Genomic DNA, 288,358 nt, shown 5'->3' on the forward strand with positions numbered 1-288,358 from the left:
AGAATTCTTCATTAGAATTACATCAAATCCCCAAAGTAATTCACTCAAGACAGTGGCATATTTATTTGTTTGTTTAAGTACTTGTTACGCTGACACCAGTAAATATATGGGATAGGAGAAGCAGGAACAAACTTATCACTTAAGTTTCCTTGTACGATCTTAGGCCACAGCTAAAAATGTCTCTTGTGGTGAACACAGCCCCTTCAGTGGGGAAAAAGAAACCCCACCAGTCTTCCTTGCCTAGACGAGAGAAAGAATGCAAATTCGGGCTGCTGCAAGTCATTTTCGCCTGCTTCGTTAATCCTCCCCTGTGCTAGTACATCCTGTCCCTGTTTTACTGAGTGCTAGGGATGGGGCTGTCGCCCCATTGTGAAGACTGTGAAGATCTTCCAGTGCAGGAACAGTAATTGAAAATTGTTTAGACCTATCTGTTGTAGCACTTAAATTGTCATCTGGAGCAGCTGCACCCAATGCTGACAACGGGTACAGAATGTGCTAAGAGTAGGCAAGCTATTGTGTAACTCAGAGGCCCCAGCTAGCAGTAAACACTGCCTCTACCCACTGACGTCTTTAGGCCTCAGTTCTCTTTAGCAGCGGAGGGCAGTACTGCTGCACAGCTCAGAGTGCAGAGCCACTCCCCATTGTAAATTTCCAAAACATAAAGGATTCTTGCGCAAGCAAACAAGAACATACTTCCCCCCCTCCCCCTTTGGGTTAAAACTTGGCACACTGAGATACCAGCCTCAGAACAAATATTTTTAGAAAAATGTACAAGGAGAGAAAAAACAACATTGGTGTGCCTGAATGAGGCAATAGTTTATCCAGACTATGCAAGAGACATCCACGCCACCTGTTTAAAAGCACCAATGTTTTATCATTTGAAAGAAAACTAGACATTCCGCTGTGGGAGAAGCATATGCAGCTCCAAATGCAGTGTACCTCTTAAAAATATAAATTCATTTAGGACATTCAATGTTTTAAATGTCAGTGCATAGATATATGCAAATTGGCAGCCAACCCCCATTTGCCAGTTTTCATCAACAGCTGGATTAGTTGCATATTCATTACCTGACTCCTCACTGAATACTGTTCATGTCTTTTAGCTGTATCTAATAGGTGTGTTGGTTTAATGGTTACCCTGTTGTTTTAAAATTGTTAACAGCTGCTGTTGTGTACCAGATTCATGCCCAGTACTGAAGTATATGGAGTGCTCAACAGCACCTCAAGTAAGATGAGGCCAATGCTGATGGCTATTTGAAAGTCAACCAGGGGCAGACTGGAACAGCCTAGCAGCAAGCCAGACTGACTGTTCCCTATGGCACTACAAACCAGCTCTTCAGGGGCTTCTCAGCTCAGATCTGACCTTTAGCAGTAACAATGGGTGCTGCTTCACCCATTGCCTCCTCCTGCAGTGCCAGCAGAGCTATTGGGTCTTGGTTCTGCTTGCTCCTGGCTGCCAGCAGCCCTTCAAGGCAGATGCCCAGCAGGAACTTTCCCTGCAAGTTAGATGGCAAGTCCATCGCTGAGTCAAACCATCTGCCCTTAAGCCTCTTATACCAGTTACGCAGGCATGTGAAAATGGTACGGACATGAGATTAGCTGCACCACAATTGGTGATGTACATTTGGACAATCATTCAAATCTATCCCACTGGCAGCAATGTGAAATGCTTCCTGATTTGGCAAGTGATCTGTTTTTGTGTACAGATATCCTTAGCTCGCCTGAGTTTCACTGGGGAGGAAATAGCATTCAGCACATGTTTATAAGCATGGTTTTCTTTAGTGTTACATTAAGTGTCTCTGCGATGTATTCTTATATGGAAAACGTCAGAATGCTGATACCTTTATGTGACCCTTCCACTGATTTTAGTACACTTGAATTGTATTGATATCTCTGTACCATTATTTGTTAATTAATTGGCTAATTAATGGGTTTTTTAAAGTCCTTTAAAAAAAACTACTCTGAGAATTTAGGGGGATGGCCTTTTTGTGACATCATGGTGTTATGTGGTATCAGTCAATGAGCACGGTGCTCAGCCAGCTTTTTCATAGCTTGACCTGAGAGAGGAAAAGGACTTTTGGGCAGACTTCCATGAGAGCACTTTCCAAATGTTTTGTCTGGAAAGCAGCAAATGGGGATGTGGCCACCGCATCTCTCCCTTTACTCTCCCCCTTCACCCACTCTTTTCCAAAGTGTTACTGCAGGGCAATCCTGAAGTTCTACTTACCTCAGCAGATGGAAGAGGAGGGGTGATTTTTAAAAGCATCACAACCAAAGGTGCACAAGAGCTGCAACTGGACAGGTGTAATATGTGGGCTGACAGATGGCAGCCCTGCACCAGAACCAACAAAAGCAAATCCTCTCCTCTATGGCAGTGATACCATGTTTTAGATGCTATGTGGACCCAGGGCTACATTAGATAATAGTGTCCTTCAGCCTAAGCTGAAGGGTGAGGAATGGTGGGATACAAGACAAACAGATAGTTGTCTTAATGAGAGCCAGTTTGGTGTAGTGGTTAAGTGTGTGAACTCTTATCTGGGAGAACCGGGTTTGATTCCCCACTTCTCCACTTACAGCTGCTGGAATGGCCTTGGGTTAGCCATAGCTATCGCGGGAGTTGTCCTTGAAAGGGCAGCTGCTGTGAGAGCTCTCTCAGCCCCACCCACCTCACAGGGTGTCTGTTGTGTGGGGAGAAGACAAAGGAGATTGTAAGCCACTCTGAGTCTCTGATTCAGAGAGACGGGCAGGGTATAAATCTGCAGTCTTCTTAATTTATTCCAAGAGACCCATGTGTTTGCATGGGGCCCAAGAGTCAACTATATTCCAAAAGTATGTATCCTGCAACCTTTTATTACCACTGCTATGCAGGATCCTCTGAACTGTGCAACAGTTCTGTGAATCAGTGAATTCCCAGCAAGCCACCTAGAAGGAAGTGATTGCCTGGTGTGCAGGCCTGAAATTGCACAGCAGCCAAACTGGTATAGCACAGTGGCTAAAAGAGTGAGATATCCTCCAAAAGGCCCTTTGTTCAAATCTCACAACAGAGTGCCATAAACTCACTAGGTGACTTCAGTGAGCTACTCTGCTTCAGTTCCCCATCTACAATATGAAAACACTGGCCAGTCTTTACAAACCTATTGTAAGTATTAGCAAGAGCCAAACTAGATGAGATGATTTCTTGAGAGGTGGGTCTAGGTTCTGTCAAGCATGCTATTTCTGGTTTATTCATACCTTTCTGCTCTTCCCCCTCCCCCCTCTCCTTTATCCTTCTTCCTTCCCCCCCTCTGGGTGCATAATAAAAACCCCTCTATTCTCAGGAGGTGTAGAGTAACCTTGTATGAAGCAGTGTAAAATGCCTTTCCCCCGGATTCACACAGCCCTCCCTTATCAGCTAGCAGAGAATGTGTGAGAAACGGAGATGTGAACGTTCCTTAGTCATAAATAGATAGTAGTGAGCAGCCTTTGAACTTTCTTCCCCATTTGCATCTTTATGTTATTCTTTTGAAGTTATCTATAACCATGCCTTTTGAACTAACCTATAAGACTCTAAGTAATTTTGTATTCAGTATTACTTCCAATGACCCCGTCCTTGGAGCAAGTCATAGAGTTTCAATAAAACAAGTCTTTGATTTACAACAAAAGCTTAATTATTTCGAAATATCGATGCTTGACAGGTTCTCCTTGACCCAATTCTCATGATCAGCTACATGACAACCACACTGCTGGGACCTTATTTTCCACATGTACAGGACTCTGACTCAGAGTGGGATCATGGCACTGAGGGAGAACAGGCTTCAGTCTTTCACCTGCAGCTTTGCCCAACATGAAACACTCACTAGGGGTGTGCATTCGGTTTGGCTGAACCGCATAGTCCACTGAATCACCCCTGATTCGGAAGTATACGGCACTGTATACTTCCGATTTCATTTTCAGGCCATTAAACGGGAGCCGTATATGGCTCCCCGTATACTGCCGTATAGATATTCGGAAGTATACGGAATTCAATGCAAAAGGCGGGAAAGGGGCTTCTGCAGCCTCAGGGGAGCTGCTTGCTTCCTTTCCCGCCTTTGGAAGCCTTTTCCCACCTCTCCCATAGTTTCCCTGGGATCAGGGAGGGAGGGGGATAGGAGCCCTGCAGCCAATCCAAAGCATGTATTTGCTAAATGCTTTGCAAGTGCATGCTTTGCAGGGCTGTTGTGTAGCTGATGGCTGGGCTAATCCACCAGCCATCAGCAACATTGTTGTTCTTTTGTTTACTTGGGTAACCAAGTAAACAGTGTTATCTGGCCAATCACAGAGCAGTGCTATTTTTTCAAACTGCTCTGTGTAGGGTCAGAGAACCTTTTTAAGGAGTCTGCCTGGCTGGACTCCATTTCCATTGCTGTTGTGTTGGTGTGTGAGAGAGATTATGCAGCACTGGTCCTTGGCTTCAGCTGCTGCTGCTCTCTCTCAGCCTTGCCTGCCCTGCCAGACAGTGCCTGGAGAAGAGAAGACTAAGGTAAGACAGTCTTGGGGTTCTTGTTTTTATTTTAGTTAGTAAAAGGACTTTTTAAGACTCAGAGTCCCTTTACTTATCCAGATTTGGGTGGGTGAGTACTGGGTAGCTTATTTGGGGTTAGGGGGTTCTGCTGGGGGTGGGGGCCTGGGGTGTGGTGGGGGGTTTGCCAATTTGCCCGTATCTTTCTTTAGTGAGAGGACTTTTAAAAGTGCAGTGTCCTTTTACTTTTCTTGATTTGGGTGGCTTGGATTTCTTGGGGTTAGGGTGAAGGGTTTTTTTTGGTGGGGAGAGGGGTTGGTAAAGTTCCTGTATTGTTAAAAGTTAAGTTTTTTTACTGTTTTAAAAGGATTCTGTGTTTGATTTGTTGCTGCTGTGTTGTGCTGCTATTGTTCCTTTTCTCTTCTGGTTCTGGTTCTTGGGGGGGGGGGCTGTTTGGCCTAAATTTCATTGTTTAAAAGGCCACTTAACAGTTGAGTTTGTTGGCCTTCTGTTTGGATCTATTCTCTATTGCTGCAGGTTTTGCATCCTCCTGTTCTGGTTTGGGGGGGGGGGGGTGTTGTTGATTGATTTGGCCTGAGGTTTCTTATTGGTGAAAAGGCCACTTTTTTAATAGTTGAGTTTCTTGGCCTTCTCCTGTTGTCCCTTTTCCTGGCTCTGGGTTTGGGGTGTGTGTGTTTGATTTGTTGCTGCTGTCTGTGTTGTGTTGCTGTTGTTCCTTTTCTCTTCTGGTTCTGGTTCTTGGTGGGGGGGGGGGGTGTTTGGCCTAATTTTCATTGTTTAAAAGGCCACTTTTTTAACAGTTGTGCTTGTTGGCCTTCTGTTTGGATCTATTGTTGCAGGTTTTGCATCCTCCTGGTCTGGTTTTAGAGGAGGGGGTGTTGTTGACTGATTTGGCCTGAGGTCTCTTATTGGTGAAAAGGCCACTTTTTTAACAGTTGAGTTTCTTGGCCTTCTCCTGTTGTCCCTTTTCCTGGTTTTGGGTTGGGGGTGGGGGTTAAAACTTAAAAGTTAAGTTTCTTTCTGTCACGTTTTGGTTTTTTTAAGTTATCTCTGGTTGGTGTGAGAGGGTTGGTGTGTGGGCTATGTGGGGTGGGGTTTTTATAGAGTTGTTTTTGGAGTCTGGGGTTGCTTTTGGTTTGCCTAGGGCCACTAATAAGGGTGTTTTTAGGGATTGTGTTTTTTGAAATTTAAAAAAAAGTTTAGGGCTTTATCTTTTTTCAAAATTCAACTAGGCCACGTAGGGGCGATTTAAAAAGATTTTAGATTTCTCATAAAAGGCAGCATGACTACTAGGCCACATCAGGCTTCCTTTTAAAGAGACTAGGGTTGCAGTGCATCTTGCTTTCAGCCACTGAAAGCCGGTGCATTCTTAGATTTCCGTAGGGTAAACCACAGCTTCTCTCAAGTTATAGGGGACACCTGATTTCTAGTTTGCAAGGAAATCCAGTTTGTCCCAGGATCTAGTTAGGAGAAATTTCACTAGGAGGATATAACAAGGATTGCCTTCATCTCAAGGTAGCCTTTTAAAAACTGTAGCCAGGTAGAGGCAGGATCACCTAGTCTCCTAAACTTTACCAGATCACTACTACCCCAACCCAAAGAAGGACAGGTTAGGGACCAAAGAAAAAAACAAACAAGTTTTGGTGGGAGGGTTTTTAAAAAGAAGTCAGGGTACCTGTTGGTTCAGGGTACAGTGCAGTGAGTTAGGTTTGTAAAAAAAAAAACCCCACTCTCAGTTCAGGTTGTGTGAAACTGGCCAAGGGTGACATGACAGGCAGCAGAAGAGGGGCCCTGGGGGCAAGGCCAAGGAGAAGACTAGAGGGGTGGAGGGGAGGGGGAGGACCCAGGTCTCCCACCACCACCACCTGTGCGTAGGGCCACTCCACAGCTGCCTTCCAGCACTCTGACCTCTGGCCAGAGTGTGATGAAGAAGAAGGCCCGCCTGATGAAGAAGAAGGCCTGCCTGACAGTGGCACACAGGGTCAGGAGCTTGGGTGTACTATTGGAGCCTGCCCTAACTATGGAGGCCCAAATAGCAGCCACTGTCAAGTCTGCATTCTTTCATCTCAGGCGGGCAAGGCAGTTGGCCCCTTTCCTGGAACATGACGATCTGGCAACAGTGATCCATGCAACGGTCACCTCAAGGTTGGATTATTGTAATGCCCTCTACATGGGGCTGCCCCTGTGCCGAACCCAGAAGTTGCAGCTAGTGCAGAACGCCACCGCCCGGCTGTTATTAGGGCTCCCTAGATGGGAGCACATTCAGCCGGGGCTTCGGGGACTGCACTGGCTGCCAATAATATACTGAGTTCAGTACAAGGTGCTGGTTATTACCTTTAAAGTCCTATATGGCCTAGGACCTGCCTACCTTAGGGACCATCTCTCCTCATATGTTCCCCAGAGAGTACTGAGATCGGGTTCTCAAAATCTCCTTACAATCCCTGGGCCAAAGGAGGCCCATTTGAAGTCAACTAAGGACAGGGCTTTTTCGATCACAGCCCCTTGCTGGTGGAACCAGCTGCCTGAAGAGGTGAGGGCCCTGCGGAACCTTGGGCAGTTCCGCAGGGCCTGTAAGACAGTCTTCTTCTGGTTGGCATACAACTGGCCGGCATTTGAATATTTTAAGGAAGACTGTGGGATAGCACACTGATGAATAGCGTTTATTTTATTGTGTATATTATTAATGTATTTTAATTCTTAATTTTATTGTTAGAATTTTTATGTTGTGAGCCACCCTGAGCCCGCTTTGGTGGGGTAGGGCGGGATATAAATCGAATGAAATAAATAAAATAAATAAATTCATCGAGGATGCTACTGGGGTGCCCCCAGCAGAGGTGCCATTAGGTGCTGGCACTGAGCAGGGGTCTGCTGCTCGGGCAGTCTCTCCTCCAGCTGATGTCACTCGGCCTCAGCTGCTGAAGGAGGGGCAGCAAGAGCAGCCCTCCTTGGAGATGAGCTTTGGGGACAGTTTTCTTCCCCCCAGCAGCCAGCCCCTCCTGCCACCCCGACACATGATGTGTCTGCCCCAAGCCCCTCACAGGAGGTGGCTCCGGACACCCAAGCTGCCAGTCAGCTTGGGCATCCATACACCTCCGAAGTCTGGAAGTATTTCAAACTTATGGAGGATCCACACTATGCGCAGTGCCAGCTGTGCAGGGCCTGGATCAGTCATGGGCGGGACTCTGGCCACCTGACTCCGGGGGGGATGTGGAACTACCTGCAGAAGCACCACCCGGGGGTGCTTCTTAAGGGGAAGAAGCAGGCTGGTGCTGTGGTGCCCAAGCGGCCAACATCACCCAGCCAGGAGGAGGTCCGTTCCATCGCGACTACCTCCCAAACTCTCCAGGAGCATTCTGTGGGAATACAGGAATGCCAGGCATCTCTGCCTGAGATATTTGGTAGGGGTGGCACCTGTGTGCCAATCAGGTATGGCAGGAGGGTGATCACCTGGAACCTTGGCAGGTTGATCGCCCATGGGCTTCCATTTTCAGTGGTCGAGAATCCTGGGGTGCTAGGGTTGCTCGAGTACCTGGTGCCCTGGTACAAAGTTCCTGCTAGAACCACCCTTAGCAGGACCATTGTGCCAGCTGTTTTCAGGGCGACCAGATCTGTGGTGAAAAAGCATTTGTCCTGTGCTGCCGGGAGGACTGTGCATTTCACCTCAGATATCTGGAGCTCCCAACATGCGTTCGAGGGGTATCTCTCCCTGACTGTGCATTGGTGGCAACCCAGTGAGGTGCAGGGTGGGGGTGGCAGTAGCGACAGGCAGGGTCAGGGCCACCAGGCCGGCTATCGCTGGACCTTCCTGCACGCCAAAGAAGTCGACGCGCCGCACACGGCGGACACTGTCAGCCAGCCTCTCATGGCAGTTAGAGGGCTGGGTAGGCAACGGGACGTTGCCACTGGCTTTGTGGTGACTGATGGTGGCTCCAACATCAAGGCAGCTGTCCAGCATCAGGGCCTAAAACGCCTTCCTTGCGTGGCCCACCTTCTCCACCTCGTGGTTAAGGATGCATTGGGCCAGACGAAAAGCCAGGATCGTCGGTATCTAGCCGCGACCCATGAGTACCGACTTCTACACCAGAAGTGTTGGCACATCACGGGTCACTTCTCACGCAGCAATACGGACTCGTATCTGCTGCGTGAGAAACAGACACTGACAGGCGTGCCAGGGCACCGCCTGATCGGTGACGTCAGCACACGCTGGAACTCCACCTGTGCCATGCTGGAGCGCATGGTGGAGTAAGCAGCCCTGGATGCCTTTGTCTCTGAGACAAGGGTCTTTCAGGATGAGAACCATCTCACCCAAGAGGATTGGGTGGTCATTTCTCAGACTGTGGAGGTTCTTGTGCCCTTCAAGTCCCACACAGAAATGCTCTCGTCTGACACGGCGAGCATCGCATTGGTCGTCCCCATGGTCCACATGGCCTGTGAGGATCTGGCCTCGTTTCTAGTGCCAGCTCAAGGCCGTGCAGACGTTCTTCCAGTGATGCACGCCCTGGTTGTTAGGCTGCAGGAAGGGCTTGAGGCCTGCTTTCAGACTTTCACCCAGGATAAGGTCTACATGATGGCGACCGTATTAGACCTGCGCCTTAAGGGCACAGTTGCCGAGCGGGCCAACGAGCTCGATTGCTGGCGAGATGAGCTCTCCCAGAAGGTCGAGCATTGCAGAGTCATGAGGGGCCCAGTGCCGGTAAATGAGGAGGAGGGGGGTGGAAGCAGCTCATCTGCCACTTCCACTGCTGTTCATCCCCAACCTCCCTGGTTAGGCATTGCTTTCCGCCAGACTCACTCCATGAAGAGTCCTGAGATGACACTCATCGGGCGGCTCGTTGGCCCCTCTGGGAGCAATAGGCCCCTGAGAGCGAAGATGGGTGCTGCAACGGTGAGGGACTATCTTTCAGAGCCCAACGAGTCGCAGGAAACATCTCCATTGGACTACAGGGTCACAAAGGAGGGGGTCTGGCTGGCCCTCTCCTCTGTGGCCAAGGCATTCCTCTCATGCCCACATCGCAATCGCTTGCAATCCTGGACAGTTGAGCAGTTGGTCTTCCTGAAGGTCAACTTGCCTATGTTCAGCTCCCCAGACGTAGACTTTGAGAGTGAATGAAGTGAGCACCTACTTGTGCCTGCATCCTCTCTTGGCCCGCGCTTGGAAGATGGTTCTAAAATGCTCTCCCACTAAAAATAGACTAGAGTCCAAAGACAGCCCAAAAACTCACTCACAAATTGATTGGCTGTGCACCCCCCCACCCCTCATCCATCCCCAAACCAAAAATGAATGCTGGTTTAAAAACTGCAAACTGATCCAAATTTCCCCAGTTCCCATCCACACATGCCTAATAATACTGAAAGGGCCATTGCAGCCCCTAACTGTAACCGACAGCACCCACAGGCCCAGCCCAGATAACCCAGGTTTTTTTTCAGGGGCAGGAGAAAGAAAGAGGGAGGTTCCAGTGATGATGACAGGCAGCCAGCAGCCATACCAATGCTGAGGTCCCTCTAATGCGACAGTGATGCTGGTGTGTTGCTGCTGAGCTGAGAGAGAAGGAATGGTTGCCTTCCTCTCACACAATCTGAGGCCCTCCCAGTGATCTTCCTCATTTGGGGTGCAATTCTGGCTCGCCTCCTTATGGTGCACCCTGGGTAACACAAAAGAGCCTGGACCAGCCAACCATCCATCACTCAAGATAAGTCAAAATGCTTCTTGCTTTGTGTCAGATACAGAATGATGTGGAGCTAGGTGTGGTGGTCCACCACTTCTCTTGTTTGAGAGTTGTGTTGTTTGGGGCAGGGCAGGAGAGCTGGCATTTGTAGATTGTGTGTTCTGTGGAAGGGAAGCTGGCACCTTGGTGAGAGACCCAGAGCCAGCATGCTTGTTGTGCTTGGCCAGCTCTCCTTGTGTTGTTTGGGGCAGGGCTGGAGAGCTGGCATCTGGGTTTGCTGCAGATTGCGTTTTGTGTGGCAGTGACGTTGGCAACTGAGTTTATATTGGTTCCATATGAACAGCCTATCTGTTCATATGCAACTTCCCAGCATGGCAAATAGCATAGAGTAGATAGAGGGAAGTAATGCATTTGGGTCCTATAGAGGTTCTCTGGTGTGAAGTTAGGTTTGGCTTTGGGTGCCCCAGGAATTGGACCCCCTGGTCCAATTTTTTTTTTTTTTTGGCCTTGTGGGTTTTGTGTGGGACAGTGCCCTGAAGCTGCACAGCAGTTTGGGGGGCTCTCCTCAAAACCTCCTGCTCCCCAGAGCCACTTTTCCCACGACAATTACAGTGAGGAAGTGGCTCTAATTGGTTTTTTCTCACCATTGGGAGCAGTGTTCCTTTTGGGGTGCCCACAGATGGGTGCAGTCTTTTTGGGCCAGGGGGGGTTTCATGCTGGGGAGTCCCCTGAAGCTGCCCTGCAGTTTTGGGGCCACTCCCTCAAACTTCCCTCTGGCCAGAGCCACTTTCCCCACAGCAATTATAGTGGAGGAAGTGGCTAATTGGGCTTTCCCCAGCATTGGTGGCAATGGGCCTTTTGGGGAGCCCAAAGACAGGGACCCCCTGGCCCAATCTTTTTGGGACTTGGCGGTTTTGTAGGGGAGAGTCCCCTGCGGGTTCCCTGCAGTTTTGGGGGCTTTCCCTCAAACCCCCTGCCCCCCAGTAGCCTCTAATTATGCCCTATGTTGCCATTGATTTCAATGGCCCATAGGGTATAATGGTGGAATAAGGGTACCCTCTTTGGGTGCCCCTGGAATGGGACCCCCTGGCCCAATCTTTTTGGGACTTGGGGGGTTTGTAGGGGAGAGTCCCCTGCAGGTCCCCAGCAAATTTGGGGGCTCTCCCTCAAATTCCCTCCCCTCCAGGTGGCTTCCAATATACCCTATTTTGCCATTGATTTCAATGGCCACAGGGTATAATGGGGCCGTATATTTGGAAATAGCCGCGCATCTACTGTATATGCGGCTATTCTGATTACAGTAATAGGAAATACATGGTATTCCGTATTTTTTGGCCCTGTGTATTTCTGAATCCGTGTAATTCTGAAATTTTTTTTGCACACCCCTAACTCACTGGAGGAAGCCAGTTGCCTCACTGGGAGAGGTGGTGCATTTGTTCACATGCAACTTCCCAGCATGGCAAATAGCATCTCCGGGGCTAATTCAGGTCAGAAACACAGCATGGGGGGAGGAAGCTGAAGTCTCTTCACCCAGCAGCATGGTATATGTCTCAAGCCATGCAATGAGTTGGGGAACCTACACCAGGTTCTCAACATTTGTCTTACCTAGTTTGCATTGAACATTGTTTAACACTGTATTAAGTGCTGTGTCATTTTGAAATTACATGCAAAACTTCAAGGGTGAGTTGGCTGGCTTGCAGAGCTTTTGGAGGTGCCTTATTGGGGTGACATTCCTTAACCTCTGCTCCAGAATCCAGACCTAAGGTGTCACTGCTCCAGTGAAGAGCCACTCTCTCCATCACCATGGGAAACAACTCTCAAACTGGGCTCTGTACTCAGTGTACACAGTGTGCCAAACTGTCATCTTAAAGGTGAAAGAATGCAGACAAAGTCAATGCACATTGATCTTTACTTTTTTGCTTTGTTTACCCTTGAGATTGGGGTGGGGGGGTTTACTTAGGTCTAATTAAGAGATTAGCAGGCTCTGGCCAGTGTCAGAGCACCAGCACAAATGCAGAAATGAGGGAGCCCTGCCTGCTCCCACAGATGATGCCAACATGTCACACAGTGAGGCATATGCTGTTCCTTAATGAACAGGAGAGACAAATGCTGGTTTATCAACCTGTATGGATGGTGATTGGAGATCAGCTGCCATTACATTGCATGTCTTTTTTCTGTCCTACTTTTGGGGCATGAAGAAGTAAGATAGGTTTGGTAGAAAGATGGATAGAAATAATTTCTTGCCCAACATTTGCTGAAATATCTGAGGCTTATCATGGGCATGGATCCACCTTCTCTCCCTCTGAATGCTCATGGGCAACCCCTGTTCATGAACTCCATATAGGTGGGGGGCGGGGCAGTAAAGGAAACGAATGAGGTCAAACCAAACTGAGACAATGCATAATTTGTAATTTTACTGTCCAGATAAATGATGATTTTTGTCACACCCCTTTTGGTTTTAAAAAAATCTCTGCTGAGTCAGATCATGTTCCATCCTGTCCAACAGCAACCAGTCAGGAGCCTCTGGAAGCTTACAAGCAGGTCCAAAAGGTGATGGCTTTGGTTCATCCCATCTACATTATTGAAATGTAGGTTTGTTAGCTTGCAACATCATAGTTTGCATGAAAAGAATGAGAACTTAAATAAGAAAATTTCCAGTAAATGAAGAAGATCGTACTGGTGTCCTCCAAATAGGACGGTATTCCAAATTCCCCTCCCCACTGCACTCTACCCATCCCATATTTCATCCATCACCCTTATGTTTAAAATCTTTTGAATGAATGGCTAAGACCAAAATGACAAGATTCTTAAAGGAGACAAGCAATACCTGAAGTTCTTATTTATTTAAGAAAGATGTTAGTTACAAGTTGACACATATTTTGGCACATAAGTATTGTTTCAGCCCACCCAGTTCATTCACACTAAAATGCATCTCAGGCTGTGACCAGATGAGCAGTTTGCAGTGATATCATTGTGGTACCTTTGTGGATTCAAAGGGGATAATCAGATGGCAATATCTGCATTTCATATCCAAGTTGTCAGCAGCCCACCTTGCCCCGCTATAGAAGTGGAGTACTCAGGCACTGGGGAAAGTCTGGTATTTATGGATGCCAGCACTTCCACTCCACATCTCCCAGTGTCTGAACTCCCCTATTGTGAACTGAAGTCAGATGGGAAGTCTGAACCAGCATGCTCAATGGTTGAGGTGCTGCAGTAATGTAGATCCTGACCATCACCTGAGTGTGGGGGGAACCACCTCAGGGGGTGCTGCCTGGTCAGACCTTCCTGTAACAATTCAAACCACTACAATGAGAGGCGTGCCAGGACTGCGCCAAAGCTCTAGTGTGGCTGCAGCCTTGGTGCGTGTGCTTGGGAACCAATTTTATTTTTTTTCTGTTGGTTTTGAGGAAACCTCTGATTTTTCATTCATTTATTTAAAGCCCTGCTTGTAACTGAACAAGGAAGGCAGTTACAGCCATGGGGGCAGGGAGGGAAGATTGCCAGACAGCAGCCTGATAGGAAGAAGTGCCACTAACTCAGGCTTTCTCCTCTGTTTTCAGAACTGCTTGCAAAAGAATAGACTCAGTCTCTTCTTCCTATTGGACATCAGCTGTGCCATGCAGATAATTTCCTATTTATTTAAAGTATTATATCCTTTCATCTGAGGCTAATTCCACCTGAGGTTTTCTCCACTTTCACTTCCTAATTGCATCCACGCAACATCATGTTCTCACCATGCTGCAACTGTCCTTCCTGATCCCTGGCATGCTCCTTTCCAAACCCACTTGTCTCTGATTCTTTCAGAAAGAATACAGTTTCAGTGTCTTAGCATGCTGTCTGGATGGGAAGAGACATGTTTTCCAAGGCTGCCTAGACTAGAACAATTTCCCCTCTACTAGCCCCTTGCAGCCACCAGTTTTACTCACCATGCCACCATACAGCCTACTGAGGGCTTCAAAACAATTAATTTCTATTGCACTATAATGCTGTGGCATAATGTTTAAAGCCCTCCAATGGTGTGCCAGAGGAAATGGCAGCTGACAAAAGGAAGCATACAGAAAATTTCTGTGTGGAAGCTCCATTGCCAAGGCTAATGTCTCTGCATTTGCAGTATGACTGTAAAAATGCAAAATAGAGAATCGTAGCTCCTTGGATGCAGCCCTAAACAAGGTTTTTTGAGGGGGTTACAATATTCATTTCATCAATAAAACTGTATGTATTAAAATATCAGCAATTAGAATTTACAAAATAACAACCTGAGAACAAACTGCTAAAGCAGTTATGCACATGGGGAGGAAGAATTTTTTTTTATTATTATTCAAAATATATAGAAGTTTTATTGAGAAAGGATAGACATACAAAAGAAAAGAAAGAATAAAAAACAAACAAAAATCCAAACAAATACAATCAACATTAATCATACAAAGAAAAATGCATTCCAATCACCCTACTGCGCACTACACTCAAGAAGAGCTATATATATATATATAAACGCTTAAGCGCGCAATACATTCAAAACACATCTATATCTAACATCTACCACTACACCCCACTCTTACACACTGGGAGATGGAGAGGATTTGAAAAAAAAGAAAAGTTCTAACTACTCCATGTCGAAGCCTCTACTTTTGATACCATTTTATATAGATTTTCTTTAAGATCGGTTGGCTTTATTAGTTTTAAATTCTGTTTCCATAATTTTTCCCATTCATCCAGATCAATATTATAGCCAAAGTCCTTAAGCCAGCGGATCCATGCTTCTTTTACAACTTCATCCTGCATCTTAACTTGAAGTAGCCAATCATACGCTTTAGAAATTATCTTCTGCTTGGACTCTAAGATAAGATCTAATTCAATTGGTTTATTCAGAAAGCCCCTTTCTTTGTCTTTCTGAAATCTTGATTTGAGTTGACACTGGAGCCACCAATTTAACTTGGATAGTTCTTCCTCAATCAAATCATCTTGGCTATTCAACAAATAGGCATAGTCTTGTGGGTTATCCCAATTATACAAGTTGGGATGGGTCAAAGCTTCTATCGGGGATAGCCACTTTGGAGTATAAGTATACATCAGCTTAATTTCATCCCAAATCTTATACAAGGATCTTCTTATTTCATGTCTGAGAAAGCGTCCAGTTTTTATAGGAGTATGATACCACATATAATTGTGCCAGCCTTCTCCCAGGCCTGCGCCTTCAATGGTCATTAGTCTCTTATTATCTAGTTTACACCAATCCCTTAACCATGCAATACAGCAAGCCTTATAATACAGATTCCAATCTGGGAGAGCTAGACCACCTCTTAATTTACTGTCTTGTAGAATTTTCAGTTTTATTCTGGCCTTTTTGCCTTGCCAGATAAACATCTTAATCATAGAATTAAGTTGCTGGAAAAATAGTTTGGGTAAGGTGATTGGGATTGTTTGGAAAAGAAACAAGATCCTTGGAAGAATGTTCATTTTTATTGTAGCAACTCTACCTAAGAGCGAAATGTGGAGATCTTTCCAGTTAGTTAAATCATCACGGATTTCTTTCAGTATTTTTTCATAATTGTCTCTGTACAAAGTCTTTAAATCGCTTGTCAAGTAAATTCCAAGGTATTTTATCTTTTTTTCCTGCTTAAATCCTGAGAGCTGTTCTAAAGATTCAACTTGAATTTTCTCCATATTTTTCGTTAAAATTTTTGTCTTAGACACATTCAGTTTGAAACCAGATATTTCTCCAAATTCTCGTAGTCTTTGCTTCAGAGGGACTATCGAAGAAATGGGTTGTTCCAAAATAAATACTAAGTCGTCCGCAAACGCCAGAGACTTAAATTCCACGTTATTAATTCTGGTTCCTTGAATTTTGGTGTCTTCTCTAATCTTCTTTATTAAAGGTTCTAGCGTCAAGATAAAAAGCAATGGGGATAACGGGCATCCCTGTCTAGTGCCTTGTTGTATTTCTATTAAATCAGACATCACTCCATTAAAACTCGCTCTCGCAGTTTGCTTCGAGTAAACCACTTCGACCATTCTGCGGTACCTTTCACCACAACCAATCACATCCAATGTCACTTAATAAAGTTCCAGTTGACATTATCGAAGGCCTTTTCTGCATCCACAAAGATAGCAGCGAATTCTTTATCCGGGTGATCCCTGTAATATTCAATCTCGTTTAAAAGTATCCTCACATTCTGGTTCATTAGTCGTCCTGGGACGAAGCCTGTTTGATCCTCATGAATTAAATCGGTAATCACTTTCTTCAGTCTGTTCGCTAAAATTGCTGCAAAAATCTTATAGTCACTGTTTAAAAGTGAGATTGGTCTATAGTTTTTGATTTCTGATGGGTCCGTGCCTTCTTTGTGAATGAGAGTAATCAGCGCTTCTTTCCAAGAATCCGGAGTCTCGCCTGAGTGATAAACATTCTCAATTACTTTCTTAAAAGGCAACAATAACAAGTCTTCAAAAGCTCTAAAAAACTCAATCGGAAGTCCATCTGGACCTGGGGTCTTGTTACTTTTTTGGGTTTTAATTACATCAACCAATTCCTGCATTGAGATAGGGCTCTCCAAACTTGCTTGCTGTTCCCTTGTTAATTGTTTCATTTCGACTCCCTTTATATAATTTTCTTGCTTGAATTGTTCAATCTTTTGCTTTTTGTACAGATTCCTATAAAAGTTTTGAATAATATCTTTCATTTGAGAATTTTGAAACACCTCCTCCTTAGATTCATTTTTCAACATTTTTATGATCTTCTTCTCCTTTTCCTTCCTTAATCTGTAAGCCAGCCATCTACTCACTTTGTTAGCATTTTCAAAATAATTTTGTCTTGTCCATTTTAATTTTTTCTCCATTTCTTCTGCCAAAAGAATATTTATCTGATGTTGGATGAAAGTAATTCTGGCCTTCACCTCTCTTCGATTCCCAGTTTTCTGTTGTTTCTCATAGTACTTCAATTTTGTTATGAGTTCATTGTAGGATTTTCTTTGTTCTCTCTTCCTCCTCTTTGAATATCGGATAGCAACTCCTCTAAAGAAGGCCTTAAATGCATCCCAAATAACTGGGATCTTCGTATCTTTTTCCAAGTTGAGTTTAAAAAATTCCTGAATCTCTTTTTTAGCTACTTCCAAGAATTGAGTTTCTTTTAAAATTTGCAGATTTAAAGACCATCAGGGATTTCTTGATTGCTCCTGTAGAGATAACAAAATTGGGTTGTGATCAGCGTATGACTGAGGAAGGATATCAACTTGATTAACTGACGAAATCATACTCAAGGATACCCAGGCCATATCTATTCTAGACCAGGATTTATGTGAATGAGAATAAAAAGTAAAATCTGTCGTGTTCAGATTCTTTGTTCTCCAGGCATCTACTAGATTTAATTCTTCAGCCAGCTTCAAAAAAGAGTTGGGTAGTAAATTCCGATTCTTCTTCTTTTTTTGAGGGTCGTCATATTTTTTATCCATTTTAATATCAAATATCGCATTGTAATCGCCAACTATGCAATACCTATCTGAATTGAATTCTCTAAGTTTCATGCACAGTACTTGATAAAATTTTTCTTGATTTTCATTAGGGGCGTAGATGTTCCCAAGAATTGTTTTAAGGCCATTTAATTCCAACTCAACTATGATAATTCTTCCTTGTTCATCCGAATATAGGCAACTCGACTTAATGTGATGAGGAACGAAAATAGCTACCCCTTTCTTCTTTTTAAAAGGGTCACATGAAGAATATAAGGTACCCAATTTCTTGTTTTCCAAATACTTCACATTATCCTTCCTAATATGCGTTTCTTGCAGACAGATAATGTGGGCACCAGATTTTTTCAATTGCAGAAACGTTCTCTTCCTCTTCCCGGGTTCATTTAATCCGTTGACATTCAAAGAAAGTATTTTAGTTCCCAACTTGGAGTTCATTTTGGTGAGTGAATACTATCAGATATCATGGCTGAGTCTTTCTTAGTCTGGAGCCTAGTTTTGATCTTCTCAGGTTTCTTTTTGGGAGACTTATCATCCGTGAACTTCTTGGCTCCTTCTACCTCCTGTTCGTCTCCCGATTCAGATCCATTTCGCTTCACGAACTCATCCCAAAATTCTTCCATCTTTGCCTCAGTAGTGATATTGTATCTCTTAGTTTGGAATGTGAAGAAAAGTCCTTGCGGGATAAGCCATCTGAATTGAATTTCTTGCTTCATTAACCAGGTAGACAGTTTCCTGAACTTGAATCTCCTCTGTCGGACACTCCAGGGTATCTCTTTCAATACTTTGATCTTCGTTCCCTTCCAATTCATTTCATAATCTCTTGCTTTCCGCAGAATCCTTTCCACAGTTTCTGGGCGGGCGAACTTTACTTGTACTTCTCTGGGGAGTTTGAATTTCCTTATGTAGCTCGAAGAAAATCTTTTGGCCCAAAGGATATCTCTTGGACCTTCTTCCAATAGTTCTTCATCATCAACAATTAAGATATCTCTGATTTTACTAATTATATCTTCCTCCTTCTCTTCTGGTAAATTTTGAAAGCGAAGAATAGTTGAAGCTTTCTCCATTTCGAGCCTCATCACCCGTTCTTCTAGCTCCATCAATCCTGTTTGGTTTTCTCTAACCGTATTGGTTGTGCACTTCTCCCGATCTTCCATTCTCTCAACTTTGGCTGTCAAACCATGGACTTGTTGTGTATTGGCCAACAGCTGCTTTTGAAATTCTGCCAACTGGTCGTTGGTTTTCTTAATTTGAGTCATCAAGTCTGTTTTCAGCCCATCTAAAGCTTCTTGGTTCTGTTTAAATCCAGCATTAACTGTGTTCTGTAATTTTTCCAACGCATCTTGGTTAACAGCGGCTTGCACCTTACCTCCCCCTGCCGGAGGAGTACCTTGTAGATATTTTTTAATCTTTGTTTCCGTCATAATGATGCTACTGTCGCTAACCTTATAAACTAACCCAATTTGTGATTTTCAACAACTCAATATATCAATAAGCAGGAAGACTATCAATAATCAATATTCAGCTAGATAAATTCTTAAGTTCAGTCAGCAATTCAAGATTATCTGAGATCCAGTAGAAATGCTCAATAAGTAATAAAACAGTTCGATAAATTCAATCAAAAAATAAATTCTATCAATAATTCTTTAAGCTCAATCAATAATTCAATTAATTATTAAGTATCAGATATTAAATCAATTCATTTCATTAATGCATTACAGATTAACTGTCAAAATTTAACCCTGGGATTATTTATAGTAAGAAAATAAGTAAATAAATCAAAAATTACAGTTATGAATCAAGAAACAATCAACATAGGTATTTACACAGTCTTGTCTTCTCTATTCCTTATCTTCTCTGCTCCTTCTTCTTTCTTCTTTCTTCCCTTTTCTTGTTTCTTAATTATTTCAGGATCTTAATATTGTCTTGGTAGCTTAGTGTCAAGTTTTAATGTCTTAGTATCTTAGTTCCAAATAGTCTTTTAGCTATCTTCCAGTGTTCTAAAATCCAAGTTCTAATTTTAGTCCTAATAAATCCCCACGTTCTGAAAGATGAAAAGGAAAATGTTTTCTAGAGTCCAAAATTTCCAGTCTCTTATACTCCAAAAAAGAAAGTTTCAAAATCTAGATACAATGCCTGTCCCTGTTTCCAATAGTTATAGACTTAAACTCCACAATCTTCAGTAGAGAGCAGCCGCAGCAAAAGTTGCTAAGAACCACTACTCTACCCTTTAAGCTGTTACAAAAATTAATTATCCCAGAGATAAGTATTTATGTGAACAAAACCCATCCTCTTCAGCAAGGTGGAAAGTAAAATAAAAATAAAAAATAAAGCTCCAGCGGAAGCGCAAATGAAAAGGTAGAAAGTAAAAGAATCCGCAGATAGACAAGCGGGGGGGGGGGGGAGGTTAAGATCGTCAAACACACTCAAAAAGTTTCTATCTCAGCTCACCACCAGCGCCGCCTGCGTCTTCCGCGTCTGGCCTCCTAAAGGAGAACTTCAGCTCGCGTCCGCCATTACCGACAGCTTCCCCTCTCCTGACTCAAGTCGCGATTCTCACACACGTCGCGGACTGGCAACTATTAGCTTTTAATGTCTCAAAAACAGAAGACAAATCGCTTCTCAACCCCCTACTTGGGGAGGAAGAATTAACAATAACCTTAGATGTAAAAACATAACTCATAAGATGGTAAAGGAGTGCCAAGTCCTCCAACACATAGGCACGAACAGAATTATTTTAACCTGGTATTTTAAGATCATAAGAACCCCGTGGTGCAGCGTGGTAAAGCTGCAGTACTGCAGTCGGAGCCCTCTGCTCACGACCTGAATTCGATCCCCGCAGAAGCTGGTTCAGGTAGCCAGCTCTAGGTTGACTCAGCCTTTCCTTGAGTACCCAGCTTGCTGGGGGGAAAGTGCAGATGACTGGGGAAGGCAATGGCAAACCACCCCGTAAAAAAGTCTGCCGTGAAAACGTTGTGAAAGCAACATCACCCCAGAGTCGGAAATGACTGATGCTTGCACAGGGGACTACCTTTACCTTTTAATTTTAAGACTGTGCAAACTAGGTGCAGATGAATGGCCACTACTGACTCTGTAGAGATGCCCTGTCTCTAGGAGCTCCCAGAGCAGGACGTCTGAAGAAGTCTAAAGTTCTTGAGCAGGTTTTTATGGGAACAACTGGTTCTTTATGTATCCTTGTCCAAGATGATTTTGGGCTTTCAAGGGGATAATCACCAGCACTTTGACATATACCCAGAAGCAAATAGGCAGTCAATGCCATTCTTTGAAGACTAGAAAGATATATCCCCTACCATTAGTGCCCTCAGCTTTGTCATTGTGCACAAACAAAATTTTCCAATCCTTCAAAGGCAACCACCTATGAAGGATGACATTGCATTGGTACAATCTGGATGAGATCAGAGGGTGGATAACTCTGGCCACACCTTGCTTACGGGGACAGGCTAAGGTACCAGCTGAAGCAGATAAAAGACCCACACTTTTATTTGCAAGTTCATGTCAAACACCAGGGCTTTTTTTTTGAGTGGGAACACACAGGAGCGCAGTTCCGGCTGGCTTGGTGTCAGGGGGTGTGGCCTAATATGCAAATGAGTTTCTGCTGGACTTTTTCTACAAAAAGAGCCCTGTCTAATACTACTCTCAGGCTTCTGTTTCAGCAGGAACACAACCCCATACAAACAGGATGACACCTTAGTCCTTGATTGGCAGTAATACTAACCAACAGAGCTTCATTCTTTTCAGGATTATTGGCCTCACTCAGTCCACATGTACCTCAGTATACACAGGTAATTTAGAACAACTATTATCTCACATGCTGTAAAAGAGAAGCAGAACTGAATGTCATCAGATATTGATAACAGCTCATTCCAGATCTCTGGACAACATCTTCCAGGGATTAAACAGGACAGGACACAAGACTGGACCCTGAGGAACCAAATCAGAAGGTTACTATGGTCAGTGATGGTTTAAGCCATATTGAGGTCTGGAAGAACCATTAAAAATCCTCTTTCCCCATCTGTCTCCTGATAAAGCTCATCTCTCCAGGAGATCAAGGCAGTTTCATTTCTGAAACCAGGTCTCAAATCAGATTGGAATAGATCCACATAATCTGGGTTCAGAGCTGTGTCCCAGTTCTGAGCCAAAAAGGGGCACTGTTGTCACAATATCCAGAACCCCAGCTACAGCTCAATAAAAAGGGAAGGCCAGGATTTTCTTGTTACTTTTCTTGAATTAGGAACCCACATCCACAATCCCCTCCCAGGGGAAATAATTCTAGCATTTCTAGCTTTCTCCCCAATCATTGTTCTTCCTATCATAATGGTAGGTGTTCAAGCACTGGGGAACAGGGAATAGCTGAGGAGTTGGTATTCTTTATCAGGAAAATTCACACTGTAGAAGAAATGCCCCTCCCCCCTTTGTCATTGTTTATAAATTTCATGGTAGGATTGGGTTGTGTGTGTATGAACATTCATGAAAAATGTCTCAAGTATGCTTCCCCCACCCAAACAATTTAGCTTTGTGACCTTCAACAAGTCACGGAAAAACCATAAGAAAGATCTTATTTTAAACATCCTGGATTAAGATAATGTATCTTAATTTGTGCATAATATTTGAAAACAGTTCCACACAGGTGAAGGTCCAGCTTGGGCTGCATTATTCACCTGGTACGAACTGCAGAAATGGAATGCTTATCCATTCCTTTTAAGAATGCAATGCAAATATGCTCTGATGGCAAATTGAAATGTTTTGAATGCACCCCCATGCCAAAATCTCCCTGTACACATGCAAAGCTGGAGACTATAGAACAGACTCACATACTCACTTTATATGTGCTGGGAGATTTTACCATCAGTGCTCACTGATTACAAACATGTGACCTCCATGTAGATTCTGATATGGTATAGTCCCATGAGGACTGTACTACGTGCCTCTCCTAAGCATTTGAATCAGCTCTAAGTGTTCTGGAGCAACTCAGTCGTGAAATAACCATGGTAACACTATTGCTACACTCAGCCTTGGTACCTGAATACTGAAAGGTAGATAATAGAACATCAGATTTTAACACAGGTCTTCACAGGCAATTCTGAAAAGCTTCCAGGACTAAAATAGCCCTCAGCTTAAACTGTTTTCAATATGTGCACTGCTTTTGAAGAAAAATCTATCCATTTAAATGTATAATCTCCATTTTAAGCATAGGATATGTTGACAGGCAAAATCAAATTAGTAAACCTAGTTATTTTGCTCAATGGAACTATCAGCTCTATTCTTGAGCCAGGGACTACTGCCTAGATACTTTTACCTAGGTGCAACTGCAATATCCATTTCCAGTAAGTACCCTCCCCATTAATTCACTGTTGTCTGCTGCTAGACAAAGCTCCTAGTAGTTTTTTAAATGTATGTGTAGCTGTGTCTATTCCTGTTTCATTGACTATGCTAAAGCCTTTGATTATGTGGATCACAGCAAACTGTGTCAAGTCCTTAAGGAGATGGGAGTACCAGACCACCTCACATGTCGCCTGAGAAACCTGTATAAGGGTCAAGAAGCAACAGTCAGAACGGGATAGGGTTAGGGATATGGAACAACTGATTGGTTTAGAATAGGAAAAGGAATTCAACAAGGATGTATATTGTCACCTTGCTTATTTAATTTATATGCAGAGTACATTATGCGGAATGCTGGCCTGGATGAAGCACAAACTGGAATTAAGATTGCCGGGGAAAGCATCAACAACCTCAGATATGCAGATTATATCATTCTAATGGCAGAAAATGAGGAGGACCTAAAGAACCTCTTGTTGGGGATGAAAGAGGAGTGCACAAAAGTAGGCTTGAAACTCAACATCAAAAAACCTAAGATCATGGCATCCAGCCCCATCACACTGTGGCAAATAGAAGGGGAAGACATGGAAGTAGTGACAGACTTCACATTTCTGGGATCCAAGATCACTGCAGATGGTGACTGTAGCCATGAAATTAAAAGATATTTGCACCTTGGGAGGACAGCTATGGTGAACGTGGGCAGTATAATAAAAAGTAGAGACATCACCCTGCCAACAGAAGTCCGTATAGTCAAAGCAATGGTATTCCCAGTAGTAATGTATGGCTGTGAGAGCTGGACCATAAGGAAGGCGAAGTGCAGAAGAATAGATGCTTTTGAGATGTGGTGCTGAAGAAGACTCTTGAGAGTCCCTTGGATTGCAAGATCAAATCAGTCAGTCCTAAGGGAAATCAACCCTGACTGTTCCCTGGAAGGTCAGATGATGAAGCTAAAGTTCAAATACTTTGGCCACAAAATGAGAAGGGAGCGCTCACTGGAGAAGATCCTGATGCTAGGAAAGACAGAGGGCAAAAGAAGAAGGGGACAGCAAAAGATGAGATGGCTGGACAGCGCTGCTAATGTAAGAAACACGAATTTGAGCAGACTTCGGAGGATGGTGGAAGACAGGAGGGCCTGGCGTGACTTTGTCCATGGGGTCGCAAAGAGTCGGACTCGACTGTGCAACTGAACAACTACAAGCTGTGTCTCTCCTCCTGACTCTTGTGGGAACACAAAGTTGCCTTGTGTAGTTTTCTATTCTTGGATGTAATAGCTGGCTTCCTAAACACACCCAATCAGACTGTGTATATCATGCTAAGTCTGCCATTCCCTTTGGAAGCTGGCTCATCCTTTCCCAACCAAGTAACCGATTCAGCTAAAAATGAAAGGGCAGCAGATTGGCCTCTCATTCACAAGAAGAATGGCGGCATATCTAGCACAACACATGGTTGTCCAAGGGTTGGAAAGGGTAGAAAACAAAGGAGGTCTATGAAGATCCTCTCCTGCATATGCAAGCAAGGATTTCCTTATTCTTCTAAAGGACTATAGACCAGGGGTGGTCAACGATAGCTCCGCAGATATTTTTTGCCTACAACTCCCATCAGCCCCAGCCAGCATGGCCAATGACTGGGGCTGATGGGAGTTGTAGGCATAAAACCATCTGGAGAGCTACCGTTGACCACCCCTGCTATGGGCTATAGACCTCCCTAGCCTATAAGAGATGGTTGATGAACTGGTGGTGGTGGAAAGTGCCATTAAGTTGCAGCCAACTTATGACAACCCCATAGGGTTTTCAAGTCCAGAGAAGAACAGAGATGGTTTGCCATTACCTGCCTCTGTGTAGCAACTTTGGACTTCCAAGTACTGACCAGGGCAACCCTCCTTAGCTTCCAAGATCTGATGAGATTGGGCTAGTTTGGGCCATCCAGGTCAGGGCATAATGAACCAGGAATCTGGAAAACAATGAACAACCACCCACAAAACTGTTCTTTCCCCCTGAAGTAATGTATCATTACATGTCTCACAGTGTTTTTAAAAGTTGTTGTAATAAAATATTGAAAAGCAAAGTGGTATTGTCCCATTTCATGCTGAAGTGCCACTGATTTATTGAAAAAAGGAGGATGGTTTACTCCCTCACCCAGTCTTTCTCATGCCTCCTAACCCTCCTCAATTATGGGGGGGGAGGGGCAGAGGTAGATGTCAAGTAGTGGCTGAGGGATGGGATGGGCTTAGCATTGATCTTTGTCATCCTGACTCCTGGAAGATGCATAGTGTGGTGGTTTTTTTTAAAGGCCAATTAGCTCAGCTCAGCTTGTACTGCATGGAAGGTTGCTGTTTCTGTTGCTGTTGCTGTTGCTGTTGCTGTTGCTGTTTCTGTGAGCCCTGAGTGCTGAAGGATAGTATGTGCCCAGCTGAAGCACTTCCAAAACCCTGGCTGGGAAGACAGGGTGGATGGGGAGGGGGGGAACTACACATCAAGGATAAACTATACTAGAAGAATGGCTATGGAAGCCTGATGCCGCTTTGCTTTCTCATCTGCTCCCTATTCAGTAGGAGGTGAGGGTAGAGCATTCCAAAAGGATATATTTTGCTTAGAACTGAAATAAGTATTGTTGAGGTCTAAAAGCAGTTTGATCTTACATAACATATGAGCTGCTGCAATTATACAGGCACCGTCGGGTGAGTCGAGGACAGCGTGGCTGCTCTCACAGAGAATTTCCTGGCTTTTGTCAGTTTACATCAATCTCACTGTTGTTTTAACGTGCTTTTTGCTATTTTGTTTCCCTCTAAGCTAGCACCTTTAAATAGGGGTTTGGGGTGGATAAAAACGAAGAACATATGTCATTGTCTTGAAGACAGCCTATGGTCAAGAATGCTAGCTGAAACTGGAAAGTCAGTTCAAAACAAAATTTACATAATTTGTTTTAAAAAAGAAAAATCAACCTTCATTTTTGCTGGACAATTCCATACTGATGTAGGATTGTTTTTTATTCCGGTGATGGGAGAGGTGAGGATAATCTTCAGCGTTCAGAAACAAATACACACATTTAACAAAGAATTCCTAAATTCCAGTTGTTTTCCTGTCAAAATCATATATAATAATAGACGCTTAGGCACCAGTACACATTCACTGTAGACCTTAATGTTTTATTTGTTCTTTGCCACCTCCCTGCATACTATGATTCACACACCTTGTGCATTGCATCCTGTTTACAATACATACTCCTACTAAGAAGCATTTATTTAGTGCCAGTGGTATTGTGGATACTATACAAAACACTGAAATGAAATGGTTCCTTCCCAGAGGATGTGTGATGTTTACTAGATGAAGAAGATCAGAGCAGGCAGAGAGAGACATAAAATATTTAAGAAAGGGACTGTTCATGAAAAGGGAGAAGGGCACATCTGTTGACAATGTGGGGGCAGATGAGCAGTATCTATGGAGGCTGAATTGGAAAGGAAAAACCTGGGTTCAATTTATCATTCAGTCAACAAGGTCCATGGGTGACTCTGAGTCATTCACACTCTGAGCCTAACCTACATCACAGGGTTGTTGTGATGGTATGAGAACCATGTATACCACCCCAATTTCCTTGGATGAAGAGCAGGATAAAAACAAGACAAATGGAAGAATTGTTACTGCAGCCTCTACTGCATCTGCACATTGTCCTAACCAGTGTTCCCTATAAGCTGAGTTAGTGTGAGCTAGCTCACAGATTTTTAGCCTCCAGCTCAGACTTTTTTGTCTTAGCTCAGGAAGGATGACCCCAGAGCACACTAATTTATGCAGCAGCTCACAACTTGAATCCCAGTAGCACACAAAGGAGAATTTTTTGCTCACAAGCCTCTGCAGCTTAGAGGGAACATTGTTCCTAACATAATGATTAGGATGTGCATCTAAGGGGCCAGAGTTAAAAAGAATTGTGTTCAATGCATCCACAGTCAGAGAAGGAAACCTATCTTGGATATTGCCAACTTTTGTTAACAAGGGTAACTGAGGAGAAATCTGCATTTGGATTGGCAACCTACATTGTGTATGTATGTGAATGCACTTGTACTGGGCCACCAGGAGGGGAATGGAGGGACAAAATTCCAGGGGCCCTTGTGTATCAGGCTCTCTGAATTCTCAGCTTTTATTTTTTGAAATGTAAGTCTCTGTCCTTTTCCATTGAAGAGTTGAGATATTCCTTTCTCCTTATAGTTCTGCATTGGAAAGGGACAGAGACTTACATTTCAAAAAATAAAACTGGGAATTCAGAGAGCCTGAGTACTTTTTGAGAAAGACTAATATCTTACTTCATTCAGTGTGACTTATTCACAGGAAATTTATGTCACATCTGTTTTTTAATTTATTTCTGCACCATATCCTATTGCACTGGTGGCCAAATTGTGGGGAAAGAAGAGGAAGCTGTGTGGAATGGGCCGGGAGGGGGCAGATGGAGCTGCTGGCTGCAAAATACTGGGGTGGGGGAGGGGAGGTGGAAGGAAACCCCTCTGCTTGCACGCAAGGTACAGTCCCTGCTTGACGCCAAAGTTTTAGGTTTGACTGCCTTGAGTTGGCCACTTTCAGAGCCTTCATCTTTTGCCCCTACCCCAGAAAGTTTCTGAGAAGTGGCAAGCCCTGCAGTGGATGGGAAAGGGTGTCCCCTGCCTTTTTGAAAAAACCCAGACTTTTAAAATTCTGGCTATGCCCCTGTTGTGAATGAACCCACAGGGTACACCCATCCACAGGGCATTCCAGGCAAGAGATATGCAGAAGTGGTTTGCCATTGCCTTTTTCTGCATAGCAACCCCAGACTTCCTTGCTAGTATATTTGGGCTAAGCTGGGCCATTTGTGCTACTCACCCTGCAGGTTACTTGCCAAAAATACTTGGAATGGGGAACACTGTGCAGTGCTACCCTACATCTTTCTTCTAAATCCTTTGAACTCAATGGGGTCAAAAGGATGTGACTCTGCTTTAGAATGGCACTGTATCTCCCTCCTACATTATTTCCCATATGAGTAATGAACTTCAAAACTGCCAAATTAAAAACCAAGGCTTAATCTGTGCATCTAGTTTTTAATATGTTGCAGATTAATTTCTAAATGACAGTATTCATGCGGGATGGACTGAAGAGAATCTGACAAGGAAAAGCACCTCTGCCAAAATGAATATATGTCTAGTTTGAATGAACTCATATGATGTAACTTGCTTTTAATTACCCATAACAGTTCACCATAGTTAAATAGGTATTTAAGAGCCACCTAACTTCAAAACCAGTGAAAGTTCAAAGAAAGCAAAGGTATCATTACTAGACTATTTATTCAAGCTGCTTTTCCAGTCCTGTGAGACAATTACCACTATGTCAACAAAAGCATGCATCCCCATGGGAACTGCACATCATGGAAATTTGCTAGAAGGTTGTGTACATTACTACTGAAAGAAGACCTAGAGGGAAGAGGCCCTCTTCTTGCTGTACCGGATGCATGACCCATGAGTATCCCTTCACCTCTAGCTGTAAATGACCAGCCCTTTCCAGTTTTCCTGTAATGATTTCCTGTTTCTATAGATTGCCACAGGAACTAGGATGTTCTGTTTGAACATGTACAGAACAGTGGATTGGGTGTGTGGTGGTGGGAGGTTAAAATGGTAATAGACGCCTGTTTTTCATCCAAATTTTAAAAAGCCTTTGTTCCTTTAGAATGAGGGAGGGTTTTTTTGTTTTGTGGTGTTTTTTGTTTTTTTCCCTGCTGCACAAACAGCCATGAGAGTATTCTTCTAGACAGGGCTTTTTCTACAAAAAAAGCAGGAACTCTTTGGCATGTTAGGCTACAACCCCCTGATGTCACCATTGGTTCATACAGGGCTTTTTTGCAGAAAGAGCCCAGCAGGAACTTATTTCCATATTAGGCCACACAACCCTGACACTAAGTTAGCCAGAACTGTGTTCCTGTGCATTCCTGCTCAGAAAAAGCCCTGCTTCTAGATCAGTTTGGATTTTGGTCTTGGTTGTACTGCAGACCAGTATTCTGCTTTGCTGTCCATCACATGACCACTGCTTTTGGCAAAGGTTCCTGAATTAAATGCACTTCCTTGGATTAGTTATTAACTTTAAACTTTCCAGATCATCACTAAACAAAGTTCTCAAGATGATTCACAAAAAGAGTTAATAATATGAATATATTGAGAATACACAATAATTCTTCAATAAATCATAAACAAGCATCAACAAACACTACAAAAATACTGAAAGCAGCAATTAAAATTATACTTAAAAATATCAAGCAAATACTACACTAAAACACCACTAGCTATTGCTAAATTTACTAGAGGATAACAATAATTTCACCTTGTGCCTAAAAAGAGTAGACATGAGGTGAATTGCTGCAAGAAAAGAGTAATAGATGAGATGCCACCACAAAAATAGTTTAGTCTCTATAGCCATCCATTTCTCTTCAGAAGATGAGCCACACGAAGAAGAAGATTGCAGATTTATACCCTCCCCTTCTCTCTGAATCAGAGGCTCAGAGTGGCTTACAATCTCCTATATCTTCTCCCCCCACAACAGACACCCTGTGAGGTGCGTGGGGCTGAGAGGGATCTCACAGCAGCTGCCCTTTCAAGGACAACTCCTATGATAGCTATGGCTGACCCAAGGCCATTCCAAGAGCTGCAAGTGCAAGAGTGAGGAATCAAACCCGGTTCTCCCCAATAAGAGTCCGTACTTAACCACTACACCAAACTGGCTGGACAGGTTTGTAAGGGAGGAGGCAGTTCTTAAAATCTTGGTTTGGGACTAGAGTCTTGAAAGTAAGCGATAGTCTTTCAGCCTAGGCTCAGAAACAAAGTGGCAACCAGTGAATAATTTTAAACTTATCAAGACTATAAAGGTGGCTAAAAAGGCAAATGCAATTTTGGGCTGTATCAACAGAAGTATAGTATTCAGATCACGTGAAGTGATGGTATCATTTTACTTTGCTCTGGTAAGACCTCACCTGGAGTATTGTGTTCAGTTTGGGGCACCACATTTTAAGAATGACATTTTAAGAATGACATTTTAAGACAAGCTGGAATGGGTTCAGAGAAGGGTGATGAAGATGGTGAGGGGTCTGGAGACCAAGTCCTATGAAGAAAGGTTGAAGGAGCTGGGCATGTTTAGCCTGGAGAGAAAGCGGCTAAGAGGTGATATGATCACCATCTTCAAGTATTTGAAGGGTTGTCATATAGAAGATGGTGTGGAATTGTTTTCTGTGGCCCCAGAAGGTAGGACCAGAAACAACAGGTTGAAATTAAATCAAAAAGAGTTTCTGTCTCAACATTAGGAAGGACTTCCTGACTGTTAGAGTGGTTCCTCAGTGGAACAGGCTTCCTCAGGAGGTGGTGGGCTCTCTTTCCATGGAGGTTTTTAGTTTTAAATTTTTATTAAGTTTCATTATAAATGGAAAGGAATGATGCGGGGATATAGAAACAAAAAAGGGAAAGAGTTGGGGGAAGAACAAAACAGAAAAAAAAGAAAAAGAAAAGCAGTAAATATAGCTGTTACATTTCTACCTTCCAAATCTGATACTAAATTCTTTCTACCTGGAAGTCTTAAATTTTAACCCAATACAACCATTACATTATGCAGTCATTATTTTATTAGTATATATTTTTACTATTCTATTGCTTATGATATAAATCTAAGCTATTCATCTTTAATACAAACGAACGAGAAAAGCAAAGAAACCAACTGCAAAATAAAGCTTGGTTAATTTTAACCAAGTTAGGGATAAGCACTAACCTTAACAATATTGACAATAGTCATAAGCAGAGAAGAATATAATTTCTTTATCCTTAATACTACCTTAATTACTTCCAACAGAGAAAAAAAGAAAAAAACAATAACAAAAGACCAAAATAAGACCTAGCAGACAATATTTTATCTATTTCAATATCAACAGGTTCTATTGCTAAGAAGAAAAAGAAAAAAGAACCAGGAGCAGATCTTTAAAATTTTCAAATACCTGTGTTGTCTACCTTATTATAAATTGATCCAAATTAATTATTTGTCTAGGTTGAATGTTTAAGATCCATTAAATTTTTTGGAGACTCCCATCTCCTATTTTCATATTACTCTAAGAAGCACAAGTTTAATAAACAGTGACAGCCTCATTTCTCATACTTATTATTTTTACCTAAGTAAGTACTCATACAGTCTCTATAACCCACTCTCTATTAAATTGCTCTATTTAACTTTGTTTAAAAAAAGTAGGATCCCTAGATGAAAACGGCCCCCTCTCTCACACTTATTTATTTTTGCATATGGAAAATATCATACACCTCCACAACCCACTCTCTATTAAAGTGCTCAATTTAGCTTTGAGAATATACGATCCATAAATAAAAATAACAAACAGAAGAGAAGCATTCTGATTTTAAAGGTCTTGTTTGCCATTTCAAAGCTACACAACTCTAGAAGTCATTTCAAAGCCATTTCAAGGCCGCACACCAGTTTCCTTTTATTAATTCACTGTTGACCAATTATGAGAAAGAGCAACCGTTTATAATCCCTTCTTTTTGAAAGTTTCCAAGCCTTGATCTTCTTGAAGTAGTCTGCCTTTTCTCCCTTTGGCACATAGATCTGTTTTACTGAAAGCAATGAGATCTCCACTCTGTCATTTCCTGCTGTAAAAACTTTAATCAGGCTTGATTTCCGCCTCCTTTTTGTAACTGTGCACAATGTCTCCATTTTGATTTCTTTTGACTCCTTTCCCACCGGATCTTTATCCACCTCTCTCTTCTCTGTAGACATCACTGGGATCTCTTCACCACTCTGCTCATGTAAATTTTCCATTTCGCTGTGTTTCAAAATAAAGGTTTCCACCTTGTCTTGTATCAACTCTGTCAACAAACCGAGGAAAATATGGCAACCATAATATCTTCATTATCAAATGCTTCAGGTTGATTCGCCATCTTCTCCATAGTATAACTCAGTCTAATAATCAAAGTTAAAAAGCAACTTAAAGTCCCAGATAGCCTCTGTTTCTGAATCTCCTACAGCCTTGTGCTTTTCTCTTACAGTCCGGTTGCAATAATTTCAGTCTCAATCACGTATCAAAAGCATTTCTCTTAAAGATATATCCGACATATTCAGACCATATTGAAATAAAATAGTGTTCTCATTATAGCTTGTTTAATTGTAAGCCAAATCCATTCGAATATCCATGTTCAGTCCAATTTAAATTATTGAGAGTTCTTAAGTTTGTTCTTTGACTTTTTGAAGCCTCCCTTGGGGGAAAAAGGGGGGGATATCCTCCCCCCCTTTTTAAGAATCCCAAATGGCATTATAACAAAAGATCCATTAATCGGTAGTAGTAAAAAGAAAGACTTACTTGCTTGATAGCATTTTGATGATTAAGGTAGAAATATGATGTGATAGAAGCTTGTTAAAATAAGAAAGCAGTTGGGCATTCATCTCTTACTGCCATCATGGCGACCATGGCAGCGGAGCATCGGGGCAGACAGGAGGAACAGGAACCAGCCACTGCTATTTCCCTGGCTCCTGTAGAGCCCCTTGCTGTCAGAAGACCCCACCACGGTCTCCCTCGAGATGCCACAACTGTGGTACCCCTCCTACCACCCGGTAGGCCACCGAGAGTGAGCTCCACCCCCACTCGGTGGGGGGCCACCGAGAGTGAGCTCCACGAACCCCACTGAGCTCAAGATGCCAAAACCTGGAAGTCCCTTGGAGTCTTTTAAAGAGAGGCTAGATGGCCATCTGACAGCAATGAAGATCCTGTGAATTTAGGGGGTGGTATTTGTGAGTTTCCTGCATTGTGCAGGGGGTTGGACTAGATGACCCTAAAGGTCCCTTCCAACTCTATGATTCTATGATTCTAAGACATGATAAACTTTTTCCTTGTAAGCAGGGCATCTCCATCTAAGGCAAATTAAACCTCAGTCCTATCTGGATTGTATTTCATTTTATTGGCCCTCACTCAGTTCATTACCAACGCCAAACATCTGTTCAGGGCATTTACATAATCACATGAGTTTATTGAAAAGAAAAATAAGAATTCCATGTAATTTGTGTTCTAATGATAATTTACTCCAAATCTTTAGATTTGAGTGTCCACAAGTTCTTGTATTGAGAGAAAGGGAGAAAATGGGGAAAGCGGGAATGTGGTGGAACAAAGTTCTGGAACCTCTTTGTGGAAACAAAAGTATCTAAAGACCAACAAAGTTTTATTCCAGCTGTATGCTTTTGAGCAGAAGAGGCTGAAGTGGACCAGTTCTATGAAGATCTACAACACCTTCTACAGTTAACACCCAAAAAAGATGTCCTCCTCATTATAGGGGACTGGAATGCCAAAGAAGGAAGTCGTAAGGTAACCAGAACAACTGACAGGTTTGGCTTTGGAGAACAAAATGAAGCCGGGCAAAGGCTAATAGAGTTTTGTCAAGAGAACAAACTGGTCATAGTGAACACCCTCTTCCAACAGCCTAAAAGGCGAGTACACATGGACATTACCTGATGGTCAATACAGAAATCAGATGGATTATATACCCTGTAGTCAAAGATGGTCAGCAAAAACAAGACCTGGAGCTGACTGCAGCTCAGATCATGAGCTACTCATTGCAAAATTAAGGCTTAAACTGAAGAAAACTGGGGAAGCCATTAGGCCATTCAGGTTTGACCTTGATCACATCCCTTATGAATATACAGTGAAGGTGAAGAATAGGTTTAAGGAACTAGAGTTGATAGACAGAGTGCTGGAAGAACTATGGACATGACATTGTACAGAAGGCAGCAATAAGTACCATCCCAAAGAAAAATAAATGCAAGAAAGCAAAGTGGCTGTCTGATGAGGCTTTACAAATAGCTGAGGAAAGAAGAAAAGCGAAAGGCAAAGGTGAAAAGGAAAAAATCACCCAACTGAATGCAGATTTCCAGAGAACAGCAAGGAGAGATAAGGAGGCCTTCCTGAAGGAACAATGCAAAGCAATAGAGGAAAATAATAGAATGGGAAGGACAAGAGATCTTTTCAAAAAAATTGGAGAAATCAAGGGAACGTTTCGCGCAAAGATGGCCATGATAAAGGACAAAAATGGTATGGACCTAACAGAAGCACATCAGGAAGAGGTGGCAATAATACACAGAAGAATACTACAAGAAGGATCTCACTGTCCTTGACAACCATGACAGTGAAATTGCTGACCTTGAGCCAGACATCCTGCAATGTGAAGTCAAATGGGCCTTAGAAAGCATTACTAACAACAAAGCGAGCAGAGATGATGGTATCCCAATTGAGCTATTCAGAGTCTTAAAAGATGATGATGTTAAAGTGATGCACACATTATGTCAACTAATTTGGAAAATGCAACAGTGGCCACAGGATTGGAAAAGGTCAGTTTATATTCCAATCCCAAAGAAGGGTAATGCCAAGGAATGATCAAACTATCACACCATTGCACTCATTTCACATGCCAGCAAGGTCATGTTAAAGATCCTACAAGCTAGGCTTCAGCCGTATATAGATCAGGAACTACCAGAAGTTCAAGCTGGGTTTCAGAGAGGTAGAGGAACTAGAGATCAAATTGCCAACATTTGCTGAATTATGGAGAAAGCACGGGAGTATCAGAAAAACATCTATTTCTGTTTCATTGACTATGCTAAAGCCTTTGATTGTGCGGATCACAACAAACTGTGGCAAGTCCTTAAGGAGATGGGAGTACCAGACCACCTCACATGTCTCCTGAGAAACCTGTATAAGGGTCAAGAAGCAACTGTCAGAACAGGATATGGAACAACTGATTGGTTTAGAATACGAAAAGGAGTTCGACAAGGATTTATATTGTCACCTTGCTTATTTAGTTTATATGCAGAATACATCATGCAGAATGCTGGCCTGGATGAAGCACAAACTGGAATTAAGATTGCCGGGAAAAGCATCAACAACCTCAGATATGCAAATGATACCACTCTAATGGCAGAACATGAGGAGGACCTAAAGAACCTCTTGTTAAGGGTGAAAGCAGAGAGCACAAAAGTAGGCTTGAAACACAGCATCAAAAAAACTAAGATCATGGCATCCGGCCACATCACACCATGGCAAATAGAAGGGGAAGACATGGAAGTAGTGACAGACTTCACATTTCTGGGATCCAAGATCACTGCAGATGGTGACTGTAGCCATGAAATTAAAAGACGTTTGCTCCTTGGGAGGACAGCTATGGCGAACCTGGGCAGTATAATAAAAAGTAGAGACATCACCCTGCCAACGAAAGTCCATATAATCAAAGTGATGGTATTCCCAGTAGTAATGTATGGCTGTGAGAGCTGGACCATAAGGAAGGCCAAGCACAGAAGAATAGATGCTTTTGAGATATGGTGCTGGAGAAGACTCTTGAACTGCAAGAAGATCAAATCAGTCAGTCCTAAGGGAAATCAACCCAGTCTGTTCCCTGGAAGGTCAGATGCTGAAGCTGAAGCTCAAATTCTTTGGTCACCAAATGAGAAGGGAGCACTCCCTGGAGAAGATCCTGATTCTGGGAAAGACAGAGGTCAAAAGAAGAAGGGGATGGCAGAAGATGAGATGGCTGGACAGTGTTACTGATGTTTTTTTTTTTAATTTTTTATTGTTATATATTCCAACACCAATCCACCTCTGTGAGAGTCCCAGGCCATAGATACATTATAATATTCCATAAATTTATAACTATTAACATTTCATCCAAATATAACTCCATTACTCTATTTAAACATCTTATCCATTCATTTTCTTATTAACCAACCAATCGTCTTAAATTGTTTAAACTTTTCCAAATATCTCACCATCTTCCTAAACCACCCCTCCTCCTGTTCCCTAACCTTTAATCCGTTCATTCTTCGTATCTGCATCGTTAAATACTCCAAAATAATTATATAATTCATTTTATCCCTCCAGTGATTAATTGTCAATTCCTCAGCTTGACAGTGTTACTGATGTAACAAACATGAATTTGAGCAGACTTCGGAGGATGGTAGAAGACAGGAGGGCCTGGCATGACTTTGTCCATGGGGTCGCAAAGAGTCAGACTCAACTGTGTGACTGAACAACAACAAATGCTTTTTTGTGCATGCACACTTCTTCAGAGGGAGAGAAGGAGGGAGGGAGGGAGAAGGAGGAAGGGAGGGATGATTCTTCTGACAAGCACAATTTACATTGAGATCTACCTGCTCTGTTGTTTACTTTGAGATTTGACCCCCCCCATCACACACACACACACACAGAGGAGGGCATGGCAGAGAGATGCATTGGGATAAGGGGAAAGGAAAATTAAAAGGAAATTATTTTGGCTTATTCTGAAAAAAAAAATAGATTAGATTTTTCTGTGACTATCTGGGATTTTATATTTTTTCAAAAATACTACAGAGATCAGTTCCCCTGGAGAAAATGACTTACCTTGGGAGTGTGGACTGTATTGCATTCTACCCTACTGAGGTCTTTCCCATCCCCAAACCCTGCCCTCCCCAGGCTCCATCCTCAAAACTCCCATCGCAGAGTTGGCAGCATTATGATCGGACTATATGGGATATTTGACAAGATGTAAATTTGAACACTGAACTATATCTGAATTATGCTCTTATTTGACTTTTCTAGGTAGAGTAAGTGAAAATGCCCAGTGGTCGATCTTCTCTGAGGGCATTCCACGACTTGCGTTATTCCTGTGATCATTTTAAGATAGTCAATGACAGTTACTATGTTAAGTAGTTCATCTAGTCTTTAGCTATAATCTTAATGGGATCTTTTTGAGCCTTAAATTAACTTTCTTGTCTTGATTTTACATTGTGTTATCAATTAAAGATCAAAGAAATGACATCAATATGGTCTAATCCAGGAACTCGTTTGCATATTAGGCCACACTCCCTGACATCACCATTGTTTTGCACAGGGCTTTTTGAACAAAAAAAACCCAGCAGGAACTCATTTGCATATTAGACCACAAAAAAAGCCCTGATCTAATCCAAAAAGACCCTGATTAGTAATTAGAACATTATTAGGATCTTAGTGCGTTCAATCAAGATTTCTCATTTTGACTACCCTGGTCCCTGTGTAAAGGGCTCCTAATTTGAGTTGCTGAGAGGTCAGGAAGGAACCCTGCCAACTGAATGCAGGGACCTCTACAGATATGATAATCCATGCAAATAGTCAGTGTGAGAACTTTTAGTGTATGCTTTTGTGTTTGTAGTGAAGCCAGTGAGATTTTTCTAACAATATTTAGCATTTGTATAGGACTTTCAGTGTTCCAAATTTGTCATATAATTGTAGTCATATGTCTTACAACAGCCCTGCAAAATAGACCAGCTTTATTATCCCTGTATTACAGATTGAAAGCAGGGAGAAAGAGGAGGAGACTGGATTGATATTCTGCCCTTCACTTAGAGTCTCAGAGCAATTTACAATCTCCTTCCCTTCCTCTCCCCACAACAGACAAACTGTGAGGTAGGTGGGGATCTGAGAGAACAGCCCTGAAAAAACTGTGACTGACCCAAGGTCAACCTGCAGCTGCATGTGGCGGAGTAGAGAATCAAACCTGGTTCTCCTAGATTAAGGTCTATGCTGTTAACCACTACACCAAACTGACTCTTAAAAATGACTTGGGAAGGCCACCTAGAAACTTGAGGCTTTGACTTCCTGGACCACAGGATATAGTTTAAAATAATTCATTCTGAGATTTTAACAAGGTTATGGTAATTATATTTCCAAAACCTAATTTATGTGATAGTCAATTGTAGGCTTGCTCACAACTTTAATGCAAGAGCTCTTTTGGCTCACAAAGTAGAATTTTTGCTCATAACACCCCACATCTTAGAGGCAACATTGCAAAGGGATCTCGCTTAGGTGTCCGCAAACCAACACATAAAATATAATGCCACTGTTTTTAATACATCCATATTAATTGTGCTTTAATTTGATAATTTGTATCTCTGTGACCACAGGTTTTAATGTGGATGTAGGGTAAGGAATCCAAAATAGGATGCAGATGATATAGAGGCTGTGGAAGAGAAAAATAAGCAAGTGGGAAATCTCCCCAATCTCAAATTCTCCCACCAGCGTCTTCAAAGTAGTGGTTTGAATAAGCCACTTTCTTTCCCCTCCACCCCTGTTTTCCCCTTCTTTAAGTGACCCTCAATTATCTTCCGCATTCTGTGCCTTTACAGCATAGCCAGTCTTTATCAGGTTGTTTTTAAGAGAGAGTAGGGATATTCTTTATCTTTTAAATGTATGTAGTCACCTTTTTATTCCAACCTGGGGAATCTCAAATATGTGGAAATACTTAGAATACCAAACTAGGATCTGGGAGATTCAGGTTAAAATCTTCACCCTGTCAAAAAAGCTCAGTGGGTAAACTTGGGCCAATCACTCTCACTCTAAGCCTAACCTACTTCACATGGCTGTCATGACGATAAATGAAATTGACTAAATAAATAAACCAATAAATACACTTCACTTCATTACTGGCAGGCTTTTAAACACTTGCTGCTGCTTCCTTTCCAGATCATTTACTACCCATTCTATCAATCTATGGGCCTGCTATAATGTGCTCTTTTAGGGCCAAACCAGAAGAGACATCTCTTGTAGGGTTTTCAGCCTTAAAAGTAGCAGGAAGGGGAGGACAGATTGGAAGTACAGCTTGGAGTTGTTACCAGAAATCTTTACAACAGTTAACAAAAATATATTGAAAACACAGCTTTTATTATCTTCCCTCACTCTCACAACATTCCATCAATAAGCAGAACCCAAAATGGGCCCATGAATGTGGCAGCTGGCTGATTCTTAATGGATGGGTTCTCTGAGGGGGGGGGGTGTACCCAAGAGCATGATAGCATACATTTACTTTCTCCTACAAAAATGAATAGCTGCCACTCATTTTTATAGGCAAAAGTAAAGCACTGAGTAGGGAGAAGGATAGCAAAGGCAGCCGAGAGTTGAGGGACAGCCAAAGGGGGAACAAGAGAGAGAGAGATCCAGAAGGTCTGGGTGGGGGAAACGAATAACATTTAAAGGCAATGGGGATAATAATGCAAGAATGCTTGGTTCAACTCATGCTCTGTTTACAGTCATGAACTGGGAGCCAGTTCTCTTTGTTCAGAAGGCTGCCTCCCTGTATTCTTTCCTAACAGTGCATTAATAAACACTTTCATGCATGTATATTCTCATACACCTAGCTTCAGTTCCATTCCCCCAACTTGCTGCACTGCTATTCCACTCAGCAGACAAATATTTAAATAAGCAAATTTGGGTGGGAAGCGATGTGGGTCTGAGCAACAGAACAAGGTTTTAGTCCAATGGCATCTTTAAGATCAGCAAAATTTTATTCTGGGTATAATGGCTTTCATGTACATGTACAATTCACTTTGTTCTATTTAAATAGGCAGTTAAATCAGTCATAAAACATATACACCAGTTCTAAAGAAATTTTGGGTTTTTAAAAAAATTCTGCCATACAGCCTTAGAGTAAGTATTGCTTAGTAACATTAATAGCAGTGAATCTGTTTGGATTGGCAGTATTTTACATATGCACAGGAGCTTTTTTGGTGGTGGGAGATTCAATCTTGTTTGGCAGGCTGTTGAATCATCCAGTACCAAACCAAACAGACAAAATGGTGGGCTCAATCTGATTATCACAGTCGTTTTTTTTATTTTGGGAGCAGGAACTCATTTGCATATTAGGCCACACACCCCTGATGTAGCCAATCCTCCAAGAGCTTACAGGGTTCTTAGTACAGATCCTACTGTAAGCTCCAGGAGGATTGGCTACATCAAGGGTGTGTGGCCAAATATGCAAAGGAGTTCCTGCTACCAAAAAGCCCTGATCACAGTCAACCCCTGTGAATTCAAATGCTGAACATGAGCAGCAGTGGAGAGATGATGGTGAAGAGATGAAGAAGAAAGTGATCAGGCAGTTTCACTACCACCACCCTTTCCAAAAAAACACCATAGGCCTTTCTACAGCAGGATCCTCTCTGGTTCTGAAACCAGAATGTACCTCCTGCTGCTGAGTACTCTGTGTGCCTTTTTGGTCATGATTCCATCTCCTGCATGAGCACAACAGGAAGTGGAAGAGATTGTGACTGAGGTACTTAGTACTTTTAAAACTAGGGGTGGAGAAGTGAGAGATGATTCAATAATGGCATTGTCCTTGCAGGCATGAAGATAAGAGATCTCTAAGCTGCAGTGGCAGTACATTCCTGATGGTAGGGTTGTACCTGGCTGACACAATATCAAAGATATTACTGTTCTGTACAAAACCATCAGTGCTGGCATGTCCTAACAGAGCAAAGGCAGACCAACAAAGCAATGGAAAAATGGGTTAGGCTGTCAACTGTCCCACAGATTTTCCTCTATAGCTTTGAAAGAGATTCCTTGCCAACATTCTGTGCTAAAAGTAAGCCAAATTCTATACACCAGCAAAGGAGGAACTCTGTAACCTTGAAGAATTATAGAAATTAAGCACATTTGTGTAGGCTCTACATATTATAAATACCGTAACTTATTCTTGTGTTAGACATAGGGAGAAGCAAAGGGCAGTGCCTGTCACTTCTGAAACCCTGCTCAGCTGCCTGCCAAGTTTTGAGATTTTACTAGGTACCAACTGAATGCTTTAAAATGCACATTTTAGATACAAGGACTAAAAAATTTAAATTAAGATTTGGGTAATGCTGAATGATGATTCCAATTTTGGATGACACAATTGTGGAACTGCAGAATATGCACTGTCCTGGGTATAGCCTAACTCACAACCACTCCCAAATTCAGGTGCTTGGATATGGTTTGAATGGAACCATTCAGAGTTCAGTTATATCTGCAAGCTGACTTTCAGCAGTGTTGTTATGATGCAAGCATGTGGATAAAGTTACAAATTCTGTGCTGGCAAAGCTGGACAACTATTCCATCACATACTTAAGTTTTTTCACACATACAAAAAGAGCAGTGTCTTATGAGTGTTTCTTCTGCCATTGTGCACATTTGTTCCTACAGGATACAAAACAGGAGACAGGCATTTAAAAAATGAAATGTAGGTGGCCATTACATGGATATTAGGAGTGGAAGAAGTAGATTGTCAAGAAACAATTTAAGGGTCAGCTGTAAGAAAACATTTGAAATCAGATACACAGAAGTCATATTTTGAACTTCAGCTGATTGCATGAACCAGTAATTTATTTCACTGTCAAAGTTCACACTTTGTATGGAAGGTAAAAAGAAATGGTATGGGTGAACAGAACACATTCATTTGAAACAAGACTACAACTTGTAGTTGATGAATAAGTTCATTAGTTAGATTCATGACTTAGTTTAATTCACTAACCTTTCAATTGATTAAAGAGATAATCCTGATAACTGGACACCAGGTTTTCTAAACTGTTTAAAATGTTATTTCTTTTAAATAAAATTATGTAAATATGCAGGTGGGGATGCCCTTTTAGAACAAAATCACCTGCAGGATCCTGAGCTGTATCTCTGCCCCTTTACCGACTCATCCACAGCTATCTTAGAGGACACATGCCATCCCAGAGAGAAGAGAATGCCTCATTTATGATGGCCAGAACCAGGCCTCATTTCGGGCAGGAGCTCCACTCCTGTGAGCTCAAGAACTCTAAATTTTATTGTGTTCTTTCTTTCTCTCCCCCACCCCCCAATATTTGCTTCTGGGCTTCATTCTTTAAAGCCCCTGTAAGAATTTTGCTGAATTCTAAGATTTAACAAACTTTCTAATATTTCCCCCCTACACACAAAAAAATGAGAAAATAACCAGACAGATGGAAATCTTCATCGTGCCACTGTGGTCACACAAGAGAAAGTAATTTAAAAAGTATGAAAGGTTTTATTATGGCAATTATAATTCAAGAAGCATTTTCAGGTAGGTGCTGAGCTGATGATAATTTAGTACGCCTTCCAGTGATGTCAGGGGTGTGTGGCAGATGCAAATATTATTCTAATGATTATGCTAATGAGCTCTGGCACCTCTTTTTCTACAAAATGACTCCCCCCCCCCCGCGCCCGAACAAAGGGGAAGGAGTAGCTCAGGAAGTCAAAGTACCGATCATGTTCTCTTCCAGGGAGGTGCAGTCTGTCTCCTCCCACACACAAGATGGATCGCCTCTTCTAAGATGTTTCCTGCTCTAACATACATCACCCCCAAGCAACTAGTTTCCCTTAACTACCATAACCGGGGCAGTTAATCCACATAAATTTCTTAAATGGGGTGGCAGCCCCAGCCGTGCTGGGAAAGTGACTGATAGCTCTGCAGGAGTCGTTTCCTTACAGCTTTCTACCATTTCACTATCAACGGGGTTTTCCCCCTAGAAATATATAAGAAAAGCGCTAAGGAAATAAACTAGGGAAGAATTCTCTGTTCAGGTGATGCTGCCAATCTACTATTGAGCCCACAGAACCAAGGGAAAGAAGCGCTCAGTGAGCATTTAACGCCATCCTCGCCCCTTGTTATTTTCTGTTAAGTGACATAGCAGATGTGCAAACGCAATTAACTACACACACGCATACACACGGGTGAACCGAGGACAGCATTTTGACTTTGGGTGATGGCCCGGGGATACGTACTCGGACTTAACGCCTTGGGGGGTGGGGAGTTTCCATCTTTAATTCGTCGCCTACATGAACGGGCGCGTGCGTTGGGAGCTAGAGCTTCAAAATCCACCTTTCCGCGTGCTGTTCCGTCTCCAGTTCCGCTATCATCCCATTTTTGCTCGGAACTCTGAATGTAGTCACCATGCTGCAGCTGCGAGGCGTCTGCTCTTTCTTTTTTGATCTCCTACGTTACAGCGCAGCCTCTTCGCGCAGTACCTGGCTTACACACAACCGGAGGCACGAGCCTGTCGCTGCCCTCTGCCTACTGTTTGGAGAAGCTGCCTGCTCGTAAACACTTGGATACCGACGCCGAGCGATTGAATTTTGGCCAGGAAAGGATCCCACTTTCGTAACATTGTGGAAGTTCCGAGGGGTGGTGTGTGTGTGCGGGGGGGGGGTGGGGTTAGAATCCCGCTTCCACGCTTGGACTAGCAGCCCAGTCTGTCACTGAGTGATGACCCAAACGTGCATCTACCTGAACATCTCGGAAGCCTTGTTGTTGACCGGGCTTTTGGCTGCTCACTCGAAGCAGCTGATTAAATATTCGAATGAACCAGCGGGAGTCTCAGAGCGCTCTTACGTGTGTGTGTGTGGCTGAGTTTTACATTTGCTATATTTTTGTTTGCTTAAAAAAAATACCTTGCAGTGGTGTCACTCTGATAATCCAGCAAATCCCTGGATAACAGGGAGAGAAAGAAAGCGACTGGTAGTAGAAATTTTATTTCAAACATAATACTCCGTTGTTTTTGCAGCCTGGTTCTGGAAATTTTTCTAGGGCAGGAGGAGAAAGTACAAACATTCCTGCTCTCTTGTCACAACGAAGGTGTGGACAAAATGTTCGCGGAGAATTTCACCTGCGTCGGGTCTTCCCATTTCATACAATCCCAAGCTGCTCTTTGTTGAAGTTCATAAGATAAGAACACAAGAAGAGTTTTGCGGATTCAGCCCAGCGGTCCATCAAGTCCAGTAGCGTGCCTCACACAGGGGCTAACCGGATCGGTTGCATCCTTCCCCTTATCTGCCTTCTTCAGCCCGTATTTGAATGGAACGAAATTAATGAATTTAATTAGTCTGAGTTTTTCTTGTCATGGTCAGATAGAAAAGCAACAGCCAGTCAAAAAATAATGCCGGCATTGTACGTGGATATACTAGAAAACGTTTGTGCGTACAAAACCAGGTGGTGCGACATGGAGATGAGATTGCACGGTACTGAATAATAGATGATGCCCCGGCCGGGCGGGCAACCCCAGAGATTGCTTTGACTCTCCGAGGAGGACTTAACGTGGAGTTCAGAAGATCTTGGACGCTTCAAGCAAAGCTGTGTGCCTGTCGGTCTCTGTTTCCTACTCGATGAATCCACCTCTTATTTTCTAGCAGGGCAACTCGAGACTTCGGACTCCCCCTTAGACCGTTGATTGTAGCTGGGAGGGAGCCTAGATCGACATACGGGGGTGAAGTGGCCAATGAGAAAGCGACTTGGACACCGCCATCGCGGACGGGCAAGCTCAAGGGCCAATAGGCGTGAGAAGGCGGGGTTTAGTGGAGGGGACTCGCGGCCAACACCGGTAGCTCGTGTCATTCCCGGTCGGGTAACGCGGCGGCAACGCTGAGCGGGGAGTAGTACGAGAGGAAGAGGGCTGCGGCAGCGTTGTGAGGGCAGGTACCGGCGGTGGCTTCTTGCGTCACGGCTTCGTGAAGAAAAAGAGGCGCGCTTTCTCGCGGAGGGGAGGGGAGAGGAGACGCTTCTGGGTTGAGAGAGAGGCTCCCCCCTGCCCGGTCTTACGGAGGCGCTTCGACACCCCTCGTGGCCCCTCCCTGCGACCCCTCGGGGAGGCCCCTTCCATTTGCCTTTGGGGGGAGTCTTCTGAGCAGTCCAGCCCCCCCCCCCCCCCGCCAGAGCCCGCCGTGTGGCCATCCTCAGAGCCACAGCCATTCACTCGCTCTCCCTTCAGGGAACAGCCCCTGCTCCCCCCTCCCCACAGGCTTCCAGTGGGGCTTTGTCTTCAGTGGGTTTTGAGCAGAGTCCTCTTCCCCTAAACACACCTTTTCCAGTCAGTTTGACAAGCACGGGGACTGTTTCAAATGTATAGCTGTTTACATAAATGAGAGTGGGGAGAGATGGAAAGAGAGCGAGGAAGATCCCCCCCCCCCATTACTGTCAAGCAATCACTGCTGCTTATGTTGACCCACCTTGCTCTTCCAGCCTGGTTTGTGTGTGCGTTTATCGAGACAAGGGCATTTATAAAGCGCAGAATTGCCGATCCACACAGCTACAGAGGGAAGCTAGTGGTGTTTTTAATCTTTTCCCCATTAGTGTCTCTTCTTCATTATGTAAGGAGTAGGAGGTGGAGAGAGATGGGGGGAGGAAAGGAATCTAAGATCTCATGTTACTTCCTTTTTTTCATACTATCTAAGACTTTGGTGAATGCTGTTTTGGAGCTAGGCGAGCAGACCTGATTAAATAAATAAATAAAAAGGAAATAATTGATGGAGAGAACGAGGAAACATTTTACTTTTTATCTCAAGCTAAAGTATTGCTTTTCCATGGGTAGAACTGCTGTCTCAACCTATCTTGTGGTTTGAGGGTCTTAAGAGTCTACATAGCTTCTGACTTTGCATCTCTTGAATGGTGGTGTACCTTAAGTGATACTTGCTTTCTTTATCTCAGAGGGTATGAAAAGTTGGTAAATGCTTGAGTGGACAGATAATTTTCATTTCAGTGGGCAATATATAACCTTGACTTAATGTGCATATGATAGAGCATATTTGCTTTTATTTACAGAGAAACCTTCACTTTTATTTTAGTCCTGTCTTTCATAACTGCATAATGTCTTTTGTAACCAACAAAATAGTACAGAAGCCTCTTGGTCTGTTGAAATTGTATTGGAAAGGCATTCCTATCTCCAGCAGAAAAAAAGTAATGTTTTCAAAATTATACACATTGCCAAAACAGTTATTGAAACTTAGGGCTGCCAACCTGCAGGTGGGGCCTGGTGAGCTCCCAGAATTACAGCTGATCTCCAGATGATAGATATCAGTTTCCCTGGACCAAATGGCTGCTTTGGAGGGCAGGGTCAATGTCATTATACCCTACTGAGGTCCCTCACCTCCTCAAGCCCAGTCCTCCCCAGAGTGCACGCCTAAATCTCCAGTAATATCCCAAGAGCTGGCAACCCTAACTTCTGGATAAATGTCATAATACCTAAAAAGATGAAAGATTTAATCCACTGGAAAGTTTTCCTGCTGCAGCCTCACAACCAAAGGCAAAGAAATGGGATGTGGGCAAATTTGCCCCTTTTATGCAGCTTTTAAAATTTTATGGAGCTTGCACAGGTGATTCTCAGTGGATTATGCCTGAAGTATGAAAACAAACCTTTTGACTGTGACAGCTTGCAACTGGCATGGCATAAAAAGTAAGCTTCAACAACTGAGTTCCTTTCTTCTTTTTGAAAACTGGTATATTTCTGCTCTCAAATGTGTATTGTTTACCAAAGAGACTGAAGGGTAAAACGGAAAAATACTGTGCATGGTATCTTTTAATCTGGGGTACAATGTCCCGTATAAATACTGTTTTGAAGCATCTCTTCAGAGATAATGTCCAAAGGGTAAAATTAATGGTTTTAAGCACAAATAACCGATTTTACATAGATGTTCAGCATACCAGAAAAATTGAATTGTTTATCTGATCAACTATTTTATTATTCCCTTTGAGCATTCTTTCCCTTGCAAATGTCCACCCTTGGTTTAGGAAACCAGAAATCAATGTAAAGCTTTAACACAGGAGCACCATTAGATCTTGTTCAGTAACCTTCTTCTAGCTGTGGTCAGATGTGCATGCTGCAGAAAGTGGTTGTAAATGCAGGGTTATAAGAATAAATTCCAGAGTTATTCGAATTACTACAATTTTTGCCACAGACTTGAATGGAGTGAAATTACTTCTCAGTGATCTGGATATTTTCCATTGGTTAAAAGCAGGTGGGTCATGGGGAATCCCTGTCAAATATAATCTGATAGGGAAATAATTAAGTATGCCCAATTCTCACTATAGCTTTTCTGTTGCAAAGCATCTCCTTCCTGAGGTTGTGTTCCAAAATAGTTATGCATAGTTGAATGGTACTCTATAGAGTGACCTTAGTATCAGGGTGCCTTTAATTGTAAGTGTTTTAACTTGCCTGATAGGAACAGCAACAGTTATCTTTGAAATTGCCTGTCCCTGTTTTGAACTCTGATATAGTTATGGTCACTGCAACTTTGAGCAATAAAAAGTTCCACAAATTAAGAAGGTGTTATATGGAATTAATTTTTATTGCATTTGATTTTTAAACCTATTTTGTGATAATTGAGTGCCTTACAGTTCTAGAATTCTTTGGAAAGTTGAACAGTTAATACCTTATTGTATTTAGAAACCCAATTATGATTTTATTTGTGTTATTCATATACCCTCTTAATGGCTAAACTATCTGAGTTGCTATGTTGGCATTCAAGGTGATTGAATTGATCATAGGGCTTTTTTTTGAGCAGGAACGCAGTTCTGGCTGGCTTGGTGTCAGGAGGTGTGGCCTGATATGCAAATGAGTCCCAGGTGGGCTTTTTTGTAGAAAAAGCCCTGTGTGAAGCAATGGTGATGTCAAGGTGTGTGGCCTAATATGCAAATGAGTCCTTGCTGTGCTTTTTCTACAAAAACAGCCCTGATTATACTTAAGGGACCTTCTTTATGTTCTTATTCCTTATTCATTTCAGATCATGGAATGGACATTCTAAATGCTGCTGGAGCCACAATCCAATTTGAATGTTTCAGTAGAATTCATATTTTAAAATCCTGTTCTACCTTTCTAGAGTGGCTCTATGACCTCTATCAGTAGCCACGATACTTCCATAGTACAATTGCAATAGTTACGTTATCTGGGGGGAAGCTGAACACTCTGCAATGCGTGACATTGTACTTTAAAAGTTCAGAAAATGCTACATCCCAAAACAGAAGCACTAGTTTGAAAACTGCTGGATCCTTTGCAACAAATCATTAACAAGTCCACTTTTCTTGCACCATATTTTCGCAATCTTCACAGGCAGGCCCAATGAGATCTCCTATAGAGTACTGACCTCAGGCCTGGACAGTGAGGCTTGGGCATCAACAGGAACTAGAACTGGAGACAAGGAGCTGGACCCAGGACCTACTTATCCATTATGCACAGTAGGCACGATACATAGCACCCACAATACTTTTAGGGACCCTAAAAATGGACATTCTAAATGCTGCTGGAGCCACAATCCAATTTGAATGTTTCAGTAGAATTCATATTTTAAAATCCTGTTCTACCTTTCTAGAGTGGCTCTATGACCTCTATCAGTAGCCACGATACTTCCATAGTACAATTGCAATAGTTACGTTATCTGGGGGGAAGCTGAACACTCTGCAATGCGTGACATTGTACTTTAAAAGTTCAGAAAATGCTACATCCCAAAACAGAAGCACTAGTTTGAAAACTGCTGGATCCTTTGCAACAAATCATTAACAAGTCCACTTTTCTTGCACCATATTTTCGCAATCTTCACAGGCAGGCCCAATGAGATCTCCTATAGAGTACTGACCTCAGGCCTGGACAGTGAGGCTTGGGCATCAACAGGAACTAGAACTGGAGACAAGGAGCTGGACCCAGGACCTACTTATCCATTATGCACAGTAGACACGATACATAGCACCCACAATACTTTTAGGGACCCTAAAAATGTTTTGATTTCTTTTAAAATCAGAAGAAAAATGAACTTCTAGGATCAAAGAAAATGTTTTATTTTCTCCCCTCACATAAAAAAAAAATCTCTCAAAAATCAATTACATTTTGCCTAAAACAAAAAAAAATTATGTAAAATTATATCAAAAATCATTTTAATATTGATGATTATCATGGTGGAAAGGGCCCACAAAAGTCATAATGTAGCTCTGGCTGGACCACATTTTGCCTAGTAGACCAAGCAAGCTTCCCCTCCCAGCCCTGGGCTTAAATAGGCTCAGTTCACTGTAGTTTTACCTGCTCCAGAAGCAATACCTGGGACTCATCATGGGGTCAGAATCCTGCAAAAGATTACATTCAGCATGATCTGGCTCAGGAGGTACAGCATGGGCTACAAGCCCACCATTGCATATTCACTGGGCTATCTTATTATAAGTTAGGGCTGCCAGCCTCCAGGTGGGGCTAGAGATCTCCTGCTTTACAACTGATCTCCAGCCTGCAGAGATCAGTTCCTCTGGAGAAAATGGCTGCTTTGAAGAGTGGACTCTATGGCATTGTACCATGCTGAGGCCTCTCCCCTCCCCAAAACCCACCCTCTCCTGGATCCGCCACCAAAGTCTCCAGGTATTTTCCAACACATACCTGGCAACCCTAGTATAAGCTCATTGCTTCCACCACTCCTGGGAGTGGAGGTGGATTCTGGTAGGCTTGTGGACCAGGTCCTGGAGGCAGAGAGAAGCTCTACTAGTGGAAGAGCTCCAACTGCAAGCTCCTTAGGGCAAGTTCTGGAGCAGATGGGCTCAGACATCTACTCTGCAGAGGTCTCCCAGAATTTCCTGCTTTCCCCCTAGGCCATGATTCTGGCTCCTCATAGCTTCTTCAGGGGTCTCCAAGTCAGAATCCAGAGGCAGCTCAGTGGGGGTCATGATATTTGCAACAAATCATTGACAAGTGCACTTTTCTTGCACTAAATAAATAGTACTATGGAAAAGCCCTATAAAAATACCTGTGCCTTGTCTTCCTTTCATTCTTTAATCATCCACAAAACAAGAAAGAACCAACTCTATCAAATTTAGTAGATATAACACTAAAAACTCATGGCAGAAACCAGCCCCTTTAAGAACATAAGAAGATCAGACCAGTAGTCAGTCTAGTCTAGCAACCTGTTTCATACAGGTGAGCATGGAAGCTACACAGAGATTTGCTGAATATAGAGATCATGTTTCATCACAGTGGCTACTAGTCATTGATAGACTTATCCTCCATGAATCCCACCCCCTTTTAAAGCCATCCAGTGCTCAAGACCACAGCTACAACCAGTGACAGTAAATTTCACAATTTATTTACTCAACAAGTAAAGAAGCATTTCTTATTTCTTGTTGTAGCCCCACTAACTGTATGTATGAACTGGATATGATCTTTGAATTAGGTCTTCAGGGACTGTTGTACAAAAGCAAAAAAGCAGTTGGGGCAAGATTCCTGAAAAGTAAGGATGCATTTTCTTGCAGGGAATATAGAGTTCAGGATGAATAATACAAAATGTTACTGCATTAATTGTACAGTGCTGTAATATCTCAGAAATAATATCTATTTATTTTATTTAACGAAATTTATACCCTTCTGGTCTACCCTCACAAGAACTACCGAAATGGCTAACAAATTAAAATAATTAATTCAAATAAAAACAGTTAAAACCAACAAAAACATTTAAACAAAATGAGAGCTAAAACAAGTTCAAAAGCAGAAAAACAACAATTTAAAACATTGGGCAGGAAGGAGGGAACTCCAAAAAAAAGAGTATTCATCTGCTGACAGGATGACAACAGAAGCAGACAGATGAGTATTCCTGGGGAGATAGTCAGAATTTTGGTGCCATGACCCAGAAGGCCCTAATCTCAAAAGGCAGGAGCAACTGAAGCTGACCAAAAGATGACCAGGCTATGCACACCTCTGTTTTGAACCAATTTAAGTTTCCAACCTCTTTTCAAGGACAGCTCCACACAGAGTGCAGTGCATTAACTTAATATAGATACAGTAACATAGCAAAGAAATGGACTACAATGTGTATAATGGCAACCTCGAAGGATGGCCAGGACTCTCTTTTAAATAGTCCCATTTATATATCATGCTAAGAATTGTCAAGTGGATAAAAAGCCATCATCAGTGGTTGCCTTATTGTTATGCAGTGCTTCAGTCTGGAACTTCACCAAGGACTTAGTCTTGTTTGGGAGCATTGGCGTTTTGATTTAGTTGATAGAGAGTAGTCTAAAGTGTTTAAAGTGGCAACTGCTCCAAATGTATTTGATAAATCAGAATGTACATTTGAATGGATAAATAAACATATAAAGCTAAAATAGTTTATGGAATTATAACAGTGAACAGAAAAGCAAACATGTAGTCTTCTGTTACAGAATGGCTTTTGGAAGTCACAGCCTCTGTCTCAGACCTGCTTCCTTTTAAATGAAGATAAGACTTACTTTTTATAAATCATTTGGATTTCACTAACAACAGGCTTATTGGCTTAATGCATTTTAAAGAAAGATCTAGTTACTTAAGTGAAGAAAAGCATACTAGTAAGCTCCAAAACAACAGCTCTTCAGGGCTTCAGCTATGTCATCTCAATACTAACTTCCCCACAGGTAACAGACAAACAGTCCTTACTTGAATGGTACTGCTATTGAACATCAGTTTTATTTTATGTAACTGAGTGGATTTTAATTGCTGAGTTGGATAAGTTCTGCCTGTAAGTTAGTTGTGAAGGGGAACACTTAAATACTAATTCCTGCATTTAATATTGATAAAAATCCTACTGTCATCTCGTCTGCCTTATTGAATTATGAATGAGGGTTTGCTTTTGTTAGTGTTACATAGATATGATGCTTAGTTTTACCACACTGGTTTCATTGGGCTGTTTTTTAATCTGTGTGGTAGTTTTTCAAGTAACTGATCTGACCTACCAGTGGTTTATGGAATTCTTGTGAATGGATCACTAAATTGCCAACAGTATTTTCTGGGAACAGCCCATTACAGTTGGATAAGCTTGTTGAGGATAATTTTAAGAATATGTGGTAGTCATCAAAGTTTGGCTGCTAAATTATGATCAGTGTGTAAAATGGGATCCATCCACCTTAGCTCATGTTTTTTGCCTCTCTGACCTGAAGTTTGAGCTCTTTGGCCTGCTTGCCTGGACTTCCATGCTTTTTTAAAGAATTAAATTTACTAAAAATTAAAACAGTGGTACGACAACACTAATAAAACAGCAAAGGAGCTTAAATTAAATATAACAGGTATAAAGTTCTTTTGGAATTTCTCCGTTCTTTGCCAAATAATTTAAAATAAGAGACCAGGTTCCTTGAAACTTGGTAACTGTTGTTGCTGAAGGCAAAGAATTAAGATTAAAATTAGTTTGGCTAAAACATATTGTTCCCAAAGTCTGGAGTGCCAAGTTGAAACCGATGGAGCTGAAGGGCATTTCAGTTGAGAAGCAATTGCAAGTTTTGCAGCTGCTAAAGGTAAAGGTAGCCCCTGTGCAAGTGCCAGTCATTTCCGACTCTGGGGTGACGTCACATCATGATGTTTTCACAGCAACTGCTAGTAGGATACCAATAACCAATTGTTTCCATGTTGGTAGATCAGTAATCCAATTAGATGATACACCTGAGTTTTCAATGGAATTTACTTCAAGGTAAATATGTGTAGGGTTGACTTCATTCTATGCACACATATTTGGGACTAAGCTCCATTAAGCTCTGTGACACTTCTGAGTTACTCATAACAGCTGTGTGGAGAAGAGTTACACTATTGGGCAGAAGAGAAAGGAAGGTGAGAGCTCTCTCTCTCTCTCGGCTTGGCTTCGCGAACGAAGATTTAAGAAGGGTGCAATAGTCCACGTTTGCTGCAGGCTCGCTGGTGGCTGACAAGACCAATGTGGGACAGGCAGGTCCGGCCACAGCGGCTGCAGGGAAAAGTCTGATTTAGGGTTGGTCCCGTAGCAGTGCGATTCTTCCTCAATCTCCTTTTGTCCTCAAGACCAGCTATGCGTGCGTTCTCAAAGGAAGAGACAGCCTGGTGGATGGTGTGCCTCCATGCTTTGCGATCTGAGGCTAGGTCAGACCACTGGTGATGGTTGATGTGACAGGTGCTAAGGGATTTCTTCAAGGAGTCCTTGTACCTCTTCTTTGGTGCCCCTCTATTTCGATGGCCGGTGGAGAGTTCGCCATACAGGGCAATCTTGGGAAGGCGGTGGTTTTCCATCCTAGAAATATGCCCTGCCCAGCGCAGCTGCGTCTTCAACAGCAGTGCCTCGATGCTGGTAACCTCTGCCCGCTTGAGGACTTCAGTGTTGGTCACAAAGTCACTCCAGTGGATGTTGAGGATGGTGCGAAGGCAGCACTGATGAAAGCGCTCAAGGAGTCGCAAGTGATGACGGTATAAAACCCACGATTCGGAGCCGTAGATGAGGGTTGTCATCACAACCGCTTTGTAAACATTGATCTTTGTGCCTTTTTTCAGATGCTTGTTGCTCCACACTCTTTTGTGCAGTCGGCCAAATGCACGGTTTGCCTTTGCCAGCCTGTTGTCAATCTCCTTGTCGATCTTGGCATCGGAGGAGATGATGCACCCCAGGTAGCTGAACTGCTGGACTGTTTTCAGAACTGATTCACCCACAGTGATGCAGGGAGGGTGATAATCTTCCTGGGGTGCAGGCTGGTGGAGAACTTCTGTCTTCTTCAGACTAACTTCTAGGCCGAATAGCTTGGCAGCCTCTGCAAAGCAGGACGTCATATGCTGCAGAGCTGATACCGAGTGGGAGACGAGTGCAGCATCATCAGCAAACAGTAGCTCTCGGATGAGTTTTTCCATTGTCTTGGAGTGTGCCTTTAGTCGCCTCAGGTTGAACAGGCTGCCATCGGTGCGATAGCGGATGTAGACACCATCGTCCTCATCTAGATCTACTGCGGCTCTTTGAAGCATCATGCTAAAGAAGATCGTAAAGAGAGTTGGCGCGAGAACGCAGCCTTGCTTTACACCTGTGCCTATTGGGAAGGGCTCCGAGAGGTCGTTGCAGTGTCTGACTTGGCCTCGCTGGTCTTCGTGTAGCTGGATGATCATGCTGAGGAACCTTGGGGGACATCCTAAACGTTCCAAGATTTGCCACAGGCCTTTCCTGTTAACGGTATCGAAAGCTTTGGTAAGGTCGACAAAAGTCACATACAGAGCCTTGTTCTGTTCCCTGCATTTCTCTTGGAGCTGCCTGAGAACAAATACCATGTCGGTGGTGCTCCTGTTAGCTCTGAAGCCGCACTGGCTCTCTGGGAGGAGTTCTTCTGCAATGGTGGGCACCAGTCTGTTCAGGAGTATTCTGGCAAGGATTTTGCCTGCGATGGAGAGCAGGGTTATCCCCCGGTAGTTGGAGCAGTCTGACTTTTCCCCTTTGTTCTTGTATAGGGTGATGATGATTGCATCGCGAAAGTCCTGTGGTAATTTGCCTTGTTCCCAGCAGGTGACAAGTACTTTGTGAAGTGAGCTATGTAGTACTGTGCCCCCATGCTTCCAGATCTCTGGTGGAATTCCATCAACTCCTGCTGCCTTGCCACTTTTCAGTTGCTTGATGGCTTTAACAGTCTCTTCTAGGGTGGGGATCTCATCCAACTCTGTTTTCACCGGTTGAAGTGGGGTGAGGTGGATTGCTGAATCTTGAACTACGCGGTTGGCACTGAAGAGAACCTGAAAAGACTCCGACCACCGGTTCAGTATGGATGCCTTGTCTGTGAGGAGCACTTGGCCGTCTGCACTATGCAAGGGACTCTGAGCCTGATATGATGGACCATATACTGCCTTCAGGGCTTCGTAGAACCCTCTTAAATCACCAGTGTCTGCACACAGCTGGGTTCTCTCTGCAAGCTTGGTCCACCACTCGTTCTGAATGTCTCGAAGCTTGCACTGGAGGTTGCTACATGCAGCGCCAAAGGTTGCTTTTTTCCCAGGACAGGAGGGCTGAGCAAGATGTGCTTGGTAGGCAGATCTCTTTTTCGCCAGTAATTCTTGGATCTTTTGATTGTTCTCATCAAACCAGTCCTTGTTCTTCCTTGTGGAGAACCCGAGGACTTCTTCAGAGATCTGCAGGACGGTAGTTTTTAGGTGTTCCCAGAGTGCTTCTGGAGAAGGGTCTGTGGGGCAACTGAGGTCCTCAATTCTTGACTGGAGTTTTGCCCGGAAGGCAGCTTTAACTTCGGCTGACTGGAGGCTGCCAACCTGAAACTTCCTCCGAGGGATACCTCCTCTCCTGGGTGTGGGTTTAAAGTGAAGACGGAGATTGCAGCGTACAAGACGATGATCCGTATGACATTCTGCGCTGGGCATTACTCGGGTGTGTAAGACATCTCGAAGGTCTCTCTGGCGCACCAGAATGTAGTCGATAAGGTGCCAATGCTTGGACCGTGGGTGCATCCAGGTTGTCTTCAGACTGTTCTTCTGCTGGAAGATAGTGTTGGTGATGGTGAGCTGGTGCTCCATGCAGAATTCTAGCAGGAGGCGCCCGTTGTCATTGCAGTTGCCAATGCCGTGTTTGCCAAGTACTCCTTTCCAGGCTTCCGAGTCTTTACCTACTCTGGCATTGAAGTCGCCAAGGATGATCACCTTGTCCTCTGTAGGGGTCTTCCGTACGAGGTTGCGTAGATCAGCATAGAACTTGTTCTTTTCTGCAGGATCTGCTTGAAGGGTTGGGGCATACACACTGAAGAGTGTTGCATGCTGCTTGTTTTGAAGTGGGAGGCGCATGGACATGATGCGATCTGAGTGACCTGTTGGAAGGTTTTCGAGTTTGGAGGCAATGGAGTTCCTGACCATGAAGCCAACGCCAGAAAGGCGGCTCTCAGCCTTTGACTTACCCGACCAGTAGAGGGTATAGCCAGCACCGTGTTCTTGAAGACTACCTTCCTCAGGGAAACGGACCTCACTGAGAGCTGCTATGTCGATATTCAACATGAGAAGTTTGTGGGCAACTAGAGCAGAGCGTCGTTCAGGGCGTCCACTGCCTACTGTGTCAAGCATGGTTCTGATGTTCCAACACGCAAGCTTTAGTCTTTGCACACTTTGTGAGGCAGGTGCATGCCTTTTCTTTGTTGTTATTTTTCGACCGCAAGTAAGGATGCCCGTTGACCGCGGCTAGCCAACTGGGGTGGGGGAGACGAGCTTTGTTTAGGCCACCTTTTCTAGGCCCCTCTCCGTGTGGAGCAAGCAGTGCTGTCCCTAGATAAGGCTGCTTGGTCGTTCAGGGTGCTGCCGAAAGATGCTTTCGTCTCCGGGTTAGCATCAGGCGACCAATATCCTGAACCGCCTACATGCAGGATCGGGACTGCGGCTTCCAGTGGCACCTTCCACCTGCCGTTTCGCCCCTTGCCTATCGCTGCAGGACTTGATACGTTGTGGGTTGTGTGTGTGGATATGCCCTTCAGGCCTGCGCAGAGGAATTTTTTAGGTGAAGCGCAGTGTGCGCGGTACTGGCTCCACCCTTTCACCTGGGGGTCATCTGCCATGGCCCAGTAAGCCGGGACGCCGGCAGTGAGTCCTCCAGGTGGTAGGTGTTACATTAACGAGCTTTATCTGCCCGGGTTTGATGTTAGAGTTTTCCTTCTCTTAGGCTGACGAGGTTGGTGGGCCCAGCCTGCCCATCCGGTGAGAGCTACTACTTAGCTTAATCTCTTTTGGCATTATTTTCTCTTTTATTGATGGCTATGGGTATTAGCATCTTATTTTAATCTGAAAGAAGGGACCGGGACAGCCTGATGATGCAGCTAACTCTAAGACCCCTATGTGCAGATCTTACTCTAAGACCCCCACTTTTCCAGATGGGAATGGGCTGGAGAATATTGTAATTACTGTCATTTCTCTTTTCTCCTGCATGTCATAGGGATGCAAGAAAATGGTGGCAAGTGTAACCTTTTCAGGTTGAGTGGACCTTTGAAAAGAGAGGAAATCGCCATTTCTTGGGAGACTTGCACCAATAAACATTTTTTTTAACCTATTATTTGGTGACATACAGAAGAGTGATGATGCTGAACCTTTTACTTTGTACAGGGGTCCATGGAAACCTTTTATTTGGAGAGGTACCTCCATTCACAGGTGGAGATCCTGTGTGAAAAGAGAGGATCATGAGTCTGCAGGGGGGAGGTTTCTGTATCCCAGCCTTAGGTGAAGTCAGCAAGGTGGGGCAACAGTACCTCACAGTTTGTTGCAAGCTAAATACTAATGCATATAGAAATAACTGAACATTGCTATATGTTCTTAACTATGCATTTCTCTTCTGGACCACAGGTGGGAAACATTGAATACTTCCTAAACAAAGCTGTGTTGATAGACCTACTTAAAGAAAGGTCACTATATCAGTTATATTAAGTGACAGTTAAGAAATAACTGGGGATACTATTTCAGGTGAAGTTGTGGTGAGGACAAAGAGAAAATTGAACTAAATTTGTTCTTTATTGAACAATCAGAAATGAAGGGGAAGGAGAGAGTGTAGATGCAAAGGCAATACAATGGAATCTGCTAAGACTGGGGACTGTCCTAGCACTAGTAAATCACATAAATGCTAATCATGGGAATTAGGGAATAAGCAATGCAAATGATTCCTCGCAGAAGTAATCCCGTTAAACTAGATGTATCTTGCCATGGCTAGTCCAGAAACAGAGGTCTCTTTCAGTGGCGGAATGGCCAAGGTGTCAACTTGCCCAATGGCAAGTGGGCCCTCTTAAACATTAGACAATATGTTAAAATGTTATTGACCTTTTAGTAGCATGAAACTATAATAGAAGTTCCAGTATTATTACTATAATGCAACTAAAATGTATGTGGTATTTAGGGCTGCCAGCCTCCAGGTGAGGCCTGGGGATCTCCTGCTTTTGCAACTGATCTCTAGCTGGCAGAGATCAGCTCCCTGGTAGAAAATGCAATCTGTATTTACATTTAATATCTACTGTATAATGCCAGTAATATGTACAATATATATACACTGTAATTACCAGGACTCTTTTTCTAGCAGGAGCTCCTCTGCCTATTAGGCCATGCCCTCTGATGTAGCCAATCTTCCAAGAGTTTAGAAGGCTCTTAGTACAGGGCCTACTGTAAGCTCCAGGAGGATTGGCTACACAGGGGTGTGTGGCCTAATATGCAGAGGAGCTCCTGCTAGAAAAAGAGCCCTGGTAATTACTAAAATATAGAGAGAGAGATTTCACAAAAGCTTTAATTGTACCTTTTTTCCCACTTGCGTGTTTTTTAAAATTTTTATTTATTACAAAAAAATAAATGATAGTCTTACAGTGGTGGGTGGGCCCCCTATGTCTCCTGGCAACCAATATTTTTAGACCCAGTCCGCCACTGGTCTCTTCTGAATGTTTTTGTTGGTTCAGCCTCCAGCTGTGTCCTTTTTCTTTTCTATGCATGTTTTCCTCCTTTTAGTAGTCACTTTGATTTCTGCTTTTAGAAGAGAGGGAGAGAGGGGGGTTGGGGAGCACTTTTTAAGGTGGTTTTTTTCTAAACTGATTTTGAATAGGCTTCACTTTTTGCGCATGCACAGTGTTCCTTTCATGTTTTTTCTTGCCTAACTTCGGAGGATGGTGGAAGACAGGAGGGCCTGGTGTGACTTGGTCCATGGAGTTGCAAAGAGTCAGACTCGACTGTGTGACTGAACAACAACAACACTGCCACCCCTCAAAGCCCATGTCCACATCAAACCATCTGCTGCATACTCTCCCATCTTTCCTTTCCTTCTGTTCCCAGCTCCTTCCATGCTACCTCCTTTTCTATTTTTCGGGAAGAAGCCTAGCAGTGCTAATGGAAAGATGATGCCTATCTTCCCCCCTCTTCCTCCTTCTGACCCACCTCCATCCCATGCAACCTCCTTTTAAATGTTTTTATTCTTAATGAAATGGCTCTAGTAACAGAACATTAATGGGAACATGCTGTTTTTTCATTATCAGTGTCACCCCAATGTTTCGGTATGTTGTAGATTAATACTTTTTTTAATTATTAGCACTGCCCCAATATTCTGTAGTTTTGCAGGTCAGTTGCTGAGAATACTCCATTACCATTTTACAGTGTTTTCCCCAGTATTACTGACCCTTTCCACTTTTTTTTTTAAAACAATCTCAGTTGGATTAGTGATGGAGCACTAAGGACAATATTAGAGAAAGAGGGAATCACAGAATGTTCCATCTTTTAACCAAATAATTCTGTCACCAATACAATGTTGGACTGGTGTTTGAATGTTGATAATGCTGCTGCCCTGAATGTTTTTATTACAGGTTTTATTAATGGCTTAGTTCAAATGGCAACTGGAACTATTACTTGTTCTTTCCAGTTGTTAATGATAATAATAATAATAATAATAATAATAATAATAATAATAATAATAATAATAATAATAATAATAATAATAATAATAGATTTTATTTATATCCCGCCCTCCCCGCCTAGGCGGCTCAGGGCGGCTCACAACATTCCATACATTAACATAAATAGGTAAAACTTTAAATTTAACAATTAAAAAATTTAAACATATAAAAACCAGTTAATTGAGTTAAAATACATAATTTAAGTTACATTAAATGTATCTGGCAGCAATAAAACTGTTCTTGCGCTGGTTCTGCCAGTTTAGATAGTTCCATGGTAATATTATAGATGGCGGTTCTTTTATTCCTAGCAATTCAGCAGTCGATATCAGTATAGGCTTGTCTGAAAAGGGCGGTCTTGTAGGCCCTGCGGAACTGGTCGAGGTTCCGCAGGGCCCGCACTTCCTCCGGAAGCTGGTTCCACAGTGCAGGAGCCGCAGCTGAAAAGGCCCGTGTTCTGGTGTTTTGGAGTTTGACCTCTCTCGGCCCAGGGATGGTCATTTTATTTTTACCCACTGACCTCAGTGCCCTCTGGGGTTCATATGGGGAGAGACGGTCCCTTAGGTAGGCTGGTCCTCGGCCATATAGGGCTTTAAAGGTAATAACCAACACTTTGTACTGGACTCGGTAGGTGATTGGCAGCCAGTGCAGTCCGCGCAGCCCCGGCCGTATGTGCTCCCATTTCGAAAGCCCCAATAGTAGCCTGGCCGACGCGTTCTGCACCAGCTGCAGCTTCCGGGTCCGGCACAGAGGTAGCCCCAAGTAGAGGGCATTACAGTAGTCCAATCTTGAGGTGACCATTGCATGGATCACTGTTGCGAGGTCGCGACGTTCCAGGAAGGGGGCCAACTGCCTTGCCCGCTTCAGGTGGAAGAATGCTGACTTGGCAGTGGCTGCTATCTGGGCCTCCATTGATATTTTTATTTTTTTTGTTTTATTTATTTAGAATTTATATCCCGCCCTTCCCACGAATGGCTCAGGGCGGCTTCCAACAATAGATCCCACGTAACAATAAGCAATATTTAAACATGTGAGGGAATAAACAATTAAAACAGATAAAACAGATAAAACTCTAAAAATTAATAAATATTCAAGTATATATAAAAGAAATCTGGCAAGTTGCATTAGGTTCTCAAGCTAGGTATGGGCTAGCCGGAAGAGGGTCGTCTTACAGGCCCTGCGGAACTGAACAAGGTCCCGCAGGGCCCTCACCTCCTCCGGCAGCTGATTCCACCATATAGGGGCCATAACAGAGAAAGCCCTTTCTCTGGTGGATTTCAAGCTGGCTTCTTTCAGCCTGTCCTGGGAAAAAAGCAACCTTTCACGCTGCATGTAGCAACCTCCAGCGCAAGCTTCGAGACATTCAGAACGAGTGGTGGACCAAGCTTGCAGAGAGAACCCAGCTGTGTGCAGAAACTGGTGATTTAAGAGGGTTCTACGAAGCCCTGAAGGCAGTATATGGTCCATCATATCAGGCTCAGAGTCCCTTGCATAGTGCAGACGGCCAAGTGCTCCTCACAGACAAGGCATCCATACTGAACCGGTGGTCGGAGTATTTTCAGGTTCTCTTCAGTGCCAACCGCGTAGTTCAAGATTCAGCAATCCACCTCACCCCACTTCAACCGGTGAAAACAGAGTTGGATGAGATCCCCACCCTAGAAGAGACTGTTAAAGCCATCAAGCAACTGAAAAGTGGCAAGGCAGCAGGAGTTGATGGAATTCCACCAGAGATCTGGAAGCACGGGGGCACAGTACTACATAGCTCACTTCACAAAGTACTTGTCACCTGCTGGGAACAAGGCAAATTACCACAGGACTTTCGCGATGCAATCATCATCACCCTATACAAGAACAAAGGGGAAAAGTCAGACTGCTCCAACTACCGGGGGATAACCCTGCTCTCCATCGCAGGCAAAATCCTTGCCAGAATACTCCTGAACAGACTGGTGCCCACCATTGCAGAAGAACTCCTCCCAGAGAGCCAGTGCGGCTTCAGAGCTAACAGGAGCACCACCGACATGGTATTTGTTCTCAGGCAGCTCCAAGAGAAATGCAGGGAACAGAACAAGGGTCTGTATGTGACTTTTGTCGACCTTACCAAAGCTTTCGATACCGTTAGCAGGAAAGGCCTGTGGCAAATCTTGGAACGTTTAGGATGTCCCCCAAGGTTCCTCAGCATGATCATCCAGCTACACGAAGACCAGCGAGGCCAAGTCAGACACTGCAACGACCTCTCGGAGCCCTTCCCAATAGGCACAGGTGTAAAGCAAGGCTGCGTTCTCGCGCCAACTCTCTTTACGATCTTCTTTAGCATGATGCTTCAAAGAGCCGCAGTAGATCTAGATGAGGACGATGGTGTCTACATCCGCTATCGCACCGATGGCAGCCTGTTCAACCTGAGGCGACTAAAGGCACACTCCAAGACAATGGAAAAACTCATCCGAGAACTACTGTTTGCTGACGATGCTGCACTCGTCTCCCACTCGGTATCAGCTCTGTAGCATATGACGTCCTGCTTTGCAGAGGCTGCCAAGCTATTCGGCCTAGAAGTTAGTCTGAAGAAGACAGAAGTTCTCCACCAGCCTGCACCCCAGGAAGATTATCACCCTCCCTGCATCACTGTGGGTGAATCAGTTCTGAAGACAGTCCAGCAGTTCAGCTACCTGGGGTGCATCATCTCCTCAGATGCCAAGATCGACAAGGAGATTGACAACAGGCTGGCAAAGGCAAACCGTGCATTTGGCCGACTGCACAAAAGAGTGTGGAGCAACAAGCATCTGAAAAAAGGCACAAAGATCAATGTTTACAAAGCGGTTGTGATGACAACCCTCATCTATGGCTCCGAATCGTGGGTTTTATACCGTCATCACCTGCGACTCCTTGAGCGCTTTCATCAGCGCTGCCTTCGCACCATCCTCAACATCCACTGGAGTGACTTTGTGACCAACACTGAAGTCCTCAAGCGGGCAGAGGTTACCAGCATCGAGGCACTGCTGTTGAAGACACAGCTGCGCTGGGCAGGGCATATTTCTAGGATGGAAAACCACCGCCTTCCCAAGATTGCCCTGTATGGCGAACTCTCCACCGGCCATCGAAATAGAGGGGCACCAAAGAAGAGGTACAAGGACTCCTTGAAGAAATCCCTTAGCACCTGTCACATCAACCATCACCAGTGGTCTGACCTAGCCTCAGATCGCAAAGCATGGAGGCACACCATCCACCAGGCTGTCTCTTCCTTTGAGAACACACGCATAGCTGGTCTTGAGGACAAAAGGAGATTGAGGAAGAATCGCACTGCTACAGGACCAACCCTAAATCAGACTTTTCCCTGCAGCCGCTGTGGCCGGACCTGCCTGTCCCACATTGGTCTTGTCAGCCACCAGCGAGCCTGCAGCAAACGTGGACTATTGCACCCTTCTTAAATCTTCGTTCGCGAAGCCAAGCCGAGAGAGATCTTTCAGCCCAGGGACAGTAAGGAGATTTTGTGTTCCCGACCTCAGTACTCTCTGGGGAACATGCGGGGAAAGATGGTCCTTCAGGTAGACAGGTCCCAAGCCATATAGGGCTTTAAAGGTGATAACCAGCACCTTGTACCGGACTCGGTATATCACTGGAAGCCAGTGCAGGGTCCGAAGACCCGGCTGAATGTGTCCCCACTTTGGGAGACCCAATAACAGCCGGGCCGCGGCGTTCTGCACCAGCTACAATTTCCGGGTTCGGGACAGGGGCAGCCCCATGTAGAGGGCATTGCAGTAGTCTAACCTCGAGGTGACCGTAGCATGGATCACTGTTGCTAGGTCATCGCGCTCCAGGAAGGGGGCCAACTGCCTTGCCCGCCTAAGATGAAAAAACGCAGACTTGGCAGCGGCTGCTATCTGAGCCTCCATCTTTAAGGAAGGCTCCAATAGCACCCCCAAGCTCCTGACCCTGTCCGCCGCTATCAGCGGTGCACCGTCAAAGGCTGGCAGGGGGATTCCCCCTCCCAGGCCGCGGCGACCCAAGCAAAAGGACCTCTGTCTTCGCAGGATTAATCTTCAGCCCGCTCAGTCTGAGCCACTCAGCCACGGCATGTAATGCCCGATCTAGATTTTCCGGGGCGCAGGTCGGCTGGCCGTCCATCAGTAGATAGAGCTGGGTGTCATCAGCGTACTGGTGACACCCTAGCCCGTGCCTTCGGGCAATCTGGGCAAGAGGCCGCATATAGATGTTAAATAACATCGGGGAGAGGACCGCCCCTTGTGGTACACCACAGTCAAGTGTGCACTTCCGGGACAGCTCCCCCCCAACTGCGACCCTTTGTCCCCGACCTTCCAGGAAAGAGGAAAGCCACTGTAAGGCCAACCCCTGAATCCCTGCGTCAGCGAGGCGACCCTTCAGTAGCCGATGGTCGACCGTGTCGAACGCAGCCGACAGGTCTAACAGCATCAGCACCGCCGAGCCGCCCCGATCCAGATGCCGTTGAAGGTCATCCACTAGAGCGACCAGCACCGTCTCCGTCCCATGTCCTGGGCGAAAGCCGGACTGAAATGGGTCAAGGACGGAAGCATCCTCCAGGAAAGATAATGAAGGCTCCAGTAAAACGCCCAAACTCTTTACCTGGCGCACTGGTTTCAATGGTGCGCCGTCGAAAGTTGGGAGAGCTATTTCCCCTCCTAGGGCTCCGCGACCCACACAAAGGACCTCTGTCTTCGCTGGGTTCAATTTCAGCCCACTCAATCTGAGCCACGTCGCTACAGCCTGCAGAGCCCGATCTAGGTTCCCTGGGGCGGAGCCAGACCGGCCGTCCATTAGCAGATAGAGCTGGGTGTCATCTGCATATTAATGGCAACCCAGCCCAAACCTCCGGACAATCTGGGCAAGGGGGCGCATATAAATGTTAAACAGCATTGGGGAGAGAACTGCTCCCTGAGGCACCCCACAATCAAGTGTGTGCCTCTGGGAACACTCACCCCCAATAGCCACCCTTTGTCCCCGACCAGAGAGGAAGGAAGAAAGCCATTGCAAGGCCAACCCCCCAACCCCTATGTCGGCGAGGCGGCGCTTTAGCAACTGATGGTCGACTGTGTCAAATGTCGCCGACAGGTCTAGTAACATCAGTACCGCAGCGCCATCCCGATCCAGTTGCCGCTGAAGGTCATCTACCAAGGCGACCAGCACCGTCTCCGTCCCATGGCCCGGTCGGAACCCAGACTGGCACGGGTCAAGAACGGAAGCGTCATCTAGGAACCTCTGTAGCTGCAACGCCACTGCCCTCTCAATGATTTTACCTAAGAATGGTAAATTAGACACCGGACGGTAATTCGCCAATTCGGCCGGGTCTGCTGTACATTTTTTTTAAGAGAGGACGAACCAACGCCTCTTTCAAGGGCGTTGGGAAATGCCCCTCTGAGAGGGATCTATTTATGATGTCCCGTAGAGGACATCTAAGCTCCCTCTGGCAAGATTTAATCAGCCAAGAGGGGCAAGGATCCAAATCGCATGTTGTTGGGCGAGCAGCGGAGCGGTTCCCATCGACTTCCTCCAGGTTGAGCGGATCGAAGTGATCCAGCACCAAGCCCGAAGACAGGCACGGAGCCTCAATTTCACTCACTGTTTCCAAGGTGGTAGGCAGGTCTTGGCGGAGCAATGAGATTTTATCTGCAAAGTATTTCGCAAATGCCTCACAGCCAATCTCCAATTCTCTGTTTGGTTTGCCTTGTGGCAGTGTTATGAGGTCCCCAATTATTCTAAACAGTTGTGCTAGGCGCGAATTTGCAGATGCAATCTTGGTTGCAAAGTAGTTTTTCTTTGCAGCCTTGACTGCCATCTCATAAGACTTCATAAACGTTCTGTAGGATGTTCTCATTGCTTCGTCCCGAGTATGTCTCCACTGCCTCTCTAGTCATCTGAGCCCTTGTTTCAGCTGGCGCAATTCCAAGGTGTACCATGGGGCCAGCCTCGTACGAGGGCGCAGAGGGCGCCGGGGTGCTATTTCGTCGATGGCCCTGGTTAGCCGGTCTTGCCAGGTCTCCACAAGGCCATCGAGGGAATTGCTAGTGGGCCAAGGGTCCCTCAGGGCCGTTTGGAACCATTCCGGGTCCATCAGGCTCTGGGGGCGAGCCAAAATAGGCTCTCCGCCCATACAGGGTTGGGGTGGCGTCCCCACACGGGCCTTAAGGGCTAGGTGATCCGACCATGGTACCGCTTCTACCTCGATATCGTTCACCAAAATCCCGGACGCAAAGATCAGGTCTAGTGTGTGCCCGGCCTGATGCGTGGGAGTCGTAACAAATTGAGAAAGCCCCAGTGTCGCCATGGAAGACACTAGGTCCATCGCCTGAGTGGAGGCCGTGTCGTCAGCGTGGACGTTGAAGTCACCCAGGACCATAAGCCCCGGGAACCTCAACGCCCAGCCCGCCACTGCCTCCAATAGTGATGGTAAGGCGCTGGTTGGTGCGTTAGGCGGACGGTACACCAACCAGACTGCCAACCCCTCTCCGACATCCCATGCCAGACCGGTACATTCAATACCATCAATCTTTGGGTCCGGGAGGGCCCAAAAGAAGTAACCCTCCCGTATGAGTAACGCCACTCCTCCCCCCCGCCCGCTGATCCATGATTGGTGAAAGACCGAGTATCCCGGGGAGGCCATTTGGGAGAGTGCTTCTGTCTCCCCGTCCCTCACCCAGGTCTCGGTCACACAAGCCAGGTCCACGTCCTGCTGGAGCAGAAACTCCCTCAGGGTCGCGGTCTTGTTGTTTATGGACCTGCCGTTGCATAACACCAATGACAGAGGCGAGCAATTCCTCTTGGTCCCACTACCTGCCACCGTTGGGATGGGAAGTAGACTGGAAGGTGACCGAGCCCCTTTTTGTCTCTGTCTCCTTCCTTTATGTATCTGTCTACTCCCACCATCATACCTTCCCCTCCCCAGGAGCACTGGAATCCCTTGGCCGGACATTGCGGCTGCACTAGGTAGAATTCTCAGATCTTACTCACCGATTCTCTCCCGGTCTGTCGTTTTAGCTTGTCCTCTTACCAACGCCTCCGACTCCAACCGCTAGACCCACTTCCTATGTCTTAAATTAATTAATTTAATTGCCCTCCCCGATCTGTTTCACTCAATTGTTATAAAATCTCTATAAATTTATTCTTCCCAGCGTTATTAAAAAAATATCCTCCCTCCCACCCCGTCCTTATTAATAAGCTATAATAATGTGTGATTAATGATAACACAAAGAATCCCACAACCCTACTGCTGACCAGTTTTCAATAGATCAAAACAGCTAATCATGAATGTATGTTTACAGTTCACATGGTGGGAAAAGTTACATCTCAGGGGAGGGGATGGAGGGCTCTCTTTAGTGTTTTCATGAAGTATTGCTGGAGCACATGTGCAAAAACAAAAGAAAGGGGGAGATGGAATGAGGCCGTGACCAATGTTCCCTCTAAGCCGTAGAGTCTTGTGAACAAAAATTCTACTTTGTGAGTTACTGGCGTTAAAGTTGTGAGCTACTGCATAAATTATTGTGCTCTGGGCCATTTTTAATGAGCTAAGACAAAAAGGTGGGAGCTGGAGGCTAAAAATCTGTGAGCTAGCTCATGCTAACTCAGCCTAGAGGGAACACTGGCCATGACTCCACTATGATATTGTTGATGCCCAGCAACCTCCCAGAAAACCCCTGATTATTTGGCTATATGTCAAACAAAGAAATCTACTATACAGCAGAAATAATATGGAGGAAAAGTGAAAGTGTGGAATAATCCGACAAAGCCAAATCCAGTCCTTGTAGATTGACACCTGAGAAAACAGGGAGTAAGCTGAATGTGTGGAAGAGGCCAAAGTCTGTCTGTAAGGGGCTGCTTGTGTGATGTCTCCAAGAGAAAAAAAGAGGAGGGAGGAAGGCAAGACATGCGGTTGGGATTTCTTTGAATGAGACTTGGAGGTAAAATAGGTTGGAACAAAGGTTGAGGGAAGCCAAGTTTGAGGAGTGGAAGGCTGGAAAAGGAAGGAGAAGAGCAACAGGGACAAGAAGTGAGAGGTTAGGAGGCAGAGACATAGAGGTTCATATGTTGCCTGATCCTGCAGCTCGAATGTGGTTACAGAACTCTAGAGTGATAAAGGAATAATGAGGGCAAAAGAGCTTTCTGTTGTCATTATGGCAGAGGGACAGCTTGGAAAGTGGGATTCAACCTAAAATGCCTTCTCAGACAGCTTCTGAAATACTAAAGTTTTGCACTCATTCTTGACAGCAAAGGGAAATCCCACCTCTAGGTCTATGTGGGGAATACAAACAGGGCAGGTAATGATGTTACCTTCCTGAGGAATTGCTTGAATAGATTGCTGGGTGTGCCTATTGTAAGAGACTCCCTTTAGTAAGGTAGAGTGGGGGGTATTGTCCAGTAGACATTGCTCATTCAGTTTTGGTCTGGGTGTATGAGGATTCCTAAGAGTCACAAAACAAAGCCTTGATTTGGGTGTGTGCCATCTTTCCCACAGGAAACTGTCAGTTTGCTCAGGAGGTACATTTTGAATGTGCATAGGCCTGATCATGATTCTTTGGTTTAATACAAGATGGAATCTTTTTATAGTTCTCACTGCATGGGACCTTAAGATTTTAGCAAGGTTTTTTTTTTGGGGGGGGGGGGGGGAGATTGCTTTCAGTAAAAGGGCTTTTTTTGGCAGGTATATATATGCAGGAATCCAAAGAGGCCTGCATGTATGTGCATAAGTGCATGTGTGCATGCACTGCACTAGCACAGCACTTTTGCACTTGCATGGGAAGGGGTGAAGATTATCAGCTGTTTTTTTAATGGCAGCCCTTGTACTTCATGAGACACCACTCTGTAGGGGTCTTCTAGTCTTCATGGGTAACATTTTAGGAGGTATGCTTGGGGGTTGTTATGTGCATTTCTGTGGATTTTGGCCACTTAATATTGTTTTAAATCAGGCCTGGATTTGTTTGCACTGTTGAAAGTGTTTAGAGAGAAATAAGACCATTGACTTCCTTTACAGTACTTTGGTGATCTCTAGGATTAATGCACAATTCATACACTTGTGTGTGTGTGTATTTATACATACATACGTATGTATGTACATATAAAATCTTATTTTAAATGTTTTAGTCCCTCGCTGATGTTGTTGATCCACAGGAACAATAGAGTCAAGAAAGTATGCAGGTATTGTTTATTAACTGACTTGACCAACAGGTTAATATACGGAACCACTTGAGCATCAAAGCTCCTAGAATCTGGGATGAGGAAAGCCTAGAGTGTAGATTCGTGAGTAGAAGCATGTTGATTGTTTTTCTTTCCTTAGCCAGGCTGAATCTGTGGAACACAGTTACAATATAGGATGTAAATTTCAGTGACTGAGGGAAAGAGAATAATTTGGGTTAAAAAGTATCTGTGAATTTTTGTAAAAAAGGTTCTGGTATGTTTGTGTTTGTATGGTTTTATAAAAGTTTTAATAAAATTTAAATTATAAAAAAATGCGATTTCTGCATGAATTGAAGGGCAGGAGATGACTATAATTTGTATGGAATTGCTTGTTTGGGTGCAATTGCAACAGTTAAATGAAATTTCTTCCCAAGTATACATAAAGATTGCAGATATAGGGTGTCAGATTTTTAACCATGTGAAGCAAACAAATACTGAAACTATTATTGAGTTCTAGATAAAACTAAAACATTGTGTTTTATAATAGAATGTTGAGAATGGTGAATTTATTTCTTAATCAAAGCCATGCCATGATAAACAAAAAGTCATGTTACATTAGGGATATTTGAAACATATTTGCCACATTGTATTCATGATGAGATTAAAAACTGAAATAAGCATCAACTTGCTTTGCTGAAGTTTCGCATTATAGTGTGGGTCTTATATTTCAGAAGTTTTGAGCAATTCTTACTGCCACTTGGGGGTGTTAGGATAATTTTAAATTCTAAATTGTTAATGAATCCTGATGAACTTGATGGGATACCAGGAAAAGTGAATGGAAAGCAAGCCATAAATGACATGTTTTCTATCAGGTTGCAGGGCCAAAGAACAAAAGTTATAGAAACATGCAAGCAGAAACATGCGAGATTGTGAGTATGATTAATATTGTGAATGATAAACTCAGGGTTTTTTGGGGAAGAATGTGGTGGAACAGAGTTCTGGAACCTCTTTAAATGAAACTAACTCCTCAGGGCCAGATGAACTGCACCCAAGGGCACTAAAAGATTTTGCAGACACTAAAAGATTTAATTTCTGAGCCTCTTTCCATTAGTTTTGAGCATTCTTGGAGAACAGATGAGGTGCCAGAAGAGTGAAGGTGAGCAAATGTTGTCCCCATCTTCAAGAAGGGGAAAAAGGAGGATCCAGGTAATTACCGACCTTTCAGCTTGATGTCTATACCTGGAAGAGCTTTAGAATAAATCATCAAACGCTTAGTCCTGGAACATTTAGAAAAGATGTCTGTGATTACTAAGAGCCAGCATGAGTTTCTCAAGAACAAGTAATGTCAGACTAACCTTATTTCCTTTTTTTTGAGAAAGTTACTACCTTGCTGGATCGGTGAATGCTGTTGACATAGTTTATCTTTATTTCAGTAAAGCTTTTGATAAGGTTCCACATACTGTTCTTGTTGACAAGTTGGTAATATGTGTTTTGGATCTTGTTACTGTTAGGTGGATCTCTTGGAGAGGAGCGACAAGTGGAGTGCCTCAGGGATCTGTTCTGGAACCTGTTTTGTTCAATATCTTTATAAATGATTTGGATGAAGGTATAGAGGGAATGCTTATCAAATGTTCAGATGATACTAAGTTGGTAGGGGTCGCGAATGCAGTAGAAGACACAGACAGGATACTGGATGATCTTGACAGGCTGAAAAACTAGGCTAAAATCAATAAAATGAATTTTTAACAGAGATAAATGTAAAGTTCTGCATTGAGATAGGAAAAATTCAATGCATAATTATAGGATGGGGGAGACTTGTGTTGGCAGTAGTCTGTGCAAAAAAGATCTAGGGGTCTTAGTTGACTGTACATTGAACATGAGTGAGCAGGGTGATGTGGCTAAAAAGGCAAATTCAGTTTTGGGCTGTATCAACAGAAGCAGGACTTTTTGTAGCAGGAACTCTTTTGCATATTAGGCCACACCCCCTGATGTAGCCAATTCTCCTGGAGCTTACAGTAGACCCTGTAAGAAGAGCCCTGTAAGCTCTTGAAGGATTGACTACATCAAGAGTGTGTGGCCTAATATGCAAAGGAGTCCCTGCTACAAAAAAAGCCCTGAACAGAAGTCCAGAACATGTGAAATGATAGTATCACTTTACTCTGCTCTGATTAGACCTTACCTAGAGTATTGTGGTCAGTTTTGGACACCACAATTTAAGAAGGATATCGACAAGCTGGAATGTGCCCAGAGGAGGGCAACAAAGCTGGTGAGGGGTCTGGAGACCAAGTCCTATAAAGGAAGGTTGAAGGAGCTGTGTATGTTTAGCCACAAAAGAAGATGACTGAGAGGTGATATAATCACCATCATCAAGTTTTTAAAGGGCTGTCATATAGAGGATGGTGCAGAGTTGTTTTCTCTTGCCCCAGAAGGTCAAACCAGAACCAACAGGTTGAAATTGAATTAAAAGAGTTTCTGGCTAAGCATTAAGAAGGACTTCCTGACAGAGCAGTTCCTCAGGCTTCCTTGGGAGATGGTGGGCTCCCCTCCTTTGGAGGTTTTAAAGCAGAGGCTATATAGCCATCTGATAGCAATGCTGGTTCTGTGAATTAGGCAGATCATGAGAATGAGGGTGAGAAGAGTTGCATCAGTGCTTAGTTCTTGTGGCCCTTACTTATATGCCCAGGGAAATGCTGTTCACCATTTTGGGGTCAGTCAGCAATTTTTCTCCAGGCCAGTTTGGCAAGGGATCCTGGAGGTTTTTGCCATCTTATGAGCATGGAGCAGGGGTCACTGAGGATGTATGTGTGCGGGGAAGGTATTTGTGAAGTTCCTGCATTATGCAGGGAGTTGGACTAGATGACCCTAGAGGTCCCTTCCAACTCTGATTCTATAAGCATATGCAAAGCAATCAAAAGGGTGGGGGGGATTGCTGATGACAACAATGATAAAAGCACCCTCCCTTGAAAATCCTCATTATTTAAGGCACAGGTGGAAGAAAAGCTGACCCCCCAACTATGAAAATGCACATGGAGGGTAGATGTGCAGAACTGTGCTCAAATGTATTCCAGTGCTTGTGATTTGATTACCAAGAAAACCAGGAATGAGTTGATTATGTAGAATAGTGCTTAGAAAGCATTTCACACATTCTTGCATTCTCTCATAGCATGCTTTTCCATTGAAAAAAATGGGGGGGGGGGATATGTGGGTGATGAGTTTTTTTCCCAATCATTCACAGGCCTTCATATTTGTGCAAGGACCCTTATGACTATACTGTGAGTTAACTTTCTAAAAGGAGAGCATGCAGCATTTTGGTAGCTGTTCCATCATCTAGTAAACTACCCAAAGGCAGAGCACAAACATCTTCCAAAGGTATAAGTTCAGGTTACCTTCTAGAGACCATAGGTATAATGATAGTGATTACAGGTGACTACTGGGGTTTGTGGCTCTGTGTGTTTTTAAAAAGTTATATGCAAAATATATAAAAACAACAGCATTTGAGATTTTAAGATGTTTTGATTAATTTTAAGGTTTATAGATAAGGTCTGTAGAGGTACTGAGAATCAAAATAATGATTCACTTGATTTGATAATCTTGTAAAATGCAATGGCGATTACAAAGTTTCTTTTATTAGTGGTGAACATATGTGTTTTAGCCATTCACATGTCATGTGCCTCTAGCCAAAGGAATCATTCAGGTAAACCACCCTGTGTCTTGAAATCATGTATAGGTCAGAGCTTAAAGAAGAATTATGTTGGTCTACTCTGTGTGCATCTCCTTAAATTTTTCGTTGAACTGGAAGCCAGCACTCTGATTAGTATGTTAAAAAAAACAGTTTATTGAGACTTGCATATAACATACTGTAGCTATTATGGTGAAGATATCTGCAAATAGTTATACAGATTGTGCCTGATGCTAAGATGACTTTTTCCTCTCCTTCCAGAACAGATGTTTTGCGTATTGTGAAAGGGAGAATGCAGAAGGATTTGTTTGAGATCCAGACAGCTGCTAACATGGTTTTTTAAGGGTATAAGATATTAGTCATGAAGAAAAAGAAGAACTGGTACTGCAATCCTAAGCTCTGCTCACGACTTGAGTTCGATCCCTGATGGAAGCTGGGTTTTCAGGTAGCCGGCTTGAGGTTGACTGAGCCTTCCATGGTCGGTAAAATGAGTACCCAGCTTGCTGGGGAGAAAGTGTAGATGACTGGGGAAGGCAATGGCAAACCACTCCATAAAAAGTCTGCCGTGAAAACGTGAAAGCAATGTCATCCCAGAGTCGGAACTGACTAGTGCTTGCACAGGGGACCTTTCTTTTCCTTTCCTTTTCCTTTCTCTACTCAAAGAGCTCCATGGCACAGAGTGGTATAGCTCAGTACTGCAGTTCTAAGCTGTGCTCACGACCTGAGTTTGATCTTGGTGGAAGCTGGGTTCAGGTAGCTGGCTCAAGGTTGACTCAGCCTTCCATCCTTCTGAGGTTGGCAAAATGAGTACCCAGCTTGCTGGGGGGAAAGTGTAGATGACTGGGGAAGGCAATGGCAAACCACCCTGTAAAAAGTCTGCCATGAAAATGTGATGCGACGTCACCCCAGTGTCAGAAACGACTGGTGCTTGCACAGAGGACTACTTTTACCTTTAAGATATTGCCAAGGACTAGTTGGCAAAGTGTAACTAGCTAACTGGAAGGGATATCTTGTTTCATAACTCCTCTCTACCTGTTAATGAGACACCTTCAACACCTGTGTCCTTATGAGGAATTAAATTCAAATAAGAATATGGAATGTATTATATTATATTTGAGAAATCTCTGCAGTTCTATATATGCAATTAATATGATAAAATTTATCAAACAAAGGAAATGTGTAATAGGCTGTAAAGTAACCATTTGCCAATTCAGTTATGCATTGTTGTAGCAGTATTACTTCATGGTTTAATCAGGGATTGAGCATTTTTATGTGCACCACTCATGTGGGAAGTAAAATGGATAACAGGATGGATCCAGTTATAAAATACAAGTGTGATGGACTGTCAAGGGTTAATGCCTAACAGAGTTCGAGAACCTTTGAGTGACAGGCTGTTCAGAAGAGACTTCTGTTGGAAGAGTCAGGTAAGGAATGACAGTTGGGGATTGACAGCGGAAGATACAGTTAAGCACTGACTGTGCACTGGGAAGGAGGCTAAGAGAGTGAGTTGATTGAGGAGGATCTGCATTTTTAAAAAAGAGGGGGAAAGAAGTTATCCCTGCCCAGTTAAGAAGGGAAATAGCTTCTAGAAAAGAAGAGTGGTCCCTGGTCTGTGTATATAAGAAGGATTTTGGGAACTTGGTTGTACTTTCCTGCCAGGGCTTTTTTGTAGCAGGAATTCCTTTGCATTTTAGGCCGCACCGCCCTTATATAGCCAGTCCTCCAGGAGCTTCCAGTAGGCCCTGTACTAAGAGCCCTGTAAGCTCTTGGGGATTGGTTACATCAGGGATGTGTGGCCTAATATGCAAAGGAGTTCCAGCTACAAAAAAAAGCCCAGTAATATATGGTAGTAATAAAACAGTGTTTTAGATTAGAATATCCCTAGACAGATTTGTACAGAGGTAAAGAGGTAGTTTCATGCAGAAGAGGAATGAGAAGGGGGTATTTTATTCATGGAATTGCTATTCCCAACTGCTTTTCTTCTGGCTAGGGTCTGGAGTACAGGGGGGAAAAACAACTGAGGAGCTGTTTCTGTGAATGAAAATGAAAGCTTTTTTTTGATAGTTTGCTTATATATTGTTCACACCTTCTCCACATGAAATTTCCCCTACTTACTATATACCTATTTGGCACAATCCGTGTTATAACACCATCTGGTCTCTTTGCCTTCCCACCTAGTTATGTGCAATAGACAGTTGTTTTGGATATGATGATTAGTTTCCAATTTAAAGTAGCCTATTGTCTGTCATGAACTACTGAATGAATAAAAAGATAGTAGCTTAGGTTGATGAAATATGTTTTCCTAAGAGGTATGATAACGGTTTTTTATAAGGCATCAAAATGCCTTTAGAACACTCTTCATAATTTGAAAAACAAGTTAAAAATCTGTAATTGGTGTTGTTGAGTGATATTAACTGTTCAGCTAATGTTTGTGTTCTCTGTAGGTAAAATAATAAAATAGGGATTTTTCAGTGTCTGGTCACCTAAATATTATAATAATCCTGGAGGCAGCCTAATGGTTAACTGTTCCTCCATATTCCCAAATGATAGGTATGGGGTAAAGGAAAAATAGTACTAGAAATGTTACTTTATTAACTGTGTATTATATAGTGAGTTCAGCCAGCCTGAGGTAAGCAAGAACATTTATTGAACAACAGCAGAACTGAACACAAACATCACTCCTTTTATCCATTTAGCCTGAGTTAACCACACCCTTATGTGGGCAGCAATCCACCCTATTGGTCTTGCCAGGATCCTTTATTTGCATTGACTGAGAGAAATGCCTCACATCCCAATTGGCTGGTTCTAAAAGAACAGCCAGTCAGAATGTAAGCATCAGGATCCTGGAGGGCAATGAACTATGTTTCAAGGTCAAATAACAGACATAACAAACCAGCAGTCAAAACAACCAATACACAACACCATGTATGTCGCATGCTTTCAGAAGAGTCAATTGTATTAAAATCTCACATGATATACTCTGTGTGATAGTCTGTGTGTAACAAATGATAAAAGACATTGTTAGTAGAAACTCTTCTGTTATAGCAAAATATTTAGTTTTTTAAAAAACTAGGAATGGAATGGCATTTTAAAGATTAACAAAATTTATTCTAGCATACGCTTTCATGAATCAGAGCTCACCTCATCAGAAGATGTGAGCTCTGACTCATAAAAGCTGCTTCAGACTGGCTACACATATAGAATTATCGAACTAGTGCACACCAATGTTCCCTCTAAGCTGCAGTTTGTGAGCAAAAATTCTACTTTGTGAGCTACTGGCATTAAAGATGTGAGCTACTGCATAAATTATTGTGCTCTGGGGTCATCCTTCCTGAGCTAAGAAAAAAATGTGTGAGCTGGAGGCTAAAAATCTGTGAGCTAGCTCATGCTAACTCAGCTTAGAGGGAACACTGGCTGCACACAAGTAACGTTTGTGTAAATTGTGCTCATTCTTAATATCAGGCATTACCTTGAGTTAATTTGGTCCTAGAAATGCTCTTGTAGACACTGTAGTGGCTGAAGCCATTATAACTAACTAATTGTACTGTTCCTTGTATGTTTTCCAGAAACAGTATGGCTTTGGTACTATGCTACTGGCAATGTTATAACTTCTGTCAGAAATACTTGTGTACAAGAGATGAGGTTTGTACAGAGTCACGATTCACTCTGTACAATCTAGCAACAAACATTTAATTTATAAAGGTCAATCTTAATTCAAATCAGATTCAAAATTTTAAAAACCTTTAATGGCATTAAAATATTAATTAAAAGAGCTCTCTTGCATTTTCAAAATAGAAAGGAATGAACCAATCCTCTGGTAAATTTTAAAAGTAAAAGTAAAAATAAAGTACACTTTTAACTTTTTTTGTTAAATTACAGCCACAGATATGTTAAACTGATGGAATTTAAAATATTAAAAATTAAGGCCAGAAATTTAATAATTGTGTCCACTCATGTTTGAGAATGAAGTCTGAAGCTGCTTTAGTGTGTTTCTAATTTTGAAGTTGTTCCAGGAAGAACACAATGTTCCTTCTTCGTAATGAGTCAGGTATCAAAATAACTGACTAATGTGGTAATAGGGTATTAAATTTTTTTTGTTCAGAACAGTACAGCTGAGCTTGTGGAGAAATGTTCTTAGTGGCTATTGTAAGGAATACAATATTATTTAATATAATTCTTGTTCCAGTATATGATATGTCTAAAGGTAGGCATTCTGGAATACTAAGCATTTGTGTCAGATTAGGTTATATTTTTCATAGATGTCAGTTTCATTTTGCTAATTTCTGCAGTATAAATTCATAGCCAGTTTGAATCCAGATATTATTGTGCATAGGCTGTATGTAGGTATGCACATTGATAAGTACTGAATATGAGAATACCCCCTGTGTAGTACTCTTCTGAATAGGTGAAAGAAAAGGTGTATCGATTGCTCTTGGCAGACTGTAGCAAGTTTATTGAAAATGTGGCATCTGACTAAGCTAATTGAGGAAGAAGATGGCTGGATGTAACTAAATTAATATAAACATTGGCTGCATGTTTTGATCTCAAAAAGATAATAATTCTTGAGTCATATAGGGGCCAAACCAGTCATGAACTGATCTCTGCCATGTTTTTTTTTTTTAAGTTTTAATCATACTCTTCCCTTTGAGTAGAGGAGTAACAGTGTGAGGGAGAATTATGTAATCCATCGTAGACAGACACCCCTCCCCCCTTAATTATTGTTTATTTTGTGTAGTTGCAAATGAAATAGCCATCTTTGGTGTATATTTCTCAGTATTTACATGTTTCACCAATATATGTTGCTCAAATTTAAATAATTCCATAACTATTTCTGTATTCCCGATTATGCTTGCCCTTCACAAAGTGCCACCTATGGGACAACGTTAACTGCTTGTGAAATTGAGAGGTCTTTCAAAAGCAGATTGTGACATGGTATGAGGATCCAAAGATCATTCAGCTAAATTGTCTTCCTTCCCTTTTGTGTGTTTGAGTGTATGTATGTGTGTGCGCATGGGTGTATGGCTAGGGCAAAAAAAAAGCCAAGCAATATATCCAGTTGGCCTGGTAACACAAAGCAAGGTTCTTGAGGTTGGCTACAACCTTGGAACAGAGGATCACAGATATTGAAGTAAGGAAGAGGGCAGATCCCTCAAGACCCCAAAGAAGTGAATGAGAGAGAGATCCTGGTGAAGAGAGATATAAGCTATAAGTGTTGAATTTGTTTTGTTTTGTTTTTTAGCTTATTTTGGTGCAGAGTTTTGCTTAAAAATTACCTTCTACCTCAGTTTGGAACACCCATTCAGACCTCTGTTTCCCTTGTCCTGTTTTCAATATTTTAATCGTTCCTTTTTACTGAATTAAATGGCTATGATGTTTTTACTGTCCTCAAACAGTTTGGGGGGCTGCTCAGCAAAACTATTATTGGGAAAGCATTTCCTCCCCTCTTCTTGCTAGGTCATGCAATGCTAGTCACAGAATAGGCTTGAGTGAAACTCAATCCCAGGTGTTTTGGGGATGGGCAAATCTTGGCTGTGGTGCTTGCATTTACCCCTTCCCATTCCTCTTATCCTATGACTGGGTTGCAGGGTCAATCTCTGGTGACCACGCACAGAATATGAGTTTCTAATTTAAAGACAAAAGTCCCACTGAGTATGCACCAGCTCTTTGGCAGGCTTAAATTTGTCTTTGAGCCCGGACCTCTTCCCATAGTTCCCAGACAAGTAGGTTGATAGTGTTAATTTGTCATGGCACAGAGTGGTAAAGCTGTAATACTGCAGTCTGAGCTCCCTGCTCATGACCTGAGTTTGATTCCGGAGGAAGCTGGGTTCAGGTGTCTGGCTCCAGGTTGACCTCCTTCCGAGTCGGTAAAATGAGTACCCAGCTTGCTGGGGGGAAAGTGTAGATGACTGGGGAAGGAAATGGCAAACCACCCCGCAAAAAAAATCTGCCATGAAAACATTGTGAAAGCATCGTCACCCCAGAGCAAAAACAACTGGTGCTTGCACAGGGGACTACCTTCACCTTTTTAAATTCAGAAAACTGTGTAATTTTATTAATTTGGACAAAATTGCAGGATGTGTTTGCAGGATGTGTTTTCAGAATAGTGCATCACAGATTTCTAAAACAATCTGTTTTGCAGTTTGATTGGGCTTTTCTTGTTTCAATTATGTTTTTTTCAAAATGTGTTTGGCTAGTATTGTTCTAGGATTTTTATGTTGTAATCTGTCTTGATGTTATTTGGACTAGAAGGAAGGAAGAAAGGTTTTTTTAAAAAAAACATTAAAATGTTCAGTATTAAGCAAATTTAAGTATTTTTGAAAGGTTTTGTTGTTGTTAATGTTCCTAACTTGGAGTTGAGAAATTCTTGAAGATTTGGGGTGGAGCCTGGGGGAAGGTGGGGTACGAAGTGAGGAGAGTCCATACAGTCTACCCTTCAAAACAGCCTTTTAATTTTTTTTTGCAGAAGAACTGGTATCTGTAGTTTGGAGATCAGGTATGATTCTGGGAAATCTACAGACATCATACAGAGATTGGCAACCCTATTTGTTCTTTCCAAAAAAATTTCACAGCAGGATTACAAAATATACTATATATGGATTCCATTTGAAAAATATTTAGCATCAGAAAATTCTGTAGTTACATAAGTTTTCAAAATACAGCATACAACTTTTATTAGCTTTATGCAATCTGAAATTATGCTATGTCTGTTACTTCTGATCACGTTTCATTTTGATTAAATTATAACTGACCATCTCATAGCTTTAGTTTTATAGGCGACATTCCAGAGCAATTTTGTGTGAAATTCCCATGCGTCTGAGTTAAATACTGGGTTCGATGGTAAGGATGATGACACCAAGCCTTGCAATCAGCTCGTTTTATTGTGATTCCAGCAAAACTAATTTGGAACACACAGGCCTCAGCCTGGTTATATACACTAAAACTCCACCCACTCCCCAAACTATTGGAAGGTTTAAACTGACCCCATGTACCCTATTGGCTGACCGTAGTAGCCTGTCCAATTTGCCTTCACATTCCACAATCCTAGTAGTCTATTGTTCTAAACTCCAAGTTCCCACTGGGCGTTGGACAACAAGTCCAAGCGTGCCCCCCAGTCAGTAGCTATTCAGCAAGGTATAAGAAAACAAGCCCAAACATAACACTCTGTTCACAATTTTCATCCATCAACAGCTACAGTTATTGCTCAGAAAAATAATAAACTGTTAAATAGAATTCTGATTAAATTTATTGTGCTTTTCCAAAGTAAGACTACCTTTCTTTTTGTATAAGAGGAAAATCATTTCCATCATAACAGAGATGTGATGTTTATTTTATAGCAACTGTAGTATATTATTATTAACTAAGAATAAGGCCTGTTGTGAAGAAAAATACAATGGGCCCTAGAAAGAGACTCTAGGCGAGTGCCCCACTTGCTGTCTTCCCACCCATTCAAGTGAAGGCATTCACTCCCCCCATGTCAAGGGGAGCTGATCTCTGCCATTTGGAGAGCAGTTGTAATTCTGACTGATCTCCAGCCCTCACCTGGAGATTGGCAACAGTGGTTCCCCAGAAGGAGATAGCTGGTTTGGAGAGTGGAGTCTATGGCATTGTGCCTGTCTGAGGTTCCACCCCACCTCAAAACCACTCTGTCCAGGCTCCACCCCTCAAAATGCTAAGTCACATTGGCTGTTATAGGGGGGCTGCTGCTGAACAGGAGTAAGCAGCCAGACCTACTTAAGTCATGCCAGTCACGTGGCATCAAGTCACCCAGAGAGTGCTGCCAGGTCTAGGGTAGCCAGCTTCCAGGTGGAACCTGAAGGTCTCTTGGGATCACAACTGAACACTAGACAACAGATTTCTCTTCCCATTCTGCAGAAAAGAACTTATTTTGAGGGTGGACAGTAGATTTTTATACCCTACTTTTCTTTACCGTAAGGATTCTTAAAGTGGTTTACAATTGCCTTTCCTTTCTCCTCCCTACAACAGGCACCTTGTGTGAGATAGGTAGAACTGAGACAGTTCTGAGAGAACTGTGATTGATCCAAGGTCACCCAGCAGGCTTAATGTTGAGGAGTAGGGTATTTTATCCTCACAACAATTCTGTGGGTGTAGGTTAGGATGAGCAGGTGTGACTGGTCTAGGGTGACCTAACAAGCTTCCATGGCAGAGTAGGGATATGAACCTGGATCTCTCAGATCCTAGTCCACACTCAAACCACTATACACTGTCTCTCTCCATAGAAATTGTTACAATAAACAAGTAAATGAATAAAACATGCTGTGATCCAGTAAGGGAGATCCAAGGTTTACTTCTGCAGAAAAGTTGTCCATCTTGGATGTGTGTGCTAGCATCTATGTCCTAGTGCCCACTTAGGCCCTAATTAAATGGCTGGCTGTTTGTTGAAAGTGTGCATCTAGAGCTACTAGGTGTTAATGTTGGATTGTAGCTTTATCTATATTTGCTTTCTGTTGTGTTTTTAGTGATAGTCTTATTGGAACTTTTGTATTCTTACAGTGTTAAAGTGCATATGTGAAAACCTGGTATAACTGCTGAAGTAGAAATTGCTTTTGTTGTTTAACGAATAATATTTTACCAATATCACCTTAGATATCATTAGAAATACCTTCCGTGCAGTTTCTTTTCTTACTCCTGATTAAAAGCCAAGAAGTGCCTTTTCTAAGTATCAGTGTTACCAGGACTTTTTTGGTACAAAAAGCTGAGCAGGAACTCATTTGCATATTAGGCCACATCCCCTGATGCTAAACCAGTTGGAACTGTGTTCCTGCTCAAAAAAAATCCTGAGCTGTACTATATTTCTTTTCCTTGTGGTTCAAGGTTGCACATACATCTGTCCAAATAGTGAACTTGATATCTAGGAATTCATGAGATGGTATGTACTTATGGGGAGTATAGGAATGTTTTCCATCCGACTGTTGCATGTATACATACAAATCTTGGGGAGTTTCCTTTAAATTATGTTTGATTAATTAATGATTTTGTTGGGAACAATGAAGAATGAAAGGGAAATCTCTTTCTACAGAAGTTAGAGCTCTTGAGAACTGTTTGACGTGAACTTTTCCTTTACAGAGATCATTTCTGTGGAGCAAAAAAGTGTAGAAACTGTCTCTAGATTATCCAAGTATTCACACATGACCTTTTTTCATTTCAAAACAGTTGATAGTGTGTGTGTTCAGGCTTGCAGGCATATCAGAGAGTATAGGATGCCTTGTAGATAGCATGTCATGGGATTGTTGCTGTGTCAAGTTGGGCAAAAATGTGGCATTAGGCTCTTAAATGTACAGTACAAACTATTTTCTGTAGCTTACGGACTTCCCCTGATTTAACATGCTACATTTGTTTGCTTTTTATGTTTGTTTGACTTCCATAATGCTTCATTACACAATTTTTTGCGTGGTTTACAGTAAAATCCCAAAGTGAAACAAGGCAAGCAATAAAATGCATATATAGTATAAAAATAATGGCTTTTTTCTTGAAAGAAAAAAGCACACCCTCCAGACTATCTTTAAAAGCTCTTTGAAATAAAATTGCTTTCAGCTGCTGCCTGAAAACCTAGAATCTTTTTAAAATGCTCCATATCTAAAGGGTGTTCCCCATACCTAATGCAGTGTGTGTACTCTGACAACAGCATCTTCATTGAACAACATGAGTGGTTGGCAGAGATGGAGGGGTGGTTTCATGAACTCTTGACACACTTGCCAAATTTATTTAGGGTCAGAATCCTGGACAGTGAAAAATTGCAAAATGTAGGTGTCCCATCCCAGCTGAGATGGGACTTCAACGGGAGCCCCTCCCGCACCCCCCGGGGCCCCAAGATACCTCCCAGCCGCCCAGCACGGCCCGTCCTGCTGCCGAGGCTGCCAACGCATGGAGCCAACATGCCCGCCCCTGGGCTTGGGAGCAGTGGCCAAGCCGCGGCTGCAGCCGCAGAGCAAGGGAGGAGGGAATGGCGCCCCACAGAGAGGGCTGGAAGCCCAGGAACTTTGAGCCACGGTGGCTGGCACCGCTGTGCTCAGATGCAGTACCAGCATCACAGCCCCCTCGGCCGTCCCACGGAGCACGTGCCCCAGGAAGTCTGCCCACAGCATCCTCGCTTATAAGTGAGGGCGGAGTTATCCGGGAGTGGGGCCGGGGAGGAAGGGAGGGGGCCGGGGACAGCATAAAAGGCCAGAGGCCAGAGGTCAGGGAGGAAGCAGGCTGCTGCAACAGAAGGGCGGCCGAACGAGGGAGAGGGAGGAGCCCAAGCATAGCCGGGGATGACAAGAGCACAGAGGGGTGAAGTAACCCAGCTCTGTTCTCCTGCATTTTGAGACCTCTGGGAAGCCTAAACGGGCCCAAGCGAGGCCACCAGGAGAGCAGCGGCCATGGCAGGGTATGACGGGAGCCACCAGGGGCGTGACAAAGTGTTGGAGGATGCAGGCACCACCCCAAGCCTAGGACGGCCCCGCCCCCATATCCCGGCCCCACCCGGGTGGCAACCCTCCCGCTCTCAGTGGCCGCGCTGGGAATCCAGCTCCAGCAGCTTCTCTGAGGGGGAGGCCAGTGACGACTCGATCATAGAAGTGGGGCAGACGACTGACATGGATGCCAACCCCACATTTTTGGATTTTGCCCAGTTTGGGCAGTGGCTGGCCGACCACCAGGTACAGCTCCTATGTGACATCACCCAGCAACACTCGTGTGGGACCTGCAGCAGGCGCTACTGACCTGATCCGACCCAGTGGGGCCGCACCGTTCGGGGCAGGCTGGAGTTTTTGGCCCCCGCTGACAAAGCTGGGCACAGAGGACGATGTGGAGGCCTACCTGAAGGCGTTCAAGCAGGGGTCGCCTTGGCCGCCAGGTGGCCGAAGGAACAATGGGCGTTTATCCTGGGACCATACCTAACAGGCGAGGTGCAGGCCGTCATGAAGGCGCTGGAGAAGGCCCAGGTGGCCAGTTATGACAAACTGAAAACCGCCATATTGGACCGCCTGGAGGTTACCCCAGAATCCCACTGCCAAAAACTGTGCTCATGGCTACCCCCCATGGTGGTCCGCCCCGCTTAGCCATCGCCACCCTTAAAGATGAGCCACTTGTGGGAAGGGCGGGATATAAATCCCAAATAAATAAATAAATAAATAAGATACGGCAACCCGTTGGCTCCGCCCGACCACGAAGGATGGGAGGCGGATCGTGGAACAGGTGGTGATCGAGCTGCTGCTGCAGGTGCTGCCGCCTCGCACTCGACACTGGGTGGCCTGCTGGAAACCAAAATGCCTCAGTGAGGCTCAAGAGCTTTTGGAGAACTTCCAGGCAGCTGACCACCGAGACACCCCCGCCTGGATGGACGGCAGCAAGGCCATGAAAGGACTAACCCCGGCATTGGGGTGGGCGGCACCTGGCTCCATCCCAGGTTGGACTGGTGGCCTACTGGATAGGGGTGGGCACGCCCGGCCCCCACCCGTCTGCAATCTACCCAGCATGTAGGGGACCCGGGGCTGACCCCTGCTGCAGGGCCCCGGACCTCGGCCCAATGGGTGCAGCGGCGACGAGAGACCACCGGCAGAGGAGCGTTAGCCAACAGGAGAGGTGGGACTGTGCTTCACCTGCGGCCAGTGGGGTCACCTGAAGAGGAAGTGCTCCTTGATGGAATGTGGCGCCGGCTGGGAGGAGGCCCCACAGACCTTGGAGGTGAGAGGCCGATGTCCTCCCTGGACCATACCGGTGGGGCTCGAGGGGTGACAGGTGCAAGCCATGGTGGATAATGGCAGCTCGGTGTCAATGATACGGGCCCACCTAGTGCCGGCCCCGCGGCCCATCCAGCGGACAGCCACTGTTGCCTGCATCCATGGACAAACAGAAAGTTGCCCGGTGGTATCCATCCCCTTGAGATACCTGGGCCGGTACTGGAGCCTGCCGGTGGCCAAGGTCCCGCGACTGCCCTACCCGGTCCTCGGGCAGGACGCCCCTTGTTTTGTGGACATCTTGGAAGCCATGAATCCCAGCCTCCAAGGAGAGCCAGCCCCCATCACCCAGGATGCCGCGGCCCTGACCATGGAAGAAGGAGAAGATCCAGGAGAGGGGCTCGGGAAGCCTGGCCAGCTCGGGAAGCCTGGCCAGCAGACCCTCAGTTCGTGGTGGCACAGAGCAAGGATGAAGGACTGGAGTCCCTGAGGAGGCGTGAAGCAGTCCGAGATGGGGTCACTATAGACGAACATCGCAGTCGACGCCTGCCCTGGATCATCAGGGAGGGTGGCGTCTGGTTCCTCAAGGTAAAAGGGCAGCTAGGCCCCTATAAACAACTGCTAGTCCTTCACCAGCACCATACAGAGGTCCTGCAGGGGGCCCATGATCACCAATGGGTGGGCCACTAAGGGGTTAAGAACACCTTGGCGCGGGTCTTGGCCCACTTCTTCTGGCCTTTTGTGGCCCGAGACGTGCAGACCTATTGTCGCTCCTGTGACATCTGCCAGCGCCTCAACTCCCAAGCCGACCCCCGGGTGCCCCTGTCCCCCCCACCTCTTGTGGGTATTCCTTTTGAGCTATGGACTTTGTGGGGCCCCTGCCTAGAACCCCGAGAGGAGCCCGCTACATCCTGGTCCTCATAGATTACGCCACCCATTACCTGGAGGCCATACCCCTACCCATCATGAAGAGTGCTTGTGTGGCCAGGGCCCTGATGCACTTCTTCTCCCAGGTGGGGCTTTCCCAAGAGATACTTACAGATCGGGGGACACCCTTTACGTCAGGCCTTATGAGGCAGGTCTGCCAGACCTTACACATCAGACAGCTGTTCACCTCGGTCCACCACCCCCAAACTGACATGCTGGAGGAACAGATGAACCAGACACTGAAGGCCAGGTTGAAGAGGACGGCGTATGCCCACCCCACGGCGTGGGATTTGAATCTGGATCTCTGGGTCTTTGCCATTCGAGAGACCCCGCAAGCCTCCCTGGGGTATTCCCCTTTTAAGTTATTGTACGGATGCCAGCTCAGGGGGATTTTGGGCCTGCTAGAAGAGCAATGGGTCCGGGGGAGGGAGGAGCCCAAGACACCCCCAGAAGAGTATGTCCAGGGCCTAAGGGACAGATTGGCAGACATACAACAGGATGCCAGGGGACAGCTGGAGTGAGCCCAAGAGACCCAACGGAGATGGTATGACAGAGAAACCAAGCCCTGGAACTTCCAGGTGGGAGCCAGCATCCTAGTCCACCAAGGGATGATGGGCCAAAACCAGGGAGATACCTGGAGGGGACCCTTTCGGAAGAACAGGGACTCTTGGTGGAAGACTCGAGTGAGCTGGGGGACGGGGCCCTCCCCTGGACTATCATAAGAACATAAAAGAAGCCATGTTAGATCAGGCCAATGGCCCATCCAGTCCAACACTCTGTCACACAGTGGCCAAAAAAAAATTATATATATAGACACACACACACACACACTGTGGCTAATAGCCACTGATGGACCTCTGCTCCATATTTTTATCTAAACCCCTCTTGAAGGTGGCTATGCTTGTGGCCGCCACCACCTCCTGTGGCAGTGAATTCCACATGTTAATCATCCTTTAGGTGAAGAAGTACTTCCTTTTATCCATTTTAACCTGTCTGCTCAGCAATTTCATCGAATGCCCACGAGTTCTTGTATTGTGAGAAAGGGAGAAAAGTACTTCTTTCTCTACTTTCTCCATCCCATGCATTATCTTGTAAACCTCTATCATGTCACCCCGCAGTTGACGTTTCTCCAAGCTAAAGAGTCCCAAGCGTTTCAACCTTTCTTCATAGGGAAAGTGTTCCAACCCTTTAATCATTCTTGTTGCCCTTTTCTGGACTTTCTCCAATGCTATAATATCCTTTTTGAGGTGCGGCGACCAGAACTGCACACAGTACTCCAAATGAGACCGCACCATCGATTTATACAGGGGCATTATGATACTGGCTGATTTGTTTTCAATTCCCTTCCTAATAATTCCCAGCATGGCGTTGGCCTTTTTTATTGCAAACGCACACTGTCTTGACATTTTCAGTGAGTTATCTTCAATGACCCCAAGATCTCTCTCTTGGTCAATCTCTGCCAGTTCACACTTGTATTTGTAGCTAGGATTCTTGGCCTCAATGTGCATTACTTTGCACTTGGCCACATTGAACCGCATCTGCCACGTTGACGCCCACTCACCCAACCTCAACAGATCCCTTTGGAGTTCCTCACAATCCTCTCTGGTTCTCACCACCCTGTCCTTGGGAACCCAAGGGAGAGTCCAGAACTCAATAGTGTGCTTACGGCAGCACAGCAACTGGACCTCCGAGCCATCCTGAAGGACTACTCCCCAGTCTTCACAATGCGGCCGGGACTGACTTACCTATTCAAACATCAAATTGTGACGACTCTGGGCCAGGTGGCCTGCGCCGGGTGGAGGCCAGTGCCCCAGAAACGATGGGAGGTCATCACTCAAGAAGTGGAGGAGATGCGCCACCTCAACATCATAGAGCCCTCCCAAAGTGACTGGCGCAGCCCAGTGGTCCTGGTACCGAAACCGGACGGCAGCGTCCACTTCTGCGTAGACTACCGGGAGGTGAATGAACTGGCCAATTTGACGCCTACCCGATGCCCCGGGTGGACATCCTCATTGACCAATTGGGACAGGCTGGTTATCTCTCCGCACTAGACCTGACCAAAGGGTATTGGCAGTTCCCATGCACCCAGCCGATAGAGAGAAGACAGCCTTCGCCACTCCCCAGGGGCTCTCTCAGTTCAAGAAGATGCCCTTCGGGCTAAATGGGGCAGCGGCAACATTCCAGCAACTTGGACCTGGCGCAGATGGTCCAAGTGTGCCTCCCAGGTTGGGCATCTGCAGCCCAACCTGGGAGGCACACTTGGACCATCTGCGCCAGGTCCTGAAAGCCCTGCATGCGGCTGGGCTCCGAGCCAACCCCTGGAAGAACCACCTCGGGTTGCAAGAACTTAAATATCTGGGGTTTCTGGTCAGAAAAGGGCAGCTATGACCCCTGCCCGAGAAGATCGTCACCCTGGAACACCAGCTGCGCCCCCGCACCAAGAGGCAACTATGACATTTCTTAGGGTTCGTGGGGTATTATAGTAACTTCATTCCCAACTTCACCACTGTGGCCACACCCCTGGCGGACAGCTTCCAGAAGGCATGTCCAAACATCTTACAGTTGGGTCTTGCCCAGCTGCCTTCGAAGGACTCCGCACCAGTCTGTCCCAGGAACCAGTGCTACAAAACCCAGACTTCTCCAGACCCTTTACCTTGCACACCGATGCATCGGGAACAGGAATTGGGGCCGCCCTGTCGCAGGGCACGCCAGGAGAAGAGCGCCCGGTCCTGTTTATCAGCTGCAAGTTACTGCCCGTGGGGTGGGCATACTCCACGGTAGAAAAGGAAGCCCTCACTGTGAAGTGGGCCGTCGGGGCCTTAAAGTTCTACCTCACCAATAACGCCTTTCATTTGGTGGTTGACCACGCTCCACTCCTGTGGATGGCCAGGATGAAGGATAGCAATGACCGCATCCTCAGGTGGTACATGTCACTTCTCCCTTTTTGATTTACAGTTCACCACCAGGCCGAAGCTGACCACCAGGTGGCCGATTACCTCTCCAGGCTCTTTGAAGACGACCACCCGCAGCCCATTCCATGGAAGGGGATGTGTCCCGTCCCAGCTGCGACTGGACTTCCAACAGGGGCCCCTCCCGCACCCCTCGGGGCCCCAAGATACCTCCCGGCTGCCCGGCACGGGCCGTCCTGCCACCAAGGCCACCAACGCACGGAGCCGACATGCCCACCCTCGGGCTTGGGAGAAGTGGCTGAGCCGCGGCTGCAGCCGTGGAGCAAGGGAGGAGGGAATGGTGCCCCACAGAGAGGGCTGGAAGCCCAGGAACTTCGAGCTGCGGCAGCTGGCGCTGTTGTGCTCAGATGCAGCGCCAGCATCACAACCCCCTCGGCCGTCCCACAGAGCACGCACCCCAGGAAGTCTGCCCACAGCGTCCTCGCTTATAAGCGAGGGCGGAGTTATCCAGGGGTGGGGCCGGGGAGGAAGGGAGGGGGCTGGGGGCAGCATAAAAGGCCAGAGGCTGAGAGGTCAGGGAGGAAGCAGGCTGCTACAACAGAAGGGCGGCTGAATGAGAGAGAGGAAGGAGCCCAACCACAGCCAGGGAGGACAAGAGCACAGAGGGGTGAAGTAACCCAGCTCTGTCCTCCCACATTCTGAGACCTCTGGGAAGCCTAAAAGGGCCCAGGCCCAAGCCAGGCCACCAGGAGAGCAGCAGCCATGGCGGGGCGTGACGTGACAGAGGCCATCAGGGGTGTGACAGTAGGTAAAACAATCCCACCTTTCATTGACAGGCATATTTTTAGTTTCATTATTATTGAAAACAGTTTTAATAATTTGTAGCAGGAAAAGTTATACACTCATATGGGGCCATGCAAAACCTCAAAACATATTGCCACAAAACACTGCAAACTTTCAAACTCACTAGAGCTATTCATCAGGCTGGATGTTTAAAAGATTAAAAAGACAGAAGGCAGAATTCTCAGGCTTTGATCTTAAAGTCTAATATTTTAGGCATCTTTTGTGAGACACCAGCAGGCAGTTAGCATCTTTACTTTGTTGCTGAGTTGTAAAGTTACAACATGGTCTCTGGGAGGCTAAAATGCCAAATGAGAATCATGAGGTTATGCGTCTAATTTGGCTTTCATGACTATATTACCTTGTGCAACGCTTTAATTAAACAATATAGCAAATTTGAGTCCACTGTTACCATGACCAACAAAGTTTTATTCAAGGTATAAGCTTTCATGTGCATTCACACATCTTTAGATAGCTTAGATGAGAAGTTTATGTGCACATGAAATAAAATGAAACTTTGTTGGTCTTCAAGGTAACACTGGACTCAAACTTTGTTTTGCTGTTTCAGACCAACACAGCTACCCACCAGAATCTATTGTTAATATAGAGAGTCTAAATGCTACCTGTGGTTCTCAGCCTGCAAAGGAACTGTAATTCTCATTGTCTTGAGATGACTTTTGAATGGACATGTGTTTCAGTAACAGAACAAGGAATCAAAGACATTTAGTAAATGCAGCCTCACAGAGACCATGTTGTAACTCTGCACCCTAGAAACAAAATGAATAAGCTAAGGGCATCTCACAGAGGATGCTGGTAAGACCAGACCTTAAGATCATGGCCTGAGAATTTTGCCTTCTATCCTTCTGTCTTTTAAAATTTAATAACATCCAGCCTGATGAAGAACTCTGGTAAGCACGAAAGCTTGCACAATGTTTTATGCCCATTTAGTTGGTCCTTATAAAAGGTACTATTTGGATTTTGTTCCTGTTTTTAATTATTTGTGTCTGTTATCTTTAAAACTGTTCATTTATGCATGGATATGCTGGATTCTGATCTCATTAGCACAGATGGATGTTTTGTGGAGAGATAAAAATGTTAAATGAGAGCCAATATTTTTAGTTGCGTGTGCTAATGTGTTAGGTTATGTTTGTAAAACAACAGACATGCAAGAATTTAAATGTTAAACTCTGCTCTTGAGCAATTTCTGAATTCATTTTTTCTTAGTTGGGCTAGAAATGAGACCTCTAAACAGTACAGTTAGTACCGCATTGTGCCTATGCATTTGTGTGTCTTTCTGATTAATGATCAGACATAGTACTTTGGTCACATGTTTCAGTGTTGCTTTCTAGAATATATGGTAGTTTTTAGCCTCCCTGCCTTCACTATGCACAGTTCAGTTAAGCAAGTCTATTTTTTTTAAAAAAAATTGTTGTTTATCTATAGCCTACAGATGTTTAAACCACAACTTGATGCAGGATTTCAAAATTGGTTTATAGAATGTACTAGTATGTTAAGTTTTCAGATTACCCACAACAACAGGGAACAGTAAAAACAAGTGAATAGATACCTCTTGTCTATGCCTTTTTAAAAAGCTCTGTGAATGTGTGCCCTGGCTGTATAACTTAATTGTCACAGCTTTGCTTTAGTACTGCTGCTAAGGCTACCAGACTGAAAACCAGGGAACCTTTCTGTTTCTTAAAAGTCCTCGCAGTTCTGAAAGAGCATGCATTAGTGGCTTCTCCTGTTTCTCTCATCCACCTTCCCATTTGTTTGCTTGCTGGAGCTTGCAGGAATCCTGCATACCCCATACTACGGTAGGCAGTTGTGCACTGGAAGAATACATAATAGGGAAAAGAAGCTGTAACAGGGTGAGTGGAGACCAGTATTAGGGCAGGAGTACAAACCAGAGCATCGATATGTTGAAGAAAAGGCAGCAAATCATAACCGATAAAATTTCAAATAATGATCAAGCCTCTCAGGCATACATACAGTACTGAACAAGAGCAGTTCTCTACCTCTGAAGAGTGTTAGGGGTGTTTGCAGATGCTTTCTTTCCCCACTTACTGCAATGAGTGAGTCATGAGGTATCAAATTTATTTGAATGTGGGATTTCCCAATCCTGCAGTCCATCCCTCTCCTTCAGTAGAGTAGTTGGATTATCAGGAGAAGGCAGTCAAAATGCTGCAGCCCTGGAATAACACTTTCTGTGGTAGCACTTACATGGGGGGAACGACACTCTGTCCTCTGCCACTGATCAGACCACTGGAAGGTTGTACTCCCTCTCTCACAGGAGGAACAAGAATGATAAGCCAGCAAAAGATCAATCACAAGTTGCTTCCTTTCTGTCTCCTGCCACACATACCTGCTCTGTCTGTTAGTTGTCCTTAGACTTGCAAGGGCAAGGGAAGAATACTGTATTGTTTTAATGGTTTTAATACACTGTATGTCATATGAGCACTCTATACCCTGGTATATATAAAGAAGTTCTGTTCATTGTACAGGGTGATCATGTTAAAAATGGTATACTTGCACCATGGGAAAGCACATCTTGGTTGCCACGAAGCTAGATTTGTGATATTTGTTAGCCCAAAGGTAAAGAAGCTTACCATATTTTATTATTCCTCTCTTTCTTGTGTAGCAAGCCAAGTAAGTTTCATCACTGCTTTAAAAAGTTATGTGGAAAACTTTCAACAAACCTTAGTAAATACAATGTAAAATAACTATAGTGTCCCTTTTTAAAAATATACAGATTCTTTCAGTTGATACATAATGCTTGTGTATATTTCTGCTAGATGTGTCATTTTAAAACGTTGTGGGAAAGTTTTAGAGTTATAACTAGTTGGATACAGGCTTCAGATTCAGTGGGAGCTCACAGGAGCGTAGCTCCTGAACCTTTCTGAGAGTTCCTCCTCCTCCTTCTGAGAGTTCCACCTCCTTGTCCATTGAATAGTTTGTGCAGCTGCATAACAATCCCTGGATGAGCTCCACCACCTGTTTTTCTACAAAATCACCCCTAGTTGGATATAAACAGTATAAAATGTTGCTTTCTAAATTTGTGTCATATATTTTCTGATAACATATTGAGAAGAAACATTTTTTAAAAAAATTAAGTTTTCATGAAGCTTGTGGAAGTACAATTAGCTTAGATCTTTTATTGATTTTAACCCCTATCTCAGGTTTGGGAAAGCCAGATAAAACCCTAAGAGGTGTACAAATGCCCCATGGTGCTGTAGGCAGTCAGGGGAAAAATGTTTCCCCACAGCATTGAATTGAGAGAGAGAGGGTGTGTCTCTGTGGGAAAATGGTCTATATATTATGACAGAGGAAAACATTAAGGTCATCTGTGCTTGACTTTGAATACGTTCTGTGCATGCTGGTCAAACTCATTGGTGATAGAATAAGAACATAAGAGAGAACATAAGAGAAGCCATGTTGGATCAGGCCAACGGCCCATCAAGTCCAACACTCTGTGTCACACAGTGGCAAAAAATGTTATATACACACATACACTGTGGCTAATAGCCACTGATGGACCTGTGCTCCATATTTTTATCTAAACCCCTCTTGAAGGTGGCTATACTTGTGGCCGCCACCACCTCCTGTGGCAGTGAATTCCACATGTTAATCACCCTTTGGGTGAAGAAGTACTTCCTTTTATTCCTTTTATTGATTTCTGTCAGTGGAGCACAACTGCTCTGACTCCCCCTCCCACTACTGCCCAACTCCTAATAGCATTGTGGGGGGAAGTGAAAGCTGTCATGAGAATTGGCTATGGGTGGCTGCCCCCTACCCTTACTGTCTTCTCACCCACCCATCTTCTCTGCCATCCAGACAGCAGTTGTAATTCTGAGTGATAGCTGGTCCTCACCTGGAGAATTGGCAAAAATTGCCCCACTTCTTCCAGCAGAAATTATTGGCAAGATCTAACCCTCTGATTCTGTTATTTGCTCCTCTGTTAAATCCACAGAAATTGTCTACAATTCTCTTATTGTGTCACATATATAATCTTATATAAAAGACAAGCTGTCTTGGTGACAACTCACCTACCCTCCCTTTGGCTGAGTCATGTGTCACTCAGTCTTGATGGAGAGCAACTCCATGCCCAAGACAGATGAAGACTGGGCCACTGGAGAAGCTGCCTTCACATCCTATTGGCCTGTCCCTCCGGGTCTTCCATGTTCCCTCAGTGGGTGTTGCTAGGCAACCATAGTATTCTAAGCTTGGTTCTGTCAATAAAAAGCAGGCGGAGGAGGCCCTTTCCAGGCCTATTTTGGCCTTTGAGGGAGAACTAATTGGGGCCTATCCTGACTAGGGTTGCCACCTCCAGGTTGGTGGGAAATTCCTGGAGATTTTGTGGTGGATTTTTAGGAGGACAGGTTTGTGGAGGGGAGAGGCCTCAGCTGAATATAATGCCATAGAGTCCACCCTCCAAAACAGTTATTTTTGGGGGGGTGGGGGGAGAGAGATCTGTTTTCTGGAGTTCAGTTGTAATCCCAGGAGATCTTCAGGCTCCACCTTGGAGGTTGGCTACCCTAGGCCTGGCAGCACCATCTGGATGACTTGATGCCTTCTGACAGTTATGACTTAACTGGGCCTGGCTGCTTGCTTCTGTTCAGCAGCCACCTCCCTATGACAGCCAGTGTGGTGTAGCAGTTAGCACTTCAGAGCAGGGTCTTTCAGACCCATGTTCTTGCTGTGGAAACTGACTGTGATTTTGGACCACTCAGAGACTTTCAGCCTAACCTACCTCACAGGGTTGTTGTGCATATCAAAAGAGGGAGAGGCTAATGATATAAGCTGCTTTGGCCCCCACTGTGGAGAAAGACTGTACTTTTCCTAGGCAGAGGCTTCAGGGAGCGGGGAGGAGACAGAAAGCTGAAATCAGGGGGTGGATAATGGTAGGTTGATGGTTGGCTAGGAAAAACATAGGATTACAACTCCTGGTTGGGAAATTCCTGGAGATTTGAGGGGTGGAGCCTGGAAATGGTGGGGTTTGAGGAGGGGTTGGACCTCAGACAGGTACAGCGATATAAACTCCAGCCTTTAAACCTGCCATTTCCTCCTGGGGAACCATTGTTGTCAGTCTCCAAGTGAGGACTGGCAATTACTCAGAATTACAACTATTGTCTGGATGGCAGAGAAAATGGGTGGGTGAGAAGACAGCAGGGGTGGGGGGCACTCGCCCAGAGCCTCTTTCTGGAGCCTGTTGTATTTTTCCTCACAATGGGCCTTATTCCTAGTGGGAAAATTTTTAAAATTGAATTCAGTGTATTGTACAGCATCAAACTCTGTCTCTCATGTGCTGATTTGTACCTATTAACATATTTTACTAGCATGACCAGGTATTCCCATGTAAAGAGTTCCAGTTCCCTATATTCAAAAGTCTTTATTTTTCCCTTCATATTGGGTCAGTGATTCTGTGCTGAAACATCAGCAAATATAACAAATAAGTATGCTTAGAACTTTACTAGGAAAGGATATAATTCATCTATTGTTTGCCAAGGGCTGTGCCTGTGAAATGAGACCATGACAACTGATGAGGCTACAAAGAAGGAAGGAGAGGTCCAAACAGCAACTCTTGCTCAACAAGGCGAGGATATCACACCAAACAAAGATCAAGGTGTTCTGAAGGTAACACTGAGGGAGAAGTTAATAGAAATGTTCTTGACTAGTAACAGATGGCGAAACATATGTGGTAATTATTGGGCGGGAAAGGTTAAGACTTTTCTGTTTTCATTACAGCTAGAGCTGAGTTAGATGTTACAGTGGCCATGGGTCTGACCTGTGGCTGCCATTGCCATTTTAGAAAACAGGCCATTTAAAAATGTTGTGAGGGCAGCACAGCAGGACCACGTGATCTCTCCCATGTGCCTTGTCAGGTGCTTTGTCATGCCCCCCAGAGCTGTTTCAGCATTTGAAAAGATGTGGAGGGGGAGAAGATCTCGTGGTCTAGTTGCACCATGGACCTGGTCAGGGCTGGGGCCTCATGACATTTTCATATGGCCATATTCTTCTCTTAAATGATGCTGACAGTCATGGGTCTGAGCCATGACCACCATATCATCTAGTCTGGCCCCTGGGTTGTGGTTCTCAAAGTCTGTGATGGACTAACATGATTAAAAAAACAATCCCTTAATATGCTGTAAATCTGGAATATTTTACGATAGGCTGTGTACTGAAGCAGTCATATGGCTGTTCATTCAGCTAGGCTCCTTCTACATGGTGATAATTCTCTGTGTAGCCTTCATTGTCACTGTTAATGCACAGGCATTTGCAGCAACAGTGGAGCATCTACATGGCACTTTTCTCCACACTTGCTTTGTCTCAGTCCCCCTTGGCTACTATCTCCATCGCTGCCAAATTTGTTTTTTTTTTTCATTAGATCAGAAGTTGACCTATCACTATAACATTATAATGGTATAACGATCTATTGCTACAACCTACTAGTTCCTCTGAATTTCCACCTTGCTTTTTAAACAAGCAAAACTTTAGCTCTCTTCAGTACAGAATGCACAACCAAAAGAATACAGACTTATTTTTTTTAAATGAAAGCTGGGAATTGAGAGGCACTTCCAGACCATGGCAGTATATTGGTATAGTTATAGTGTTGGACTAGGATCTGGGAACTTCAGGTTTGAATCCTCATTCTCCTATGCAGGCCTCGGATTCAGTGAGAGCTCACAGGAATGCAGCTCCTGAACCTTTCTGAGAGTTCCACCTCCTCTTTCTGAGAGTTCTACCTCCTTGTCCATTGAATAGTATGCACAGCTGCATGTGGTGAATGAGCTCCACCACCTATTTTTCTACAGAATGACCCCTGCTCCTATGGAAAATTGCTGGGTGACCTTGGGCCAGTTACACATGCTCAGCCTAACTTCCCCCCCTCCCAGGATGAAATGGAGAAGAGAATGATAAAAGCTGCTTTGGGTCCCTGCTGGGGAGAAAGGTGGGGTATAAATGAAGTAAATAATAAATATCACCATAGCTAAACATTTTAATAATGTCTTATTAAAATGTCCAAAGTGTCATTAATGGAGACACACACAGAACAGCTTATATAAGCATTGCTTCAAAGTTACAAAGGCATAAAGGATGGACTACAGACTTCTTACCAGGTTGCATGAAGTGAGTATATGTATATGTAACTCAGGCTTCCACCACATGCCAAACAACACTTTGGACATAAAGTGGAGTTCTATTTTTGCTTTGCTGAGTGGCCAGCTGTAATGCCCTCTGTGTTTACTGCCCACTACGATTTCATCTTAATGAACCGTCATTATAGATGACCAGCCATTCACTTTGGACCAAGTTTTTGTTGCATGAATCAGCCTTAAATGTTCCCAGGTTTTAAGCAGAATGGATTGAATTCCACTACAAGTATGTGAGTGTATTCATATATTATGAAACTGTGTATTTATATATTATACCTCCAGAAATTTATTTCTTGCTATAGCATATAGCTCACATACTTCCCTTGCATTTTTCTGTCTCATTCATTTTCATATCTGGTTGCAGAATGCATTCAGTATGAAAGAACTCTTGTAAATGGTCACAAGAAGTGTTTGAACTTGTATCAGTTGGATTTTTCATATCTTCTAGATTGTGAAGAGACCAGGGAATAAAGATGAATCTCCTATGATTGGAGACAAGGTTTATGTCCACTACAAAGGGAAGCTGGCCAATGGGAAAAAGTTTGATTCCAGCCGTGATAGGAATGAACCATTTGTCTTCAGCCTGGGCAAAGGTAAAGAGTGGAAAAGGTGGAGAAAGGTAAAGAGAGAGCCTTAGGGATATAAACTGGGTTCTTGTCAACTAAATTACAGCTTATTTATATTCAGTTCTGTTTTCATTGTGTGGCCAAAAGCAAACAGAGGACTGAGAGATGGCAAATGTCTGGATTTGCCATTGCTGTGCAAATCAGTCATTTGGTTTCATTGCCTCATTTTATTGAAGTGTTAAGACCTAGCTCAATATACATCAAATGCAATCTTGAATATACATAAAATTGAAACTTAATTTCCATTCCTCCCCACCTGCAGTGTGAGAACGCTGAAAATTATATTTCTTCCAGGAGGCTAGAGTATGCTACATACCTTCAGCCACTGATAATTTCCTTTAGATCCTTGAGGGACACCACGGTAGTTACACTAGTTTAACAGCAGTTTAGATTTCTACTGTAAACTTGCCCTCAGCAGTTCCTGGCAAAAAAAAAAAAAAGGCATGTATTGCTGGATTTGCACTACCTGGAACATTTGCACTTATAATAAATCTGTCCTCTACTGTTTGAATATTTGTGTGGGCACTCTGAAAAATGGAAATGTGATGGAAATCTGAAAAGTGGATATATCTGTTCCCACCCCACCCCCGCCCAAGTGTATGTGTGTGTGCACATGTTTGTTCATTTGTTCACCACTTCTGTTTCCATGCACAACCTGGGCTTACTGTAATTCTATCAAAACTGGCATCAAGCTGACCTCCAAAATTGGCACACGCTAGCTTTGTGTAGTCTGTGCTTTCTGATGATGGAATACGATGATGTTTGGATGGGAGAACCAGATTTTGGCCACCAGCTAACCAGTAGCCATCTTCAGGCTAATCTGGGGTTGACTTCAGTTGTGATCCAAGCGTAAACAATCAGCAGCCAAATATGGTTGTGTGCTGCTTCAGATTGCAGGTCTGATATTAAGACTTTTATCCTTCATTACTCACCCCCAACTTTTGAAGTAGTACTGTTAAGGAACAGATGGATTACATTAGGCTGCTGATCATGTGACTTGGCTCTGGGTAAAAGTATATATATATATTTTTTGTTCTCTGGGTTGTGTTAAATCTTTATTCTCATGCCTTTCCATTGGAGGCTGCAGAAAAAAGGTTGAATTTTTTAACTTCCTCCTTTGGAGAAAGCTGTCATCTATTTTTGAGATAAATTTAAAACCGAAAAAAACTGAGAGAAAACAGTTTTTAAACCCCTTCTTAAAGTCTACATGTCCTTTATTAATCCAGATAATTAGAGATGTGTTTAGCAGAAGGAAGAATGGATATATCTGTTGACAAGATGTTGACTTTGACTTGCTCTTTAGTGTTCTGTGGACACAATTTCTTTGAGAAAATTGAAATCCTTCCATTTCTCTTTCTGATGTCTGGCACTATAATAAAGCAAATAAATACCAACATAAGAATGCAGTGCTTAAAATAATAATAATAAAGGATTTATATTCAGCTGAGGGAAGAAGGACCTTAGCTCCTATAGAGGCATAAAATAGCATATACCATTTAGAACTTGTTTTTCACAGATAATTCTCAAATGAATAAAGATTATTTTGGCCTATCGCATCTTGTTTTTCTCTCTTGAATAAATGTATAGAAAAAATGAGAATAGTGAATGATAGATCCTAAACTGGAAATAATGTGATGGCTTTCATCCTCCCCCATCTCTGAGGATGGTCTCCTTTGACTGTCCTCCTTATAATGTTCTCCTCCCTTTCAAAAAGATACAAGGGAGGGTGTGGGGATTTTCTGTAGGTACTTGTACATACATCCTGACTGAGGAGAATGCTTCTTCAAGGAAGTATACTGAAGATCAAACCTAAGCAGCTTCCAGCAGCAGTAAGATAGATTTTATACGTTTTGTTGAGTTTTTTGATACCATGGTAATTGAATGGCTTATTGTTCCAGGTAAATAACTGCAGATCATAGAACCATCAAATTGTTCATACCACTCATAAGGCCATATTTGTAACTTATGTGTGCTCTCCCCTTGTTGCTTTCAATTTAATTATTAGCTTTTATTGAATCTATAAGTCTGCTGCTGTTCTTAAATTATAACCAGAAAACACCAGATATCTCCCTTGTATAATGAAAACAATGTACTAATATCTCCAGCACATAAATAATACACAAAACACTAGTATTACTTATGAGAAAAATTCAAAATATTATAACACACACACTGTTGCCAATAAATACAATATCCAGAATAACATAAACCAAGCCACCAAGTTCCATTACAGTTCCAGGCTTCCAAGGAATTACATATTACATACATCCAGGCTTCCAAGACTTATACAGCACTCAGAGGTGATCCAACTGTACATAAAATATGTTCTCAACAGAATTTCGATCGTTATATTTCCCGTTTCGATTAGTGTTTCTTGGAAGCCTGGAACTGTAATGGAATTTGGTAGTTTGGTTTATGTTATTCTGGATTATATTTATTGGCAACAGTGTGTATGCAATAATATTCTGAATTTTTCTCATAAGTAATACTGGTGTTTTGTGTATTATTTATGTGCTGGAGATATTAGTACATTGTTTTCATTATATAAGGGAGATATCCGGTGTTTTCTGGTTGTTTAGTCTTTCTCCCCGTCCCTGTTTTTATGTTGTTCCTAAATTATAAACATTTTATGTGAACATTTCTTGCTGAAAGTAATGCTGTTCCTCATTGAACAAGGACAGCAATAATAATTCATAGCTTGCTTGAGCAGTTGTCTGACACTGAAGAAACTGAGACAAGTGGCTTAATTATATCAATATGTGGCTTAAAAATATCAATGTATGTCTTAAAAAGGGAAATGAAGTTGTCAATTTGTCTTGTTTTGCTAAGCTTCCTTAAACAGATTTGTTTTTATTTCTTTTTATTAGGCCAGGTCATTAAGGCATGGGATATTGGGATTGCCACCATGAAAAAGGGAGAGATTTGCCACTTGCTGTGTAAACCAGAATATGCATATGGTTCTGCTGGCAGTGTTCCTAAAATCCCCTCCAATGCAACACTCTTCTTTGAGGTAAGTGTGTATGTAAACTGAATAACAAAGCAGTCCTAAACAAAGTTACAGCTGTAACTCTGTTAAGATGGCACTGCAAATAATATGACTATAACTAATATATCTGAATAATTTTTTTCTGCCCTCCCCCACAATATCAATCCCAAATCTTATCCTTTGGGTATGAGCCAGATTCTGGAACAGTGTGCACCTAATTGCTTCATTGCCAGTTGATAATGTTGGTAATTGAGCACTGGCAGCCAGAAATTGAAGTAGGCCTGGGAATAGGTTGTTCAACTACTTTCTCCGTTCCATGTGACATAATGTTAGTCATCTATCTCCTTTCATAGCTTTAATCTCTAGCCACCAACTGAGATAATTTAATATCCTTTTTCCCTATCAGCACATCCCCTAAAGTGGAAACAACCTTTAACAAATTTTTGTCTCAATACTGAATTTTTGGGTGGTATCCATTCAGTACTGGCAGAAGGAATATCTGAGAAAGTGAACATGAGGATGGCCTTGGATGTGCTGGGGAAAGGGAATAGTAGTTAGGTTCAGTGTTCCCTCTAAGCTGAGTTCATATGAGCTAGCTCACAGTTTTCTAGCCACCAACTCAGACATATTTGTCTTAGCTCAGGAAAAATTACCCCAGAGCAAACTAATTTATCCAGTAGCTCACAACTTTATGTCAGTTTATGTAAAGGTAAACAGTTTCTAGCACATGCTGGGAAAGTGAAACTGAACTGCCAGGTAGATCATCTAAGTGACAGAAGGTGGCTGGTTGCCAGATTGCATCAGCCTAAGCAATGTCAGCATGACTCAGCAGGAAGCTGATTGGTTACCTGGCTGGACCTGATGTATAAATGTACAGAGACACTTTACTGTGTGCGGGATATGTATGGTGGAGAGCAGCGGAGCATTCTGTCGGATTGGAGAGTGGAGGTGTAAATCAATTGTATATAGTGGTTTTAACACTGCTGTGTGCAAGCCTTCATTCTTTGCGTCACTAAAACCACTAAGCACAGGTGCATCAACACTTTAATGCCAATAGCTCACAAAGTGGAAATTTTGCTCACAAGACTCCACAGCTTAGAGGGAACATTGGTTAGACCTTGTCTCTTTCACTGCATCCTTTGACAAGAGTTGGTACCAGACCCGCTACAATTGTTTTCCTTGATTGTACTCTGTTGTGTTGTTTTGAAGATGGCCTTTGTCATCTCAGCCATTTTTTCTAGGAAAAAGAAGTATAATGACAGGTTAACTCAGATACCTCCCTTGAAATCTGCTGAACTTAGATTCTGTCCGTAATCATCGATGTGTGTTAAGGTTGGCAGTGGGGAATATTATAACATGGGCTTAACTGCTGAAAAACTTCTGCATCTCACCCTCCCATTGTCCTTAGGAAATAAAGTAACGCAAGGTATAATACATTTTGACCTCTCATCCAAGCAGAAGAGATAGAACTAGCAGTATAGTAGCTAATTGTTTTATCACTGAAACTGCATCTTTGTTGCATTTTCCATTGTATAAATGTGCAATAAATTATTAGGAGTATCTACATTAAAGTGTTCAATGAATGCTGCTGTTCTTGTAGTCAGCAGCCAAAACAACAACATTGATATTGGGCAGCATATTCATGCATAGGTATCCTAGGCTAAAACGTGTAAATATTTTTTAGAAGAGGAGTACACATGTTCCCTGTTGATAGATTTGAAAAATAGATATTTTTGGAATTGAAAGAACAACAATCACAACTAACATGATCAGCCATGTTAAATGGGAAGCATTGCTTACAGCGGGCTTAAAATGTAATTTGTTGTTAGCTTTTAAGCCTTTGGGGATGAATGCCAGAGTGACAGCATGAGTAAACAATGCAGTAAGTGAAGAAAAAAAGCATTATTTGTGTTATTGAAAGAATGATCAGCTAAAATGTCCTGTGTTTACAGGGGCAAGCATAATCAGTTTAGGGAAGCCAGCCTCTAGGTGAGACCTGGGGATCCCCTGGAATTACAACTCATCTCCAGACTTTAGAGATCAGTTCCCCTGGAGGAAATGGATGCTTCAGAGCGTGGACTCAGCGTCATTGTACCCCACTGAGATTGCCGTCCTCTTCAGGTCCCTTCCCCAAACCTTTCCCAGCCTGGATCTGGCAGCACTACCCCTGCATCCCCCAGGATCTGGGAAACCGAAATCAGTCTCAAGCCTTAGTGTGTGGTTCATATTCAACTATAACATTCTTGTAAATGTCAGACTTACTTATTCAGTCTCAACATACATGGAAACTAATTAAGTAAGGCAGACAAAGCACTTGCAGGGTGAGGTTCGAGGAGTCTTATTTTGGCATAAATTGCACCATTAATATGTTATCAGGGCTGTCTGAGCATTTTATTATTTGATGGAATAAAATGAAATTCTATTTTTTATTTACTTGGAGCTCCCACTGTCCAAGGGAGAAGGGGGGAGATTTAAAATTGAGGTGCTAAGTTTAGAATTTAGTAGCATGCTTAAAAGTGATTATATAGAAGTATATAATAGGAGGCCTGTAACACTGGCACAGTCAATAATACAACCATGGGGAGAGGGTATACTTGCTGGTCTTGCCATGCTGCTCATGCCCCCCAGTAGGCATTGGGAAAGGAAATGGGGCATAGCAATGATACATCTGATGTGCTGATGCTTAATGGAGGGAAGGATAGGATGTCATCCTTAGTCCACTATAGTATCAGTCCCACCCCTATTCTATGGGAGATTGTAGCTCTTTACTATAATGAAAATAAACATGGCTATGAACCACAAACTAGAAATTGCCAGACACAATAGTGCTCTCGATAGCAGGAAACTGGGCACATGAGGTGGGGTGGCCAGTGGCAGTCACGTAACATCACTTATGGGAAACCTTTGGAAAGTGATGTCATGCCTCTCTAGATATCAGTGGAAAATCTATGGTTTCCAGCCAAAAGAGTACAGCAGTGTGAGGTAATTGTCTGACAAGCTTATTGTGTAATGTGTGAATTGGTCCTCATATATAAGGTCCATAGGGCAGAAACATGACTAGTGTAAGGACCTTGGATCAGACCTGTGCCAGGAATTCTCTGCTGGCAACTTAATTTTGGATTGGGACTGTGGTGCTTAGGGAGGAAGGAATTTAAAGCCCCCCGCCCGCACTATTCCCAATCTGACATGGCCCTCAGCAAATCACTGTTTGCCTCATTGGTGAATTCTACATGTACGGATAGCTAATGTAAGCAGAAATTAGAATACTTATCATGTGGATCAGTCCCTGAATCTGTTGCTTGTATTTCTTGTTCAGTCTTTTTTTGTTGTTTTAAATATGGTAGATTAAATGTAATTTATCACTTCTTTGAGCTTCTTACTCCTTGCTTACTTGCTTTTTTAAAGATTGAGCTGCTTGATTTCAAAGGAGAAGATTTATTTGAGGATGGAGGCATCATCCGTAGAATTAAAAAGAAAGGTGAAGGATACTCCAACCCCAATGAAGGAGCTACTGTACAAAGTGAGTGCCAGTTTGGATGAAGGAGGGCAGTTTAACAAGTGATGGGCAGGAAAGCTTTTTCCTTTCTGAGTAAAGTATGATTGGCTATAGTGGGAGGATCAGCTTCAAACTTGAAAAACTAGGTTAACACATTTTGTACTGCCACATCTTCTAGTGTTGTATTCTTATAAGATGCCAACAAAACTCATACATTGGAAAATACAGGGAGATTCTCAAAAAACTGCACAAAATATTTCAAATTATTTATTTGGATTTTTAAAATTTTTATATGAACAAGAACCAAACATTGGAAAAAAGCAAGATGATAGAAATACAATAGTGATTCATTTATGCATAAACAATCATATTTTGGTTGACAAGAGCATAAAAGTCTATGTGAAAGAGTGGTCTTGTGGGTTTTGTGTGGGACAGTGCCCTGAAGCTGTACAGTAGTTTGCGGGGCTTTCCTCAGTCTTGTTTTTGTTTTTCCAACTAAATATTTCTTTTACATATAATTTAACCCTTAATCATATTAATAATCTCTGTCTATCATACTATAGACATTATAGACTCAATAACATAGTTGAATATACAATTCATACACTCATAACTCTTCCAGTTTACAATTTTCAACCCATTTGTAAAAAGGTTGCCATGTTTCTTTTAAATTATGTTTACTCTCTTCTCTCACTAAGTCTGTTAGGATATCTGTATATTTATTTGTTTGTTTTATTCAATTTTTAGCCTGCCCTTCCCATAGAACAGGCTCAGGGCGGATTACATCATAAAAACAGTCAACAGTAAAAACAGTAAAACATCAATTTAAAATATATAAAATTAAAATTACAAAGAATGAGATGGCAGATTCCACTTCACAGACGTGACCTATTGTCTAGGTCCAGCAGATCCTATAGCGCTGGGATGGAATGAGGGTGGGGAGGCCGGTAATAAGTGACGCCCACTGCCTCAGCTGAAAGCTTGGTGAAAGAGCTCTGTTTTACAGGCCCTGCGGAATTGAAGCAGATCCCGCAGCGCCCGGCTCTTCAGGTGGAGCTCATTCCACCAGGCAGGGGCCAGGGCTGAAAAGGCCGTGGCCCTAGTCGAGGCCAGATGGACGTCTCTGGGGCCACGTATTACCAAAAGTTATTGGGTCTGCAGTTTCAAGAATCTTTGAATCTTCCTCTTTTGTTGGTAGTTCTGTCTTCTTCCAACATTTTGCATATTGAATCCTTGTCTCCATTAACATATGGATACATAAATGTTTGATTTTCAACTCAGTCATTTCAAGCATTAAATTCAATAGGAAACATTCTGGCTTAAATGGAATTACCCTACCATGTACATTTTGCTTTCATACATGACCACCACATATGATAAAAGAACATCTCCTTTTTACAACATTTCCAACAAGTATTTGTCATGTCTGGATACATCTTAGCTAGCTTATCAGGTGTTAAATACCATCTGTAAAACATTTTATAAATGTTTTCCTTAAATGTTACTGGTTTTGTTATTTTCAAATTAATTCACCACATTTATTCCCACTGAACTAACTGTGTATTGTGTCCCAAGTTCTGTGCCCATTTAACCATGTTTTCTTTAACTACCTCCTTCTCCATTTTTGTTGCAACAGAGTAGCATAGATCTTCTTAATCAGCTTCTTGTCTGGGCCACAAACAATTTTGTCATGGCAGCAGATCTTTCTCAAAGACAGTGTTGAACTCTCATACTTTAAAATGATTATAAATATAATGGGTTTTGGAAACCATTTTCAAAATGCTATTAATACAATATATAAGAACCCAACAGCAAAAATTAAGGTAAATAATTTCTTATCACAAAATATTATTTTACAAAAAAGGAACAAGACAGGGATGCCTTCTTTTGTCCTTACTTTTTTGTTTTAGCAATTGAACCATTAGCAGAAGTCATTCAATTAAATGCTAATATACATGGTATTAAAATTGAAGACAGGCTACACAAAATTGGTTTATATACCAACAATCTTATATTTTTTATCTAAACCATCACATTCAAGAATGGAATTACAAAAAGTAATAAACAATTTTAGTTATATATTCTGACGTACTTTTAATCAAAATAAATCAGAATCATACCCTATAAATTCAAAAAGAGAAACTATATCAAATATACTAATAATTTTAATTGGACAAAAGAATAATGAAATATTTAGGCATCCACATCCCATTGATGCAAATCCCACTGATGCAACCCTTCTTGCCCTCCCTCTTATGATCTGCTAAGTTCACAGAATTAACATTGCTTTCAGATGGCCATCTAGCCTCTGCTTGAAAACCTCTGAAGAAGGAGATCCCACCACCTTGCAAAGAAGCTCGTTTAATTGAGGAACAGCTCTAACTGTCAGAAAGTTCTTTCTGATGTTTACCTGAAAACTCTTTTGATTTAATTTCAACTCATTAGTTCTGGTCTGACTTTCTGGGGAAACAGAAAAAAGCTTCACACCATGCTCTGTAAGTTAGCCCCTTAAGTACTTGAAGATGGTGATCATATCACCTCTCAGTCATCTCCTCTCCACGCTAAACATACCCAACTCCTTCAACCTTTCCTCACAGGACTTGGTCTCCAGAACGCTCACCATCTTTGTTGCCCTCCTCTGGACACATTCCATCTTGTCTATATCCTTCTTAAATTGTGGTGCTCAGAACTGAATACAGTACTCCAGGTGAGGTCTAACCGGAGCAGAATAAAGTGATACCTTCACTGCGTGTGACCTGGATACTATACTTCTGTTGATACAACCCAAAATCGCATTTGCCCTTTTAGGTCTACTGCATCACACTGCTGACTCATGTTCAGTGTATGGTTTACTAAGACCTCTAGATTCTTTTCGCACATACTCCTACCAAGTCTCCCCCATTCTTTAATGATGCATTTGATTTTTCCTACTTAAATGCAGAACTTTACATTTATCCCAATTAAAATTCATTTTATCTGCTTCAGTTTTCCAGCCTGTCAAGATTATCCTGTATCCTGACTGTCTTCAGAGAGACAGTTAGTCCAGTCCTTTATCAGTACATCCAGCAAGTTGCCAAAGGGCACTAGATCCTGCAGCACATCCTGAAAACCAATTGGATTCCTAGTCTCCATGGGCAAGCATAAATTAGCTCACCACTTAAATAGGGAGAGGTTGAGATGCTCAGTCAGGCCTTCAGAGCAAAGTGGCCAGACCATGACACTGATTCAGTGGCATCTTGGTTCACATTTATCCCCATCCCAAAGATCAAATCCAGGGTGTGACCTGCTTGGTGCATGGGGCCTGATACAAATCAAGAGAGTCCATGTGCTGCAATGGATGACTCTAGGTCCCATAGTTTGTGAGGAGGCACTCATCGGTATGGATATTGAAGTCTCAAAGAATGAAAAGCCTGGGAAGGCCCAGCCCAACACCTTCAGGAGGTATGACAGGGTATCTGCTGGTATGCTAGGTGGTCAGTACAGCAGCCAGATAGCCAAACAGTGTCCCATGTCAGGCTGCACAAACAATGCCAGTGATCTTTGGTGTGGGGAGTGACCTGAAGAAAGCTTCCTGAATGAGTATCACCACCCTCTTGTCCTGTTGCCTGAAACTGATGGAGGACAGAGAAACCCAAAGGAGCTAGCTCTTTCAGGGAGACCATATCTCCCTCCCTTGCCCAGTTCTCAGTCATGCACACCAGCTCCACTTTCTGTGTTGAGGTCCTATTATTAATGGACCTGGCATTACACAGCATTAATATCAGAGAAAGGTGTGTTTTCCTAGCCCCACTATGAACATATCTAAGGATGAGACAAAGGGCGTTTTCGCATTTACCTTAAGCCGGAGCGACGTCCCTCTTCACCGAGCAGCATCTGTACGGTTTTCGCACTAATTGCTGCGGAGCACCTGGAAGAGCCGCAAAGTCCCACGGCTTTTGCAGCGCAAATGTAAACCGCCAAAAACCGGTTTACATTTGTGCCGCAAAAGCCGCGGGACTTTGCGGCTCTTCCAGGTGCTCCGCAGCAATTAGTGCGAAAACCGTGCAGACGCTGCGCGGTGAAGAGGGACGTCGCTCCGGCTTAAGGTAAGTGCAAAAACGCCCAATGGTTGGAAGGGAACCCAGGATAACCATATCTCCACCTCCTTCCTTTATAATGTCTTGTCCCACTACCATATTACCAGAATTCCTGACTCCATGTTGGCCTCCTCCAGTCAATTTCAGCCACCACCCCCTGTACCACATCTACACATTAGACCACTAGCCCACTAATCATAAAAAAAAGTAACTAACACTAACACTACCTATCTTAATCACTACAGTCCCTAGCTATTCTTTTCCCACCCTCCTTACGATTCTTTTATTAACAAAATTTCAGTGTCCAGTTAATACAGGTGCCTTAAGGGCCTAACAAGACTGGAAAAAATAAAATAATTCCTATAATTGGTTGTTCTAGCTTACCCTTCCTGATAATGGGTGATGGCTAGTTCAGCAGTTGCAGATTAAAATAAATAGTACAAATGTCCTGATTATTGTTCCCACAAAGGGAATTCATGACGTGACAATGTCCTTGGGAGCAGCTTCAACCATCCCGAGGATCTCAGTCCTGGTCAGCTCCTCATTTTAATCTTCAGGAACATTGATAATTTAGGTCTGGTTAGCTGTCCACCTCTCAAGACCCCACACCACCTCCAGACTCCCTTTGCTTCTTCAAACCACAGACCCACTGAATCCAATCAGTGTCCACTGACCTAGACATGCACAATCGGCATACATCCTTAGGTGTGTTCAGAACTTATAGACATTAGCTCCCCTTGACCCCAGTCCACCTCCTGAAGCCAAGCCCAACAGAAAGCTCCAGGGCTTTCTGAGGGGCTCTGAGGCCCTCTGGGCCTTCCAAGGCCTTCCAAGATGTTCCAGGCTTTTCAGGATGTTCCAAGGGCTTCAGATGCCCTCTGAGGGTTTCTGGGATGCTCCAAGACCTCCCAAGATATTCAGAGGCCTTCCAAGACACCTCCAGTATCAGCCATGATTTGCCCAGGACACTCCAGGAACTTCTGAGGTGCTCTGGGTCTTCTGAGGCCTTCTGGCTTTCCAAGGCCTTCCGAGATGTCCTGAGGCTTTTCAGGATTTTCCTGAATGTAGTTGCTACCAGTATCCAATGTTGTCAGGAGGTACAATCTTGTGGATTTGAGAGTTCCATTTCATAACTTCTTGTCAGCCACAGTGAAGTAGAAATGTGCTGATGATTTAACTTGAATAGAACAGACTCGTAAAATACCAGAAGAATAGTTAACAGTTGTATTTTGAAACTAGGCAGGTGGTTAAATCTGAGCAACCATGCTTTCAACTGATGGTGTTTCCACTGAGTTCTAGTAAAACCCAGTATTAACTGGAAGCTATTGCAATTCTTGACATAACTGCTATAATTAGAATGGGAAAAAATATGCATCCAGCAGTACTAAAGTCTCTGGGCTATATTCTTGTAGACAGTATTATTAACTTGAGCATTAGGGCATAATTCATATATCTGCTTCCTAAAATTCAGGCTGTAGTTGAATATTTGCATTCCACATAGTGTTACAGCCCCTCTGCTGTTTTAATCAAGCTACAAATTGCTGTCAGTGCACAGAGTTCATGTGCCAGCCACATTCAGAACACAGTGTTCTGTGCTCTTCAAAACAAAATTGCTTGAGGCAGTAAGAGAACAATAAGTCAGCTCAGCAGTTGAAATTATGTTCCCTAGATTGGCTGTGGTTTCTTACTGTATAATCAAAGTGTAACTTTATCCAGCATTTTTTATGTAGCATTTAAGTACAGTTTGATAATCAAAAGTGTGAAAGTTTTTTCTTGTTGAAAAACTCTTTCTTATTCATGGCTAATACTGCAGAAAATATGGTTGTCTTCAAGGTGCTACTGGGTGCAGATGTTGTTCTAGTACTGCATACTAAAATGGCAACATGGCAACCCCCCCCAAAAAAACACTACCTTAAGAAAAAAGAATTCAGCAAGTGATAATAGGTTCCTACAAAAGACTGCCTTTTGTAGTGGCTTGATTGTAGTTTTATCTAATTATCTCCTTTGAGACAGCAATATCTTGCAGCATGATATCTATGGATCTCATCCATAGAAACAAGGCTCTGGATTTTTTTTTTTATTTATATCCCGCCCTCCCCGCCGAAATAGGCTAGGGCGGCTCACAACATATAAAATTTACAAATTACAATATAAAAACACTATTTCAATGCAATATGTATAATTTACTAATTAAAACCATCAAAATTACAATTAAAACTGACATTTACAGTGCTATATTCTAGATGTTCTCAGTAGTTTATGAGGGCCGGATATAGTAGACTAAATCCACATTTAAGTGAAGGCCATTTGAAAAAGGGTAGTCTTGCAGGCCCTATGGAACTGATCAAGACTCCGCAGGGCCCGCACTTCATCCGGTAGTTGGTTCCACCAGTGTAGAGCTGCGATCAAAAAGGCTCTTTCTCGCGTGCTCTTCAGTTTGGCCTCCTTCGGCCCAGGGATTGTTAATCAATTTTGTGCACCTGATCTCAGTACTCTCTGGGGCACATGTGGGGATTTGTTTTATATAGGTAAATAATGGAGCATCAGCTGATTTCCTAGTTCCTTCTAAGGAAAGAAGAAGAAGAAGAACTGCAGATTTATACCCTGTCCTTCTCCCTGAATCAGAGACTCAGAGCGGCTTACAATCTCCTATATCTTCTCCCCTCACAACAGGCACCCTGTGAGGTGGGTGGGACTGAAAGGGCTCTCACAGCAGCTGCCCTTTCAAGGACAACCTCTGCCAGAGCTATGGCTGACCCAAGGCCATTCCAGCAGGTGCAAGTAGAGGAGTGGGGAATCAAACCCGGTTCTCCCAGATAAGAGTCCGCACACTTAACCACTACACCAAACTGGTGTATACTACATCAATCTGGCTACACCAAATTGATATAGTTGTGTCTGGCCTATATCACTTGGGACCCCTGAGTTCATGGGTTCAAGTGATTGAATGTTCCTCTGTACAAGGTCCTTGCATGTAGAAACCTCTCACTGGCATTCTGGTTTTCTGAGAGATTTCTATGTGCAGGGAGTACTTCATTTTAACACATCTTGATGTTCTAGTAGTCTCCTTTTGTATACACACCAAACAATGTATGAAACCACTACTGTCTGCCAATGGAGAATGCGTAAATATTCCAATCATGTCACCAGCACTGGTCACATGTTTTTTTCCTAAATCTATTGGCATCCTCCCCTTTAGTGGAATATTGATCAGGTAACAAAGGCTCTAGTGATGAATGGGTTTTGGTTTTTTGGGGGGGCTACCAATTCAGGCTATCTTGAGTAAGTCATAAGAATATAAGAGAAGCCATGTTGGATCAGACCAATGGCCCATCCAGTCCAACACTCTGTGTCACACAGTGGCCAAGAAAACAGGCGCCATCAGGAGGTCCACCAGTGGGGCCAGGACAATAGAAGCCCTCCCACTGTTTCCCCCTCAAGCACCAAGAATACAGAGCATCACTGCCTCAGACAGAGAGTTCCATCAATATGCTGTGGCTAATAGCCACTGATGGACCACTGTTCCATATGTTTATCCAATCCTCTCTTGAAGCTGTCTATACTGGCAGCCGTCACCACCACCTGTACAGAGTAAACAATGACAACACAGTACAATCAGAAGTCTAAAAAACAACTGTGTCAGAAATACATAACACATAACAAATTTACAAAAATCTATATTATATTGTGCAAAAGCATCCAAAATTCATCCCAAAGATATAAATCACATAGAGAGCATAAAGTCCCAAACAAAAACACAGTTTCCAAGGATGACTCCAGAAAATTCCAAAAAGTCTATAAGGAGTACTACTACTCAGAAGTAAATTCCAAATGAAGGCCTTCCACTGATGTCAGCTTCCGAAGGAGAAAATCTTGCCTTGACGCAATCACCGGCTTAAATCGCATTCCGCTGCATTTGCAGCTTCTTCACAAGCCAACTGCATAATGACCAAATGTGACAGCAAAAATACAATTAACAATATAATCCAAATTAAATATAAAAGTAGAACACATAATACAACCTGACAATGTCCTCAGAACGGCTTCTCTCAAACGCCCATATTATATATTTCAATTGATTATATATTTCAGTTGTGGTCACTGCCACCTCCTGTGGCAGTGAATTCCATGTATTAATCACCCTTTGGGTGAAGAAGTACTTTTATCAATTCTAACCCAACTGCTCAGCAATTTCATTGAATGTCCACGAGGTCTTGTATTGTGAGAAAGAGAGAAAAGTACTTCTTTCTCTCCCTTCTCTATCCCATACATAATCTGGTAAACCTCTAGCATGTCGTTTTTGTTGATATGTGGGTTACTGGTTCCTACTTCTAGTTCGGTCTGGGGAATTGTGGAAGCCATCCCATGGAAGTATATAGAGATGTGAAATTTGTGGCAATTTTGAAACCATAGGGGAAATTTTTTGGGGGGGGATGTCCTTTGATTTCTTATCTTCAATACAGGGTTGAAAGAAAAGTGAGAACATTTCCTGTGGATATGTGTAATAATAATAATAATAATAATAATAAATTTTATTTATATCCCACCCTCCCCACCGAAGCGGGCTCAAGGTGGCTAACTACATATTCATATAATTATACAAAGGTTTAAAATCACATTAGTCTTAAAAACATTCCAATTTAAAACAAATACAAATAGATTTTAGGTGCTAATTCTGTTCATAAAAATAATGGTGATAGAAGTCACCTAACATCAGTCACTCAGCCAGCAAAGGCCATCCTGAAAAGGGTGGTCTTACAGGCCCTGCGGAACTGGTCAAGGTCCAGTTTGCTATCTACAATTTATAGGGATGTTGCTCTTAATTCAGAGATTCCCCCCCCTGCTGTGTAAAGGATTGTTTTTTCCAATTATTAGGAACAAATGGTTCTGAAAAGATACATTTAACATTGTTAATCTCTTAGTGCCTCCAGCATAGGCAGTGTTCCAAGTACAATTTGGGTGCTCTGCACTTCAATGGTGATCAAGAGGAGCATAACTCTTCCTCTTTTCTGAAGTAACTCCAGACATTCTAAAATGCAAAACCAGATAAAACATCCCTGATCATATTCCAAGTACATTCAGTGGTAAATTGCAGCTGGGGGGCATTATAGTTCCAACACGAGTGATGAGAAATGGGTTTAAGCCTCCCCAGTAGCTACATTCATTAACCAGGAATGGTTTCAACCAGCCCTTATCGATAACTCTTAAAAACAGTGGTCTTCAGAAAACTCATCTAGACTGATAGATATCACAAATAAAGGAGAACTAACGCCCAAACAAACTTTAGAACAGAAAGGGAATTTAAAAATACATTGGTTTCAACTTTTCCAATTATAACATTTAATTTCTAACCCAACTATTCAACAAAGACTAAAAACTAGCTTACTCCCATATGAGAACTTAATTCATAAACCTCATTTGGCCAACCAAAAAGCAATTTCAATTATATATAAGATGTTAGTAACACTTTATATACCTAACTTGACCATATATATTAAACATTGGCAGAAAGATTTAAATAGTTATCACATCAGAACAATGGCAAACTACCTGGAAGTCTCATACATTTAAAGCTCCAAATATCAAAATCAGAACTCAGATATTTAAAACTCTTACCAGGTGGTATTTTGCCCCAATAAACTTTTTCACTTGCAAGGCACTGCTTCTAGACTCTGCTGGAAAGGATGTAACTCAATAGGAACTCAGTATCACTGTTGGTGGCAGTGTCTAATGGTTTTTTCATTTTGGAAACTAGTTCAAAACATGTTTTTCCAAATATTACATATCCATATTCCTTTAAAACTTGAATCTTTAGTCTTAAATATTTGGACTTATAGAATTCCTCATTTCTATAACTGAATTATTAGAAAATCTCTGTGCAGCAGCAAGATTAGAAACAGCTTCTAAATGGAAAACCATATTACCTTTATCTATTTTTAATTGGCATAACGAAGTTCAGGAAATGTTTGTACTTGATAAAATTACGGATTCTCTTAAACAACAAAATTCAGACATATGAATCTACTTTCTTAAGGGTTTGGCTTCCTTATTTGGAATATCTTGCTTCTCATAAACAATATAATTCCCAACTGGAAACAATTATATTAAGGTATAGTTTTGGAATGCTAGAATTCCATGCATTTGAATAGTGAGACATATCTTAAAAGATAGGTGTGTGTGTGTGTGTGTATATATCAGAAAATTATTGTTTAAATTTTCAGTTATTCTTTAATTTTTGATATAGTTTTTATTTTAGAGGAAAAGTTGTACCAGAATTCCATCCTATATGTGCAAATTGTATGCATATTTTAATGCTTGTTTGCGGTGTATTGCTATGGGACAAATAAAAATACGTTTTAAGAAAGAAATGAGTTTAAGCCTTCCCAGCTTGCATAGTTTGGCAAACAAAATCAGTCCTCCTGGGACAGGTAAGGATTGCCACTGTCATTACTTCTTCTTCTTTTACAGCTAATTGCACCTGGCGGGGGATGTTTCATAGTAGATAAAGATATGCAGGATGGGAAGAGTTAAGGCTCTTCTATTACCATGCCATATCACTGATCTAAACTGAGAACATCCTTCCAAATTGCTCCTCTTCTCCATTTTATATAAATAAATTCTATAATTTTGTATAAAACAATGGAAAGATACTCATCACAGATATTTCAAAATATTAAATGATGTGTCTTTCTGCCATATTAACATTTTAAATCTTTTAGATCTTTAGGAGAAGGTAGGTATACATATTTTAATAAGTTAAGAAATTCCTCTAGTTTGGCCTTTGCAAACAGTATCTTACCAGCGCACGTTGTTTTATATGAGAAATACCTTAGCCCCCTTTACTTCATATAACTTTATGAGCCAGATATTTGGAGCTTGTTCAAAGTTTATTTAGAATTAAATGTACTTACAATCTTTAAACCATACTCATTGACTTAACAGCTCTGTTGTGTATTGAGGCATTTGGTAACTCTAGAGGGGGAAAACAGGGAGCTAAACCTGTGATTTGTAAAGTCCTTAGTTCAAATATGATTTCAGTCATGGATTCACTAGGTAGCCTATGCAAACAACCTGTTATCTGTTGCATAAGGGTCATTTATTTTGTATCTGGATAAGCATAGTTTCAGAGGCTAACTGTGTTGTTCTGCAATAGAATAGCTAGATATGAGTTCAGTAGTACCTCAGAGACCAACAAGAATTTTGGGGTATAAGCTCCCTTCATTAGCTTTGACTCTCAAAAGCTTATGCCCTCAAATTTTTGTGATCTAAGTTTCTACTGGACTCATATCTAGCTGTGTTAATGTAGGTTATTATATGAGCAAATGAACTCAGCATGAAAATTCACAGAGAGAAGTGCTGTGGAGGAATGTGCTAGTCCATGGCCTGTGTGCAGAAAAGAGAATTGTAGCCTTCTAAGAGAATTTTACCCTCAGTGAGGAGTTTAGCAATAACTCTGAGGAAGAGAATTCCAGTGGGACAGCTCTGAGTGAGAGGAGTATATCCAGAAAAATACATTTCTATTGACGGTCCCTTGTTAAATCATACAATATATATATTTTTGAGGGAGAAAAGCAGGTTTATATTAGAACCAGCCTTCACTAAGAAACCAGAGTATTTGGTTAACAGCTAGTATTAGATAACATTCTGGGTGGGTGGGAGTCTTGTTAAGTCTCTGAAAATATAAGACACCTTCTAGGTTGCCCATCTATCTGCGGTTATATTTTTGGATATCAGGCTCAGTGCTAGGGGTTCTGCCACCCCAGGCAGAAACCTGCTCCCCAATATGCACGATGATGTCAAAAGTGATGGCATCGATTGGCCCACCCCTTGCCTAGCCCTCTGCCTCTTCAGAGGGAGTTGGCTGGGCAGCAGCCGCCGTGTGCTTTTCCTGCGTTCCGAATCGGAATGCAGGAAGAAGCGTGCAGACAGCCATTGCCCAGCCAGCTCCTTCTGAAGGGTGGGAGAGGGCTGGCTGAGGGGCAGGCCCAGCATTCTCACTTGGCCCGCCCCTCACCCAGCCATCTGCCACTTCAGAGGGAGCTGCCTGGGCTGTGGCGCCCGTTCCAAATACAGGAAGAAGCATGCAGGTGGCTGCTGCCCAGCCAGCTCCCTCGGAAGCGAGCTCCCTCGTGTGAGTGGAGATGGGGAGGGGGCGCCTGCCCCTGTGGCGAGGAGGCACCCCAGGTGGCTGCCTACCTTGCCAACTCCCACACACTGGTCCTGAGTGGAATGTATTTGGCTTTACTGCTCTAGTGAATGCCAGAAAAGAATGGGAACATTGCAGTAATGAGTGTTAAATTAAAAGTTATCCCATAAACCCCCCGTGTGTCCAGATCCAGTTAAATTGTTTTAAAGTAGAGAACTATTCTACCTGGTGTTTTATCTGCCCCTTGGACTAGTGGGATATGAGTAATCATTGTCATATTTTAATGGTACTTGCTGCATGCATTCTCTCATTTAAGCTGTAGGCAATTGCTAAATCAGAATTGTCATGTAATTCTGTTAACCATCTATCGAATACCAAACTGGACCATAAAGAATGGATCCACAAAACAGAGCTAGGGGCAGATACAGCAGATTTTTCTGCAAATCTGCAGGAAGTTCCAGGATTGCAGTGAAATTGTTGGAAGCCGCCCTGAGCCATTCGTGGGAAGGGCGGGATATAAATCTCAAATAAATAAATAAATAAATAAATCTGAAAAAATTACAGCATAAGATTAAAGCCCCCCAAAGTAATAGAAACAATACATATGTCTTTAAGAAAAAAGTGCCCAGTGAGGTCACCATTTTGGAGGTTGCTAAGCAACCACAACAGTAATAGTTTCTGTAAAGCAAAGCCATGGGTGGAGCAGTGGTGGACTTGAAGGGAAAGGGTTCCTCTCCCCCTTCTGTAACAACCACAAATGAAAGAAGACTCACCCAGGACTAGGGATGGTGATGACCAATGGAGACTCACTGTCCCCTAAACTGGGTCTAGTCTGGTGGTGGGCACCATAAAACTGTGCCCAGCCTCACAGAAATAATGCACAACTTGACCCAGACTAGCAGTAGGGTTACCAATCTCCATGTCAGATCCAGAGTTCTCCCAGAATTACAATCAGTCTCCAGACTGTAGAAATCAGTACCCCAGGAACTGGCAGCTTCAGAGAGTGGAATGTATGTTATCACATCCAAGATAAGCTCCCTTAGTTTGGTGGCAGAATCTACAGGTCAGACTCATGAATCCTGTCATGTCTGGTTTGGCCCAGAGAGGAAGCACAACCAGTGACAGAGCGAAAAACATTGTCCATATGCTGTCAACTCACCAATAGGGTTGTGACCTTATATGTTTTTATGTGTTCTAGGGTTCATGCACCATGCCAGTTCAGATGCCTAAGAATGCTCACAAAATTGAATTTTGTTCATGTACTCTTTTAATGCATGTCAAAATATCTGATTGGTGCTTCATGGTATATAATTTTTCTCATTTCCTTGCAGTCCATTTGAAAGGATTCTGTAGTGGTAGAATGTTTGATTGCAGAGATGTAGCATTTACTGTTGGAGAAGGAGAAGACCATGACATTCCCATTGGAATTGACAAAGCTCTGGAAAAGATGCAAAGGGGAGAATACTGTATCCTGCATATTGGAGTACCGTAAGTTACATCTGTAGACAAACGGATTTTTCTCCTATCGTATCCTGTTGAAAATGTGGGTTGTTGGTTTTTTTGGTACACCTTCTTTGTAAATCTGTTTCAAATGAAGGAATTTATTACGGAAAAGGAAGCTCATGATGCATCTGAGTTGTCTTGTTTTCAGTCTTAACACAGATCTCACAAAAGTAGTGTCAAATAATTGTGCTTTAGAGTTGGGAGTTTCACATCAATTTTGTTTCCTTTTTCCTTATCGAAAACATAATTGACTGTGTCATGTGTAATGGATAAAGAAGGGAATGAGTTTAGGCACCATTTCAAACATAACTGAAATTAATGCTTTTAAACAGGGACATTTTTGTAGAAAAAGCCCAGCAGGAACTCATCTGCATATTAGGCCATACCCCCTGATGTCACCATTGTTTCACACAGAGCTTTTTTGTAGAGAAAGCCCAGCAGGGATTCATTTGCATATTAGACCACACCCCCTGATATCACCATTGTTTCACACAGGGCTTTTTTTGTAGAGAAAGCCCAGCAGGAACTCATTTGCATATTAGACACACTCCCTGACACCAAGCCACCTGGAACTGCGTTCTTGTGCGTTCCTGTGCAAAAACTCTGCTTTTAAAGACTTTTGGCATGTAGTGGTGAGTGTGATTGTTGGAGGTCCCCAAAGGTTTGCAAAAAACCCATTAATGAAAAATAAGCATGTTATACTGATTAGGGTATAAGTGTTAAAGAAAATGTAAAGTGTATGATCATATCCAATCTGAACACAAAGTGAATAATCCTGAGCACAGTATAGTGTGTAGAATGTGTGTGTTGCCACAGATGAGTTAGTTGGCTGATGGTTTCCTGGGTAACATCTGTTGTCTCCAGAGCCTGGTGTGTATCTAGGCTCTCCAAACAAGTGTAAATATTCAAAATGTGAATGAAGTGTCTCATCCACTGTCATTTTTGTTGAGCTCTATATTCATACTTTATTTCAGATATGGATTTGGTGAAGCAGGAAAACATAAATTTGGCATAGAGCCAAATACTGAACTTGTATATGAAGTTACACTGAAAAGCTTTGAAAAGGTGAAAATGGAATTTCTTTTAATAGTAAACAGACATGCACGTATTGGGCACTCACCCAAAGGATCATTTCTATAAAGAAAACATGGGAGGGGGGCACTCTGGCATGTTTGTTACAGAGTTTGGTTAAAAAGATATATCAACTAAGATCACAGTGTTCTTATGTGTTAGTTTGTTTTATTGTTTTGGGTGGAGTCCAAGACTTGTTCCTAGTGTTGTTCCCTTTCTATTTTTTTTCCTGGGCTGCAGACAAAAAAGTTCATGTCCTGCCAAATACTACTGAAAGGAGGGCAGGGCAGAATTGCTGAACAAGCTGTGCCCTCTTTGGGGTGCTGGAGAATGTGCCTATGTCTGTGCACTACAGTGAAGGAACAAGATGTACATAAGTTGGAACAGTGGTGCCAGTCTCTATCTTGGGGAATGTTTGTAGGAGGAACACTTTACTGATTGGTTTCTACTCCACCCTTTCTAACCTCAAAGAGATTTGCAGAGGTTTCTCGCCCTTTCTTGAATGTGTCTCACTCTATTAGTCCTCTAAGGACTGAATTCTCAAGGAAGTTTTAAGCAGAGCTGTAACAAATTTGGGAAGGGAGGCAGAATATCAAGCTTAATTTCAGTTCTTTGGGTCCTGAGCTACAGTGTTTTATGCTATATTCTGCCTTTGCTTAATCTGTAGAACCAGATAAAATTTAACAGATTATGTGCAATAATGCTTCTTCTTGCTTCCCATTGTAGTAAAGGTTGTTATTTTCTTTTTCTGTATTCTCATTAAAAATTTTTAATTATTCCTAAATGTTTTCCTGAAGGCCAAAGAATCTTGGGAGATGGACACCAAAGAGAAACTTGAGCAGGCTGCCATTGTCAAAGAGAAAGGAACTGTGTACTTCAAGGTCTGTGAGCATATATCTAGAAACATCAGCAAAATATGACTTTTAATGAGTGCAATTTGTGTTAATTGCTAGAATTGACCTTTTTCAGAGCCATAATGCATAAGATATTTATGATTGTGTGGGTTCTCTATTGTTGCTGCAACAGCTGAGATAGTACAGTGGCAGGGAAAGTAGCAACCATGAGGGAATGAGGCAGGAAAAATAGCATTGTTGTAAATGCGACCAGGAATCCCCAGACTTTCTTGTTCACATGCATGCCATCCTAGTTTTGCCATGATCTTTCCCAAAACAATGAAACAAAGCAGGTTTGGAAAAGATCACAGGAAAGATGGAGGAAACCCACCAGGTACCTGGAAATAGTGCAAAGTTCTGGGAAAGTGTTGGGAAGGACATCATACCATACCAAACCTTTAATGGCATAACAGTTGCAAATGAGTATTCAAACTGAGGCAAACAACCAATATGTAAGTGACCTAAGAGCTTCACAGCAGTCTCAATACTACCTCTCTTCTGCCTTGTCTTCCCTTTTAATGTGGGCTTCCATTCTTGAAATTATCTGTAAACTGGGGAGAGGTTAGGTAAAGAAAGATATGAAGTACTGTTAGGATTGATTTGGAGGGGTTTTGAATGGCTTTTACCACACAAGTGGTGCTATGACACAGTGAGGCAATATCAGGTTATTTGCCACTCCATACATAATAATAATAATAATAATTTTATTTATACCCCGCCCCTCCCACTGAAGCAGGCTCAGGCTACATCTTTTATCTTCTTCTGAGTGTAGACTCTATGAAGCTGTATAAACTTGTGTATCCCATTAATGTTGCAGCCCAGCCTCTCTGAAAATCCTCTTCCTCCATCTTCTGATGTCGTTGATAAAATTGTAGCCTATGTTTCAGATGCAAATGTACTTCATTTTGCAAAATATCTTTAATAGATGTGACCTTCTTTACCCCCTATTAGGAAGGCAAGTACCCTCAAGCAGTGATTCAGTATGGGAAGATTGTATCCTGGCTAGAAATGGAATATGGCTTATCAGAAAGGGAATCAAAAACTTCAGAGTCCTTATTGCTGGCAGCCTTCCTCAACCTTGCCATGTGCTACTTGAAGTTACGGGACTATGCTAAGGCTATTGAGTATTGCAATAAGGTAAATGGGTGCATCTGGGCGCATCTGGGTGGGCTGCTGGTAGTTCAGTCTTAATCTGAGTCCCCCTTCCCTTCTTTTTCTTAAGGTCAGAGTTGTTCTACCTATTAGAGACATACCCTGCTAGTTTTCTTTTAAAATAATTTTATTAATTTTTCAAACAAAAAGAAGAAAAGCAACCACCACTCAAGACAAACATATAAAAAAGCCCCCTTCTAATTTACAAACATACAGTGCAATCCTAAAAGCACTTTCCTGGGTATGAGTCCTATTGAATAGACCTTAGTAGAATTCAGAGTAGACCTTCTTAGGATTGCTCTCAAAGAAACTAAATTACAAAAAAAGAGCATGTAAAATATAAAAATAGACAATGTTGAATCAAATTATTGACAGAGGGCTTAATATTTAACACAATTTTCATTTTATCTTACAAGATATAGCTAAGCGAGGAAGTCGCTTAGTGCAATGTTAAAATATATCTTTGTATACTTTATGCTTTATTCCTTTTCTGTAATTTAAGGAAGGGCTTGGATAGATGTTGATTACATTTCTGATTCATATATGAAATAAAATCATGTCATGGTTCATAAAAATCTGACATTTAATTTTCCTTTTGACTACTCTAAATTAATATGTTAATTTTTCTGCCATAGCTATTTGCCATAACTTGGAATACCAATATGTAATGTTAAAAATACAGCCGTCAACATAAACACTAGTAATCCCGTGGATGCAGACCTTGAATTCAGCAGGAGCTCACAGAAGCACAGCTCCTGAACCTTTCTGATGCACCCCCTCCTCCCCACCTACCTTGTCCATTGAATAGTAGGTGAAGCTGCATAACATCCCTGGATTAGGAGAGCAGCCAGCCAGCCAACCACCAACAGCTTTGCCACACCCCCAGCTGCCCTCATTAACCCCTGGAGAAGCCCACACCACCTTTTCTCCACTTATGTGATTTTGGGCAGCAAGTGGCTTGCTGGTCTTTTGACTGTGGGGGGCGGGGTGGCACAGGGGAGCCCCAGGTGAGCAAGGCCTGCTTGGGCTGGTTGAATATCTAGCCAGCCCAAGCAGGCCTCGCTCACCCAGGGCTCTCTTCTTGCGTCGGGTTGCTTTTGGCTGGTGGGGAGGCAGCATATGCTAATGAGCTCCACCACCTGTTTTTCTACAAAATGACCGCTGCTTGGATGTCACTTTTCCATTTGGTTCCCCCCAAATTGATAACAAAATCAGTGCTGATATGGCATACGTGATTTGATGCATAATATTTTCCATTACTGTAAATACTTCTTCCAAAACTGTGATACTATAGAGCACAACCACTACATGTGGATGTGATTGCCTTGTTGACTGCAATTTCTTTTTTTTCTTTTTTTTTTTTAAACTTTTAAATGTTTATTCAAGAAAAAAACAATACAAACGAAAACCAAAGACACTACCAACAATTTACATTACAAGAAAGAAGAAAGGAAAAGAAAAAACATGTGTCCCACCCCCACCCATCTTCCACCACCACCTGTGAAAGGAGCTTTAGGAGCATATAAGAATATTAAATCTACTGTCTCATGTAGATTTAATCTTTTGTGTTCCTTGTATTATTCTGAATAAAGATCTTTTAATTTTTTAAAAAACTTATTCTTGCAAGATATACTGGAGTAATATACCTTCGATGTAGTAGTTTCAAAGAATTCTTCCTAAGGACTAATTGATATAGTTTTCCTTGTTAGAGTCATCCATAGTTTATTCCATTTTTTTAAATCCCAGTATCATTTCCTCATATTGTTTTCCATAAATTTGTGGTATTTGTATTTATTTTAACTAAATAAGAATATGTTTTAGAAGTTATTCCTTTTGCACTTTCATATGTTGCAATAGGATCTGTTCAGATTTCATCAGCTTTCTTGTCATAGTTTGGCTTTTGAAAATTGTACTTCAGTAAGGAGAGTTCCATTTTTGTAAAAAGTCTTTCATTCTGTAAATCCCCTTTTCTTTCCACTTAACATATTTTTCTGGTTTATCTATGTAAGAAAAGTTGGCATGTAACATAAATGGAACTAATGGGGATATTTCTGGAATTAATTTGTTTTTCCATTTCTTCCAAATTTTAATGTAGTATATAAAAAGGGATTCTCAACCCATTTTGTCTCTTACTTTTTTTCTCTTCAAAGACAATTTTTTTAGTAATTCCAAATGTTTCCCATTTACTTACATACCCAATCGTGACTTATTGGAGATACCCTCCAAGTATTAAATCAATGTTCTCAACTGGTTTGCCTCATAATATTTACTTATACTGGGTTCTCCCCATCCCCCTTGATACAGTCTCTTTTGTCTCAAAGCCTTTGTAAGTTGTGGTCTTTTACCTTGATAAAGTTGGTGAGCATCTTTTGCCATTTTGGTTCAATTATTATGGGAAATACTTGAAAGAAATAATTTAATTTTATAATGCCACCATTTTTATAGCACTAATTCTGCCCATAATTGTCAAATGTATCTGGGACCATCTTTTAACATCTTTTCTTATTTGTCAGATCATTGCTGAAGTTTATTTAAATTCTTGGAAATAATTACACCCAGATATTTAAATGGTTTATGAAATATTGGGATACCTAAGTCATTTTGAATTTCATATTGTGTTTTTAATATTTATATATAACACTCCATATACATGATAGATAGCACTCCATATATAATATACATGATAGATTTAGAAATAAATATTAATGAATATTCCTATACATTCTTGCTAAAATATATGCATTTGGGAATAAGTACAAGTTTTCATAGTTACCCCAGGTGAACAGATGATGTGTGTATGTACACAAGTCACAGCCAATTTATTGCAACCCCAGCAAGGGGGCGTTGAAGGCAAGTAAGAAGCAGAGGTGTTTTGGCATGGCTTTCCTCTGCTGTCATCCTTGGTGGTCTCTCTTCCAAGTACAGACCCTGCTTAACTTGCAAGATCTGACAAGATCAGGCTATACCATGCTACTTCCCCTCCCAGACCTATTCTACATCTTTTAATTCTCTCCATGCATACATGAGGTAAAAATGATTGAATTCAATATCAGAATTCCTTATTGAATAGCCTCACTCCTGTTCTGTTTGTTGGTATGCACATTACAGGAGTAAGAACATATTTTCCTGGAATTCTGCTCTCGTCTCCAGAAAGTATATGTTCTTACACTATGAAAAGTTAAGGCTACATGACACCTTGGATAAGTTAGCATGACTTTACTGAACACACATTTGAACAGTGTGGTAAAATCCTGCCACATTCATGTTGAAAGAACTTTTGTAGTCAGAGAAGTTTGGAATGAATTTTTTCCTACAGTATTTTGTCTTGGTTAACAACAGCTATGCATATTTCTCATATTATCTGAATTCTTGGTTTTGGACAAAAATATAGAAAAACAGCATATGGATGTTGTTATATGTTTAAGAAGTGAGTGTCTGAATGCACCACAGCTGAAACAAAGTGTTAAAAATGAGAACATTTAAATTGGTGAGATGAAATATGTAAAAAGTAAAACGTGTACTTACTACCGAAACTATAAATATCTGGGGTTTGTGAGTCATACTCTAAACATTGCCTGTAAGTGCTCTTTGGGGCCTCTGTTTGGAAACTTTAAGCATAATATCCGTTTGCATTCAGTCTCTGTATCCTATTTCTTTCTGGAATATTCTGTTTGAAGCTATAGATGACTTTTCATCTATAATGTACATTTCCCATTAGTTTGAGGTGCAAAATCCATTTTATAGGGAAAATTATAACAGTTTTGAAATAAGTGTGTGATTTCTATCTTTTTATCCTCCCAACAATCTTGAGGGGTAGGTTAGGCTGAGAAATGGTGGCTACTCAGTAAAGTTTTTAGGCTTAGTTGGGTATTTGAGTATGGTTCTTGTCCTTGTCTGGCACTAACTATTGTGCAACACACATTCTCTGCTGGAATCTGTAAGAACAGAGAACATGATTCTGATGAGTAATGATAATCAAATGCCATTATGCCATGTAAATTTTGTGGTTACTCAGAAGATGTACATTGTTGTGAGGTCAGCTGTTTTTTCAATAGGAAATTATATTTAAAGATGAGGGGACTTTTACTGTTGATAGTAAATAGACAGAATGTCTAGAAATTCACCTTTGTGATTTGAATATTCACTGAGATGAATAGTCCCTGTGCATGAACTGAATACACTTCCACATGTGCACACCATGAAGTGATGCTGCTTTTCCCAGACATGTCACTACAGTCTTCTGTACTATGTGCTGTTTTAAAGTGTCTGCTAGCCCTCTGCAGTGGCTTTGGTGGGTGGAAAGGAAAGGAAAGGTCCCCTATGTAAGCACCAGTCATTTCCAACTCTGGGGTGACGTTGCTTTCACAACGTTTTCACAGCAGACTTTTTACGGGGTGGTTTGCCATTGTCTTCCCCAGTCATCTACACTTCCCCCCCCCCCCAGCAAGCTGGGTACTCATTTTACTGACCTTGGAAGGATAGAAGGCTGAGTCAACCTTGAGCCAGCTACCTGAAAACCCAGCTTCCACCAAGGATCGAACTCAGGTTGTGAGCAGAGGTTAGGACTGCAGTACTGCAGCTTTAACACTGCGCCATGGGGCTACAACTGTGGGGAGAAGGGAATCAGCATTGCCTTCCTTCCCAGTATATGCATGGAATTACTTTGCATTTTCTGTGCTTTAGTTACAGCTTATTGTATGAAGTATCCATTTTACTTCAAGATGCATGTATTTTACTGATTGTATTTTTAATTGGGTTTTGGATATGCAGTTCTGTAGCATATATATATCACCAGTTATATACTTAAAAGCTGTCACATAGATTTCTTTTTGTTGTTACACACTTGCTCATATTTTCAGTTTTTTCTTTGGAGCTAGTTATTTGGAAATGATGTGCCTTTTATTTTCCTCAAATGAAAGTTGGAAACTTCAGGATACTCTGTGAACTCTTTTGCTTTCTGTTATACAGCTGTAACCAAAATTTCATAATTTTTTATGGTTCGTTTGTTGCCTTTGAACATATAAACATATGAAGCTGCCTTATACTGAATCAGACCCTTGGTCCATCAAAGTCAGTATTGTCTACTCAGACTGGCAGCGGTTCTCCAGGGTCTCAAGCTGAGGTTTTTCACACCTATTTCTCAAGACTGATGGCTTAAAGTGGAACCAGTCTTTCCTGTCAATCCCATAGACATCTATACAAATAATGAACTTGTGCCTTGTATGGAATTGACAGGAAGGACTGGTTCCACTTTAAGCCATCAGCCTTGAGAAAGGCAATGAAACGTATCATACCAGTTTTATGTGGACTGACTTTGTATGAACAGACTTTTCTTCTTACACATCAATGCTATATTGGTGGACTGACTTTTGAAATATTTGTTTGATGTGAGGATTTTGAAAAAACACTTTGTGGAACCCTTAATAAATGCCTGTGTGAGGTAGTTTTGTAGGAGTCACTCTGTGGACTCCCTTGTATGTTTATCGTGCCTGTGAGCACTTTCTGATTTATGAGTCCTTTCTGCAGAGGCCTGTGAATGTACTGTTGAATCCCTGATTTATTAGATACCTTGTAACCGTTTGTGACAAGTCTTTAGGTAAAGTAATAAGCAGTATTTATCAGCGTTTTCTTTTTTGGAGTTCTACTTCAACGCAGGGAGTTCCCCCCCCCCCCAACGTGTTTCCCTGGCAAATTAGTAGAAACTGTAATTAAAGATAGAATTATTAGGCACACAGAAGAACAAAGCCTGCCGAGGGAAAATCAGCATGGCTTCTGCAAGGGGAAGTCCTGCCTCACCAACCTTTTGGAGTTCCTTGAGAAAGTGAAAAAGCATATAGGCAGTGGTAACCTGGTAAAAATTTATATACGTGGACTTTCAAAAGGCTTTTGACAAGGTACCTCATCAAAGACTGGAGTAAATTTAGCAGCCTTGGAATAAGTGTCCAGATTCTTTTATGGATTAAAAATGGGTTAAATGACAGGAAGCAACGAATAGGAATAAATGGATTTCTCACAATGGAGGGAAGTAAGCAGTGGGGTCCCACAAGGTTCAATTAATTTATTCAAAAATGATCTGGAACTAGTGGTGAGCAGTATAGTGACCAAGTTTGCAGATGTCACAAAATTATTCAGGATGGTGAAAACCAAGGTTGACTATAAAGAGAGCTCCAAGAGGATTTCCACAAATTGGGTGAGTGGGTGACAATGTGGCAAATGAAGTTCAGTGTTGGCAAGTGTAAGGTGATGGACACTGAGACAAAAAAAAAAATCACAACTTAAGGTTTAGGCTACTGGGTCTGACCTTGCTGGGACTGAGAAAGAAAAAGACATTGGGGCCATAGTGGATAGCTCAATGAAAGTGTCAACCCAGCATGCTGCAGCAGTGAAAATGGCAAACTCTGTGTTAGAGTTAATTAGGAAAGGGATTGGACATAAAACAGCTGATGTTATAATGTCCCTATATAAATCTATGGTACAGCCTCATTTGGAATCCTGTGTACAGTTCTGGTCACCATATCTCAAAAAAGAACATTGCAGAGCTGGAGAATGTACAGAAGAGGGCAACCAGGATAGTTAAAGGGCTGGAGCACCTTCCCTATGAGGAAAGGCTGAAGAAGCTGGGAGTTTTCAGTTTAGAAAAGGGATAACCAAGGGAGGGACATGATGTAGGTTTATGTAACGCATAGGGTGGAGAGAGGTGACAGAGACATTTTTCTTCCTCTCCCAAAATACTAGAACTTGACAGCTTTGAAGGGGGATTAGATGGATTCATGGAGGATAAGCCTATCAGTGACTACTAGCCATAGTTACTGATAGAAATCTCCACATTCAGAGGCACTAAGCCAGGAGACAACATTAGAGGAAGGTCTCAGCCTCTATGCTCTGTTGTTGGCCCTCCAGAGGTTGGCCACTGTGTGATGAACTAGATGGAGTACTGATTTGATTCAGCAGGGTTCTTCTTATGTTCTCTTATGTTCTTATCTCTTTACAGGCATTGGCATTGGACCAGGCCAATGAAAAGGGCTTATACAGAAGAGGTGAAGCACGACTACTAATGAATGAATTTGAATTGGCACGATGTGACTTTCAAAAAGTTCTAGATGTGAATCCGCAAAACAAGGCTGCGAAGTCACAGATCACAGTGTGTCAAAAGAAGATGAAGGAACACAATGATCGTGATCGAAAGATATATGCCAACATGTTCAAGAAATTTGCAGAGAGAGATGCAAAGGTTTGCACCATGCCAGTAAAACTTTCTTCCATCTACTGACAACCTCTAGCTATACTAAATTGCTGGAATTGTATTGTAAAATTGGAGAGCTTTCTTAGTATTTCGGGAGATAATATTCTGTTGATCAGGGGCCCCCAACCCCCAGGCTGTGGCCCACTACCGGGCCATGGCCTTTTAGCAACCGGGCTGCCACTCCTTGTCCTCCACCCCCCCCCCCACTTGCCCATCGCAGTGCTGCTTTGCTCCCTCCCCCGCGCACAATGAGGCACCATAGGCCACCCCCTCCCCTCCCTTCCCTTTCCTTCCCCAGTGCCGCATTCCACTCCTCGAGCAGAGGAGCGAGGAGGCTTGGAGTCAGCCCTACCAACTTCGGCAGGAACTGGGCTGATTTTAAATCATTTGAAGAGGAGGCTGGAGCCACCCACCCCCCGCCACGCGATCAGAGGGGTTCTGTGACCAGGCTTGGGCAGCTGAACTGATTCTAAGCTGTTTCAATAGCATGCTGAAGGAGGCTTCTCCCCCCCTCACTTCCAGGAGTGAGGGAGGGGGTGCAACTCCTCCTCCAGCCTTCTCTTCAAATGACTTACAATCAGCCCGGTTCCTGCCGAAGTGGGTAGGACTGACTCCTCCAAGCCTCCTCACTCCCCTGCTCGTGTGGGTGGGGGAGGGGGGACAAAACACAGTGCGGCACTGGGGAAGGGAGAGGAGGGACTAGGCTAGGGTTGCCAATCCTCAGTTGGGGGCAGGGGATCCCCCGGATTGGAATCCCTCCCCTGCTTCAGGGTCATCAGAAAGTGGGGTGGGGAGGATGTCTGCTGGGAACTCTATTATTCCCTATGGAGACTTATTCCCATAGGAGATAATGGAGAATTGATCCGTGGCTATCTGGGACTCTGGAGGGGACTGTATTTTGAGGTAGAGGCACCAAAATTTCAGCACAGCATCCAGTACCTCTCCCCAAAATACTCCCCAAGTTTCAAAATGATTGGACCAGGGAGTCCGATTCTATGAGCCACAAAAGAAGGTGCCCCTATCCTTCATTATTTCTTATGAAAGGAAGGCATTTTAAAAGGTGTGCTGTCCCTTTAAATGTTATGACCAGAACTCCCTTTGGAGTTCAGTTATGCTTGTCACACCCTTGCTCCTGGCTCCACCCCTAAAGTCCCCAGATATTTCTTGAATTGGACTTGACAACCCTAGGGCAGGCCGTGGCAGCAGCAGTGGTGGCAAAACCGGTCCCTGGTGCCAAAAAGGTTGGGGACCACTGCTGTAGACCACAGAGCCAAACTTCCTGCAAAAGCATGGAAGGTATTATCCCAATAGTACCTACCCCTTTTCAAGAGGGAGAAACTTGTAGAGCGGCCAGTAGGATTTCCTAGCTCCTAATCCAAAGACGTTGCCTCTTGCTTTAACAGGACTGGAGCAACAAGATATTACATGGGAATGGTGATTCCTGTTCCACTGTTAACAGTAATCAATTTATTTTCTTGGACCTGTTGTGAAACTGAACTGAGGTCTTTCTTGCTGAGAATGGAGCAGAAGTTTCTGCATGTTTTTTTCCCCATTCTACAGCTACTTCCACAAGGAGTCTCAGTGTAGCTCTCATTGCTGCTGAGAATGCAAAGGTATTCACACTGACAATGAGTTTCCACATAGCAGGGTTTTTTCTGAACTTTTTTTTCCTTATCCCCTGCTGTGTCTATTGTTTCTAACACTTTAGGCATTCTTTTTAACCAGTAATTATGCCTCAGTAAAACTATAATGAATTGTTGCAATGACATACTATTTCCTAGACTTCATTTTTTAAAAGTAAGATTCTATTCTTTTTTGTTTTATAGTTATATGGTGAAGTGTTCAGGCTGCATATTGTCCTTTGTAATGCCACAGAAAAGGGATGAGACATTAAAAAAAACTTGTAAAAGCTTAGTAAAATTATAATGAACTGTTGTAATGACATACTAATTCCCACACTTCATTTTTTAAAAGTAAGATTCTATTTTTTTTTTTGTTTTATAGTTGTATGGTGAAGTGTTCAGGCTGCATATTGTTTGTAACGCCACAGAAAAGGGATGAGACATTTTTTTTAAAAAAAGCTTGGAACTAGTATATTATTGCAACAGATAGTTGTTATTACGCTGTAGCGATCTGCCAATTACTGGTTTTTTTTTAAATGACCATATGGGGGAAAGGCAAACATCAGGGCTACAGTAAGGAAAATGGTGCTGGTGTGGTCAGTCACCTGCAAAAATGTAAACCTTCCCATCTATACAGTGTCTAAAGGTGTTTTGACTGTGATCTTTCCAAAAAGGTCATACTGAATTAGGGGAAAACAAAGAAGCAAGTTGAACAAAGAGGAACATGTGAATGTTCTCCAAAACAGTACTGCTGTCAAGAAGCCAACGCAGAACAAAACATCTGTGTAGAAATAAATCAGGCGCTTCTAAACCTGGCAAAATATTTTGTTTCTACTGTCCAATTTTTCCTTGATTTTTAAACTGCAGCAATCACTTCTACAATCACTAAACAATTATCTGAAAGAGCAGTTTCAATATGGATCCTTTTCAACTAGGACTAGGCATAATTTACATTTTTATGTGAGAACTATGTAGTCTGTTTCCCAGAGCTTAGTGATTGGAAAAGTCTATAAAATATCCTTCAGCATTTTCTTTCTGTTAAGGTTGATGATGAAATCTATTGGTGGAAATCTGCAGGTATGTGTCTTGTAATAGATGTGTGCTGATGTTGTTATAATGCAGATTCTCATTGAGGCAGTAAACATTCATCAGGCTCTACCAGTTATCAGCCAAAGTATATGTGACATTGGGGATCATTATCTCTAATCTCCCGGTCTGTTTTTCATTTAAAACTCATCCATAGCTCTGGAGGGGATTAACCATTATCTATCTCCCATGTACTACTTCTCCAATCAACTTTCCTGAGCTACGGTTAGCCCTGATAGTAGGGAAAAGATAGACATCTATTTCACGCTGCTTTTTCTCCAGCTAGAGCCAAAAGCAGCTTGTGGGAGGGTGAAGTGTTAATCCCTTCCCAAGAGCCCTAGTCTCAATCCAAATCACCTTCTTCTCTCCCCCCCACACCATGCTTTTTAGGGTTAAAGTATTTGCAATATATTTTGTAGTTTGGTTTTCAGGCTGCATCTAGGAGAATGCTCTTTCCATACAAAAATGTTTCCTGCATCTTGTGAACTAGCACGTCTCAGAGAAAGCTAAACTGAAACCCTTCTCCTTGATATTTATTTATTTGATTCCTAGCCTACCCTCCCCTCAGGGCAGGTTACAATAATATAGTTAAAACATAGAGAAAACAATCATAAAACCCAATAAGCATCAATCTATCAAAAACAATAAAAAACAATTGGACCCCTGCCTGAAGAAAGCAAAGCCATTCCTCTCCCCCTTCAGTTTGTTTGGCCTTATTTGCACATTGCAGATGATGAGTAAGCTGGATGTGAGTTGAAGATGGTACATCTTGGGGAGCTGGCAGCAGTGGTGGAAGATTTCTGGTCTGCTTCTTGAGAAGAGCTTACCCTGGCACAATACAGGAAGGAGATGGCTCATAGTGACTGGGACACAGCTCATAGTGGCTCATAGTGACTGGGACACATCTCACAGAGGTCTGAGAGGAGCAGAACAGGGCAGAGCAGCTGGAGAAGTTGCTGGGAATTTCTGAGTGTTGGAAGACTTCATTCTGAGCTTGTGGGGCTGCCTAAAATTCTGAGGTGTGATAGCAGGGGAACTTTGTTTGGTTGAGTGGGCTAAAAAGGAGAAAGAGATTGAGAGTGATTGCTGCTGATTGCTGAGGAGTGCCTCTGCTCCACCCTCTTTGCATTTTAAGCTGCACCTTGCCGAAGGGCGAGCCAAAGGGCGAGAGCTAAAGGGCTCTTGGCCTGTGGCTCTTTGCCTGGGGGCTCCCTAAGGACCAGGAACCTAAGGACCAGGAACTCAGATCCCTGATTTCCTTGTTCTCCCAATAAGGTAAGTTAAGGTAAGGTAAGTTGACCCTCCAGAGGGGGAGCCACTTAAACAAACAGCATTTAAAGAGGACCGTATATTTTTATATATATATATATATATATATATATATATATATATATATATATATATATATATATATATATATATATATATATATATATATATATATATATATATAATGAAGATAGAATGCCAGCAGGGGGTTGGGGGCTTTCCAGTGTTTTGCACTGAGTGTCACATGTACGACTATCTGCCCAAAGGACAGAAGTCTTGGGTGTGTGCTCGCTGCAAGGAGCTCCTGGTCCTCAGGGAACGAGTTCGTACCCTTGAGGCCGAGGTGACTGCCCTGGAGAAGCAGAGATGGTCAGTTAGGCACTTGGGGAAGACTCTCGGGGGCATATTAGATGAGCCCCGTTCTGAACGTTGCATCCCCGTCGCTGCCAGGGAGCATGAGGGTCGAGAGGGAACAGGGCACCAGACTGAGGATAAGGGGAATGCGCCCTCAGAAGGGACCTCTTCTTCGGTTGGTGAGCGGAAATCCTTTCGCGCCAAGGAACCATCCCTGAGCAGAGGGAGAGGTGGGGTTTTGGTAGTTGGTGATTCGATCCTTAGGCAAGTAGACAGCCGGGTGGCGAAACCGCATACTGACCATATGGTGACTTGCCTGCCTGGTGCGAAGGTAGCGGACATTACGCGTATAATAGATAGGCTGATAGACAGTGCTGGGGAGGAGCCTGTGGTTGTGGTGCATGTTGACACCAATGATGTGGGGAAATGCAGTCGTGAGGTCCTGCAGGAAAAATTTAGGCTGCTAGGCGGGAGACTTAAGGCCAGGACCTCCAAGGTAGCCTTCTCAGAAGTGCTACCTGTTCCACATTCAGGGCAGGAGAGACAGGCACAAATTAGAAGTCTCAATGTGTGGATGAGACGATGGTGTAAGGAGGAAGGGTTTAAGTTTGTTAGACACTGGGATGCTTTCTGGAACAAGCGGGAGCTGTACAAAAGAGACGGTCTCCACTTGTCCCCGGATGGAACCAGGCTGCTGGCGCTTAAAATCAAAAAGGTGGCAGAGCAGTTTTTAAACTAAATCTTGGGGGAAAGCCGACAGGAGATGAAATGTCTCTGGTTCGGGAGGACTCGTCTCAAAGAGATGAAGGGTTGGCTGCTGTTGTTCTACCGGGTAACGGACCAGAGTTGTCCACTGTGAAGGTGACAAACAGTATGGACTGTCTGCCAGAGTCTAGAGGCGGCAGGAGGAAGGTGGCGGGCCTAGCTTGCCTGGGAAATTATAGGTGTTTGTATGCAAATGCTAGAAGTGTTCGAAGTAAAATTGGTGAATTGGAATGATTAGTGTTGGGAGAAAACATAGACATTGTGGGAATTTCAGAAACTTGGTGGAATGAGGAGAATCAGTGGGACACGGTGATTCCTGGATATAAGTTATATCGGAAGGATAGGGAGGGAAGGGTTGGAGGTGGGGTAGCTCTGTATGTCAGAGAGGATATACAGTCCAGTAAGACTGAGGTCAGAGAATTAGATTCACTTTTAGAAATGCTTTGGGTTGAAATAGAGGGCCCAAAAGGAAATTTAACTATGGGAGTTTGTTATCGCCCACCAAATCAAAAGAGAGAGGACGATTATAATATGATGGAAGGCTTAAAGATAGTGGCTAAACGTAAAAACTGTGTCGTAATAGGTGATTTTAACTACCCGCAGATAGATTGGGTCAATATGTGTTCTGGTAGAGAGAAAGAGATTGAGTTTCTAGATGCTCTCAATGACTGTGCTATGGAGCAGATGGTCTCAGAAGCTACCAGGGGTGGGGTGATCCTGGATTTGGTCCTAAGTAATGCCCAAGACTTGGTGAGAGATGTAAAAGTGATTGCGCCTCTTGGGAGCAGTGACCATAATGTTATTGATTTCACCGTTTGTATAAATAGGGAGTTGTCCAAAAAGACCGCCACAACCACGTTTAACTTTAAAAGGGGTAAATACACTGAGATGAGGAGGCATGTGAGGAGGAAACTGAAAGGAAAGGTACATATGGTCAAAACCCTTGGGGCAGCTTGGACACTATTTAAAACTATAATCCTAGAAGCTCAGATAAAATACATGCCACAAGTTAGGAAAGGCACAAACAGGCATAAGAAAAGGCCTGCGTGGTTAACAAACAAAGTAATGGAAGCTGTAAAAGGTAAGAAGGACTCCTTTAAGCGGTGGAAAACCAGTCCAAGTGAGATTAGTAAAAGGGAACACAGGCTGTGGCAAATCAAATGCAAGACTGTGATCAGGCAGGCAAAAAGGGACTATGAGGAGCATATTGCAAAAAACATAAAGACCAACAATAAAAATTTCTTCAAATATATTAGAAGTAGGAAACCAGCCAGGGAGGCAGTGGGGCCCTTGGATGACCATGGGGTAAAAGGATTACTGAAGGAGGATAGGGAAATGGCTGAGAAGCTGAATAAATTTTTTGCCTCCGTCTTCACTGTGGAAGACGAGAACTTTTTGCCCGCCACAGAACCACTAATTTTGGAAGGGGTGTTGAAAGACCTGAGTCAGATTGAGGTGACAAAAGAGGAGGTCCTACAACTGATAGACATATTAAAAACTAATAAGTCACCGGGTCCGGATGGCATACATCTGAGAGTTCTGAAAGAACTCAAAGTTGAACTTGTGGATCTTCTAACAAAAATCTGTAATCTTTCATTGAAATCTGCCTCCGTTCCTGAGGACTGGAAGGTAGCAAAAGTCACCCCCATCTTTAAAAAGGGTTCCAGAGGAGATCCGGGAAATTACAGGCCAGTCAGTCTGACTTCAATACCGGGAAAGTTGGTAGAAACCATTATCAAAGACAATGAGTAGGCACATTGATGAACACAGGTTATTGAGGAAGACTCAGCATGGTTTCTGCAAGGGAAGATCTTGCCTCACTAACCTGTTACATTTCTTTGAGGGGGTGAACAAACATGTGGGCAAAGGAGACCCGATAGATTTTGTTTACCTTGACTTCCAGAAAGCTATAAAGTTCCTCATCAAAGGCTCATTAGAAAGCTTGAGAGTCATGGAGTAAAAGGACAGGTCCTCTTGTGGATCAAAAACTGGCTGAGTAATAGGAAGCAGAGAGTGAGTATAAATGGGCAGTCTTCGCAGTGGAGGAAGGTAAGCAGTGGGGTGCCGCAGGGCTCGGTACTGGGTCCCATGCTCTTTAACTTGTTCATAAATGATTTAGAGTTGGGAGTGAGCAGTGAAGTGGCCAAGTTTGCGGATGACACTAAATTGTTCAGGGTGGTGAGAACCAGAGAGGATTGTGAGGCACTCCAAAGGGATCTGTTGAGGCTGGGTGAGTGGGCGTCAACGTGGCAGATGCGGTTCAATGTGGCCAAGTGCAAAGTAATGCACATTGGGGCCAAGAATCCCAGCTACAAATACAAGTTGATGGGGTGTGAACTGGCAGAGACTGACCAAGAGAGAGATCTTGGGGTCGTGGTAGATAACTCACTAAAAATGTCAAGACAGTGTGCGTTTGCAATAAAAAAGGCCAACGCCATGCTGGGAATTATTAGGAAGGGAACTGAAAACAAATCAGCCAGTATCATAATGCCCCTGTATAAATCGATGGTGCGGTCTCATTTGGAGTACTGTGTGCAGTTCTGGTCGCCGGACCTCAAAAAGGATATTATAGCATTGGAGAAAGTCCAGAAAAGGGCAACTAGAATGATTAAAGGGCTGGAGTACTTTCCCTATGAAGAAAGGTTGAAACGCTTGGGGCTCTTTAGCTTGGAGAAACGTCGACTGCGGGGTGACATGATAGAGGTTTACAAGATAATGCATGGGATGGAGAAAGTAGAGAAAGAAGTACTTTTCTCCCTTTCTCACAATACAAGAACTCGTGGGTATTCGATGAAATTGCTGAGCAGACAGGTTAAAACGGATAAAAGGAAGTACTTCTTCACCCAAAGGGTGATTAACATGTGGAATTCACTGCCACAGGAGGTGATGGCGGCCACAAGTATAGCCACCTTCAAGAGGGGTTTAGATAAAAATATGGAGCAGAGGTCCATCAGTGGCTATTAGCCACAGTGTGTGTGTATATATAAAAATTTTTCCCACTGTGTGACACAGAGTATTGGACTGGATGGGCCGTTGGCCTGATCCAACATGGTTTCTCTTATGTTCTTATGTTCTTTTGTCATATCACAAGAGAGGAAGGGGTTTTTTGTACGGAGAAGCATTCCATATTTGGCTGTCTCTTTTTTGACATTAAATGACACAAACCAAAGAATGTTAAATGTATTTAAGTCACATTAAAAGCAGTGAGTTTGAATATGTGGGATTCTACTCAGACATGTTCATCTTGGGGTTTAGTGTAGGAAATAGTTAATTTGGTAGTCTCCTAAAACCTTGGTGTTTGCTTTGCATCTATTGTTCAAGAATAGTAATGAATTAATGCAACTCTTAGGGATACAGAACTGACTTTTCTGGGTGGAGAGAAGGCTTCAGATAAAAATTTGATCATTGAGAGTACACATCCTTTTATTATCTGAGTTCTTCTTGCATGCAAAGTGAATAATTGGGTAGTTTACACATTCTGCTCCTATCCTTCCAGTTCTTCCTATATAGAAAGTTCAGAGACTGTAAGAATTTTACTACTTTCCTTGCATTTTCTATTTCGAGTCTCTTGTGCCCAACTTTACTACGAACAACTATGTAATTGGATTTTTAAACTAATGCTAGCAAGTAATTTTTTCTACATTATCCTTTTGGGGTTGAACATTTTAAGATTTTTCAAAAATTGTGCTTTATGAACTTTTGCTTATTCCCCTTGGTTAATCTCACAAAATATATTTACTGTTGATTACAGGAAGAGGCCAGTAAAACCACAGGAGAGAAGGGAGACCCAGCGTCTTCTGAAATTGGGCTAGAGAAGACAGTAACTGAAGGCAAAGAATCAGAAGGCCATGTATGACTGCATGGCAGAAAGACAATCCTCCTAAACTCAGCCTGCACTCAAACAGGTTTCTGAAGAACTCAGAATGCAACAGTGTTTATTGTAAAGCTTGTTACAGTAGGCATCATTGTGGAAGCAAAAAGCCTATCCAGCAGCTTCACAAGAAACTATCAAATCATCATTACTGTTATGAGCATGCTCAGCAGTGGAATGAGTAGAGGGACAGTGTGGGACCACTCCAAGTGGAACAAATGGTTTAAAAACAACAACACCACAATGGCTAGAGAAGTTTGTTTTTACTGCAATGGTTCAGTAGAACTCCAGTTTGCATCAGATCTCCAGACAGTGACCAGGGCTCCATAAAATGAGTTAGCATATTTAGGAACTGTCTGCTGAATAATTTTGGCATTGCGTTTGGTTGTACTATAGTAGCACCACATGGATTGTATGTTATCTGTCTTTTTAAAAAATCCACAAAGTGCTATCACCAGTAGGCATTGTTCTAGAATCAAATGGAGAACATTTTTATGGACTTGAAAGCCAGACTCCCAGGATCTTGTTATCTTAGATTTCAAATGGGATTTTGTATCACAAACTGGTTTCTTGGGAAGCTCAATAGTTTTATTCTTAACTGATTGCTTGCTGGAAACAGCCCTTCCCCTGATGTTTGTGCATTGCAGTAGCATACATACCAACTTGTGTACAAGTGTATTTCTTCTCTCCCTGCTCTTCCATTGGCCAAATAAGATGATTAGCATTGTTGGTTTTGATAGTGCTAGAAACCTACTTTGGGGGGATGGTGGACACCTGTATTGAATTAGGTGCCCTCTTCTCCCCCTCCCCCCACTGGAAGGTGACAAGGATATCCACAGATCTGTCATGCTAAACTGGGGCAAATTTATGCAGTGATGGACTTATTTACAGCATACTTACACCTTTCTAAAGGGTATTTGGGATTCCTCTTCTGAAATACTGCAGTATCATTGATTGGGATATAACAACATTTCTTTTCAATAAATTATTAGCTCTTCTAACAATGCAGCTGTGCATTTTCCTACCACTTTAAATGTGTTAAGGAAGGAAGTTTGTAATTCGGCCTTAAAATTCTTGTTCATTCAAGGGGTATGTATTTTAAATTCTTGTTAGAATCTTGGATGGGATATTTTCCTCTGAAGTTGTGACTTTTTTATTTTTCGGAGAGCAGAGGATCCGTTCTGCATACTACAAATGACTTTTAGAAGATGTTTTCATCTTGATCCAATGGCATTGACTTCAATGGACTTAGAAAGGTGTGTTTGTTTAGGATGACATTGTAAGTTCCTCTGAAGTGAAACAAATTGAACTAATTTGGTTGCAGCTAGCTTGTCCTGTTGCTTTTAATGGTGCTCATGCATGCCTAACTTTCTTTGCACTTGGACCAGTAAGTTTACTGATTTGCAGGGCTTTTTTCATAGAAAAAGCCCAGCAGGAACTCATTAGAATATTAGGCCACACACCCTGACATCACCATTGTTTTGCACATGGCTTTTTTGCAAGAAAAGCCCAGCAGAAACTCATTTGCATATTAGGCCACACCCCCTGATGCCAAACCAGCTGGAACTACGTTCCTGTGTGTTTCTGCTCCAAAAAAAGCCCTGCTGATTTGTAATGGAACATATTCACAGGATACTGCTGTAGCTCCATCATAGTCTAGGTAGGGCATTCTACTTTTGTAGGGACAACATTGCTAATTTTTAGTTTGCAAAGGGGAGTTAACATTTTGAATATAATTGTTCTGTCAGTTTTTGTTCTGTTAAAATGCAATTCCTCTTCTTATTTCCTTCTGTTCCTGCTGGGAACAACATCTCTCCCCACCCTCTGAATATGTTTGTTTATTAAACAAAATAGAAACAAAACCTTAAAAAGAAATGTCCAAATCATACAGAAAAATGAACCATTATCTTACATAATACAGAGGTACCAATTTTCTTACAAGGAAGAACAGAGGAAGTATACCAGTATCAATTACTAAGTAACAGTTATCTGTTAGGCTATACATTCCATTTATGTATCAACAATAATATTAAATTAGTTTAACTGTTTAATAAAATAGATAGGTAGATTGGCTGTTAGCAAGAGATAGCTGAGATGCCCCAGTGAATAGGCACCACTTTCAAAGCGGTGCCTTTTTGAGCCAGCTCCCGGCAAGCTGGGGGCAACTCGGGGGCAGGACGGGAACAGGAGGCAGATGTGTGTGTGTGGACGTGCTTTTTTGATCTGCCTGCCTCCTGTCCCTGGGGCAGCTTTAAACGCCTGTCTATTTTCACCCATAGTATTTAAAATATGTTCCAGGTTTTGTTGGAAATCTGTTGCATACTGCATTTAAGGTTCCTTTCTACTCTCCTAAAACCTGTTTCTATGGTAAACAAGCCATTTAGTCAATTTATGTGCTCATGTTCATCAACCCATTTCAAAATAACAACTTGTGGTTGTGTCATGTGGTGAGCCTTCCAGAACTTCATTGAGCAATCCTTAACATGGCTCACTAATCTTTCCTGTCTTCTCATATCTCTGTTCAGTTATTCCCAAGGTTTGGATGGCTGTCTCAATTTCCCACCAATTTGCCTGCTTAATAGAATTTTGCTGAGGATATCTGATAGTCTAGCTGCTGTGGTTCAGAAACTTGAATCTCTGCAGGTGCATGTTCAAGTAACTTCCTGTTTTGCAGTCCTATAGAGCTGTAATCTAGTCTTGGTTTTATGTCTGTTGGGAAATCAAGATAACTGCACCTACCTCAGTACAGTGGTTTTCATTTTGTTCTGGGACACAGCCATTTTATATTCAGTTATACTAAACTCAAGTAGAACTCTTCAGAAACTGTTCTATAGTGAATGGCCATTTAGCAACCTAAAGCCTTCTCAGTTGTCATGCATTTGTCAGAATCTCCTGTTGAGAATAGACACAACAGCAGCAGCCTTCTTAGACTAAGTTTTCAAAATGCTAAAACTTTGCAGGTCTCAATTACTCCTCTATTACTTGTTACGTTCCCTCTCTAGAGATTTTATAGAACATTTTCTTCACCTGTTTCCTCAATGCCATATGAATCTGTTTTATGCTGAATCAGAAAATTGATTCATTTAGCTAAATAACTTCCACATGGACTTCCATAACTCTCCAAGATCTCAAGCAAGGAATTTTCCTTGCCTTTCCACACAAGGCAACTTTTTATTTGAAAACTGGAACATGGGCTCTTCTGCCTGCAAAGCACTTGGGCTTTCAATAAGATACGGCTCTTCCCCAAATTCAGTCTAAATTAAACATGTGATTTCAACCTGACATTTACCCAGACACAGGTCCTTGACAAATAGGCATATGTACATACACACGGGATGTACATACGTTCATTGTAACATGAGAACAGGGCTACTTTTCTTAGATAGAATAACCCAAAACTTTAAAATTTTAATACATGAAAGAGCAGGCAGGGGGGTAATCCACCCCCAGTCTCATACTGCAACAATTTTTTTTCTTTAAAACCCCAAATGTCACTCACTCTTCTTGCTTTGTGGAACTAATTGAGAAAATAACTCCGGACAGTGCGAGGTACACATTCCAGAGGTCTGTGACATGAAGATAGTTGAAATGAACTACTCAGGGATAAAATTCTTCTCCCCCCAGTACATTTCTGAGGCCTCTGTATATCTTTAAAACTTTGAAATAGAAAGAGATAAGTTATTATCTCAGACTTTTTTTAAGTGAAAGAAATCCATGGAGGATAGGTCTGTTAATGCCATTTACCTAAGTTAACGAAATGGCGCTTTCTTGTTCATAGATAAGGTGCCTTCATTTAGCAAATGCTAGTGAAAACTTCAGGAAATTCTTCCCCATTTTGCCCCGTTTGCAAGCTTCCAGAAACATCTGGAAAGAGAATGTGGTGGTATATAGATCTTCATCTGAATGCAAGAAATCAATTTTAATATTGTATTTGTATGAATTGAGGAGCCTCTGCAGTTAGCTTTGCTTTGTATGTAGAGACATGTACTCCCCACTCAAGTCTGTGGGTTTGCTTTAAACAGGGTTACTTTCTCCCGTGAGGTGAAATGGGAAGCCTGCTTGCAGAGGAACTCAGTGTGTATAAGGGAACGTCTCTGGCAGAGTAGAATTACTAGACTGATAGCAATAGTGTTTAGAGAAGAATAGCATTCAGGGATACAAAAGGAAATGCCGCTAGCACAGTTATGGTGTAAAAAATAACATAAGGATTCTGGAGGCAAAAATCTAAAGTTCACTTCAAACATTTAACACAGTTTCTCTGTGTTAATTAATAGGAGTTGGGGGTTGGGAGTAATTTACTAGTCTACCATTGAAGGGCTACTGACTTTTCAACAATAGGAGGACAAGCCAGCAATGGGAACTGAATGCTTATATCCTCCTTCCTTCCCCACAGTCAACCACATGCAACTTCTGGCTTTGCTAAGAACAAAGCTTGTGATACAGTGGCTGGTTGTGTGTTCTTTCCAGAGGTCAAGGACTATAAGTGGTAAGAAAGAACTGCACATTCAGCTCCTGTAGCAAGCCTTGTGTCAAATGCAACTACGTGCAGGGCATTCTTTCAGGGACACTTGGCCATTTGAGTACTTGCCAAGAGACAAACAACTGAATAAAATATTAAAGTACAAAGCTGCTATAAAAATGTGAATGGTCTGGTTTTGCTCCTGATACATGTGTTAGGAATCCAGAAAGCCCATACATGTGATGGCTTCCTGATGGTCTTATATTTGTACTACTAAACATTTACCTCACTTATAATTTGCTACAGCTGCACACTGAATCTATGGCAAGCATCTCCCAGACTCTGATCCATCCCTCACTGGTTTTCAGCCTTGGAGTGAAATAGAAACATCATACCTTTTAATGCTCTTTTTCCCTGACATGAGTTGTTATCTCTGTGTCAGAAATGCATAACATGTAAAGTGGCCTTGAAAAAGAGCTGGGAGGTTGAGTGCTTCTATTACCATTTACAGAGAAAATAGTCAAGTGGGTTAACTACCTCAAGTTCAGAAACCCTTTGCGTTTCTCTTCTTCTTTGGGAAGATGCCTTGCCCCAGTTATGCAAGGCAGTACTACCAAATAATCTGTAACAAACTACTTTCAACTTAGCTACAGCACTTTAAGGAACCAGGGAAGGGGAATGGTAATGTACACTGAAGTGTCCTTGTAATTTGTTTCAAGTACAGCAAAAGCCCAGACACCATGGCCTTAAAGATGAAGTTCATTCACTATCTTTTTCTTTATTCATTCCTGCTTTGCCAAAAACTGCAAGTTTTTTCCATATCCACCTATTTTCACATAACTGACCTGGAGGTATTGCTGTACAGATACCTGAACTCTATCTCCCATTCTGCTGAAGGCAAATCCAATCTATTGCTGCAAGTGATCTGTGTTCCTTTCAGTAACTGAATGAAAGAAGTTTAGATGGAGCCATATGAGTTGAAGAGTGTGTTTGGCATGTGTTCTGTGGATGAAGATGCTTGATATTGATGAAGTATTCCTGTCATACTCAGTACAAACATACCTTAAGAAAACTGGTTTTGCGAGTTCAGTGTGGATAAAGACCAAACTACAAATTAAGTGGAAAATCTATGATTCCATCTCCTGACGTTTTTCTTTAACATGAAATGCTTCATTTTAATGTTAAAGAACAGAACAAGAGATCCAGGTACAAACTTCCTTTGTCGGATGTAGTTTGGCCCACAGCTTGACCTGAGGAACACCTAGCTGTTCAGGGTGCTGATTTGACTAGTGGTAGTAACAACCCAAACACTCCATGTCCCCCCGCCCCCTGAAAACTGCCTGAAGCATGAGGGGAGGACAAGGGACAGGACTGAGCCAGCATTTTGTTGATATATACATCATGCAAGCAGCAATGCTGAACTTGTATCACAAGTGGACAATTCATGGTGACTGTGTGTCTACACCCTGTGAGGCTCCTTTCCTTGTTACATCCATCTGATATAAGGGATCCTTGGAGTCTGGTAATTTTGCATGCCTAATTGTAATTACACCATAGAATAGTTATCAATTGGAAGATAACTGTGCATTAAAGAAAGTCCAACTTGTTCCCGCACATGCACACATTTATGTTGATTGAACTCAAAGGCAGTTGAAAACAAGCATGGTGTTTTTTTTCTTCCTGAGTGAGCATCATATAAACAACTGTGGATTCCGATGTGGTATGGATATCCAAATTTTAGTCTTTTCTTTTTTTGTCCAATGCCAGGGTCTTGGTGTATAAAGAAGAGGTTTCTGGTAAATTTTTATGATGTAAAGACCAACCTGGCAGCACTGACCCATGTGTATCACTAAAGCACAGCACAACAATAATACAATTCTAGTGTGATCTAGGTTTGCTGAGTGAAGGATAAAGAAATGAGAGTAATTTTGAATAAATGGAAATCTTGCTGATCAAGAGGCTTATTGTATACAGCCAAGACAGCATGTCATTGGTATGGCTCAGAAGTGGATTGATCCAAAGTGTTCTAGTGACCTGTATGTCCTTGGAGGTGGGGACTTCTCATAATGCCTGTTACGATGACTTAAAGCACTTACCAGTGTGGGGGAAACTCTTAAAACCCCACTTGTGTCAAAACATGAAACAAAAAATAAAATCTGATTTTTTTCCATCTTTTGGTTTGAGTCTTTCTATATCCCTTTACTAATACCCTATAACCACAAGTTACTGCCTCCAAATCTTAGGCCACCCATTCCCTTTATCAGATTGCTAGCCCAGAGGCATTTTCTAACTGCTCTCTGCCCACTGTTTAGTGCAGCAGATAAAATCTCTGTTTCTTAATAGTTTCCTCCATTCACCTAGCATAAAAACCGCAATATGTGCCATAGAAAGGTTGATTTTTTTAAAAACCCAGAAGATTCTTTCTCCTGCTTCAGAGGAATGGATAACTTGCTGTTGGGGAGGAGGAAGGCAGAGACAGATTCTACTAGTATCACACTCATTTATAGATTAGTTGCAAATTTTAGGTGGCTAGCTACATGTAGGTACTGTTCTTCTTATTGCTGTGTGCCACTGTGTTTAGCTGCATGAGCTGGTTGACCAGAGCTGGGCATGTACCTCATTAGGAGGGACACTCATGCTCCAACTAGCAGGCCCTAATTTCCCTAATCACTTCACAGGTGAGAAGCTATTGTGAAAGTCTCTTCTCTGGGGTGCTCATCAACTGTGAGACCCAGAGAGATACCCACAAACCTTGAGCCCTTTTCAGGTTTGTAGGAAAATCCGTCTTGCCCATTCACAGTTCCAGTCACTGGATTTAAGTATTCAGAGACTGACCAACTTTGCTAATAAAATATAAAATAGTGTGGTTCGCACTTTACTGGAAAGTTATTGTGAACTAAAAGTATAGTGTGATTGTTGTGTATGTGATCTAAAATGTAACTATTATATGGAGTTCTTGCCTGGCTCATTGGAGCCTGTAGGACTGAGCTTGGGGACTCAGGAACAATAGGCAGCAGGATCCAAATCCCTGCTGCCCTGCTCCAATAATGAGCCCCCTGCTGGTTTGAATGTCTAATAGCATGCTAGCTCGGGAACTTTGAGTGTATATATAATTGGCCTCGTTGGCCCAGTCTTCAGTCTAGTAGTGCAGCCACTTACTATGCTATACTCAATAAAGAGCTTGTTATCACTACCTCCTGGACTCATCCATGCATAGAACCCACTATATTACAGTGATATAGAAATTATATTTGTGGTGTTTGACCTATGATAACCCATTTACACGTAAATCTTTGCACTGACACATGTAATAGAGTCAAGTGTCTTGTGGCAACTGTAAAAAAAAAATATTACACCACCATTTGTTTTGCATTAGGACTCTCTAATCTGCTTGCAATGCTAAGATAGCTGCCATCTAGATTCTACAAAGATGCCCTGATACACTGCACAGTAAGATAGCTAGATTCAAGTCCAGTAGCACTTAGAGACCAACAATTTTCAGGATATGTTTTCGAGATTCAAAGTTCCCTTCAGATTTGTAAGGCAGGTGATAGATACATAGCTCAATGTGTTGTTTTGCATATGCTGCTGCACATTCCATGTACCTTTTTGGACCCTCAACCCAATCCCTTCCCCCCACCCCCCTGCCATGCTGTTATAATCAAATGAAGGTCTAAGGCTCAAATCAAAGTGCATAGTTACTTGGCAGTCATTAAATCCAACAGGAAGGCCTTGGTATCCATTTAATTCTTTTACCATCATTCCTCCCAAGATCATAGGGCAGTGTATTCTCCCCTCTTTGTATTCTCAGCATATTCTCCCCTCAGTGTATTCTCCCCTCCCCATTTTAGCCTTACAACAACCCAATATGGTAGGGGAGCAAAAATAACACGCCCAAAGTAAGCTTTGTGGCTGAGTGAGGATTTGAACCCAGTTCTTCCCACTCCTAGTCTACCCTACTACTCTGTATATGCTGGATTGCAAATAAGCATATGCTCATTCTGCTCATCAGTTATGCTCTACAGGAATAACTATGTCAAGACTGAAGTCATTGCAACACAGTAACTTCCAGTTCCTAAAGTACATGGCTCAGAATGAAATTGCAAGCTAAACATTATTCTCATCAGAAAATACAGGGAGTGTTTGGTAGTAGTGTAAAAGAGAGCTGAGGTCCTTTATCCTCCCCACTCTTGCAGTCTACACCACCAATTTCCTTTCCTGTAAGGTAAGGAGCTAATTTTTTAAAAGCCATATGGCTATCACCACCACCACCACCATCATCATCTTTTATATATAATTCCCCTGTCATGGCGGCAAATCTCAGCTCCCTCATTGGTTGGATGTGGGGTATCAACTATTGGCTAATGAAGCTGTCACCATCTCTGGCCTCCCATTGGCTGACTCCCCTGCTCCCACCTACTGCAGCCCCAGGAATGTTGAACAAGCTACCAAAATAATTTTATCTCAGAGGCAGACACATCTCTGATGCTTCTTTGTCTTTATCTTCTTTTTTTCTGTCAACCAGCCTCAGAAAGGCCTGCCACTCTGCTATGGCCTCACAAAAGGCATCACGGCCACCACTGGCAACAGATCTCTGCTGCCTCATCAATGGCCCTCACAGACAGCCTCCTCAGAGGACATGGCTGTCCCACCTTTACTGTCTTTCCTGCCCCTTTCCTGTCACTCTCTCTCTCCCTCCTCCCCTCAGGAGATCGGGAAGCCTCACAAGGTTGTTGTTGGGGGGGAGGAATGAGGAGAATGATGTAAACTGCTTTGGTCTTGCCCCCCCCCTGGTGAAGAAAGACTGTCCTTTTCCTATGTAGAAGATGTAGGTTTGCCAACTCCCAAGTTAGGAAATTCCTGGAGATTTAAGGGATGGGGCTTGGAGAGGATGGAGTTTAAGGAGGGGTGGGACCTCAGACAGATACAATGCTATTTCCTCCTGGGGAACCAATGTTGACAATCTCCAGGTGAGTCTGGAGATCACTAAGAATTACAACAGATCTCCAGATCAGCTTCCCTTGAGGCCACTCACCCAGAAGCCTTTAGTGATACCTTTCCTGGTTGATGGGAAATTCCTGGAGATTCTGTGGTGGAGTTTGAGGAGGGCAGAGGAGTTAGAGCTTCAGAATGGGATCTGCAAGACACAGGTTCTTACTGTGGAAGCTGACTGGGTGATTTTTGACCAGTCACAGACTTCCAGACTAACCTGCCTCACAGGGTTGTTGTTCAGATCAAATAGGGGGAGAGGAGAATGATATAAGCTGCTTTGGTTTCCACACACACCAACACACACACACACTGTGAAGAAAGACTGTTCTTTTCCTATGTAGAGGCTGCAGGGAGGGGGAAGGCGATGGAAACCTGAAGTCAGAGGGGGAGATAAAGGGAAGAAGAGTTGCCAACTCCAGGCAAGGAAATTCCTGAAGATTTAAGGGCTGGGGCCTGGAGGGGGTGGGGTTTGAGGAGGGGGGGGAACCACTGTTGCCAATCATCAGGTGAGGGCTGGAGATCACTCAGAATTACAACTCTCCAGATGGCAGAGTTCAGCTCACTTTGAGGTGGGGGGGAGTGAATGCCTTCACTTGGATGGTTGGAAAGACAGCAAGGGGGGCACTCGCCCAGAACCTCCTTCTAAAACCCATTGTATTTTTCTTCACAATGGGCTTTACTTCTAGTAGATAATAATACTCTAATGGTGGTGGCCAAATGGAGCATTCCCATTGGCTGACGGATGCACTGAACAAACCATTGGCCCATCAAGCATCAGTCACCATCTCTGGGTTCCCATTCGCTAGGGTTGCCAAGTCCAATTCAAGAAATATCTGGGGACTTTGGGGGTGGAGCCAGGAGACTTTGGGGGTGGAGCCAGGAGATGTTAGGGGTGGAGCCAAGATCAAGGCTGTGACGACCCTGAAGGGGGGGAGGGCCTCCAAACCGGGGGATCCCCTGACCCCACCTGGGGATTGGCAACCCTACTGGCCAGCAGGGAAGGCAAAGAGGGCCTCTCCCTCCGGCTACCAGCGCAGCGCAGCTCCCCTCCCACCAGCCTTCCGCATCACCCCCGGCCTTACCCAGTCCTTGGCTCGGAAGGCCAGCACGCCTCCGCCACAGCCATGCCCAGTTCAGCGCGCCTCCGCCGCAGGCATGCCCAGTTCAGCGCGCCTCCGCCACAGCCATGCTCAGTTCAGCGCCGCCGCCGCCTCCTTCTCCTCTGAGGCCAGCCCAGCATGCCCCTTGCCACCCGCGCAGCCATAGGCCCAGCAGAGGGGCCGGGCGGAGAAGCAAAGCAGGCCAGGCGGAGAAGTGAAGCAGGCCCACGCAGGCCACCTTTGCCCCTGCAGAGAGTGGAGGGGCAGGGCGCAAGTCCGGCCTGCTCCTGCTCCTCCAGCGTTGCTGCTCAGGATCCTAGAAGGACCCAGATTCGGGGCTTGCCACGCTTCTCCATAGCTGCTCCTCCGAGATGGGCTGAGGCTGAGCCCATCTCGGAGGAGCAGCTACGGAGAAGAGGCAGCAGCAGCGCAGCCTCCCCCCGCTTCCGTTTTTTGGGGGAGCGGGGGAAGAGGCTGGAAAAACTGGGGTCCCCCGCCAGGGCGGGAGGGTTGGGAAGCCTACCATTCGCTGATTCCCCTGTTCCCTGCCTACTGTAGGTCCAGGAACACTGAACAAACTACCAAAACAGTCTTACCTCAGAGACAGACACACCTGTGATGTTTCTCTGTGTCCTCTCCATCAACCAGCCTCAGAAAGGACTGCCACTCTACTGTGGCCTCATGAAGCATTTCCTCAGAGGCAATGGTGGCCACCTCTTTCCTGCCACTCCCTCCTTCCCTTCTCTCCTCATCCTTGCCCCACGACAGATAAGGTTTGGGCCATTGGGAAAGCTGCTAGCCAGAGGATGTTGCTTCTGTCAGTAAAGGGAGAGCCCTCAGCTGAATATAATACCATAGAGTCCACCCTCCAAAGCAGTTATTTTCTCCAGGGGGAGAGAGATTTGTTGTCTGGAGCTCAGCTGTGATCCCAGGACATCTTTAGGCTCTACCTGGAGGGTGGCTACCCTAGGTCTGGCAGCACCCTCTGGGCGACTTTATGCTACCCAGCTAGCATTACTTAACTAGGCCTGGCTGCTTGCAGCAGCCCCCCCCAACCCCATGACAGCCAGTGTGACTTAGCAGTTGCCAACTCCAGGTTGGCAAATTTCTAGAGATTTGAGGGGTGGAGCCTGGAGATAGGACCTCATACAGGTATAATGCCATAGACTCCACCTTCCAAATCAGTTATTTCCTCTTGGGGAAACATTGTTGCCAATCTCCAGGTGAGGGCTGGCGATCACTCAGAATTACAACTGCTTTCCAGAGGGCAGAGATCAGCTCCTTGAGATGGGAGGGGGGAGTGAATGCCTTTACTTGAATGGGTGGGAAGACAGCAAGGGTGGGGGGCAGTTGCCAAGAGCCTCTTTCTTTACAATGAGTCTTATTCTTAGTAGTAACCAGAAAAAAGCACAAAGGGAAAAAGCCCAAAGAAAAAACCCCATGGACATAAATGCTCACAGGAAAAAAGCCACCATGGAAACATGCCCACATGGAAAAATATGTAAAGCACCACAGATGTTTATAATTGTGGATAACCATTAATAATATTTTGTTGTTATTTTAGGATTAAAATAAGTCATATTCACATGCAACAAAAAGTGACCATTTTGGTATTTTTATATTTTTTTAGGATTAAAATATATCATATTAACATGCAACAAGAAGTGACCATTTTGTTATCAATGAACTTTATTAAAAAGGAAAAACAATAACAACAGAAATTAAACCCTACATAGAAATATATATTTAAATAAAATTAAATACTTTAACTTTATTAATTTACAATTTGTCAAACGTTTTAATGTTAACACATTGTGGTACACCCAGTGACCATGACAAAAGACTATCTAACCCTAATAGTAAAAGCAACAATTATTTAACAATAACGCAAATATAATTTTTCATTACAAATTAGCCAATCTCTTTAAGCATCTAAGTTTATCTTCCACTTGCTCATATTGTTGCACAGAAGTGGCAACCATATCATGTAGTGCCTCATATTTCCTCTTTTCTACCTCTAGGCGACCTGCCTGTGCATTGGCCAACGTTAGTTTGTGACAAGCAGTCCATCAAATAAAAGACCATACACTGTGATGACTGAAATGGAACAAGGAATTAAGAGCATTGTGCCCTGACAACAGTTTATCTGGAATCAATAGCTTCATTATTTCAAACATTCTATTATAGGTGTCCATCATGTTCTTTTTTTTAAGTAAAATGTAAATACATGGTGGATATGAATTACCCACCTTGGCATGCCATGTGTACAGTTGGTAAAATATATTTGGCACTTTATCAAAGGTGCCATCTCCATAGATGGTATCTTTGTTTAATTCAAGCATAAGATCTTTATCAGGAGAGCCAGTCTGGTGTAGTGGTTAAGTTCTCCTTATCTGGGAGAACCGGGTTTGATTCCCCACTCCTCCACTTGCATCTGCTAGCATGGCCTTGGGTCAGCCATAGCTCTGGCAGAGGTTGTCCTTGAAAGGGCAGCTGCTATGAGAGCCCTCTCCAGCCCCACCCACCTCACAGGGTGTCTGTTGTGAGGGAGGAAGGTAAAGGAGATTGTGAGCTGCTCTGAGACTCTTCAGAGTGGAGGGTGGGATACAAATCCAATATCATCTTCTTCTTATCACCTAAAACCAAAATTCTGTCTGGATTTTTCCACACCGGTATCGTGAAGAATCAGTTGCCTATACTTTTCAGGAATGCCAAAATGTATGGTTTTGGGGTTAGGCAAATTACTGCCTGCTCTGTGATAGCTTCTCTTTCTTATATAGCAGAAATAGTTAAGACCTTATAGGTCTAAGAGAAGCTAAGTAGGACTAACTCTGGCAAGTATCTGGAAGGAAGAAATCAATAAACATAGCTGGAATTAATAAAAAAAAATTGTATAATGGAGAATTAATCCACTGGTATCTCTGGAGGGGCTGTTTTTTGAGGTAGATGCACCAAATTTGCGGCATAGCATTCAGTGCCTCTACCCAAAATGCCCTCCAAAGTTCAAAAGGATTGGACCAGGGGATCCAATTCTATGAGCCCCAAAAGAAGGTGCTCCTATCATTCATTATTTCCTATGGAGGGAAGGCACTTTAAAGGAGTGTGGTCCCTTTAGATGTGATGGTCAGAACTTCTTTTGGAGTTCAGTTGTGCTTGTCACAACCTTGCTTCTGGCTCCACCCCCAAAGTTCCCAGATATTTCTTGAATTGGTTTTGGCAACCCTAGTCCCTATTCCATGGCAACCCTAATTTATAATCCACAATTATAAACATCGATGGTGCTTTACATATTTTTCCATGAAAGCTTCTTTCCATTTGGGCTTCTTTCAGTATGGGCGTTTTCCATGTGGGCTTCTTTCCATGTGGGCATTTTTCCATGTGAGCATGTTTCCATGGAGGCTTTTTTCCTGTGAGCATTTATGTCCATTTTTCTTTGCGCTTTTTTTCCTAGAACCAGTTTTTTCTTGAATTGTTTCCATGGGGGCTTTTTTCCTGTGAGCATTTATGTCTGTGGGTTTTTTCTTTGGGCCTTTTTCCTTTGGAATTGTTTCCACATTCCTAGAACCATTCCTAGTATGGTAATAAAATGCCCCCTAGTGGCATCTGTAGTGAAATCAGGCCAGAGTTGAAGATTCTCACCTAGTTCCAGATTTTGGGCATGTTGTTGAGAACATGAAACATGAATTGGGGATGTGATCCCATTCTCTTCTCTTGCTCTCTCAGTTGGCAATCAAGCCACACTTCAGTACAGCTTCACTAAAGCTGCAAAAATTTTCAAAGCATTCACAGTCTTTTTCTTGTTCCTCCCCTGTATTCTTAAGCTACAATAACCATCACTCTTTGGACAGTCAGTCTGCTCTTCTGCTGGCTGAAGCCCTCTTGTTTTGTAATGAGGCCCCATCTAGCATTCTCAATGTTCCTCTTGAAATTTGTAAAAATGTACAAAACAAAATCACTCTAATGGCTTGCACAGAATTTTTCCTGCTTTCCTGCTGTCTTTCTACTTTTTTTTCCAAACTGTCATTTACCTGGGAGAATGAAAGGAAGGGCTTGTCTTCAATGCTGCTAGTTAATATCTGAGTTATAATAGTTTAACTGCCAAGGATTCTTCCTAAGAATCTTGAGAACTACAATTTGGAAAAGTTGCAGAAAGGGATCTCTCATCAAATGTCACAACCACTATCCCCTACCCTGGGGAGAACGAGTTACATGATTTAACCTTTTGGTATAGAGTAAGCTTTAGGTGGAAGGATTGTTTAATGTTAGTAATGAACCCTTTGGATTAAACTAAATTGTCCCATTTATGAAGCACTTGCATGATTTATAATTCACCCTTCTATTCTAAAAAGCAGTCCAGATGGCTTACAAGAAGACTAAATAAAAATTAAAAACCAAGTTAATAAAAAATACAAAATGCCCCCAAAAAGATAAACAGCAGCAGTTTAAATCCATCCTACAGCTCCTACCATGACATCCTCGAACTTTAAAAGCAGTTGTGTTATATAAATATGTAGCAAAATTTCAGCTAGGGTTGCCATGTCTGAATTGGAAAATACCTAGAGACTTTGGGGGTGGATCTGGGAGAGGGTGGAGTTTGGGGAGGGGCCTCATACAATGCCATAGAGTTCACCCTTCAAAGCAGCCATTTTCTCCAGGGGTAAACTGATCAAAGCCACCAAGTATTACACCGTCTTTCAGTTTGCAAAAATATATTATAAGGACTGTGCACAACACATAATAGACAATACAAAAATGATAGAGGCCGGCAGTGCTAGGGCCTTTTAAAGTAACAGAAAACCCCAAAGGGCTAAAAAAACCCGTCTCCAAATGAAAAGATATAAGTCCAAACTTGGAAATAGTCCAACGGAAATTCACAAGGTGGGTGCTCCTGAGGGGTGTAGCTTCAAAGCAGCCGCTTTCTTAAAAAGATATCTTTCTAGATTTTGATGACATTTCAATTCTTTCTTCAGTTTGACGGCTTAATTATTTAGGAACCCTGTTCTACATTCTCTAATCACAGCATTAAGCTTCTCATTTCAGTGTGAACATCGGGCCCGATGGAGGCTGACAGTCCTAATTTCAGCTATGCTAGCATAGTAAAAGTGGGAGGAGCCTCTGCTACCTGGAGATGCTGGAGCCATTTCCCACTTAAGGGTCACGTGCTTCAGGAAGGGGCTCCACATGCTCCCTCAGTTCTTCCTTTGCTGTCACTTGAGAAGAATGTGTGTTAGCTTGCTTGTCATTTTTTCCTCAGCTAAGTTACTTCAGGAAGATGAATTTATTCAAAAAATGTTCAAAAGGATGTTCTAAAATGATGAGACCAATGAACGCAAGGTGCGCCTCATTTGTCTGGGGGGAGCCATAAGGTCACAGAATGTTCCATCTGCAAGCAGTTTACCCCTAAAGCAAGAGCTGATAGGGCATTGTGGTTGAAAGCTGCCATTTGGGAAAGAGCTCTTTCAGTTTCTAATGACCCAGCAGTTAAGCTATCTGCCCAGATGAAGCAACCAACCATTTTGGAGCCACAGCCACATTCCAAGCATGCATCTCGAGCACTGTCTGTGATTTCCACTCACTCGGTTCCATGTTGGATCCAACTTAAAAGGATTCTTCTGTGCCATCTGAGACAACTCCACACAGGTCAGCATTGGAACCACTGCCTAAAAAAAAATAGAAGAGGAGGAGGAGAAGGAGTTAGTTTTATATGATGCTCTTCCCTCCCCAAAGGAGTCTTGGAGCAGCTTACAATTGCCTTTCTTCCTCTCCCCACAACAAATGGAGGTAGGTGGAGCTTAGAGAGTTCTGAGAGAACTGTGACTGACCCAAAGTCACTCAGTTGGCTTCATGTGGAGGAGTGGGGAATCAAACCCAGTTCTCCTGATTACAGCTCATCACTCTTAACCACTACACCAACCTAGCTCTCAAAGTCCAAGCATAAATCCCATCGATTGGTGCCTGCAACTCTGACAAGGAGATTGGAACGAAAGCATTATGTTACTAATCCTATATGGAGACAGAACCAACACTACAAGGGGCTGCAGAGGTTCCATCTCCAATTTACTTTTAGTTTACCTTTCAACCTTCCGTCTGCACAAATACCAAAGTATTCAGGCCCATCATCCCAGTGGTAGCAAGGTGGCAAATGGGAACAGGAACCATGTTGTACCCAGCCACAGTGCCAAGTGGAATATTCCATATTTGTGAAACCAGGCATGGTACCATTGGTTCACAGAAGGAAACCATCACAAACTCCTATAGGCTGGCCCACACAGTCAGTACTATGATATATAGATCCACCAAAGAGGAGGAGGATTGTACATCTATACATCTTGTACATCTATTTGGTATTGGAACCATCCCCTGGTGACATGGTGGGCAACTCTGGCCTGGTTTCATAGAGGATCTAAGGCTGTATGTTGAATGGATGATTCACATGGTGCAGTCTCTAGGGGTGCGGTCACACTCACCATTAAATCCATCTGCAACGTGCCTGTATTATAATCCGCACAACCAATTTTCTGATCAGACAACAGCCAGGCTCCTGTTCTATCCCATGTGGGTCCCGTCGCTGGTCGATCAGATTGCTCTACCGGACCTCATTTCATGAGATGTCAATCTGCAGTAGTGCAGGCGCAGTGATGCCTGCTATCTGCAGCGCATCACTTTTAAATGGGTCAGATCACTAAAGTTTTGCTAGTCCATTGGCACTACTTTTCCAGCACGAGCACTACGCGTGCAGAAAAGAACCCAGGAATTCAAATCAGTTCACATCTAGTTCACATCTACTTTCAAAAGTGATTTTTGTTTCCGGACATAAGGGCGGGTAAATGATTTATCGAGCCAACATTCACTCACTCATTCACGGGCGCAGTGATATCACTCGCAGGGGCTTTGGGAGGGAAGCGGTGCTGCGCTTCCGACGAGTCGCCAACGATGGAGCGTTCAAACAGAGAAACTCCACTCAGGAACCGTCAGAAGGATTTTGTTCCTGATTTAAAGCAGTATCAAATTAGTCCGCGCCCCAGTCGTCTCAACGCGGGACTCGAACGAGCTAACCACCATTCGCAGATGCTGATGTTTGGACAACCGCTTAAAATCTGACATGCTTCCGGACTCCACTCATGCTCATAGCGGGATTTTATGAACATCTGACCTCACTCTAGGTGTTCAGGTAACATCAATAGATATAAAACCCTAGGCAGATTGTATCCTGATACTCCTGGTGCAGTAACCTTCCCACTGCTGGAAGGTATATTAGACATGGCAAAAGGGATCTGGAACAAACTATCTTCCATCCCCGGGACATCTAGAAGAGTTGAAAATATATACAGAATACAATGGGACACTTGTCTGCATCTATTCACACACCTGCCCCATCTTCTCTAATTGCAGAAAAGATGCAGGGAAGAGAGGCTTGGCTTTGTGCCTCTCCTGCACACTTGAGGAAGCCCGGCTGGGGCAGGCTGGGGCACAGTGGCAGCCCCAGGGAAGGAGACAGGGGAGAGGTTCCTGGCCCTGCACTTAATCTGTATGCTGTGCAAAAGCTGGCACAGTTTAAAGGGAACTCTGCCACATGTAATGTCTATCTGAGTTTTGTGTCAGAATATCTCATGGACCTTAGAGTGGGTACAGGATCGAAGAGTACATGGGGGAAAGAGTATATGTAGACTGTTGCTCTAAGGAACAAAAGTGGGGGGAGGTTTGACAAAATAATCCCAAACTAGTCTCCAGTTTATATCAGTCTGGTCACTTGGTAACTACTCAGGGGCAGAGAGGCCCTTTAACCTTACTGGAAAAGTTCATATTGGCTGATGCCCTAGGATTGGTAGCAGCCAACAGCAAGCCAAGTACAAGTGGCACTGGCATGGATTCAGGGGTTAATCAGCTTGGACCTGACTATTGGTGGCAATGCATGGAGGCTTGTCCATCCCCTTCCTCTCTGCTACCAGCAGCACTTAGCTGACTGTCATCATACCACTCAGCTCAGCAGACCATTGAGCTGTGTTGACTTACTAGTCCATCACTGTCTACTTACTTACTAGTCCATCACTCGGAAGTTACAGCTGGTGCAGAACGCGTCGGCCAGGCTATTGTTAGGGCTCTCGAAATGGGAGCACATACGGCCGGGGCTGCGCGGACTGCACTGGCTACCAATTATCTACCGAGTCCAGTACAAAGTGTTGGTTATCACCTTTAAAGCCCTATATGGCCGAGGACCAGCCTACCTAAGGGATCGTCTCTCCCCATATGAACCCCAGAGGGCACTGAGGTCAGTGGGTAAAAACAAAATGACCATCCCTGGGCCGAGAGAGGTCAAACTCCAACATACTAGAGTACGGGCCTTTTCAGCGGCTGCACCGGCATTGTGGAACCAGCTTCCGGAGGAGGTGCGGGCCCTGCGGGACCTCGGCCAGTTCCGCAGGGCCTGCAAGACCACCCTTTTTAGACAAGCCTATAATGACACTGACTGCTGAGTTGCCTGGTGTAAGAACCGCCATCCATAAGACTACCTAAACTGGCAGAACCAGCGCCATAACAGCTCTATCGCTGCCAGATATACTCATATATATTTAGTCTAACGAAAATCATGTATTTTAACTTAACTGACTGGTTTTTATGTTTAATTTTAACTGTTAAATTTAAAGTTTTATTAATTATGTTAATGTGTAAGTTGTTGTTAGCCGCCCTGAGCCGCCTAGGCGGGGAGGGCGGGATAGAAATAAAAGTTGTTATTATTATTATTATTATTATTATTACTCCACTCCCCATTTGCTCGAAGGGCGCAGCATACAGTAATGGACTGCAGAGAGAAGTAAGGATGATAAGAGGTGGAAGGAGGCTAGAGTAGTACAAGTGTAAGTGCAGGAGGTCTTACCCGTATTAGGCTTTGCTTACAGTTAATTATATTTAAATTATATGCCACATGCATCTAAACCACATCTTCAAAGTGCTATGATAGTAGAAACTTGATGAAGAAGCCATTGAAAGCAAGTTTAAGAAGTGCCCTTCTGGACCAGGCCAGCATCTTAGTCCAGCATCTTAGTCAATCTTAGTCAATCTTAGTCCAGCATCCTATTTTCTGGAGGGCCAACAAATAGGGCATGGAGGCTAAGGCATTACCTTGGGATTACTTGGTGTTACTTCCTACAGCTGGCATTCAAAGGTTTATTGCCTCTGAATGTGGAGGCTCCCTTTAATCATCATTGCTAAAACCACTTTTAAGGACTCTTCCTCCATGAATCTGTCTAATCTTCTTGCTCGTGGCCTATCACTGCATCCACAGGCAGCAAATTTGACTCTGATGGTCAGCATGCAGTAGTATTGTAATGCTTGCCACACTTCCTTGAGCAGTGAGAATTTCCAGGGCTAGTACTTACAGAGGTTGGTTCCCTTTGGAAGAGAGCACTGAAGATATATGGCATTTTGTAGTATTTTCTTTGTTTACAAATATACATGTGGAAACACAGAGGAATTCCTATGGGGCACTAGATCCACTATTCCATATCAGATCACTAGAAGAAGATCTTGCTTCAGCTCACATTTCAGCAATGGCTGTCTGCTTCTCTCTCTCTGTGTCTCCTTTTCCAAAAATGCTCCCCTTCTTTTCACACACAACAACAACAACAACAAAATTTTATTTGTATCCCGCCCTCCCCGCCGAAGCAGGCTCAGGGCGGCTAACAGCACAATTCAAGTCCCAGTCACACAGAAATAAATAAAAGTACATTTAAATATTATGAACATTTTAAATAAAATTCTGATTGAGTTTAAAATTAAATTAGATTAGTAAAAGTGCTAATGCTATGTTTGCTTTTTATGATGGCACACACACACAATCAGCTAGGTCTTTTCCAGTCCTGATGGCTGCTTGGCCAGAGCTGCTAAGCCATAGTGTGTGGGAGAAATATGTATAGCCATTAAGAAGCATTACCAAGCATTCCTATTATTTTGTCTTGTAGGATAGATAAGAAGCCAAACTTTTTATAGTATGATTTTTATAGTTCATGGCCAAGCCAAGCCATAGCAAAATCTATAACCAAAAAATGCAAGCATCCCATAGCATGCAGACAAAGAGGAATTAATATCATGGCTGGAAAGATGTGTGTCCCCCACTCCATCCCTGATTTGTTTAACATGCAACCTGATGAAGAATTCTAGAGAACTCAAAAACTTGCACAATGTGGTGTGATTTTGTTTGGCCTTCATAAAAGGTATTACACGGCATTTAGTTTGGGATTAAACTATGATAGTAGCTGACAGCCAACACACAATGGTATTTTTTTTTATCTGAGAGCATTGATAAATCATATGCAAGAGTAATCTATCTTTGACAGTTCGTACCAGATTAAAAGCCTGCCACTGTCAAAATGGGATGCCAATAAGCATTTGAAGCTTAAGATCCAGGACTCTTTTTTTGTAGAAAAAACCCAGCATGAACTCATATGCATATTAGGCCACACCCCTGACACCAAGGCAGCCAGAACTGTATTCCTGTGCGCTCCTGCTCAAAACCGTTAAGATTTTTTGGGGGAAAATCAGTTTTAAAATGTGAATTTGATTTTTTAATTCTAAACTTCTCATTGGCACATTTCGACCATTTGTGTGCTCTGCTTCAAGTCTATTCATTATCCTCAAAATTGGCACAAGATAGTTGCACTGTATTCCCAGAGATGAAGTTGTCATAGACAGGCTGAGTAGCCCATGCTGGTCAAACTGCATCTTTCCTAAGGCGATCAAAGCCTCTCAGAATAGCTCCTTAATTCCCTCTGTACAGGGTACAGATGGAGCCAGTTCAGCAGAAATGCATCAGGTACATTCATTCCATCAGTGAGAAGTCTCAGATCATAGAGAGAGATCTGTCTCTGGAACACAGTGCAAAGTTCCTGATTCTAGCAATGAAGAGAACAATTCCTCCAATCCTACTAGGAAGCTACTCCAGACTAAAGCTTCTATAACCAAGAGCATCTCTGGACTCTTCTGAGGACTGAATGTGCTTTGTCATATATATGATTCACACAATTCACACCACACCTGCACTTACAGGTAGTCTCCTGGTTCAACTGCAGCATACAGGTCAACTTGCAGGGCCCAAGAATCTGTCAGCATGAATCGTAGGGTTACCAGTCACCAGGTATTTCACCTGCCTGTGGTTCAATATGGAACTGGAGGGATTAGCTCTACTACACCAAGGGCATGGAACTAGTGGGTCACTTGTTTCCTACCTTTTAGGGATGCCCCACGCTTCTGACTTAGCATGAATGTAAAAAACAGTAATAAATTTTCATGTAGAAGTTTCACATTTGATCATTGCTATGTTTGATTAAAGAATTTTAGGAAGCAGGCTTAGTGAAAACTTTCCTTGATATTTTGAAGATCAGACCAGTCTATAATGAGCTAAATGGTCCATTGTCAAGAATCCTTGTCTGTGAAAGTGCACACAAAGGGCATTTTCATATGACAAAAAAAATTGTTTTGTCCTATGTCAATCTTTTAACTGTTGAGTGTGAAAGGAGGGATTTGGGGGAGAACTGTGCTGAGGTGCCGGTTTGGTTTTATAGCTGTAAAGTGACAAACAATATTTGGGGAAGTCAAATGAGGGCCCTCCTGTTTAGACTCTGCACATTTTTTCCTTCTTATAGCCAGCAAAGTCAAGGAGACATTGATGTTCTGAAGAATCAATAAATGTTACAACTAGCTTTCAAATATATGCACAGAAAAACATGTGATACCCAAAGTAAGGGGAAGACACAGCATACTCTTATAAAACAATGGTAGGCACAGAACACACATATTAAAGGAACGATGACCCAGAAGGTCAGGTTGTGCTTTTTATTCATTCACAGCCAGCGCAGTGAATTGGAATCAATTCTATCATTGATCTCAAAGGAACTTCAGCAGTAGGACACAATCAGGAGAAAAGCATAAATCTTAATTTTGTACCATATTATCTGCCTGGCATTATTGCTGCTCTCACACAGACTTTTGCCTTGCCCGTGGTTCTATTTTTATGCTTATAGATTTTCAGTTGTTTTCTTCTTTACCTTCTCATTCTTTATGTTGTGCCTTGGCATGAAGAGAGGCTGGTGAAAATGACACAGGATCCCACTCAAGATAATATGTTTGTAAACATTTTGCAGTAGCCATAGCAGACAGAGTCACCATTACAGTCAGCTTCTTTGGCCCTGTTGCAATGAATTACAGTGACAGATGTTCCATTCTACAGAACCTCCTAGGAGGCTCAGCTGGCAGTCCATCAGCCCCTGAAATCCTATTACCTAGTTTGAAGAAATAAAAAGTTAATCATCTCCCTGGCTCTCCCCCTCCCTCTTTTCGCCTACTTCATTGAGACACTACACTCTCTGCTGGGTAGCCAAGGAAGCCTACCCTGAAGTCACCTGCCACGGCAGAACATATATGAATCAAGGAACATCAGCAGAATGTTCTAGAGCTGCTTTGCAATAACACAGTGATAGGAAAGCTAGCACGGGCATCCACAGCTACACAGGGTGGATGTTTTGAAGTCTGCCGCTTGGATTACGTTGTGCTGCAAGAACACTGCCTGTCACACAGATTTTGTCCCTTTATGCCAGAGGAAGGAAGGAGAACACTGCAAGAAAGGTAGTTTTGCACAGGATTTCCACTGCCTCTAGGAGCAAGACTTGGTTACCACTGAATGAGAGAGACGGGCGAACAGCGATGCCCCTTCAGTCAGAGATCCTCCGAGAGGTATGGACAACAGATAGGTAAGTGCAAGTACACTCTCCCCCTAGCACAAGGTATATTGTTGGCTAACTTAGATTTGTCCTGTTTTTTGGATCTACATCACTCTATAGGAGGTATTACTGGAGGTGGGGGAGAGATTTTCGAGAGACCTGCTGAATATTATTCTAGAGAAGGGGGAGAGGGAAATTTTTCTAGGAAGGTAAATCCACTGGAGACAGAGAAGAAGGACACATATGTTCTCTTCATTAAACATCTTCATTGGGAGCAGAATCAGCTTGCCTGGCTCAGTAGGATTAGTTGGCCTGTGGCAGACGGACTGAAGTGCCTCATCGATATCTGGCCTAATTATTAACTGATTAGAGCAGATGCTACTTGAAGCTTCATGCAGGGTTAGACTGGCCCTTTAGCTTACTGGGCAAATTCTTGTTGGGCTGCTGTCCTGTAGTGTTACTGCCAAGCTAAACTGGCCTGCTCCATTTGCGACTTAGCTGCAGTGATGATGATGATGGATGTAGTTTCTCCTTCTGGCACAATCTAGTACATTTGAACATCCTAAACCCCACCCCACCTCCAGCGTCATGTGTGCAAACTTCCTTTGGCTTCGCTGCAGTGGTGATGGAAAATGCTGTGAAGTCGTAGTCGATTTATGGCAACCCTGTAGTGATCTGTAATTTTGATGGATCTACTATTGGAAGCCGCCCTGAGCCACTTGTGGGAAGGGCGGGGTATAAATCTTAAATAAATAAAATAAATAAAAATAAATACCTGCCTCCACATAGCAACCCTGACTTCCTCGGTGACCTTCCATCCAGGTACTAACTCATGTTGACCCTGCTTAGTGTCCGAGATATGATGACATTAGTCTAGCCTGGGTCATGCTGGTCAGGGCTGGCTGCAGAGCTATCAACCATATCTGCACAGGGTTTGGGGTTGTCACTATTTTTGTTGTTCTATTTAATTGATATGTACCAAGGAGACCTAGCCATGAATAAATGCAAGCTTTCATTGGATCTGGTTAGCTTAAGAAAACTGGGCACATTATTAGGTAGAAAGACACGGTTTGAGCAGTCTCCCATTTTTTCAAAATGTGGGCATTTAAAGCAATAATAACCAAAGGAGGATATCAGCATGATCTTGCATTGGTTGGTAACTCCAGATGTTTTTGGTATGTATTATTTAAATCACAAAACTGCTGCAAGAAATATCAAACATAATTTTAAGACACAATGATACTTGGAGAGCTTCCAAGGACCAGCATAACCAAACAATCCCATCTAGGGCTTTGGAGGTGTGCTGTATATGAACTGCCTAAACAAAAAATGTCTCTTTACAGTGCAAATTATGTTGACTGTTTAGCATAAAGCTCTAAGAAAATGTTTTATTTCTATGTTCAACCTTGTACTAGGTTAGACTATATTAAGTTAGAGTGTTTCAGTTTTCTTATGGAATGGTGCAGATATGCAATTTTTTTAAAAAAAATGGTTGCCTGGCTTGCCATTCCTTTGGCTAACATTTAGCACAAAAGAATTTACAGAGCAAGTCTGAGCAGAATTACACCCTCTATAGCCCAGGCTAGCCAGATCCCATCAGATCTCAGAAGCTAAGCAGGTCAGCCCTGGTTAGTATTTGGATGGATGACCACCAAGGAATTCCAGAGTCACAAGGAGGAAGCAGACAGAGGCAAACCACTTCTGAACATCTCTTGCCATGAGGTCACCATAAGTCAGTTGTGACTTGACAGCAGAAAAAGATAATTGACTCAGATGGGTAAAGCTTTGCTTAGGGAAGCCGTTACTCTGTTGTGGGAGGGTGATACATGGATGCTAGATATAGCCAAGTGGAAAAGAGTCTGGGGATTCAGTTGTACATGGTGCTGGAGTTTAATGACTGGAACATTTCAGAGAGCTCTGAGAGAGAGCAGAGAAGCTCTGAGATAGAGCAGAGAAGCTCTGAGATACAGCAGAGAATAATTGATATAAGGGTAAGCAGCTGGGGAAGTTGCTGAGAATTTCTGAGTTTGTGTGACTGCTGAAAATTCTGAGTTTGTGGTTTGCTGGGGAACTGCTGTTTGTTTGGTTGAGTGGCTAAAGGTGAAGGTGATTGTTGCTGATAGATTAGGAGTGGCTGTGTTCCCCACCCTCTTTGCATTGTTAAGCTGCACCTTGCCAGAGGCTGAGCACATTTCAGAGAACTCTGAGAGAGATGGTCACTGCAATGGCCTCTCCTGCATTACTGCATCCGTGGCAACACCTTCCCGCTGGTCCCCCCCATTTCTCAAATATATACCACAAGTTAGGAAAAGCACAAACAGGTATAAGAAAAGGCCTACATGTTTAACAAACAAAGTAATGGAAGCTGTAAAAGGTAAGAAGGACTCCTTTAAGCGGTGGAAAGCTAGTCCAAGTGAGATTAATAAAAGGGAACACAGGCTATGGCAAATCAAATGCAAGACTGTGATCAGGCAGGCAAAAAGGGACTATGAGGAGCATATTGCAAAAAACATAAAGACCAACAATAAAAATTTCTTCAAATATATTAGAAGCAGGAAACCAGCCAGGGAGGCAGTGGGGCTCTTGGATGACTATGGGGTAAAAGGATTACTGAAGGAGGATAAGGAAATGGCTGAGAAGCTGAATGCATTTTTTGCCTCCATCTTCACTGTGGAAGACCAGAAGTGTCTGCCCGCTCCAGAACCACTAATTTTGAAAGGGGTGTTGAAAGACCTGTGTCAGATTGAGGTGACAAAAGAGGAGGTCCTACAACTGATAGACAAATTAAAAACTAATAAGTCACCAGGTCCGGATGGCATAAATCCAAGTGTTCTGAAAGAACTCAAAGTTGAACTTGTGGATCTTCTGACAAAAATATGTAATCTTTCATTGATATCTGCCTCCCTTCCTGAGGACTGGTAGTGAATGTCACCCCCAATTTTAAAAAGGGTTCCAGAGGAGATCCGGGAAATTACAGGCCAGTCAGTCTGACTTCAATACCGAGAAAGTTGGTAGAAACCATTATCAAGGACAGAAGGAGTAGGCACATTGATGAACACGGGTTATTGAGGAAGACTCAGCACGGTTTCTGTAAGGGAAGATCTTGCCTCACTAACCTGTTACATTTCTTTGAGGGGGTGAACAAACATGTGGACAAAGGAGACCCGATAGATATTGTTTACCTTGATTTCCAGAAAGCTTTTGATAAAGTTCCTCATCAAAGGCTCCTTAGAAATCCCAAGAGTCATGGAGTAAAAGGACAGGTCCTCTTGTGGATCAAAAACTGACTAATTAATAGGAAGCAGAGAGTGAGTATAAATGGGCAGTCTTCGCAGTGGAGGATGGTAAGCAGTGGGCTCAGTACTGGGTCCCATGCTCTTTAACTTGTTCATAAATGATTTGGAGTTGGGAGTGAGCAGTGAAGTGGCTAAGTTTGCGGATGACACTAAATTGTTCAGGGTGGTGAAAACCAGAGAGGATTGTGAGGCACTCCAAAGTGATCTGTTGAGGCTGGGTGAGTGGGTGTCAACATGGCAGATGAGGTTTAATGTGGCAAAGTGCAAAGTAATGCACATTGGGGCCAAGAATCCCAGCTACAAATACCAGCTGATGGGGTGTGAACTGGCAGAGACTGACCAAGAGAGAGATTTTGGGGTGGTGGTAGATAACTCACTGAAAATGTCAAGACAGTGTGTGACTGCAATAAAAAAGGCCAACGTCAAGCTGGGAATTATTAGGAAGGGAATTGAAAACAAATCAGCCAGTATCATAATGCCCCTGTATAAATCGATGGTGCTGTCTCATTTGGAATACTGTGTGCAATTCTGGTTACCGCACCTCAAAAAGGATAATATAGCATTGGAAAAAGTCCAGAAAAGGGCAACTAGAATGATTAAAGGGTTGAAACACTTTCCCTATGAAGAAAGGTTAAAACGCTTGGGGCTCTTTAGCTTGGAGAAATGTCAACTGCGGGGTGACATGATAGAGATTTACAAGATAATGCATGGGATGGAGAAAGTAGAGAAAGAAGTACTTTTCTCCCTTTCTCACAATACAAGAACTCGTGGGCATTCGATGAAATTGCTGAGCAGTTGGGTTAAAACAGATAAAAGGAAGTACTTCTTCACCCAAAGGATGATTAACATGTGGAATTCACTGCCACCGGAGGTGATGGTGGCTACAAGCACAGACAGCTTCAAGAGGGGGTTAGATAAAAATATGGAGCAGAGGTCCATCAGTGGCTATTAGCCACAGTGTGTGTTTGTATATAATTTTTTTTTGGGCCACTGTGTGAACAGAGTATTGGACTGGATGGGACATTGGCCTGATCCAACATGGCTTCTCTTATGTTCTTAACCCCAGACAAGTAAGATAATATTGGACGGCAGACTGGTCTGGATCACGTCTATGGTGCTGGGGATTGGGTGAGTGTGTGTTAACACTTCCCATCTCTCATGCTGCTTCCTTGTTTGGAAATGTTGCTTTTACTCTCAGGTACCTACATTGTGTTGGGAGTTCTTACGCTCTACAAGGTCCTAAAGCAGCGGGTGGGATTTTGGTCCAGGATATGGCACAGCAGGGAAGAATTAAACCTCCTTTCTCCAGTGCCATGACCCCCTTGTTCATATCTGTGGCAGGTTTCAGGGCCATATTATACATCTGGACTTCCAGTCAGAGAAAGACCTCACTATACACGTGCAGAAATCTGCTGGCTTGACATGGTGTGATGACCTCATTGCATTGTGGTAATGCACCTGCAGGATCTCCCCTTCCATACAAGTATTAAAGAGGCCTTTCCTCCTTGCATCTTGTCCTCCAACTGTCTTGCAAGAAGTGTGGTGGAAGTGACTGATTGAGGAGTCATCGTATGAGTCATTATGTATTCACTTCAAATAATGACAAAATTGATGATGAATATTCATTGACAGGAAGGGCTCTAGACAGGCTGCAATGCCACCAGTTGGCAAGAAAAAGAACTGCACACAATTTCTGGGTGCTATTATTATTTCCCTTCATATACTTCTTATGTACGGTATTTGTTTGTTTTGTTTGTTTCTTTGAATGTTGTTACCCTGCTTCTCTTCCATGTTAGGAAATCAAACTGGCTTGCAAAATGAAATTGAAAGTGGCTTACAAAATGAAACATATAACATACAATTTAAACAAAATACACAACCCAGCAGCCCCAATCCAATACAATCTTAAATCAGGTGATGTAGCACAAGGGCATGGGGCCAAAAGCGGCATGGGAAAACCCAGAAGTGACATCATACCTCTCTAGGAATTGCCCAAAACTGTATGGTTTTACCATCTGGAAGTGATGACACAGCTGCTCTATGGTTTATAGAGTGGGTGTGGCATCATTTCCAGATTTTTCCAGGTTTTCCATCACTGTTGCTGACAGCGGTTTAAATATTTTCCTTTCTTCCATCAGCCACCCCACAGTGGACATATGGCAATCCTACTGTGACCCAGCCCAAATGTCTGCGTAAAGAGAAAGGCCAGATGCTCAGCCCAGTGCTTATGCAGCTGGCGCAGACATTTCTGGTTCTTTTCCTTGTGGCTTGGGAGCACTCCATAAATGTTCATCAAGCTCCTATATCAATTAAATCTGCCTCATATCTAATTTTCCTGTCTTTACTAGTGTGAATGAGGATTCTGGGAGCCCCCAGCAGCAAAGACTTTATAAGCAGGTAGGAAAATTCTCCCCACTCTCACCTTCACCTGATTCCTACAGTATATTTCAAGCACTTGTATAAATGTGTCTGCCTAATCTCTGACTGCTCTATGGGGCTTCCCCTACAGCAACATCAAACATTAGCTGTTTAGGAAAATATAGCAGACCTGCCCCTATCTAGCTGTGGAACTAGATTGATGCTACAATGCTTCTGAACAACTGAGAATATCAGCACGGAATGGACGACAGTGGCAGCCATGTAAGAAAGGTGAGGCTCCTAGGTCTTAGCAATGGTTGAGCAAAGGCGCAGGCAAGGCCTAAAGCTCATGCATGAGTTTATGGCAAAATGCAGACTGCATCTCGAAGAAGTCTAAATTTGCTCTGTATGTTGTTTGTGGAGTAAACTGTTTAATGAGTCTTTATTTCTTATGTTTATTTGTCATCCCTTCTACCAAAGAGCTCAGGATGATGTATGTTTTTCTGATCTATGCTCACAACTCTGTAAAAAGTTTAGACTGAGAGATTTACCCAGAGGCATCCAACAGCATTTGGACTCTTGTTTCCCCAGGACACATCTCCATCCACCACACCATACAGACACTGCAGTAGCAACATCTGGGTGATTAGATAATGGGCTGTGCTTCTTGTTGCCTAGAGGCTAGAGATGGATCTAGAATACCCAGTATGACCAAACTAAATAGCCTGTTTGCTAATAATCTTTCATAAGCAGACGAGCAATATTATTTACGCCCCCTTGAGTTAAGCTGCAGGCTCCAAATGAGTACCTGTTTCCCAAATATTTATTGCCAAAACTTCATGAATTGCATTTGATCCATAATTATTATTTTTAGCTGTTGATGAAATGGGATTAGACACAGCACATGTAATCTGATCCATCTGCTTCCTACCTTTATTGCCTCAGAGTGACCTCAATCTCAGAAACTGTTCCTACAAGCTATTTATGAGCACTTCATTGGTCTAATGCAATCCTATGCAGAGTTATTCCAGTGTAAACACACCAAAGAGTTACTCTGCACATGCAGAATAACTTTACACATGCACAGTTGTTCCAGTCTAAATCTACTGATTTAAGCGAATTTAGCCTGGATTAATTCTGCATGGGATTGCACTGAAAGGGAGTGTCTGACTTTGTGTTTAAACTGAGGCACACAATCACTCCCAATGTATATAATAATAACGAAGAAGAAGACTGCAGATTTATACCCTGCCCTTCTCTCTGAATCAGAGACTCAGAGCAGTTTACAATCTCTATATCTTCTCCCCCCACAACAGACACCCTGTGAGGTGGATGGGGCTGAGAGGGCTCACAGCAGCTGCCCTTTCAAGCTCCTGCAATAGCTATGGGTAACCCAAGGTCATTCCAGCAGCTGTTAGTGGAGGAGTGATGAATCAAACCCGGTTCTCCCAGATAAGAGTCCGCACACTTAACCACTACACCAAACTTCACTACACCAAAGGTGAGACACATTGCATGGGAGGAGAATGCTGCTGCCTTCCTTTATGTCTTCTAAAAGAATATATGACTCAACATTTTCAACTTTCTTTTTATTGAGAATGAATTATGTTTGCTTTTTGCAGGCACAAAATGTGCACTTCTCATGTGTTACCAGCACTCTTTTATCTCGTTTTTGATGGTCACACTGTTCCTGTTACTTGAATAAGCAGGTTATGCAGCCAGTTTGGGATGAGGAATTCATCCTCCACTATACAAAGGAAGCATAAAATTGTGTGTGAAGCAGTCGAATCGTTATATGAGTACTCATGCAGCCCTACAAAAATAAAATCAGAGTGAAGGAATTTTCCCTCTGTCCTGCAGCACAGCTCTGCTAATATGTGTTTTATATGTAATATTTGTCTCAATGTGTTTGTTTTTTCTTTTGAAGTTAGGTACACTGTTCCTTCCAACACTAAGATGCATATCAAAAAAGGAGAGGGGAGAAACAGGCTTTTATGATTCAGCAAGTCACCATTCTTGTTATGTTTGTGCAGTTAAAAGACTCTCGTTACCACAGTTAGGCATACATAAATAAACCCATTAAACTCAGTGGACTTAAATGTTCCTAGCTCTGTACTGGCCTAGTGGGCAGAATCACGGCTGCAGCAAAGCATTTTGTGGAGAATCACTTTTCTTCTTTGCCTAAAAAAGAAATGATTGTCTCTACATTTCTCATGGAAATACTGAGGCTGGAACACAGCATTCTGTCTCCATGCCAGTTAGGGGTTTCCCCACCCCTTCTATTGCCCTATCAAATTAATACATGGCTTGTCATTTGTTTTCCCATTTGCTATCAATGGACTTCCTGTCCGGTAAGTTACTTTATTAGTAGTAGTATGGGTACTGGTAGTATGCATTATTATCATCATCCAATGGTATTTCTTCAGCAACAGGCATTAATTAGCATGCACAAGTCCGGACATCTTTAGCTACTGAGAAATACTTTAAAGTCTTAATGATTTTTGAAGTGTTCCATCTGTTGGAAGAAGAATAGGAGTCAGTAGATCCAACACATATTATGTGTTAAAGTCTTGTTTGTATTTGCAAGAAGATCAAGGAGTTTTCCCTATATCAGAATGTGTTCATGAGGGGGCACTAGGGTTTCCAAGTCCAATTCAAGACATATCTGGGGACTTTGGGGGTGCACCCAGGAGACTTTGGGGGTGGAGCCAGGAGACATTAGGGGTGGAGCCAAGATCAAGGCTGTGAATCTTTTTGAAACTTGGGGGGTATTTTGGGGAGAGGCACTAGATGCTATACTGAAAATGTGGTGCCTCTACCCCAAAAAGCAGCCCCCCAGAGCCCCAGATACCCGCGGATCAATTCTCCATGATTTTCTATGGGAATAAATCTCCATAGGGAATAATAGAGTTCCCAGAAGACATTTCCCTCCCCTCACCCCACTTTCTGATGACCCTAAAGCGGGGGGAGGGCCTCCAAACCGGGGATCCCCTGCCCCCACCTGGGGATTGGCAACCCTAGGGGGCACTGAAAATATTACATCTGCTATTGTGGTGTGTATTGTTTCTATCTCTAGGCAGTGACATGCCTGAGTCCATTTTATGTTGGTTTACATAGCAGAAATAGCATTTACTGTGATTTCTTACCCCATGGACTTACGGTATTTTTAGTGCATTTTAAACCCACTCTCTCTTCCATTTATCCTTATAACAGCTCTGTGAGGGAGGTTAGTCTGAGAGATGAGTGCTCAAGGTACCCAACAAGCTTTCATGGGAGAGTGGGGACTTGAAGGTGGTCTCCCAGACCCAAATCATATACTGATTCTGCAGTTACTGTTGCTCTGCCCCTGGGCTTCTGCTTTTGTTGGATCAAGCCATCAATTCCCCACCAGTTGCTGCTCAGGTGCATTTTGACCCACAGCTCCTTCCAATTCTTCCTGCGCCTTCCTGATCTCTAAGTCTCATATGCTAACCACTGCACCATGGTGGGATGTGTCTTCTCAGTATCAGTACTGAATGTCAAATATGGGCAATGTATACTGGATATCAATGCTTACTCAGAACCTAAAATGGGGGGAATTTTAAATTGTTATTTTGCTATCCTGTGGCACAGAGTGGTAAAGCAGCAGTACTGCAGTACTGTGGTCTGAACTCTCTGCTCACGCCCTGAGTTCGATTCCGGTGGAAGCTGGATTCAGGTAGCCAGCCCAAAATTGACTCAGTCTTCCATCCTTCCGAGGTCAGTAACAATGAGTACCCAGCTTGCTGGGGGGAAAGCGTAGATGACTGGGGAAGGCAATAGCAAACCACCCCGTAAAAAGTCTGCCGTGAAAACATTGTGAAAGCAACGTCACCCCAGAGTCGGAAACGACTGGTGCTTGCACAGGGGACCTTTCCTTTTCCTTATAATAGTTGTTTTATATTGTTTTGATTGTGTTTTTAATAATAGTTTTATTTATGTTAAAAGCAGCCTTGACTTCACCTAGGGAAAAAAGCAACTAATAAATAAACAAGAAAGCAGTTTTATTTCAGTTCTGTTAAAACTTTCTCAGAGAGCTGCTGTGAACTCATTATTAATAAACTAGGAATACAGAAATTAGGAAACAATACAAACAGAAAACTGCCTAAACCATGACATTGACATACCACAAACAAAGCAGAGAGTGGATTATAAAGGTACAAGACAGGACTTCTAAACACTGAGCTAGAACCCATGATGCATAAAGATGACCAGGTGAATCACAGATCAGCAGTGGCAAGGAGAAAACTAAACTGAAACCTGAACTATATTGTCTTTGTCTGCAGATTAGTTTTGCATGTTGGCAACAAAGTGTTGTTTAAGTTGTCACACACTCCAGTTACTATGTTGTAAAATACCCAGTTACTATCCTGATGGGCAGGAAGCCTTTCTGAATTAAGGAGGGCCATCTCATTTGCTCCTCCCAATATCATTCAGTTGTGAGTTGCCACATCTTTCCACACTTTGCAAACATGAAGCAGTTGTTTGTTTCTAGGTTTTGATTCTAGACCATCTCTCACAGCCCCCAACTTTGTTTTAAATTGATATCTCATTAGTAGTGCATGCATGCACCTAGCACATGTGGTGCATGCTCTGACAAGCAAAACAGCAGTGAAAAGCAATGAGTGTAGCACCTAAAATCAGTTAAGTTGCTCATTTTTTCCTTCTAATTAGCACATTAGAAGACCAAAGTGGGAGAAAGGCATGAAGTCTGGGGATCCAGTACAAACAGCGTGAGAAAATAATGGCCATGGGAAAGGGAGCTGCAGAGGACACTGACCTTGTCACTGCTGGAAGACCTGACTGGTCTTCATCCGGTTCCTGAGTGAATCCATGGGTGTGGGTCATCTGGGGTCACCAAAAGGCTGGGCTAGTATTTCAGCATCAGTGCTGCATCTCATACTTCATCATCACTTTGTCTATCTGGATACTATCCCTTCTGTTCCAATGCAGTCTTGTGCAGAAGCATAGACAGACTGGGATGCAGCCAGTCTGCATTGAAAGGTTTACCAGCCAGGGAATCCTGGCTCCCCTTCTGTGTGTGTTTGCATGGTCCTTCCTCTCTGAGGCTTACAGGGCCTTAGATCAGTTCTCTTTTGCAAAACAATATGTGTTTAGAAGAAAAAGATCTCGACAGACACCTGATTCAATCACAACAAGTTTTATCTTGCTGTCAGAAATGGTATCCATAAATGTTGAGATGTATTTGGGGGAGTACTTGTTCATATGAGGCCCTGGACTGTTTTCACAGTGCACCTTTTGCACTGATGGGACCAGAGAATGAGGTGCTGTGTGTCACTAGGCTGTCATTTCAAGCATGTCTTGGTTAAAATCTGGGGATATGCTAGGGTAGAGCCCTTGCTTTCCTATTCATTCGCTGTAAAGAACGCATGCTATCTCTTACAGCTACATCCACTGTAGCAGAAATCCAAAAAGAAACAGCAGGAGGCCACATTGGAAGCCAAACCAAAGAAATCCAGAGTAAAGAAACTAGAGGAATCGAGCCCTGCAGAGGAGACCACAACCCCTACTCAGGGTAAGGGAAACTACTAAGCTACCAGGAGTTGTGCTATATGGACATGTGGAACTGTCTTACACAGAATCCAGCCACTGGTCCATCTGTACCAGCACTGTCTGGTCTGTCTGACAATGGCTCACCAGGCAAATACGTTTTGCAGCCCTGCCTTGTGAGATCATTCTTATTTCATATGCCAGGAATAAAATCTGGAATAAAACATGTGCTCTGCTGTTGAACTCTGTCCCTTCCAGATGGCTTTATTGTTGTCCAGCAGACAGGTAGGGGATCGTTGTGGACTCCACTCAGGATGCCAGCAACTTACGCATACAAATAATGGTGAAAGACAATCTAGCCACTCTTCTACATATCCTGGCACCTAGTATATGGACTATTGTAACATGCATTATGTAGGGATGTTCTTCAACAGGGCTTTTTTTGAGCAGGAACGCACAGGAACGTGGTTCCAGCTGGATTGGTGACAGGGGTGTGTGGCATAATATGCAAATGAGTTCCTACTGAGCTTTTTCTACAAAAGCTCTGTGTGTAGCAATGGTGATGTCAGGGGGTGTGGCCTAATTTGCAAACGAGTTCCTGCTGGGCTTTTTCTACTAAAAAAGCCCTGTTCTTCAACATCATCTGGAAGATGCCTTGGTGCAAAATAATGGCAGCCCAGCTGTTGACTGGGACTAAACACTAGAAACATATCATGCCAGTAGACTTGCCAGTTACTGGGACTTACGTTTCAAAGTCTTTAATGGCCTGGGACCAAGTGACCTCCAGGAACACCTCCTATATGAGTCCTCTCCCTCTCTACCAACTACCTGCATTCTTATCAAATTTGATTTAACTCTAAGTGGTACCATCAGGAGCTAAACTATCAGAGGGTCTTCTCTGCACTGGTGCTCCTGCCTTGGAACTCCCTCCCTCTAGGGGTCTTTGCTGCAGGCAAAGAAAAACACAGACAGGATGAAGTTGCTGGATTGCTGGGATGAATCTTATTTTGTTTCAGTGTTTTAGAAATCACTGTTTTGTTCATTAGTTATTACTGCAAGCTTCTTCAATGCTCTGCCAGGTCAAAAGGTGGGGAGTCAATTTAGTACATCAATATCACTAAATGAATGGCTGGAATGAGCTCATTCAGACTCCCAATCAAGCCCTATGCAGCTGTGCACTCAAATAGCTTAGAAATGCCCACAAGCCTGCCAGTCATAAAGCAGCCTCACTAGGAGAAGCCTCTTATAAAGCTAATTTTGTGAGAAGCTGCAAGAATTGGTAGGTCAAGATGCTCTTAGGCTATTTTCACACATTTGCTAAACACAGATGCACACCCTTGATCTACCTGGTGCTTATTGTGTTGAGAATGAATGTTGGGTGGAACACAGAAGTGAAATGTAATGCATTTTGCACCCAATATAAGTTTTATATTTGTATGCAGTCAATTGCAGTTACTGGCCATATTGACTAAAGGAAACCTCCACAGAGTGGCAGTAAATCTCTGAGTACATCTTGGAGACAACATCATTTATTTATTTATTTGATTTTTAGCCCGCCCTTCCAGTAGGACAGGCTCAGGGCGGGCCTTGTTCTCCATGTCCGGTTTGCTGGCCCACTAGAGTAACTGTGTGAAACAGGATGCTGGACAAGCTGGACCAGTGGTCTGACCCAGCAGGACTCTTTTTGTGTTTTTATTAAGACAGACTTCAAGAAATGCATCCTTAGAGGTCAAACTAGAGTTGATGGCAGTAGATCTATGTGCCTGAAAGGGGTTGCTGGTGAATCGCTGTCGTATGAGGTGATGGAAATTGAAAAAGTAGTATGTGGGGGGGGGGGGGGGGTAAGGAAAATGATCCTTCTGCTGCTCACGCTTTTCCTCATGGAACTGCTTCTCCCCAAATAGTTTTCTCCTCTAGAACAAAACATGTTGCAATAAAATATAATGGCATAATCTGTTTCAGGGAGCAGACTCTTGGCAGAGAATGGGTCCTACACACTATCTCACCTGGCCCACTGTGCTTTAAGTGTTATATACACTTCACAGGAATTCAGCATAATGCAAATTAAATTGTGTCCTGGTCGCATCTGATTTGGCCATGGCATACACCTCACACCCCTATTGTAACAGTAGTATTCTCGTCATTCATCCAAGAGGGAGGCAGAAATGCAGGGTTGGGAAATACACATGCACAGACGAGAAGCTGCCTTTTACTGAATCAGATCATCAGTCCATCAAGGTCAGTATTGTCTATTCAGACTGGCAGCAGCTCTCTAGGGTGCAGGCAGAGGTCTTTCCTGCCCATCACCTACTACCAGACCCCTTTTCAACTGGAGATGCCAGGGGATGAACCTGAAAACTGTGTGCAAAGCAGAGCACTTAGCACACAGTTTCTATCTAATAAGCTAACACTCTCCCAAACATATTTTAAAACTGCATTCAGCCTTAGGACTGCCATAGAGGGAAAGCACATGGAAGGTCACCCTGAAGCATTTACTGCAGACAGAACTTTAGAGATGGCCACTGTGTTATCTCTTCCCTTTGGGTGCACAGAACTGATCTACCTGACAGTTATCTATTGTGAAAGAGTTAAAATGGGACAGCCTTTTCTGGCCTCACAAAAGCGAGTTACTTGTTGCTTTCTAAAAGACCAAATTATTAGTGCCCTTTCTCCAAAAACTCCCCCCCCCTCAAAAAAAAAAACCAATCACAGAAGTTGCTTCATACATGACCCTTGATCTTAACTATGTCATCTCCCACTGCCTGTACCTCCCTGGCTTTCCCCCTTGTCCATTCTGATTGTGGTGTTTCTTGTCACAAGCTGGTGTCAAAAAAGTGAAGAAGAAAAAGCAGGAGAAGTCAGAAGAAGGGAATGAGAAGGATCTGTATGCCAAATTCATTAAAGATCCCAAGAAAAAGAAGGAACCACCGTCATCTCATTTCAATGTGGCCAAGACTCAGAAAAAGAGACAAGGTAAGGGCCATGTCAGCTCCCCTCCCCCCATCCCATTCTCTGACTTAGTTGTGCATCTGCATGCACCATCCCCCAGGAGTGCAATCTGATTCAAACCACAGATTCCAGAGGGTGCATGCAGCACTCTTTGATCTCCATCTCCATACCAGTTTGTTTTTTAAATGACCTCCAGTGGAGAACAGAGAAGTTGATATGTAGGTGAGTAGTGGAAGTTGTATAAAAACTCTTCCACTTTCAGTGCCAGCTGCCATTAACCATACTAACCCAAAAACTTTGAATTGTACATTAATAGTATTCAGTCATAACCTGATTGCTATGTAGTAACAACAGTGCATGCAAAAACAAACACCTAGTTGCTTTCCCATGCACCTAAACTCAGTTTGTGTTGCTGCAACTCTCTCTCAGCTCTCTTTAGAAGCTGGTTGTCCCTGTGCTTTTTTTTCTTTTTTTTAGATTATAGCAGTGGTATTTGCATACTAGATAGGCACACTGGAGTAGTGGAGAAAGGACTTTTCATCCCTTTGTGCTGTTTTCCTATTAGGAATCATTCTACAAGTTGCTTCTTGCCCCACAAAGGAAGAGTTATAGGTACTTTCCCCTTGCAGAGCAAAATGCAGATCAGGGAAAAGCAATTTTAGTGGACAAACAACCCAATATGAAAGAATTTATCCCTCTTCCACCAAGCGAGTCTTCTGCTTCAATTTGCAATCTCAAGGGCTATTTTTTGCAAAACAAAGCATTATTATTATTATTAAATTTTATTTGTATCCCACCCTCCCCGCCTAGGCAGGCTCAGGGCGGCTAACAGCATTCAATAAAACATTATACAAATACAATGATTAAAACACATTAAAATTATAAAACAACATTAAATATACATAGTTAATACATCTCTTAAACTGATGCAGCATGTATAATCTGTAGCTTAACAGCAGCAGAGCTGTTCTGGGAGCTATTTATCCATTTGCCTATTTAAATGATGGCAAGAATCATTGAAGGGTTGCTTTATTGGATCCTCCATTCGGCCATCCTCTGTCAGTAGTCTGGGAAGGCCTGCCTAAAGAGGATGGTCTTGCAGGCCCTGCGGAATTGATCTAAGCTCCGCAGGGCCCGCACCTCCTCCGGGAGTTGATTCCACAGGCACGGGGCTGCCACGGAAAAGGCCCGTGCTCGTGTGCTCTGTAATTTTGCCTCCCTTGGCCCAGGGACAGTCAGCTTGCTCTTCCCTGCTGACCTCAGTGCTCTTTGGGGCTCGTATGGGGAGAGACGGTCCTTCAGGTAGGCAGGTCCACGGCCATATAGGGCTTTAAAGGTGATAACCAGCACTTTGTAGCGAATCCGGTATATAACTGGCAGCCAGTGCAGTTCGCGCAGCCTTGGCTGTATATGCTCCCATTTCGGGAGTCCTAATAACAGCCTGGCCGCTGCGTTCTGCACTAGCTGCAGCTTCCGGGTTCGACACAAAGGCAGTCCCAAGTAGAGGGCATTGCAGTAATCCAACCTTGAGGTGACCGTCACGTGGATCACTGTTGCTAGGTCCCGGCGCTCCAGGAAAGGGTCCAACTGCCTTGCGCGCTTCAGATGAAAAAATGCCGACTTGGCAGTGACAGCTACCTGGGCCTCCATCGATAGTGAAGGCTCCAGTAGGACCCCCAGGTTCTTGACCTGGCGGGTCAAAAACCGGGAGAGGTATTTCCCCTCCCAGAGCACCGCGGCCCACGCAAAGCACCTCTGTCTTTGTCGGATTCAGCTTCAGCTCACTCAGCCTAAGCCAGGTTGCCACGGCCTGCAATGCCCGGTCCAAATTCCCTGGGACGCAGTCAGGCCGGCCATCCATTAGCAGATAGAGCTGGGTGTCATCTGCATATTGATGACAGTCCAGCCCAAACCTCCGGACAATCTGGGCAAGGGGGCGCATATAGACATTAAATAGCATCAGAGAGAGAACCGCTCCCTGAGGCACCCCACAATCAAGCGTGCGCCTCCGGGAGAGCTCACCCCCGATTGCCACCCTTTGTCCCCGTCCTTTGAGGAAGGAGGAAAGCCATTGTAGGGCCAGCCCCCTAACCCCTATGTCGGCGAGTCGGCGGGTCAGTAACCGATGGTCGACCGTGTCGAATGCAGCCGACAGGTCTAACAACATCAGTACCGCCACGCCGCCTCAATCCAGCTGCCGTTGAAGGTCATCTGCCAAGGCGACCAGCACTGTCTCCGTCCCATGGCCCGGGCGAAAGCCGGACTGGCAAGGGTCTAGGATGGAAGCGTCATCCAGAAACCTCTGCAGTTGCAACGCCACTGCCCTCTTAATAATTTTACCTAAAAACGGTAAATTAGAGACCGGTCGATAATTTGCCAATTCGGCCGGGTCTGCTGTACATTTTTTCAGGAGGGGATGGACCAAAGCCTCTTTCAGAGGTGATGGAAAACGCCCCTCTGAGAGGGATCTATTTATTATGTCCCGTAAAGGACATCTAAGCTTCCTCTGGCAGGATTTAATCAGCCAAGAGGGGCAAGGGTCCAAATCACACGTTGTTGGTCGTGCAACAGAGAGAATTCCGTCGACTTCGTCCTGGCTGAGTGGGTCGAACCGATCCAACACTAAACAAGAAGACGGGCATGGAGCCTCAAGTTCCTGTACTGTTTCAAATGTGGTGGGCAGGTCTTGGCGAAGCAATGTGATTTTATCTGCAAAATGTTTCGCAAAAGCCTCACAGCCTATCTCTAATTCTCTAAAGTTTGCTTTGCCTGAACCATGAACAACCATGAAAGCATGAACAACATCTCTAAAATTGATTCTAGGGAAAAAGCACAAAGAAAAACCCCATGGACATAAATGCTCACAGGAAAAAAGCCTCCATGGAAACATGTTCACATGGAAAAATGCCCACATGGAAAGAAACTCACATGGAAAAAAGCCCACATGGAAAGAAGCCCACATGGAATAGGGTTGCCAAATCCAATTCAAGAAATATCCGGGAACTTTGGAAGTGGAGCCAGGAGCAAGGTTTTGGCAAGCACAATTGAACTCCAAAGGCAGTTCTGACCATCACATCTAAAGGGACCATGCTCCTTTAAAATGCCTTCCCTCCATAGGAAATAATGAATGATAGGGGCACCTTCTTTTGGGGCTCATAGAATTGGACCCCCCGGTCCAATCCTTTTGAACTTTGGAGGGCATTTTGGGGAGAGTCACTGAATGCTATGCTGCAAATTTGGTATATCTACCTCAAAAAACAGCCCCCTCAGGGCCCGAGATACCAGTGGATTAAATTTCCATTATACCATTTTTTTTTATTAATTCCAACTATGTTTATTGATTTCTTCCTTCCAGATACTTGCCAGAGTCAGTCCTGCTTAGCTTCTTAGATCTATGAGGCCTTAACTACTTCTGCTATTTTAGAAAGAAAAGCTATCATAGAACAGGCAGTAATTTGCCTAACCCAAAAACAATACATTTTGACGTTCCTGAAAACTATAGGCAACTGATACTTCACGATATCGGTGTGGAAAAATCCAGACAGAATTCTGGTTTTAGGTGATAGAGATATTATGCTTGAATTAAACAAAGATACCATCTATGGAGATGGCACCTTTGATAATGTGCCAAATATGTTTTACCAACTGTACACATGGCATGCCAAGGTGGGTAATTCATATCCACCATGTATTTACATTTTACTTCAAAAAAAGAACATGGACACTTATAATAGAATGTTTGAAATAATGATTCCAGATAAACTGTTGTGGGGGCACAATGCTCTTAATTCTGTGTTCTATTTCAATCATCACAGTGTGTGGTCTCTATTTGATGGACTGCTTGTCACAAACTAATGTTGGGCAATGCACAGGCAGGTTGCCTAGAGGTAGAAAAGAGGAAATATGAGGCACTACATGACATGGTTGCCACTTCTGTGCAACAATATGAGCAGGTGGAAGATAAACATAGATATTTAAAGAGATTGGCTAATATGCAATGAAGAATTATATCCGAGCGATTATTGTTGTTGTTAAATAATTGTTGCTTTTACTATTAGGGTTAGATAGTCTTTTGTTGTGGTCACTGGGTGTTTCACAATGTATTAACATTAAAAAGTTTGACAAATTGTAAATTAATAAAGTTAAAGTATTTAATTTTATTTAAATATATATATTTTATGTAGGGTTTAATTTCTGTTATTATTGTTTTTCCTTCTTAATAAAGTTCATTGATAACAAAATGGTCACTTCTTGTTGCATGAGAATATAACGTATTTTAATCCTAAAATATATATATAAAAATACCAAAATGGTCACTTTTTGTTGCATGTGAATATGACTTATTTTAATCTTAAAAGAACAACAAAATATTATTAATGGTTATCCACAATTATATATGGTGCTTTACATATTTTTCCATGGGGGCTTTTTTCCATGGGGGCTTCTTTCCATGTGTGTTTATTTCCATGCGGATATTTTTCCATGTGGGCATGTTTCCATGGGGAGCTTTTTTCCTGTGAGCATTTATGGCCATGGGGTTTTTTCTTTGGGCTTTTTTCTGGTTACCCCTAAAACTATACCTTTGTAGTGTTGCAAGTCTCTGGTAGCCAAACAAACAAGCATGCAGTATTATTTTGTGCTAGTCTGTGTGGCACCTGGCAGCCACAGTTTTAAGCTTGAGGACTGTGTGCCTCTCTAGAAGTGTGGCATCCACCCTCCTTGAATCTGAAAAACACCTGGTTTAGTTAGTCTCTCCCACTCAGTGAAACCAAGCCCCACAGCAAGGAACCTCCCTAATCTAGCTAACAGCATGATGAAATTGTGGGAGAATCATGAAAATTGAAGGAATAAAATTGGGGCACACTTTGCAAACTCATGTGGATTAGCTATAAAGTACTGTGATAATTAACATTACAGTCCAGGCAGTAAGGTTCACTTGCTTCAAAGCTAAAAGAATGCTTCCACTTGTCTCTGGCTTTTAAAGTTTTTGTTGTGTTCAGGGGTGTTGAACTCATTTGTTATGAGGGTCGGATCTGACATAAATGAGACCTTGTTGGGCTGGGCCATATTGGATTGGGCCAGGCCATGTTGGGCTGGGCCATGTCAGGCCAGGCCATGTGTGTAGCTAATTAATGTTAGGTGGCAGAGATATAAACTTTATACAGGACATATACAAACACAATTAACTTTAAAAGAAAAAAAATGCTTAAAATGTTAGTGCTCGTTGGTCTTAAAGATGCTTTTTTTATATTTCTCCCATGGGATCCAGGGAACTGGGCAAAGGAAGCTGTGGCTCTTTCCTTTCTTCCCCGGGGGACCAGGTGAGGGAGGAGCCTCAGCCAATAGAAGGGAATGAGGCTCAGTAGCTCTGCTGTGTGATTGAGAGAGCCTGGAAAAACAAGCTTTGCCTTCCCCCCTTCCTCCCCAAGGGAGGAGCCTCAGCAATGGAGAAAATAGAGGTTTTGCTATGTAGCTCCTGTGTGATTGAGCAAGCCTTGCAAAGCAAGCTGTTATGCAGAAGGAAGCAAGAAAGAGGGAGAAGGAAGCAGATGACAGCCAGTTACTTGGGGGGCAGATAGGAGCCCTCTAGGGGCCTGATTTGGCCCCCGGGTCACATGTTTGACGCCTCTGATTTACATAGTTGTTTCCTCTCCTTTCCTCCCCTCAACTCCTGCTTGTCCAAACTCCAAATTTATAGATGCCTCTGAAGAGGAGGAAGATGAGGAAGAAGTAGAAAGTGAAGATCCCCCAAAAAAGCAAAAAAGGAAGATCAATAAAGATATGCCAGCTAGTGAAAGTAAAGAAAAGAAATCCAGAAGTAAAGGTCAGTGATAAATTATTGTTCTTAGCAGTTGCAGTAGTGGTACTAGTATATTTTTGGCAGCTATCAGAGATATACATGCAAAAATAGATAGCTTCTTACCTTTAGAATGTTTACAAACTAAACAATGTTTACAATCTAAACTCTTACATTTCCTGCATGGGAGGTGCTTTGGTGCAGTCAGATGGTTGTTAGCGCAGTTTGGGTTTCTTTTTTCCATACATTTTAGTGGTCATGCACACATGTGCTCGTCAGTTTTTTTAAAAAAGAACATTAGTGAATGCCTAGAGTGGACTGGCGGACTCACAACACCAATCCACCTTAATTGCATACTCCTGCGTTCATACAACAGAAAGGCGGATGGTGTGCGGTGCTAAAATTTGCTATCACTTCAGAAGTAGTCCCTTTTTTGAGCCATGGCTGAGATGCCTAAGGACGGGGTGAGTATGGGAATGGGATGGGAGGCAAATGTGTATGTTTGGATTTGATTTTTTGAACCATCTGGGAGCCATCCCTGTGTTGGTTTAAAGTGCCAGTCTGGACCCAGCCTAAGAGAGGTTTCTCAGCATCTTCGCCAAACTCCAGGGAGAGATAGCTCAGGAACAGACAGAGCATCTGCTTGGCATGCAGATTAATTCCCTGTCTTCTCCAAATAAAAGGATTGGGTGGTAGGTAATGTGAACAACCTCAGCCTAAGACCCTGAAGAACCATTGCCGGTCAGAGTAGACAATACTGAGCTTGATAGACCAAGTGTCTGACTCAGTATAAGGTAGTTTCATGTGTTTAGTTCCCCAAATATTTCAGAAGAGGTCCCGACTCCCTACAGTAACACTGGCATAAAATTACAGGGCTTTCAAATGTTCAAGGGTAGCCTTTGACAGATATACCGCCCTGAGCCACTCTGGTGGGAAGGGCGGGATACAAATCAAAATATAAATAAATAAATAAACAAACAAAAAAGTGTGACATCATCATCATCGATCAACATCATTTCAGGGGGCGTGGTGTCGCATGCATAGGGAATGGACGCCTGAAAGTAGAGCTCCTTACTTACCCCTGCCAAATCCACTTAAGCAAGCGCCCAGCGTTGTTGTTTGTTTTCTTTTTTTTCTTTAATTAGTATGGGAACAGTAGATGGTCAAAAACCCAGATCAAAAAGAAATTCAAGGAACTCTGTTAAAGACTATTTTCCAAAAAAGCCCAAGGCTAAGGCCTCAGGAAAAGCAAGCAGCCCTGCAAGCAAGATGGCGTCGGAAGGAGGGGAAAACACAGCAGCAGACCTAGCTTCATTTCGTTCTGAGGTAATGGAGGCTTTTCAAAAACTGGAACAAAATATGACTGACAAAATATCTGCCATGATCCAGCCCCTTTCTGCTCAATTGGAGGGTTTCAAAACGTCCTTAGAGAAGGTGGCAGAGACGGCAGATTCTGCTTTTAACATGGCAAGTGCTGTGCAGCAGGACACTCAGTATTTTTATAAAAGAGATGAATGGGCCACTGATAAAATTATTGCACTTGAGAACCAACTGAAAATGGGGAATGTTAAAATTCGTGGGCTCCCCGAGAATTCTGCCTCCCCCTCTGATCTAAAAACTCTTATAGCCTCCTGGCTATCGAAGGCATTGGGTTTTTCTGACTCTGATCTCTGTGCCCTGGAGACAGTATATAGAATTGGCCCATTGCGCAGACAGAAAACTTCGTTGCCTAGGGACATTTTAGTCCGTTTCTCTTCTGCCTCAGTGAAATCCAAGTTGCTGCAAAAAGCCCGGGCTATAAATCCTCTTCTGCTAGGAGATTACAACGTCCAAATTCTACAGGATTTGTCTTCTGAAACCTTGCAAAGGCGGAAAAATCTGAAGCCAATTATAGAAATCCTGAACAGGGAAAACATCAGATATCTATGGGTTGCTTCGTACAAGCTGCAAGTTACAGTGCAGGATCAGTCATTTGTAGCTGCAGACCTCGACTCAGGCCTATGCATGCTCCGCGATATGAATCTTCCTGTTCCCACCGGCCTTCTGGAAGCAGCCTCCCATGCTCACTCAATAACTTCAGACACTAGATGGCGTCGTGTGCCTTTGAACCGTCCTGATCGGCCTGTTTCTTCTAGAAGCTAAATGCTGGAACTGTTGCTATGCAGAAATCTCCCCCCCCCCTTTTTTTTTGTTGAGGATTCCTGGCGTCCTTTTCCCCCTGACATATAAGCTTTGCCTACTGAACTGCTGACTTATAAGCTTTGCCTAAGTGGTGCTTATGAAGCAGTGTTTATATATGAAATTGGGGGGTTCCCCCCCCCTTTTTTTCCCCTTGTTATTTATATTTTTTTGAAAGCAATGTTATGAATGTGAGGGAGTTATTAATTTAAATCAACTCATTAAAGGAAATCTTCTTGGTTGATTGGGTATGCATGATTGGAAGAGTGGAGTGACTTGGAATATATGGTTTAAAAAGTAAGTGGAAGTAGGTGTTTGAATGGGGAGGCTGGGTGACGAGAGAGGGTGTGGGAGTGAGTGAGAGAGTGAGAGAGAGTGAGGGGGGGTAGATCTGAGTGAGAAACTTGAATAGTATGATCAGGGCTTTATATCAATATATTTCTTTCTACTGTGAGTTAATGAAGTGTCAGGTCCTTTTCCCTTCCTTTGTGAATTCTTGAATGGAAATGAGTGTGTGAGACAGAGGGTTGGTAGGGAATGTATGTGTGTGTCAGTTTGTGCCGTATGATATTATGAAGGTTTGGAAATTTGTTTCCCTTACTATCACATCTCCCTACATAGTCTAATAAGTGGCTGAAGGATAGTTGGTGGGGAGTGTTTGGGGAGATCAGTATTTAATAGTGTTCATAATTCTGTTTAAAGTTTCATTGTATTTTTATCATAGTGTCTTAAATCTCACTATAACTTTGTGATCGAGATCCGATGCTGTTACACATGGTATATTAGTTTGCCTGTACTTATCTTTAATTCACTAATCTGAGTTGATAAAAGGCACAGATTTTATTATATGTAGCTTTCTAGGCATTTTAGCCTTGATTCAATCAGCTTTGTGTGGCCTTTCATTATAAAACTCTCTATACATTCGGCTCTGTTATTCTGTTTATAAATTTTAATTTTGCTGGGTTGATATTGTTAAATATAAGCATTTTTGGCAGAGAGGGAGAATGGAGAACTTCGGGTTTTTTTTAAATAGCTCCATTTGGTAGTTGTTGCTAGTTGTGTGGTGTCTTCAGCAAGGAAGACTTCCGCTTCAAATTTAACCTTTTAAGTAAGTAGTTGTTGTTTTCCCAAGTTTGGGTTAACAGAGTTGGAGGGTGAGTTAGTGGCTAGTGTCTGTTAATGCTAGACCACTGGTGTTGGTTATGGTTTTTTGTTTTTGTTATGGGCAGCATAACTGTATTGAATTATTATGGTTTTAGCTGGAAGTTTTTTAAAGCCTTTGATTTGAAATCTGTCCTCATACCTTTGAAATTTGATCTACAGGATTCATCTCGAGCTATCCTGGTGGCACCTGGGTTAAATGCTATAAATTGTAATAATTTTGATAACCTTGGTTTTTTCCTCTTTCAATTATGGCAGAGTGCCACTTGAAATTTCTTTCTCTAAACTGTAACGGGCTAAATAATTTAATTAAGAAAAAACGGGTTGCCTCTGCCATCTCTCGTCAGAAACCAGATATAATTTTTTTGCAAGAAACTCACCTTAAGGGTAACCAGCCCAGGGTCTTCCAGTCCAAATTTTTTGCTCATCAATTTCAAGCTTATGGGTCTTCCAAAGCAAGAGGTGTGGCCATCCTAATAGGTAAATCAGTCCAATTCACTTTTGAAAATTCCTCAATTGACCCTAGGGGTCGGTATATTTTTATCAATGGGGTCTTTAATGGTAGCCCTTATACTCTGGCATCGGTGTATGCTCCAAATGATGGGCAAATTGCATTTATTAAAGATACGTTGTCACAACTTCAAACCTTTCATACAGGGCCCATTATCTTGGGAGGAGATCTCAACTATGTTGTTAATCCTTCTTTAGATAGATCTCAAAAAAGCCTGCTACCTATATCTGCCAATAAACGGTCTCAATCAAAAGATTTGAATGGCCAAAATGATTTAGCTCAAGTTTTTCAATCCTATAATCTGTCAGACATTTGGAGAAGCAGACATCCAAAAGAAAGAGATTATACCTTTTTTTCTTCTCGTCATCAAACTTATTCCAGAATAGATTTTCTTTTAGTTTCAGATTCTATTTCTAATCTTTTTTCTAAAGTAGAAATTGGCCCAATGATTTGGTCTGATCATGCATGGTTGGAAGGGTATATGTCAGGCGTTACTGACAGATCTTTTTCTTTTGATTGGAGATTGGATAGTAAACTTCTGTCTATGAAATTGGTTACAGATTCCATTGAAAAAGACATTAAAGAATTTTTTCAATTCAATATGGAGTGTGGAGTACCCCAGCATATAGTTTGGGATTCTTTTAAAGCTGTAATTCGTGGCAGATTTATGGCTATTGCCTCTTCGTATAAAAAAGAAAAAGAAAAAATTAGATCTGATTTGGTTGCCAACATTACCAAATTGGAAGAGAAATTTAAAAAATTTGGTAGCAAAAAAACTTATTCAAAACTACTTATAGAAAGAAAAAAATTAGAATCTCTTGACGTCTCCAAGATTCAAAAACAAATGGCTTTTATAAAACAAAAATATTGGTTTCAAACTCCTCAATCTCTTAAACTCCTATCATGGAAGGTTAAAAAGAGAGTATCCTCAATGGCTATTTCTTCCATTCGTTCTAAATCTGGTACCTTGAAACATTCCACTAAGGATATTGTAGGAGTGTTTAAAAAGTACTATTCATCTCTATATTCCTCCCAGCATCCATCAGCAGACCTTATTTCATCTTTCTTAGACACTCACTCAGTTATTAAGCCTGTCTCTCCTGAGGTTAAATCCTTTTTGGACAAACCTTTTACTGCACTTGAAATACAGGAGACTAGCAAGTCTATGAAATCCAATAAATCTCCAGGCCGAGATGGCTTTATACCAGAATTTTATAAATTTTTTAACATTTTGTTGGCTCCCATCTTGGCAGACGCCTGTAATCAGTTTGTACAGTCTGGTTCTTTCCCTGTTACTTGGTCACAGGCAAAAATCATACTTCTTCCAAAGAAGGACAAAGACTTACTAGACCCTAGTTCATACAGGCCGATATCGCTCCTTAATTGTGATTACAAGATTTTTACAGCAGCTCTGGTGGCTAGGCTTAATACCTTTATAGGGAACTACATTCATCCTGACCAGTCGGGCTTTATCCCACACCGTGAGTTAACGGACAATACTAGAATGGTCCTTGATGTTATTCAATACTGCCGGAAATTTAATATTGAGTCTTCTTTTATCTTGTCTATTGATTTTGAAAAAGCCTTTGACTCCGTTGAAGTTCCTTATCTTACAACCTTACTGCAGAAAATGAACTTTGGCCCGAATTTTCTGAAGATAATCCATTCTTTATATAAATCACCTTCTGCTATTCTTTCTATTAATAATTTGGATTCTGAAGAATTTAATCTTTTCAGAGGGACGAGGCAAGGTTGCCCATTGTCTCCTCTGCTTTTTGCGATCGCAATAGAACCTCTTGCTAATGCTATCCGTGATACCAATATTATCGCTGGTATCCCTATTAGAAAGAAACAAATTAAGGTGTCTTTGTTTGCAGATGACCTAGTGCTTTTTGTTACATAACCTAAGTCTTCTTTACCGGCTGTCTTTGATTTATTATCTGTATTTTCTTCTATATCAGGCCTTCGAGTAAACCCATCCAAAACCATTCTTTATCCCATCACAATTTCGGATGCTCTCCAAGACTCCATCTACTCTAATTATCACTTTAAAAAAATTGATAGATATTGGACATATTTGGGGATCAATATACCTTTGAAATTGGGAGATATTTTTAAAGTTAATCATCATTTATTGATTAAGGACATTCTTACCCTGCAAAAGAACAAAAATTCTTCACGCATTCCCTGGAATGAAAAAATTCAGATTATTAAATCTTTTATTTTCCCCAAATTTCTGTTTTTATTTCGAGCCATTCCTATTCTTATTCCTGATGATTTATTTGTGGGTTGGCGTCGTTCGTTCTTAAGATATATTTGGAACAAGGGCTTGTCTAGAATAGGGTATGCAACTCTTATTCGTTCTAAATCCTCAGGGGGTCTGGCTCTTCCGGATCTGCATAAATTTTATGAAGCTGCCATTTTAGGTGGCCTTATTAGATACCATGATGCTGACTTGAATTCAGGTTGGAAGGCCCTAGAAGATACCTATCTAAATAACAAATCGTTTCACTCTATATTATGGGAATTTCCGAAGAATAGACCTCCTATTATCTCCTCCAACCTTTTTCTTAAAGCTATTTTTCAGATTTGGGACAAACGTTGCCTCTCTTTAGCCCCTCCAATATCTCCACTATCTCATTTTGTGGATGTTTCTTGGTTTCAACCGGGTTTTTTTTACAAGTCTTTTCCAATTTGGAAAAAATATAACCTTTATAGGTTTGTGGATATTTTGTCCAATGGAAAAATGCTCGACAAAAAATCTTTGGAAGAGAAAACTGGTGGGACAAAAATCCCATGGTTTGAATACTTGCAAACTAACAACTTGGTGACATCACTCTTAAAGAAATACAATTTCAATCGACCTCTTACTTTCTTTGAACACTTGCTATATTCTCCTTTTTTTAAGCGGAAGGGACTGATTTCATTTATTTATAAGGGTTTGCTAGACATTGATGCTGTTGATTTGTTATCCTATCAAGAAATTTGGCAAAGGAATAGTTCAATTAATTTTCAGGAGGATGTTTGGCAACAAATCTGGTCATCTCCTTCGTTTGTTTCAAAATCATTGAATATACAATTACAAACTCAAAAAAATTTGTTTTGGTGGTATTTAACACCTCAGAGATTAAGCCATATGGCGATAAATCAGTCCTCCAAATGTTGGAAAAATTGTGGAGAGGTGGGCACATTTATACACTGCTGGTGGTCTTGCCCGAGGGTGCAGTCGTTTTGGGCAGTAATTGTGGCGAAAATCAAGGATATCACGGGCTATAGTTTACCCTTAAGATTGGAACTCATTTTGCTTGACTGTTGGAAAGATTTTTCTATTACTTCTCTCAATAAATCCCTGATATCCCTTTTACTAGCTGCTGCTAAAATGGTGTTGGCCCAATTTTGGAAATCTCCCAATATTCCTCCAGTTAAAACCTGGTATGCTAAAATCTGGGAGGTCTATGCTATGGACAAGATAACAGATAGTTTATGCAATATAAACAATTCAGAAAGTAACGAATCTCTGATGTACAAGTGGCTTCCATTTCTTAAATTTTCTTTTGGTCCTGTAGATCAGATGCGTACATGTATACCTGGTAGATATTATGACATTATTAATTTGATGTAATTAATATATGGACAGAGTACTTATTTTTTAATTCAGCTGCCAATTATGTATGTGTGTGTGAATGTATGTATGTTTTGTTTTGTTTGTATTTTGTATATATATTTATATTTTGTTTTCTGTTGGTATGCTATACTTATACACAAAGAATGATTGCAGATACAGTCATTGATTGCTTTATTTGTATGTTTATTAAATTCAATAAAAAAGTTTTTGGACAAAAAAAAACATCATTTCAATGGGATGGAATAAAATGGAATAACTTGGAAGCCATTGCTACATCATTGTTCAGCAAATTCTGTGTTCCAATGGAAGATATAAATGGGACTGATGTGTTTTCTTTGCTATCTGTCCCTGGTTTAGTTTTTCCATTAGTAACCTACCTGTTTTGCTTCCTTAGTCAAAATTTCAGCACATCATTATGACACATGATGACATCTGCATGACTAGGCACAAGAAATCCACCCAACTTGTGAAAAGGGTCATAGCCATTGAGACTAGGAGGCTTTGAAACCAGGGGGGGGGGGGTCACTTCATCCATAGTTCTGCCCTTCTCCATGACCAATGATTAACCAGACAGTCTTGGCATTTTCCTTGAGGGACCAGGAACAAAAGTCATGAGCTACAAGAATTTCAACCATTAGCTACTGATGGATGACCAGACAAGAAGAACCAGGGTTACAGCAGCATCATGAGTCAAAACACCCTTCTGTGCTAGAGTGCCTCTGTGATCCTGAATGATTCACTAAGATTCTCTGAGCCTCACTTGGTCATTGGAAAATGGAACCAATAAATGTCCTCTACCCCAGAGCCAGAGGTGTGTGTAGGGTTGCCAGGACCCTCCTGGCCAATGACAGGATGCGGGGGGGGGGGGGTGTAGGGTTGCCAGATCCAGAATGGGAGACTTCTAGAGATTTGGAGATGGAGCCTGGGTGGGGTGGGAACCTTGGTGGAGTCCAATGCCACAGAATCCACCCTCGAAAGCATCCATTTTCTCCAGGGAAACTGATCTCTGTAGACTGGAGATAAGCTTTAATTCCAGAGAATCCCCAGGCCCCACATGGAGGCTAGCATCTCTAGGTGTGTGTAATGAGAAGGAAGAGGAGGAGGTAGATTTAGAGGCTGTAAAAGCCTCAGATTGGGAAGAGGAAAGAACAGAGATAAATGGACAGAGATAAAGTAATAATGCAGAGCCATGTGCAGCTGAGGTTCTGCTAACATGTTTAGGACCAAATGCTGAGACCCCATATCTGAACTCAAGAGGGTCATGAAGTATTGCAGGGGTCAGTCAAGAGCCAATGGTAGCTGTCATTGTGTTAAGAGATTTGTGTCCATGGGGAAGATGGTTAGCGAACTGCACCTAAGAAGAAATACCTGCTCTGATGGGGAGGATGAGGATTACAGAAAGGCTCTTGTTTTTCATTTTGCAGTCATATCTCCTGCCCCTTCTTATAGCCATATTTTTACTCCTTTTCTTGTTTTCTTTTTATCACAAATACTTCAAAAGTCAGGAAAGAGCCACCTGTGCTAAGCAGCTTCTTTATTCTGAGCTATCATCTCTGCTGAAACAGATTCTGCAGGCTTTTGCCATTCTTCAAGAACCTGCAAAAGGAATGAGTGAGCCTATTGACCACCTCCAGCAACCTAAACACTATGATCTGTCTTAATTTTTGTTCCATTTCTCCCTTTCCTATTCTTTTATTCCCATTCATCGAAATTCACTTTTATTCTTTCCTTACATGATCCATCTGCTCCTTCACCCTGCCTTGCCTTGTTCTTCTTCTCTTTGATCCCTTTGACCCTAATGTAATTCACTGTAGTTTCTTCCACAGCATTCCCCACCCCCCAGCTAGTCATAAAATTCTAATGCTTTTCACCTCTCTTTGCTGTAATAGGAGACAAAGGGGAGCCTGATGCCAAGACCAAAACCGCAAAGACACCAAAGAAGGAACCACCTTCTGTGTTCCAAGTTAATGGGGACAAGAAAGACAAAAAAGTAAAAAAAAAAGGTGAGAGTCGGAATAGTCTGATGGTTAGTGCTAGGCTTGGCTCAAGGAGCCTCAGGTTCAGATGCCTTCTTGGCCCAAAGAGTTTTGGTTCCTAGGCCAGCTGCTAACCTACTGCTCCCTGTCATTGGTCTGGGTGTGCACCAAGCCAGCACAAGGGAGGGAGAGAACAGCTGCCCCCTCTTCCTCCTCCCCTGCTTTGTAGAGGCAGTGTGGGGGAAAGCAAGCAAGGCTACCAGGGCAGTGGTACTGAGGTGAGGGCACTACTCAGGGCTGCCACTTGTCACTAGCAAGTCTCTTTTGGGGCCTGCCCAGTTGGCTCCACTCTGCTAGGCAGCACCTTTCACACATGTGATTCAGCTGGGCAGTGTCTTTCATATGTGACTCAGCTGAGCCTCACAGCACCTCTGTTGCATCACACATGACTCAGAAGCTAAATAGGGTCAGCCCTAGTCAGAATTTGGATAGGAGAACACAAAGGAATTCCAGGGTTGCTAGGCAGAGGAAGACAATGAGAAACCACCTCTGAACATCTCTTGCCATGAAAATACCATGGGGTAGCCATAAATTGGCTAAAACTTGACAGCTCTTTCCTCTACCACAAGAACAATCACAGTGTTTCAGAGCAGAGGTAGAAATAAAATCCATGTGATATCTTTTATTGGGGCCAACCAGAATTACAGAAAACCTTATGCAAGCTTTTGAGCTTATTGGAGCACTTCTTCAAACTAGACGTTGCAAAAACTAAAAGGGGGGGGGGGTGCAGATTATCTGGGTCAAGCTCTTGAAACTCTGTCTTGTCAGCCTTTGGTGTTAGATGCTGACAGACTCACAGTTTAATCACTGTAAATGTAAGATTATAGCACTCACATTCTGGAGGAAATAAGCAAACAATGGAAGGTCTCCTCATCTGAGAAAAACAGTCCAATAAGGTCCACCTGTCACTCAAAAACGAATGCAGGAAGCACAATTTTCCTTGCGGGCTGAGACCAGATAGAAGCATGTGGTAGACAATATTTGAACAATGGCTAAGACAAATTGATTATGGTTTACAAGGTATCAAATTGAAGTCAGACTGGGTCATTCTTACCTTGCGTAAGCACTCTTTTCACAAGTGATTCCCATCTTGTTGACAAATCACTCTCTTGGCTGAAATTAGGTATCCATAAAGAACAGATATTCAGTACTTGGGGAAAGGGGGGCATTTTTTTTGTTGCAGGGGTCAGTCAAGTCATTGTGTTAAGAGATTTTTTTTGTTGTTTTCCCAAACAAACTTCCACAATTACGACCAAATTGTAACTTGACCTGCAGGGAGAAAATACAGTTATGTCTGTGTTTTCTCTGGAAGATGCAAATGGCAACTTTCTTATAGGTAGAATAGTCAGTACCGTTATCCTTTCCCAGCCTGATCAAAGGATGCCTGTGTTTGTGCATGAAGGATGTTGGGGAAATGAGGAGCGTAGGACCCTTTACATGCACTTCCATTCCCATGAGTTGTGACTTCTTTCTTCTACTTCTCTACACCCACCCTCCCAAAAGGAGACTTTGGTCTTCAGTTGTAAGCAGGATGACGGAACTTGGTGCTACAGTTCTCCCACTTTAGGTTCACAGGAGTCCTAAATGGTAGCAAGGCAAGGCAGAAATTACAGAAGTGCATAAAGTGCACTATGACCGCATAATATGACCGCATGAGAGGAGCAACAGGATTTAAAAGAACAATGAGGATGCAACCCTTACTGGTACATTAATGCATAACATTGTTCCCAAGTGCCAATGTTTTGATCTTGCATTAGCCAAATCTGATGTTAAATAACACTGCTCTGTTGATTCTCACTCAGTGAGAGTTTGAGAGAAGATTTCATGACCGTACTGCTAGATATTATAAGGAATCTGACCCGAATGTCAAAATTTCTCCCTTAATGACTATAGTTGTGAAAAGCAGTGAGGCTGAAGATGAATCTGACTCCAGCCCCAAGCCAACAAAACCTGAGAAAAAGAAAAACCCCGCATCCATGTTTCATGCTGGGGGAGAAGTCCTTAAGGAGAAAAAAAAGAAGAAGAAGGGTAAGTGCAGCTTCATGCCTTGTTGGAAGAAATAGACAAAGGTTCTTCATGATTTGTTTCAGAGCCCCTGGTGGTAGATAAAGGAGAAGCACCAAGATAAACTCCCAGAAAGTGTTGACAAAGGAGACACTGGAAGGAGCACAGGGGGCCACCAATGCCTAGTTGAGGTCTTAATTGACAAATTCTTCTAGAAGAAGAGTTGATTTCCAGTCATTCTGTCTCTACTGCTGCTTCTTCTTAATCTGAAATATTATATTACTAACTTCATCCAATCTTGTTTTCCGTGCATAGATGTACAAAAGGCAGCTGTGTAGTTTCACTCACCACTGTAAGAAGCACCCAAAACTAGGGTTGCCAAGTTCCCTCCGCTCTCCTGTGGGGGACTTTCCAGTGCAGTTTGCACCAGAAGTGACATCAAGGCATTATCATAGCACCAGGCCCCCCTTTTGCTACCACTGCTCCATGGGAGCAGGAGTGGGGACCTGGGTTGCTGGGTAGGAGACTGCCTGACAAACTGGGAAATCTGGTACACCTATGGCTACCGTAGTCAGTTTTCTTTTCATGTGCAGCACATAAACTCACAAGCACATGCTAACATGCCCACAATTATGAGTTTTGGGTAGGGCTGCCAAGCCCCCGGTCCGGGCAGGGGTTGCGGCAGTAGGGGGAACCTCCCCCAATGTTGTTGGTGCGATGACGTCACCCTGAAGTAATGTCATCACACTGGCGACAGCACTCGCAGCCGCTCTAGGCATTTCCAGGAAAACTCTATGGTTTTTCCAGATGCTCTAGCCATTTAGAAGAGGAAAACTCTATGGTATAGAGTTTTTTCCCTCCTAAATGGCTAGAGTGTCTGGAAAAACCATAGAGTTTCCCTAGAAATGCCTAGAGCGGCCGCGAGTGCCATCACTGGCATGATGACATCACTTCAGGGTGACATCATCACGCCAACGATGTCGGGGGAGGTTCCCCCCACTGGCCCAATGTGGGCTGGCAGGTTGGGAACCTCACAGACAGGGGAATCCCCGCCCAGACCAGGAGCTTGGCAGCCTTATGCAAAACCCATAATTGTGGGCATGTTAGCATGTGCTTGTGAGTTTATGTCCATGGTCAGTTTGTCACATGCACATTTGAGTTTAAAACAATTTATTATAATGTAATATATTGTGATAACGTGTCATCATTTGTCATTAAATGTTAGTACACATATATAATATTTTCTCCACCCCACCCCCCTCTTTTGTGACCCCCAGCAGTGCATGACCCCTTAGCAAACGTCCCCATATTACTGTTTAATCTAATTTGTTATAAGGTAATAAATTCTATCTGTTAAAGAATCTTTCTCCAAAAACCCTAAAGGTTATAATTATAATCCATCTTCATGATATTTCTTCTTAGTCATTGGGAGAAAAAGAAAAAGTTATAATCCAATAATCATATTTTTTAAATTGTAATCCATATATCATTTCTTTGTCACATGCACATTTGTACCTAAAAGATTCTTTAAAGTCTTCACTGTAAATATCAAGACTTGAGTATCTATACTATTCTGGGGCAGTGACTGTGAACCGCAACACTGTGGACTGTTTTTTTGCCTTTGCTATTCTTTACTGTTACATACTGGCCGTTTTCCCACTCACGTTTTACTGGCGCCACGACCATCCTGACGCCGGCGAATCTGCCTGGATTTCGCATCAGAAGCTCCGGCGCTCCCAGAAGCGCCGGCTACTTCCGTCGCTAAGCCAGCGCAAACGGAAATCGCAAAGATGCAGGAAAACGTTTGCGCTGGCTTAGCGACGGAAAGCGCCGGTGCTTCTGGGAGCGCCGGCGCTTCTGTTGCGAAATCCAGGCAGATTCGCCGGCGTCAGGATGGTCGTGGCGCCAGTAAAACGTGAGTGGGAAAACGGCCACTGTGTCTTTAATTGCAATTTTGCTTGTTGTGACTCGCTCTTGCTGTGAGCTGCCGAGAGTTTTGAAAATATGTGTGTGTGTATATATGTGTGTGTGTGTGTGTATAATAAAGTATTCAAACTTTCAAAAATTGCACCAAAAGTAAGCTAAGTCAAAAAGCCAGGAGTCTAGGTTGCTATGCAGAGGAAGGCAATGGCAAATCACATTTGCTCATCTCATGCCTTGAAAACCCCAAGTGGAGTCTCCATTAGTCAGTTGGGACTTGATGGCACTTCATGACATTATTCTGTAGAAGCTTGAATATGGTTAGAGTTTGGCTGTTAAGCAGGGTAAGCCATGGACAGTAGTTGGATAGGAAACTGCCAAGCAGCACAAGGGTTGTTAAACAGAGCAAGCAATGGCAAACCACCTCTGCACATCTTTTGCCTTAGTCAGCTGGGACTTGATGGTATTTCATTACATTATTCTGTAGAAGCCTGAATACCCCAGACAAGCTCAAGCTGGTTAGAGTTTGGCTGTTAAGTGGGGTAAGCCGTGGTCAGTACTTGGATAGGAAACCACCAAGCAGCAACTGCTATTATAGCGTTGTGTATGTTAGATCACAGGTTTATCTGTCCATTCACTGTTATTCCTTTCTCCCAAGGAATATGTAGCTCTCCCTCCACCCACCACCTTTATCCTCACAATAACGCTGTAAGGTAGGATAGGCTAAAAGATGGAGGATGACTGATCCATAGTAATTCAGGGAGCCAAGTGGGGATTTGGGCTTACATCTCCTTGGGGGTAGTCTGGGTCTGCAACCACTACACCCTACTGACTCCTTCTTTCCATGCCAAATCTGGGTACAACTTTAGGTCATATTCTCACTGGATTCCTATTGAGCATAGTGTTCTTTTTCTTAAGCTGTTGCCAAAACTACTGAAAATGAAAGTGAAGAAGACCCCCCAACAGATACAGCTCAGAAGAACACCAACAAGAAGGGAAAAGGAAAGAAGTCCAAGAAGGTAGCTCCTGGGAGTGTTCATGTGGGAATCAGGGAACCGCAAAGACTTTTCATCTCTGGTGGCATGTGATAGAGTTGTCAATCCCCAGTTGGGGGCGGGGAATCCCCCGATTTGGAGGCCCTCCCGCCACTTCAGGATTATCAGAAAGCAGGGGGGAGGAAGGGAAATGTCTCCTGAGTACTCCATTATCCCCTATGGTGTCCAGTTCCTATAAGGTATAATTAAAAATCATCTGTGGGTATCTAGGGTGTAGGGGGCTGTTTTTGAGGTAGATGCACCAAATTTTCAGCATATTATTTGGTGCCTCTCCTCAAAACACCCCCCAAGTTTCAAAAAGATTGGACTAGGGGGTCCAATTCTATGAGTCCCAAAAGAAGGTGCCCCTATCTTCCAGTATTTCCAAATGGAAGGAAGGCATTTAAAAGGTGTGCAGTCCCTTTAAATGTAATGGTCAGAACTCCTTTTGTAGTTCAGTCATGTTTGTCACAACCTTGCTCCTGCCTCCACCCCCAAGGTTTCCCGGCTCTACCTACAAAGTCCCCAGATATTTCCTAAGTCAAATCTGGCAACCCCATGTGAACCATGGGGGCATTAAGACCAGCTTCTTTAGACCATTCAGTTTGTTAGACAATCAACCACATATCTTATCTAAAAACAGCAGCACCTGCAATCTGGCTAACTTCAGTATGTTAATAGTGCCAGCCACCCTTGTGCACTAAAAAAGAAAGCAGAGAAAAGATGGGATCATTGTACATTCATGTAGACTGTTCCCACCACAGTATATTCCACCACCACCACCCCACACACACATTGCTCTTTAGACAAGACCATCTTCCAGCCCAGGTAATGAATTTATAGCTTGGAGCAGTTGGGGTCCAGCCATGACACAACTCAAGTCACCTTTACTATTGCCTGGATTTTTCCCCAGTACTTTCTGGTCAGTGCCAGACCTCAGGCTGGCTCTGGACCTCAGTAAATTCCCTGATTTGGAGACAGGAGAATGATAGTTGGAGATATGATCTGAGACTATGCCAAAGACTCACTTTACATGGAACCCAGCCTGGTCATCCTATCCTCCCCAGTCCAACTTGACACCTTCCCTGTATACTCCCTTAGTTCTCTGTGCATCACAGAAAGGCTCACTTGATGGCAGGTACATCGGAAGGCTGATAAGAGTGTGGGTCTTTCTCATACTCATTCAAGTTTCCTGAATACCACAAGGACTGTTGCAGAGGACCTGAAGACTCTTCCTGCTATGCAAAGCAACCAGGAGTGTAGAGATAGCACGAAGGAGACTGATGGCTTGTGAACTCCCCAGGTACCCTTGTCAAATGAGAATGCTGGTACTCTTGGCCCCTTACTGACCTGTGGGCCTCAACAAGTATCTCCCAGTACCAATCATTCTTATATTAGAGTTTAAGCTCAAGATCCAGCAAGCATTCAAATGTTACTTCTGGAACAAACCCAGAAATATCACTGCATAGGGGTGACAATCTAAGAACCACTCAAACTGGTGTGAACCCAGAAGAGACATTGTGGCATCAGTGTGCTACCAGTCCCCCTCCCCCCAAATATGCTCCCACTGCTGCACTGAGCAGCAGCAGGACTGAAGTGCCCAGGTACCTGGCAACCAAAAGGAGGGTCTGGGAGGCATGAACAATGTAATTTCGCATTGCACCAACACTGCAATGTCAGTTTCAGTGTGAACCTGGAAGTAGTGTCATAGCATTGGACTGATACTCCTCAATGTCACCCAGGATTCTATGATTATACAATAGAGTTTGAGGTGAATCCTATAGTGTCGCTCCAGTGCAGTTTGCAACAGAAGTGACATCAAGGCATTATCATAACACCAGGTCCTCCTTTTGCTCCCATTGCTCCTTGGGAGCAGGAGTGGGGGCCTGGGTTGCTGGGTAGGAGACTGCCTGACAAACTGGGAAACCTGGTACACCTATGGCTACCTTAGTCAGTTTTCATGTGCAGCACCTAGCACACTGCTGGCCTTCAGTAATATTCTAAATGATATTATTATACAAGTGAAGGAGCTGCAAGGAAATGCAGGGAGCATCTCATTATTCTCCCCCAGCATTTCCATTTTCCCTTCCCTGCCAGCCCTCATTACCTGTACCCATGCCTTTCTTCCCATTGGTAACCCTAAATGTATGATAATTATAGACATGAAAAAGAAGAAAATGATTTCATTTACATGCTCAGGAAAAGGTTTGCACAGGTATCCAGTGCAAAACAAGAATGTTAAAAAACCCTCATTGTTTTCTTGTGTCCTTTTATATCTCTTATTTTTTCAAACTCTTGTTTTTTTGTTTATAGGCCTTATTTTTTGGAAAGTAAAAAGCCTGAAAATGAGACACCTATATAATCAAAATTTAATATATTTAAATTGTTATTTTAGATATTTTTATATCTTTTATTTTCTGGTTATTGTTTCTGTTATAAGCTGCTGAGCTTTTTATAATAAAGAGATGGGGTAAAATGTACTAACATAAGTAAACATCTCTCTGATTAATAAAAAATTTGGATAAACTAAATTGATATTTTCAAATAGTTACATTTTCAGATGGCCTTAGAAATTTATACTTTGGCTTCTTAGGCAGCTAGTATTTGGATACCAGGGGACCTTTTGAAATATAACTTGGGAAGAAAATATTAACCAAAGATTGAAAACAAAGGCAACTGAGGATGGGGTCATGTATGAGAGGAAACAGAATGAATGCACAAGAATCGTGGGCTGTGTGTGCTTGTGTTGTGGTGATCACGCTGAAAGTCCCAAGGCGGTGTGTTCATGAAAACAAACTCTCTTTCTTTGCTGGACCATAGAAAGGAGAGAGAGCACCCTCTCCCATCATTGAAGTGGACAATCTGGAGGAATTTGTATTACAGCCGGCTCCTCAAGGAGTGACTATCAAGTGTCGGGTCACTCGAGATAAGAAGGGGATGGATCGAGGCCTCTATCCTACATACTACCTTCACCTTGATAATGATAAAAAGGTAAGAAGCTAAATGTCACCTTTGCCTTATGGGAAATGAGTGCCTTGTAGGGAAATCCCACTTGGAATGGAGAAAAGGTTTGCTAAGTGGGCTATCATTGAGACAAGTTCCTTGTGCAATGATGGGGTCCCCTCAGTAAGGCCAGGAAAGGGATGAAAATGAGCCAGTGAAGGCAATAGCCCCTAGCTATTAAGGGATGGTGTTTCAGTGGTTAAACAAGTTAAACAATGAGCAAGTAGGCAACTAGAGTATAGCTGATTAAATGAGGATACAGCAATGCTGTGGCAATAAAACATCTACAGCCTACCTAGCCAAATTACCAGTGACTAGACTTGGCATCAGGTGGTGATGGAGTTTTGCAAAAACACAAAACTTGAACCAGAAACCATCTCTTCTCTTAACAACCCAGCAATGTCATGGGATTTGGGGATGAGGAGGTCCAATGTATTACTCTAAATCCCTACCTGAATTCACTTTATCTTCACCACTTTGTAGTAAAAGGGAGTAAGGAGTACATAGCCAACTGGCCAATAGTATGAAGGAGAGAAGAGACCAGGGAGAAAAGTATTTAGCACAATTATAATGTAAACATAAACAGATTGCAATCTTCTAAACCCAGTGATATCCATGGGCTTAGAAAGGTGCAACTCTGCTTAGAATTGCGCTACTAACTAGCCATGCGGCAGCTCTGTATACATGCTAGTAAATGCTATTAAAATTAAAGAAGATTGCAAGCAAATCTGATTAGCCCTTCTATGAACACAGTGGATTTTGAAGAGCAGCATCACAGATGCAACTGAACTACATATAGGAGGCAGTCATGGAAATATCCTGCTGTCTGTGCTGTTGCACAGGGATATAGGGATGGGCACAAACCGGTTCACAAAGTAAAATTCATCATGAATTTTCACTGGGTTGTGATTCATAAAGTGATGTTTGTGGAAGGGCACCCAGCATGAGTATTCCACAAACTTTGGAGCTGTTCTTGGTGGTTGGTGAATGGATGCAGTTGCAGACAGACTGTCACCGCTCAGTTAAACCGTTTACAAAACTCCAAAGCAACAGGGGGCAGAATTCTGTAGCCTTGGAAACACCAAAGTTTAACAGGCATAGCTGACTGCCAGTAATAGAGTTCTCATTCTGCTCTATGGGATCAGAAAGCTATACCAATAGACACTCAACTCATCTCCGCACCCTCTCATCTGTTGGGTTTTCACAGTTACACAGAGAGGCAAAGGACTTGCTAAAAGCAGAGTAGCAAAGCACATTCAGTTATTCCCTCTTGATTGTGAACTCCTCTACTTTGTTGGTATTTGAGTGTAGGTGGACCTAGGGCTCTGAGCCACCCTGTCTCTCTGCTCACACCAAGTGGTGGCATTTAGCTAGTGGCTAAATAAGGACCCACATTTTATACCCTCCTGGTTGTGAACTTCTTTCCCCTGCTGGTGTTTGGGGTTTAGGTGGACTAACAGCTCTGTGCCACTCTATCTCTCCACTCATGCCAAATGGTGGGGTTTAGCTACTGGGTGCCTTGTCTAAGTGTGGAACCACATTCTATAGCCTCCTGATTGTGAACTTCTATCCCCTGCTGGAGTTTGGGTGTTAGCTGAATTCAGGGCTTACGGCCACATAAGAGGTGTTGGGACAGATGACAGTCTTGTGTGACCAATACTCCAGGGGATTGGTGTCAGAGGTCTCAGGGCCTTGGTGAATGAAGAAGTGATCCCTCACTATCACCTCTGCCAAATCTTCTGCAACTGCATGCCTGGCATCCCCACTGCTGCTGACCTCCCAGTTCACCACTGGCAACTAGTAGTGGGGCTTCTCCCTGGTTGGGCTCTTTGAGGCTAAGATGCTGGGCTGCTGCTCCTCCTCCCCAGCCTCTTCCATCTGCTCTTCCCTCTGGCCATGTCGACTGACCTGTAGCCTCTGCAGTTCTTTGTAGAGCTCATGCTTCTATTGCAAGAGCTATGCATTCATGAGAGCAATGCTATCATTTATTCAGGGGTCACAGATATAGGCCATCTTGTACTCCCCTATATTGCAGAGAGGATGCAATTTGGTGGTGATACCTTCCTGCAACCTCTCTGCCAAGGCTCTGGCCCATGGGAGAACTTCTGGCTCTGGTGCAGAGGCCTGTGCCCAGTCCAGCCCTTGATCAGGGGGATGACTTGTCCCAGGCTGGCCATGTGGGCACAGAGCATGTCAGTGGTGCCCTGGAAGGGCTTCAAGATATGCTCCACTTGGGAAAGGGTCAGCCAGTCATTGGAGCTAATACTGAGCTCCTCTTCCCCATGTAGGATGTTCATAGGGTCCAAGGAGTCATTGTGCTTCACAAAATGCACAATTGTGGGATACATGAAGTTCTTTGTCTCCTTCCCCCTACTTCTTGCACAGCAGACAGGCAGATTTGATGCTGTGCTGGAAGTGGTTGGCCAGGTGCTGGCAGGTCTTGAGCAAGGACCGGATCCTAAGAGGGGCAGCATCCCAGATGACGTTGACAGTGCTCCCCAGCTACAAAGCATTCTTCATCACCAACTGAAGCATGTGCAGCAAGGAGATGATGCCACTGAAGTGCATATGCTTCAACTTTGCTAGCATGTTGATGCTGGCATCCAAGACCATGTAGCCATGGATGAAGTTGCCAGCCACCAGCCACCCACTCCCTCAGGCTTCTCTGTTACCAGTTTCGCACACAGCTTACCACGTGGTCACGTTCCTGTTCTCTGCACAGTGTCTGCCGGATTTCCCACTATCTGCGCTGGAGTTACAGGAAGTGTCACGACTTTCATGTAGCCAACGTAAACCACTAAAACCCAGTTATATTTGCTATGCAAAAGCCGCAGCACTTCCTGTAACTCCGGCACAGATAGTGGGAAATCCAACGGGCACTCTGCAGAGAACAGGAACGTGACCACGAGGTAAGCTGTGTGCGAAATCGATCACTGTCACACAATGGTGATGTTTTGCACCATGTGGTCTCCATGTGGTTCTGCACATGGAGCAGAACCAGTTGTAATCTGGTGGCAGGACTGTCCCCTACTGGGGCCTGAGCCATGCCTTGAGAGTCCCACTGACTGCTCTAGAGCTCTGCTGTGAAGTGATGGTGCTGCCTTGTAGTCTGGAGAGCTGAGCCTTGACCATGGCCACTGCAGCTGCCAAAAGACTATGTCCTCCATGAAGGAGAAGGGTTGGCCATCCATAGCAATAATCGTGTTGGTGATAAGATGAGTGACTGCTTAGTGGGCCCTCCACATAGCCCTTTTGACCTCTTGAAGGGTGGCCTGCCTTGATGTCCCACTCCAGAAATGTAATGCACCACCAACTTGGAGAGACTGTAGAGGAGCCAGTCCTGATATCCAATACAGAAGCAACCCTAGAGGCACAACTATTACTTAGGAACATAACTTGAAATAGTCCCTGTGCATTACTTCAGTATATGAACACATGTCAACACTTCAATCCATAAACACTTGATTGGACAAGAAACTATAAACAGTCTTTCTTTATTATACAAGACAGTTTTCATCACAAATAACTTTAAATAGAAAAGTCTGATTTTCACTTTGGTGGGGCTGGGGTGCCCACCAAGCTGCCATGGGGCTACTTGTCACATTAGAAGTCTTGTCATGTTTGCCTTACTGTTTTTCCAAATCTGCCTTTGGAGAATAGTGGGTGGCCCAGCCAGCACAGCAGGTGTTCCCTTTCCTCTACAGAGTAGAAGAATTTTCTGTGGGGTGCTTCAGCCCATGGAGAGGGTGGGGAGAGAAGCTGTAAGAGTTGTGGGCATGCTTTCCTTGCTTGTCTGGTGTAGTTACGGTGCCTGCCAAGCTGCCATGGGATTACTTTGGGGGGTCCCTGTCAGAACTCAGGGGTATGTCTGCATTTCTGACATTCAGAATCTAACTTTGGAGACTTGGGGGTGGGGGGGCTCTGAGCATAGGGGAGATCCTTGCCTTGCTTCCAGTATCTGGTGGGGGGCTCCGCCCAGGTAAAGTTTCTCTATGAGTTTTGTATCACTGACTTGTTCCTGAGCCATTCCACAGACTCCTGTAACTGCAGCTGTCTTTTCCAGAGACAGCTCTGGAGAGGCCTGTTTTGGGGGCCCATAAGTGGGACCCAGGGCTAGCCCTAGGGTGTGTGGTGCCCCAGGCAGACTTGCCACGCATCCCCTCCATGGTGCCACCCTGCAGCGCTGCACCATGCTGCCCTCCCCGCTGCCTACACCCCCCCTGCCCCCTCCCCTCTTCTCTTATTCATGGCACCACACTCCAGCCCCCGCCCCCTCCAGCATGCTCAGAGGAGCTATGCCAGCCTCCCCCTTACTCACTTCATTGTGGGCATTTCAGTAAAGTGTTCTCTGAAGGAGCACACGATGAGGAGGCTTCGCTTCTTCCTCCCTTCCAAAGGAGGATGGAGTGAAGCCTCGCTGTCGTGCATTCTCTTCAGAGAATGCTTTACTGAGAGGCCTGCATCAAAGCTGGTAAGGGGGAGGCTAGTGTCACTCCTCTGAGTGTGCTGGGGGGGCAAGGGCGGCGGGCAGCTCCTATTAGCAGTCATGGCCGGTATGTGGGAGTAGGTCATGTAGGCGGCTGCTTAGGGCACCACATGGCCTATGGGTGCCACAAGGCAACCCCTCCCCACATGCCAGCTGACACTGAGCTGACTTTTTCCTCTGCCTGAGACTCGGGCAGAGGAAAGAGGCAGCTTGGCCTCGCTCTTTGGATGCCTCCCCTGCAAGGGAAGGCAGCCTGAGAGCCAGACAGAGGCCCTACACCACCTCTTTCCCCTGCCAAAGACTTGGGCAGAGGAAAGAGGTGGCTCGGCCTTGCTCCCAGGCTGCCTCCCCTGTGAGGGAAGGCAACCTGAGAGCGAGGCAGAGGCACAGCGCTGCCAATTTCCCCCGCCTGAAACTCAGGCGGAGGAAAGAGGCAGCTCAGCCTTGCTCCCAGACTGCCTCCCCTGTGAGGAAGGAGACTGTACACAGCAGCCCCCTTCTCACTATTTAAAGGCCCCCGCCGATCAACTGATTGGCGGAGGTCTTTAAATGGAAGGGGGGAGCAGATCAGCTGCTTCTGCCACTTCTCCGCCTAGTGGGAGGCAGCAGAAGCAGCCCCATCTCCCTGCCTTTTTAAAGATCCCCCCATGGGCGGCAGGGATGGGGGCGTCGGGGGCAGCGGCCTGGGGTGGCCACCCCTGATAGCAGTCCACTTACTTGAGCAATGTGACATGGGAGCAGCCAGTTGAGGTGAGATCATCCATTCCTTTTCGAGGGACAGAAAAGCAGTGAATTTCCCAGTCCACAAAAGAGGAGCTGCACTCTTGGATGAATTCGTGGCTCTGATGTCACTCTGCTTACATGTGGGTTTTTTGTATATGCAGATCCTTTTTTGATCATTGGAACCACCTTTGCAAAAAAAACTTTGATCACCACATTACTTGCTGAGGAGTCTGGCCAATATTTGGAACCCGTGGGTGCATGTATGCTTTGTACTCAAGGACTGCAGCTAGCTGAATGGGTTCTGCAGAAGTTTTTCTTCTGTTTCTCATAGGTTTTCCTGCTAGCTGGTCGCAAACGGAAAAAGAGCAAGACCTCTAATTACTTGATTTCTGTTGATCCAACTGACCTGACCAGGGACGGAGGGAACTTCATTGGAAAACTAAGGTCAGAGCAGCCGTATCCAAATGATTAAAATCCAGGACAGTCCTGGGCAATGCCATCAAATACTACAAGGCAGCATCCCTTTGAATGACATCCTGCCAGTTGGATGTCTGGGAAAGACTTGCAACTGCTTTCCATTTTGGTACCTACGGTATATTGGGACTCAGCTCGGGTATCTTCCAATAGTGAGGAATAAAGGAATGATTCTTTAAGTATCTTTAGGATCACAGAGGCTGGGCTATGGAAATCTACAGGTCTGCTATCCTGCCTTTGGCTTCCTTCAGCTGCTCCATAGTGCCGCCAGCTGGTATTTCCTTGCATTGCTTGCTTGGCAAATGCTGCACATTCCACAGCAGGGAAAAATCTATTATCAACAAACTGAAGACAGCCTGGTGACTTTTAGTTTGTCAGATCCCTGTAAATGAAGTCAGATATAAAAGCTTGAGCACTGAGCCTGCTGTGTATTCATTCCATATTGGACAGACAAACATCACAAAATTGAGCCCAAGAGCAACCAGTTCTGTTTCCAGGATAAACTGGCTGCGCAGAATGTTGATTGGCTATCCCTTATGGCAGTCATGAAGCAACATCCCCATCCCTGTAAGGCATGCTTCAAGTTAAAAATAACAACAAATGGCTAAAAAATAGTTGCTGAATACATGTTTCAGTTGATAAACATGTCAGGAAGGGTTTTAAAAAAAAATGCAGGAGCCTACTGGCAAAAATCCATCAGAGTCAGAGCCAAATATAAGGAGCACGGAGAATCAGCACTCAACCCACAGCAGAGAAATATCTGCTAAAGAGATGGGTATTTTTCTTATCCAACTGATAATTCTAACAACCATCAACAAACTTTTGATTCTCAGTTCAAAGAATGGGGGCTGGTGTTTGAGGATGCAAGGCATGAACCAATAACCTCATTATCTAGGGCTGGGACTTACTTATCTAGGGTGGTGTATGCTAAGGCTCTAGAGGTCTTTTTTGGCACAGAATGGAAAAGGAAAGTGACACCAGCCGCTGTAAATGGCAAGCAGTATGAGACCAGCAGATTGGCCAAGACTGTCCTTTCCGCCATAACTTCTTGTCTGCTGTGCTTGAGGCATTGCATCCACGCCACTCCTGGTCACAAGGAAGCATGTTGTGAGTCTGCTTCTTGACATGACTGCCCATGACTGTATCCTGAGAACTAGTGGAGGGGAGTCATCATTTATTTGTAGATGGCTATCTTAGTATAGGCACCAAGCCCCAGCAGATTGAGTATCCTGAACCTTGTCTGTCTTGTCCCAAAATACTTCTTACAGGTATACTGGCCAAACCTTGTTCATATTGATTTTGCTGTGGGGATATTTATCTGCTTCTGGAAAAGACAATCACATGATTTATTCTCTTAGAAGTACTGTACTACATTTCTTTTTTGTAGAGAGCTGATCCTTTTGTTCCTTCCTAGAGGCTGGAGCACTGCTGAGAAGGGGGTGCATTCTATGCAGGGTGCATTCATGAGATCACTTATTTACCAGTTCTATATCTGGGAGGCCTTTTAAAAGGAAGTGTCAAGAAGTCTTTGTGCAAATACATGCATACCTCTTTGCAAAATACATAGTGCACAGGCTAGGTGTATGGTCTGTGTCCTGGCCTGAAACACTACTGGCTGGGATGGGGAGTACTGGGCCTGTTGAGGCCCATGCATGTTGCAAGGAACATGTGAGTTTCCCCAAACAGTGCACCCTGAGATATTTCAGGTTGCGGAAATGACTTGGAGGGTCTCCACCAGTAATGTGGTCCTCATCCCATTTGGGCACCACACAAATTTAAAATTGAGGAGAACCTTCAACTCATGTGTCATTGTGTCTGGTACAGGGCTGGGATCTGATACCTAACCTGAATACTCTGAAATCTGCACATGCTCCACTACCATATACTCTGACCTTAGACATTCATTCTGATATATATCTGCTTGTAGTACCAATATAATATAATGATGAGAGGTTTTAAAAAACTGACTCTATGATCCACAAGGCAGTTAATAAGATCCATCAAGAATATAACAAATAGGTAGTGCACACATGTGGCCAGATGTTTCAGTGACCTCTCACTGTCTTTGCTGCTCTGGCTATTGTTTCTCCTTCAGGGTGTGGAAGTGATAACTAAAATGCCCTCTGTCCAGAAATAAGTGGCCAAGCTTACACTCAATATCAAAGATTTCAGGTTTTCATGGCTAGTAACATCATTAGGGTTTGTAGAATCTTTCGGGCTCAAGTGCCGTGTTCTACTGGAGAAAGTTTTCCTTCCACACGTTTCGTTCTCAACTGCAGAGAACATCCTCAGTGGCGTTGCAGCCGGAGCAGGCGCTCTGACCTTCTTGGCTGCTATGCATTGAGTGGGGCCAGGGCTGCTGGAGAGCTGCTATTTCTAGGCTGGAGGGGGTGTGGTGAAAGGGCAATTGGTTTGTGGATGTGCCCATTGTTTGGTGAGGCTTCCTGGAAGGGTAGTGATAAGGAAACTGGCTGTTGAATGTGCCCATTGTTCTGTGTTAATTGCTGGGAGGGTTGGAAGGGGTGTAAAGATAAGGAAGATGGTTGTTGACTGTGCTGATTGTTCTGTGGAATGTACTGGTTGTTCTGTGACTTTCTGCAATTTATAGTCTGTAGGGTAAATTGCAGAAAGTCACAGAACAACCAGTACATTCCACAGAACAATCAGCACAGTCAACAACCATCTTCTTTATCTTCACACCCCTTCCAACCCTCCCAGCAATTAACACAGAACAATGGGCACATTCAACAGCCAGTTTCCTTATCACTACCCTTCCAGGAAGCCCCACCAAATAATGGGCACATCCACAAACCAATTGCCCTTTCACCACACCCCCTCCAGCCTAGAAATAGCAGCTCTCCAGCAGCTCTGGCCCCACTCAATGCACAGCAGCCAAGAAGGTCAGAGCGCCTGCTCCGGCTGCAACGCCACTGAGGATGTTCTCCGCAGCTGAGAACGAAACGTCTGGAAGGAAAACTTTCTCCAGTAGAACACGGCACTTGAGCCCGAAAGATTCTACAAACCCTAATTACACTCAATAGCTGAGTATTCTTGGTCTCTGGGGCTTCTGCCTCTGTGCAGGGACAGTGGAGACCTTGACAGTTCCTTTCCCTCAGCAGCAGCAACTGAGAGCTTAAGAGAGGAGTCCTTAGCTTAACATGAGCCTAGGCAAGATGGGGAGAGCGCCTGGCTGCATTCTATGCTCCTCTCAGATATGTATTAGATGTTAGGTGATTTGTCAGAGTCCTGATTAAGTGATTATTCTGATCTATGTTCTGTGATATGGTTTAGCTGGCCAGAATCAGAGCATCCTGTTATTAGATGTGGTCTCAGGCCTGTCCCCAGGGTACAGGGTGACCAAAGTAGGCTGACTGCTGCTATCCCAAGGCAAGAAGCCTATCACAAGACTGGGTTTCTAGAAACACTGCAAGCATCTTGAGTGACCCTTCCATGCCCTCTTTATCCCATCGCATTCTTCTTCCCACCACTCACACATGTGCTGCAACCTACCTGAGCATTAAGTGTAATGAGAGAAATATAATGAGAGAAGTGTAATGAGCTTGGAGAAACATCAACTGAGGGGTGACATGATAGAGGTTTAAAAGATTATGCATGGGATAGAGAAGGTAGAGAAAGGTTTTTTTCTCCCTTTCTCACAATACAAGAACTCGTGGACACTCAATGAAATTGCTGAGCTGTTGGGTTAGAATGGATAAAAGGAAGTACTTCTTCACCCAAAGGGTGATTAACACATGGAATTCACTGTCATAGGAGGTGGTGGCAGCTACAAGCATAGACAGCTTCAAGAGGAGATTGAATAAACATATGGAACAGAAATCCATCAGTGGCTACTAGCCACAGGGTATTGATGAAACTCTCTGTCTGCAGCAGTGATGCTCTGTATTCGTGGTCCTTGTGGGGGGCAACAGTGGGAGGGCTTCTAGAGTCCTGGCCCCACTGATGGAGCTCCTGATGGCACCTGGCTTTTTTTGGCCACTGTGTGACACAGAGTGTTGGACTAGATGAGCCATTGGCCTGATCCAACATGGCTTCTCTTATGTTCTCTTATGTTCTTAATGGTGTTTATTAAAACAGAAAATTGGGGGCCTATGCAGACACTATCTCTTTCTATCCCCCATGATTTCTGTCCTTTTGGGTTTTGTTTTGTTTTTAGATCCAATTTGATGGGCACAAGGTTTACAGTTTTCGATAATGGTGTAAATCCTGACAGAGCAAACTCCGATTGGTCAAATGTGCGCCAGGAGCTCGCTGCAGTTATTTATGTAAGTGACCAACCTGTGACTTTCTTTTCTCCAGCTGCAGCCTGAGCAGCCCTAGACTACCACATTTTAATTATGCTCTCCCACGAAGGAGCTCAGAGTGATGTACATGGTAGTCACCACCTCCATTCTACCATAACTTCCCTTGAAGGTAGGTGAGGCCTAGAATGACTGGCTCAGGTCACCCAAGTGTGTTTCAGGATGGTGCATACAACCAATTTACATGTCACAGAGTACACAGATTAGGTCCAGGTTCCCACTCTGTGACTTGTGTAACAGGAATGATGGATTTTCCTCTTAGTTGCTGCTGCATGTGCAGTGCCTGATTCAGATAATTTATGCTGTTTTAATTTTAAATGTTTTAGTTCATATTGACTACTTGATATATTTTTATTTTTGTCTTGTGATCCTCCCTGAGCCTACTTGTGGGGAGGGTGAAATATACATTGCAATAATAAATAATGAATGAATGTGGTGCATGTGGAGAGGGGGCTTCAGCCTTCCTCCACACCCTGCATGATTTCCCAACCTAAAATGGGCCTTTGTAGGGTGCTGTTTGGCCACATGTACACTGATGGGTTTTCTCAATAGGCTCAGCATCATATCAAGTCCACAAATTGTGGTGGAGAGGAGGAAAAACTGAAGCTCATTCTCTCCATGAGCTACAGTCAAAATCTGAATCAGGCACCACGTGCTCAGGAACTGAGGAGAACTCAACTCAGGTCTGACTGTTGCACAAGAAATAGCCTGTGTACTCTGTAATATGTAAACTGGCACCTAGAGGGGATTTGAACTCAGGTCTTCCCAGTACTCTAACCACACTGGCTTTTTATTTTTGCACTCGTAAGTATCACTGTACCAGGGGAATTTTGAGCACTTTCTGCACATTGTAAAAACTGTCCTTGAATGGAACAGATGGTCAGTCAAAGTATATTATGAATTTCAGACAATACACAATGCCCACTCTACAGGGTGTAACCTTGGGGAGGAGAGTAATTACAGTATGCCTGTTATCTTTTTTCTGAGTCAGAGGAGAAATACGCTTCTGTTGACAAAAGACAATATAGACTTTCAAGAGGCATGCTTTGTATTATTATTCTTACTGATTTATTACAACTTTAGTATAAAAGGTATGCATTGTTTTATTTTATAAATGCATATTTTATTTATAGCGGAGGCTTCCAAAAAGATTTACTAAGGTAAAATATAAGGTAAAAAAAATCCCAATAAATATCACTGTCCCGCCCAGCCCGGGCAGGGACTGCGCGGAGGAGACCCCCCGGCGCCTGCCAGCCGCTCCAAGCCCCCGGCATCGCCCCAAGAGCCCTCCCCACCTCTCCAAGCCCCTGTGGAGGCCCCACCCCTCACCTCGACTGACGGGGCGAAAGCAGCCACCCGAGCGACGCCTCCCCGACGGCGAGCCCGGCTTCGAGTCCGTGAGGTCTGGCCGGGGCAAGACGCCGGAGAGCAAGAGGGAGAGCCATTCAGCTCGTCGCAGCACGAGACGCTCCCTTGCAGCACGCCGCTGAGGGCTGGGACGCCCGAGGCACGCCCAGTCAGCCCGGCCCCGACGCACCTCTCCTGGGCGTCTGGGGCTTTGAAGGGGGGAGGAGCCAGAGAGGGGCAGGTCCTGGGAGGGGGGAGGATGGGTCGGGAAGCATAAAAGGAGGGAGGGAGGAGGTCGCTGAGGAGAGCTGGCTGATGCGCAAAGAGGCTGCCTCGTGAGAGAGAGGGACAGGAGCCATAGCACAGCCAGGAGGGAACGGGGGCCTGCGGTGAAGTAACCCAGTGCCCACCCCCCTGTTTCTGAGACCTCCGGGGAACGCCCCAGAGTGCCCGGGTGGGGCAACGGCGACGCCGGGGGACCGGGAGGGGCACCAAAGACCTGACAACGTGGTGGAGGAGGCGGGCACTCTCCCGAGCCTAGGACGACCACGCCCCCATATTCCAGCCCGCCCGGGTGGCACTCAAGCCGAGTGGCGACCCCAACCATTGAGCCGGAGTCCAGCGAGTCGTCGACGGACGAGTCAAGTGAGGACTCCGTGATACACGTGGGGCGGACCGCCGCCATGGACACTAACCCCGCCCCCGTGGATTTGGCCCAGTTTGGGCAGTGGCTCGCAGACCACCAGGCGCAGCTCCTACGGGAGGTCACCCAGCAGCAGACGGCGGCCCAAGCCACCCTCGTGCGGGATCTTCACCAGGCGCTCCTCGCCCGCCCGGAGCCGGCGGGGCCAACACCATTCGGCGCCGGGAGGAGCCCCTGGCCCCCTCTAACGAAGCTGGGGGCGGAGGACGATGTCGAGGCATACCTGGAAGCGTTTGAGCGAGTGGCTGAGGCCGCTCATTGGCCCAGAGAGCAGTGGGCCTTTATTTTGGGACCCTACCTGACCGGGGAGGCCCAAGCTGCCATGAAGGCCCTGGAGCAGGCTCAGGCGGCGGACTATACAGCGCTCAAGGCAGCCATCCTGGACCGCCTGGAGATCACGCCTGAAGCCCACCACCAGAAGCTGCGTTCCTGGCTGCCCACGGGGGAGACGCGACCACGCTCAGCAATAGCGACCCTCAAGGATGCCGCCACCCGGTGGCTCAACCCCACCACCAGCGACGGGCGGCGCATCGTGGAGCTGGTGGTAGTGGAGCAGCTGCTGCAGGTGCTGCCGCCGCGTACCCGCCATTGGGTGGCCTGCTGGAAGCCAACCCGTCTCAGCGAGGTCCAGGAGCTGTGGGAGAACTTTCAGGCCGCCGACCACCGCGGCCTGCCCTTCCGCGCAGAGGGCGGCAAGCCAGGGAAGGGCTTGCCCCCACCCGGCGGACGGGCCGCCCCAGGAGCGACACCCGGGAGGGCGCCCGGGACCGGAGACCGGGGGGGCCGGGCGCGGACGCCGCCGGCCCGTGCCACGCCGGGGTGGTGGAGGCCCGGAGCACGCCCGGCGCTACCCGGACTTGGTCTACGCCCCGGAGGCCGCGAGGGGGAGAAGGAGGGGCACCCGCCGCCGGAGGCCCGCCGTCCAGCAGGAGACATAGGGCCCTGCTTCACCTGTGGCCAGTGGGGCCATCTCAAACGCGAGTGCCCCCTGATGGAGTGCGACGTGAGCTGGGAAGAGTCCTGGCAGACGGCTGAGGCGGGGGCTCGCCCCCCCCCCTGGACGATCCCGGTGTCCTTGGGAGGGCGGCAACTGCAGGCCATGGTCGACAACGGCAGCTCGCTGTCTATGATACGAGCCCACTTGGTGCCCGCCCCGCTGCCTGTCATCCGCACCGCCGCCATCCGGTGCGTCCATGGGCACATCGAAAGAAGCCCGGTGGTGTCCATCCCACTGAAATACTTAGGCCGCTACTGGAGCGTGCCGGTCGCCAAAGTAAGCAGCCTGCCCTACCCAATACTGCTCGGGCGGGACGCTCCGCGTTTTGGCGACGTAGTGGAAGCAGCCAACCCCGGCCGACCAGGCCAGCCTGCCGGGGCCGGTTATGATGACGCCGCCCCCGCTGGGGAGACAGAGGACAGCGACCCCGGGGAGGGCCCGTCCAACGCAGAACGTCCCGTGGCGGGTGGCCGAGAGGCGTGGCCGGCGGACCCGCAGTTCGTGGAGGCTCAGGCCGAAGACGAAGAATTGGAGGCGCTGCGGCGGCACGAAGCAGTCCGAGACGGGGTGGTTGTAGACGAGCGCCGGAGCCGGCGCCTCCCTCGAATCATCCGGGAAGAGGGCGTGTGGTTCAGAGAGGTAAAAGGGCGGCTGGGCCCCGGGAAGCAGCTGTTGGTCCCTCACAGGTACCGGCCCGAGGTCCTGAAGGGCGCCCACGACCACCAATGGGCGGGCCACCAGGGGGTGAAGAGTACTCTGACCCGGGTGCTAGCCAACTTCTTCTGGCCTTCCGTAGCCCGGGAGGTCCAGGCCTACTGTCGCTCCTGCGGTATCTGCCAGCGCCTCGCGTCTAGGGCCGAGCCGCAAGCCCCCCTAGCCCCCTTGCCCATAGTGGGGGTCCCGTTCGAACGAGTGGCTATGGACTTTGTCGGGCCCCTACCCCGCACCCCTCGTGGGGCCCGCTACATCCTGGTCCTCATGGACTACGCCACCCGGTACCCGGAGGCTATCCCCCTGCCCACCATGAAGAGCGCGGGCGTGGCCAGGGCCTTGATGCACTATTTCGCACATGTGGGGTTGCCCCGGGAGATACTCACAGACCGAGGCACACCCTTCACGGCGAGCCTCATGCGGCAGGTGTGCCAGGCGCTGCACATCAAGCAGCTCTTCAACTCCGTCCACCACCCCCAGACTGACGGGCTGGTGGAGCGGATGAACCAGACCCTGAAGGCCATGCTGAGGAAGACAGCATATGACCACCCCACTGCCTGGGACCTCTATGTGGACCCGCTGGTCTTTGCCATCCGAGAGACGCCCCAGGCATCCCTGGGGTATTCCCCGTTCGAGCTGCTGTACGGGCGGCAACCCCGGGGCATCCTGGGCCTGCTCGGAGAGCAGTGGGTGCAAGGCAGAGCAGCGCCGGAAGAGGCCCCGGAGGAGTACGTCAGGCAGCTGCAGGGACGCCTAGAAGACGTGCGGCGGGAGGCCCGGGAGAACCTCGCACAGGCCCAGGAGGTCCAGAAGAGGCGTTATGACAAGGGCGCTAGGGCCCGCGGGTTCCAGGCGGGAGACGATGTCCTGGTCCACAGGGGAGCGATGGGCCAGAGCCAGGGGGACCCGTGGCGGGGACCCTTCCAAATCACCCGAGTCCTGGGTCCCCTGACGTACGAGGTCCAGTGCGGGCCTCGTGCTCGCCAAAGGAAGACCCTCCATGTGAACAGCCTAAAGGCCTGGGTGCGGCGGGAGGCGCGGCCGGAGCAGGGGCTCGTGGCCGAAGATCCGGGCGAGCTCCCGGACGGAACCCTGCCCTGGACGACCGCGGGGGACGCCGGGGGAGGCCCGGTGTTGGACGCCGCTCTCACCCCCAGCCAGCGACAGGAGCTGCAGAAGGTCCTGGCCGAGTGCCCGACGGTATTCTCCGACCAGCCGGGCCTGACCACCCTGGTCAAGCACCGGGTAGTAACCCCTGCAGGCCAGGTGGCACGCGCCCGGTGGAGGCCCGTCCCACAGAAGCGCTGGGACGTGATCGCCCGGGAGGTAAGGGAGATGCTGCGCCTCGACGTCATCGAACCATCACAGAGTGAGTGGCGCAGCCCGGTGGTCCTGGTGCCAAAGCCCGACGGCAGCGTGCACTTCTGTGTGGACTATCGGGAAGTGAACAAGCTGGCCAAATTCGATGCCTACCCGATGCCGCGGGCCGATATCCTAATCGACCAGCTGGGGGAGGCCCGGTACCTCTCCGCCCTGGACCTCACCAAGGGCTATTGGCAGGTGCCCATGCACCCGGCCGACAGAGAAAAGACCGCTTTCGCCACCCCACAAGGCTTGTTCCAATTTAAGCGCATGCCCTTTGGCTTGAATGGGGCTGCGGCCACATTCCAGCGGCTGGTGGACAAGGCCCTAGCCCAATGCGAGGGTTTCGCTCGGGCCTATATCGACGACATCGTGGTGTGCAGTCCCACCTGGGAGGCCCACCTGCTCCACCTCCGCCAGGTACTCCACGCCCTGCAGGCCGCCGGGCTCCACGCTAACCCGCGGAAAAGCCGCCTCGGCTTCCAGGAGCTAAAATATCTAGGGTTCCTGGTAGGGAAAGGCCAACTCCGACCCCTGCCAGAGAAGGTCGTCACCCTGGAGCAGCAGCCCCGCCCGCGCACCAAGAAGCAGCTACGGCGCTTCTTGGGATTCGCGGGCTATTACAGCAAATTTATCCCCAACTTTGCGGCAGTGGCCACCCCGTTGACGGACTGCCTGCGGAAGGCGTGCCCGAACGTCCTCCAGTGGGGGCCAGCCCAAGACGCAGCGTTTGAGGCACTGCGTACGAGCCTCTCCCGAGACCCCGTGCTGAGAAACCCGGACTTCTCCCAGCCCTTTGTGTTGCACACAGATGCTTCGGGGACCGGTATCGGGGCAGCCCTGCTCCAGGGGGGCCCTGGGGACGAACGCCCGGTCCTATTCATCAGCCGCAAGCTCCTGCCCGCCGAGCGGGCGTACTCCACCGTAGAAAAGGAGGCCCTGGCGGTCAAGTGGGCCGTCGGGGCATTGAAATTCTACCTCACCAATAACCCTTTCCGGTTGGTGGTGGACCACGCCCCCCTGCTGTGGATGTCGAGGATGAAGGACTCCAATGACCGAGTCCTTCGCTGGTATATGTCTCTTCTCCCCTTTTCTTTCACAGTGCACCATCAAGCCGGGGCCGACCACCGCGTGGCCGACTACCTCTCCCGGGTCTTCGAGGAGGAAGCGGAGAAGCAAGGGACACGGGGGGGGGGGGTGTCCCGCCCAGCCCGGGCAGGGACTGCGCGGAGGAGACCCCCCGGCGCCTACCAGCCGCTCCAAGCCCCCGGCATCGCCCCAAGAGCCCTCCCCACCTCTCCAAGCCCCTGTGGAGGCCCCACCCCTCACCTCGACTGACGGGGCGAAAGCAGCCACCCGAGCGACGCCTCCCCGACGGCGAGCCCGGCTTCGAGTCCGTGAGGTCTGGCCGGGGCAAGACGCCGGAGAGCAAGAGGGAGAGCCATTCAGCTCGTCGCAGCACGAGACGCTCCCTTGCAGCACGCCGCTGAGGGCTGGGACGCCCGAGGCACGCCCAGTCAGCCCGGCCCCGACGCACCTCTCCTGGGCGTCTGGGGCTTTGAAGGGGGGAGGAGCCAGAGAGGGGCAGGTCCTGGGAGGGGGGAGGATGGGTCGGGAAGCATAAAAGGAGGGAGGGAGGAGGTCGCTGAGGAGAGCTGGCTGATGCGCAAAGAGGCTGCCTCGCGAGAGAGAGGGACAGGAGCCATAGCACAGCCAGGAGGGAACGGGGGCCTGCGGTGAAGTAACCCAGTGCCCACCCCCCTGTTTCTGAGACCTCCGGGGAACGCCCCAGAGTGCCCGGGTGGGGCAACGGCGACGCCGGGGGACCGGGAGGGGCACCAAAGACCTGACAATCACCAAAACACAATTAGCTCAATTAAACAGCAAAACTATCTGTTCTGTAAAATACCTGTTGGCACAATCTGCACAACAAAACTATCTGAAGAGCCAGATCTTAATCATTCCCCTTCAGTGAGGAAGGAGCTTGACAAGCCTTTCTAGATGGTAATTTCTGCAACTGCAAGGAGCCCATTTCCTGTGACTTTTTATCACATATCTATAGTCAAGGACATTATAAGCAAGACCTTTGTAAAAGATTTTAAAACACATGTAAATATTATGAGATGGCAGTTTTTCAGGCCTTTGAAATGTGCCCAGAAACTGGAAGTCAATGCAGTCCTTTAAGCATTGGTATTATATATTCTTTGCAACGCTTTCTAGCAGGCTACCTGATCACCATAATCTGGAGCAGCTGAAGTTTCCAAATACTTATCAAAAAAAGCCACCGTCATATCTTATGGCTTTAAGCACAGATCTTTTCTAAGCCTGCATGCTTCTTTAGCATCAGTTCAGTAAAGTGTAGTCCCTCACCTAGTTATGCATCCTTTGAAATAAAAAAAAAATTAGCAATGATCTGTAACTGCAGATAGATGAAGAGAAGGTCAGAGCTGAAAAAATCTTTGCCTTACCTTCTTACTCCATTCACACAGACCTGGATCTTCCCATGTTTGTGATAAGGTAGACTCCCCCTTCTAGGTGGCATGTAGATTATCTCCATATGCATGAGTAATGCCTCTTATATTATCATGTCCCATTCAAGACCTGCTCCATTCTTTAGGCAAAATGGTATGAACATAGAGATATGAGCTGTCTGGGCCTGCAGGTTACAGGACATGAAGGGGGAAAAGTAATCATCATCATTATTATTATTATTATTATTATTATTATTATTATTATTATTATTATTATTATTATTATTATTATTATTATTACTATCATCTTCATCATCACCTCCACCACCACAACAACCATCAATGTACATGATGTTTTACAGCGCAAACGAGCACTGTTTTGAGAAGCTTTAACATTGTAAGGACAGAAGTGCAGGCAGAGATAGAGAGGGGAAGGGATGTGTATTCATTCCAGCTACACATTGTTAGGCTTATTATTAAAAGGATATAAGGGATTGTACCAAAAATTCCATGAGAAAAATCTATTTTGAGAATAAATTTGAAGGAAATGAGAGGAACTCACCAAGGCAATCCAAGAAGTGGCTTCTTGATGGGATTGTTTGAGAGAAGTCTTTGGAACAGCTGAAGGTGGTGGAGCTGGAAGGGATATAGAAGCAGAAAAATGGAGAGGGTGTTACACTGTCAGAGTGGTGAGAGAGGTGAAAGATTTGGTTGCAGTGTAGAATCATTATGGTTTAATTGGTGAGGGGCTGGGTACTGGGTTCACAACTGCTGTGTGGGAATGGGCATGAACCGGATCATGAACTAGAATTTGTGAAAGGCCAACCCATACAACCTTTCCATGAACTTTGAAGCTGATCCTGGAGGTTCCTTGTGGTTTGTGAATTTCCCAACAAACTGTCTCTGCTCAATCAAGATGTTTACCAAAGTTCAAAGCAAACTTCACAGTAAAATGGAGGCAGAAATTTCCCTGTGAGTTTGGTGTCATTGGCTTATTCCTCAGCAGTTCCATAGACTCCTGTAACTGCAGCAATGCAAGCAAAAAAAGACCAATGAAGATGAGGAACTGGCTGGCACAGAATCCCTGCTGTACAAACTGAACGAGGGGGGACATTTTTACAAGCCCAGAGCAACCAGATCAATGTATAGAATGCCCAGCAGAATCTGGTACCACTGTGGCAATGCAAGCTTAAAACTTGATTGATCTCAAAGCACATTGTCACAAGAAATCCAGGCTGCAGCGGGAGGGGAATGAAAACACAAAGGTGTCATGAGCCCTGTGGAGAAATGCCATTTTAGTCAATGTTGGTGCTTCATTGGGAGGGATCACTAAACTGTCAAGCAGGCTTGGGCCTAGCCTTCCCCTCCCTTCCAGAGCCAAACCAACAACTCTAGGGGGAAAGCCTCCTAGAGAGGCAGGAAGTTCTTTTGTTCTTGGCATGTGTTAGGCAGGAAGAGAAGCCAGTTCTCAGCTTGCACTCAACGGAGAAGGATGTGAGCCTGGGAGCTCCTGCCTGGGGAAGAGGCCTATTTACACGAAATGAGGCCCCCAGGCAGCCAGACAAAGTAAGTCATCCAAAAGGCAGGGCGTGTTTAGATCAGTAGGATGCGTTTATAACCACATTTTCTTTGTCATGCTGTTTGCTGTGCGGGTGCTGTGCTGTGCTAACTTTTTACAAGCAACTGTTTTTGTTTTGTTCTTCTGTTATTTTCTTTTTCTCTTTTACTTAAATATTTTTACTGTTTTAAATGCTGGCAGTCCATCTCTGTACCACATAGATCCCCAAACCACTTTAGACCACGCTGTTTTAAGAAGGGGGCCCCGGGGAAGGCATGCAGTTGGATAAGGTGCCAATCCTCCAGGGGTGCCCCAAAGAAGTGCTGAGGTCTCTGTGAAACCCAAGTACAGGGTGGCAGAGGACCTTGAGGCCTGGCCTCATAGCTGGAGAGGGGGATTGGGAATCCTGTTCCTCTCAATCTGAACCCCTAGACTGAGCAGGCGGTGGCAGCGAGCCCAAGGGGCAGGAGGAGAAATAGCTCCCTCCAGGAGTTGGCGACTCAATAGGGAGCTGACGGGACCGGGTCTGAGGGCAGAATCGGGCCGGTTCCATCACATTTGGCGGCAGCGGTGGGATAAGAACAAACAGAGAACTTGATTGGCCAGGCATTTTTGTTTTTTGATACGTGCAAGCACCCAGAGGAAGCAACAGAGGTTTTGTTTTATTTTCGGGTCAACTGGAATAGGGAAAGTTTAGCTAGTTAGGATGGAGCGTGCTAAGAGACTGGAAATCCTGAAGATGACAGAGCCAAAGCTCCAGGAAGAGTGCGCAAAGCAAAAGCTGGAGTGTGACAACATGACTGTAGTAGATATGAAAGACCTCCTGTTGGAGCATCTTAAGCATGCAGGGGCACCTGCAAAAGTGCCCCCTACCCAGTCAGAAGCAATTTTGCGGCTACAGTTGGAACTGAAGAGAATACGTATCGAGGCGGACCAAGAGCGCAGACGGGAGGAAGCTGCGATCCGCAGACAGGAGGAAAGAGAGAGGGAGAAAAGACAAGCAGAGAGGGAGCTGAGACAAGCTGAGATCCGCAGACGGGAGCAGGAAGAGCAACGTCGCCATGAGCTTGAGGTGCTACGTCTGGAAGCTGAACAAAGCAAAAAGATCAAAGTCACCCCCAAAGACTTTGCAGTGTACAAAGAGGGAGAAGACCCCTCCATATACCTCTCCAACTTTGAGAAGGCAGCCAAACAGTGGGGGATTGCAGAGGAAGAGTATATGTCTTACCTCTGTAGCATCCTGACTGGAGAACTTTCAGCCATCTATCACAGCATGCCTATGGAAGATGGGGGGATAACTTTTGTAGCCTATAAAGCCACTGTATTTAAAAGGTTTAAACTGGGGCCAGACCACTTCCGAAAGCAGTTCAGGGGTTTAGCCCCACAAGAATGTAAATCCTATTCTGAATTTGGTGTAAAACTAGGTGATCTGGGGAAGAGATGGGTAGAGGAAGAAAAGGCCCAGGATTTTAAGGCTTTGTTTCAGTTGTTGATTTTAGACCAGTTCTACTTAAGACTTCCTAAAGAGTTGAAATGCCTGGTAAAAGACAGGAAACCTAAAACCATTACAGAGGCCTCAGAACTGGCAGATGAGCTGGTGCAGAACCAAGAGGGGTTGGATTGGATCCCTTCCCAGTTGGGAAGGGGACAAAAGGGGTCCCCAATGGGTGGGAAGGAACACCCGGCACCAAAAAGGGAAGGGAAACCTGCCCAGGAAGAGGGTAGGAAATCCCCTGATTTGACTAATCAGGATCGGCCCCCGATTCGAACGTGCTACAGCTGTGGCCGGGCTGGACACCTACGGTCGGCCTGCCCAGAGCTGCAAGCTGAAACCCCCAAACCCACAACAAAAGCACAAATCACTCCAAAGGTGAAGAAAGAGTATGTGGCCGTGGTAAGCCATGAATGTCTTTTCACCAGAATGGAGCCCGCAGAGGCCTGGAGTGATTTTGTTGAACCAATAAGGCTTAAGGACCGGTTGGTTTTGGGATATGCTGACACTGGCTCTTCAGTCACCCTTGTGAGGGCAGATCTGGTGTCGGAAGCTGACATTGTCCCTAATATGGCATTCAGAATCAAGGGGGTTCTGGGACCACCCGCCACAATTCCTGTGGCCCGGATGCCAGTGGAATGGCGAGGATCAGCAGGTCTTATGGAGGTTGGGGTAATGAAGGAACAGACAGTTCCAGTGTTATTGGGCCGGGATTTGTTGGTTGGCCAGTACTCTATCAATGCTGTAACCCGCAGCCAAACCCTCAGGGGAAGGTGGGAGGAGGAAGGCAACTTTAGGAAAGCCACCTCACCACCAACCAGGGAGGGGGAAATAGCCCAGGTTACTGAGGATGAAGAGAGGGCAGTCACCCAGGAGGGGGAGGACCAGCCTGTCTCAAGCCCTGGAGGAGGGTGTTCTCAAGGGGAAGAGGGGTGTAGCTTTCCCCAAGTGCAGCAAGAGGCTGTAGATGTTCCTAGCGAGGAAGGGAACCTGTCTAGCATAAAGGATGTGCAACCTGAAGAGACAGAGGTGGAGAGTGGAGATTTCACAGGAGGTTCTGAGAGCAGCAAGGCTAATGTGGGCTCAGAGGAGCACATAGCTGAAGGCTTGGGGGAACGGGAGCGGTTCCAGAAGGGGGTCCTGAGCGGCCTTAGGTTGGAACCGGTTCACCAAGTAGCTGTGGATAAGGAAGTGGGATCGTCCGAGACTCTCTCGGAACAGGTTGTCTTGAAGCAGGGCAGACAGGAGTCCTGGGAAGCTGTGGGACCTTCCAGGCAGGAAGGGGATCAGTTGGGTAGTGCTGAAAAACCAACTGAGGGGACTGAGAACCCAAGCCAAACCCTCAGGGGAAGGTGGGGGGAGGAAGGCAACTTTAGGGAAGCCACCTCACCACCAACCAGGGAGGGGGAGGACCAGCCTGTCTCAAGCCCTGCAGGAGGGTGTGCCCAATGGGAAGAGGGGTGCCAATTTCCGCAAGGGCGGCAGAATGCTGTGGAGCCTTCCAGGCAGGAAGGAGCTCAGTTGGTTGACACTGAAAAACCAACTGAGGGGGTGGAGAACCCAGATCAAACTTTGGCTGAGTGTCCTGGAAACAGTGGGACTAGGGGTGGCTTGAAGGAACAGACGATGGAAAGTCTGGGGGAGCCTGAAATGTTCCTGTCTGAGGTTCAAAGTGACCCTAGGCTGGAACCACTGTGTGAGGTGGCAAGGGACCAGAAAGCGGAGTTCACAGAAGCTGAGACGGGGGATAGGGTGATGGTTTTCCTGCCACTTCATACTGGTGAACGGAAAGTGGAATGGGAGGGACCCCATGTGATGGTGGATGACCGGGACGATGCTACTTATGTGGTGGCTATGGAGAAGACGGGAAAGGCAGTTAAAGTGGGGCAGGTGACTATACCACAGCCATTCTCTGCGAGGTCCATGGTGTTGCATATAGGTAGGAAGGAAGGAGACAAAAAGAAGCTGGGACAGCAATTGTTTGGAGCCCCAGAGGTGGTTTTCTGGGAGGTCAGAGTGGACCGAGGGAACATTCCACCAATGAGGGATAAAGAAGCAACTGTGTGGGAACTGGGCAGTTTCCAACCTCATATGTGGGGCCAGGAATTTCCTCCTTTGATGGGCCACTCACCCCAGCAACAGCAGCAACGGAGGGAGAGCACCAAACTCCAGAGGTGGTCCTGGGAGATGGAGGAGTACATCTTAAAGACTGGACATTCCCTCCAAATGCAGCAATGCGACTTGTCCAGAAAGGACATGGACACCTAGGGTGTTGGACTTTGTGTATTGTTGGGAAAATTCCTAATCTTGGTGAATGTTCTGTTTGGGTTAATGGGTTTCTCCTTGTTTGGTTGGATTCTGCTACGGGGTCACCTCTGTAGGAGGCAACCCCTCCGGCTCAGAATTTAAGGAGGGGGACGTGTGGAGAAATGTCATTTTAGTCAATGTTGGTGCTTCATTGGGAGGGATCACTAAACTGCCAAGCAGGCTTGGGCCTAGCCTTCCCCTCACTCCCCCCTCCCTTCCAGAGCCAAACCAACAACTCTAGGGGGAAAGCCTCCTAGAGAGGCAGGAAGTTCTTTTGTTCTTGGCATGTGTTAGGCAGGAAGAGAAGCCAGTTCTCAGCTTGCACTCAACGGAGAAGGATGTGAGCCTGGGAGCTCCTGCCTGGGGAAGAGGCCTATTTACACGAAATGAGGCCCCCAGGCAGCCAGACAAAGTAAGTCATCCAAAAGGCAGGGCATGTATAGATCAGGGACAGTAGGATGCGTTTATAACCACATTTCCTTTGTCATGCTGTTTGCTGTGCGGGTGCTGTGCTGTGCTAACTTTTTACAAGCAACTGTTTTTGTTTTGTTCTTCTGTTATTTTCTTTTTCTCTTTTAATTAAATATTTTTACTGTTTTAAATGCTGGCAGTCCATCTCTGTACCACATAGATCCCCAAACCGCTTTAGACCACGCTGTTTTAAGAAGGGGGCCCCGGGGAAGGGGGAAGGCATGCAGTTGGATAAGGTGCCAATCCTCCAGGGGTGCCCCAAAGAAGTGCTGAGGTCTCTGTGAAACCCAAGTACAGGGTGGCAGAGGACCTTGAGGCCTGGCCTCATAGCTGGAGAGGGGGATTGGGAGTCCTGTTCCTCTCAGTCTGAACCCCTAGACTGAGCAGATGGTGGCAGCGAGCCCAAGGGGCAGGAGGAGAAATAGCTCCCTCCAGGAGTTGGCGACTCAATAGGGAGCTGACGGGACCGGGTCTGAGGGCAGAATAGGGCCGGTTCCGTCACAAGCCCTGATGAGGGGGAACTGGAAGGGTTAACAGACCTGGAAGAGTTGCCAGCCAGTTCCTCAGCCAAACAACCAGCAGCTGGCCCATCAATCACTCTCCCCACATTCCAGGCACCAGTGTCAGCTGTTGACAGTCAATCTCCTCCAACCTCTTCCCCTCCCATCTCAAGAGTTCAAAGCAGGCTCCGGAAAGAACTTTCAGAGCGAAGACATGAGGCACGCCGATTGTCATGTTCTCAGGGTGCAGGCAGGCACGAGTCCAAAGCCAGTCCAATGCAGAATAACAAACCGTAATCAGAAGTCAATGTCCAAAAGCGAAAAGGTCAGGGTACCAAGGAAATCAAGCAGGTCAGGATCAGGAAGGAGTGTGGATGCAAGCCAGAGAATAGACTTGTTGCTTCCACAAGGTTACCAGGTCCCGGGTGGGAGCTATATGAGAGTCTCAATCAGCCTGCGCCCTGGGTGGCAGTGACTCTGCTAGAACTCAGGGCTGAGAGATCTGAAGCATCGGCATGCCTCATGTCTTCGCTCTAAAAGTTCTTTCTGGAGCCTGCTTCGAACTCTTGAGATGGGAGGAGGAGAGCTTGGAGGAGATCGTCAACAGCTGACACTAGAACATAAGAACATAAGAGAAGCCATGTTGGATCAGGCCAACGGCCCATCCAGTCCAACACTCTCTGTCACACAGTGGCAAAAAATTTTATATATACACACACACTGTGGCTAATAGCCGCTGATGGACCTGTGCTCCATATTTTTATCTAAACCCCTCTTGAAGGTGGCTATACTTGTGGCCGCCACCACCTCCTGTGGCAGTGAATTCCACATGTTAATCACCCTTTGGGTGAAGAAGTACTTCCTTTTATCCGTTTTAACCTGTCTGCTCAGCAATTTCATCGAATGCCCACGAGTTCTTGTCTTGTGAGAAAGGGAGAAAAGTACTTCTTTCAACCTTTCTTCTCCATCCCATGCATTATCTTGTAAACCTCTATCATGTCACCCTGCAGTCGACATTTCTCCAAGCTAAAGAGTCCCAAGCGTTTCAACCTTTCTTCATAGGGAAAGTGCTCCAGCCCTTTAATCATTCTAGTTGCCCTTCTCTGGACTTTCTCCAGTGCTATAATATCCTTTTTGAGGTGCGGCGACCAGAACTGCACACAGTACTCCAAATGAGACCGCACCATCGATTTATACAGGGGCATTATGATACTGGCTGATTTCTTTTCAATTCCCTTCCTAATAATTCCCAGCATGGCGTTGGCCTTTTTTATTGCAAACGCACACTGTCTTGACATTTTTAGTGAGTTATCTACCATGACCCCAAGATCTCTCTCTTGGTCAGTCTCTGCCAGTTCACACCCCATCAACTTGTATTTGTAGCTGGGATTCTTGGCCCCAATGTGCATTACTTTGCACTTGGCCACATTGAACCGCATCTGCCACGTTGACGCCCACTCACCCAGCCTCAACAGATCCCTTTGGAGTTCCTCACAATCCTCTCTGGTTCTCACCACCCTGAACAATTTAGTGTCATCCGCAAACTTGGCCACTTCACTGCTCACTCCCAACTCTAAATCATTTATGAACAAGTTAAAGAGCATGGGACCCAGTACCGAGCCCTGCGGCACCCCACTGCTTACCGTTCTCCACTGCGAAGACTGCCCATTTATACTCACTCTCTGCTTCCTATTACTCAGCCAGTTTTTGATCCACAAGAGGACCTGTCCTTTTACTCCATGACTCTCAAGCTTTCTAAGGAGCCTTTGATGAGGAACTTTATCAAAAGCTTTCTGGAAGTCAAGGTAAACAACATCTATCAGGTCTCCTTTGTCCATATGTTTGTTCACCCCCTCAAAGCAATGTAACAGGTTAGTGAGGCAAGATCTTCCCTTGCAGAACCCATGCTGAGTCTTCCTCAATAACCCGTGTTCATCAATGTGCCTACTCATTCTGTCCTTGATAATGGTTTCTACCAACTTTCCCGGTATTGAAGTCAGACTGACTGGCCTGTAATTTCCTGGATCTCCTCTGGAACCCTTTTTAAAGATGGGGGTGACATTTGCTACCTTCCAGTCCTCAGGAACGGAGGCAGATTTCAATGAAAGATTACAGATTTTTGTCAGAAGATCCACAAGTTCAACTTTGAGTTCTTTCAGAACTCTCGGATGTATGCCATCTGGACCCAGTGACTTATTAATTTTTAATTTGTCTATCAGTTGTAGAACCTCCTCTTTTGTCACCTCATTCTGACTCAGGTCTTTCAACACCCCTTCCAAAATTAGTGGTTCTGGGGCGGGCAAAAATTTCTCGTCTACCACAGTGAAGACGGAGGCAAAAAATTCATTTAGCTTCTCAGCCATTTCCCTATCCTCCTTCAGTAATCCTTTTACCCCATCGTCATCCAAGGGCCCCACTGCTTCCCTGGCTGGTTTCCTACTTCTAATATATTTGAAGAAATTTTTATTGTTGGTCTTTATGTTTTTTGCAATATGCTCCTCATAGTCCCTTTTTGCCTGCCTGATCACAGTCTTGCATTTGATTTGCCACAGCCTGTGTTCCCTTTTACTAATCTCACTTGGACTGGTTTTCCACCACTTAAAGGAGTCCTTCTTACCTTTTACAGCTTCCATTACTTTGTTTGTTAACCATGCAGGCCTTTTCTTATGCCTGTTTGTGCCTTTCCTAACTTGTGGTATGTATTTTATCTGAGCTTCTAGGATTATAGTTTTAAATAGTGTCCAAGCTGCCCCAACGGTTTTGACCATATGTACCTTTCCTTTCAGTTTCCTCCTCACATGCCTCCTCATCTCAGTGTATTTACCCCTTTTAAAGTTAAACATGGTTGTGGCGGTCTTTTTGGACAACTCCCTATTTATACAAACGTTGAAATCAATAACATTATGGTCACTGCTCCCAAGTGGCGCCATCACTTTTACATCTCTCACCAAGTCTTGGGCATTACTTAGGACCAAATCCAGGATCGCCCCACCCCTGGTAGGTTCTGAGACCATCTGCTCCATAGCACAGTCATTGAGAGCATCAAGAAACTCAATCTCTTTCTCTCGACCAGAAAACATATTGACCCAATCAATCTGCGGGTAGTTAAAATCACCTATTACGTCACAGTTTTTACGTTTAGCCGCTATCTTTAAGCCTTCCATCATATTTAATCGTCCTCTCTCTTTTGATTTGGTGGGCGATAACAAACTCCCATAGTTAAATCTCCTTTTGGGCCCTCTATTTCAACCCAAAGCATTTCTAAATTGAATCTGAATCTCTGACCTCAGTCTTACTGGACCGTATATCCTCTCTGACATACAGAGCCACCCCACCTCCAACCCTTCCCTCCCTATCCTTCCGATATAATTTATATCCAGGAATCACCGTGTCCCACTGATTCTCCTCATTCCACCAAGTTTCTGAAATTCCCACAATGTCTATGTTTTCTCCCAACACTAAACATTCCAATTCACCAATTTTACTTCGAACACTTCTAGCATTTGCATACAAACATCTATCATTTCCCAGGCAAGCTAGGCCCGCCACGTTCCTCCTGCCGCCTCAAGACTCTGGCTGACAGTCCATACTGTTTGTCACCATCACAGTGGACAACTCTGGTCCGTTACCCGGTAGAAAAATAGCAGCTAACCCTTCATCTCTTTGAGACGAGTCCTCCCCAACCAGAGACATTTCATCTCCTGTCGGCTTTCCCCCAAGATTTAGTTTAAAAACTGCTCTGCCACCTTTTTGATTTTAAGCGCCAGCAGCCTGGTTCCATCCGGGGACAAGTGGAGACACTGGTGCCTGGAGAGTAATTGATGGGCCAGCTGTTGTTTGTTCAGCTGAGGAACTGGCTGGCAACTCTTCCAGGTCTGTTAACCCTTCCAGCTCCTCCTCATCAGGGCTCATGACACCGATACTTCAGATCTCTCAGCCATGAGTTCAAGCAGAGTCGCTGCCACCCAGGGAGCAGCTGATTGAGGTTCCCATATAACTCCCACCAGGACCTGGTAACCTTGTGGAAGCAACAAGTCTATTCTCTGGCTTGCATCCACGCTCCTTCCTGATCTGCTGGAATTCCTTGGCACCCTGGCCCTTTGGCTTTTGGACACTGACTTCTGATTTCAGTTTGCAATTTCACTTTGGTGACTTGGTTCCTGCTTGACTTCCTGGACTTTGACCTTGGACTGGCTTTCGACTTCTGCCTGCCTGTGCCCTGAGAATGTGACAAAAGGAACACCAGCAAAGGGAGAACCCTCTTGAAACTGACAAGAGTCACCTGAAACTTCCAAGAGCAGTGGAGAAACCAGGGATGGGGGAAAGAGCCTCCTGAACCTGCTCCTGTAATTTTCCCTGAAAGCACTTTCCTGGGATCACCTTTGGGGGGGGGGGTGTAACTCAGATCCTGTAAATCTAATCCTCACCAAATTTGGAGGGCAAGTAGAGGAGAGTCATCTAGAGATCTTCTGTGAGTTTGGTGTCTCTAGCAAACTAAAAAGTTAATGGTAGTCCCCTGTGCAAGCACCAGTCATTTCCATCTCTGGGGTGACGTCTTATCACAATGTTTTCACAGCAGACTATTTACGGGGTGGTTTGCCATTGCCTTCCCCTGTCATCTACACTTTCCGCCCCCCCCCCCCTTCCCAGCAATCTGGGTACTCATTTTACCAACCTTGAAAGGATGGAAGGCTGAGTCAACCTTGAGCCGGCTACCTGAATCCAACTTCCGTCGGGATTGAACTCAGGTCGTGAGCAGAGAGCTCGGACCGCAGTACTGCAGCTTTACCACTCTGCACCACTCTAGCAGACTACTGGGTCACAAGCCTCATGAACTGAATTGGCTCATTTGATGCCTAAAAATTGATGATGGTCCATGGTTCTCAAAGTAGGCACACCACAAACCATTAACCAAACTGCATTTTTGTGGTTTGTGCCCATCCCTATTTTTGTGGGATGGAATAGCTGCTTCAAACTTTTAAGAATCAGGTTGTGCTTGGGATATTGATACACAATTTCTTTTTTCTTTTTTGGTTATAAACAATTTTATTAGTAACATATGGTAGCAAAGTTATATCTATATCTTACAACTTAAAAAAGGAAAAATTTATCTACCCCATATCTTACTTTTCCCCTGCCCCTCCCCTGTTACTTGACCCCCGCCAGTGTTATTTACTTAAAAAAAAACACCAAATATTAAAGGTACCCTTAACTATTAAAAAACCCCAAAAGTTATACTCTTGTTTTAAAAACTTAATCATTATCAAAGATTGTCCAATGTCCCTTTATTTTCCACTCTTTTTCTACGTATCTTCTGAACTTCTTCCACTCCAACTTAAAAAAGTTCTAAATCATAGTCTCTTAATATTCTAGTTAATTTGTCCATTTCACTCCATGACATAACTTTTATAATCCAGTCCCATTTCTCTGGTATTTTTTCTTGCTTCCACAACTGTGCATACAATGTCCTAGCAGCTGAGAGCAAGTACCAAATTAAAGTTCTATCTTCTTTTGGAAATTTTTCCATATGTAGTCCCAACAGAAAAGTCTCTGCAACTTTATTATACTCATATCCCAAGATATTAGAAATCTCTTGCTGAATCATCTGCCAAAACATTTTAGCTCTTTCACAAGTCCACCACATATGGTAGAAAGAACCTTCATGCTTTTTACATTTCCAACACCTGTCTGGCATCTTGTTATTCATCTTTGCTAATTTCTTAGGAGTCATATACCATCTATACATCATCTTAAAACAGTTTTCTTTAATACTTTGACATGTTGCGAGTTTCATAGAGTTCTTCCACAAATATTCCCAAGATTCCATCTTTATTTCTTTATTTACATTAATTGCCCATTTTATCATTTGAGATTTCACTACTTCATCCTCTGTAGACCATTGTAAGAGTAATTTGTATACTTTTGAAATTAATTTCTCATTATCTCCAAGCAGAACTTTTTCCATTTCTGTTTATTCTTTCCTTATTCCTTCAGTTTTGATGTCATTCTCCACCAAACTTTTTATTTGTTGCATTTGAAACCAATCATATTTATGATTCAGTTCTTCAGCAGTTTTCAGTTCTATTTTCCCACTTTGTATTTTTAATAATTGATTATATGACAGCCACTTTTCTTCGCCTATCTTATCCGTTATCTTTATCACTTCAGCTGGCGCAATCCATAAAGGTTTTCTCTCATCTCCATATTTCTTATATTTTATCCATGTTTTTAATAATTTGCTCCTTATATAATGGTGAGAGAAAAGACTGTCCATCTTCTTTTTTCCATAATACAAATATGCGTGCCAGCCAAATTTATTTCCGTGGCCTTCCAACACTAAAAGTTTTTTGTTTAACAGCGTTATCCATTCTTTCATCCATACTAAACAAACTGCTTCATGATATAATTTTAAATCTGGTAGTTGAAATCCGCCTCTCTCTTTTGCATCTGAAAGAATTTTCATTTTAATCCTTGGCTTCTTCCCGGCCCACACAAATTCTGAAATTTTCCTACACCATTTATCAAATTGTTTGGCATCCTTTACAATAGGAATAGTTTGAAACAAATACATTATCCTTGGTAGAATATTCATTTTTATTGCAGCTATTCTACCCAGCAATGACAAATTAAGCTTGTTCCATTTTAACATATCTTCATCCATTCTATGCCATAACTTCTCATAATTATTTTTAAACAGATCAATGTTTTTCATTGTTATCTCCGCCCCTAAGTACTTTACCTTAGAGGTAACTTCACAGCCCGTTAATCTTTGTAATTCTTGTTGTCTATTCAGCTGCATATTCTTACACAAAATTTTTGATTTTTCTCTATTTATAAAAAGTCCCGCCAACTCCCCATATTCTTGTATTTCCATTAACAACAAAGGTGTTACTTGTATGGGGTTTTCATTTATAAACATTATATCATCAGCAAATGCTCTATATTTATAAGTACATCCTTTTATTCGTAAACCTTCTATATCTTTTTCTTCTTGAATCTGCATCAATAAAATTTCAAGAGTCATTATAAACAACAATGGTGAAAGCGGACAACCTTGTCTAGTACCTTTACTAATTTTCATTTTTTCTGTAAGGTCTGCATTGAGACACAACCTTGCCCTTTGTTCAGAGTATATTGCTTGTATCATTCTTATAAAGCTTTCTCCCAACTCCATCTTTTCCATACCGCAAACATGAAGTCCCAGCTTAAATTGTCAAATGCTTTCTCTGCATCTGCAAAGAATAATGCTACTTCTTTTTCTGGATGTCTTTCATAATATTCTACAATATTTACAGCAGTCCTAATATTGTCTCTTATTTGTTTTTTGGGAAGAAACCCTGCTTGATCTTCCTTTACAAAATTATCAAATGTTGTTTAAGCCATTCTGCCAAGATTCTTGAAAATATTTTATAGTCATTATTTAATAACGAAATTGGTCTGTAGTTCTTTACATTCATGGCATCTCTATCTTCTTTAGGTATCAAGGAAATAACAGCTTCTTTCCAAGTATTTGGTACATTCCCTTTTATTCTTATTATATTCATCAGCCTCTGCAATTTTGGTATTAATTCATCTTTAAGAGTTTTAAAATATTTAGCTGTATATCCATCTGGCCCAGGAGCTTTTCCATTTTTCATTGCGTTGATTGCTGCTTCAATTTCTATCTTTTCTACTGGATCACTGAAAACTTTTCTCATATTTTCAGTTAGAGGTTCTATTTTTAACTTTTGTAAATATTCATCCATCTTCTCTTTCTTTATTTTAACACCTTTAAACAGTTTGGCATAGTACTTGAAAAATTCTCTCTTTATTCTCTCTTGGGTAACCACCTCTCTTCCATCTACCACAATTCTATTAATAATTCTATTTTCTCTCTTTTTCTTCAATTGCCAAGCCAAATATTTTCCCGGCTTATTTGCTCCCTCAAAGGATTTCTGCTGAAGTCTTTTCAAATTCCATTCCACTTCTTTGTTCAACAAATGTCTCAATTGGGTTTGTAATATTGTAATTTCCCTTAAAATTTTCTTTTTCCCTGGTCTTTTTCTCAGCTCCCCTTCCTTTTTCTTTATTTCATTTTGAATGTCCACTAACTGTTTTTTTTTTACTTCTTTTATCTTTATTATTCAAAGTAATCAACACTCCTCTCATTACTGCTTTGTAAGCATCCCAGACCTTTTGGAAATCAATATCTTCTCTATCATTCACTTGGAAAAAAGCTTTAGTTTTCTTTTCTAGGAATGTCACTGTCTCTTTATTCTGTAGCAAATCTTCAGTCAATCTCCATCTTCTTAATTTCTTGGACAATTTTGTAATCCACATTATTGGGTTATGATTGGCCCCAATTTTAGGTAAAATCTCTATATATTGATATTGATACACAATTTCTTGATACTTTTTTTTGGGGGGGGGGTCTGTTTCAGGAGACAAATGTATTGGGATTCAAGGGGCCTCGAAAAATGACAGTGGTCATCCCTGGAATGAATTCAGACAATGAAAGGATTCCAATCCGACCTCGAAATGTAAGTCACTGACACTGTTTTTACCAAAAATACAGGCCATTTTGAGTACCATTAGTGTACGTGATGCTCCATATTGGCAAAGAACACAACAATAATGAACAAATGTGAGAAGACCTCAGAATGATATGGGATCAATCACACTTGTGCTTTACGCTACACCTCCAAAGTGAGTTTCTGATTCCAAGAGGAAGATCATACACAAAAGCCAAGGGAAATGGAGAACTTGTTTCCAAGGTCCAGCCTTACGAAGAGGCTCAGCCACTAGCAACTGAAATACGAAAACGGAAAGCAGTTCCTGATCAAATGAGATAAAGCTCCTATGAAATAATGGCAAGGGCAATCACATTTTCCAGTCCCAGCACTATTGTGCTGCCAGGACACAACAGGAATTCATATGATAGGAAGAGAGGAACAGAGTTATGATTTCACCAGTGCCAAGGCTAGGACCATGGGTAGTAGACCAAAAGGGATAGGAAACAAGGAAAGCATGGGCACAAACCAGCTAATGAACTAAACTTCATCATGAATTTCAGCTGGTTTGTGGTTTGTGAAGCAGTGTTTGTGAACTGAAAACCCACTGTGAGCTTTCACAAATTTTGATGCAGTTTGTGGTGGTTCATGAAGAGCAGAAAGCAGGGGTTTGCTTTCTGTTTTTCACACACACACACACATACACAAAAAGCTGGCTCAGAGAGAGCCAGTTTGGTGTAGTGATTAAGTGCGTGAACTCTTATCTGGGAGAACCGGGTTTGATTCCCCATTCCTCCACTTGCACCTGCTGGAATGGCCTTGGGTTAGCCATAGCTCTGGCAGAGGTTGTCCTTGAAAGGGCAGCTGCTGCAAAAGCCCTCTCAGCCCCACCCACCTCACAAGGTGTCTGTTGTGGGGGGAGAAGATATAGGAGATTGTAAGCCGCTCTGAGTCTCTGATTCAGAGAAAAGGGTGGGGTATAAATCTGCAATTCTTCTTCTTCTTCTTTAAATGGCTTCAAGCCTGGGGCTGCCCGCCTAAGAAAGCCCTTTTAAACAGCTGAGCTGTGCAGAGTAGGCTGCCCCATGGCTCAATGATGCAAAAAGGGATGTGCTCCAATCATGGGAGAGACAGCAACACTACAAAAACACCGTGAACAAACTGTAATCAACATTCTATGTATATGTATCTCCAATAATTTGTCTCAATATACAAAGCATGACACATCAGATATACAACAAGAATTAATTGTACATGAAAGGTAGTTAGCATGATACACTATTATTCAATCCAATCCAATCATTCAGAGAACTCACAGCAATCCCAGTATGACTACTTTATAGTCATAACCTTCAATGTATAGTTTATAACCTTCAATTTATACAGTCCTGGTAGAGTTTCTTCATGAGTCCAATCAAAGTGTTTCACAACAGCAGTAAAAAGGAATAAAGCGCTTGTAAAGGAAAAGTGCTCGTGCCAACCACTCTTCATGTAGTATTTTTCAAAGACTTCTTAAAGCCACCTCTGATGGAGCCTGTAGCTGGCATTTTTGACACACCATTTCTGACTCTTTTCCAAAGAGGGGTTCCAGAAGTCTGGCACATCTTTAGCTGATGAATGGCCACATTCATACCTCTCAAAGTTCCCTTTGCCAGATAAGGGATTTTTGACTCTCAAAAGCTCACACCCCCAAAATATTGTTGGTGTCTAAGGTGCTCCTGGACTCCAACCTAGCTGTTCATCTGCAGACCAACATGGCTGCCTTCTGAAACTGACTTTATGGGTAGTAGTTAGATTTGAGTCCAGTAGCACCTTAGAGACCAACAAGAGTTTCAGAGTATAAACTTTTGAGAGCCAAAGCTCTGTCAGACACAAGACTTTATGGAGACTGTTATTGATTTTCTTTCTTGAGTGCCTTACTCTAGCACATTTCTTGCTTGTTCCCAGGATAATGATGGGCTGCTCGTGAGGTGGCAAAACAAGACAATGGAAAACTTAATTGAACTGCACAACAAATCTCCATCATGGAATGATGAGACACAGTCCTATGTGCTGAACTTCCATGGCAGGGTCACCCACGCCTCTGTCAAGAATTTCCAGATTGTGCACAGCAATGACCGTAAGTTCCTAAGAATGGGTGCCCCATGGGAGTGAATGGCTTTTCTTTGGTGTATCCACATGTCTCTGATTTAGGGTGTCCTAAGAGGGGTAGTGCAGCATATAGGCAGGACAAAGACATCCCTGAACAAACACAAGAGTGCAACTGGGAACACTTTGCAGTGCCACAGAGAATCCTGTAGCATGTGCTCCAATCAAACAGAGAGCCAACAAAGCAGAAGGACTATTTAGACTGGCATCTTCCTTCTAGCATGGTGTGCAGCTCTCAGATAGGACTGCACCAGTGCCGATGTACAGTTGAGCTTACCCTGGAAGTGACATCCAGTCCTCACAGTACAGTACAATACCTTGCTTTCAGTTCACCAAACCATGTGGCAGATTTCAGAGAAGGTTCCGTGTTTCTATTTTGTGTGTGACTGCAATAGCTATTCTAGATGTGTCCTTAATAAAGATGAGCTCCTGCAGAGAACTAGTAGGAGAGGAGACTTTTCTTCTTGCTTCAGGTGTAAGCATGTCCAGTGTCTACACTGCCACTCATACTGGTCTTCTTTCAACTGAGAAATGACATGTTCAATGCAGTTTGCACTGCTAGCTTCCCACAGTGAGTAAGAAATTGTCCCAAGAAAAGAGTTCCTTCCTTTTGCAGAGGTCTTTTCTGGGCTCTTAGGGCTTTTTTTCTGCTGGAGCCCACAGTAGCAGAGCTCCACCTGGGCTGGCCCGGGCTCCAGCTGGCCCAACCCGCCATACGGCAGCCACATGTTTCCAGGCCAGGTGGTGTGGCCTAATGTGCAAATGACCTCCTGCTGGGCTTTTTTTCTACAAAAAAAAGCACTGCTCTTAGTTATGCACAGCACTACATGAAGCACGGGACACTGCTATTGGATATAACCAGTATTAAAGTGAGGATGCAATCCTCCAAAACAGACTGGCAGGTGTCTAACCAACCATGGACCTCATGGAGCAGTTTCCCTTCCTGCTGCCACTCACTGAGCCTTAAAAAAATATTGTTTCGGGGTGCGGGGGAGTCAGTAGCTTTTTCAGGAACAGCGTGGGGGGCAAAGCAGGAGTCTGCTTTGGGAATGTGAAATCTACATAACCTCTTCTGTAAGTGGAAATGCTGTTCTGGCAGAGGAACTGCACAGTTGGATACAGGTTTCTTACTTATAGGCGGGGAGGGCGGGATATAAATGTAAATATAAATAAATAAATAGTAAGTTTCTTCAGCCACTTCGGGCAAGTTTGCTGGAGAGGTAGCACCTTTTTTTCCTAAATAAAAAATGTTCAATTGAAGTTGGTGATAAATATTTCAAAGTCACAGGTTAAATCCTCCAACTAAATGAAGGAGTCTTGTTCTGGAGAGAGACGTATACTCTAGAGGAAAGAGTCTCCAGAACAATGTTCCTTCCTCTGAAACAAGACTCTTCATAGAAAGGAAGAACAAGAAGAGAAGAGACTGGATTTATACCCCACCCTTAACTCGGAGTCTCAGAGTGGCTTACAATCTCCTTTCCCTTCCCCTCCCCACAGCAGACACCCTGTGAGATAGGTAGGCCTGAGAGAACTCTCCAAGAACTGCTCTTGAGCAGAACAGCTCTGAGAGAACTGTAACTGACCCAAGGTCATACCAGCAGCTGCATGTAGAGGAGTGGAGAATTAAACGCAGTTCTCCCAGATCTGAGTCCATGCTCTTAACCACTACACCAAACTGGCTCTGTTTGGTTGTAGGATCCAACCGTATGAGTTTAGGATCCTGGCAAAAGGAATTTTTGTTCTCCTATGTTTAGGCTCTAAGTATTTTATTCCCCCAGCAATAAATTGCACAGAATGAGTACATGTTCCGAATTATAAATCAGCATATATTTGACAAACCACAGTACTCCTTTTTGCAGTCAGAAGCAGGCACGTGAGAGTACGCAAACTAGGCAATTGCCAAGGCCACCAGCTCCCAACAGGGGCACGGGGCGGGCGCCCCTGCCCCACTCACGCCATCCCTGAGCCTCTGCTGCACTCTGAGGGATCCCTCAGAGCCAAAAGTGGCGTTTTCCCTTCCTCCACTCCGTCTGAGGGCACGGGGGAAGGGAAGAGCCAACTGTCCTTTCGTCTCTGAGGGATGGGAGAAGCTTCTCCTGGTCCCTCAGAGCTGAAAGCAGCATTTTCCCTTCCTCTGTGCCGTCCAAGGACACGAGGATTCTTGTGCAATCTGTAAATAGTTATCACTGCTCAGAATTTACAATAAAACCTCCCAAAGTAGCCAAATTCTTAATAGAATTTTAGAGGACAACAAGGCGTGATTGGGAGAGTTAGAATGTTACCCTACAGAAGCCGTACTCACATTATTATATGCTATTTGGTGAACCCTGAAGTTCTTAGATCCCAGTAGGCAGCCATGTTGGTCTGAAGCAATAGAACAAAGCAGTAGACAAGTGCACCTTTAAGACCAACTAAATTTTATTCAGAATGTAAGCTTTTGTATGCTCTAAGCAGACTTCATCAGACAAATGGGAATGGAAGCAGCAATTCTTAATATAAGTGGGCAGTGTAGAATGTTTTTAGCAGATTAAAAGAATCACAAATAGGGATCTGTGTTTGTTAGTGTTCATCTCTGTTCTAACACTAACAAACACAAATCCCTATTTGTGATTCTTCTGCAGTCATATTTTAGTGATCCAGTAGAGGGAGCATGAGGGCAAACAGATTACAAGGAGGGATTCTAGATCAGGGGTGTCAAACTCATTTGTTAGGAGGGCTGCATCTGATACATATGGGACTTTGTGGGGCCGGGCCATGAGTGTCATAAAATATACGAGGTAGTGGAGATATAAACTTTATAATGGACACAAACCCAATTAAAGATATTTTTTAAAACTTAGAATACAAACATGCTTAAAACTCTTCCAGTGGTTTAAGTTGGAAAGGTGGGGGACTAGTGGAACTTGGCAATGCAATTTTTAAAATAAAACATCAAGAAAAAGCACATGGCTCTGACTCTGTGGAAACAATGAAATGGCATTGTAAACTTCTCCACACCGGTCTACTCAGAGTGGCAAAGCCTTTCCAGTATAATATCCCCCTTTGGCTGTGGGTTCCCACATTAGAGTACTCACTAGGTTAGGTCCAGCCATTTGCCATGCTGGCTGGGGCTGATGGGAGTTGTAGGCAAAAACATCTGGAGAGCTACCATTGGCCACCCCTGAGCTATAGAAAAGCTGAAAATGTAACCATCTCCACTCCATTTGAAACCATTGCAGAGTACAGACAAAGCTGCAAGGAAAATGTGGAATGGATCTTAAAATCCACCCCACGTTTTCCTTGCAGCAGCCAACAAAGAAAGGCAGGAAGAGCCTCAAAGGGTGCGTCAAAGAGCCTTTGAAGCTCCCAGGCTGAAACTGAAAGAGTCTCAGCCTGGAAGTTTCAAAGAGCTTGGGAGCTGTAAGAGCCTGGGAGCTTCAAAGGGTAAGGACAGGAGGGGGGAGAAAAGAGCCTTGCAGGCCTAATTAAAGCCTTAGGCAGGCTGGATTCGGCCCGCGGACCGGGTGTTAGACACATTGGATTCTGAAAAGAATAGAATTTGTTTTTGTTTTGTTTGTTAGAATGACAATTACTCCTAGGTGAGCACAAAAAGTGGGTAAAGGCACTTGTACAATATGAAGACTGCACATTTCTGCAATATCAGGCTACATTCAGAATGGTCAGCAATGGTTACTGCCAATATGTATCCTCCAGTTAAAAATATTTGCTCTGAATTTCCCACTGGAGAATAATATTTTCTTAAGGGAAGGGGAAGAGAGAGCAAGGTAGCAGTGACTGCACTGATGCTGCTGGAGAGGGATGAATACATAACGTTAGTCTTGTTTACCTAAATAAGATTCAGAGGGTTTTATCACAGTGTTGCTATCCTGAGATAACACAACCCCTGTCTACACAAACTAGACATTCCAGGAAGTTTCAGCTACACTCCATTATTGTCAAACACTGAGTCATTCATACAGTTGATAGGAATTCCAGAGGGGTAGTTGTGTTAGTCTGTTGCAGCAAAAATAAATAGAATTATTCTGGCACTTTAAATACAATCTTATTCCAGCATAATTTAGAGCCTAGTCCAGCCCACAAAAGTTTATGTTGGAATAATGTACTGGTAGTCTTTAAAATGCTTGTTGTTGGCTGAGAGAGTTTATATAAAAACAACTATGAACACCCTTCAGAGACGATAACGCTGATCTTTATTTGGAGATGCTGGGGATCGAATGTGTGACCTCCTGCATTGCCAAGCAGATGAGATCACAGGGGAACCAATTCTGCCAGGGAACACTGATCCTCTTGCAGTTCTCTTCAGCCTCTGATTAGTGCCTTGAATGTTCAACATCAGATGCTGAAATTCATTCAAGAGGTTATAAGCAGTGTTGAAGTTGTAAGCAGAAAAAATAAAATTAAGATTCACCTCTTCCTTCTCCTCCCAGAAAGTTTATATTAGGGCCACATGCAGGCCACAGATTCAGTGGGAGCTCACAGAAGCATAGCTCCTGAACCTTTCTGAGAGTTCCACCTCCTCCTTTTGAGAGTTCCACCTCCTTGTCCATTGAATAGTAGACACAGTTGCATAACAATCCCTGGATGAGCTCCACCACCTATTTTTCTACAGAATGACCCCCATGTATCACATGACTCAAGCTACCTCATCCAATGTGCTCAGAAACGCCCAGCATGCATCTAGTTGACTGTTTTCTTTGGCCGATCTAAACATTACAGTGTCTATGGGTCTAACCCATGGATGCCAACACCATGTTAATTTGGCCGTTTAAAAATGCTGGTGCTGCAGGACCAGATGATCTTGTGTCATCCTCTACTCCACATGCCATTTTGAGTGCCAAAACAGCCCTGTTTCAGCACCCAAAAAGGTGCAGAAGGAGAAACCTGATTGCCTGGTTCTGCCACACCATGGGTCTTATCAGGATCAGGCCCTCACACCATTTTTAAAAAAGCCAAATCCTTCTCTAAAAAGGCAACAGTATACATGGGTTCTGCCTGTGGATTCTGTAACATCTTGTTTGGCACTTAATGAGATCTCTTTAGAATCTGGGCTCAAGAACCTGAGGTTGTGGAATTTCATGGTATTCATATTGCTAATTGGTATAACAATTCTAGTACAATAAGTCAATAAAATATTTGAAACTTCCATCTCCCTCAAGAGTGCTGGGACTGTGGGCATTGTGGAATCCACCTCAGCACAGGAAACAAGCAGCAAAGCAGTTTTGCAGAGTGTCTGGTTGTCACCTGTCCAGCCCAATCAAGAGATGTTACTGTCTGGAGTGTAAGGTTACAGGACAGAAAGAACCTGCTAGGGGCCCCAGTTATTTTTACAGATTTCTTGTTACCCTGACTTGTAACAAAGGGAGTCACGGCCAAAACAGTAAGTCAGAAAGAGTTCTAGAATGCCACAAATGCTTTGGTGAGGAATTCTGTTGAGGGGGTAGTTCTCTTGGGGGAGGCAGCACATATTGCTTCTTCTGACTTGTCACCCAGCTGGAAAAAGAAATATTCCTACTTGGTAGCTCTGTTGAGGAAACAGCAGTTCGTTGCTCAGCAGGTGGCTGATCACCTCCTGAACTCTGTCATGCTCTTTCCTTTCCCTTCTTGGTCTCTCCTCCTTAGCATTTGAATAGGAGTGTACTGAATAAAATGCTTTGTTCAGCTTTGTATTAGCACCACTGCTTTGACACTGGAAGAAGAGATACAATCCATATAGTAAAAGCAGTTCACTCAAGACAAGACTGGAGACACTGGAAAGGTTCCTTGGGTAACAATATTAGCTGAGCGCCTTAGGTTCAGCTCAGATGAGTAGAGGGAGCAACTAAGTTTTCTGTTAAAGATGGAAATGCAGCAGGGGGCTGATAAACACATGAAGTTGCTTTCTGTGCATCTTTTCTCCATTATGACTGGCAGTGGCTGGTTCTCAAGGGCTCTTGCAGAAAAATGGCTTTCCTAAAGCCAGCTACCTGAGGATGCTAGGAGTTAAACCAGGGACTTTCAACATAAAAAGCTCATGCCCTATCACTAAGCCATGTCACCTCCCCACAGATGAGAGAATAAAGGTAGTTTCTTTCAGCTATTCTGTAAGTTGTGCTTTCTGCTGTCTCTTGCTCCTGTGAGTAGGTCATAGATGCAGGTCAGCATCAGTAAGAATTCAAGTACATTTCCACAAGTTCTTTCTGGAAGACCACTAGCACTCTTTTAGTGCAGCCAACGTTCGTGAAGTCTGATTTAAGCCCATGCTGGTTCATCATTTGTATGTACCATACATGGGAGTTATTGTGAAGCCCGCAGTGGTGATGTAGTCTATGTTCAGGTAGGCAAACAGCTCTTCCATGTTGCATCATACATGGTTTTAGGAAGGTGATAGATTTTTCCTTTCCCAAATGATTAGTGCTAAAGCATTTGATCAGGAGCAGAGTGACATTTCTGTGCAGAGGTACACTTTGGTACCATAATGGCTAAAACAGAGCCAGCTGAGACTGAATCCTTCAAAGACAGGTTCTGTAGCTGGGGCAGGGAGATTCCAGTTTGGGGTGCCAATTCCCAGCTTTTGATGGTGTGCCCTTGAGACTGGCATGCGCCATCAGGAGTCTGGATGCCTCTTAACAACGGAGGCCCAGGTCACTAATGTTGTCCAAATGGCATTTTTTTCAACTGCTCAAGATCAGGCAACTGCCCCCCTTCCTGTCTTGCCCCAATCTAGCCACTGTAATCCATGCAACCGTCACCTCCAGATTGGATTACTGTAACTTGCTCTACATGGACCTTAATGCTAACCCAGAAACTCCAACTGGCTTGGGATGCAGCGGCATGGGTCCTTAATGGGATGCCACGCACAGCATATATCCATCTTGTGCTGTGTGAGCTGCACTGGCTTCTGGTGGAGCACCAGATCAGATTCAGGGTCTTGGTATTGAACCTTAAGGCCCTTAATGGTCAGGGATCTATGTATCTTTGGGACCACCTCTCCTAGTATGCCCCCAGAAGAGTGTTACACTTATTGGTGGTCCCGGCCCAAGAGACATCCAGCTCTCCTCAGCCAGAGCCAGGACATTCTCTGCCCTGGCTCCAACCTGGTAGAACTGTCTGCCAAACAACCTCTGCACCCTACAAGACATGCTACAGTTCTGCAGGGCATGTAAGGCAGAGACATTCCTCCAGGCATCTGGTTGAAGACAGCAATGGTCCCATCTTGGCACTCCAACCTCCCTGTCCTTTCCCCCGTAAGATAGCAGCACTGTTGGGGTTTTAGTGCCATCTTTAATTAGACTGCTGTGTTTTTATTGCCCTACCTGGTTTTAATTTGTTTTATTTGATGGCTTATTTGATAATGTTGTATATAGCCCTGTTCTACTGGAGGGTGGTTGATAAATTAAATAAATAAAAATACCATAATCTAGCACTTCCTCTCCATCTGCCTGTGCTGAATTAGACATAGAAAGAAGCAGAAGCTATTGTTACTGTTGCTCTTCATCTAAGAGTAAAAGCAGAACATGTTCTTGATCATCTCCTGAACTAATAGTGTCTTATCCCTTTTCTTATAGTTGACTACATCGTCATGCAGTTTGGTCGGGTATCTGATGATGCTTTTACCATGGACTACAACTACCCACTTTGTGCAGTGCAAGCTTTTGCCATTGCCTTGTCGAGCTTTGATGGGAAGTTGGCCTGTGAATAGCCCTCCTAGGATCCTATCACACCCAGGATGTACTTCATTTGGGACAGCGTGGCAGAATTCCTTATCTCTGGAATGGCTCCTGCAGATGTCAATTTGCTTGATGATACAAGGCAATAGAGATTCTGTGGACCGGGAACAGTCTCACAAGTGTTTTCCTAAATGTTGACAATGCACAACCGGATATGATTTCTGAAGAAATCCTGGCAGAATCAGTAAACATGAATCCTTATTCACAGAGTATGGTTTAACTGGCTGCATCATGTGCACATACATGCCTCTGGCACTGGCTCTTGTGTAGGAAATAATGATGAACCCCAGCAAACAGCTGCTTTAAGCTGCAGTGTCTTGGACCATGACTCTCAGAAACTATAGCATTTGTGTTTTCTTTGTTCATTTACTCACTCCCAAGGGATTTGGAACCAGGTAATGGTCTCAGACTATCAAAATAGTCACTTTCTGTACTCATAACAGCTGAGGCTAGCATTGGTTTGAATCCAGAAACATTTGTACTTTGAATCCCAGAAACATTTGTATTGCTTAGATTCATTAGGGTGTGTTGGGGTAATTGGTAATTTATGTGAATGGGATGTCTTTGTTTTTTTCTGTACTGTTAATGACTAATAAAAGAGCAACTTGTAGAAAAAGCTGCTATTGGTTGTCCCTTTAGAAGTCATGGCCTGCCTGGCTACTGCTTAATTAATATGGAAGGCTGTCAATAAGTTGCTTTTTAGAGGTCTAATGAATTTACAGGTGAATTTGAAGCAGCTCTTGATGACTTACTTTAAATACCAACAACTTGTGCAGAAGGACAGTGCAAAGAAATATCTCCTATGTTTATTCCTCAGAAAGCCCCACACTTTACTGTCTGGCTAGAAAGCAGTTAGAGGCAGATGATATTTTAGACAGTCATTTTTTAGCTTATGTGGAATGACTTGGCTTACAGAGAGTCAGACATGCATAGGACAACTATATGTACAGCAGAGTTTTCAGTGTATATATCAAGTTTGTGGAGGGCTTTTTCGAACAGTGATTTCAGTTCCAAACCCACGCATTAACATAATTACCTGATTTCATCACCTTCAGAGGATTCCCATCTGTTTTTTTTTTGCAAATCCATCCTCCCATTTTTGTTGTATTCAATGTTATATTGTTTTTACCAGAATTTAAGCAAAATATAGCCCATGCTAGCCCAATCTCATCAGATCTTGGAAGCTAAGCAGGGTCAGCCCTGAGTAGTATATAGATGGGAGACCTCCAAGGAATAACTGTCATGACATGGAGGCAGGCAATGGCAAACCATCTCTGAACATTTCTTGCTTGAAAACCCCACAGGGTTTCCAAAAGCCAGCTGTGACTTGGCTGCATTTTCCTCCACAACCAAAGATCCTTGGCCAACAGAAGTTGGCCAATGACCAACATGAAATTCACTAGGAGAAGGGGGAGAGGCAAGGATAATACAGGATGAATGACAGCAAATGCTATTGCATTGATTTCATTTGGGGATGAGAACTGAGAAGTTAAGACAAAAGTTTGATGGATGTGGCAGAATTTTTGTTTTGTTTTGGGGCTCTGGCTTGCCTTGTGCCCATACAGATGTTATTAACAGACATTTTTGTGAGACAGGAACAGGATTTCAGGCATATGTGGGAAGGGGAAAGCGAAAAAGTGCCTACAGAGATTTCCAGTGGGATAACTGAAAATGGATCTTATCCTGACATTCATTGCCTAATTCCCTCCCACTTTAAAGCCATCCAAACTGGTAGCAACCATTGTGTGGCCACAAATTCTATCATTTAATTCAATTTCTATCATGCCTTTCCACCAAAAAGGCTCAGGGTGGGTTACAACATGAATTTTAAAACAATAAAATCAGGCTTTGCAAAATGCAGCATCCATAACCCATAAAATGATTACTATTTCAACTATTTCCATTAAGAACATAAGAACATAAGAGAAGCCATGTTGGATCAGGCCAATGGCCCATCTAGTCCAACATGCTGTGTCACACAGTGGCCAATACACACACACACACACACTGTGGTTAATAGCCACTGATGGACCTCTGCTCCATATTTTTATCTAACACCCTCTTGAAGCTGGCTATGCTTATAGCCCCCATCACCTCCTGTGGCAGTGAATTCCACATGTTAATCACCCTTTGGGTGAAGAAGTACTTCCTTTTATCTGTTTTAACCTGACTGCTCAGCAATTTCATTGAATGCCCATGAGTTCTTGTATTGTGAGAAAGGGAGAAAAGGACTTCTTTCTCTACTTTCTCCATCCCATGCATAATCTTGTAAACCTCTATCATGTCGCCCCACAGTCGACGTTTCTCCAAGCTAAAGAGCCCCAAGCGTTTCAACTTTTTTTCATAGGGAAAGTGTTCCAACCCTTTAATCATTCTAGTTGCCCTTTTCTGGACTTTTTCCAATGCTATAATATCCTTTTTGAGGTGCGGTGACCAGAATTGTACACAGTATTCCAAATGAGACCGCACCATCGATTTATACAGGGACATTATGTTACTGGCTGATTTGTTTTCAGTTTTCTTCCTAATAATTCCCAGCATGGTGTTGGCCTTTTTTATTGCAACTGCACACTGTCTTGACATTTTCAGTGAGTTATCTACCACGACCCCAAGATCTCTCTCTTGGCCAGTCTCTGCCAGTTCACACCCCATCAACTTGTAATGCCCCAGTATTACTCAATTGAAACAGAAAGGGCTAAATCCTGTAAGGGATTCCAGATGGTAAATGACCTACCCTTGGCTAAACCAAGGCAGAAGTTGTAATTCAAAATCCTCAAAGGTTGAAGACCTTATAGTTGGTGATACACAGGAGAGGCCAGATGGTATTTGATGTCTGCTCCCTCTCTTTAAAGCCTGGTAGAATAGCTCCATCTCTAGTGGGAGCTCATTCCACCAGGCTGGGGCCATGGCCAAAAATACCCTGGCCCTGGTTGAGGCTAGATGGCATCTTTTGGGCTGAGAATCACCAGTAAATGCTGCTCTTATGAGCACAAGGCTCAGTGGGACTAGGCTTGCCAATCCCCAGATTCCAGCAGGGGTTCTCCCGCTTTCCCAGGCTCTTTCCCACTCCCAGTCAGCTGACCGGTGGGGGGAAGCCCCACCCCCACAGCAACCATGTGCCTTTCCACCTCTGGAGGCTTCAGACTGCACTTGGAAAATACCCTGCCCATGCCGGCCGCACCGACTGCACGGGCGGAAGAGCACCACAGCGGCGGAAGCGACCCCACCAGAGAAGAGACTCCAGACGAGCAACAAGTGATGGCCAGTCAGTGTCCGGCAACACCTCAACAAGGGAAAACCGCCGCCACAACGGCCGCACCTACTCCCCAAGCAACCCCGAGGAGGTCAACCAGGGAACGCCGGGCACCGGCCTACTTGAAAGACTATGTGTCCTGAACTAGGAGGGGAGGAGTATTATGTCCTGCATTCTAATCTCTATGTACAGCACAGCGCACGCTACAGAGGCGACCAGTAGAACCCCACTGATCCCCGGATGTAGCTCGCTAATACGCACCGCCAATCAAGATCTGTGGCGGGAAGTTTAACTGACCAGGATTGGACCTGGCCTCACGGAGGGTTGTTCTGGGGCATGTATATAATCGGGACCCGACCCGCCATTCTCCCTCTTGTGATGTACCATCTAATAAAGTCTGTTGCCTTCAACACGGCTCGTCATCGAGTACATTACACTGCACATCCATTTTAAAAAGGTAAAGGTAGTCCCCTGTGCAAGCACCAGTCGTTTCTGACTCTGGGGTGATGTCGCATCATGGCGTTTTCACGGCAAACTTTTTTATGGGGTGGTTTGCCATTGCCTTCCTCAGTCATCTATACTTTTTAGGTTTTAATAAATTGTAGATTATCATTACCCGTGCTATGCCCTTAGGTCATATGGCAGATTAGGAATGTAAAGATTAACATCCAAATGGAAGAAAGTCTGTCTCCCCCTCCCACAATCACCATCAGACCTCTTGTTGTACAAAGCTTCAGCAATGATTAGGATCCTCCATCCTTCACATGAAACAGGACTATATTGAGCCATTTCTTGGCTGAAGAAAGCCACCAAGAGAAGAAGGCATCAGGAGGAAGGCTGAGCTGTTTCAGGAAGCACTTACTGACAATGACTCAGAAGGTGTGGTGCTCTGTGAGTTGTTTCATAACACCTTGCAAGAGTATCGATGAGGTTCATGACACTTTTTCAGATGACTTGGGAGAACCTGTCCTCATGGGGGTTCTTATGATGGTTTTAGTGTAGGAATAAGTGGGCTTAAATTTGGCTGGGACACTGGGATTTAAGAAACAATAACTCCTCTTTCTTCTGGGTTTCAGTTGGACAGAATGAGAGCCTTAATTTCCTTTCCTAATGTCTTTATGTGGTGTTAATGTGGGATGTTAAATGTCTTCCAAGTCATCATAATGAATCATACCAGTAGGTGTGGAAGGAAGACTGGAAAATGTTTTGTACATGTGAGCTGTAATTAATTGTTATTGTTATTCTTATTAATTTGCAATGGGTTGGAGAAGACACCTAGCAGGCAGAGAGTATAGTTTCTGGACTCTTTCCCTCTCTTCTTAATATTAAACTATTGATTTATAATGCACAGTTTCCACCCAATGCTGATATTTAACATGTTTCCTTCTGGGAAACCAAAGCCAATATTTGATTCAAAAATGCACACTATAGCCTAACATTTTGTCATGGCATAAAATAAAACATTAGGGCTCAGCATTGCTACTTTCCTTTGAGGTTTTGTCCATCCCCTTCTTCCCCTGATGTCCTTTAATTACTCATCATACACCCCTAAAGAGACCTTTGTTTATGGTTCTTGTTAATGCCAGGATCTTGCTAGAGCCACCATGGTGTAGTAGAAGAAGTGGGTCTGATTCTCCACTCCTCTTAATGGATCCAGCTGGGTGACCTTGGAACAGTCACAGTTGTGTTATCTCAGAACTCTTAGCCCCATCTACCTCACAGTGCGCCTGTTGTGAGGAGAGGAAGGGAAGGTGCTTGTAAGCTGCTTTGAGATTCCTTTGGGTAGACAAAAGTGGGGTGTAACAACCAACTCGTCTCTTCTTCTTGGATAGGAAACTTCCTGTGAACTCTATGCATGTCTCCTTGAGTCCCATATGGAAAGGAAAGTGTAATAAGTAAATGTCTTATTCAAGATGAGAACCAATTAAAACCAGTCTAGGGGATGCTCACTCTCTGCTTATCATCCCCACAGGTATCTATGTAGGAAGATGTCATAGGTCCTATATTGCATACCATTTTAAGACTACTGCATGATGTTCCCTCTCAACAATACTGTTTCCCAATGGTACAGCCTAACGAAATGATGCCAGAATTTCCTGAGTACCATGTCAATTTCAAAAGCTCTCTAAGGTGATTCCAAATAACATCACATCCTTAAATTGGTCAGGGTGGTGCCTGGGCATTGACTAAAATTGGAATGATTCATCGTTTCAACTCAATCAGCATCATCCCAATGCCTGCATTTTTTAATCCTCTCTGAAGCCATTCATACATTCATAAAGGTAGAGTTGCTTTAATTAATTAATTGGAGAACTTGCGTGTGACTTTACTTTTGGGTTGTTTTATAAAAAGAATTCCCAACATAGTTATAATTCCTGCTGTTTGGGAAATTTTCTTGTGTGTGGTAAGAATACACATCTGACTGTTTCACTGCATGCCACTTATGACATGAGGCTATAATCAATGGCAGACTTCCGTGATGGGTACATATGGTTCAATGTGTTATAATTTCACAAATATGAGTGATATCTGCGTAAGAACTTCATCTTGTATGGAAATAATCCTTCTGAAGAAGGTACAAGTAACGTGTGGGGGATAATAAATATTAATTCCACCTTTCATTATAGAATTTGTGAAAAATCTTTATTCATACCTGGAAAAGATTAGTTAAATTTAGGAAGTTCCACCTCCTTTGCTTATGTGAACTGCCTTTGTTTAAATGGACGGGAGCAGAAGAGGATGCCTGAGTGGTGTTTCTGGATTAGTGAGAAACAAATTGATGACTCCCAGAATTGTCACTACAAGACCTGTTATTATGGCACTTCCACCCCACTCTTCCTTCCAAAGGCTGAGTTAATGCCTTTTGGGTCCAGCCCAACCATTGTTATCTCTGACGTCTAGAAAAATATATATTTTTGCCATATCTAAATACAACTCTGCTAACAGTCCATAACATCAATAAACAACCTCGGTGTCTTTGCACACACAAAACATAGATCAGCTTTATCTTAACTCAGTCTGAAACCTAAATGCAAAGCCTACATTGTACGTTCAGGTTCTCTTCTGTGATCTGTCCCACATTAACAATGAGAACAACAACAATTGTATGTGGCACAAAGGGGTAGAGTTCCTAGGAGGGATTTTTTCAACTTTCCCCTTCCCAATGCCATCTTGATGGTCTGGGTAGTCTACATAACAACATAGGATACATTGGGAAAGAAATTTTCCAATTAAAATCTGTCCACAATAGAAGAAGAAGAAGATTGCAGATTTATACCCTGCCCTTCTCTCTGAACCAGAGACTCAGAGTGGCTTACAATTTCTATATCTTCTCCCCCCACAACAGACACCCTGTGAGGTGGGTGGGGCTGAGAGGGCTCTCACAGCAGCTGCCCTTTCAAGGACAACTCCTGCGATAGCTATGGCTAACCCAAGGCCATTCCAGCAGTTGTAAGTGGGGGAGTGGGGAATCAAACTCGGTTCTCCCAGATAAGAGCCTGCACACTTAACCATTACACCAAACTGGCTCTCTCAATGCAACAGGATCCAATTCTTAAGACTGTAACCCTAAACACTGTTACTTGGAATCATGGTTTAATGGATAACCATAGGACTTACTCCAAAGTAGTGGGATGTTGGTACTATAAAGCTGAAGAGAGGGCTTGCAAGCAGAATCCAAAGCATACAAACAAGTAACAAGTGAAAGAACATAAGAGCCCTGTTGGATTAGACCAATGGTCCATCTAGTCCAGCATCCTCCTCTGGATGACCAACAACAGAGCATAGAGGCCAAGGCCTTCCCTTGATGTTTCTCCTGGCTCTGGGATTCAGAGGCTTAGTGCCTCTGAATGTGGAAGTTCCCCTCCGTAACCATGGCTAGTAGCCATTGATAGACTTATCCTCCATGAATCTACCTAGTTCCCCTGTAAAGCTGTATATTCCTGTGTCCATCACTACATCCTCAGCAAATTCCACATTTGAATCAATCTCTGTGTAAAGTAGTGTTCTGAATCTATTGATCATCAGTTTCATTGGATGGCCTCAAGTTCTAGTATTTTGAGAAAGGGAGAACAAAAATCTGTTTGTCAACTCTCTCTACCTCATGTACAATTTTATAAACCTTTTATAATAGGCACTTTTTAAAAAATAAAAATGGGCAATTTTTATAAACCTTTATCACATCCCCTCTTAATTGTCTCTTTTCTAAACTGAAAAGTCCCTACAGACAGGCCTCAGATTCAGCAGGAGCTCACAGGAGTGCAGCTCCTAAACCTTTCTGATGGTTCCCCCTCTTCCTCCCCACCTACCTTGTCCTGTGAATAAAAGGTGCAGCTGCATAACCCCTGGATTAGGGCAGCGGTCAGTCATCCAGCCACTAGGGGCTTTGCCACACCCCAGCAGCCCTCATTAACCCCTGGAGAAGCCACACCACCGTTTCTCCACTTCTTATGTGATTCTGGGTGGTGGGTGACTTGCTGGCCTTTTGACTGTGGAGGCGGGTGGCCCAAGAGAGCCCCAGGTGAGTGAGGTCTGCTTGGGCTGGCTGGATCTCTAGCCAACCCAAGCATGCCTCACTCGCCTGGAGATCTCCTTTCTTGCATTGGGTTGCTTTTGGCTGGGGGGGGGGCATATGCTAATGAATTATGCTAATGAGCTCCACCATCTATTTTTCTACAAAACAACCCCTGCCTACAGAAAATACCTGCCTTGAGGTGCATACTCTGATATACCATAACACAACCATGCCAGGCAAACAAACAACCATCATGCCACAAGCTCATGCTGATGCTGATGCTAAACACCACAAGGCTGGAGATGAAAGGAAAAGGTGGTAACAATGCACTGCAAACAAAAGGACTGCTGTGCTTCAGTGTCTGTGTGACCATTGTCACACTCCCTCTGCACCTCCCCCCCCCCCCCCCATTCTTCCTTCTCAGCATTCTGGACCTGTTTCAGGGCTTTGAGCCACCACAGACACAGGGACACACACATACAAACACACATGCGGGGGAGGGGGATGGAAAGCCAGTGTCTGTTTCAGCTGCAGAATGGGAAGACAGCAAGGGGTGGGGGGTGAGTGAATGCCTAGGGTTGTAGGTGGATGGAAAGACAGCAAGAGTGAGGAGGTGAGTGAAAGCCAAGTGTTGGGGGGTGGGCTTCAGAGTGGGGTCTGCCAGACCCAGGTTTTTGTTGTGGAAGCTGACTGGGTGATTTCGGGTCAGTCACAGACTTTCAGCCTAACCTACCTTACAAGGCTGTGCAGATTAAAGTGGGGAGAGGAGAATGATGTAAGCTGCTTTGGTCTCCCCGGCTCCCCACCACTGTGAAGAAAGGGAGAGGGAAGATAATGGAAAGCTGACGTCAGAAGAACAGATAAAGGGAAGGAGATACTGTTGCCAACTCCAGGTTAGGAAATTCCTGGAGATTTAAGGGGTGGGGGTTTGAGGAGGGATGAGACCTCAGACAGATACAATGCCATTTTCTCCTGAGGAACCACTGCTGCCAATCTCCAAGTGAGAAGATGTTATTTGGGCATAGAAAGTGTACATTTATAGAAATATTGAAAATTGAAGTCAACTTTTATTTCATTTTTAATTAAGTTTAATATTTTTATTGTGCCATTCAACCAAAACTAATTCTTGAGGCATGTCCTTACAAAGGCAACAGACATAAAGCAATAAAACAGTTACAAAGAAAGTCCCAAAATGTGGTAGAGTATTTCTCACATATTTACATTAACTCACCTGTTTTTGTATAAAATGGGTAATGAAAGAAGGGATGTAGTTGCAAACAACAGCAGAATATTCCACCAAGAGAGCTACCCCTGCCCCATCTTGTTGTACCTTTCCCTGGCTTTTTCCTCCCCTTCTGGCTTTGATACCAGAAGTGAGCTGTGTTGGGAGATAAATGATGAAAGTTCCAAAGTGCAGGGAGATAAGGCTTTCCACTCCACCCTCTGATTTTTGTATTCTTGAATTGGCATACAGATGTAAATCTACAAGGACCTCCTATTTATGTATTATCTCCACCCACTGCCTTACTTGTAGGCTTCCCAATCCCCAGATCCCAGCAGGGGATCGCCCAATTTTACAGGCTTCCCCGCTCCCACAGCCATTATGCACCTCCAACAACGATAAGCCACGTGGCGACCTCTACAAAAAAGCCCTGGGCCTAGGCATCTGCCTAGGACAGTGGGCTAGGTGCATGTGTGCCAAATTAGGCTCCTCCCACATGACTTCAAATAGAAAAACAATTATTTGTATTAATTTTGCTGGCCTGAATCATTCTCCCTTGGCGGAGAACTGTTTTTTAAGTTGATAATTTTGTATGACCCGTGAATGATGCTATAAATATCCAAATGGCCCTTGGCGGAAAAAAGGGTTTCCCACCCCTGGATTATGACATAAAGAGATGTACTCCATTCCTCCCAGCAAGTAACTATAGACGTGGTGCTTCCTCTGAACTGCCTCTTGCCCTTGATTTCTTTCCGTTCCCATGTGCACTTGCATATTTAACTGTCATGGTTGCCAATAGGAACTGTTTATTTCTATGAGAACCAAACAGCCAGGATTGTTAATTCTGAGCAGGGCTTTTAAAAATCTGTCTTGAAACAGCAACACTCAGGCTCACTTTTTAAGGCAGCAATGAGAGTAGAGAGCCAGAAATGAGACCTTTGTTGTAGGTTCTTGCAACAAAAGTGCTGCATCATGCATGCACAAACAAAGACAAGGGGATTCGAAGTTTACTGCTGAGTTGGCAATGTCCCAATGAACCAACTTTGGGGAAATGCCTACTTGGAAGTTTGAAACACAGTAGTATTCTTTGACAGCATACTTCCCAGTCAGCTATTCTTTGATTGTCTTCAATGTCCTGCATAAACAGTGCCATCCTAAACAGGGTTTTAAGTGCATTGGAAGTCAATGAGCTTAGAAGGGTAAACTCTGCTTAAGATGGCAGGATCAAGATACCCCCCCATGCAGTGACTGATGCACATATTTTGTGCTTCAGTAGTTTTGTGTTATCAGAGATGATCAATGAAGTCTTTGGTTAGTAAGCCCATAATGGTTAAGCTGTCTATTTGTAAATAAAATGAATGTGATATATTGACTATTTCTGAATCAATCAATCAGAGCAGCTGTTGTTTATGAGATTATGTACTCAAGAAGACCAGGAATTGACAAATTAAGCAGTCATTATTACACTTACATGGAAGTAAGGCATACTGGTCATATGGCCCAAGACCTAAGTAAATGTGCTCACACTGTTTAGTATTGGAATATTGGTATTCTATACGGTCATATTTAAACCTGATTTTCAGTCACTAATTTGCTGATTGACCAGATACACTGAACAAGCAATTTCTCACTGGGTTGAGACTAACTTGATCTAGTTAATGGCCTAGTGAAAAAGTCAAAGAAGATTCTGCTGTGAGCAATTAAATATGATAGTTCTTGTCAGTTTACAGTGGCAGTCTCCAAATATGATGTCAGATGTCCATCCCCTGTTTGTTCAAAAATGGCATCTGCATCATATAGACTGAAAAGATTAATTGTCATGATATCAAATCTTCAACATGACCAAATCCATGACCACTTAAATCCAGAGAGTGGTTGGGCAAACAAGACAGATTTTTCTACAAAACAGAGAAAAGGCTAGATCTTGGAAGCTAAGCATGGTCAACCCTGGTTAGATTTGAAAAACACGTTCCAAAAAAATATATAAACTTCTCGTACTATTAAAGCCCGTTTTCATAAAAGTAATATAATATAATGAAAGATAGTAGAGTGGAAATAGGTATGCTAACTGTATAACTATGAATTGTTAGAAAATTGTAAGAGTGCTTTGATTGTGATTAATATTAATGAAAACAGTGCCTTATGTCTGGTACATGTATTTATTTATTTGTTTTGCTGTTTGTTGTATTGTTAAGTTGGTAGTTATGGTTGGAAAATTAATAAAAATTTAAGAAGTAAAAAAAAAAAACTGGTTAGTACTTGAATGGGGGACCACCAAGGAAATCAAGGGGTTGCGATTCAGAGGCAGGCAATGGCAATGCAGTCTCTTGTTTTGAAAACCCTATGGGGTCACCATAAATCACTGCTGTTAAATACTGGGTTCAATGCATCAGAGTGAAACAGGAATCATACTTTATTGATAACTATGTAGTAAGACAAAATGGTGGGGCCATGACCCCACTTATATGCATGCAAAAGAACCACCCCCTAGTTCCCCATACCAAATCACAGCAGTCAAGTTTCACGCCAAGATTGCTCATTGGTTACTGCTTAGTGTCCAAATCTCAAGCTGTATCAAAGAGTCTCGAACATTCCCGCAGCTGCCCGAGCGCATGCAAAAGCTTCCCACCAAACATAAAGTCCAGTACATGACAACTGCAATGGCACTTTCTACCACTACCAGAAGTAATTTCATTGGCTGTTTTCATAGAAATATGCCATGGATTATTCTGCCTCCAAGAACAACAGCAATCAAGAAAATGATGGCTGCACTAGTGGGCAGAAAATATGCAAAGAACAAGGTACAAGTCAGAGAGTTTATTTAACTCTTATGGATCCCTATGCATTTTGCTATGAACTTTGTCAGGGGACCTTCAACAGAGATCTCTCAGCTTCCACCTTAAAAAAGGATTCTTAAGAGCTAAATAAACTATCTCCCTTGTACCTTGTTCCTTTTTGTCTTTCCTGTCTATGAACAACAGTAATAGCCACAAAAGCTTTTAAGCCAATGGTGTCATTACTGACATTGCTGGCCTTTCAAACTTTTTGTGATTATAGTGAGAACTGTGTGATAAATGCTACTTTTAAAAGTCTTCCCTAATAACATACATGAATACTGCATACAAGTAATCCTTCTTTCCCCCAAATCCCCCCATTCTGTCATGGGAAAAGGAGGTCCTTCAGACCTTGCAGTCTAATCCATAAACAAATAAGTTGATAAAGTTAGATCACGTATCAGTTCCCACCAAATATTAGCTCATGCAGTCCAGCTTTAAGGATCAGGCAAGTTAAGACTTAAATAAGAGAAAATCTAAAAGCTCCTAAAATGTACCTTTATTTCAGTTTTAAAACATTTAACATTTTCTTCTGTTGAGATTGCCATCCCAAATAGTACTATCCAGTTGTGTCTCTCCACTCTCACAACATCTCTGACCTTGTTTCTTCCTTTATTGTGTTATACTCACAGACTTCTCCTTCATATAACCACTCCTTCTCCTCCACCCACTTATTGCAACTTTGAAAGTCACCCGTTTTTACAAGGGCTTTAAAGCCAATGATTCCTGAATTCCGTTCTTTGCTTTAAAGTTCCAGCAGATCTCAAAGGTCTTCAGTATTTTACATACAAATGTGGAGTTAGAAGTACCAGACTGGATATAAAGTGGGGTGGCCAAACTGTGGCTCTTTCACACGCATTGCGTGGCTCTTGAAGCCCCCATAGTCCCATTGGCTGTCTTGGAGAAGGCATTTCTCTCTATAAATCACTTCTCCAAGCCAAGCCAGTCAGTGGCTTGGAGAACATATTTAAAGTTAAAAGTTGCTTTCCTTCTGCCTCTCCTTCTCTCCCCCATCTATTAGCCTCCCTCCCTCCTTTCCTCTTGTGGCTCTCAGACATGTGACATTCATGTCTTGCAGCTTTCAGACATCTGACTTTTATTCTATGTGGCTCTTACATTAAGTAAGTTTGGCCACCCCTGATATAGAGCTTCAACCTTCTGAGATGCACTGTGAACATGAAGGGGAGTGGGTAGGTAGGTGGGTAGATGTGCAGGGGGTGTAGCCTAATGTGCAAATGAGTTCCAGCTGAGCTTCTTTTTACAAAAATGCCATGTGTGAAACAATGGTGATATCAGGGGGTATGGCCTAATATGCAAACGAGTTCCTACTGGACTTTTTCTACAAAAAATGCCCTGTCTATAACAAAAACAAAAACAGCAGTGGAGATACAGAAATGGTTGGGAGACAACATGAATGAGACCATCTACAAAGTAATGTTTCTCTACCTCACAGAATAAAAATGCACAATTGTTACTCATTTGTTGCATGCTGCTATTTCTGTTGTTGGGGATGTTGCATTTCCAAAGCATTCAATTATGTTAATTTCTACCTGGAAAATGTTATTTATAACCAGACTGTAAAATAAATGTATACATCTGTGACTGCTGCTTGAAATATGATGGGCAACTGTTACATGCACAGACTTAATATTGCCTGTTCTGTGGTGATGCTCTGAGCCCCATGGGGGAATGTGTGGAATATAAATATAATAATAATAACAACAACTTTTTTGAGCAGGAACACACAGTAACGCAGTTCTGGCTGGCCTGGCATCAGGGGTGTGTGGCCTAATGTGCAAATTAGTTCCTGCTGCACTTTTTCTACAAAAAAAAAGCCCTGTGTGAAAAAATGCTGATATGCAAATGAGTTCCTGCTGGGCTTTTTCTGCAAAAAAAAAAAGCCCTGGTGATGATTAACAAAACACCCACACTCTGTCTCATGCCATACAGGGTCATTTTATAGATTGCTTGAGAGCTCCCTTGGCAAACAGTTATGGAAACATTTATCTTAAAAGAACCAACACACTTCTCTCCCTGCTGTCCAGGAAATTTCCTCAGCTCTTCACTATTAGCTGAATGACTGCCTTCTAACCAGGGGCTCCTGTCTTCCAGCACTGTATCTTCTTTATATTTACCTGGTAGGAAAGAGACTACAATCACTATACCTTTTTCATTCTTGGGTTGTCTCATCATAGTTTTCAAGATATGAGATTATAAGAAGGGGTTTACCATTGCCTTCTTCTAACCAGGGTTAGCTTATGTGTCACTGCCATTGTCTATTACAGATCCTGTGCCACTACTACTGCTGCCCAACAGCTACCCTTCAAGGACTCTTCCAATCCCTTTTCATAACCTTTTTGTCTGCAAGAACTTACCCTGTATGAATTCACTAAGTGGTATATAGATTGGATTTTCTGATAACATACAGTCCCAGAAATCTGGTTGTTTTGTTCCTAAATCCAAATTATCCACCTTAATCTCTCCTAGGACAAATATTAGCTCAACCCAGTCAAATATCTGGCTAAATGATCAAACTGTGTATATGTTTTTGTTAGTTTCTTATTGTTTTCATAACATATCAAGAATTTGGCATTTATTGGCCTTTTTCTAAATATGGGGTCAAGTCTGCTGTGGGAGACTTATGCAAGAACTGGAGAAATCCATGTGATTTGCGGGAAACATTTTCATTTAAACTATTTTAAACCTTCATGGTGATGTTTTGTGAAGTGCTTCCTGATGGACAACAAAATAAAACAGTATTTTTGGAATATATAGGTTGATATACCACTATTTTAATGTTTGCAGTGGATTAATTATGAATGCTGAGTTTTTATGAATGTGATGGGATTTGGCAGTGTGATGTTCCTACAGGGCAAGATGGTAGAGTATATAAGGCATTGTCAAATAACGACAATAAATACACTTTTGACTCACTCTGCAAGATTTGACTCACTCTACAAAACGGTCACCTCCAGGCTAGATTACTGTAACTTGTTCTACATAGAGCTTCCTTTGAGATTGATCTGGAAAATGCAACTGGTCCAGAATGCAGCTGTGAGGGTCCTCACAGGGACATCTTTTAGACCGCACATCCAATCAGTGTTCTATCAGCTGCACTGGCTCCAGATTGAGGACTGGATCAAATTCAAGATTCTGATCTTGACCTTTAAAGCCCTTAATGATCAGAGACCAGTGTACCTTTGGGACTACCTTTATTGGTACATTCCCTGTAGAGCACTATGCTTGAGTGATCAAAATCTGCTGGTGGTCTCTGGCCCAAGGATCATCTTGACAGTTTTACAGATTTGGAGAAATACTTTTTTTGTGAAAACACTGAAAGGCATGATTGCATTCCTATAGATCTTAACTCTGAGTCTTTATTGGTGTAGACCAGGGGTGGCCAAACTGTGGCTCCGGAGTCACATGTGGCTCTTTCACACATATTGTGTGGATCTCAAAGCCCCCACTGCCCTGTTGGCCAGCTTGGAGAAGGCATTTCTCTCTTTAAATCACTTCTCCAAGCCTAGTCATCTAGCGGCTTGGAGAATGCATTTAAAGTTGCTTTCTTTTCACCTTTTCCTCCCCATTTATTTTCCTTCCTTCCTTCTGTCGAACATCTGACATTCATGTCTTGCAGCTCTCAAACATCTGACATTTATTCTGTGTGGCTCTTATGTCAAACAAGTTTAGCCACCCCGGTATATAAGATCAGACTGAACCTCATCTAATAATGCAATCTGTTTCCAACACCAGCCAACCAGATATTCACAGGAAGTTCAGATTTTGTTTATATAGGCACTTGACAGAATAATATAAACAAAAGTCAGGCACCTTATGAAGGAGACAGTAGAGTTCTTAAACAGGGTAAACAATAAAAAGGATAAGCGAAGGTAACCACAGTAAATGTTAACAGACACTGCTGCACTCTTAAGCTTCCTTTCAAACTAAGGGTGAGGACTAAGAGGACTGACATTGGTTTCAGGAGAGGTGGATTTTGAAGACAGGTGTTATTGTTCAATTGCTTCAGGAGAGAATTCCAAGTGTTGGGGACAGAAAGCAACAACAGGCAGAGGATGAACCCTTAGGAGCTAGAGGAACAAAGGTTGTGAGCAGGGAAAACAAGGCTGTAAAGCAGGTAGGACATCTTTTACCGCCCATTTTTAAAATGCTTCAGTTCTATTGCAGGATTATGCCACTGCCAAACCAAAAGCCATTCTGCAGGCTTTTGAGGTGTTCAGAACACTTCATCATTGAAACAAAAAAGAGAGCCAAAGAGAAACGCATCTTTCAGGTCAGGGCATTAGGACATCTCTGGCTGCATCCTGTACCATAGATGCTATCAGATTGCACCTCTGCCATGCTGGGAAAAAGCAAAAATGGAAGCCTTTTAGCTGAAAATATAACAATATATCTGATCAAAATATTAGTAGTAGCAGGGACATTTTATTCCATTCTATGGCTCTTCAAACAGAAAGGGGTCTTTACCAATCCCTGAAAAGTCTAATCTCTTCCCCCACCCTACACTCCATGTTTGTTTAGCAGTGAACAGTCAGCCTGAAGAGTTCTGGTCTGGAGAAGGCAAATGCTTGCTATTTGGTGATTAATCCTAATAGAAAGGTATTACATGACTGCTGTTTTTGGAATTTTTCTACGGACCAACGCAGCAAGCTCCAAATTTCACCCAAGTCTGAATATTTTCTTGAATCCTTATCAGTTTTCCTTGTTTGTCCTGTTTTTTTTAACAGACTGGATTAAGTCCGTGTGGGATTAATTTCTGGTTTGTTTAAGTGTCTCCTATGGACGATGGCGAGTTGATGCTAGGCCAGAAGTAAGACTTGCTCTGTTTTGGCTGGAGGCACAATTCCCGTTTGCATCCTTGGCAAAGTCTGGTAATAGGCGACAAGAGTGCGAGAAGCGATATTTTTCTCCCCAGTTGTCGGGTCCGTTTCCTTGCAGACCGCCTCTTGGCGAAGGGTAGAAGAAAGTAATCTTTCAGAAGTCTAACCGACTTCCTCTATTGTTGACTGTGGCTTTGTTGGTTGCAATTAAATAATTCTGGGGTGGTTGCGTGCTGCGGCCGGGACCTGTAGGAGGCGCTGCAGCGGGAGGCTGAGCACAAGGACTTGGACTCCGGAGCAGAGCCTGCTTGGTAGCCGCTCTGAATCCGACCGGAGCTGCTCCTTCCATGGTGACATCAGCAGTAGAGAGCGGAGGCTGTGATTCAGGGAAGGGGCTGCTCTGAAGAGATAAGCACCTCCTCCAACGCCTAAGCAGGCTGTTCCCCGAACCCAAACACAGGCAGGCGGGCCTTTAGCCTTCCCTCGGGCAGAAGAGACAATCGCCACCCGTCCGACCTGTTTTAGACAGGTTATGCCTGCCTAGGAGGACCTCCAGTGCTCAAGCATTCCAGTATAGTGGCCGCTCCTGCGACAGGGGCAACCTGATAAGTCAAATTATGTTTCTGAAATTATTGGCCTATCGATTTCCCCTTTCCACGGGGTAAAGAAGGTTCATGCCACCCCTGCCTTCTGTAATAGTCAGATCCAACTCTTGTTTGCTGAGAAGTCACGTCCACTTAAGCTTGCATAGGATTGCAACCTCGGTAGCAAACATTCATAGGGATCCCCTTTTGAAAAATGCTAAATCCAGTAGGTTTAACCTACTCTTTTTTCAAGGAAGCTCAGCGGCGGTGTCTCTGTGTCTTCCATAAGCCTGCGAAGTAAACCAGCGATAGGCTGAAGTCACACAACTTTTAGATCCGAGGTGCGATTTGAACCTCGAACTCTCAACCCGAAGTCCAACGCTCCAATCGCCTAAACCCCATTATGCTTAAGTATTCCTCTAGGGTGCAACTGGATTCACTTAAGAAAGGGGTGTCCTGGCCTCAATCCACGATCGCCCCCCCCCCCTTCTTTACATAGCTTTTGCGAGGGCGCAGGGTAGGCATAATGCTCCGGCCTCTTCCAGTAAGCGGCTCCCGATTCTCCCCACCCCGCCGAAAGAGCTCCCTTGACAAGAGAGAGCCCCGCTCCCCCAGCGGAGAAGGAAGCCTCCACCCCCAGTGGCGGAGAAGGTTGTCCGTCCGCGCTGAAGGGCGGGGGCTGGCTCGGGCTCTTTCTCCCTCCCTCCTTCTTTCTCTCTCTTCCCAAGTTTCTGCTCCTCCCTCCTTCGCACAAACTTTCCCGTCGCTCTTGCGCTGTTCCCGGCTCGCTCTACTCCGTGCGCGGTGGATTCCTGAGTTAGCCAGCCTCGCCTCCCCCCCGCCGCCTTCCTGCTACCCTGCCACTCTTTCGCCGAACCGAACCAAAGTCTCTGCCGGCCATATCAGCGGGACCACCACCCACCTCCCCAGGACGAAGTAAGTAGAGTGAGCAAGCGCTCTTTTATTCTTTCTTCTTTTCCGGCCCTTAGTTCCTGGAAACTCTTTAGGGAGGGAAGGAAGAAGACTAGTCCCTGGTGCGCGCCCCTCTTCAGTTGTCCGGAGCGCGCGGGGGGGGGGGGATGACACAGTTTCCCCGCCCCTTGTCCTTTCACAGTCCCCCCCCCAGCCTCTCTCAAGCCCATATAGTTTGTAGTAGTAGGCTGACGGATTACAGAGAAGCCCCCACCCCTCCTTAACCCCCCCCCCCCAAACCACAGTCCTCGAGTTTCACTCCTGTGGGCCGTGTCCTGTTTTCCTCTGGAGAAAGGAAGCCTCTTAGGGTACCTCCGTCCTTGGGGCAAGTTTTCCTGCCTCAGCCGACTTTGGGGGAAAGGGAAAGCCCGAGGACTTGGAGAAGAGTCCTACAGTTTCCATTTGGAACACCTCCAGAAGTGTTTAAGAAAGTTTTGGTGTCTGCTCCAACCCTAGTTTTTCTCAGTTTAAATTTTGAAGTCAGTGACCTGTAACAGATTCGGATTTCTTTCTTCTTTTATTTTCCTTACACTTGGTACTTCCCAGTTGGTTGTAACTGTGATTACAGTCTGTGCTTCTGCCAAGAAGGCTTCAGTGTAAGATAGACAGTGTATTGATACTTGCATTTCCATGTATCTGAGGAAGTGTGAGTACACAGGAAAGCTGGTATCTTGAATAAAACTTTGTTGGACTTAAAGGTTGTCACTGGTCTCAAACTTTGTTCTAGAATAGAGCAGATATCTCTGTGTAAAAGTACGTTATATAATCTTGTTTGCCTCTGAAGCATTAAGATTTTGTGTGGGCCCCCTCCCCAGGTTTGATTGTTTTTGAATTCAGGTTGGAGCAGAAGTATTTTAAAACAGAATTTCTTCTTGTGTACGGACAACCAGTGTAAGCATAAGAGACTTCTACTCTATGCTGAACAACTTTTACCTAGGCCGTAGGAGAGCTGTGTTGACAATTTATGGATTGCACAAACACATTTCCTTAATTAATTACTTTTGTGTGTGTTTGCGTAATGCTGTATTTCTCACTTGGTGGCTACATACGTAAAGGCTAATGCTTTTGTACATTCATTGCATGTATATGGCTGTATTGTACTGAGGAAAACTACATATAAAATGGCACATTTCCTAATCAGGGGAGGGGGAGAAAGCACAGAAGTAATGCTAGATGGTGGGAGGAGAACAAACAATTTATAGATATTTCAATCAATCACTCAAAGGTTTATTACGATCGAAGATCAGTCGCATGTCAAAAATTCAAAGCTAAAATGCATTATAATTAAAATTGAAAGTAAATACAAGACATTTAATAAATATAATACATTAATTAGAATAAGTACATTAAAACAGGATTTTACAAATGTTTTTAAAAATCCTAAGTGGGGTTGGATAGAACTAGCTATACCATAAACTAATCATAAACACCTCTGCAATTCCAGCTCTGATTGATTAGTGTCGGGCAACTGGCCTGTAGTGTTAATGGATTAACAAAGAAAATAAGAAAGCACTGTGACCCAGAGGGCAATAGAATTTTAAAAAAGAGGTTCTGGGGAGGAGCTTTCTATTGTCAGTCATAAATAAGAGCAATGATATACTAATAGTTGCGTCAAGGACAGTAATGTGGCAGTTCCTTTCCAAGCCGATTGGACAGGTTTCAGAATTGGTGATAAGTTTTGGAGGCAGCCATTTGCCTGCTCTGTGTGAAGTTATATAGATATGAGCTGGGAAAGAGATGGTAAGGGGGATGATGCAGTGCATCTTCCAGGGAACATGCTTTCTTGTGGAAAGGGGAAAGACATTACTGACGATTGGTTCTCTTGTATCAGAGGCCTCTCTGGCTGGCTGCTGTTTGGTCATGACTTTGCAGGGCTGGATGTATGGCTGATCACACTGGCCCAGGCATGTAAGCACTTGCACTGTACAGGGGCATAACTGTCTAGCAAACAGCACCTGGGTTGTACTGTGTATATGCTGCTATGTGAAATCTAAGCTCTCCTAACCAAATAGCTGTTTCTGTGGAGAGCTTGCTGCCCCATTGTCTTCACGTTATGAAAACGGTTGTGTGCAGATGAACAGTGGTACAGACGTTAAAAACTGTACAAAAAACTGTACAGACGTTAAAAATTGAACAGATGACGTCTCATGCCCTTCCTTGATTTATATCTGGGAAACTGAGGTGGGAGTGAGCAAGCTTAGGGCCCAGCTTGAAAATGGTAATGTACCAAACATACAGCAAACTGAAAATAAGAAGCCAAATAATTCCAAATTCCTTAAACCAATACAGATGAATACATTGAAATACGTATGTGTTAATACAATAGGGGATTTCTTGTAAACCTCCACTAACAAAAGTTCAACAGAAGGTGATGCCCTTCTTGTCTACATATTCATTTAAACTTGTTTATGGTGTGATGTGCTGTTACCTATTATGGCTTAAGAAAAAATAGGAATATGTCTAATTGTATGCATGTATATTATAGGTGCAGGAAATAATTGTTGGGTAACAGAAATTTGACTGGATAATATAAATTCTAAACTTTTTCTGTGACTATTATTTCTTAGTAATAGTTTACATATAAAGCCAAACCAAAAACAGTAACTATCTTTGTATTCCCCCTTCAGCTTTAAGAGTATCAGTATACAACACATAAGACAATACAATGAATATGATCATTAATAGCTTTGCCAGATCTCCTTGTTTACATACTTCATTTGATCTAAGAAGAGAAGGTTGACTGGAGACTTCATAGCAATATACATACCTGTGGTCCTCTGCGTCTCTAAAAAGATTTCTTACAAAGAGAGTTAATGTGAATGCTCAGGCAGACTGTTGTGGAAATTTTAAATCCAGTTAATTTCTCATTTGAAAAAGTTTCAAATTCTGTTTCAGATTTGTACAATAATAATGCTGTGTGAAATGTAGGCACAAAGTTTGTGTGATAGAATAAAACTTTCAAAGTTGTTAGATGTAAAAGAGCACTTGAAAATTTTAATTTTGCATCAATGGGGCATGCAGAATATGTTACCAGACTTATAGTTTCAGTTTCAAATGCTTTGCTTTAGTTTATTTAATACAAGGAATAGGGATAGAATGTTATGATAGGTGGTAGATGGGATTTATCCAGTTCAGAATACTTTCAAATGACAGGTACTTGAATTCCTCTGTGGAAGCGTGCTCTAGGCACACCAGGTCCAGGATCAAATAATTTATACCGGTGCCCTCCACAGAAAATTTCAGAGTTTTCTTTCTGTAGGCAGTTCTCCTCTTTCAAAATGGAACAAACATGCTGGTGGTAGGAATTAAAAGTACAAATACTCTGGATTGGATCCAGTATAGCATTTTTGTGGGGACCCCCAGGAACAGCATTTCTAGCTGCTATGGAAGGGAGCACTGAGAAACTCATGCTTAAAAGTCTCTGAGCCTCTGAAAATGCTGTGTTGCAGGCGCTTATAATGTGGTACTTGATTTCACCAAGGTTAAGTATATATTTCTGCCTCTCCTATGAAACACTGCATCCCATTTGTTGTTGCTCAGAATAAATCTCACTGTGTTCAGTGGAACGTATTGATAGGACTGCAGTTTGCGTTTCACCAATTTTTAAAGTTTAGCAGAATGGCCATTTTAAAATACCAGTGAATGTGTAAACGGCTGTGATTTCAGTTGATTTTGTATAGGAGCCTGAAGTAACATTAAACTGAACTGAAAGTTAATGCAATTGCCACAATCTGATACCTTTTGCAAAACAAGTTTGACAGCTCTTGGTCCAGTTTCCTTATGGGACTGGCACTTGTCTCACAGAAACCACCAGCCCTATTGAAAGTAAGTGGCCCTCCTTGTTTGCAGTTTCAGTAGAGAGCAAACACAATTGCTTCTCTACTTCTGTTGGTTTGGGATGTACAGTAACTTCAGATGGGTAGCTTTTGCCTGCTTATTCCCATACTTTTTTCAGGACTCTGTGGTCTGCTTCATGAACAACCCCCTTGTGGGATGCTTCTTAAATTGAACCTGATAAGGCATATTTCTCAGAGTACCAGTTGCTTGGCTTGCCACACTCTCATTGCAATAGATTTGGGTGGAGTAACTGTGAAGGTCTGAAGCAGTGGAACAGAGTTTGAGTCCAATGGCACCTTTAAGACCAACAAAGTTTTATTCAAAGTATAAACTTTCATTTGTGCGTCCAAAGAAGTGTGCATGTGCACGAAAGCTTATACCTTGAATAAAACTTTGTTGGTCTTAAAGGTGCCACTGGACTCAAAATTTATTCTCATTGCAGTAGTGTAGTTTGTAAGGGATCATAGGCTACATTGTTCCTCCCAGTCCACTTGAAATACCTGGGCTTTTAAATGTTGATCTTGAGTAGTGGAAGGTGTGTCAATGAAGAGCTTTGCTAAGAATACTTAAGGTAAGGAAGTGCATGTAGAAGTGTGATTTTTGTAGGAATGCATAGAACATTCCCTCCCAGCTTCTGTGAGAAGAACTGAGCAGAAAGAAGAAGAAGAAGAAGAAGAAGATATTGGATTTATATCCCGCCCTCCACTCCGAAGAGTCTCAGAGCGGCTCACAATCTCCTTTACCTTCCTCCCCCACAACAAACACCCTGTGAGGTGGGTGGGGCTGGAGAGGGCTCTCACAGCAGCTGCCCTTTCAAGGACAACCTCTGTGATAACTATGGCTGACCCAAGGCCATTCCAGCAGGTGCAAGTGGAGGAGTGGGGAATCAAACCCGGTTCTCCCAGATAAGAGTCCGCACACTTAACCACTACACCAAACTGGCTCTCCAGTTGTTGTTGCTTATGACCCACTTTCTATTATGCTTCCAAATAAATCTGAATAACAATCCTCATGCATAAAGTTGTGACAACCCTGTATCCACCAGAAATTCAGAGGAGTTTGGAAAATAAAATAGCTGCCCAGCTGAAGACAGTACCACACATTACTATTGCTGTGGAAAACTACTTCCCACATCAAACATGTACGAGCACCAAGAATACAGGGCATCACTGCCCCAGACAGAGAATACAGAGCATCACTGCCAGGCCATAGCCAGAAAATTTTGGGAGGAGGGGCCCAGAAGATTAAAAATTTGGTGGGGGGGTGTGTGGGACTTGGCCGTTTCTTCACTGCAGCGGCCAGCCCACCCAACCCCAGCTTTCTCTCCAGCTCTTTCTCAATGTCACTCTCTTTCTCACTCTCTTGCTCTCCCCCTCGTTCTCTCGCTGTCACTCTCTCTTACTGTCATTCTCTCACTGTCACTCTCTTGTTCTCCCACTCACTGTCTCTCTCTCTCTCTGTTGCACTCTCTCTCGCTGTCACTCTCTCACTCTCCCCCTCGCGGTTGCTCTCTCACTCTCACTCTCCCTGTCACTGTCTCTTTCTTGCTGTCGCTCTCTCGCTCTCCCCCTCACTGTCACTCTCTCTCTCACTGTCACTCTCTTGCTCTCCCCCTCAGTGTTGCTCTCTCACACACACTGTCACTCTCCCTCCTTCCCTCTCTCTCCCCCTTGCTCTTTAGCTCTCACTGTCACTCTCTCGCTCTCTCCCTCACTGTCGCTCTCTCTCTACTTATCACTCTCTCCTGCTTTCTTGCTCTTATTGGTCTCTCTTGTGCTTACTCTCTTTCCCTTCCTTTTCTTTGCGTCCTCCAACGGAGGGGTCCTACAGAGGAAAGGGGGGTTAAATAGAGTGGCCTTCTCCCCTGGGCCCCACCGTAGCTATGGGCCTGATCACTGCCCCAGACAGAGAGTTCCTGTTAGCCACAAGGTATAGATGAAACTCTCTGTCTGGGGCAAGTGATGCTCTGTATTGGTGCTTGGAGGGCAACAGTGGGAGGAATTCTAGTGTCTTGGCCCCACTATTGGACCTCCTGATGGCACGTGTTGTTGGGGGGTTTTTTGGCCACTGTGTGAGAGTGTTGGCCTGATCCATCTTGGCTTCTCTAATGTTCTTATGTGTGAGACAATTGTATTTTACAAGTATCCATCTGCAAGCATTTGCAAATGCATGGTTTCCATCACATGTAGACAAACATTAAAGACAACATTTACACAGGCATGACATTCACACTTAACATGTTTGCTGCAGAGCAATCCTAATGTGTAGCGCTGCCCTGATCTTTATCCTGACATTCGTTTACAGCATCACCTTCTGGTTAACAGCCACAAGCAGCTGTAATTGCTGCTTCTTTTTCAGTGAAGCATGTTGGTCCATGGTAAAAATTGCCTAGTTGTATTTGTGTATTATTGAAGGCAGTCAAGTAGCTGGCTAATTTCTTTATTCTTTGTATGTGGGATGGGAGAATCTGCTAAGTGAAGAATAGTTGAAAGATACATTTGCTGAGCTGTGGACATAAGTATCCCTCTGTCAGGCTGAATGTGTTCAGACTTTGAAATTTATTTTATTTATTTTATTTTAGTGAATTTCTATTCCACCCATTCCCCGTAGGGCTCAGGGCGGAGTACAACATATAATAAAACAATAAAATACAATAAAAACATTTTAAAACAGACAACTCAACAGCACTCAGATTAGCATGACATCACATATTGCCCAGCCTAGCCATCTCACATCATGATATCTCATAGGGATGGTAGTTTTTATTCCATTTCCTAGCACAGATGACAGTGCTGGCCAGGGAGGCCAACCAGAGTAAGAATAGATGCCCGCAGCCTCTGCTAAAAGCCTGGCGGAAGAACTCCGTTTTACAGGCCCTACGGAAGGCTAATAAGCCAGGTAGGGCCCGGATCTCAATAGGGAGCTGATTCCACCAGGTTGGGGCCAACTGAAAAAGCCCTGGCCCTAGTTGAGGCGAGGCGGGCGTCTCTTGGGCTGAGGATGGCCAACAGATGTTGGGAGGCTGAACGTAACAACCTCCTGGGCATATATGGAAAGAGACGGTCGTGCAGGTATGTTGGTCCCAGGCCACGTAAGGCTTTAAATGTTAGCACTAGAACCTTGAAGTGGATCTGGTACTCGATGGGCAGCCGGTGCAGACTGCAGAGCGCCGGCCAGAGGTGGTGCAGTCAGCAGGCAAGCCGCCGCATTTTGCACCTGCTGCAGTTTCCGGATCAGTCTCAAGGGTAAGCCAGCGCAGAGTGAGTTACAGTAGTGTGGAAGTGACCATTGCATGGATCACTGTAGCCAGGTTCTGGGGGGATAGATATGGTGCTAGCTGCCTGATCTGCTGAAGATAACAAAAGGCAGACCTGGCAACCATCGTGATCTGGGTCTCCATGGAAAGGGAGGCATCCAAGGTCACTCCCAAGCTGCTCACCTTTTGGGCTGGCACCACTGTGGCACCGTCCAAAGCTGGGAGCTCGATGCCCATACCCACTTCACCCTAACTCAGATACAGAACCTTCGTCTTAGCTGGATTCAGCTTCAGCCGGCTCTGTTGTAACCATCCAATGCCATCCAAATCCTGCTACATGCACTCTACAAGACTAGGTTGTTGCTTTGACTAAGTAATGGAGATGTGGTGAATTGTGTTTCTCCCTGTATGGTGATCTTTATTTATTTTTTTTCAGTGCAAAGAGCCAGTTTAGTTAAAGTGTTGGACTTGGACTCAGGCAACTGTAAGATCCAATTACTCAGGAATATGTTGAGGCCTGCATAGATAAACAGAGTATAACTTTATTCAGAATGAATGACACAAAGGGGAATAATGCCCACTGAGTCCTTCATAGCAGTTTTTGTATATCCAGCCTGTAGGTAGCCATGAGTAAGACCTGGTGTGGAACTGTTCCAGCTTCTAGTGAACTATAATGAAACATGGATTAAGCTTCTTAATATTACAGAGACTCATATTTGAATCCACACTCAGCCATGCAGCTCATTGGATGGCATTGGGCTACACACTTTCAGACTATCCTACCTAACAGAGTAGTTGTGAGAATATGGGGAGGGGGAGCCATGTGTGCTACCTGGAACACTTTGGAGGAACAGTGGGATAAAAATGGGGTGAGTAGATGGAGATAGGTAATAGAACTGTGTTCTGTGAAACATGAAACAGTGGGTTGAGACTGGGCTACAAGATCCAACAAGAAAAAACAATCAAACTCCCCAAATATATGTTTCATTCACATGTTGCATACCCCAAATAACTTGGTTCTGTATGGATTGCAACGTGTCAAATAGTGAATGAGCTGACTCTATCAGAATTGCTGAGCAGAGAATTTTTTCATAGCACTGACTTCTTGTTAAAGTCACAGGAGGCAGAGCTATAGAAAAAGTAGGCAGTCCTAAGTAGGTAAGACTGTATAGATTGTAACTTCAGCATGAGTTATCATGGTTTTTACATGCAGCATAATAAGTGAGCATTTGGAAGGTTCAGTGACTTTGCTTTTGCTTGGAACTACAATCAGAGTTACTGCAGCTTCCTAGCCCCAATAAGTGATGCAGAGATACTTAGTTCCAATTAGCGGGGTTCTTACTTTCACTCCACTGGTGTAAGGAGAAGGGATTTATTTCCCATTGGAAATCTTCAAGAACACAGTGGGCTTTGAATATTTAGAAATGAACTATAGTTTCTGCTTTTAGCGGCGTTTTGGATGGGTCTAGTATTTATGTATGAAAGCATTTCTGCACAATTGGAATATATGAAATTTTCATCTTAAAGATGCTATTTAATTATTCATAAATTTATCTTTATCTATGTCCATTTGCCAGTAATTGTAGCTGTGTTGGTTTTTTTGTGTTGTTTCCTTGATTAGCACACAGCTTCTTCTTAGTGGGTTCTTATGGTTTTTACATGCAGCATAATAAGTGAGCATCTGGAAAGTTCAGTAACTTTGTTTTTGCTTGGGACTACAATCAGAGTTACTGAAGCTTCCTAACCCCAATAAGTAATGCAGAGATACTTAATTCCACTCCTGATATAACTTCTTAGGTATGCAAAGGTACCTGAAGCATTGTGCTGGACTCCATGACTCCAGTGGTCTAGAAAAAGGAAGCTGCTTTCATTGTAAATGATTGTTCATGGCATAACTAAGCCACATTGGAGCCACTATAACATTGCCAATACAAAATGTACTGTTGTTCACTGAAGGAACTGCTTCACACACAAATACAACCTGACATCTTACACTGTTGTGTTGACAAAGGACCATTAGCACCCCATCATATTCGCTTATGACCTACCTCCTTTGGTATAATTTCTGCACATAGAAATGCTGTATTTTTTAAATTTAAAACAATTTTCTGCCAACCTTCCACTGTCAGGGTCCACAAGGCAGGAAACATTAAAAACATTAAATGTTTTCAATAATTAAAAATACAGTTAAAATGTAAAATTCAACTAAAAACACAAAAACAAACAAAACTAGAAGGAGGGCCAATAACCATTATTGGTGTATTCCAGATTAAAAAGTCTTCACCTGCTGATGAAGGGTACCAATAAAGGGTTCCAAAGTGTTGGTGCCACAATGGAGAAGGCTTTTTCCCATAAGAACCTAAGAGAAGCCATGTTGGATCAGACCAATGGCCCATCCTGTCCAAAACTCTGTGTTACACAGAGGCCAAAAAACAGATGCCATTAGGAGGTCCACCAGCAGGGCTAGAACTCGAGAATCCCTCTCACTGTTGCCCCCCCCCCCCCCAAGCACCAAGAATGCATAGCATCACAGCCCTAGACATAATGTTCCATCTATACCATGTGGCTAATAGCCACTGATGGACCTCAGCTCCATTATATCTAATCCCCTCTTGAAGCAGTCTATTCTTGTAGTGACCACCACTTCCTGTGGCAGGGAATTCTACATTTTAATTATTCTTTGGCTGAAGAAGTACTTTTTATCTGTTCTAAATCTACTGCTCAATAATTTAATTGAGTGCCCACAAGTTCTTGTGAGAAAGGGAGAAAAGTACTTCTTTCTCTGCCTTCTCTATCCCATAGGTTTCTTGGGTTGCCACCTGTCTAGTCTCAGTTGACAGGGGCATCCAAAGCAGAACCTCTAAGGATGACTGGTGTGAATGGGTAGGTGCACACATGTGCTCTCGTTTTTTCTTCTATCTCTGTGTTAAAGAGGCAGCACTATGAAAATGATACATGGCTTCCTCATTTCATGAAAATGATACATGGCTTCCATAGCACTGAGCCTCTCACAGGATGAGAAGGAGCAGTGTTGTGGGCAAGTTTCCCTGAGCAATTATATACAGTGCAGAGTTAAACTGTGAAAATGGTGTCCATATCAGGAGTGAATGTGGTCTGAAACACAGAGTGAGGACACTATCTGCCCTGCCTGAAAGACCCTTTGTAGTCTTGCAGTTGTCTTGCATTGTTCTTGCAGTCTTTTGCTCTGTGATCTTGGGTCTGTTACCATAACTCTTTTCTTGGTATTCAAGTTATTGATGTTTCAAATGTAGACACAGAATTCAGTGCAAAACCAGTGGTTGTATGTTGTTTTGGTGTTGGTTGTTTTTGGTGTGAAATTGTTTGAACAAATGTATATTAAAAGTGGAGGGCCTGCAAGGCAGGGGCATCTCATTTCCCCCTGTATCCCTTCCCTCGCTATTTCTTCTTTCACTCCTCCTGGCAGCCCTCGCATCTTCTCCCCCTTTCTTGCTTTCTTCCTTAATATTCCTAATTGAACTGTGGGATTTATTCCCTTTGGACAGTATTTGTGATAAAACCTGAAAAGAACTTTTATAGTTCTCATTTTTTTGAATATAAAAAATACATAGGACTTTGATATATTCTGTGAAACTTATATACATTGGAAATATTTTTATAGTGAATGGACTGAGATTATAAACAATAATATTTGTAAGCTTTTATATTAGTGTGTTCATTATCTGGGGTTATGATACTGTTAGTATAGTTCTAGTATGTATGTTCCTGCATGACCTTTTCCTTATTGCTGCAGTCCGCAGTTGGTGACAAGGGATCTCCCGGTTTGAAGTCCCTCCCCTGCTTCAGGGCTATCAGAAAGTGGGGGTGGATGGGAAATGGCCTCTGGGTACTCCATTATACCCTTTGGAGACTGGGTATAATGAATTGATTCATGGGTATCTGAGGCTCAGGAGGGGCTGGGTTTTTGCTTTGTTTTGTTTTTGCATTTTCGTATATTTTTTTGTGTGTGTGTTTGTTCCTGGAAATCATGTTGACCTCCGGTGACTGACCCCTACTGGGGACCTGGAGGATATTCAGAGAGGTGGCTGAATAGAGCCCGCTCCTGCCCTCTCAACTGGGTATTCCAAAGGAGGTCTCCCATCCAAATACTAATCGGTCAGCCTGCTTCTGAGATCTGACAAGTTTGGACTTTCCTGGGCTATCCAGATCAGGGCTGGAGGGGGCTGTTTTTTAAGTTAGAGGCATCAATATTATCAGCATAGCTGCGGGTGCCTCTCATCAACCCCCCCCCCCCCGGGGTTTCAATAAGATTGGACCATGGGGACTGATTCTGTGAGCCCCAAAAGAAGGTGACCTCATCCTCCATTATTTCCAATGGAGGGAAGACATTTAAAAAGAACACAGTCCCTTTAAATGGGACTCCAGAACTTGCTTTGGAGTTCAACTGCATTTCTTCTCTACCATCTCCCGGAGCCTCCTGGTAAGTCCTCTGCCAGCTTGTTTGCCTCACCTGACAACCCTATTACCAACCAACCTACATGCTATCTGCTCTCCCATCTTGAATTATATTTATTTTATCTATATCCTATCTTTCTCCCCATTGTGGACCCAAAGTAGCTAACATAGTTCTCCTGTTCTTCATTTTGTCCTCTCAACAACTTGTGAGGTAAATTAGGCTATGTGTGATTGGCCCAAGATCACCCAGTCAGCTTACAAGTTGTTAAACAGAAATTCTAACCACTGCAACACACTGGATTTCATGTTGAATAATAATGAGCAGCTGGGGCTGTTAATGGTTACTGCTGAGCCTGTCCTTGATGAGTCCTTCCTTAAAGGCCAAAACGGCTGAGCCTGTCCTTGATGAGTCCTCCCTTAAAGGCCCAAATGGCTGAGCCTGTCCTTGATGAGTCCTCCCTTAAAGGCCAAAACGGCTTGGAAAGTGCCCGTACCCCTGCTTTTATTAGCATAAACCAAAGTTTGAAGGCTGGCAATATTGTGATTGCTTAGCAACTCCCACAATATCCACTTCAGAAGGCATTAGTTTCTTAAAGGTACAGGCTCTGCTTCTATTATTAGGGGAATTTTAAACCCTCCAATGATTTTTTAAAATTTCAGATTCTTCTGCAAACTTTGAGCTTTTTTCAAGTTTGTAGAAAGATCTGGCTTGTCTGTTCATTGCCTCATTCCCTGGATTTTTCACAGATAAGGCCACATCAAGAATATGATATATTGAAATTTTGATATATTGATTTGAATTCCAAACACAACTGTTGAGTTTGCATTGTGTTCTATGTATAACTTGATTTCTTTTGAAATATCATTATTTATATTTTTCAGTTATCATCAATCAGCAAATATCTTTATTCAGCTATAGAAAATCTTTGTTAATATTCAAACATAGTTTCAAAACACTTTTCTTGAAACCTGATCAAGGATGGGTAGAAAAATAATGCAGATTGAAAATACTGCAGTTGCCAGACTTGCTTTGTTGAGTTTTGCAATTGTAGTCCAATCAGAGCTGTGATTGTATGCAGCTGGAAAAACTATGCACCTCAAACAGAAAACTCCTTTAGGCAGTATTTGTTACATAGAAAAGCAAATACTCATAACTTTGCTGACAAATAATTCAGTCTTTAGAACTGAAGTGTAGGTAGAGGGGCAATCTGTTGTTTATCCTATCAGGAGAGGCCCTTTGAAGGTGTTATGATTTGGGTAGGAGGGTGGGTATGAAATTTAATGTAAAACCTAATAAAACTGATGTTGGCTTTATTCCCTTTTATAAAGGGGTATTAAAATAATTTCAAAATAAGTTACGATTCACCTTATGAACTTTAAAATGCCTTCTACTTAACAATGTCAATGCTATGCAACAATAGCTAAAAAACAGTCGATCATTGGAATGAATTATAATATTTCAGGTAATGTCACATTGGAACTATTTACTATAATTAGAATCTGATAAATATACAAAAAAAGAGCAGTGATCCATGATAAGTGGCAGCCAGGATGGATAGGTACTGATGCACGTGAGTCTGACATCCGTATACACTTATGAATGGGGGAGTATCATTATAGCATATTTATGAAAGCTTTGAGATTTGTACTTGAAGAGTGCCACTGCCACATACCCATTGGCATAGAGCTCAGGTTTCCAAGTTGTCTGATTTTAAACAGGCTGTCATCTGGCTTAGTTTCTTTAAATCCAGTTTTAACCAGTAGGAAAAAAATATCAATGCAACATTAGACAACACACTTATAATTTTGCCTCTTAGTTTCTTCTAGTATGGATGGGGAAAGAGACCAGTAGTAGAACCAGTGTTAAGTGTTTTTTTTTTAATTCCCTCTTACCTTCCAGCACTATGCCACCCTCCTGTATTTTACGTGCTTAAAATTCCTTCCTCAACATCCATGCTGCAACAATCACAATCTTATTTTCAGAAAAAATAAATATGTCTAGTCCTGACACACACCTACAGATTGTGGGTCCCTGCTATCTAAGAGCTGTTCTCTCATATGCTACTCTTTGATCTCACAAATCCTCTTACATGCCAGAGCAGCTGCTCTTCCATCTTGCTTGCCTAAACATCCCTGTCAGATTTCTTTTTCACTGACTAAAGGCCACTGGGAAGATGTTTGTTGCCTTGCATGCAGTAACAATCATTAGTAGGTGAAAGGGTTTTTTTACCTGCCACAATTCAGCCTACTAGTATTGAAAAGTCTTTCATTCATTCTTTACAACCCTCTTTGGGCTTCAGTATCTTTTAAAAATGGGCACTGTCAGCATATGTCATAACTTCATTTTTCATCCTCTTTTCCCATGCCATTTATTGAATATAATTTTTTATTTCAAATATAGAGTGGATACTCTCTCTGTATTGTGAAATTAGAACATTTAGTCTTGTTTTCTACCTTCTAACAATTACATTTTCAAAGACTCTATTTTCCCTGGGATTACTTAAGAGTTTCTAGGTGAGCAGCCATGTTGGTCTGAAGTAGTAGAACAAATTTTGAGTCCAGTGGCACCTTTGAGATCAACAAAGTTTTATTCAAGGTGTGAGTTTACGTGTGCTCACAGTGGGTGTGATGACATGAGAGATTTGGCCCAACCTAGCCACAGCTCCCCTCTGCATTTAATGTGTACTATTACATACGCACATTTGCCCCTCTGGTCCTGCCTGTACTTAACTTGTTTTAGGACAGACTGGGACTACATTAAGTAGCTACTGGGAACGTTCTGGTAGCAAATCTCTGAAGTGCATGCGGGGCACTTTTCCTGACTGTCTTAATGGCTGAGGCACATGAAGCACATGCCCTACAAGCTGAGGAGCAGTCTGAATGCTCCTGTTGAATGTGTGTGTCCCATGCCTCTCCCTGCAGCAGGGTGAGGACTGTGTGATTGCTACAGCACACATCAAAGAGCACTGGTTTTTTCAAAGCCAGGATACTGTCACACCAAAATTTCAGTGCAATCCCACCCCGTGTGTCTAAGTAAGTTTGTGTACACATGAAAGCTCATGCTTTGAATAAAACTTCCTTTGAGTTTCTAGTGAAGGTCTTCCATACTTGCAGAAAACCCCCACAGTCATGACTTCCTGGTAGTTGCTGTTCCCACTCACATTTGTCAGTTGATGGGTAGGGGCTCTGGCTCAGTGGTAGAACATTTGCTTCGCATGCAGAAGATCCCAGATTCAATCCCCAGCATCCTCAACTAAAAGTATCATGTGGCAGCGTCAACTAAAAGGATTAGGTGATGAGAAAGACCGCAGCCTGAGACCCTGGAGAGTCATTGTTAGTTTGAGTTGATGAGAATGACTTTGATGGACCAACAGTCCGATTCAGCATGATTCCGAATATAGTATCTAGGGAGGGAGATGTGTTGATAGTAAACACTGGGCTTTCCCCCTCTTGGAAATTCACCCTTCATTTGGTTGGACAAGATTTAATGTTCAGAATTTGTTTGTGTACTTTTCTGAGAAGAGAGGCTCACAGAAAGTGAATCTCAGGCTTGTTGGCTAGTCTGAGATCCATGAGCCCCAGGTGGCTTCTCTTGGGCTTGCAATGTTGTTCATGTCTCCTCCTGTTCACATTAAACAGAAATAGGGAAAGAGGTGAGAAATTGACTTGGCTGTTGCTTGTAGTTGTTTTGATGTTTAGGATGTGGTGGTCTGTGCTGAACAGCATAAAATCAATGTCTCCTAATACCATACATATTTTAGCTCTGTAACTGTAAGGTCCAGAAAGACATGACCACCTGATGAACAATAAATAGACTAGAATACCATAAACCTGGCTTCTGGCTTGATCTGAGATGTGTTGGCATGATGATAAGCACAATGTATCTCCATTCCAGTGAATGGAAAGCAGTGTATTACGTACCATTCAACTGAGCACTGAATTTAGGTGGGAATGAGGCAGAGGGGCATTAGAACTAGAAGTTTAATTAGAGTTATCTTTGCTGCAATCTAAAGTTTTCTTGCAATGAATAAATTTTGCTGTTCTGGGTGTTTTTTATCATGACCATCTGCTTAGGTGATTAGATACATGAACCTTTAGCAAAATGCATTGTCTTGTAACATCTGTATGTCTCATTCAGTTCTGCTGCCTGCACACTGTCAATGTGTATATAGTCTAGTTATTGTATCGGAAATATGTATCTGCATCACTGAATATTCGTAATGAAGACTGTGTAGGCAGTTGTTCTTAAAGACATACTAGAAGCATTGTAAGCCACTGCCTGTCAACTTCAGCCCCCATCTGAAATGCAGAGATCATAATGTAGGGTGGTTGTAACCCACAAGAGAGGCTTCAGTGTTGGATGTTAATAGTGGACTAGAATTTACAGAATAAAAATCTATGAGTAAAACACTTTCTTTAAAGTAATTCACTCATTCTAAACAAAAATATTTCTTAGGAATATTTTAAGTAACACCCTTACAGTTAGACACAAAAATGTCCTCAGGGGAAAAAACCCACCCTAAATACTTCCATTTGGGGACGGGCTTCACATCTTCAGTTGAAGTGAGGAGACAATATTGCCAGATTGCTCTCTGGTTACTGCAGTGATAAAGACCTGGACTTCTGTATTCTTTTTTGTGACCATCTGATATTTTCATTATTCCAGTGAGAAACAGGCATGATAGTGTTGTATCCTGCCCTGAGTTATTTAGTGTTGTAAGCAGGGCTTTTTTTCAACAGGAACGCAGTTCTGGTTGGCTTGGCATCAGGGGGTGTGGCCTAACATGCATATGATTCCTACTGGGCTTTTTCTACAAGAAAGCCCTGTGTGAAACAATGGTAGCATCAGGGTGGTGGTGGTGGGGGTGTAGCCTAATATGCAAATGAGTTCCTGCTGGGCTTTTTCTACCAAAAAAGCCCTGGTTGTAAGCTGCCCTGAGCCCGCTTGCAGGATAGGGTGGGATATAAATTGAAAAATTAAATTAAATACCAAAAGTAGCAAGAATTCAAATGGGTTCACAAGTCAGATGAATACATGCTTATGTCTGTTCTATGAACAAATCTATTCTTGATAATTTTAACTTGGTTCAACCTTGATATGTGTCTTATCTACAGTATTGTATCCTCAAAGAAAATGGCTGAAGTGTTATATTTTGCTTCTCCACCCAAATATCATGGATTATTTGGTTAAACTATTTCCATATTTGAATTTATAGCTCTTCTAGTCCTTTGGAAGGTTAATAACTTTAATAAAATAAAGTCTATAAAATGGCATTTATGACAGTCTGTTGCTTTCTTCTTGGTCATGGGTTGGCCTTGGCTTGTCCCATGACTGGGCAGTTTAACTAAGTTCAACAAGCTGGGCTGAAAACATGTCCCTGAGATGTAAAGTTGAATAGCAGCCTTGTAAAAGATGTGGTATTGGAGGATACAAATAATGAGCCAGATCGTTGTCTGAACTTCTCTTTTGTCCCAGAGTCCTGCAGACTTGGGTGTATGTAGGATTGTTTCTGGAGTTTCAGGGCCTATTCACATAGGGTTTAAAAAAAAAATTCTTACACAGTTATGTGAAGGGAAATACGAGGTTATGTGTAAAACATTTGTGTTATACTTTACATAGTATAATAAATGCTTATGTTTTGTTACAGTTATCTCTGAGCAGGGCTTTTTTTTGTAGAAAAAAACCCAGCAGGAACTCATTTGCATATTAGGCCACACCACCTGATGACAAGCCAGCTGGAACTGTGTTCCTGCTCAAAAAAAGCCCTCTCTGGGGCTTTTGTGTTTGTGTGTGTTGGTACGCACCAGTACTGAGTATTGGCACCTGGTGGAGGCACTCTCCCAAGTCATAGGTGAAATGGGTAGAAATCAGTACAACATGTTTCAGTGCTGGCACTTCTAATGTATGTACCTAAAACCCCCCAGCAAGCACTGTTTATCTCTGTAGAAAAAAATGTAATGTGTGAAGTGGTTCTACTTTAACAGAAGATGTTTATGTTAGCTAACTGCCAGATCTACCTTTGGACCACAGCCTGATTTTTGTGTGTGTGTGTGTCTGTGTGTGTGTGAAGTCCTACTCCATAATTCTCTTATTTTGAATCTGAATTCTTGCTCACCTTTTTGATAACTGATATTGGCATTTGTGATGGTACTTCTTTTCTGATTGATTAGTTCTTAAAGAATCACCTCAAATAAATAATGGGTTAACAGTTATTACCTAAAAACCAAATCATTAGTGTAATTGCCTCAAGCTGAATTGAAAGGAAGGGAATGCTAAGCCTCTGCACTGTGTTCAGATATACATTTCCTCCCAGCCCCCAAAGATCCTTCTGTTGGCTACCCAATAATGATGCAGAACAAGGATATGCGAGCTTGGGAGCACTTTTCCAGGAATTAGAAACATGCATTGAACTCTGATTAACTGAAAAGTAATGCAGCCAGTTTTCTGCAAAGAACCAGTTTGGTGTAATGGTTAAGTGCATGGACTCTTATCTCAGAGAACTGGGTTTGATTCCCTACTCCTTCACATGCAAGTGCTGGAGTAACTGTGGGTCAGTCATAACTCTGCTCAAGAGCAGTTCTTGGAGAGCTCTCTCAGCCCCACCTACTTCTGTTGTGGGGAGGGGAGGGGAGGAGAAAGGAGATTGTAAGCCCCTCTGAGACTCCTTTGGGTAATGAAGGGCAGGGTATAATCCTCCTCCTCCTTGTTTGCATATCCTCAAGCAATGATCAGTCACCTTCAGTCAATAACTTCTGTTCCCTTTCTCTGACTGAAGTTATTTTTTATGAATATACCACTGGGTGCATGTTAAAATATGGAAGAGTTTGCATGACCAAGTTGGAACTTGATTGTGTGTTTGAAGGCCTAATGATCTGACCATTTTGTAGCCTGTTTTATGCTTAAAACTGTTCATATTACTGATTTAACATCTGTAATTCATTGTGTCTTGATTTATTTATTTAAAATATTTATATCCCACAGTCTCCAGTGTCTGTAGGAGGCTGCTTTCAACATAAAACAAAACACTAAATAATATATTTTTAAAAATGTAACTATTAAAATAAATTGAAACTCAGGATTAAAACTGCAGCAGTATTTTAAAACTGCAACCATTAAAAGCAGATATAAAAGCAACAGGTTAACATTCCATTAAAATTAGGTAAAATGGAATGTACCTAAAATAACTAAAAGCCAGTACAGTAGGCTCTAATAGAGCTTTGAGGGCATTCTGCAGTCAGGGCACAACCAATGAGAAAGTCTCGTCTGTACTGACAGCCTGCCTCATTTTGGGGGAGGGGGGGCACAGGATGCACCAAAGTAATGTTTGAGATAAGGGCCAAGGACTGGTGAGCTGGTTCTTTGCATACCCTGGCCCCAGGCCACTTAGGGTCTTGAAGCACTTTGAATTATGCCTGGTAGGAAATAAAAAAGGGAAACAAATAGCAATATCAAAAAACCCCAAGAAACTGTGATAAAGACACAATAAAGCTAGATCTAAAGTATCAAAATTTATCCATTTCTCTAATTATGATAAAGACTATCAAACTCTTTCCATAGAACATATTCAGAATACAAAGCTTATGAATCACACCGTTCAATTGCACAGGCTATACCAAGCTCAACAAGTGCATAATGCAGTTCATTAGTTGGCAATCTCTGATGCACCTGAAGAGTGGGCACTGTATGCTTGAGCATCTTGATCAAGAATGGAATAATTATTAGACATCAGTCAGGCATGTAAGTCTTAGGGGTTTGGGGATCATTCTTCAGGATGGGTTTCATGACTGTCTCCATCAAGATGGCTGACATCCCCTTCCCTTCATCAAGGAGGACTTTTTAACCTTCTGGATTCAGTGCTAGCCAGGTTGCACTGGTACAATATAGAAGAGAGGCAGGGGCCAAGCAAACATGATGATGGCCACACACTTCAAAACAGTTTGTCCAGTTTATCAAGTTCATCATCCATCCAGCTTGAAGCAGACTGCGCTCCAATAGCATCCATATAGTGAACAGGGTTAACTGCAGAGTTAAAATTGTGATGGATGCAAGTAATTTCCCTTGCAAATGAGACACAGCAAGCAAATCAGTTTTCTGGGTTTACCTCCTTGAGGTCTAAGATACAAGTTCCCTCATAATTTAGGAAATCTTCACTGGACAACATTCTGCAGAAACACTGGTGGCAGAGCAGTAAGAGCATTTTGCTGCCAATCATCACCACAGAGTAGGCATGATAATGCATGCTCTGTCATATATGCCCTGCGTTTCCTCCACCTGCTCTCTAAACATCTGCCTAGACATTTCATTGCTCTGAACTTCTCAGTAAGCTTTCATATTTATGCCACAAGGCAGTTGTACTTTGTGTGGGGTTTTATGACCGCTGTGCCTACTATTTTTTTTTTTTTTTTTGCTAATTCAGAAGCTTTTTGAATAACCCTTTTCCATCAGTGAGATAATAGGAATCAGAAGGATTAATACATGATGTTTGAGCTGTGAGCATCTTTGGTCCCTGGCTCAAGTTCAGAGGTGACATGCAAAATATGGTTTCTTTTAACTATGGTTAGTTTGTGAAACCAGGATTTGGCTTGCAGATAATCACTCACTTGCTGGTTGTGTTCTGCCCATCTATTTCTGTAGAAGGGACCACTCAAGAGAGCAAAGAAAACAAGCCATGAAAAAATCAGGGTGTCCACATTCATATGTCAAGGAAAAGTTAAGATTAATTGTGATTAATAAAGCAGTTGCAAATCATGGTTTTGATTCCTGGTTTGACAGATCCTAATTAGCCATAGTGGACTGATTTGCATTTATATACATAGTCATAACAACCATGTTTTGTTTTAAACTGTGGCTTTATGCTGGAACTTAGACTTCTAGTGAGGGTACAATTGTAATAAATGAGTTAATTTTTTTAAAAGTATGGCCCAATGTCTCAACTCCCTTCAGCCACAGCTCTGCAAAACTGTAACTCTATTTATCATAGTCTCTCTCCACCCAGAGCAGAAGGTTTGGTGATAGTTTTTAGAGGTGGACTATTCACATACATAATGCAGACTGTTACAGTTTAAACTAGCATATTTAATACTGTTTTAATCTCTGTGTTGGTACCCTAGTTTAGATTAGTTTCTTTGCTACAGTTCATGGTTGGCCAAACTGTGGCTTGGGAGCCACAGTGTGTGGCTCCTGAAGCCTCCACCACCGCATCAGCTGCCTAGGAGAAGGCATTTGTCTCTTTAAATCACTTCTTCAAGCCAAGCCAGTCGGCAGCTTGAAAAATGCATTTAAAGTTAGAGTTGCTTTCTTTCTACCTCCCTCTCCCTCAACTATTTTCCTTCCTTCCTTCGATGCTTATGCCTTGTGGCTCTCAAACATCTGACGTTTATTCTATGTGACTCTTACACTAAGCAAGTTTGGCCATCCTTGCTCTAGTTTATCTGATTTTTAAGATTAAGAGAAACTAGAATAAAAAGTTATCTCACAGTCAACCAAAAAGTCTTAACCTGAATCCAGACTGAGACTTTGTTTTCTCTGTACTTCAGCTTTCTTCTGAAGGTGAAAGGCTCAGCAACACTCTTTTTAGAGGAAAGTGTTGAGAACTCTGGAAGTTTGTGAAGAGTTTTGAGATATGTTATTGTTCTTGATGACTGTCTCCTCCATCTCCTCCTAAATTAGATCCAGCTGTCCACAATAGTCACCAGCTTCCACAGAAACTGCTCAGAGTTCATAGGCTTAGAATAACTTCCAGTTAGCGGAGGATGGGCCCTTATTCATATGCCAGCTCATCTAACCACTTCTCCCCATCTCTCAGGATCAGGAAGCTCACATTTCTGCAGTTTTCAGTCCCCTCCACATGTTTATTAGAGAAAATACCAAAATTCTCTGCTCTTCAGAGGAAGCTTTTAACTGTAAGTGATTTTATATATCTGTCTTCCACAGCTGGAGAGTTGAACTCAAAAATATTTACAGTTGGGTTTTTTTCTTCAAATCTCCTCAGTGGTAGACAAGTGCTGTTTTACAAATACCTTGCAGGTATGAGCATTGTTACCTTGATCACACAATTGAGATGGTTAAAGACTAATGAAAAAGAATGTGTTGTCACTTGCTGACACAGGGAACAGGAGAGATTCTAATCTAAGAGATTAATACACACAAATGCATGAAGCTGCCTTAAATTAATCAGACTATTGGTTCATCAAGGGCAGTATTGTCTCCTTAAACTGGCAGCAGCTCTCCGGGGTCTCAGTTGATGGTCTTTCATATCACCTAGTACCTGATCCTTTTAAACTGGAGATGCCAGGGATTGAACCTGGAACTTTATGCATGCCAAGTGGATGCTTTACCACTGACCAGTGGCTCCTCCTTAGACAGGGGAGGGTGGGGTATAAATCTGATAAACAGATAGATAAATAAATAAATAATAGTAGAGGTTAACATAAATTTGTAAGGATTTTTCCATAAATGCTCACTTAAAGAGTGATCCCATCCTATTCTTGTCAGCACAGAAGAACTGCAAATACAACTTCCAGTTTTACCTTGAGCTTTCACAAGCATGAATAGTGGTTAATAGGTCCAAATCTTTTCAACCTTCTTGCCACATGAAGATGACAAAAAGTTCCTCTGATCACCACTGCAATCAGAGTTTCCAGGCATAGTGTCCAGGAGTGTGTGGGTTTTGAACCTGCATGACTAACAGCCTGTATACATCAATGAGGCTAGTCCATATTGCCATTATCTTCCTTAGACCGCTCGCCTTCTCAACAATCATTACTTAAGTCATGTCAGAATTCAACCTCTGCTGGCTTGCTTATATTAAATCTCCCATTGTGGCCAAACATCAAAGAAGCACTGAGACATCAGGACTCTGTCCCGGTGAAAATGTGATTAGGAGCTGATGGGACCTAACTCCTCATCCAGTGACCTCATATACAGAGAGCAGTGTGTGTTGGTTTTTTTATCTTAACAGATAAATCTATTAGTCCCTCTGTTCAGACCATGAAAAAAGGTGTCTCTTTGGAGAATAACATTCCTACATTAGTTTCTCCCCCCCACACCCTTTTTAAATGTGGGCCTGTATGGCTTCATACATGTTACTGTATAGTTACTCTGAGGTATTTGATATGAATTCTGTAATAAAAGAGTTAGGTATCATTTGTTAAAGTGCCCAGAATATTGATGGTCCACACACAGATTATCATCTCTATACAATGTATGAAATGGACCCAAATACAGAGATTATCTGTAAAGGAAAACGAATCCCAGTGATGCTGATGTTTCAGAATCTGGAAATCATGAGTCATCTGTGTGGATCAATTGCTTTATTTTGCTAAGACTCTCTGTATAGAGGAAAGTGTATTTTCATGGCAGATGTGGGGGGGGGGGGAGGGACTGTTGAGTGTTACTTGGCTGTGCCTAGTTTGTTTGAAGGCTCACTTTGTTAATGCTCTGATTGGTTTGGTTCGCTCCAGGCTCTGGTCATAAAATGTGGAAAGGAAAGGTCCCCTGTGCAAGCACCAGTCTTTTCCAACTCTGGGGTGATGTTGCTTTTCACAACATTTTCACAGCAGACTTTTTACGGGGTGGTTTGCCATTGCCTTCCCCAGTCTTTTACACTTTCCCCTCAGCAAGCTGGGTACTCATTTTACTGACCTCATAAGGATGGAAGGCTGAGTCAACCTTGGGCTGGCTACCTGAATCCAGCTTCTGCCAGAATCGAACTCAGGTCATGAGCAGAGAGTTCAGACCACAGTACTGCAGTACTGCTGCTTTACCACTCTGCGCCACTGGGCCACTATAAAGTGTGGAGGGGCCTGCAAAAACCTGTCTCTAAAACACAGTTTTCTCTGTTGCTTTGTGTTAAGGGGGTGGAGGGGATAAGCAGCCTAAGGCAAGTTTTGTTAAAGGGCCTTTACCTTAAGAAAGAAAATACCTTGAGGATTGCTTTCTAAATGCCTGCTGAGCACCAAATTTGAGTAGCGTAATCCATATTCATATGAAGGCTTTTATAAAAAGTTCTACAATTAACCTCAGGACAAAAAATCTTTAATTCTAAAATGAACATGTGTTATCCTAATGCTAGGAAGCAAAAGTAGGCATGAGCACTACAAACTAAACTTTGCATGAAATGTAGAATCTTGGTCTCCCAAACGTAACTTTTCTCCTAGCAGTGAGCTGTATTCTTGTGTGAACAAGCCTATAATTTGTCTTAGCTCTGCTGCATATGTAAAACTATTTCTATGTATTAATTTACTCCAAACAACTAAAACTTGTTTCATATGCATCAACAGGAATGGAGAGGAGGATTCCTTCACCTGGAAGGGGGCAGTGAAATGGCGGAGAAGGCTAACCTTTTACTGTTCTTTTTTAATTAACCTAATTGTGGATGCAACAGCATGACTAAAGAGTCAAGAAATAATTTATTCTTGTTAAGGGATCTTGAACCTGAGCTCTAAGTGATTTATGGAACAAATGTTTCCAGGTTCATCAAGTATTTCTATCCAGAGTTTGCTTCTGGCACACATGATCCTACAATGCAGGTGAGAAGCATTGTTTGATAGCTGCTATTAACCATAAAAGACTGTACATTTAACTCACTTTAATAACCACAGTTTTGTGAGTATGCACTGTTAATAAATGATTCATTGCTGGACGTTCTCTCTTTTCCAAAAAGTGGTGTTAATGCTAGTCAGAGTTTTAGTTCAGTATTCCCAGTAGGAACATACAGCAGTTCTAGAAGTTCTTCTAAACATCCACAGGAGGATGAGGTGTGAAAGAACAACTTGAAAGACTGGAGTAGCAGTTTTCAGTCCATGTTTATAATTATTAGGTCAAAGCCAGAGGTTGGTACATAATCTGAATTAAGGTTGTAAATAAATTTCAGCCACCTCCAGAGTACTTTTGATTATATGCTTTTAAGATTTTAAAAATTTAAGGGTAGTAGTTCTAAGGACAAGAGATGCCCCCTCTTCCAGAACAGGGGCAAAATTCTCTAGCAGATGGGGTACCTTGATTGGGAATTTTTATACTAACTGTCCAATTATCCTTTGCATAACATTTATATTGAATGGGTGGTGCAGAAAAATAGCTAGGCAGGAATAAAAACAACTGTGTGGCAACCCTGCATACAAATTATTACATACCTTGTGTGTGTTCATGTGCCAAACAAGAATAGGATACTTTGGGTATGTATGGATGCCCTGTGACTTACAGTCCTTGCTGAGAAGGAAGTTCTATGCAGTTGAAGAGGGCTTACTCACATTATCCTTAGTGGTTTGGACTTCCAATTAATTTTTAAAAAAAACTATGGCAGGCTGTTCTAGTTTAGAATTTCAGTTAAGGGGTTGGGGGAGAACTAAATGGCTTATACAAAAAGAACCTGTGGAAAATGAGAGTCCAAGGGAGAGCAGACTTAAATCTGCAAGAAAAACTGTTTTTATAATTTGTAAATAGTGATTTGCTCTAAATCATGGGTGGCCAATGGTAGCTCTCCAGATGTTTTTTGCCTACAACTCCCATCAGCCCCAGCCAGCATGGCCAATGACTGGGGCTGATGGGAGTTGTAGGCAAAAACATCTGGAGAGCTACCGTTGGCCACCCCTGCTCTAAATGGTAAGGTCATATGAGACTTACAGAATGGTTTTAGGAGATAGGCTGTAATGAACAGCAAATTAAGCCTTGTGCCATACAAATAGGGACAACCTGCAAGTTATCTGGAGTACCATAGACATTGGTGTGTATATGCGTTTTATGAAAACCAAACCACAGGAATCCCTCAGCTTTACCTCCACAGATTAAAGCAGTCAATAGTATGATTCGAGAGGGGAAAATCATAATCCCCTGATTAATCACTTTTCTAAGCACCAATCCTACACTTCCAGTCAATTTACAGAGGTTGCTTTTAATTTAAAAATGGGGAAAGTTACACAGAACTCTGTGTGTATGAGTTGGTTGCAGTGGGCATGGGCCTGAGGAAGAAGACTGAAACAGTATTATTGAAACACAGTCCCTATTAAATATGTACTGAAGGCCTGGATCAGACGATATAGTTTCTCTGAAGGGCTATCATCTAAGAATAGCATGCTTCTGTGAGATACTTGTCTGGATTCAAAAGCATAATATAAGAAAACTCAGTCATTGGAGGCTGCTGTTGTAGCAGTACAGAACAGAAGATATGTGTGCAGTATTTTTTAGAAGACTTTCAAAGGGATGAGACATCTTGGCTGTAATCTTATGCTGAGTTATGCCTGTTGAGCTCCACTGAAGTTGGTGAGTTTAATTGTATTTAATTGTGTGTGTTGGGGACAGGGTTACTACAGTCTGAAATGCCACTGACTTTCAGTAAATCTGTGAAGGCATCCTGCCACTGGAACCTATTACAGTGCTGCAGTCAAATGCCAGTGCTAGAAATAATCAGTGCATACTAACTGTTAAAACTAAAGAAGTGAGCAGTGAGGAAGTAAAGTGTCTGAAGAAGTGAGCATTGACTCACGAAAGCTCATACGCTGCCACAAACTTTGTTAGTCTTTAAGGTGCTACTGGATTCTTGCTCTTTTCTACTTTTAAAACTGAACTGCTTAATCTGATTCATTATGGTGGGAGTTTATCTTCTCCTTTGTTAGGTTTCCCAATGTTCAGTATTAGTGCTTGAAGAAGCACTGGGCCAATCCACTACACTAGTTCATCATGTAAACAGGTACGGTCCTGTTTCAGGAGAACTAGTGTAGGCTCAGAGTGTGAACTGTGGCTGGCACATTCCCAGTTCAGATGTCACCACCTTAGATGTGAAGTCACTATATAGCCTTAGGCAGGTTGCTCTCTTTAAGCCTGAATGCGCACACCCACCTCAGGTCAATGTTAATAGCTTTATATTGCAGTCTTACAAGTTTGCTGAAAGGATTACTTGAGATAATGTATATGAAATGACTTGGACACTCAGAAACTACAATATAAGTATAATAATTATTGAGGACAAGTTTAGGTTACAATGCCCTTATGCCTTCATCTTACCCAGTTTAGTGAGATAAGATTGCAAAAATCTCAATCCATGGAATAGGATTGGGCTGTTCCTTTTGGAGCCGGGTGTTAAAATTTGGTGCCTTATGAAAGAGTTATCAGCCATCCTAATTGGGATGTGTGGAGTGTGAGAGTATGCAGGGGAACTACAGCAACAATAAAGGCTGGTTTCTGTGGCTAAGAAAGTATGCAAATTTTATTTGTCTTGTTTTGTGTAATTCTGCTTGTGCTGTTAATAGCAAGGGAAGTTAGACTGCTCACTGAAACTCCTACCCCCTGACCAATGGTCATCTTCTACCGCCACCCTCACTTCTCTGCTTCTTTGCTGATCACTCTAATGAAATCACTTCTTAGGTAGGGAGGTTTTGTGCCTTGGCATGTTTAATTAGGCAGCAGAACTTGATCCTGTTTTAATATACTTAATGTATTTTACACATATTTATTATATGTATTGTGTTTAATTCTAATGCATTTTAGCTAAGAATTTTTGACTAGTGACTGATTGTAATAAATCGTTTGATACTGCCACCTTCAGAGACTTTACCAGACATTGCCCATATGCTTTAAATATTATGGTTTTCAAATTAAAACTCAGATTAGATCAGAATACTAGATTCTTCATTTATGTATGTTTGCATGTGCAGAGTTGAGGAACACATGTTTATACTATCCGGATTGTAGAAAAACTATGTAGACCTCAGTGTTATCATTTGGAAACAAGCAATCCCTCTTTCACCTTGACCTGGATAGCCCAGGCAAGCCCAGTCTCATCAGATCTCAGAAGCCAAGCAGGGTTGACTGTCATTACTACTTGGATAGGAGACCTCCTTTGGAATACCCAGTTGAGAGGACAGGGGCAGGCTCTATTCAGCCACCTCTCTGAATATCTTCCAGGCTCCCAGTGGGGGTCAGTCACCAGAGATCAATTTCTGTGCACACACACACAAAATATACAACATACCAAAAGAAGAAACCCCTCTTTCTACAGAGGGACCCCAGAAATTAGTATGATCATAATTCAAAATATAATTTTACTGAGTTGTTCTGAAAGTGATTTCATTGCATAATTTTACTGATTATGTAATGAAATCACTTAGACGTTTTACTGATTTGTTCTTATTCCTTCAAGGCACTCCCTGATACAAAGATTGCTGGCATTGAATGTGTGGCGCTAGTGTGGGAAGCTAAGGAGAGCTTGGCCATATGGCTGGTGTACCGTCTGCCTAATGCCCCAGCCAATGTCCTGCTTGGCCTGATGGAGGCAGTGTCCGCCTGGGCATTGAGGTATCCTAGACTTTTAGTTCTGGGGGACTTCAGTGTCTATGCGGAGGACATAACCCCTTGCAGGCTAAGGGCCTAATGTCATCCATGGCGAAGTTATAATAGTCTAATACTGCATTGGCTCCCCATTGAGTACCAGATCTATTTTGAGGTGCTGGTCCTTACCTTTAAGTCCCTATATGGCCTGGGGCCTGCATATTTTCGGGACTGCCTCTCGTTATACAAGCCCCCCTGGACTTTGAGATCATCTACACAACATCTTCTTGTGATCCTAAGGACGCCCAGTTGGTCTCAACAAGGGCCAGGGACTTTCAATCTGGGCCCCCACTTGGTGGAATGAGCTCCTGTTGGAGGAATCTTGCCTAAGTTTTGCAGGACCTGTAAGATGGAGCTCTTCCGCCAAGCTTTTAATCTACCGGACGTCCTCTGAAGCCTTCCCCCAGCACTTTATTATCCATGTGCTTGAGCTGGGTCAAGGGTCTGAGTCACAACCTAAAGTGGTGTCACTGACCTGAAGCTGCACTAAGTTGTACTAACTGCTGAATTATGGCTTCAGGCTGTACCATTGTTGCAGTTATGGTCTTATTTTAATCTGTATGTATTATATTTATGAGATTTTAAATTTGTTGTGTTTAATTTGATATGTTTTACTTATTGTTAGTGTAATGTTTTAATGTTGTAAGCCGCCCTGAGCCCGCTTTGTGGGATGGGGGGGGTATAAATCACAAATTAAATTAAAATAAAAAATTAAGAGAAAATATTTCATTTTTAATATTTCCCAAAATATTTCCAATTTTTCAAATCTCACCTCCATCATTTAACATGTAGATAATGCCTCATGTTTCATAGTGAGAAACTGGAGGAAATTGTCCCAGGCCATGGTAATTGCCATGCTTCAAAACTAAGAATATGTCCCTCTTTGTTCATTTCTTCTTTGATGGCTAAACTGGGAGGAAATATCTTATTTAAGAGAATGGGGAAAATCTTTTGGTTGCCAAATATTTGTGTGTGTTCATTTCCCCCTCCCCCAACACATCCTTGACCATCATCCAGACAACTGTTCAGCACAGAGTGATAAGAGGCAAGGTTTAACTGAGGAGCTTTAAGGGAACTGCTCTTCTGTTCTTCTCTCCCTTTACTGGAGCACTTTGTGGGTGTGTTTCCAGCTTAGCTGGTAAAAGGGGAATGGGTACTACCTCTTGTTGATTTTAAAGGCTGATCCATGGCATCATCCTGCAGCAGGCAACATTTTGGTTTTCCTCCCCTGTGAATCTTGGTGGCAGCCATTTTCAGTAGGACTCTTGCAAGCTATTTTGCTGTAGGACTCCCTGATCAACTTACTCAAACTTATGCAATTTGGGTGACAGCCATTTTTGTGGGAATAATCGAATTTAATTGTAAAGAAGGAATCCAGCTACATGTCAAAGCAGAAGGGGGAGTTTTTCTTATTGAGCTCTTTCTCTGCTTTGTTGCAGCTTCATAGTCCTTCTAAGGCTGCCATCTGGTGTTGTGGGGTCCCTTGTGGCCTCCCAGCCACATGGCCTTCTGCGGTTTCTTACTCAGATTGCTTCCTGAGCTTTGTGCCAGGCCTGAAAATACGGGAAGTGATAGAGGAAAGAGAAATTAATCTGGGTTTCTCACAGTGGAGGCAAGGGACTGGACAAGCTGAAGGATGCTCCAGGCTTTCCCTTCCTGGACCTTTCAGAATCCCATTTGTTCCCCAAAAGGCACTTTCCCATTCCATCTGAGATTTTGCTAGGACGGGTAGAAAGTAAACATATGCAGTGGTTGCAGTTTCTGATCCTCAGATTGCATCCCAACAGTCTGTAGACAAAATAGCTTTGCCCTGTAATCCTAGGCAGAAACCTCTTGTTCCTCCAAGATCAAACCCCCACTTTCAGTAAGACCTCAACTTCTTCTTTGCAGTCTGGGAAGCTTAGAGGGTCCCTTGAGGGTGCTGTACTTTTAGGGGTGTTAAAAGTATCCTGTACCCCCATAGTTCTTAAAGATTCTAGGGAGCAACTCTTGGATCATATGAGTAGCCTCTTGGGTTACTCAGTTTCTCAGGATGACTTTGACCCATCATTGTTACATGAAATGGATTTGATGAAAGTCACACCCTTCCACAGAATAGACGCAAACTGAAGTTGGCTTTTGCTACTAGGAGAGAGAATTGATAACTGATCCTGCCATCTGCAGTAGTGAATTGTATGTTCTTAGGCAGAAGCTAGAAGGAATCTTTACTGTCCATCTAGTCTCAGCTCTGTCCCAAAGGATTTGGGGAAGGGAGTATTCAAGTTCCTGAGAATAATCTTTATTGCTGAGGGCCACTTCTTATGTTGTTCACTTGCAGGAATACTTGTGAGTTATTGCTTTGGGGGTGGAGTAGAATTAAGCTGTTGAATGGACTTATTCTGTTATCTGCTCTTTAGCTGAATGAGTATGTTCAGAATCTGGTAGGCAATTTGCATATTTGTGTCTTTTCCTCTACATAATGTTAGATTTGATAATGAATTGGTCAAGAATTCCTTTGAGCCGGGCTGAAGTGGCCCAGCCTGAGAACTGCTATGTGGATTTTTTTAAGGTGCATGGATGAGTGCCATTCTCTACCAGATGATTTCTCTGTGTATTAAGGAAGTATTGGGAATTAGCATATTGCAAGACCAGAGCTTGACTCAAACAATTTACAAGCTGATCTTGTGTGGAGGAAGATATATGAGAAACCAATGTGCCTGTAGGAGCAAAGTTTGTTACACCTGATGAACACTATTTAGAAGGAGTCCTCAGGGGTTCACATATGTTCTCGACTTCAAAAGGAATGTTGTGCTCTTTTTACGGTGGAATCTAATAGCCAAGAAATATTTATTGTACAGTACTTCTGGGGAGGCATTCTCTTTGTTCTTATAAATGTGGGAGGTTCCAGCAGGCTGTCTTTTAAAAAGAAGATGGAAAAATAAAATAACATAGACCCATCCTCATTGTACTGTTTTGGAAATTATAACAGCCAAGTACAAGACAAGTTTGAAAGTCCTAGAGGAAAAGTAATCTGCCAAATGAATTAGTTTCCTCTTTTGGCACAGAAGCTTATTGAAAGAGATAAGGAGTATATGAATGTTGGATGTTCTGTTTATGCAAAATAATGCATCTGTTTCTTCTTTGTAAGCCCCTTCCCAGCTGTGTGCAAACAGATTTTATTGGGGTTGCATGTAGACCATTGTGCAGAGGGAAAAAGTAGATGGAACTTTTTTTTTTACTCATGTGGAAAACACAAGGTACAAGATTCTCTTAACAAGCAAACACAGGCTACAGTAAGGAAGAGCAACTTTTTTCTAACTGATAAAGAACTGAGGTGCTAAACCATTAATAAAAGACAGGATAAATTTGCATGAATATTGTAGATTTCAGATCTGTGGATTTTAACTTTTGATCCACTACCCATCACTTATTTGCAACATTATTGTTGAATCCCTTCATTTATTTATTTATTTATATAATACATTCCGTATCAGCCATGGCAAGTCAGAGTGACTTACAAAAAAATTAGAACTGCAAGTAATGGACAAAATTTAAAACAGATTAGAAAAACGTAGCTATATAACCTATCTTCAGTATAATATCCTCCTTATGATTTTTTTCTGCAAAATGTCCAATTTAAAAAATGGGCTTACATTTTTTACAGAAAATGGACAGCAACCTTTCTGAGCCTGTGGGCACTTTTGGAGTTTTGACACAGGGTAGTGGGTGCTGCCCAAAATGGCTGCTGTGGGAGTGGAACTGGCCACAAAATTGCTGCTGTAGTGAAGTGAAGATCCTCCTGTGGTGGCACTTTTGCCAAATGTTTTTAAAAATCTGCACAGTCAGTCAAATCTGCAAAAGCCCTACCTGGCCCCATCCACTTTCTAAAAACACTTAATGGGTGGTGTCAATGGGCGTCATGGTGCCCACTGGCATTATATTGAGGACCCCTCACCTAGGAGCTCCCTTCACGTCCTTGGGAAGGGCATTTCACAATGCTGGAGACAGCACCAAAAAAGAACGACACTGTGCTGTGGCTGAACAGATAACCTGAAATGAGGTCTTAGCTGGAATACAGTTCTGAGGTGGCAAACAGACTGACTCATAACAAGTCAAAAATTAGTGCACTAGACAAAGCAACTTTAACGTTGCAATGTCTAAGATGCATACAACATGCTGATCTCAGGCCTCTGATTGTTGAGGATAGGTTTATCAAATGCCACTTCTTTAA

At 43.4% G+C, this 288,358-nt stretch overlaps 2 protein-coding genes across 6 annotated transcripts; both read left to right on the plus strand.

Annotated features, from left to right (window-relative positions):
• Positions 1-43,489: 43,489 nt before the first annotated feature.
• Positions 43,490-136,158, plus strand: FKBP5 (FKBP prolyl isomerase 5). The gene is made up of 11 exons (XM_060231555.1): positions 43,490-44,214; positions 93,346-93,473; positions 95,442-95,586; positions 98,487-98,629; positions 102,011-102,125; positions 115,655-115,811; positions 116,801-116,891; positions 117,695-117,778; positions 118,742-118,927; positions 125,934-126,173; positions 135,033-136,158. Exons 2-11 carry the CDS (start codon positions 93,369-93,371, stop codon positions 135,135-135,137), a joined length of 1,371 nt encoding a protein of 456 aa, XP_060087538.1. The 5' UTR covers positions 43,490-44,214; positions 93,346-93,368; the 3' UTR covers positions 135,138-136,158.
• A 22,166-nt stretch (positions 136,159-158,324) lies between these two features.
• On the plus strand, positions 158,325-238,697 carry TULP1 (TUB like protein 1). Of its 5 annotated transcripts, none has more exons than XM_060231551.1 (15): positions 158,357-158,446; positions 164,061-164,109; positions 164,222-164,361; positions 169,510-169,624; positions 172,420-172,572; positions 178,247-178,372; positions 187,710-187,823; positions 189,750-189,884; positions 192,699-192,799; positions 195,635-195,805; positions 201,358-201,470; positions 205,675-205,783; positions 228,159-228,257; positions 230,175-230,346; positions 237,920-238,697. In XM_060231551.1, exons 3-15 carry the CDS (start codon positions 164,332-164,334, stop codon positions 238,051-238,053), a joined length of 1,572 nt encoding a protein of 523 aa, XP_060087534.1. In that variant the 5' UTR covers positions 158,357-158,446; positions 164,061-164,109; positions 164,222-164,331; the 3' UTR covers positions 238,054-238,697. The 5 variants fall into 5 exon arrangements, with proteins under 5 accessions (XP_060087533.1, XP_060087537.1, XP_060087534.1 ...); XM_060231553.1 differs by having other exon boundaries at positions 169,513-169,624; XM_060231550.1 differs by lacking the exon at positions 164,222-164,361 and having other exon boundaries at positions 158,325-158,446.
• The last annotated feature ends 49,661 nt before the right edge of the window (positions 238,698-288,358 follow it).

This window comes from Heteronotia binoei, chromosome 2, assembly GCF_032191835.1.
Source record: "Heteronotia binoei isolate CCM8104 ecotype False Entrance Well chromosome 2, APGP_CSIRO_Hbin_v1, whole genome shotgun sequence".
Classification (NCBI taxonomy): domain Eukaryota; kingdom Metazoa; phylum Chordata; class Lepidosauria; order Squamata; family Gekkonidae; genus Heteronotia; species Heteronotia binoei.

Coding starts and splice junctions, on each gene's coding strand:
- FKBP5 (XM_060231555.1), top strand. CDS start 93,369: ATGACAACTGATGAGGCTACAAAGAAGGAAGGAGAGGTCCAAACAGCA. Junction 95,587..98,486: donor TGTCTTCAGCCTGGGCAAAG/GTAAAGAGTGGA, acceptor TCTTTTTATTAG/GCCAGGTCATTAAGGCATGG. Junction 102,126..115,654: donor TGAAGGAGCTACTGTACAAA/GTGAGTGCCAGT, acceptor ATTTCCTTGCAG/TCCATTTGAAAGGATTCTGT.
- TULP1 (XM_060231550.1), top strand. CDS start 158,400: ATGCCCCTTCAGTCAGAGATCCTCCGAGAGGTATGGACAACAGATAG. Junction 189,885..192,698: donor GAAAAAAAAGAAGAAGAAGG/GTAAGTGCAGCT, acceptor CTTTTTCTTAAG/CTGTTGCCAAAACTACTGAA. Junction 195,806..201,357: donor ACCTTGATAATGATAAAAAG/GTAAGAAGCTAA, acceptor TGTTTCTCATAG/GTTTTCCTGCTAGCTGGTCG.